The 288,358-nt window shown below is 42.2% G+C and overlaps 1 protein-coding gene across 8 annotated transcripts; it reads left to right on the top strand.

The window, feature by feature from the left end:
• The first annotated feature begins 24,538 nt into the window (after window positions 1–24,538).
• Window positions 24,539–223,895, top strand: HNF4G (hepatocyte nuclear factor 4 gamma). 8 transcript variants are annotated; one of them, XM_073631829.1, is made up of 10 exons: window positions 24,539–24,646; window positions 164,229–164,400; window positions 191,041–191,135; window positions 198,053–198,159; window positions 211,048–211,203; window positions 215,472–215,559; window positions 215,654–215,806; window positions 217,593–217,829; window positions 219,947–220,066; window positions 222,911–223,895. In XM_073631829.1, the coding sequence occupies exons 2-10, from the start codon at window positions 164,255–164,257 to the stop codon at window positions 223,027–223,029; spliced, it is 1,221 nt and encodes a 406-aa protein (XP_073487930.1). In that variant the 5' UTR covers window positions 24,539–24,646; window positions 164,229–164,254; the 3' UTR covers window positions 223,030–223,895. The 8 variants fall into 8 exon arrangements, with proteins under 8 accessions (XP_073487930.1, XP_073487932.1, XP_073487931.1 ...); XM_073631831.1 differs by having other exon boundaries at window positions 24,593–24,646; window positions 164,217–164,400; XM_073631830.1 differs by having other exon boundaries at window positions 24,605–24,812; window positions 164,217–164,400.
• The last annotated feature ends 64,463 nt before the right edge of the window (window positions 223,896–288,358 follow it).

The raw sequence follows: 288,358 nt of genomic DNA on the forward strand, positions 1-288,358 counted from the left end.
GAAAAGTAGTACCAACTGCACTACGACTGCATTGTATTGTGTAATGTGTACACCACCAGAAAAGTAGTACCAACTGCACTACGGTTGCACTGTATTGTGTAATGTGTACACCACCAAAAAAGTAGTAGCAACTGCACTATGGTTGCACTGTATTGTGCAATGTGTACACCACCAGAAAAGTAGTACCAACTGCACTACGGCTGCACTGTATTGTGTAATGTGTACACCACCAGAAAAGTAGTACCAACTGCTATACGGCAGCACTGTATTATGTAATGTGTACACCACCAGAAAAGTAGTAACTACACTACGGTTGTACTGTATTGTGTAATGTGTACACCACCAGAAAAGCAGTAGTAACTGCACTACGGCTGCACTGTATTGTGTAATGTGTACACCACCAGCACTACGGCTGCACTGTAGATATACGCTACACTGGATGCTGCAGAGTGTATATATATATATATATATATATATATATATATATATATATATATATACACTAGACTGTTTGTATATATATATATATATATATATATATATATATATATATATATATATATATATCAAATACACCGCCTGAAGTAGATTAGAGCCACAACACGGAATGTACTGTAGAATGTAGCTCTCTAGGCTACACTGACTGGATGCATATATATACCAGACTGCCAGACTGACTGTATAAATTATATATATATATATATATTTACTAAATACACTACCTGAAGTAGATTAGAAATAGTACATCACGGAATGCACTGTAGATATAGGCTGCTTCACTGACTGGATGCTGCAGAGTATATATATATATATATATATATATATATATATATATATATACATACTAGACTGACTGTATATATATATGTCAAATAAACTGCCTGAAGTAGATTAGAAATAGTATACCACGGGATGCACTGTAGAATGTAGGTCTCTAGGCTACATTGACTGGATACAGAGTGTATATATATATGTATATATATATATATATATATATATATATATATATATATATATATATATATATATATATATATATAGTATCTCACAGAAGTGAGTACATCCCTTACATTTTTGTAAATATTTTATTCTATCTTTTCATGTGACAACACTAAAGAAATGACACTTTGTTACAATGAAAAGTAGTGAGTGTACGGCTTGCATAAGAGTGTAACTTTGCTGTCCCCTCAAAATAACTCAACACACAGCCATTATTGTGTAAACCGCTGGCAACAAAAGTGAGTACATCTCTAAGTGAAAATGTCCAAATTGGGCCCAATTAGCCATTTTCCCTCCCTGGTGTCATGTGATTCGTTAGTGTTACAAGGTCTCAGGTGTGGGAGCAGGTGTGTTAAATTTGGTGTCATGGCTGTCACTCTCTCATACTGGTCACTGGAAGTTCAGCATGGAACCACATAGCAAAGAACTCCCTGAGGATCTGAAAAAAAGCATTGTTGCTCTACATAAAGATGGCCTAAGCTCTAAGAAGATTGCCAAGACCCTGAAACTGAGCTGCAGCATGGTGGCCAAGACCATACAGCAGTTTAACAGGACAGGTTCCACGTAGAACAGGCCTCGCCATGGTCGACCAAAGAAGTTGAGTGCACATAGAGAGCATCATATCCAGAGGTTGTCTTTGGGAAATGGATGTATGAGTGCTGCCAGCATTGCTGCAGAGGTAAAATGGGGGTGGGGGGGTCAGCCTGTCAGTGCTCAGACCATATGCCGCACGCTGCATCAAAATGGTCTGCATGGCTGTCGTCCCAGAAGGAAGCCTCTTCTAAAGATGATGCACAAGAAAGCCCGCAAACAGTTTGCTGAAGACAAGCAAACTAAGGACATGAATTACTGGAACCATGTCCTGTGGTCTGATGAGACCAAGATAAACTTATTTGATTCAGATGGTGTCAAACATGTGTGGCAGCAACCAGGTGAGGCGTACAAAGACAAGTGTGTCTTGCCTACAGTCAAGCATGGTGGTGGGAGTGTCGTGGTCTGGGGCTGCATGTGTGCTGCTGCCACTGGGGAGCTACATTTCATTGAGGGAACCATGAATGCCAACATGTACTGTGAAATACTTAAGCAGAGTATGATCCCCTCCCTTCAGTGACTGGACCACAGTGCAGTATTCCCGCATAACGACCCCAAACACACCTCCAAGACGACCACTGCCTTGCTAAAGAAGTTGAGGGTAAAGGTGATGGACTGGCCAGGTATGTCTCCAGACCTAAACCCTATTGAGCTTCTGTGGGGCATTCTCAAATGGAAGGAAGAGGAGTGCAAGGTCTCTAACATCCACCAGCTCTGTGATGTCATCATGGTGGAGTGGAAGAGGACTCCAGTGGCAACCTGTGAAGCTCTGGTGAACTCCATGCCCAAGAGGGTTAAGGCAGTGCTGGAAAATAGTTGTGGCCACACAAGAGATTGACACTTTGAGCCCAATTTGGACATTTTCACTTAGGGGTGTACTCACTTTTGTTGCCAGCAGTTTAGACATTAATGGCTGTGTGTTGAGCTATTTTGAGGGGACAGCAAATTTACAGTGTTATACAAGCTGTACACTCACTACTTTACATTGTAGCAAAGTGTCATTTCTTTAGTGTTGTCACATGAAAAATTAGAATAAAATATTTACAAAAATGTGAGGGGCGTACTCACTTTTGTGAGATACTGTATATATATACTAGACTGACTATATATATATATATATATATATATATATATATATATATATATATATATATATATTTTTTTTTTTTTTTAAATACACTGCCACTAACTGAATAACCTGCCTGCTGAAATCTAAATCAAGCTATGTCTCCATACACGCCAACAACACTACACAGGGCTGCCGTGCAGGCAGTTTTAAATAGTGTGGTGCGTGGACTTGAGCCATGAGCCATGTGGTCCCCCTGAGCCATGATTGGCCAAAAGCATCCTTTGACCAATTATGGCTCTCTTATCAGAGGGCACTGGGATTGGCCAAAGCATGCAGGTCAGCTGCATGCTTTGGCCAATCATCATACAGCAATGCACTGCGATCTCGCAGTGCATTATGGGGCGTTCTGCGGGCGCTCAAATTTCCCGCGAACGCCCCATAATGTTCAATATTTGGCGAACGGGCGAACACCCATGTTCAACCCGAACATCAAGCTAATCCCTACTTCTGAGTATGGCAATACCACATGTTTGAGACTTTTTCAGTGTTTAGACTGATTATGTTGTGGACATTGTATCTTTTTTTTTTTTTTTTTTTTTAATGTTTATTTATATAAATTTTCCAATACAAAAAAGGTAAATAGCTCTTCTCCAACAAAGAGTCTGCATCAACATCTTTAATAACAACATTCCATTATGGACCCACTTACATTCCCCCCCCCTCCTCCCCCCTCAAATCCTCTCCCGCCCCCCCTCTGCAGATTAGGGTACTCCTGTTGTACTTGGGCTATCCAGAATCCCTTCCCAGTCAGTCCCACCTTATTACCTCTTCCAGGTAACTCCATGAACTTTTATACTTCCGCCATCCTGCCCATTTATCCACCCGGTCCTGCCCCTCATCCAGATAGATTCCCTCTCCATCCACACCCTCCGTGTTGTATATTTCATTTATACAGAAGAGCCAATCTCGGATGATCTGGCTCTAACCAGTTCTTTGCGATCTGCCTCTTGGCCGAGTCCAGCAATATGGGAACTGTAGAATTTTGATATTGCTTAATGGGCTCTTCTGTACCATGAAACAGGCAAACCCATGGATCTTCCACCACAGTTTTGCCCGTAATGGCTTTAATCAGTTTTATTATTTTTTTCCAGAAGATTTTGATGACAGCTCACTCCCACCATATATGCGCCATCGTCCCCACAGCCCCACACCTCCTCCAACATTTATCTGATTTTGCCGGATCGAACTTGTTCATTTTATCTGGGGTGGCATACCACCTTGCTAGACATTTAAAGTTTATCTCAGTCCTCTTACTGTCTACTGCTGATTTGGGTAACATCTTCAAAATTTTCCCTAATGTGAAATTACTACACCGTGACCCTAATTCCCTTTCCCATGCCTTAATATACTGAGGCACCTCCAGCTCCTCCCTCTCACTCAGAATTTTGTAAATTTGTGAGACCAGGCCCCTCTGCCGCTCCCCCTCACAGAGCTGCTCAAGGGGCCTGTACTCTTCACCCCCTCTGAGTGGTTTCAGCAGTTTCCCGATAAAAAGAGACAGCTGGAGGTACCCCCATGGATCAATAGCAAGGTTCTCAGACTTATCTTTTAATTCAAAATATGTCCATATTTTCCCTTCTCTAATTACATCTTTTATTTGTAAACTATCCCTTTTAATCCAGTTACCTCCCACCTCCCTCTTCCCTGGTTCAAAAAAATTATTCTCTTTAAGATATATCAAAGGTGAGTTGTACGTCCACTTATTGTGAATGTGGACCTGATCCCACAACTTCAAAGCATTATGTGTTAGTGCCGCCGTCTCTGTGTTCAGTGTTCTATATTTGGGTGGGTTCCAGATTATGTGACTTAAGTCCTTACCGCTCAAGCTGTGTTCTATATTTACCCACCTCCTATCTAGAACCCCCTTTGACCATTCTATAACTCGTGTAAGTACCACCGCTTTATAATATTTATTAAAATCAGGCAACGCCAACCCTCCTTTCTCTTTCCTCCTAATCAGGACCGATCTAGCAATTCGTGTTTTTTTGCCACCACAGACAAACCTCGATATTAGGCCCCTAAAGGCCCTAAAATACGACTGAGGGAGAGGGATAGGGAGCATCTGGAACTTATACAGTATTTTGGGCGTTATAGCCATTTTCACCGCATTAATGCGTCCGATCCATGAAAGGAGGCGGGAAGCCAAACCTCTAACTTCTCGTCTAATTTCATCCAGCAGAGGGATGTAGTTGTTCAAATACAATTCCTTCAGATTGTTCGATAACTTGATCCCCAAATAGCTAATCGCTTTCCTCCAAGGAAAGGGAAACGACCTTGCAAGATTCTTTTCCTCTTGCGTTCCCACATTCACATTAAGCACCTTGGATTTCCCGAGGTTAATTTTAAAATTTGAGATCTCCCCAAATCTTTTTAGAATCCTCATATTCGGGATCGTAATCCTAGGGTTTGTAATAAAAAACATCACGTCGTCGGCGAAGGCCGCTAGTTTATGTTCCTCTGATCCTATCCTCACCCCGCTACACTCTGGGTCCTTACAAATGGTAGATAATAAAGGTTCTAAGGTTAGAACAAATAGTGGGGGGACAATGGACACCCTTGCCTAGTGCCATTATCCATCCGGAAGGGCTCCGAGGACACTCCGTTCATCTTTACAAATGCCGTTGGTCTGGTATATAGTATTTTAACCCAGGAGATAAATCTCAGGCCTATTCCCATTGTTTCTAGAGTTTTGATCATCCACCCCCAGTCTACCCTGTCAAACGCTTTTTCTGCATCCAATGACAGGAATAGAACTGGGGGCCCCCCTCGTTTGATGGACTCTGCCAGGAGTACTGACCACACTCCATTGTCTCTACTCTGCCTTCCCGGTACAAAGCCCACCTGATCTGGGTGCACCAGGGTGGTCATTCTATCCCTTAATCTTCCTGCCAGGACTTTGGTGTATAACTTTATGTCGGCATTTAATAATGAAATGGGTCTGTAGCTAGAGCACAGCTCCCTATTTTTGCCTTCTTTATGAATTAATGTTATGGCCGCTACCAGGGCCTCTCCCCCCATTGTGCAATCAGGACCCAGTTCATTCCAGTAATGGCTTAATCTGGGTACCAGAATCTGTTTAAATTTTTCCAGGTATAGTGAGGTGAATCCATCAGGGCCGGGACTTTTCCCCTTGGTGATACTCTTTAAAGCAGCAAGTATTTCCACCTCCTCTATAGGTCTGTCAAGGAGATCTCTCTTCTCTTCAGAAACCTTAACTACCTCTGCCTCCTTTAGGAATTCTTCCATCTTCCCCTGCTTTATACTTTCTCCTACTCCCTTTTGTCTGATAGAGTATAGGTCTTTAAAATACTTTCTAAACTCTTCCGCTATTCCTTTACTTGTACCTACTACTTCTCCTTTTTTATTTTGTATTTTCACGATGTAGTTCCTCTCCCTTTTCTTCCTCAGTATCCTTGCCAGATGTTTGCTTGATTTATTACCCCACAAGTATCTATCTTTTAATAATTTATTGAGGGCCCTTTTTGAATCTTGCTCCATACTGTCTCTCAACGCTTCTCTTTTTGCAACTAACTGTCGGTAGCTGTCATGACATTGGCCTTTTGATTTTTTGTGAACCTGTTCCAATATCTGGATTTCCTCAATGAGCTTTTCCCTCTCCTCTCTTCTTTTTCTTTTCAGCCCAGCCCCTATGGATATCAGTACCCCTCTTATATACGCTTTATGCGTCTCCCATAACACCGCCAGTGAAATTCCACCTGTATCGTTGACTCTGAAAAAAAATTCTATTTCCTCCTTAATCTTTTCTAACACTTTGGGATACAAGAATAAATTTTCGTTTAGCTTCCATGAATACAACTGTCTTTGTGGTTCTGTAAACCTGATCCTCAATGTAACTGGCGCGTGGTCTGATAAGGAAGTAAACTCTATTCTGGACTCCTCGACAAGATCCAACAAACTTTGATCCAGCATTATATAATCCAATCTCGAGTATGTCCCATGCACAGGGGAGAAAAAGGTATAATCTATAGTTCGTAAATGTTGCAACCTCCACACATCTATTAGGTGGTATTCCTGTAACCGTCTTTTAATCATGCTCAATTGAGCCTTACTTTTCCCCTGTGCCCGGGACGTACTATCGTGATCAGGGTCCAGGCAGAAGTTAAAGTCCCCCGCCAGCACTACCTCTCCCTTCCTAAATTCCGCCAGTTTGGAGAGCACCTCTTTTAAAAATACAATTGGGTTTTTATTAGGGCAGTAAACGTTCACCAAAGTGAGCTTTTTCTTCTCTAGCGTACCCTTAAGAAATAAAAATCGGCCCTCTGGGTCCGTCAATCTCCCCACTTCTGAGAATTTCACGGAGCCAGAAAACCCTATTGCCACGCCCTTAGATCTCCTTATTGGTGTATCGCTGTAATACCAGATGGGCAATCGTAGAGAATATAATTTTATATTTGATTCCTGGGTCAAGTGTGTTTCCTGGAGGAATACTACATCCGCTCTGTAATGTTGGAGCTCCTTGAGGATCTTATGTCTTTTTCCTGGGGAGTTCAGACCCTTAACGTTGTAGGACATCAGTTTTAGCTCAGGCATACATATAATTCATCCCTCTTTCTCTCCCGACCTCTGTGTACTCCCTCAATGCAGATAAAAAACCCTCTTCCCCCCTCTCTCCCCTCCTCACCCAACCCCCCCCTCCCGGCCCTACCAGCCATCAGCCCACGCATATGAATCCTTCTGGATCTCATATCGCGAGCCTCTTTCCCAGGGGTGACGCTCCTCAGGTGGCCACCGGTGGCCACCGGTGCCCACCGGCCTGTCACCCTAGATGACAGGGTAGTGGGCTAGTGAGACCAAGGCGCACAGTCCCGTCAGGCCGTACATCTCCTCCGTGACCCCTCCAACCCGGAACCTTTTTATGTTACTGTTGTCACATGTTCCTTTACCCCCTCCCCCCCACAGATCGCTAATACAAATCTCAGTCTACAGTCTCCAATCCCCCCCCTGTCCGCACCCAGGATTAAGAGGAGGAAAGGAGAAGAAGAAAAAAAAAAAAGTCCTCCAAGGGAAAGTCCTCTCTCCTTCTCTTCTTATTGCCCGGTCTTCTTGTCTCTTTTCTATTTTCCTAAAGTAGGTACTTCTGGAGGGGGGATCCCCAGATTTTCACAAAAGTCCCGAATCTCCTCCGGAAACCTCATTTTGTGTGTTCTGCCCTCTTTTGTTACCAGAAGGGATGTTGGGAACCCCCAGCTGTATTTTAGATTAGCCTTCTTCAATTGATCCAGCAGGGGTTTTAGTTGCCTTCTTCTTACGAGTGGAATTTGACTATTACATCTCTTGGGATATTTTTTCTTATATTTGGGGGTTTTCTGATCCTGTGAACCCTTTCAATCCTCAGAACCTCGTCTTCCCTTCTTCCCAGGATTGGGTTAAAAATTTTCTGCAACTTATTCCTTAGGTCCTCGTTCTGTTGTTCAGGGAGGTCTCTTATTCGCAGATTTTGCCTACGACTTTGATTTTCTTGTTCTTCTAGTTTGTAAATCAATAAATGACTATCATCTTGCATTTTCTTCATTTGTTCTTTTAAATCCTGTATCTCTTTCGCCTGGGAATCTGAGGCTTCTTCTATTTCTTCCACTCTGCGCAGCAGATGACTCATGTCCGACCGAACATTTAATATTTCTGATTTGATAACATTTTCCAACTTAGTGAACATTTCTGTCATCTCTGTTTTACTTATAAAGAGTGCAGCGTTTCTCAGCTCCTCTAAATCACTCATGGCTCCTGCGCCCTCTTGCTCCATGTCTTCTCTGGGCTTCTCCCCCTGTCCCCCTTTTTGTTTCAACTAGGTTTTTTTGTCTTTCATTCCCACTTGTTTCATGTCAGCAGTAGGACTTTTGGCACTCACTTCCTTAAGGTACTTCTGTATTGTACTTGAGTTGAGGCTCTCCCTGGGGGTCTTGGGTTCAGCTGTTCTCTGATTGCGTCCTCTCATGCTTCACCTGGCTTGCTTTTGGAGATATCAAATCCTAAACAATAGTCACGTACCCCCCTTCCACACAGTCTTCAACCTTTGCTGCTCCGTGTAGGACTCACTGCTGAAACTACTAAACTATGAATAGTTTCCGTCTGACCGGGGGTCGGGCACTATGCAGCGCCTCTGTACCTTCCTGATTCCAATATCCCTTTCTGCGGGTTCCCCACCTCCTCTCTGTTGTCACTTTTTGCAATCGAGCACTCAATTCCGGGATCTATGGACACATTCTTATGTTGCCTTTTCCTTTTCTTCCCCTTATTTCTTCCCCTTTCCTTCCTCCTCCTTTAATTATCATCCAACCTCTCCAGTCCTTATCATTTGTCATTTAACAGTTCAGCAATCATATAATCATACCTGGGGAGGTGATCTTCTTCTGTGCTGTAAACTCACCAATTCCTTGTTTTGCACAATGCTGTGATGTTTCCACGTGTTCTGTTAACAACCAGATCCAGGGTGGGATGGGCTAGGGGGAGTACCGCTGTTCGTATAACTTTGCTGTCCGCCACCTTTATTTCATAGTTGAATGGGCTCTTTTGAGGGATGCTGACACATAGTGAATCTTGACCGGGCTCCCTTGTCACTCTACCAGCTCCGGAGCACCGCTCGCCTGTCGCTCTCCCCTGCTGAATGCTCCGTGGGAGGATCCGTCTCTCCCTCCATTGCTGGGGTGACAGAGCAGCTCACAGCGTCATCCCGGTCACTCGGTGCGCGAGGCGGCAGCAAACTCTCACCTCGCCGCACGCCTCGTACACGCCAACTCGCTCCGTCCTGCTCGCCTCCACCCTCCACTCCGGCGCCACCTTCAGGCCCCCCCCGTCAGACGTCTCATGTCTGCATCACGACGCTCCTGTGGACATTGTATCTTGTATATCACACAAATCAACCAATTGTATCAAAGCTTATGAACTGTAATGTTCGCCTCTGTATGAGTGATCAGGGAAAATCCTGATAAGCCAAGCAAACCAATCCTACTGGTGCTAGGCTGCCCCCAGGAATGCCATGTTTACTGGCCAAGAATAGGTTCGCACCAGAACATGCGAACAGGAAAAAAGTTCGTTCAAACACGCGAACACCGTTAAAGTCTATGGGACACGAACATGAATAATCAAAAGTGCTAATTTTAAAGGCTAATATGCAAGTTATTCTCATAAAAAATGTTTGGGGACCCGGGTCCTGCCCCAGGAGACATGGATCAATGCAAAAAAAAGTTTTAAAAACGGCCGTTTTTTCAGGAGCAGTGATTTTAATAATGCTTAAAGTCAAACAATAAAAGTGTAATATCCCTTTAAATTTCGTACCTGGGGGGTGTCTATAGTATGCCTGTAAAGGGGCGCATGTTTCCTGTGTTTAGAACAGTCTGACAGCAAAATGACATTTTGAAGGAAAAAAACTCATTTAAAACTACCCGCGGCTATTGCATTGCCGACAATACACATAGAAGTTCATTGATAAAAACGGCATGGGAATTCCTCAAAGGGGAACCCCGAACCAAAATTAAAAAAAAAAAAAATGACGTGGGAGTCCCCCTAAATTCCATACCAGGCCCTTCAGGTCTGATATGGATATTAAGGGGAACCCCGGCCAAAATTAAAAAAAAAAATGACGTGGGGTTCCCCCTAAATTCCATACCAGACCCTTCAGGTCTGGTATGGATTTTAAGGGGAACCCCGCGCCAAAAAAAAAAAAAAAAACGGTGTAGGGTCCCCCCAAAAATCCATACCAGACCCTTATCCGAGCACGCAACCTGGCAGGCCGCAGGAAAAGAGGGGGGGACGAGAGTGCGGCCCCCCCCTCCTGAACCGTACCAGGCCACATGCCCTCAACATTGGGAGGGTGCTTTGGGGTAGCCCCCCAAAACACCTTGTCCCCATGTTGATGAGGACAAGGGCCTCATCCCCACAACCCTGGCCGGTGGTTGTGGGGGTCTGCGGGCGGGGGGCTTATCGGAATCTGGAAGCCCCCTTTAACAAGGGGACCCCCAGATCCCGGCCCCCCCCCCTGTGTGAAATGGTAAGGGGGTACTTACCCCTACCATTTCACTAAAAAACTGTCAAAAATGTTAAAAATGACAAGAGACAGTTTTTGACAATTCCTTTATTTAAATGCTTCTTTTTTCTTCCTTCATCTTCTTCTTCTTCTGGTTCTTCTGGCTCTTCTGGTTCTTCCTCCGGCGTTCTCGTCCAGCATCTCCTCCGCGGTGTCTTCTATCTTCTTCTCCTCGGGCCGCTCCGCTTCTCTTCTCCTTTTCTTCTCTTCTTCTCTTCTTCTCTTCTTCATTTTCTTCTCCGGGCCGCTCCGCACCCATGCTGGCATGGAGGGAGACTACCGCTGTGTGACGGCGCTCCAACCAGGAAGTTGGTATGTGGTCTGCAGATCGTCACCTCACTTTCCATGCTGACATCCGCTTGAGCAGCAACAGTGCTCAGTGGTGGCTGCAGCAGCACCCTCCATTGTCGACTGGACCACTGTGCATGGGGAGTGTTAGACTGCTTGAGACCCAGATTGCTGTGCTCTATGCGACAACAACAGTTTGACTCTCCAGGGCAAGTTTTACAATATGAATCTCATACACATATAAGAAAAATAATAATAAAAATTCTTGTGTTATACAGTAAATCTAAAGCTTCAATTAAATTAAAAAGTATAGGGTTAGTTTTTTTTCTAAATCATACTTACCTAGGTGGATTCAGCATCAGTCCGATGCTGCATCTGTCCCCAACCAACTCTAAGGCTGAGAGCTGAGCGATTAAATACCACTCGCTTGGTTCACAAGGCTCCCTGAGCAGCGAGCTGATGACTGTCAGTCACCAGCTCTCTGCTCTGCCCCCCCATGCTCACTGGAGCGCTGGGCTTTGGAAGGGGAGGGAGCAGCCATCACATGCTCTCATCGGCTCACTGAGAGGCTGAGCCAGGTGTCAGTCCAGGCATGTGAGCGAATCCTGATTTCATTGTTGTGATCTTGCCCGAGCCTGGACTGGCTCTGTGCTTTAAATCATCAGCAGGTTTAGTCCAGGGTCTGCTGAAAATGGGTCACAGGAGCGCAGAATGAAATGCACTCCTGTGATCCACAGAAGTACAGCCAAATGAGCTTTGGCATGCTTAAAGCAGAGTTTCACCCATTTAAAAGTCAGCAGCTAAAAAAAATGTAGCTGCTGACTTTTAATTATCAGACACTCACCTGTCCCATGGTCCAGCGGCGCCAGCATTCTAACTATGGGCATGCACTGCACATGTGCGCTGTGAATAGCTGGACAAAATTCTGGGACCTGTGACGTGACCAATTTAGATTTACAGAGGAGATCTACTGCTAAAATTATACCCTCAATCTGACGTTTGCAGTGATACCTCACATGCATGGTGCTGTTTAAATACAGTATGACACCAGACCGATGCTTGCTTTCGCCTTTGCATGCGAGCACAGGGGGACAGGGGTGCTTTTTTTTTTTAATTATTATTTATTTTGCCTTTTATTTTATTTTTACACTGTTCCTTTCATTTATTTTTTTTTATCATTTTACTTGTTATCACATGGAATGTAAATGTAATTAAATAGTGACAGGTACTCTTTTTAAAAAAAAATTGGGGTCTATTAGACTCTAGATCTCTCTTCTCCCCTTAAAGCATCTGACCACACCAAGATCGGTGTGATCAGATACTTTCCCAATTTCCCAATGGCGCTGTTTATATCCGGCGAAACCGAAGTCATGAAATGCTCATAGCTTCCGGTTTCTTAGGCCATAGAGATGATTGGAGCCATTCCGGCCTACGATCAGCTCTATGGTCACCTGGCCAAACCACCGGCTGCATTCTCAGGTTCCCCGGTGGGACAGGAGAGCCTGAGAAAACCATGGAAAACGACAGAGGGGGCATTCTCTTCTACTGCTTGTAAAAGAAGTCTAGCATCTAATTTGCCACTGGGATTACTTTTACATGAAAGGATCCGTCTCTCCCTCCATTGCTGGGGTGACAGAGCAGCTCACAGCGTCATCCCGGTCACTCGGTGCGCGAGGCGGCAGCAAACTCTCACCTCGCCGCACGCCTCGTACACGCCAACTCGCTCCGTCCTGCTCGCCTCCACCCTCCACTCCGGCGCCACCTTCAGGCCCCCCCCGTCAGACGTCTCATGTCTGCATCACGACGCTCCTGTGGACATTGTATCTTGTATATCACACAAATCAACCAATTGTATCAAAGCTTATGAACTGTAATGTTCGCCTCTGTATGAGTGATCAGGGAAAATCCTGATAAGCCAAGCAAACCAATCCTACTGGTGCTAGGCTGCCCCCAGGAATGCCATGTTTACTGGCCAAGAATAGGTTCGCACCAGAACATGCGAACAGGAAAAAAGTTCGTTCAAACACGCGAACACCGTTAAAGTCTATGGGACACGAACATGAATAATCAAAAGTGCTAATTTTAAAGGCTAATATGCAAGTTATTCTCATAAAAAATGTTTGGGGACCCGGGTCCTGCCCCAGGAGACATGGATCAATGCAAAAAAAAGTTTTAAAAACGGCCGTTTTTTCAGGAGCAGTGATTTTAATAATGCTTAAAGTCAAACAATAAAAGTGTAATATCCCTTTAAATTTCGTACCTGGGGGGTGTCTATAGTATGCCTGTAAAGGGGCGCATGTTTCCTGTGTTTAGAACAGTCTGACAGCAAAATGACATTTTGAAGGAAAAAAACTCATTTAAAACTACCCGCGGCTATTGCATTGCCGACAATACACATAGAAGTTCATTGATAAAAACGGCATGGGAATTCCTCAAAGGGGAACCCCGAACCAAAATTAAAAAAAAAAAAAATGACGTGGGAGTCCCCCTAAATTCCATACCAGGCCCTTCAGGTCTGATATGGATATTAAGGGGAACCCCGGCCAAAATTAAAAAAAAAAATGACGTGGGGTTCCCCCTAAATTCCATACCAGACCCTTCAGGTCTGGTATGGATTTTAAGGGGAACCCCGCGCCAAAAAAAAAAAAAAAAACGGTGTAGGGTCCCCCCAAAAATCCATACCAGACCCTTATCCGAGCACGCAACCTGGCAGGCCGCAGGAAAAGAGGGGGGGACGAGAGTGCGGCCCCCCCCTCCTGAACCGTACCAGGCCACATGCCCTCAACATTGGGAGGGTGCTTTGGGGTAGCCCCCCAAAACACCTTGTCCCCATGTTGATGAGGACAAGGGCCTCATCCCCACAACCCTGGCCGGTGGTTGTGGGGGTCTGCGGGCGGGGGGCTTATCGGAATCTGGAAGCCCCCTTTAACAAGGGGACCCCCAGATCCCGGCCCCCCCCCCTGTGTGAAATGGTAAGGGGGTACTTACCCCTACCATTTCACTAAAAAACTGTCAAAAATGTTAAAAATGACAAGAGACAGTTTTTGACAATTCCTTTATTTAAATGCTTCTTTTTTCTTCCTTCATCTTCTTCTTCTTCTGGTTCTTCTGGCTCTTCTGGTTCTTCCTCCGGCGTTCTCGTCCAGCATCTCCTCCGCGGTGTCTTCTATCTTCTTCTCCTCGGGCCGCTCCGCTTCTCTTCTCCTTTTCTTCTCTTCTTCTCTTCTTCTCTTCTTCATTTTCTTCTCCGGGCCGCTCCGCACCCATGCTGGCATGGAGGGAGACTACCGCTGTGTGACGGCGCTCCAACCAGGAAGTTGGTATGTGGTCTGCAGATCGTCACCTCACTTTCCATGCTGACATCCGCTTGAGCAGCAACAGTGCTCAGTGGTGGCTGCAGCAGCACCCTCCATTGTCGACTGGACCACTGTGCATGGGGAGTGTTAGACTGCTTGAGACCCAGATTGCTGTGCTCTATGCGACAACAACAGTTTGACTCTCCAGGGCAAGTTTTACAATATGAATCTCATACACATATAAGAAAAATAATAATAAAAATTCTTGTGTTATACAGTAAATCTAAAGCTTCAATTAAATTAAAAAGTATAGGGTTAGTTTTTTTTCTAAATCATACTTACCTAGGTGGATTCAGCATCAGTCCGATGCTGCATCTGTCCCCAACCAACTCTAAGGCTGAGAGCTGAGCGATTAAATACCACTCGCTTGGTTCACAAGGCTCCCTGAGCAGCGAGCTGATGACTGTCAGTCACCAGCTCTCTGCTCTGCCCCCCCATGCTCACTGGAGCGCTGGGCTTTGGAAGGGGAGGGAGCAGCCATCACATGCTCTCATCGGCTCACTGAGAGGCTGAGCCAGGTGTCAGTCCAGGCATGTGAGCGAATCCTGATTTCATTGTTGTGATCTTGCCCGAGCCTGGACTGGCTCTGTGCTTTAAATCATCAGCAGGTTTAGTCCAGGGTCTGCTGAAAATGGGTCACAGGAGCGCAGAATGAAATGCACTCCTGTGATCCACAGAAGTACAGCCAAATGAGCTTTGGCATGCTTAAAGCAGAGTTTCACCCATTTAAAAGTCAGCAGCTAAAAAAAATGTAGCTGCTGACTTTTAATTATCAGACACTCACCTGTCCCATGGTCCAGCGGCGCCAGCATTCTAACTATGGGCATGCACTGCACATGTGCGCTGTGAATAGCTGGACAAAATTCTGGGACCTGTGACGTGACCAATTTAGATTTACAGAGGAGATCTACTGCTAAAATTATACCCTCAATCTGACGTTTGCAGTGATACCTCACATGCATGGTGCTGTTTAAATACAGTATGACACCAGACCGATGCTTGCTTTCGCCTTTGCATGCGAGCACAGGGGGACAGGGGTGCTTTTTTTTTTTAATTATTATTTATTTTGCCTTTTATTTTATTTTTACACTGTTCCTTTCATTTATTTTTTTTTATCATTTTACTTGTTATCACATGGAATGTAAATGTAATTAAATAGTGACAGGTACTCTTTTTAAAAAAAAATTGGGGTCTATTAGACTCTAGATCTCTCTTCTCCCCTTAAAGCATCTGACCACACCAAGATCGGTGTGATCAGATACTTTCCCAATTTCCCAATGGCGCTGTTTATATCCGGCGAAACCGAAGTCATGAAATGCTCATAGCTTCCGGTTTCTTAGGCCATAGAGATGATTGGAGCCATTCCGGCCTACGATCAGCTCTATGGTCACCTGGCCAAACCACCGGCTGCATTCTCAGGTTCCCCGGTGGGACAGGAGAGCCTGAGAAAACCATGGAAAACGACAGAGGGGGCATTCTCTTCTACTGCTTGTAAAAGAAGTCTAGCATCTAATTTGCCACTGGGATTACTTTTACATGAAAGCCGACTGTTGGCTGAAAAGAACGATACCAAGATGATAACTAAACTTGCAGGCATCATTCTGGTATAAACACTCAAAGTCCAGCAACATACTAGTATGTTGCTGGTCCTTGTTGGGCATATATTGTAATGTTCTTTTTTTTCATGCAGCCTGTGGGCTGAACGAAAAAAGAGATTGATCGGTGGGTATGCCCACCATAGAATTTCGCCCTGCATCCACCCACTTCTAATGATGGGCATACATGCACCGTTTTTTACTGTGGTGGTGAAATCACCTCCTACAGCGCTGGAGTCACTGATTTACGTATCATGAGAGCAAACACTGTTGCTGTCAAGATAAATAAATAAATGCTGCAGCTCAATGGCATACCTGAAAAGCAAACAATGGTAACCTTAAACATTAACTCAATAAAACAACAACAATCTGTGCCAAAAAAAGACTAAAAAATATATGCCGAAGCATGGGGGCAATCCACCCATAATATTAGGGGCAAATCGCCCCTCCACCCCTGCCCCCATGCTTTGGCATATATGCTTTTTTTTAACTGTGGTGGTGAAATCACCTCCTACAGCGATGATGTCGCTGATTTAGGTATCGTGAGAGCAAACGCTGTTGCTGTCAAGATAAATAAATCAGTGCTGCAGCTGAATGGCATACCTGAAAAGCAAACAATGGTAACAATAAAACATAGTAAACAGTAAAGTATAAAAGAATTACATACCTGAAAAGCAAACATGATAAAACATAATAACAATAAAACACTGCAGCTATAAAATACAGTAAAACAGAGCAGAACAATAGAGAGAGAACAATAGAGAGAGAATAGCGAAAGAAGAACAATCAAATGACAACTATTTTTGGCTTTTTTATTTTATAATTTTATAATATATATATATATATTTATATTTGTATTACTTTTTCTTTTTTCTTTTTTTTTTACACTTTTATTTGTAACTGTAATGCCCCGTACACACGGTCGGATTTTCCGACAGAAAATGTGTGATAGGACCTTGTTGTCGGAAATTACGACCGTGTGTAGGCTCCATCACACATTTTCCATCGGATTTTCTGACACACAAAGTTTGAGAGCAGGATATAAAATTTTCCGACAACAAAATCCGTTGTCGGAAATTCCGATCGTGTGTACACAAATCCGATGGACAAAGTGCCACGCATGCTCAGAATAAATAAAGAGATGAAAGCTATTGGCCACTGCCCCGTTTATAGTCCCGGCGTACGTGTTTTACGCCATCGCGTTTAGAACGGTCAAATTTTCCGTCAACTTTGTGTGACCGTGTGTATGCAAGACAAGTTTGAGCCAACATCCGTCGGAAAAAATCCTAGGATTTTGTTGTTGGAATGTCCGAACAAAGTCCGACCGTGTGTATGGGGCATAACTGTAACAATTCCAGGTTCGGGTCTGGCATCTTTGGAGACCATGTGAAAGTGTGTTCTATGACCGATGCAAAGACCAGGTTGGGCAGGACAGGAGGGACAATAATAGTGGGTGTCACTCTTATATCCACGTTTTCTACAGACACAACATCTTCTTTTGTGTGATCTTTGGGTAGGGGTACCAGGGAGGACATACGGAAAATGCCTCTCATGCAGATGGCTCACTGCATTTGCGTTGGGAAGCTGGGCCACAGCACTGTCTGGAAACAGAAGGGCTGCGGTGATCTCTTCCTGGAATTTAAGGAGGATCCAGTTTGTCCTGACACTTTGTGTAGCACATAAACGTTCAGCAGAGCCAATTGGAATAAGTATACAAAAACTTTTTTGTACCAGTATCTGGCCTTACGCGCAATTCAGTATGGCGCCATCAACTAGTCGTTGAGGTTCACCCCTCCCATATTTAGGTTGTATTCATGGACACTGAGGGGTTTCTCCACAACACCAGTCGCCGTTGTAATTTGGACTGTCATATCTGCGTGAATGGAGGACAGAACGAAAACATTACGATTATCCCTCCACTTCACTGTGAGCAAGTTATTACTTCTCAAGCAGGCTCCCTCCCCCAGTCTAAGTTGGGACTCTACAAGCTGCTGGGATAAGCCCAGGTGATTAGATCACACAGTGCCACATGCGCCAATTCCATGATCAAACAAGTGACTAAAAAGTGGCACGCTAGTGTAATAATTGTTCACATACAAGTGGTACTCCTTTCCAAGTAAGGGTGACACCAAGTCCCAAACAATCCTGCCAGCGCTCCCTATGTAGTCTAGGCAGTTCTCGGGCTCCACGTTTCCCTCGTGAACCATAAAAAGATATGTATAGCCTGTTGCCCTGTCACTGAGATTATACATCTTGACCCCATATCTTGTTTTAGTTATTCCCATGAGGAGGGATAGGCCCAGAAAGGTCTTAAAATCGGAAACCGTAATAGGTTTACATTCTCTGGCAGGGGTCAATGGGGGTTAGCGGCGATGAATTGACCAGCATACAAATTGCTTTGGTCCAGAATAGATCTATAGAGATCTTCCATGAAAAACAGCGAATAAAAATCAAGTGACGTAAAATCAACTGTTTCCACCTGAATTCTGGGTTGGCCAGTGAATGGGGGAAGTACAGGTGCTGCAGAAGTGGTGGGCTCCCAGTTAGGATTGGTATATTCTGCAGGAAGGGCATTATGGGCTCTACAGGCCTGTGTTTGTCTTCTTGGTGGCTGCGGGACACTACTTGTGCTAGCCACCGCACCAGCTTGAACTGCACTTATGGGACTCGCCACATCACCACATGATACTGCAGCGCTGGATGTACGACCAGGATGTTTCTGGTGAACTTATGCTTGCCAGTTCACCAGAAGGATGAGCGGCACTAGTACTGGCTCTCTGCTCAATACGAGAGCCCTGCGGTTCTTGCACCTCAGCAACAGAAAAAGAACGGGGTCGGGTACACCTGACCTTAGCAGGGACCACTACTCCATCATAAGAGCTATCTGTCAGGGTGCTGCTGTTGTCTAGGGGTTCGTATTCTGACTCTGAATTTGACAGATGCTCAGAAACATGCAGGCCTCTTCACTAGTGTACCTCCAATTGTACCATAAGTACAACTAGTGCTACTCACAGGCAAAAAGAGCACCCGATTTTCAGAGCCTGCTTCAATTGCTACCAAAATAACTGTTAGCGTTCACAGGGATCAGGCCTGACTCTGCAAACTCTGCAGTTATGTGTGTTGTGTTTTGTAAGTGATAGTGATCGATTGATACTGCACTTGGGTGGGCTGGGCTGAGCGGAGGGGCTAAACTCATGTGCTAGCAGGTATCTGGGCTGATCCAGCTAACGCTACGTTTTTGGGAACCCTAAACTACTGGGGACGCTAGTATAGATATAATCAAATCAAAAATATTGATCCGTTCAGACATTATACTAGTAAGGGTGCGTTAGCTCTACTGGCACTAATCTGACACTGCCTGGGATTGACGCTGACCCTAACTGATGTTAAAACCTAACTGATGTCACCCAATGGGTGATCAGGGGGTTAAACCTTTATTGGGTAATATACGGCGGGTACCCTGATGCTATAAAAAAAACTAACTAACCAGCGTTCGGTGTGACACTAATACGGTGATCACTGGTGACAGGAGGTGAAAGGGTTAACTAGGGGGCAATCAGGGGGTTAAAACCTTTATTAGGAATATATGGGGGTACCCTGATGCTATAAAAACCTGACGGTGAAACTAACCAACTAACTGGCTAACTAGTGTCACCCGTGACACTAATACGACGATCAGAAAATAGATCTACTAGTGACACTGGTGATAGGGGGTGAAAGGGTTAACTGGGGGCAATCAAGGGGTTAAGCCTTTATTACGGGGTTTAGGGGGGTACCCTAAAGCTACCTGGGCTTACTACTAACTGCCCTAACACTGATTAGAGTCACAAATGCCACAAGTACAGTGATCAGTTAAAAATCTGAAAACTGCACTTGGTGATACTGTGACAGGGAGTGAAGGGGTTAACTGGGGGATGATCGGGGGGTTGATTCGGGGGGTGAAAAGTGTGCCTACGTGTACTGGTGTTTGTGTAGTGTTGGTGCAACTCACAGTTAGATGTCCTCTCTCCTCTCTCTGGAACCTAAATTAATTCCACGAGGGGAGATGACATAATTTCCCCTGCCTGTGTTTACAGATTCCAAGAGGAAACACAGGAGGTGAAGAACACTCTAAAAGGGTAAACCAAATATGTATCAGCTCCCAAACCACACCTCCGAAAAAGAACCTGAAGGTTTAATTGGGTCAAGCATAAACACAGCCTAGTAATGGCAAAAAACACATTAATTAGCGACTCAACAGCATAGTGTATTTACACATGCATGTATTCCATGGATGGCTTTGTAGCGCTACCCTCATAACGGCCAGATTCCAATGTGGAGGGTCTCACTACTACCCTAACAAAGCCAAACTGTGATACAAAAGCATGCCTTAATTGAAGGTAACTGAACCTAAAACTTTGAACAGAACAGGACAACATAATGTGTGCTTAAAGGAGTTCTAAAGGCTTAAGATTTTTAGTGCAGGTCCCCCCCAGCCCCCCTTATACTTACCTGAGCCTGATCTTGATCCAGCAATGTGCAATAGAGCAGCGTCCCTCTTTGTTATCTCCCTCTCATAAGCTGTCAATGTAGCCAGTGAGGAGGGGGTGGGGAAAGCTGCACTTTGTGCTCCTATGGACACACAATGCCGACTCAGGAGCGAGCCTTTATAAGTGCCCCCATAACAAGGGGCTTGCTATGGTGAGCACTCAGCAGGGGGGGTGGAACCAGCAGCACCGGGGGGGGGGGGGGCGAGAAAAGGAGGATTGGGGCTGCTCTGTGCAAAACCTTTGCATGGAGCAGGTAAGTATAGAACGTTTGTTATTTAGAAAAAAAAAGGTTTACAATAACTTTAAATAGCCACTTGCAGTCTCTATTGGAAGCCTGAGTGACAGGGTAACAACTAGGAATGAGCTGCTGATTCAGGCTGAAACCTGGTCTGGACTAAATTTCCTCTGCTTGGAGGTTCGGCAAACAGCTATACTAAATGGGTATTCAGCTGAGCAAAACCTCAGGCTGCAGCAGGAAGTGAAGGAGAGGGAGCGGAGAGAGTGGGGGGTGGGGTGAGCACTCTGTGCTTCTATGGACACACAATGCCGGCTCAGGACCAAGCCTGCATGAGTGCCCTCATAACAAATAGCTTACTATGGTGGGGGAAAGGAACCAGAAGCACCAGCGGGGGACCAGAGAAAAGGAGTGTAGCACCCTCCAATGTGCTACATAGAGTGTACATAGTAGTTAGAGTAGGTAAATTGGCCTAACTGAGAGCCAGGCCTGGGGTTGAATCTGGGTCAGGGATGAGTGACTCAAGGAGCCTGGGTGACTTATAAAGCAGCACCTCTGGTAAGTCCCCCTGCTCTCTGGATTCTTGGAGAAGCTTCCAGTAGAGGGTGGTGTTTAGGAGGAACTGCTTGGAGTATTGACAAGCCAATCCCCAGCAGAGTGAGTTGGCAGGGGGTGGGCACCTCTTATGTATTCTGGGGTCATGCCAGCAGGGGCAGTCAGGTGGAAGATGGAGTTGGAGTGCTGAGGAGGCTGTCCGTGGCCCTTGAGGGTGCCCCCTAGCCTGGGGGGGTAACCTTGGGCCTGGGGCTCGGGTGCTGGAGGGACCCTCTACAACACACAGAGCAATCCTTGACTGGATACATGGGAGCAGGTCCTGAGGACAGCAGGAGAGAGAGTCAGCATGTCCAGGAGATCTCCTGAGAGTCAGCCTGGGAGGACTGGTGAGTGTCAGTCTGGAGGACTGGAGAATGTCAGTCTGGAGGACTGGGAGTGTCAGTCAGGAGGACTGTGGTAAGGTAGCCAAGAGGGCCACTGAAAAAGGCTGCTGCTGCCAGGAGGGCTGGCAGGGCCTGAAGAGGTTGTGCTGGGACCAGTGACCACAGGAGGAAGTGAAGTAAATGTATTAGTGGTGTCACTCTACATCCTACAAGTAGAAAAGCTGCGAGTCCCTGCCTGTAATGGGCCAGTGCTACAGATTTGTTTTTTTTACATAGTAACACCACCGATGATTCTGCAAGCAAGTGCTGGAGGAATGAAAGAAGCTGTATATAGGATTTTATATACTAGGAGTTGTCCCTGAACAGTGGCGGCTGGTGCTCAATATTTTGGGGGCGACAAACCAACGCCACCCCCGTAGGAGATGGATGGGAAGGTAGTGATCTGAGGCCTCCTTATCTTAGGAGGCAGATGACAAGGATCCGGGGTAAAGCTGCTGCTCCTCGCTCTGGGGCCGTTGCTTCTCCTCCCGGCCAAAACAGTAAGTGGGTCCTGAGATCCCATTGGCCAGGAGTAGAAACAGGAAGACACTAGTGAATATTAATTTCCTATCTTCACACAACTGGATGGGCTCAGGGCGCAGTGCTCTGTGCCCCGGGCCCACCCTTTTTTGAAGCCATTAGAGCCTCAGGCTCTAATCATGTGCCTAAAAAAAAAAAGCCCCATTGAACACAGTCCCTGAAGATGTTTTAAAGTCAAGTGGGCATCCCATAATAGCCCTACTCCCCAAGTTTTATCCCTTCAATAAAAATACAAAAACAAAAATATTGGACTGTTTTCTGACTCTGGGAAACTGTGGAGATTTGGTGTGCCTGGATGTGCAGGGTGGGAGATCTCAATTCACCAGTGGCTCCTACATGGGGTGCGCTACAGGAGGATTGGGGCTGCTCTGTGCAAAACTAGGGATGAGCTGCTGATTCAGTCCGAAACCTGGTCTGGACTAAATTTCCTCTGCTTGGCGGTTTGGGAAACATACTATACTAAATGGATATTTAGCAGGACAAAACCTCAGGCTGCAGCAGGAAGTGAAACATTTAGCAGCAGTGACAGCTTGATGCTTGGAACTCCTGGTTTATAGAGAGCTGCTATCATAATGTACTTCTTGGTCTGCTGGTTTTCTTTTCATTATTGGGCTTGTTTAGGTGAATGTAAACAAAGGGTGGTGCTAGAGTTAAAAAAAATAGGGTGTGATTCCGTCAAAAGTTCCTATCATGCCCTTTAGATTTGGTATACATTTCAAGGGGGACCCCACAAAAATGGAGTGTAGTTCCCCCCAACTCCTTACCAGACCCTTCTGTATAATTCTAAAATTATATTTAGGTAGTAAACCGCTGCAGAATAAAAAAAAAACCTGTGAGACATCGGCATAATGTGCTAGTATGCATCGCATACTAGCACATTATGAAATACTTACCTTAGAACGAAGCCCTTCCAGCGGCGCCCAGTCACCGCTGAGAGGGCTGACATCTTCCCCCGGCCTTTCTTCCGGGTTGCAGGCTTCGACACTGAGTGGCCGGAGCTGCAATGACGTCACTCCCGTGCATGCACACAGGAGCCCTTGGTTCTGGCACAAAGCTCTGAATGTCCAGCACGGTATGGTGGACCTTCAAAGCGCATGCGCCAGTGATGTCAGCGGCTGCATTCAGGGTGAATGTCTCCTAAACAGTGCACGTTTAAAAGATATTCATTTTACCTACAGATAAGCCTTATTATAGGCTTACCTGTAGGTAAAAATAACAAAGCAGGCTTTACTACCGCTTTAAGGTTTATTTTCTTAATAGTCTGCTTACATAATTTGTAAAAAAAAACTTTGCAATTCTGGAACTTCCCTCCAACCACTTTGCATATTATTTTATATATACTGTGATTCTGTACTTGCCAAATATGCTGCAGAAATCTCTCTCCACTGAGTTTGGCTGCAACCATTTTAGCTGTGGGCAGCTGAACCTGCTGCCTGTTGAATTCCAGGATTTACACAGACACACAGAGGCACACCTCCAGCTCTGCAGCCCTGCCGCTCTCATTGGCCCTCGTATGACTCATCCCCCCCTTCCTGGCAAACTCTCACAAGAGTGAGAGAGAGAGAGTGCTGTGCATGATGTGATAAGCCTAGGCTTTTTACCAGACAAGAAACAGGAAATGGGCTGTATAAGGTATTTACTGGCAGAAAAAAAAATGTTTTACTATCCAAAGTTAAAACAACAAGGGCAGAAGATTTAATAGATGCAAAGATGAAAAAATTACTGAAGTTCCTCTTTAAACTTGGACAGGCAGAAGTTTCAATTTAAAGTCTGTGTAAGGTCACATTCACTATACAAAAGGACTTGTCAATAGCAACTTGTCCTTCATATACAGTTTACTGTGAAGTGCTTTTACTTTTCCTTTTGCATCTGTCCTTACGTACTGTACTGTATACTGCATTGCAATTGCAATACACCAGCTGTCTTGATAAATAATTTTCCCATGAATAAATCTTTAACAGCAACAAACCTGGAAATAAATTAAACCTTAGCTAGGACTACTTTGCATTGTTACTTTTTTGCCAGCTTTTTTTTTTAATATTATCTTTCAGATATAATTTCAGCATGGTGTTTTTGGTACTTTTGATAGCTTGCACTGGTAATTGCTTGCATCGCATTGTAATAAATGTAATTGAAAACATTTTCTTCTAAAACAGATTAAAAATATCTATTTTCCTCCTCCACCCTGCATTTTAGTGATCTATAAAGCAGCCTCCTGTAAAATGGTATGTGTGTGTGCGAAACAAGTAGCTTTCATTTTTACCTGTGGTTTACTACAGTAGTTACTGTTTAACATCCCCACCCACGTTTTAGTTTGTTTAGTAAATCGATCTGATGGTAGGCAGCCCTGTCGCCATTGAGTAAAGGTAATATTGTATAGCATATGGTAACGTCTCTTCACTTGATTTTAGAAACAGATATAAAGTAAGACGCCTGTTTAGGGGATATTTGCAGACGAAGGTGACTTGCTGGTCTGAATCTGTTTTATCAGGAAAATGACGTTTTGGTGATTTCAGGATCAGGTTTAAAAAGGTTAGTAAAACGGGCTTAAAACTAGAAAAAAAAGGCCTATACCGTCACTCTTGGTAATTATAAAAGGTATAGTGAGGGTAAGGTTCATCATTTATGTAAACAAATTGTTTCCACGCTTCTTTTCTTCTAGATTGTTGTGTTTGTGTGCCACATGATGTCTGTCACTAGTCTGCCTGATACTTCCTATTGCTATCACTTAATAAACGTGTATTAGTTTGTTATTATGAACTCTTTTATTATGAAAAGCGCTCTGATTTCAGGGTAGTAGTAGTGTGTTTTTTTTTTTAATTTGTCACACATTGATATGTTTCTTTTGTAAATGTTTTTTTTCTTTTCTGTCTAAAAGTATTATTTAAATGTGTGAAATGATAATTTTGCATGACAATAAGCTATTGTGTTATTATAATGTGTAATTATTATTATTATTATTATTATTGTTCTATTATGTTCTACCTGAGCTATATTTATAGCAGAACCATTACATGGTAAATACTATTGTGTACAGACTGGTGTATTTAAAAAAGTAGTGCTTAGAGCAGTGATGGACGCAATCAGATCCTATCATTCAACAGGTTATACCAGTTTGAACAATAAAGGCTGACTGCTAGTAATTGGTAGTTATTGGCAACTGTGGCAATTTACCTGTTGCTTTTTTGTCCTATAGGCCGTAACAATTTGTTAAAATTATGACTTTATTCTTCTTTTGTTTCTAATGTCTATTTAACCTGCTTACTTTTACACAATGTCCATTTAAAACCTCAGCTTTTTTTTCATGCCATACCCACATGCTGTGCTAAGTATATATATAGCAAACATATGCCATTTTTGCTGTGGAGCTAAGCCACCTCCCTCCCTACACAGAGTCGTGTACAACACCCTTCCCTAGAATGTTTTAGTATTTCTAATAAATGCAGCATAATGCAAGATTCCAGGATTTATTGCCGGTCATCATTTAAAGAATATTGCCATTATAGTTTGAGCTTTATGTTCTTGTTATGGAGGTTATGTGGTATTTTCTCAGTGGTTATGCTGTATATCTGACAGAATAGTGATGGGTGAAATGTCAGTGTGATAAAGTGCTAGGCGCATGTAAATATTACAGGCTTTCTGGCAAGAATTGGATCTGACTTGCATTGCAATGGAATGACACAGCCAGAGAACGTGTAAATGGACAGAAAGGCCTAGAGAAATATAAGTCTTGGACTGCAGAATACAAATGAGCAATACTTATATTTCAAGAGACGTTTTTTTCTTCTTTTTTTTTTTTTTATTGACTATATTATTTTCTCAATTTTTTTATAAATAGCTCCCCAGTGCCAACATCTTTCCCTGCACTATAAATACAATGGCTAAAACAGTAATATAAAAATATACTTAAACATGTGAAACAATGGAAGTGGGAAGGCTTCCTAAAGAATAAGCTAAAAGATAAAGGGGTAGATATGGAAGATAAGATTGAACAGTAGTTGTGTTCTATATAACAATGTAGATAGCAAAAAATAAGGGCAACATGTGGAGTGAGTGATCCAGACCTTGAAACTTCATGATGTAATTTCAGACATACGATTTAGACCCTACACATATTTCTGTGTTTACAGAGTCTTCAGGTCATTGCAGCTCATTGCCTAACATTTCCAAGAAGGTACATGTATTTGAGCAGGGATGAACAAACTTATTTAAAGCATACCTCAAGCCAAAACTTTTTCTTTAGCTTTGGATAATAAAATAATAGGTACAGTATCTCACAAAAGTGAGTACACCCTCACATTTTTGTAAATATTTTATTATATTTTTTCATGTGACAACACTGAAGAAATGACACTTTGCTACAATGTAAAGTAGTGAGTGTACAGCTTGTATAACAGTGTACATTTGCTGTGTAAATGTCCAACTTGGGCCCAAAGTGTCAATACTTTGTGTGGCCACCATTATTTTCCAGCACTGCTTTAACCCTCTTGGGCATGGAGATCACCAGAGCTTCACAGATTGCCACTGGAGTCCTCTTCCACTCTTCCATGATGACATCACGGAGCTCGTGGATGTTAGAGACTTTGCGCTCCTCAACCTTCCATTTGAGGATGCCCCACAAATGCTCAATAGGGTTTTGGTCTGGAGACATGCTTGGCCAGTCCATCACCGTTACCCCCAGCTTCTTTAGCAAGGCAGTGGTATCTTGGAGCTGTGTTTATCATGTTGGAACACTGCCCTGCGGCCCAGTCTCTGAAGGGAGGGGATCATGCTCTGCTTCAGTATGTCACAGTATATGCTGGAATTCATGGCTCCCTCAATGAACTGTAGCTCCCCAGTGACGGCAGCACTCATGCAGCCCCAGACCATGACACTCCCACCACCATGCTTGACTGTATGCAAGACACACTTGTCTTTGTACTCCTCACCTGGTTGCTGCCACACATGCTTGACACCATCTGAACCAAATACGTTTATCTTGGTCTCATCAGCCCACAGGACATGGTTCCAGTAATCCATGTCCTTAGTCTGCTTGTCTTTAGCAAACTGTTTGTGGGCTTTTTTGTGCATCATCTTTAGAAGAGGCTTCCTTCTGGGACAACAGCCATGCAGACCAATTTTATACAGTGTGCGGCGTATGGTCTGAGCACTGACAGGCTGACCCCCCACCCCTTCAACCTCTGCAGAAATTCTGGCAGCACTCATACATCTATTTCCCAAAGACAACCTCTGGATATGGCGCTGAGCATGTGCACTCAACTTCTTTGGTCGACCATGGTGAGGCCTGTTCTGAGGGGAACCTATCCTGTTAAACCGTGGTACAGTCTTGGCTACCATGCAGCTCAGTTTCAGGGTCTTGACAATCTTCTTATAGCCTAGGCCATCTTTATGTAGAGTAACAATTCTTTTTTTCAGATCCTCAGAGAGTTCCTTGCCATGAGGTACCATGTTGAACTTCCAGTGACCAGTATGAGAGAGTGAGAGTAATAACACCAAATTTAACACACCTGCTCCCCATTCACACCTGAGACCTTGTAACACTAACCAGCCACATGACACCGGGGAGGGAAAATGGCTAATTGGTCCCAATTTGGACATTTTCACTTAGGGGTGTACTCACATTTGTTGCCAGCAGTTTAGACATTAATGGCTGTGTGTTGAGTTATTTTGAGGGGACAGCAAATTTACACTGTTATACAAGCTGTGCACCCACTACTTTACAGTGTAGCAAAGTGTCCTTTCTTCAGTGTTGTCACATGAAAAGATATAGTAAAATATTTACAAAAATTTGATTGGTGCACTCACTTTTGTGAGATACTGTATATACAAGGTAAATAAAGGTTTAAAACATTTATTTCCCTGTCTGTGTTCATCAGAAAGATTTCCCTTTATTTAATGCTCCAGAGATGCAACTGGAAGGATAGGGAAAACTCTTCAAAATGTAGGGAGTTCGGTATAATTTTTTTTTCGCTGCATTTAATAAGTTTGGGGTTATACTTTTCCGATAAGTTTTAGTAGACCCGGGCGTCCCATGAAATAAATACTGTAGCAGCTTAAACTCTAGAGGCCCGACGGACAATTTTTCGATCCATGGGGCCACTGACTCCCAAAATGATTTAATGGCAAGCCCACCACAAATGGAGAAATGTACCCCTCTGTCCACAGCCCCTCCAGCATCTATCGCTTATTGTTGGAAACATTTGTTTTAATTTGACTGAAGTATTGGAAACAAGCCCAAGGTCCCACAATAACCGAGTGGAGAAATGAAGTCAATTTAATAATGGAAGCAGAGAGATGGGTTCATGTTGTGAAGGACCAACAAAAAAAATTTGAAAAAACATGGGCAGGATGGTGTAACTGTGTGATGGAGATGGAAAAAGAGAGGAACATTGCGGCATAGTAGAGAGAAGATTGGGTACAGCCATTAGGAACAAGCATAATAGAGATTGTCCCTGAAAATGAAACATTGAATTCTATGGTTGATCCTTCATAAGGGGGGGGGGGGTTTGGCGGGTGGGGTTAGGGAGATTTTCTTGAGGGTTTTTTTTTTTTCTCTCTCCACTCCCTTCACAGAGGTTGGACACTCAAAGCCTCATATATTGCACGAGTGTTTAGAGATAAATTCACTTATACACTTTTTTTTTTGGATAGTTTGGCCAATAAGGCCTCTTGCACTAATTAAGAATTAAATAATTTATTTATAAATACACTAACACAATAAATTCAAGAAAGGGGAAGGGGCTAATTAGGCCATTATAAATTTTATATACTACACGAGTGTTAAGTGATTATACACTTTTTTGGTTAAATTGGGACAATAAAGTCTCTTGCACTACTTAATCATCAATTGATAAATACACGAACACTATGTACTAATAGGAACGGGAATGGGGGGTTTTGGTAAAGGGGCAATGGATAGACCACAGAATGGTAATGAATAATGAATTAGAAGGGGGAGGAGGTTGAGAGGAACCGAAGGAAGGGGATGGGAAGGGTTTTTTTTTTTTTTCTCTTCTCTCTTCTGCTTGGGGGATAGGTGGTGTAATTGTGTAAGGAAGATATGTAACTGTGTAGCTTAGGCTTGTGGCTTAGGTGAATGTAAGGTCATGGAATAATGTATGAAGTGTTGTAATTATAAATTGGAAATACAAATTTTGATTATAAAAAAAAAAAAATGTAGGGAGTTCTCTTAGGTAGCTGTCTCAAGAAAATATTGTCCACACTGGAAATGTACCATTACACTGTGTCCTGCTGATATCTGTACAAGTTTGGATTGGACTTTCTATTTCAGTGCCAGTGGTCAGCAGGACAAATATACTGTAGATGGTAAATCTACCAAGCAGTGGCAGAGAAAGCAAACTGACAGGGTTCTAATCCTTCACTACTCTATTCAGAACTAAAAATCATTTGGTTATCCATACACATAAAATCCTCTCTGCTAGTGGTTTATCCTGTCTGCATTCACACACCTAAATACTGCCATAAATGAGGGATATTTTTTATTAAGAAACTGATATAAAACCTCTTTGCATACAGAACATAAAATGTCTATTCCTTTTTTTTTGAGGAAGTGAAAACACATTACAACCTGCTGCCTTTGCCTTTCAGTTCCAGTAAGGATTTTTATTTCATTTTATTTCTTTTTTTAGGGGGGGAGGGGCTGAATTTTAGCCATTTTGCTTTACAAATAGAAAATATTGACAAGCATAAACTCTAGCATCTGTATAGTATAGGGATTCCCTGCTGACAGCTGGCAAAAAAATTAAGATAAAAGGTAGCGTGGGGACCCTCCCCATTCATACCAGGCCCTTAGGGTCTGGTATGGATTGTGAAGGGAACCCCCATGCCAAAATTGAAAAAAAAAATGGCATGGCACCCCCCAAAATCCATATCAGACCCTTATCCAAGCATGCAGTCTGGCAGGTCAGTAAAGGGAGGGGACGAGTGAGCGCCCCCCCTCCTGAACCATACCAGGCCACATGCCCCTAACATGGGGGGGTTCTTTGGGGAAGGGGGGCTCTGCCCCCCAAAAGCACCTTTCCCTAATGATGATGGGAACAAGAGCCTCTTTCCCACAACCCATGGCTTTGGGAGTCGGCGAGTGGGTGGCTTATTGAAATATGGAAGCTCCCTTTAACAAGAGGCCCCCAGATCCTGGCCCCCCATCTGAATGAGTATGGGGTACATAGTACCCCTACTCATTAACCAAAACATAATAATTGTGTAATGTAAAAAAAAAGACAAAGACAAAATAAGAAAAAAGGTCCACCGTCATTCACGATGCCTGCCTCCACCGCCGACCTGAAAGAAAAAAAAAACTATCCACTCCCGCCAAAGGCTCCGGCATCTGACAGTTTTTAACCCCTTCCCGCCGAGCGTACGCAGATGTGCGTACTCGGCTTTCCGGGGTTATACCGGGATGATGCCCGCAGCTGCAGGCATCATCCCGGTACCGTTGTTTAGAGCGGGTGATCGGCTATCCGAGTATAACAACCGATGCAGCTAAAAGCCGCTCAGCTGTTATACCGGAGGAGCGGGAGGGGACGACCCCGTCCCGCTGCCTCCCGCCGCTCTTACCGGGCCTCCCGTTCCATTGGGAGGCCCGATGACCAATCGGCCACCTCCGGTGGCTGGGGATGGACTGGAACACAGCCGTGGGTGGCTTAGTTCCAGCCTCCTAATCATAAACACAGAAGCGACAACACTTCCTGTTTACTCGGCTGCCAATGGCGCCGGTTTTAAAAAAATACACAGTATTCAGAATCGCCATTTTCAGTGATCTGAATACTTTGAAGTGCAAAGGAGGGATCGGGGGTCTTTTAGACCCCCGATCCCTCCATAAAGAGTACGTAAGAAGTAAGAAAAAAAATTTTTTTTAAAGTGCCCCCGTCCCCGCACAGCAAAGAAAATGCATACGGAAGTCACACCCGCATATGTAAATGGTGTTCAAATCACACATGTGAGGTATCGCCGCGATCATCAGAGTGAGAGCAATAATTCTAGCACCAGACCTCCTCTGTAACTCTAACCTGGTAACCATAAAAAAAATTTAAAGCGCTGCCTATGGAAATTCTTAGGTACCGTAGTTTGTTGCCATTCCACGAGTGCGTGCAATTATAAAGTGTGACATGTTTGGTATCTATTTACTCGACGTAACATCATCTTTCACATTATACAAAAAATTGGGGTAACTTTACTGTTTGGATTTTTTAAAATTCATGAAAGTGTCCCTTTTCCCAAAAATTTGCGTTTAAAACACCGCTGTACAAATACCGTGTGATATAAAATATTGCAACAATCTCCATTTTATTCTCTAGATGCTCTGCTAAAAAAATATATATAATGTTTGGAGGTTCTAAGTAATTTTCTAGCAAAAAATACGGATTTTAACTTGTAAACACCAAATTTCAAAAATAGGCTTAGTCATGAAAGGGTTTTAAATAACTAGGGGTGAGGCTACCTGGTGACCTCAGCAACTGACCCCTGCCCCCTTGTAATGTCATCGACCCAGCATGGTCATGGTCCAGCATGCCCCAGCATGCCCATGTACCCCATACTCATTTACGTGGGGGGGGCGGGATCTTGGGGCCTCCTTGTTAAAGGGGGCTTCCAGATTCTGATAAGTCCCCACCCGCAGATCCCCACAGCCATCAGCCAGGGTTGTGGGAAAGGGGCCCTTGTCCCCATCAACAAGGTTTGGGGGGGTGGAGCGGTGGTCCTCTGCTCCTTAACAACCAGGTTGTTAAATATCACATGCGGGGACCACTACTTATTTACCCCATACTTTTTTTTACTTTTTTGGGAATTGACTATCAGCCTAGGTTCACATTGATGCGATTTGGCATGCTATTGACGGCAATGGCACCATCCGAATTGGTGCAACATCAGATGTTGCCATAAAGAGGACCTGCCATGCTTTATTGTCATCACAAGGGATGTTTACATTTCTTGTGATAGCAATAAAAGTGTTATAAAAAAATGAAAGGGACAGTGTAATTTTTTTTTTTTTAAATAAAATAAATAATTATAAAAAAATGTAACGCGCCCCACGTGTATGTACGTCAAGCACGCATATGAAAATGGTGTTCGTACCACACATGTGTGGTATTGCCATGAATGTTATAGCAAGTGAAATAATTCTGGCTCTAGACCTCCTTTGTAACACTAAACTGGCAACCTATAAAATGTTTTAAAGCATTGCCTATGGAGATTTTTAAGCATTGTAGTTCGTCACCATTCCACAAATGTGAGCAGTTTTAAAGTGTGACATGTTAAGTATAGATTTACTCAGTGTAACATCATCTTATATACCTTAAAACAATTGGGTCATATATTATGTTTATTTATTTATTTTTTTAATAAAAATTCATAAAAGTGTGTGTTGTCCCCACAAAATTGTGTTTACAAAACCGCTGCACAAATATGGTGTGACATAAAAAATTGCAACAACCTCCATTTTATTCTCCTGGGTCTCTACTAAAAACATACATATATATATATATATACAGCATCTCACAAAAGTGAGTACACCCTTCACATTTTTGTAAATATTTTATTATATCCTTTCATGTGACATCACTGAAGAAATGACACTTTGCTACAATGTAAAGTAGTAAGTGTACAGCTTGTATAACAGTGTAAATTTGCTGTCCCCTCAACACACAGCCTTTAATGTCTAAACCGCTGGCAACAAAAGTGAGTACACCCTTAAGTGAAAATGTTCAAACTGGGCCCAAAGTGTCAATATTTTGTGTGGCCACTATTATTTTCCAGCACTGCCTTAACCCTCTTGGGCATGGAGTTCACCAGAGCTTAACAGTTTGCCAGTGGAGTCCTCTTCCACTCCTTCGTGATGACATCACGCAGCTGGTAGATGTTAGAGACCTTGCACTCCTCCACCTTCCGTTTGAGGATGACCCACAGATGCTCAATAGGGTTTTGGTCTGGAGACATGCTTGGCCAGTCCATCACCTTTACCCTCAGCTTCTTTAGCAAGGCAGTGGTCAGCTTGGAGGGTTGTTATCATGTTGGAATATTGCCCTGAGGCCCAGTCTCCGAAAGGAGGGGATCATGCTCTGCTTCAGTATGTCACAGTACATGTTGGCATTCATGGTTCCCTCAATGAACTGTAGTTTCCCCAGTGCTGGTAGCACTCATGAAGTCTCATGTGTGCCATTTTTAGAAGAGGCTTTCTTCTGGGATGACATCCATGCAGACCAATTTGATGCACCAATTTGGTGTGCGGCGTATGGTCTGAGCACTGACAGGCTGACCCCCCACAACTTCAACCTCTGCAGCAATGCTGGCAGCACTCATATGTCTATTTCCCAAAGACAACCTCTGCATATGATGCTGAGCATGTGCACTCAACTTCTTTGGTCGACCATGGCGAGGCCTGTTGTGAGTGGAACCTGTCCTGTTAAACTGCTGTATGGTCTTGGCCACCATGCTGCATTTCAGTTTTAGGGGCTTGGCAATCTTCTTATAGCCTAGGCCATCTTTATGTAGAGCAACAATTCTTTTTTTCAGATCCTCAGAGAGTTCTTTGCCATGAGGTGTCATGTTGATGACATGACCACGACCTCTTATGACCTCACAGTCCCAGCATGCCCCGGGGCTGTGATGTCATAGGGGGGCGGGGCACACGCCTATATAAGTCCGTTGCGGAGCGCACAGAGAGCATTCCGGCTGGAGAGAGCGTCGTGTCAACATATCTGTAAGAGAAGAGGGAAGAAGATGATCCAGGAATCCGGGCCACCGCTGGCAAAAGAGCGCCAGAAGATAGCAGTGGAGCCGGCCGAAGATGCGGACACCGGGAGAAGACGCCGGAGAGACCCCCGAAGTCGGAAGAGGACCCCCGAAGTCGGAAGAGGACCCCCGAAGTCAGAAGAGGACCCCCGAAGTCGGGAGAAGACTTTAAAAATCTGTGTACTGTGTTTTTTATTGACACTTTTTTCCCTAGGTGAATGGGTAGGGGTACGATGTACCCCATACTCATTTACATAGGGTGGGGGGCCGGGATCTGGGGGCCCCCTTATTAAAGGGGGCTTCCGGATTCCGATAAGCCCCCTGCCCGCAGACCCCGACAACCAACGGCCAGGGTTGTCGGGAAGAGGCCCTTGTCCTCATCAACATGGGGACAAGGTGCTTTGGGGTGGGGGGGCCCGCAGGGCGCCCCCCCTCCCCCAAAGCACCCACCCCCCCATGTTGAGGGCATACGGCCTGGTACGGCTCAGGAGGAGGGGCTGCTCGCTCATCCCCACCCCCTTTCCTGACCGGCCGGGCTGCGTGCTCGGATAAGGGTCTGGTATGGATTTGGGGGGGACCTCCACGCCGTTTTTTTGGCGTAGGGGCTTCTCCTTAAAATCCATACCAGACTGAAGGGCTTGGTATTCCCCAGAGGGGAATTCCCTCTCGCGCCTGCCGCAGTAGGAAAATGTGTTTTTCCTATTGCAGCTAGTGCGAGATGTACAGTACCCTGCCGCCGAGATCGCGCTGGAAACATTCTCCCGGCTGCGTACTGTAGTTTGTACAAAAGTATGATGGCTTTGTGTACACACGATCGGACTTTGCTCCATCAGGCTTTTGTTGCAGGAAAGTTTGTCCGTTCGCACAGCCAACAAAAGTCCGATGGAAACTGAAAAAGTTTGTCCGATGGAGCGTACACACGGTCGGATGTTGCTCCAAAACAGCTATTTTGCTGATAAGTCCGATCGTGTGTAAGGCCCTTAAGAGCGGGTTCACACCACATGCAATCCAGTATGTTTTTTCTGCATCAGAAATGCATGGATAGTAGGTTATATGGTTTCCAATGGCATAGTTCACACCAGTGCAGTCAGTTCCAGCATGTTCCAGTTCCAGCAAAAAAAAGTAGAACATGCTGCATTTTTTCTGCACTAAACTGTACTGAAATGCAGTAAAACGCATCAAAAATACACTGGAATGCACATAACCGCACCAAAAATGCACCAGAACACACAACACACATATCCCAATTAAGGTGTTTATATATGTACACTAGCCTAACCTGACCACACCCATGAGGAAAATGCTATACACGGCAAAAAACTATTTTGCCATGATTTGCATTTTCCCACGACTTTTGGACAAAACGCTCCTATCCTGAACACGATTCATCTGCGTTCAGGAGAGGGAGGGTTAACCTCACCTAATTGTGGCAGCTTCTAAACTCTGCTAAAAGCCTATGTGTACATGGACACATTGGGCTTTATTTACTAAAGCTGGAGAGTGCAAAATTAGTCAATCTTCTGCAGAGAAACCAATCAGCTTCTAACCTCAGCTTGTTCAATAAAGCTTTGGCAATGAAACCTGGAAGCTGGTTGGTTTCTATGCAGAAATGTGAATGATTTTACACTCTCTAGCTTTAGTAAATAAACCCCATGGTCTTTTATGGAGTTCAGTTTAGGAGCTTTGGCAAAAAAATGCCAAATGCTCCTAAACTCAAGTTTAGGAACTGCCAGGAGCTGCTAGTTTACATGAAGCCAGTAGGATTACCAGACCTCCACAGTTTTCCTCCTGCTGGACTACAGAGCACCTGTTCTATGTAGAAGAGTCCAACAAGACTGGAAAGAGGTGTTGCAATATAGTGTATATTTTTTTTCTTTCTATTTAGAAAGAATGAAAGACTGGAGACATCCTAAAGGGTATACGTTTACATTAGAAACAGTAACATTTCCCCTCTATAAGGCTCCATTCACACTAGCGCGTTTTTTGATGCATTTTGCAGAAATGCACGGGAATTTTTTAACATGGGTTCCTATGGAACATGTTCACATCAATGCCTTTTTGTACCTCTGCGTTTTTGGAAAGGGTCAGGGACTTTTTTTCATGCAAAATGCAGCGTTTTGCATGTAATAGAATTCAATGGACCAGCATCAAAAATGCAAGTGCAGCGTTTTTGCAGCATTTTTACAGTGTTTTTTGCAGCGTTTTTGATGCGTTTTGCGTTTTTGGCGTTTTTTTTTTAAACTGTATACAGTATAAAAAGAACTGTAAAAAAAAAAAAAAAAAACGCAAAACGCAAAAAGCGGCAAAAACGCTGCAAAAACGCTGCTCAAAAACGTGGCAAGCATCACAAAAAAAACTCCAGAAACGCTCAAAAGCAACATGCATAGATGTGAATCGAGCCTGAGGCGTTTTTTGATGCATTTTGCATTTTGCAGAAATGCACGGGAATTTTTTAACATGGGTTCCTATGGAACATGTTCACATCAATGCCTTTTTGTTTCTCTGCATTTTTGGAAAGGGTCGGGGACTTTTTTTCATGCAAAAAGCAGCGTTTTGCATGTAATGGATTTCAATGGACAAGCATCAAAAACGCAAGTGCACCGTTTTTGCAGCGTTTTTGCAGCGTTTTTGATGCGTTTTTGCTGTTTTTTTTTTTTATTTTATTTATTTATTTTTTTTTTATTTTTTTTTTTTAGACTGTAAAAAAAAAAAAGTAAAAAAAAAAAAAAAAAAAAAACGCAAAACGCAAATCGCGGCAAAAACGCCGCAAAAACGCCGCAAAAACGCTGCTCAAAAACGTGGCAAGCATGAAAAAAAACCTCCAAAAACGCTCAAAAGCAACATGCATAGGTGTGAATCGAGCCTGACTTTTCTGAGGACGACCCAAAATTTGGGATTTTCTTTAAGGCCCCATTCACACTAGCGCGTTTTTTGATGCATTTTGCATTTTGCAGAAATGCACGGGAATTTTTTAACATGGGTTCCTATGGAACATGTTCACATCAATGCTTTTTTGTATCTCTGCGTTTTTGGAAAGGGTCGGGGACTTTTTTTCATGCAAAAAGCAGCGTTTTGCATGTAATGGTTTTCAATGGACAAGCATCAAAAACGCAAGTGCACCGTTTTTGCAGCGTTTTTGATGCGTTTTTGGTGCGTTTTTGGTGCGTTTTTGCCTTTTTTTTTTTTTTTTTTTTGTAATTTTTTTTTAAGACTGTAAAAAAAAAAGAAAAAAAAAAAACCAAAAACCGCAAAACGCAAATCGCGGCAAAAACGCGGCAAAAACGCGGTTCAAAAACGTGCCAAGCATGAAAAAAAAACCTCCAAAAACGCTCAAAAGCAACATGCATAGGTGTGAATCCAGCCTTAGGCTGGATTCACACCTATGCATTTTTAGTGCTTTTTGCATTTTGCAGATTTGCTCTACAGAACATGTTCCATAGGAAATCATGTTAAATGGACTGTAGTGCAAATCTGCAAAATGCAAAAAGCACCAAAACTGCATAGGTGTGAATCCAGCCTAAGGCTGGATTCACACCTATGCATGTTGCTTTTGAGCATTTTTGGAGTTTTTTTTTTCATGCTTGGCACGTTTTTGAGCCGCATTTTTGCTGCGTTTTTGCCGCGTTTTTGCCGCGATTTGCGTTTTGCGTTTTTTTTTTTTTTTTTTTCATTTTTTTTTACAGTCTTAAAAAAAAAATTACAAAAAAAAAAAAAAAAACGGCAAAAACGCACCAAAAACGCACCAAAAACGCATCAAAAATGCTGCAAAAACGGTGCACTTGCGTTTTTGATGCTTGTCCATTGAAAACCATTACATGCAAAACGCTGCTTTTTGCATGAAAAAAAGTCCCCGACCCTTTCCAAAAACGCAGAGATACAAAAAAGCATTGATGTGAACATGTTCCATAGGAACCCATGTTAAAAAATTCCCGTGCATTTCTGCAAAATGCAAAATGCATCAAAAAACGCGCTAGTGTGAATGGGGCCTAACGTTCACTTTCAATAATAATGGTACACAGGACAAATAGAGACAATGAATCTCCCTTAGGCTCTATTCACACTAGCGCGTTTTTTGATGCATTTTGCATTTTGCAGAAATGCACGGGAATTTTTTAACATGGGTTCCTATGGAACATGTTCACATCAATGCTTTTTTGTTTCTCTGCATTTTGGAAAGGGTCGGGGACTTTTTTTCGGCTCGATTCACACCTATGCATGTTGCTTTTGGGCGTTTTTGGAGGTTTTTTTTTCATGCTTGCCACGTTTTTGAGCAGCGTTTTTGCGGCGTTTTTGCCGCGTTTTTGCCGCGATTTGCGTTTTGCGTTTTTTTTTTTTACAGTTTTTTTTTACAGTCTAAAAAGAAATTAATTTTAAAAAATAAAAAAAAAAAAAAACGGCAAAAACGCATCAAAAACGCATCAAAAACGCTGCAAAAACGGTGCACTTGCGTTTTTGATGCTTGTCCATTGAAAACCATTACATGCAAAACGCTGCTTTTTGCATGAAAAAAAGTCCCCGACCCTTTCCAAAAACGCAGAGATACAAAAAAGCATTGATGTGAACATGTTCCATAGGAACCCATGTTAAAAAATTCCCGTGCATTTCTGCAAAATGCAAAATGCATCAAAAAACGCGCTAGTGTGAATGGGGCCTAACGTTCACTTTCAATAATAATGGTACACAGGACAAATAGAGACAATGAATCTCCCTTAGGCTCTATTCACACTAGCGCGTTTTTTGATGCATTTTGCATTTTGCAGAAATGCACGGGAATTTTTTAACATGGGTTCCTATGGAACATGTTCACATCAATGCTTTTTTGTTTCTCTGCATTTTGGAAAGGGTCGGGGACTTTTTTTCGGCTCGATTCACACCTATGCATGTTGCTTTTGGGCGTTTTTGGAGGTTTTTTTTTCATGCTTGCCACGTTTTTGAGCAGCGTTTTTGCGGCGTTTTTGCCGCGTTTTTGCCGCGATTTGCGTTTTGCGTTTTTTTTTTTTACAGTTTTTTTTTACAGTCTAAAAAGAAATTAATTTTAAAAAATTAAAAAAAAAAAAAACGGCAAAAACGCATCAAAAACGCATCAAAAACGCTGCAAAAACGGTGCACTTGCGTTTTTGATGCTTGTCCATTGAAATCCATTACATGCAAAACGCTGCTTTTTGCATGAAAAAAGTCCCTGACCCTTTCCAAAAATGCAGAGAAACAAAAAAGCATTGATGTGAACATGTTCCATAGGAACCCATGTTAAAAAATTCCCATGCATTTCTGCAAAATGCAAAATGCATCAAAAAACGCGCTAGTGTGAATGGAGCCTTAGAGCCCTTGCACACTGGGGCGGTTTGCAGGCGCTATTGCGCTAATAATAGCACCTGCAAACCGCCCCGAAAGTGCCGCTGCTGTCATCCCAGTGTGCAAGCCCGGAGGGCTTGCACACTGGAGCGATGCGCTGGCAGGACGGTAAAAAAAGTCCTGCCAGCAGCATCTTTGGAGCGGTGAAGGAGCGGTGTGTATACCGCTCCTTTACCGCTCCTGCCCATTGAAATCAATGGGACGGCGCGGCTATACCGCCGGTAATGCGCCTCTACAGAGGCGGTTTGCGGTGGTATTTAACCCTTTCTCGGCCGCTAGCGGGGGGTAAAACCGCCCCGCTAGCGGCCGCATACCGACGGTAAAACGCCACTAATAATAGCGGCGTTTTACCGCCGACGCCGCCCCCCGCCCCAGTGTGCAAGGGCTCTTAGGCCTGGTTCACACCTATGCATTTTTTAGTGCGTTTTCAGTTTTGCAGAAACACACTACAGTCCATTTAACATGGTTTCCCATGGGTCACATTCACATCTGTGCATTTTATGGAAAGGGCCAGTGACTTTTTTTCTGGTTTTTGGTTCCATAGACTTCAATGGATCAAAAAAGTGTATTAAAAACACAAAATGCACCTGGAATATGCAAACTGCAACCTGCATAAGTGTGAACCAGGCCTAACAGGGGCACAGAAAGCAATAAAAACTGACAGGTGTTGTAATCCATCACTCTATATAAAACTAAATAAAACATTTTGTACATACTTTAAGCTCAACTCCTTTTCTATTAATGCTTCAACTTTTAACATCAATTGTACTTGTAATGAGAGATTTATGCATTAGCTTTGTTGGTGAATATTTTTGTTGACAGTGTGCTGGCCAAGGCCAATGGTGGAGATGGAGATGATTCTGTGCAGATTTAATATAGAATGCTATTTTCTCTTTAAGTTCATGTCTTGAGTTGCAAATCAATGGATAACTGTCTACAGTACAAACTTTTGAAACAAAGCTTTCACATGTAGTTTTTCATGTTCCTGCTATACATGATACAGTAGGCTACATGTTTGATTTGGTAGTAGTCTAAAATTGCTGACTTATTTCTTAATGACACTTTATAGAAAGGTATTTATTTGTCTGCTCTTTTTATCCACTGTGGAGTTCCTACAAAAGAACAAAGATGAAAATATTTGTATTTTCATCCCAAGTCTTTATGGTGTACTGAAAGTACAGAACTCTCCAATGTCAGGCAACTAAAGCAGGATGCAGATGAAGTGTGGGGGTGGTTGCAACAGCAAGATAGGAGCTTCAGAGGCAGTCCACCTGTCCTCAATAATCTAAATATTTGTTTAATGATTTTATAATGGGAAAGGGCAATAAAATCCTTTTCCCCATGCTTTCTTGATGATAAGCACAGCTAAAAAAAATGAAATGGTTATGTGTCCATACCCTGTAAAATCAGGGCACCAGACATCAGCATTTAGACCCCTTTCACACTGAGGCGCTTTTCAGGCACTTTCACGCTAAAAAAAGTGCCTGAAAAGCTCCCGAAAACCTATTTTTATTAAAATCAATTAATGCTTTTACACTGGGGCAGTGCGCTGGCAGTGCAGTGAAAAAATGCCCCTCTCCATTGAAATAAATGGAAAGCGCTTCAAAAGCGCCTGAAAAGCTCTTCAAAAGTGTTTGAAAAGCGCCTGAAAAGCTCTTCAAAAGTGCTCAGTGTTTTACTGGCAGTTTACAAGCACCTCAGTGTGAAAAGGGTCTAAGACATATCCTAGAATTCATAAAAGCTGGTGCAGACAGATTTTGCAAAAGTGTCTTGCGTGCATTCTAAAAATGGTGCATCATATGCTAAATTCATGTACCTATCTAGAACTTGCACTTGAATCGGGTGCATGCTGTGCCACTTTTAGGCTACTTTCCCACTGAGGTGCTTTACAGTCGCTACAGCGCTAAAAATAGCGCCTGTAAAGCGCCTCTCCTGTGTGAAAGCCCGAGGGCTTTCACACTGGAGCAGTGCGCTTGCAGGACGGTGCAAAAAGTCCTGCAAACCACATCTTTGGAGCGCTGTAGGAGCGGTGTATTCACCGCTCCTAAAGCGCCCCTTCCCATTGAAAAAACGCTGCAGTGGCGCTATGCGGGTGGTTTTAACCCTTTTTCGTCCACTAGCGGGGGTGAAAACCGCCCCGCCCCCCAGCAGCCGAATAGCACCACTAAAACGATGGTAAAGTGGCGCTAAATATAGCTCCGCTTTACCGCCGACGCCCAGAACGTCCCAATCTGAAAGTAGCCTTAGACTGCACTTGAGACACTTTTGCAAAATCTGTCTGCACCAGGGTCTCTGTACGTTAAGACAATTTCAGTTGCATTTGAGTTGTGTTGGTCTCAATTAGCTTTAATTTCATAATATGCAATCTGGCAGTATTTTATTTTGAATTTGTGCATTTATTGCACCACAATGTAAAAGTGGTGCATTTTTTAAACTACTTGAATTTGGTGCACGAGTCGCTGTTAGAACTAAAAGTGTCAGATATGCTTCATGAATTTGGTACAATATAGTACATTATCAAGAGGTAATAATGCCAAAAAAGTGGCACAGCAGCTTTATTGAATTATTCCCATAATTCTTAACAATCAGGCTACATACAGTAAATGTATAATGAAATCTGCAATATCCAAGTATCATATCCATATGATACAAGGAACTAAAGAGGCAATATACAAAAACTGCATAAACTGATAGATCCAACTAATAAACCAAGTTTTAAAATTTAAAATTTAAAATTATTCTCATCCCAAAGAATAAAGTCTCATTTTGCTTTTTGATTCTCTGAGCATACGCTCATTAAAAAAGTGTGGTGATCACCGATAGATGATGGAACAATATGACACCTGCTTATTAATTTTGACTTTTTACCTTACCTTTTTTACCTTTACCTAGTAGACAGTGATGGCCGAAACTGAGTAAACTTGCTTAAAGTGGACCTGAACTGAACTGCTATCTTACATGGAACATACAGACATATTAAAACTGAAGTATAATTTGCTTATATTTTGTCTTTCCTTATTTCCCCCTCATCAACATACTAATTGTGTTTTTGAATAAAACTTTTCTGTTTTGTTACATACCTTTTTTTTACCCAGTGATGTTATCACTGGGTCCCTATGCTTCTCTATCTAGGCTATCATGGACAGTGGAAGGGGCCAGCATGGTGTTGTACATAGTTTTCTGAAAAAAATCACAGCACCCTGCTTCAGTACTCTCTAAAGAGAAGTGGGATGGCTCTTGGGTGGTGTTATGCACATATCAAAATGTAGGTTAGTCTGGAGGATCAGACATTCCTAGGCAGGATGAATTTACATGCAGACTGCACTAGGAAAGGCCCACATGTGATACTGAGCCACCATGATTGAAAGCAGTGAAATTTAATTAACAAATGGGGTGGGCCAAAGATAGTAGGGCTAGGAAGAAAAGGGCTAGCTGATGTTGGATATTATTCAACCAGAAAACTAGGTGGGCTTATGGGTAGCAGCAATGTGGTGCAGCTGCAGAAAACACTCAGTCCAGGTGCATTGAAAAGAGATATATATTGTAATTGAAGTTTGTCAAAATACAACAAGCCCGGCAGGAAGGCAGTCTGACCAGGAGCACTCACAGGAGTTAACAGCAATGAGTAGCAGCAAAAGGTATCAGGTGTGCTGACAACGTCTGTCTTGAGGAGAGGAATGTGGCCTGGCCAGTTCATACCCAATTGGAGAGGTTTCCAGAAGGATGGGTTGTCCCTGTACTTTACCTGCTCCTCATGAACCTCTACCTGACACTAAGTACTGCACCTAACAGATGGGGGACCTAACAGATGTGATGTGTGTGCTATGCCTGGGATTCAGGGTCTTAAATAGACTCTGCCTGACCCAAGATGGCTGCCAGCGTCACATGGGGTCAATCAAATAAATGCCCCTTGTGACCCAGAAACCATAGAGGAGGTCCGGTAACTAAAGAAAAAGTCTTTTCTTTTTTTGGAGCAAGCCACACTCTGGCACTTTTCTTAATGTTTCCTCCACACACTTTGGTAATACATGTAAATGTCCCCAATAGTGTTCCCCCTTACATCAGGTGCCCCGCCAGAGTAATTAATTACATTGGGTGCCCCATCAGACTAATCCCTTAAATCAGTTGTCACCATCAGAGTATCAGAGTCTTATATCAGGTGTCCCCATCAGAGTGCCCCCTTAAATCAGGTATTCCTGTCAGGGTGCCCCTTTACATCAGGTGTCCTCATCACAGTGCCACCTTACATCAGGTGTTCCCTTAGAGTGCCCCCTTATATTAGGTGTCCCCATTACATCAGATGTTCCTATCAGAGTGCCCCCTTAACATAATATGTGCCCATCAGCGTATCCCCAGTGACATATGTGCCCATCAGCGTGCCCCCTTAACGTAAAATGTGCCCATCAGTGTGCCCCTTTAACATAAAATGTGACCATTAACATGCCCTTTTTTATGTTAAGGGGCACTCTAATGGGTATATTTATGTTAAAGGGCATGCTGATGGGTACATTTGTGTTAAGGGGCATGCTGATGGGCACATTTTGTTGTGCCCATCAGAGTGCCCCTTAACATAAAATGTGCCCATCAACGTGCCCCTTAACAAAAAATGTGCCCATCAGAGTGAACCTTAACATAAAATAAGGGGCATGCTAATGGGCACATTTTATGTTAAGGGGCACTCTGATGGGCATATTTAATGTTAAAGGGCACTCTGATGGGTACATTTTATGTTAGGGGGCACGCGGATGGCCACAACAAAATGTGCCCATTAAGGATGAACCGAACACCCTTCGGTTCGGTTTGCAGCAGGACATGTGAACAGACAAAAAATTCGGCAGAACACACGAACACCATTATGGGACACAAACATGAATAATCAAAAGTGCCAATTTTAAAGGCTTATATGCAAGTTATTGTCATAAAAAGTGTTTGGGGACCTGGGTCCTGCCCCAGGGGACCTGTATCAATCCAATTTTTTTTTAAAAAACGTCTGTTTTTTCGGGAGCAATGATTTTTTTTAACGCTTAAAGTGAAACAATAGGTATTAAATATTCCTTTAAATATTGTGCCTGGGGGGGTCTATAGTATGCCTACAAAGTGGCACATTTTTCCCGTGTTTAGAACAGTACCACAGCAAAATTACATTTCTAAAGGAAAAATTGTCATTTAAAACTGATTGCGGCTGTAATGAATTGTTGGGTCTCAGCAATATAGATAAAACGCATTGAGAAAAACGGCATGGGGTCCCCCCCCCAGTCCATTACCAGGGCCTTTGGGTCTGGTATGAATGTTAAGGGGACCCCCGGACCAAAATTTAAAAAAAAGTGTGTTGGGGTCCCCCTAAAATCTATACCAGGCCCTTAAGGTCTGATATGGAAATTAAGGGGAACCATGCGCCAAATTTTAAAGAAATGGTGTAGGGGTCCCCCCCAAAAGCCAGACCCTTCAGGTCTGGTATGGATTTTAAGGGGAACCCTGCGCCAAAATAAAAAAAATGGCTTAGGCGTCCCCCCAAAATCCATACCAGACCCTTATCCGAGCAAGCAACCTGGCAGGCCGCAGGAAAAGAGGGGGGACAAGAGAGCGCCCCCCCTCCTGAACTGTGCCAGGCCACATACCTTCAACATGGGCACCCCAAAGCACCTTATCCTCACTATAAGCCTGTGACCCTAGAAGAAATGGCGAGGCAACATGTCAGCCCCCTCAGTGCTGACCGGGTCAGGCTGCGGTAGCTTCGTTCTAAGGTAAGTATTTCATAATCTGCTAGTATGCATCACGATGCATACTAGCACATTATGCCATTGTCTTGCAAGTTTTTTTTTTTCTTCAGTGGTTTACTACCGCTTTAAGGGGCACTCTGATGGGCATATTTTATGTTAAGGGGCAATCTGATGGGCATATTTTATGTTAAGAGGCACTCTGATGGGCACATTTTATGTTAAGGGGCCATCTGATGGGCACAACAAAATGTGCCCATCAGTGTACCCCTTAACAAAATATGCCCATCAGTGTGCAGATTGGAAAAATATGTCCATCAGTGTGTACATTAAAAAAATATGCCCATCAGCAATCACCGTAGAAAAAAATGTGCCCCACATACCTTGCCTGCAGAAGTCAGCACAATTGGCAAGCTGCAGGGTACGGAAGCTATGAGATATACCTCACAAGTAGTGAGAGCCAGGAGCCGGGAGCCACAAGCAGCAGGGGGCGGGGCACACACATGATGTCACGCCACCAACTCGTGGCCCGGCGAGGAGTGAGAGCTGGGAGTGAGAGCTGGGAGCGAGAGCAGCGGTCAGGAGCAGGGGGAGAGGCGCAAACGAGCAATGTCACTGGTTGCTGGGAAACCCGTGGTCCCAGCAAACCAGTGATTGCTTACACTAGACACTACTCTGGCGGCCTGGCAGTCTGGGCACACCCCTGCTTCACTGCTCCAAAGATGCTGCTAGCAGGACTTTTTTTAGTGTCCTGCCAGCAAACCGCTCCAGTGTGAAAGCCCTCGGGCTTTCACATTGGAAACAAGGCGCTTTGCAGGCGCTATTTTTAGCGCTGTAGTGCCTGCAAAGCACCCCAGTGTGAAAGGGGTCTAAGGAGATTTGGAGTAAGATTTGATCACTACTGTGCTGCTCACTGTGCTCCTTGTAAGAGAGAAGGCTGTATCTGATGACCTGAAGGGAGCATCTCCTTGCTTCTACTTCATCAATTATGTGGATCTGTGCTTTCTGCTGCTTCTTGAATTTCCACCACCAGTTATTAGATCACCCAGATCACCAGTCATCAGGGATTAGCTCTCTATTAAGATGGCTTCCTCTGCACAGAGGAACAGCACAGAACAAAGTCTAGCAAGTCTAGCAAGTTAGTCACATTTCAGGTTCTCTTTTAAACAGTTGGTTGATAGACATTGGATGCTTATGGTTAGCTTTGGTCAGCTATGGTCAACTTTTTTGTACGATCCTCTGTCTAATGAATGTTTTAGTTAATGTTTTTGAATTTTTAGTTCCCATTGTTTAGCATCTGAAAGGGCATGTACTAAATATCAACTATGCATCATACATGATTAAATTATTGCCAGATTAGAAAAAAAACAAGAGTGATCATGGACTTTAAATTGGTAGCCACCAGTAGACCCAAATGAAAGAGAGAGCACTCAATTAAATAAAAATCCACATTTTTTATATCATCATTATAAAAACCATTTAAAATCAGAAAATAGATTCAAGACAGGTAATTTCATAAATATACTTTATGATATTGTCCCAAACAGGTAAAACTTATGTGAAAACAAAATGACCTGTAGGTATGCCAATTGATATGGTGGACTTGTAGCTGGTATTAGAGATGGTCTTCCTTATCAGGGCCCCACAGGAAATCAAAGTACCAGGGTTTTTTTTGGATTGTTTTTTATCTTTTGTTCACATGCAATCATCACATATGTGTTAATGTCTTGCTTTTCATTCTTTTGCTTCTCAGAGGTGTCATTCACTTAAAGGGGCAGCTTCACAAAAAACATTTTTTTTTCTTCAGAATACTTTCATTTCTGGTTGGCACCAGGGTTTACTAATATTTCTCACAAGTAGTTCTAGAACCTAAACCTTGCTGAGGTCTATATCTGTGGTGGCTCTGAGCAGCTTTGGCTATTCAATCTAGTCTGCATAAATCCTAGAAGTCATCCAGGATCGCTACAATTTGATTGGTTAGACATCACTATTCATCCATGGAAAAGCTGATGGTTAAATCGAAAGCCTTTGCTAGCTGAAAGAGTTGACTACCAGTAGTTGTATAGCATTAGATCATTGTCTCAATTTTACAAACCTAAGGGGTCTTTGGCTACACTTTCCAAATGTGCTTCTGTTTAATAATATTGTGCCAATGCTCTGGAGGTCATTTTGTCAGTTTTTTTTTTACTCTACCTTCTTAAACTGGCCCTGTGGATCAGTAAGTCAGAATTGTTGGGCCTTTGGATTTTAACTTGTACATTCAGCATTGATGACTTTTTGCTGCCATGGGCTTGCAAAGCAATGATCAAGATGGGGATTCTAAATTCAGAATCTCAGGAGGCTCAAGCACGGACACTGCATTGGAAAGGAATATAGTGCTGAGTTTGAGACGGTGGAATTAACCATATTTGCAAATATAGTCAGTACCATCTGGGTCCCTCCATAGTCAATAAGAATGGGATGGTGGACCTTCCTATATCCTTTAGTCTCTAAGACTATCTTTGAGAAAATAGGCAGGGACTGTCATGACCAACTTGCACCTCACCTCCAGATCATGAAAGCCTTGGCATCACCACCTCAGCCCAAATGAACTTCCTCTTCATTTCAAGCCTATACAAATTGAAACTTTGAAGCTCTCATAAGTGGAAAGAGCAAGTAGCAAAGCACTGGGTCTATGCAAGGAAAGGGGCCAACTCCTAAGGGCCCCTCCATCTTAACTGCAGGGAAACTTCAGCTACAAAGGACACAGAAAATCTACATAGAAATCTACATCTTATCTCCTTTGACAGAATAAATGATCTGCTGACAGTGGTCTTTATATGCTGCACAAGCAAGTTGCTACCTTTTGCATTGATGGCAATGTGGCTGCTAACTTTATGGATCAGTCATTTGTTAAATGTATTGGTAAAATGGTGACTGTTATAGAGTTAGTACTGCAGTATACAGAAGAGCCTTGACGTGGGCACTGTGACTTACATATATATTTGCAAATGGATGCAAACAAAACCCTCTGTTTTTAACATGACTTGTTAGACAGGATCAATTTGGTTGTTGCTGGGAAATCTTTAGTTTTTTTGTGATGTGTGTTGCCCTTCCATGTGCACCTTACTGCAAAGGCTAGTTATAGGTTGGGGTGGTTGCCATTTTTTTGTACAGTGCCCTTAGCCAGTTGAATGAAAATGTCAACTGACCCTAGATCCCGGAAGCATTCCTGCTGACTTTGGTTTGGTGGCCCTCTTTAAACAATAAGTACATTTAAAAAAAAAAAAATACATTTTACTGAATCTTAAAACATAAACAAAATAATCAGAGACATACCATTGACTCCAGTGTTACTTGTTTTTCTACAGTGATCTTAAATATCTGACCAAATAATGGGGGATTTACTAAAACTGGAGCACACAGAATCTGGTGCAGCTGTGCACAATAACCAAATAGGGTTTAGTGACAACTAAAAGGTGTTACATGTGCTTTATTATTTGAGAAATGAGATATAATAAACCCCAGCACTGTCACTAGCAAAGATTCATCTTTCTGCTGTATTATTAATTTGCCACTTATTTTTTTCAATGCCAGTGGCAATAGGTATTCTATATAAGGGTTTTTACGTATTATCATATTATTTATTATTTACTTATTTTGTATATCATATTATTCTAAACCAAAGTCTGCCCTGTTTAGCTTCTGTTTGTGTTCCTAACAGATGGGTGTTACTAAGGACCCAAGAGGTTACAGGCTCCATTGGTGAAAACATAGCTCTGAACCACCCTGGGGTTAATCCATAAATTGCTTAACTTTGGGACAGAATGTTTGATTAACTTGGTAAAATGTGACTCCAAATCCCTGACATTTAAACAAATGCCTGTAATTATTGTTTCCATGTTGTGCAGCCTTTGAGGCAGTGTAAAAGGTATAGTAAAGATAGCATATGTAAATCAGGTTATCCCTAGATGAGATTACATTGTCAAGGAATAAGCTGAGAAGAGATGTCATCTTTTATTTTTTTCATAAGTAGATAGCAATTTGTGGAGGCAATCCTTTGAATATAAATTATTTTTCAGAGGTATGTCTCAGTGTTACATTGATAAAGTGAGGGGAATTCTAAAGTCATAATAATGCATACCCAATATTGTTCAAATAGTTAGAATTCTTACAACAATGGGCTAAACCATATGGGGTTATTCACCTATTTGGAGAGGCCTGACACAGGTAAAGTCTTCTTAAACTTTAGAAATTATTATGCTAGATAGAGGTCTGCTGATTGTAAATTAACTGGTAATTAGCCAATACTTATAGAGCTCTGAAAAAAGATAATAGCACTTTTAATGTACTTACTGTAAGGAGTGTGGAGAATAGGGCCCTCTGGATAACAAGGAGACTTTAACAAACAGTACATGACTGGCTCTTGAGATGTGATTAATGCACCACAGCAGCGCTTCAGAAGAGGGAAGCACACTCTATAGGAAAAACAAAGCAGAGAAGAAGGAACTTCTAAGTGCAGTAATAAAACACTTTAATGACAAGGAAGGATTAAAAAAACTTACAAGATGGAAGTGAAAAACAGGTATATCAATGAATCCATAACATCCAGCGGGATGCCTCCTGAGAGTAAGACAGCTGCAGGTAGAAGTTCCAGCCGACCAGCATGGAATCCAGGCAAACAGAAATGACGTCAGAGTGGGCGGTGCATGTTTTGGAGCACGCCCACTCTGGCGTCACTTCCGATTGCCTGGATTCCATGCTGGTCCTGAAAGCACAGCCCTCCATCTTGGATCAGAGAGACAGTATTTACCACCACTGGTCAGCTGAAACTTCCACCTGCAGCTGTCTTAATCCCAGGAGGCGTCCCGCTGGACGTTATGGATTCATTGATATGCCTGTTTTTCACTTCCATCTTGTAAGTGTTTTTAACCCTTTCTTGTCATCAAAGTGTTTTATTACTGCACTTAGAAGCGCCTTCTTCTCTGCTTTGTAATGCACTTACTGTATACTTTCTAACCTCACCTCCCCCATCATGCTAACCATAACATTGACTTACCTACTTTCTATGTGCACCTGACTGGGTAGTGCACATCCTTTGGCTGAAATGGAATGTTTGTTTTCTTATTGAAATTACCAGAGTGTGCATTGCACATGTGCCAGTACACTCAAAGGATTTCAGAGGAACTCATTCAGAACGCATGCTACACTAGGTTGTATGTAAATTGAAGATCTCTGGAGATCACTGTTGAAGGCAGATATATGTATGATCACAATGCTGAATAGGCATAGAGAAGGATAACTGTAAAAGAAAAAAGTATGAAAAAAAATGAAGCCTTTCTGCTTCATGAAGCACCCTGAAGACCATAGGTGTAAATTTGGTTCAAATCCCCCCTTTGGAGATATGGATAGTTCTGTTTTTTACCCACAGTATTGTGCTGCATCCTCTACAAATGTGTGTTGCTAGTTGATTTGGTTTTTACCTATCACTGTCAAAATCAATGCTCTTACATACATGATGACTCTCTCTTTATTTCTGAGAATCCCCAGCACCTTACAGATAACTCCACTGTCTGCTCCTGTTGATAGTTCTGATGTTCCATCACAATTCTTAAGCTCCCATCAGAGCTAGGCAGAACTTTTAGGTCAACAAAATGTTACATTTAATTTTTTTCCAAAACCCTTCAGAGTATTTATTTACCTATGGGCCAGAGAAACAATCTTTAATTCTTACCCATCATATTCCTGCTGAGAAATCAATTATAAAATTCCATAGAGTGTTTCCAGGCAGACCTAATTTGAGGGGTCCAGAGGCAGGAACGTACCAGCAGAGCACCTATTCAGCCACCACCACCCGGGACTCTAGTTTAAAACTGAATGTTTCTAGAGCCCGTTCCTTGTCTAAAACCTATTTCCATCCTGCTTGTAGTTCTAAGCATTCTAGGTTAATCCAGCTAGTCTGCATATTTTCAAAACCTTGTCTAGGATCCCTACAATGAATTTGCTGTATGCAGTAAAGTACATCATCCATAGATATACATTACCTGCGCCCCGCCCGCCCGCCCAACGTCATATGACATCATTGACTTTGAGCAGTGATATCTGAATGATGCCGGCAGCTACAGGCATCATTCAGATATCTTCTTTTAGAGCCAACGATTCCCTGCACCATAAGAACAATTATAGCGGTTCAGCCACTTGACCGTTCTTATAGGCGGCAAGAGGGGATGTCCGCCCCTTCTCTCGACTCACCCCTGCCATCGGCGGACCGGAGAAGGAACCAACCAGCGGCGGATGTTGACCATGAAGATTTCCGGTGGGCCAGATGGTCCCCGGAGTCCCTATGATCGTTCGGAGGCAGGGCGCGATATTATGACGTCACGCCTGGCCTCTGAATTTGAAAAAATGCCGCCGCCTCGGCTGGGAAGCCAGAACCTTTTTTTTTTTTTTTTTAATTTCAGGCTTTCCAGCCTAGAGGTGAGATCTGGGGACTTAATGACCCCAGATATCACTGTAAAGAGGGCCTGTCACACACTTTTCCTATTACAAGGGATGTTTACATTCCTTGCAATAGGAATAAAAGTGATAAAAAAAAATGTAAAAAAAAAAGCATCCAACTAGAAAACTAAAAGTAAAATTAACAATAAAAAAAAAAATTAAACCACCCCTGTCCCCGTGCTCTCACTCGCAGAAGCGAACGCATACGTAAGTCCCACCCACATATGTAAACAACGTTCAAACAACACATGTGAGGTATCGCCACGAATGTTAGAGCAAGATAAATAATTCTAGCACTAGACCCCCTCTGTAACTCAAACCATGTAACCTGTAAATAATTTTAAAGCGTCGCCTATGGGGATTTTTAAGTACCGATGTTTAGCGCCATTCCACGAGCGTGTGCAATTTTGAAGCGTGACATGTTAGGTATCTCTTTACACAGCATAATATCATCTTTCACATTATGCAAAAAAATGGGCTAACTTTACTGTTTTTTTTTTTTTTTAATGCATGAAGCTGTTTTTTTTTTCCCCCAAAAAAAGCGCGTTTGAAAAATTGCTGCACAAATACCGTGCGAGATAAAAAGTTGCAATGACCGCTATTTTATTCTAAAGGGTCTCTTCCTAAAAAACATATATAATGTTTGGCAGTTCTGTGTAATCTTCTAGCAAAAAAATGATGATTTTTACATGTAGGAGAGAAATGTCAGAATTGGCCTAGTAGGCAAATGGTTAATGAGGTGCTGCCCATTTGTTTTTTGGTAGTATAGTAATTGGAAAAAGAGAAAATGTGTCCCACTGTCCCAGCACCCCCATCAATGATTCTGTTTGAAGTTATTTGTATAAGTATTCCGACAAAACGTATAGTTTGATCAAATCATGTAGTGGCTAAATGGAATTTGATATATTTCTGACACCTTGACACAGGCTCAGTCCATATTAAACTAGCTTAGTTTTCACCATAAAGTAAAGGCAAGGTGTGGTTTTAGTGTATACATTACATAAGATTTCTTAACCACAACCACACACCTTTCAGTAAACACACATGACAGCGTGATCATTAAATCATATCCTGCTTCCAGAATGATAAAACTGTATTTTTGCTTTTACACACAAAGACTATAACTAAATATATTTGACAGATGACTTATGATAGCTTTTCCTTCAGGGTCAGTCCAACCTAAAAAGATATTCTCTTTTGGGTTTGTCCATTCGTTGAATCAAACACTGGGTTCTTAGTTATTAGGAACATATACGTATATCACAATCTCTACACTTACCTTTTCAGCTTTGCCTGCTAATCACAGCTATTACAAGGGGGTTTCATTCTGTAGATTAACAATTTATTAATTTATTCTACATTACTTAAAAAGCATTATAAAGTGTAAAGCGCTAATGTTTATCTTAGTACTGGCTATAACAAGGTTATTGATCAATGGGATTGATACATGAATTTTACCATCGAGACCCCAAAAGATGTACAAAGCCATGAAGTGATTACAATAATACAAAATACCATTTTATGGTAGACTTAGATTTATGTGCTTCCCTATGTTGGAATTGTGTGGATGACCACTGTTGTACCCTAAAAGTGGTTGGAAACCTCAGTCATGAAATCTGAACTAAGTACATATATCGGTAGTGTTTACTTATCTCTCCCCAAAGCTCTAAGTGTCATTTCTCTCTGGTGCTTCATTCCTCTGTTATCAGCATGTCTGACTTCTGAACTTTTGAATAGTTTTCCCGACACATAAGATACATTTGTGATGGGGGGAGCTCAGCACGCTGTGGGGTTAATTTCAGCTTGTTCAGTTAAGCTTTGACAAAAAACCTGGAAGCTGATTGGCATCTATTCAGAGCTGCATCTGATTTTGCACTCTCCAATTTTAGTAAATCAACCCCAGATTTTCTATTCAGAACACATCTCTGCATTCTGTATCCTTTCTTCGCTCTTGTGTGCTTTGTGAAGCATGGGGGTTCTTTCCTCAAATCAGCTCTCATACACTGTAACTGCAGCTCTCCACCCCCTCCTTTGTGCTCCTGATAGATGAAGGTTTTTAACATGATCCTGTCCTTTTGAGGGGGTGTAGGGAAGAGAAGACTGCAGATCAGTGGAGGCCCCCCCATCCATGCCTCTGGCCCCCTAATCTACATGCAGGGTGCCAGACTCATGGATTCCAATGGTTTTTTTTTCAAGCACGTGATTAGAGCCAGAGGCTCTTATAGGCTTCAAAAAATGGTGGCATTTGTGACAATAGCGAATGAACATTTGCTATTGTCACACTGATCCTTCTCCCGGTCAATCAGGAATTGGGTCTTGAGACCCATCACCTGATTGGCTGAAAAGACAGGCGATCCTATTGGATGCCTAGGAGGAGGAGGGAGGAGACGCACGGCGGAAGCCGCCATGATCAAAAGGAGGTGGAGAGGGCAAAAAAAACAAAACACCAGCTGCCACTGCTGTAGATAAACAAGTAAAACTTATGTAGGAGGATTTGTTTAATCTCTGTGTATCATCTGAGCATGTTTCCTTCACTGAGTATAAGAGAGGGTTTACAACCGCTTTAAGATGAGACCTACTTTGGGGGGGATGTTACAATGCATATGTATGTATGCTTTCCCAATATGAGTGTGCTTGTTTATACTTAATTTAAATGGCAATCACTCAGCAATAACATCTTTCAACCAACATTTTATGTCTAAGCAAAATTGATCCAGACACTAGCATATATTGTCACTAGTGATAAGCTTAACTGCCCTGGGTTTAGAACTCCAGTGAAATCAACACAAGCCAAATCTGTCAAATTAAGAATGCCCATTTTGTAGACTAATAGGCAAGGGTGTGTCAAAGAAATAGCATGGGGCGTGGACACTGCCCTGGGAATCATGTACCTATGCAAACTTTTTTTTTTTATTCCATGAGACCAGGAGCAGTGATCATTTAAAGCACTTACAATTACAAAAGGAAAATTCATTTTAAACTAACAGCAAATGATATTTCCCTCCTGCCTTCTTAAAAAACAAAACAAAAAGAAAACAGCACACAGGCCCCAAAGCTCCCCCAACATACATAACAGAAGCCCTAAGGATCTGTTATGTATTATGGTGGATGTTTGTAGGGGTTTAGATAAAACTAAGTAAACCATCACCCGCTCCTGTACAAATCAGCATTACATTTAAAAGTGTATAGCAGCTGTGTCAAACACCTATAGGGCCAAAATATGAATAAACATAGAAACATAGAAAAGTGATGACAGAAAATGACAGTAGTCTATTGAGTCTGCCCATTTTATTTATTTATTTATTTTTTGGGGGGGGAGATTTTTTTTTTGTTTATCCCAAGCATGTTTGAAGCTATTTACTGTTGACTTTCTCAATACCTCTACTGGTAGTTTATTCCAAGTAGACATGTGCACACTGAAATATTTTGTTTCGGAATTTCGTTTTCGTCCGAAAAATACATTTATTTAGTTACTCCCGAAATTCGTTTTTATTTATTTCGTTTTTCGTTAAAAATTGCATTCATCCGAAAATCTAAATTAAGGTTGAATCTGTCATTGAAGGCTTATGGTGTCTGTCGAATGTTCAAAGAAGATTCGATGGAGCAGCTAAACTGTACGACGCCATATAGTTTACCTGCTCCCTCGAATCTTCTTAGAGCTTTCAACAGACACCATAAGCCAAAGTACGTGTGTACTTAGTTCTAGCTATTTTACTGCTCCTCCTCTTTGGTTACAATCAGCCAATAACATTCATCATCATCATTATTTTTATCTACCTTTTCTCCCCTACGTTGAATCTTTTCTCCCCTATGTCGAATCTTTTCTCCCCTATGTCGAATCTTTTCTCCCCTACATCGAATCTTTTCTCCCCTACGTCAAATCTTTTCTCTCTATGTAGAATAATCTTGGACTAATAGAGTTAAAGTTAGGCACATTCGACCACAGGTTTGATGGACACAGATTGTTATTGTCAGTGTCATGTCGAATCTCCTATCTATATCGAACTGTTGTAGCAACGAAAACGAAAATAAAGCATTTGTTTATGTCGGATCTTTCGTTTTTCGAATTCTGCACTTTCGTTATCGTTTGTTAAATGCATTCGGAAGAAAATGCATTCGGACGAAAACGAATGCACATGTCTAATTCCAAGCATCAACTACCCTTTCAGTAAAATAATACTTTCTAAGATTAGTTTTGAACATCCCTCCAGTTAGTCATGTCTCCGTGTTCTTGATTTTGGTTTCATATTGGAAAAACTGCCCTCCTGAACTGTATTCACCCCCTTAATGTATTTAAAGATTTGAGTCATGTCTCCCCTTTCCTCTCTTTCCTCCAGACTGTACATATTAAGTTCCCAAAGTCTCTATTGATATGTTTTATCACTATTTTTGTTACCCATCTCTGGACTCGTTCCTATCAATATCTTTGTGTACTTCAACTGATGTTAAACTCACTGGCTTGTAATTGCCAGCTTCTACTTTGCTGCTCTTCTTATGGATAGACGAGATTAAAAAGATCAGTTAATGGTCCAACAACTATATCTTTAAGTTCTCTTACAACTGGGATGAATACCATCAGGGCCCATTGCTTTATTAAGCTTTAACCGAGACAGTTCCTTTACTACCTCTGTGTGCAGAAATCCTAAAAATGAACCGTCATTACTAGAACCAATATGATTCCCCAACTTGTTATTGTTAGTGCAATTTATTTCTGAGAAGACTGAACAAAAGTAATTGTTTAGATGGTTTGCTACATCCTGGTCTCCCTCAACATATGTGTTGTGTCCAGTTTTTCATTTCTGAGAAGACTGAACAAAAGTAATTGTTTAGATGGTTTGCTACATCGTGGTCTCCCTCAACATATGTGTTGTGTCCAGTTTTTCATTTTGGTGATTGTATTTTTTCCTTCTATCACTAATGTACCCAAAAAAGATTTTATCTCCTTTCTTAATAGATTTAGCAATTTCCTCCTCTTTCTGTGCTTTGGCAGCACTGATAATGTGTTTGGCCTCCTTTTGTCTATTTTTATACTCCTCTTTGTCTGCTACAACTCCTGTTTCCTTAAATCTTCTGTATTCTATTTTTTTCCCCTTTACTACCTACTTACTATATTGATTTTTCTTCCATATATTCTTACTAATTGCTTGACATACAGTGGTCGCTGGTGGTATATTTTTTTTGGTGGGGGGCAGAAAAAACAATCCCCTCGGACCCGCTTCCTGATTGGCCGGGAGGAGAATCAGGAAGATAACAGCGAATATTAATTTGCTATTGTCACACAACTGGGTGGGCTCAGAGCGCAGTGCTCTGCGCCCTGAGCCCACACTTATTTGAAGCCTATTAGAGCCTCTGACTCTAATCACGTACTGCTAAAAAAAAATAACCCCATCAGAATCCATGTGTTCTACGCCCCTCATGTAGATTAGGGGGCTGGATGCATGGATTAGGAGAATGGCGCCCCTGCACCCTGAATGGACCGGCTGCCACCGCTGACATATAATTTAGTTGCCTCCAGGATGAACAGTGCTAATACTATAAAGACTTAATGCGTAAAATAATAAAAGTCCAATCAAATGTCCATGTAAATTTTTTTTGAAAAAATCAGAAAATTAATGTGCTGTCTCCTTAATTCATCCATCTGCTTCAATAGGTAAATCAATGTGTGCTCTGTTCTACAGTGCTCAAGAATAGGGATGAGCTTCGTGTTCGAATCGAACCCATGCTCGACTTGAACATCGTGTGTTTGGTCGTTCGCCGAATTACGAACGATATGGGCCGTTCGTGCCAAATTAGAGTGGCGCGTCACGGCCCATAATTCACTGCGGCATCGCAGTGCATTGCTGGCTGATGATTGGCCAAGCATGCACTATAACCCGCATGCCTGGATAATCACAGTGCTGTGTGTACAGAGAGCCGTAATTGGCCGAAGCCAAGGAGGTTTTGGCCAATTAGGGCTCAGGGGATTTAGTACATGCCCCACACTATACAAGGACGCCTGCACGTCGGCCCTGTGTATTGTGTTCTGGCTTGAGAGAGAGATAGACAGAGAGAGAGTTACTGTACTGTGTACACCGCACAGTTGCACCTACAGTACAGCTACCTGCAGCCAGGTGCTTGTGTAGGCTCTTTGAAGTATTTCCAGTTACTGTACTGTGTACCCCGCACAGTTGCACCTACAGTATAGCTACCTGCAGCCAGGTGCTTGTGTAGGCTCTTTAAAGTATTTCCAGTTACTGTACTGTGTACCCCACACAGTTGCACCTACAGTATAGCTACCTGCAGCCAGGTGCTTGTGTAGGCTCTTTGAAGTATTTCCAGTTACTGTACTGTGTACCCCGCAGAGTTGCACCTACAGTATAGCTACCTGCAACCAGGTGCTTGTGTAAGCTCTTTGAAGTATTTCCAGTTACTGTACTGTGTACCCGACACAGTTGCACCTACAGTATAGCTACCTGCAGCCAGGTGCTTGTGTAAGCTCTTTGAAGTATTTCCAGTTACTGTACTGTGTACCCCACACAGTTGCACCTACAGTATAGCTACCTGCAGCCAGGTGCTTGGTAGGCTCTTTGAAGTTTTTCCAGTTACTGTACTGTGTACACCACACAGTTGCACCTACAGTATAGCTACCTGCAGCCAGGTGCTTGTGTAGGCTCTTTGAAGTATTTCCAATTACTATACTGTGTACCCCACACAGTTGCACCTACAGTATAGCTACCTGCAGCCAGGTGCTTGTGTAGGCTCTTTGAAGTATTTCCAGTTACTGTACTGTGTAACCCACACAGTTGCACCTACAGTATAGCTACCAGCAACCAGGTGCTTGTGTAGGCTCTTTGAAGTATTTCCAGTTACTGTACTGTGTACCCCACACAGTTGCACCTACAGTATAGCTACCAGCAACCAGGTGCTTGTGTAGGCTCTTTGAAGTGTTTCCAGTTACTGTACTGTGTACCCCGCACAGTGGCACCTACAGTATAGCTAACTGCAGCCAGGTGCTTGTGTAGGCTCTTTGAAGTATTTCCAGTTACTGTACTGTGTACCCTCGCACAGTTGCACCTACAATATAGCTACCTGCAGCCAGCTGCTTGGTAGGCTCTTTGAAGTATTTCCAGTTACTGTACTGTGTACCTTGCACAGTTGCACCTACAGTATAGCTACCTGCAGCCAGGTGCATGTATAGGCTCTTGAAGTATTTCCAGTTACTGTACTATGTAACCCGCACAGTTGCACCTACAGTATAGCTACCTGCAGCCAGGTGCTTGTGTAGGCTCTTGAAGTATTTCCAGTTACTGTACTGTGTACCCCGCACAGTTGCACCTACAGTATAGCTACCTGCAGCCAGGTGCTTGTGTAGGCTCTTTGAAGTATTTCCAGTTACTGTACTGTGTACCCCGCACAGTTGTACCTACAGTATAGCTACCTGCAGCCAGGTGCTTGTGTGGGCCCTTTGAAGTATTTCCAGTTACTGTACTGTGTACCCCACACAGTTGCACCTACAGTATAGCTACCTGCAGCCAGGTGCTTGTGTAGGCTCTTTGAAGTATTTCCAGTTACTGTACTGTGTACCCCGGACAGTTGCACCTACAGTATAGCTACCTGCAGCCAGGGGCTTGTGTAGGCTTTTGAAGTATTTCCAGTTTCTGTACTGTGTACCTCGCACAGTTGCACCAACAGTATAGCTACCTGCAGCCAGGTGCTTGTGTAGGCTCTTGAAGTATTTCCAGTTACTGTACTGTGTACCCCGCACAGTTGCACCTACAGTATAGCTACCTGCAGCCAGGTGCTTGTGTAGGCTCTTGAAGTATTTCCAGTTACTGTCTGTGTACCCCGCACAGTTGCACCTACAGTATAGCTACCTGCAGCCAGGTGCTTGTGTAGGCTCTTTGAAGTATTTCCAGTTACTGTACTGTGTACCCCACACAGTTGCACCTACAGTATAGCTACCTGCAGCCAGGTGCTTGTGTAGGCTCTTTGAAGTATTTCCAGTTACTGTACTGTGTACCCCGGACAGTTGCACCTACAGTATAGCTACCTGCAGCCAGGGGCTTGTGTAGGCTCTTGAAGTATTTCCAGTTTCTGTACTGTGTACCTCGCACAGTTGCACCAACAGTATAGCTACTTGCAGCCAGGTGCTTGTGTAGGCTCTTGAAGTATTTCCAGTTACTGTACTGTGTACCCCGCACAGTTGCACCTACAGTATAGCTACCTGCAGCCAGGTGCTTGTGTAGGCTCTTGAAGTATTTCCAGTTACTATACTGTGTACCCCGGACAATTGCACTTACAGTATAGCTACCTGCAGCCAGGGGCTTGTGTAGGCTCTTGAAGTATTTCCAGTTTCTGTACTGTGTACCTCGCACAGTTGCACCTACAGTATAGCTACCTGCAGCCAGGTGCTTGTGTAGGCTCTTGAAGTATTTCCAGTTACTGTATTGTGTAACCCACACAGTTGCACCTACAGTATAGCTACCTGCAGCCAGGTGCTTGTGTAGGCTCTTGAAGTATTTCCAGTTACTGTACTGTGTACCCCGCACAGTTGCACCTACAGTATAGCTACCTGCAGCCAGGTGCTTGTGTAGGCTCTTGAAGTATTTCCAGTTACCGTACTGTGTATTTCGCACAGTTGCACATACATTATAGCTACCTGCAGCCAAGTGCTTGTGTAGGCTCTTTGAAGTATTTCCAGTTACTGTACTGTGTACCCCGGACAATTGCACTTACAGTATAGCTACCTGCAGCCAGGTGCTTGTGTAGGATCTTTGAAGTATTTCCAGTTACTATACTGTGTACCTCGCACAGTTGCACCTACAGTATAGCTACCTGCAGCCAGGGGCTTGTGTAGGCTCTTGAAGTATTTCCAGTTACTGTACTGTGTACTCCGCACAGTTGCACCTACAGTAGAACTACCTGTAGCCAGGTGCTTGTGTAGGCTCTTGAATTATTTCCAGTTACTGTACTGTGTACCCGGCACAGTTGCACCTACAGTATAGCTACCTACAGCCAGGTGCTTGTGTAGGCTCTTGAAGTATTTCCAGTTACTGTACTGTGTACCCCGCACAGTTGCACCTACAGTATAGCTACCTGCAGCCAGGTGCTTGTGTAGGTTCTTTGAAGTATTTCCAGTTACTGTACTGTGTACCCCGCACAGTTGCACCTACAGTATAGCTACCTGCAGCCAGGTGCTTGTGTAGGCTCTTTGAAGTATTTCCAGTTACTGTACTGTGTAGCCCGCACAGTTGCACCTACAGTATAGCTACCTGCAACCAGGTGCTTGTGTAGGCTCTTTGAAGTATTTCCAGTTACTGTACTGTGTACCCCGCACAGTGGCACCTACAATATAGCTACCTGCAGCCAGGTGCTTGTGTAGGTTCTTTGAAGTATTTCCAGTTACTGTACTGTGTACCCCGCACAGTTGCACCTACAGTATAGCTACCTGCAGCCAGGTGCTTTTGTAGGCTCTTTGAAGTATTTCCAGTTACTGTACTATGTACCCCTCACAGTTGCACCCACAGTATAGCTACCTGCAGCCAGGTGCTTGTGTAGGCTCTTTGAAGTATTTCCAGTTACTGTACTGTGTACCCCGCACAGTGGCACCTACAATATAGCTACCTGCAGCCAGGTGCTTGTGTAGGTTCTTTGAAGTATTTCCAGTTACTGTACTGTGTACCCCGCACAGTTGCACCTACAGTATAGCTACCTGCAGCCAGGTGCTTTTGTAGGCTCTTTGAAGTATTTCCAGTTACTGTACTATGTACCCCTCACAGTTGCACCCACAGTATAGCTACCTGCAGCCAGGTGCTTGTGTAGGCTCTTTGAAGTATTTCCAGTTACTGTACTGTGTACCCCACAGTACACCTACAGTATAGCTACCAGAAGACAAGTGCAGGTGTTATCATACTAATAATACAACAGGCAGGCAGTTGATTCTGCTAGCTGCAGTATGATTGGTATATATATATATATATATATATATATATATATATATATCCCAGTTTTGTGCAGCTCACTGCAGGCCAATAGTATGTCTGGAAGGCCAACAAGGAGAGGCAGACAGTCACAAGCCAATAAAAGAGGGCAAGCAGGCAAGCAGGCTCTGTGTCTAGAGGCAAGAGTGCTGGTCGTGGACACGGTACATCCTCATCAGCACATGGCCGTGGGACACGCTTGGCCTTTTTTTCAGCAGCTGGCCATGTTGAGCCGCAACATGCGGAAGACTTGGTCGAGTGGATGACCAAGCCATCCTCATCGTCCTCATCCTCTCTCGCCCAGACTCAGGGTTCTTTTGTCTGGCAAAGCAGCTGCCAACGTGGCCTCTTCCCTCGGCATCAATGACTCCTTCCCTAGCCCCACCATGTCCTCCTGAGGAGTCCCTTGAACTGTTTGACCACAGTGTTGGATACATGCCCAGCATTTTGAAGGCTCCGATGATGGTACTCAGCTAGAGGAAGGCAGTAACGTGAGCCCAGACAGAGGGGGTGCCCAAGAAAGACAGCAATCTGGCAGTCATGTTCCCCCTGCTGCAGCATACTGCCAGGTTTGCTCCAGTGATGAGGAGGGAGGGGATGATGAGGTCACTGACTCCACGTGGGTGCCTGATAGGAGAGAGGAGGAGGCACATCACCAATGAGGCAGGATGCCCTCCAGGGGCCAGCCTAAAGGCAGCACACCGACTGCATCACACCGCAGAGCTCTGCATGTGCAGGGCACTGCTGTCTCTGCACATTATTCCAAAAGTTCTTTGGTGCAGGCCTTTTTTGAGACGAGTGCATCAGATCCCATTGCTGCTATTTGCAACATATGTCTCAAGTGTATCTCGCGTGGCCAAAACATCTCCCGCTTGGGCTCCACATGCTTGAGCAGACATATGTTGACCTGCCATGCAGTTCGTTGGCAAGCGTACCTAAAAGACCCACACCAAAGAACAAAGAGGACCTCTCCTTGCTCCTCATCAGCTGGGATCTCCAACCTCATTATACCTTCAGTCCTCTCTGAGACCTGCACTGAGAGGAATGAAGGTGTAGAGTTAGGTGTGTCACAGCCAAGTACTTGTGGGCAATCTACTATCAGGACACCGACGTCAGATTGTACCAGGCAAATTTCCCTGCCCCAGCTTCTGCACCGCAGAAAGAAGTTCACTCCCAGCCATCCACATGCCCAGAGGTTGAATGCTAGCTTGGCAAAATTGCTAGCACTTCAACTGCTACCTTTTCAGTTGGTAGACTCTGCCCTCTTCCGTGAGTTTGTGGAATATGCAGTTCCTCAGTGGCAGGTTCCCAAACTCCACTTTGTCTCACAGAAGGCGATTCCGGCATGTAGAAGGCAATGTCTTGGCCTCGCTGGACAGGGTGGTCAGCGGTAAGTTGCATATTATGGCTGACTCATGGTCCATCAGGCATGGACAGGGACATTACTTAAGTTTCACGGTGCATTGGGTGACTCTGCTGGCAGCTGGGAAGGATTCAGGACAAGGTGCAGTAGTGTTGGAGGTCGTTCCACCACCACGTCTCCAAAATGCCAGTACTGGTTATTCTGAGACACCTCTCTCCTCCACCCCCTCCTCTTCTTCTTCCTCCATGTCCTCTTCCTGTGCTTTGTCCTCATAACCAGCGGTGCTCCGTAGGCGTTCAAGGGGCTATGCAAGTACGCAGCCTAAGGGCAGCACACTGACTGCATCACACCGCAGAGCTCCGCATGTGCAGGGCGCTGCTGTCTCTGCGCATTATTCCAAAAGTTCTTTGGTGTGGGCATTTTTTGAGATGAGTGCATCAGATCCCACCGCTGCTATTTGCAACATATGTCTCAAGCGTATCTCGCGTGGCCAAAACATCTCCCACTTTGGCACCACATGCTTGACCAGACATATGTTGACCTGCTATGCAGTTCGTTGGCAAGCCTACCTAAAAGACCCACACCAAAGAACAAAGAGGACCTCTCCTTGCTCCTCATCAGCTGGGATCTCCAACCCCACTATACCTTCAGTCCTCTCTGAGACCTGCACTGAGAGGAATGAAGGTGTAGAATTAAGTGTGTCACAGCCAAGTACTTGCGGGCAATCTACTATCAGTACACCGACGTCAAATTGTACCAGGCATATTTCCCTGCCCCAGCTGCTGCACCGCAGAAAGAAGTTCGCTCCCAGCCATCCACATTCCCAGCGGTTGAATGCTAGCTTGGCAAAATTGCTAGCACTTCAACTGCTACCTTTTCAGTTGGTAGACTCTGCCCCTTCTGTGAGTTTGTGGAATGTGCGGTTCCTCAGTGGCAAGTTCCCAAACGCCACTTTTTCTCACAGAAGGTGATTCTGGCTCTCTACCAGCAGGTGGAAGGCAATGTCTTGGCCTCGCTGGACAGGGTGGTCAGCGGTAATGTGCATATTATGGCTGACTTATGGTCCAGCAGGCATGGACAGAGACGTTACCTAAGTTTCACGGCGCATTGGGTGACTCTGCTGGTAGCTGGGAAGGATGCAGGACAAGGTGCAGTAGTGTTGGAGGTTGTTCCGCCACCATGCCTCCAAAATGCCAGTGCTGGTGATTCTGACACACTTCTCTACTCGACCCCCTTCTTCTTCCTCCATGGCCTCTTCCTGTGCTTTGTCCTCGGAACCAGCAGTGCTCCGTAGGCGTTCAAGGGGCTACGCAAGTAAGCAGGCCAAAAGATGCCATGCGGTGCTTTAGCTGGTGTGCTTGGGGGACAGGAGCCACACTGGGGCAGAGATTCTGTCAGCTCTGCGGGGGCAGGTTCAGAGGTGGTTGACGCTACGCCAACTTAAGGCGGAATGGTGGTTTGCGACAATAGCACCAACCTCCTCTCCGTCCTCCGACAGGGACAACTGACCCATGTGCCCTGTTTAGCTCACATCCTTGGTGGTGCAGCGATTTTTGGGCAGGTACCCAGGCTTACAGGATGTCCTGAGACAGGCCAGGAAAGTCTGTGTGCATTTCCACCGGTCATATAATATCAGTGCTCGGCTGGTAGACCTCCAAAAGGAATTAAACCTGCCCAAGAACCGCCTAATCTGTGACATGCTCACCAGGTGGAACTCAACGTTGGCTATGCTGCAGCGGCTGCACATGCAGCAGAGGGCCATCAATGAGTACCTGTGTGACTATGGCACCAGGACAGGGTCAGGGGAGCTTGTTTTTTTTTCCCCACGCCAGTGGGCCAGGAACTCCTGTTCCTGGACAACGTGTTGCTGAGGCTTTGGTCAGTCAAAGAAGGAGCGGTGGAGAAGGTGGACCTATCTGACCAATGCGTTCAGACAATTTTTTTGTCCGCAGCCCCAAGATATGATCGGTTCCAACAACCATCGCCAGCTTCTGTTTTACATGGTGCAGGAATACTTAGGGAAGATCTGACTTGGACACCTTTACCACCAAAAATCCTCTGGGTTACTGGGTCTTGAGGATGGATCACTAGCCAGAGCTTGCACAGTATACAATTGAGCTACTGGCCTGTCCTGCATCCAGCATTCTTTCGGAACGCACATTCAGTGCTGCTGGAGGCTTTGTAACTGATCACAGGGTGCGTCTGTCCACCGACTAGGTCGATCGACTGACCTTCATAAAAATGAATTAGTCTTGGATCACCACCAGCTACCAAGCACCTGATGCTGATGTAACCGAATAATTTTTTTTTAAATGTCAGATCCCTTCAAGACTGCCTATGCTGATGCTGAGTGACTATCCTGTTATGCTGAGTGATTATCCTCTTCCTCCTCAATGATCATGCTGATAGCTTGTAAGAACATTTTTGGTTCTGGGCGCTGCCACCAGTGGCTAAGGCCCAATTTTTCAGCCCCTGTTTAACAGGGGCGTGTAATTACAATTTTTTATGCAATATTTTGCAGGGGGGTTCGTTCCTGCGCTCAGAGTATCTGTGAGGGGGCGTTCCTGCGCTCCAACTAGAGTATCTGTCAGGGGTTGCAGTGTTATGGCGTCAGCACCACCACCACCAAAGGCCCAATTTTTCTGCCCCTGTTCAACAGGTGCATGCAATTACAATTCTTGATCTAATATTTCACAGCAGGGCCCGTTCCAGCGCCCACCAAGAGTAACTGTGAGGACTTACAGTGTTGTGGCACCAGCACCACCACCATCACCAAAGGCCCAATTTTTCTGCCTCTGTTCAACAGGTACATGTAATTATAATTCTTGATCTAATATTTCACAACAGGGCCCTATGAGGGCTTACAGTGTTGTGGCAACACCAACACCTAAGGCCCCAATTTCTGCAGAGTATATAGGGCAGGTCCCTACTTTCAAACATCCAACTTACAAATGACTCCTACTTGCAAACAGAAGGAGAAAACAGGAAGTGAGATTAAATCTATCCCTAGGAAGGGAAATTCTCTCCTGTAAGAGTTAATATGGGAAAAACGTTTCTCCTTTCCACTGATGCTTTATCACCAATCCTTGTTTCACTAAAAACCCCAAATTTTCTAAAAACATTTGTAATTGGGACAGAAAGTGAGGTGAAATCTTCTGAAGAGGAGCACAGACATCAAAACAAATTGATATTCATCCATATTGCCAGGACCCGATATTACATTAAAGCCGCAAGCAGTTTTAAATGACTTTTATTCCTTTAAAAATGTCATTTTGTGCAGGGACTGTTCTAAGCACAGGAAACACATGCCACTTTACAGGCATACTATAGTCACCCCCAGGTACGATATTTAAAGGAATATTTCACTTTTTTTTTTACTTTAAGCATCATTAAAATCACTGCTCCTGAAAAAATGGCCGTTTTTAAAACTTTTTTTTGCATTGATACATGTCCCCTGGGGCAGGACCCGGGTCCCCAAACCCTTTTTAGGACAATACCATGCAAATTAGCCTTTAAAATTAGCACTTTTGATTTTGAACGTTCGAGTCCCATAGATGTCAATGGGGTTCTAAAGTTCGTGCGAATTTTCGGAACGTTCGCAGGTTCTGGTGCGAACCGAACCGGGGGGTGTTCGGCTCATCCCTACTCAAGAAAATATATAGACTCTGTACTCACCAGGAAAATTTGACCTCTTGGGGCAAATAAGACACCTGCCAAACTGTACATTTGGCATATGGCACAATCCCCATGTCGGGACCCATTACCCAAGAGACTGAACCTATCTTTACAAATTTCTGATTCGGGACATGGGGGAGTGGCAGAGGGGAGCTGTTTGCAGAAGGTTTTTACAATGTATTAAGGTAAAAAAAAAAAACTTCTACTTTTAGAACTAATTTACAAATATTGAGGATGACTTTTAAAAATGCATTAACATGTTTAGGATTATATAACATTTTAATGAGCTGGTTTACATACATTTTAAAAGTACAGCTCACATTTCTTCCCATTTTTGAAAAATAATGCACAATATAAGAAGTATAAGGCACTTTAAAGTTGCTTTTCAGTGCAGTGGCGGCTGGTGCTCAAAATTTTTTGGGGGGGCGCAAAATTATGAAAAATACTGAAAAAAACATCAAATGCCACCATTGTGCCTGTCAAATGCCGCCACTGTGCCCATCAAATGCAGCCACTGCTCCCATCAAATACAGCCACTGTGCCATCAAATGCAGCCGCTGTACCCGTCAAATGCCGCCACTGTGCCCGTCAAATGCAGCCACTGTGCTCGTCAAATGCCGCCACTGTGCCCGTCAATTGCAGCCACTGTGCCCCCCGCTTGCCTGCTGACTGCCCAACACTTACCGCATCTTGGTGGGGGATCAGGCAGCGGTTCAGGCGGCGAGCTGTGGGGTGAGCAGCGAGTGACGGCAGCGGCTCCTGTGTCCTCCATTTGTCTCGTCTTCTGCTAGGCATCCAATCACAGCGCCAGTGCCTTCAGTCAATCAGGTGATGGGTATTAGACCCGTGCCTCCTGATTGGCTGAGAGGCTTTTCTAACACACCTGGGTGGAATCATAGCGCAATGCTCTGCACCACGAGTCCACCTTTTTTGTAGCCTATTAGAGCCTATGGCTCTAATCAGGTGCTTAAAAAAAACACCCCGCTGCTGGAATTCAGGCTCCCGGCGTCTGAAAAGGGGCCGGACACCTGAATAGGGGGTGGCAGGGGCGATGGATAGATTCATGCTATGCATGAATCTATAAGGTAAGAAGAGATATGTGGCGCTAACTCAAAGTGCATAAATTTCAGGAAATAAATATAATCCAATTCTTCAAGTAAAGGGCATATGCGTAAAGAACAAAATCACATAAATAAAGTGGCTAAATATCCATTAAATTCATAGAAGTGACATCGGATAAATGACAGTGAACATTCATGAAATATGACAACAAATAAATAAATAAACAAATCCAAATGAAGGTGAATAAATCTAAAAATAGTCTAAAAGTGCATCAAGAGAAAAAAAATCACAAATTAAGAAAATTTTTTACAAAATCGCATGAGATAAAAAAGTTGCATGCAATAACAAAAATCGCATAAGGTGCAAAAAAGTGCAGAAACGCTATAAAAATAGCCACAAGTCGATCCAATTAATGTAATACAGTTCCAACGTGAACAAAGTGAGTCTTCATGAAACAGTTTGTGTAAAAAAATAGATGAAAAAAGTGCAAGTGCAAACGATGATAGGTGACAGATTCCTCTTAATAACCGTACTCCATGGTGCCCTACACGTTTCCCCCAGCCTCTCACCTCTAGCAAAGACCCCTAAGGTCAAGTTGAGCCTGCAATCAGGAAGTGGATGAAACACCATCAATCGATCAGTCTCCTCCGATCGTCACAGGTCTGGCAAATCTCCAAATGGAAGGCCTCAAGTTCGGCAAGTTGGGTGGAGGCATGCAATGGAAAGGAGTATCCCCATTGTGCAGTATTCAAAACAGGTTTATTCAAAACAACATAACAAAACAACAAATCTATCCATCCTACACAGAGGGGGGTGACGTGACAGAGGGGGCAGCGCCCGAGCGCCCCTAATGGACGCACCGCCACTGATTCAGTCTGTACAGGCTGTGGAAATATCCTGAATGACTAATGAAGAAAACATAAATTTGTCCATACAAATATTCAGCTGCCAACTGTAGATAACTTCATTTCACACTGAAAATAATGCAGATTTGAGATAATCAATTCCCCAAAAGGAATATTTTATATGTACGGTTAAGTAATAGATTATCTGTGAGTTTTTTCATATTACTATTTACATTTTTCTATGTAGCCCTATTTTACATTTTTTGTTTTGTTATAATTATAGACCAAGGGGGAGTTGTACTTTAAACTAACAGTCAGGGGCTGATTTATTAAAGGAGTAATTTTCACTCCAGCCATCTCTTTACCTTAAAAACACCATTAGCTTCAAGGGAAGACTCTTGTTTTTTTGTTTTATTTTTTCCTTTACCCGATTGGGTATTTGAAGTGAGCACAGCCTGGAAATTACACCTTTGGTAAATCAGAAGCTTTGTGTGCAGCAAATACAATGTCTATCTGCTTCACTTGTGTCACCTTTGTGAGAAATATATGCATGCTTTTCACTTAAGGAATTGCTATTGTTATTTGTTATTTCCCACTGAGCTGATTTATTTCTTTCCATTCAGTGTGCTATTTTAATGCTGTTAAAAGGATAGGTTGAATGTTCATTTCTTTCAATTTTTTTCCTGTTTATTTTAATACAAAAATAATTGCGGACGTATTTGTAACTGCACATATATTAAATCCTCTATGCGTATATCCTGAAATCAGTAAGGATTTTTGCAGCAGGGAAACAAGACATACTTTATTTAAGTAATGTATTCCGTGCCACAATTGTGAATTGATTCTTTGCAGGCTCCAGTTTATTATGTTCTCAAGTTCATTGATCTCTGAGGTGCTTAAACAAGCTCTTATTGGGTTTCGTTTACTGTTTAGTTACATATTTTAGAATAACATTGAAGTCACCTGTGCCCTGCTTTTTCCCAGGAAGAATAAAGCAGCCAAATATTAACTATTTAACAGGATTTCTATGAAGTTTTTCTGATTCCTTTTTTTCAAGGGAAATTTGTATCCGTTTTCGCACAATGGTGTTTAAAAATGCATTGCAAGTAATATTTATACTTTTATCAGTAGCACATTAAAGTGTATCTAAACCCAAAAACAAAAATGCAATACAGCTTACCAATACTTAGATGTAAAGGCTGCATTATGTTTTTTTCTTTAAGCTGTTTGTTTACTTTCACTTAGTGATCTGACCAGGAACACACTTCCTCTCCTGGGGCATCTTTACTCTGGGTGGAGGAGCAACAGAGTAACCTTTGGACAGCAACATTGTCAGTCTGGGGAGAGGGTAGTATTAGATGTGCTAGTAGATTTAGATGAACTTGACTGACAAATCGAACTCCAGCTAACACTTTTTAAGTAGTTACAGTAACAGTTTTTTCCTTTTAAGATCAAGGTTTTACATAAAAGTTAAAGCTGACCATTGCAAGCACCATGTCAGTGTTAACTGGTTTGTCTTAACCTTTCACTGTCACTTTTGCTTGACAGATCCCTGAAGAAGTCATAATGATGAAATGCGTAGAGCATCATCAGTGATGTAAGCACACGTGCATAGCTGGATGCTGTGAGACTTGTGATTTTCTGAATTGCTTGTGAGCAGTTTGCTATGTGCAGTGACTTTCACAAAAACATGTTATGTTTTATGTTTTTATGTATTTTAATACATATTATACATTTAATACATAATCATACACTATGATTGGCTATTTTTGGCTATTTACATTTATGAATAAGAGCACAAAAGACAGAATAAGGAGCAGGCAGATGAGTATTTCTTAATTCACTGACTGTGGGCTTTTTGTGGAGTTAAAGATTACATACAATGGACATACACCATTGTCTAAAGCAGGGGTGGACAATTCATTTTCCCAAGGGGCCACATGAGAAACTGGGATTGTTTTGGAGAGTAGACCTAAAGGCTTCATGTACCCTTGGCTGTTATTTAACGTGGCCGCGGGCAAATTCAAAACGTTTGAGTTTTCCCGCAGGTGGCAGTCAAAACTTTCCTTTGTTGAACGAGATTCTTCTGCGTTCAGGAGAGGGAGGTTGAGAGAGGTTGAACCTCACCTAACCACAGGAGCTCCTAAATTGTGCTAAAAGCCTATGTGTACATTGAGACATAGGCTTTTATGGTGTTGCGTTTAGGAGCTTTGGCAATAAAAAAACATCAAAAACTCCTAAACTCAAGTTTAAGAGCTGCTAGTATACATGAAGCCTAATTCTTCTCAATATTAATTTTGGACCTGGGAAGGCCTGTAAATATAATGTACATAAACATATAAAAAAAAAACACCTCTACATATCTCTGCCACCTACCACCTCCCCCTCTCATGGATCCGTGTAGGGGAGCAGGTATCGCACCGTCTCCGAAGATTATCTTTTCGCCTCTTCTTTTCGTCTCTTCTCTTATCTCTTTCTCCCTCTTTTCTTCTCCTCACTTCCTCAGGTCTTTCCTCTGACCTTTGCTTACTGCTCGTTTTGTTTTCTTCAAGTTGCCTTACACAGCCGAAACATAGGACTCTTTTTAAGGACACAACTGTGCCCCCGTCTGTCTTGAGTCAGAGAGGCACCATGGGCGGGGCGCCCTCTGTGACCACAGTTTGGCCGGAGCCCTGAATTTAAGCCTAACACCGTCTAGTCAACAGACACCTACATATACAACCTCCTCTGGTTCACAACAGACAGTCGGGGTGCCTGGGCATTGCCGTCACACAGGGTGTACCTACATCCTTTTCATATGGGCACAGTTGTCATCACACCTGTGATTTACAACACGATTAATACAAGTTATTAATCTAAAGCTTTTCACGACCACATACACTCTGCAATCGATACTGGTCTATTCCGATACTGTCTTAGATTAAATCTATATCAATCCTATCTCTTAATTTACCATCTTCAGGGGGGCTGGCCCCCTCTCCCGACACAGCTAGATCCCTTGAGGGGGGGTGTCATCTCTTCCTTCCATTTATGAGGTTGTGATAGACACTCTATAAAGAACATGTGGGATTTTGATGTATACTACAGATTCTTTGGTAACTATTATTTGTTATTGACTTTCTAATGTATCTCAGCAAGTTTTTCTGTACCTGTGTCGATATGTTGCCCTTGATACATTTAATAAAAATCTATTGAAAGTAAAAAAACAAACACCTGGCACTAGGAATAAGTATTGCAGCATTATAGGATTTAGTCATACAGCGAAGAGGCAACAAAACACTTCCTCACTGTCTGTCAAATACCCTCTGAAAACCAATGTGACTGGAAGGAGAGAGCCTGAGATCGGTACAGTGGGTATTTCTACATATCCTGATTTGGAGTGAAGAAGAGGTGCACGGCTCCTGTGGCTTGCACTGTGCAGTCACTAACACAGGAATAATTTGGCCGGGTAGCAGAGAGGAAGGAGAGTGGCAGGACTTCTCCTATGCAACGCTCTCCCTCCAGAACCAGTCCTCCTTGCTGTACAGATCAGATTCTCAGGCTCTCCCCTTCCAGTTCTTGCAGGTCTCCATATGGACATGTGTCAGAGTGCCTCTTTGAGCCAGTCAGCTTCCTCTGTGAGAGGGAGGCATGCTGAGAGTAGAGGCATCAAGGGCCGGATAGGGACAGCCAAAGGACTGTATATGGCCTAAGTCTGGTCTGTAGATTAGTATAATTTTTTGAGATTGCATTAAATGCATGAGATTTTAATAATTTATGTTTTATTTATTAGTGTTAATGCTGAACATCATTTATTAGTTTTCTGTTTTTGCTGCTATGTGTGCTTGCATGTATAGATAAGAAGCCATTGTGGATACTATAGTGAGGGAGGTGGAGGATATTATAGTGGGTTAGGGCAGCACAATGCACAATGCACACGCCCATGCATGCCTGGTGTGTTCATGACAGGCTCCCACACACTATTTTTTTATAGTATTACTTGCGATTGTTGCATGTTTCAATTTTAAATACCGATCATTATGTAGCCTTGTCTTCTCGGAGCACAGTGCAATAGTTTTTTAGTGCTACATGCTCCATTCACACCATAGTGAACAATCATGGTACTTATCTCTGTTTTGTTGTTTTCTTATTTGTAGAGCCTGAACCTCAAATAAAATAATATTTACAAGGATCTGGTGCTTCGATGATAACACTAAAAGATAGAAAATACAAGGCAGTGGTAATAGTTTATGTTTGTAAAATTGGATGCAGTAAAATAATGCATGTGCTTTTAAAATATAGCTATTCTATAATTTGAACCTGTTACCATAATTTCCTGTTGCTGGATAGGCTAAAATATCCAAAAAAAGATAATTACTAATCTGATATTATTTTTTAAATTTTCCTCTCGTAGGAACAATGCTAAACATAGTAATATTCAATGGTATTACATGCCAAGGCTTCTGGGAGACAGGGACCAAAGGCTGTTAATAGCTTATATCTGTTCTTCTGCTGGACACCCTTAGTTTTACTGTCTGGACCACCTAGTTCCACTCTTTCGAGTATCCCTAGATATTTTTGGTCCAATCATCTAATTGGGCAAAGCTGCCAGAAGCTGTCCAAACCATTCTGCATACCATTTTCCATTCAGAATACTTGTGCTGAGCTGTGGATGTAATGTAGAAATAATCTCCAAAAGAACAAAAAAACAGAACTTTCACTGAACCAAGTTCAACAATACATAACACCATATTGTACTTTCTCTGTTAAAAATCACGTTTCAAATCAAATCAATAATACATGATATATTTATACAATACCAGCCTATTTAAGTGTATAACCAAGCACCTCCTCACTGGTCCTATCCATCATAAACCAATAAATATATAATATTGATTGCATATAGAACTGTTTAACATTGTTTATATCTCATATCCTATTCATAGCCAACTCTACTATAACATTATTTGGTTGATAAGGGAAACAATGTTTTTTCTAAGTGTTTCATGGACTTGCATCTACCTTTTCAGGACTCGCAATGAGGTGTACGTATTGCTGAATCAAAGTGAATCCACCAAGCAGTTTACAACATTACTGCATTCTTCTGCAAGGGTATTGGGAGTGGCATTTTCTAATATCCTAATATATTTCTGAAGGGTCACTAAAAGCCACTCTCCCTCACAGTTGTATGTGTTCCACTAAAGCAAACTGGCTTCCATGATATTGTTGTAGGTTTCTTGGAACATTATTCATCATATACATAGTATCAGGCAGTTTCCCCTGTTTGCCAGTGAATGAGTGAGGGTCAGTGCCTCTGGAAGATCCTCCTATCACCCTTATCCTTAATGCCGCGTACACACAAGCGGACTTTACAGCAGACTTGGTCTGGTGGACCAGAGTCCGCTGGACAATCCGATCGTGTGTAGGCTCCCCCTGACTTTTTTTCCCAAAAGTCCGACAGACCTGGAAATGAATCATGTTTCAAATCTCTCTGTCGGAACACTGCCGGACTCAGTTCCTGACGGAAAGCCCGTTCGTCTGTAGGCTGGTCCAACGGACCAGATACGACGCAAGGGCAGGGTACTGCATCTCGTGCTCGCTGCAATAGGAAAAAAAAATCCTATTACGGTGAGCACGGGGCATATTAGGCCCTTAGGTCTGGTATGGATTTTAAGGGGAACACCCTACACCGAAAAAACAGCGTGGGGTCCCCCCCAAAATCCATACCAGACCCTGATCCGAGCACGCAGCCCATCCGGTCAGGAAAGGGGGTAGGGACGAGTGAGCGAGCGCCCCCCCTCCTGAACCATACCAGGCTGCATGCCCTCAACATGGGGGGTGGGTGCTTTGGGGGAGGGGGGCACCCTGCGGCCCCCCCACCCCAAAGCACCTTGTTACCATGTTGATGAGGACAAGGGCTTCTTCCCGACAACACTGGCCGTTGGTTGTCGGGGTCTGCGGGCAGGGGGGCTTATCGGAGATCCCGGCCCCACACCCTATGTGAATGAGTATGGGGTACATGGTACCCCTACCCATTCACCTAGGGAAAAAGTGTCAATAAAAAAAACACACTGCACAGGTTTTTAAAGTAATTTATTAGACAGCTCCGGGGGTCTTCTTCCAGCTTTGGGGGTCTTCTTCCGGCTTCGGGGGTCTCTCCGGTTCTTCTCCATGCTCTCCAGGTCTTCTGCCAGGCTCCTCCGCTATCTTCTGCTCTTTTGCCGCTCTTTTGCTAGCAGGGGCCCGGACTTCTTTCTTCTTCCTTCTTCTCTTCTTCTTTTCTTCTCTTCTTGCGATGTTCACACGATGCTTTCTCTGGCTGGAATGCTCTCTGAGCGCTCCGATGTGACTTATACAGGCAGAGACCCCGCCCCCTTATGCCATCACAGTCCCTGGGCATGCTGGGACTGTGACGGCTTAAGGGGGCGGAGTAACCGGGTGATGTTGACCACGCCCCCTAAAACGTCATAGTCCCAGCATGCCCAGGGACTGTGACGGCATAAGGGGGCGGGGTCACCGCCTATAAAAGTCACATCGGAGCGCTCAGAGAGCATTCCAGAAAGAGAGAGCGTCGTGTCAACATCGCAAGAAGAGAAGAAGAGAAGAAGGCAGAAGGAAGAAGGCAGAAGTCCGGGCTCCTGCTAGCAATAGAGCGGCAAAAGAGCAGAAGATAGCGCAGGAGCCCAGCAGAAGACCCAGAGAGCGCGGAGAAGAACCGGAAAGACCCCCAAAGCTGGAAGAAGACCCCTGAAGCTGGAAGAAGACCCCCGGAGCTGTCTAATAAATTACTTTAAAAACCTGTGCAGTGTGTTTTTTTTATTGACACTTTTTACCATATTAAAGGTTCCCCTTAAAATCCATACAAGACCTAAGGGCCTGGTATGCCCCGCGACGGGGCTCGCAAGGTGTCAATCTCGCCGATAAAAGCGGCGAGATTAACTTCCTTTTCTAGTCCCGTTGTACCCGAGTCACGTTCAAAATGAACGGACTTGGCCATGTGTGGGCAAGTCTGTTCATTCTGAAAGTCCACCGTAACTCCGGCGAAAGTCCGTCGGGAAGACCAGCGGACCTAGTCTGCCGGAAAGACCGGTCATGTGTAGGCAAGTCCGTCTGTTCAGAAAGTCCAGGGGTAGTCCGCCGGAAGTCTGGTGGGAAGAACGTCCGACCTAGTTTCCCAGAAAGTCCGGTCGTGTGTACGCGGCATTAGATTGTGAGTGTCCCCATTGTCTCAGGTGTTGTAGCACACTGTACAAACAGGAAGTCACATAACGGGGCAAAGACAAAAAACTAGCCCTTTCATGAAAGGGAATGACTTGTGCACTAACAAAATTTTGCCAGGCAAAGTGTGCCATGTGCCTCACACATTAGGTCACACACACACATTAGGTCACATGACATCTCAGAGTTTTAAAGAGATTTAAAGACTTTTCTCCATCAGACACTGAGATCACAAGTCTGAATGAGGAGCATTGTGAGGTCCCCCCTGCTTAGAGAGTAACAAAAGGTGAAAACAATTGTAAAAAAAAGTTGTACAAAAATTTGTACAAAAATTGTACATCTTCAAGGTAAACCTGTCATAAGAAACATGGGGGCTGCTATTGTTACCAATTTTTGATAATGCTAGTTGCCTGACTGTTATGCTGACCCACCTACTTCAGTGCTTTCTTAGGGGTGTGGCTTCCAGTGGGAGCCAACAGTGTGTGCTGTCAGCTGGATTAAACGATGTTGGAACAGAGGCAACTAAGAGGCAACTAAAGTGGGGCTTGTCTTTTGTGTTTCAATGCTTTCTGAGTTAATGACCTGCTGATCAGAAATAATAGAAAAAAGACAGAAGTCTTTGTCTGCATACTCACCGCTGTACCTATCACCATGGGTGTAGAGCTGTCAGTGCCCATGCAGCCAGTGTAGCAGTCTCAGCTTTGGGAGCTCTCATTCAGTGAGTGTAGTCAAACAATGTACACCTTACTCATTCACATGGGGTCAATATCTGGATGCTCCTAGATTGTTAACGCTGATTTCCAGCTTTAATGTTACTTTAAACAGTTTGTTTAGGCCAAGCTGGCAAAAATAAACTATTTCCTACACTAACAGGTGTGTCCTCTGGGCTTGCTATATAAGCAGTATGTAGCCTCAGCTGCATGCAGTATACAGCAGTGTGTTCCGCTTGTGGGACATGAACATCCCATTCCACACGCGGAACAAAGTGCAAACACCAGGCTGAGCAGGAATCAGCCATTCATAGGCAGCATGTATGCTCTGAATGAATACAAAGATTCCTTTGATTGGCTGATGTCACATTCTCCACCTCAGGCAATCAGAGGAAGCTTTGTATTCATTCAGAGAATACAAAGTTGCCTAGGAATAGCTAAGCACTGCTTAGCCTAACTCAATTTTTTTTTGCGTGTGAAATGGGTGAGCCCAGCGTGCTCATCTGTTTGTGTAGGAAATAGTTTGTTTGGGCCAGCTTGGCCTAAATTAACAAACTCAATTTCTCCCACCCGTGCTATAGCTGAATAATGGCTACAGCACGGACCTTACTTGCCTGGAGGCTGTTATATGAGGATCTCCTGTGCATGAGCTGCCTGCGCGTCCCCTGTGGGGCGCAAACAGCGCGCTCTGTGATCACCGAGCCTATGAGACTCGGATGATCACAGATCGGAGTAAGGGGCCGATCCCAGTCCCTTACCATGTGATCAGCTCTTAGCCAATGACAGCTGATCATGTGATGTAAACAAAAGATCGGTAATTGTTTTTTTTCTGTCAGCGTGAGGGAAAATAAAAGCCGATCACCATCACTGCCCACAAGCGCCACCTGCCAGTTCCACCTATCAGTACCCACCAGTGCCACATACCAGTGCCCACAGTGCCACGTACCAGTGCCCACAAGTGCAGCCAATCAATGCCCATCAGTGCCTCATCATCAGTGCCACCGATCAGTGCTGCCTATTAGTGTCACATACCAGTGCTTACCAGTGCCCATCAGTGCCACTCATCAGTGCCCATCAGTGCCACCTATCAGTGCCACCTATCAGTCCCACTTTTCAGTGCCCTTCAATGTCACCTATCAGTGCGATTTAGTGCCATCCATTAGTGCCAATTATCAGTGCCCATCAGTGCCACGCATCTGTGCCACCTCTCAGTGCCACATCTCAGTGCCCATCAGTGCCACCTATCAGTGCCACCTATTAGTGCCCATCAGTGCCGCCTTATCAGTGCCCATCAGTGCAGCCTATCAGTGCCCATCAGTGCATCCTCATCAGCGCACATCAATAAAGGAGAAAAATTACCTGTTTTCAAAATTTTATAACAAACTATGAAACTTTTTTTAGCAAAAAATTAAAAAAAAAACAGCAGTGATTAAATACCACCAAAAGAAAGCTCTGTTTGTGTGAAAAAAATGATAAAAATTAAATTTGGGTACAGCGTTGCATGACCGCACAATTGTCATTCAAAGAGTGAGAGCACTGCAAGCTGAAAATTGGTCTGGGCGGGAAGGAGGTTTAAGTGCCGAGTAAGCAAGTGGTTACAGTGACAGCAAAGATGGAGATCAGCTTTAAAGGTGCTTTGCCAGATGGGTCCCCCCCAATGTTGAGGTCATGTGGCCTGGTATGGTTCAGGAGGAGGGCCACATGCATGTTTCCTTCTCCTCTTTTGGCCAGCCAGGCTTCATGGTTGGATTACACGACTGGTATGTATTTTTAGGGGCACGTCATGCACTTTTTTCAGGGGATTGCTCTTAAAATCCATACTAAGCCCCAAGGGTCTGGTGTGCATATTGCCAGGAAATTACATTTCACTGCTGGCTTCTTTAAAAAAAATTCCACACAAACCTTCAAAATAAATAACAGACACTTATGGGTCTACTATGTATTGTGCTGTTTTGTCATGTGCCTGCAATTTAAAACACTTTTTTTACTTTGTAAATGGCAGTGCGGTTGATTCACAAAAACTGGAGATTGCACAATCTGGTGCAGCTGTGCATGGTAGCCAATCAGCTTCTAAATTCAGCTTGTTCAGTTAAGCTTTGACAAAATAAAAATAAAAATGGAAACTGATTGGTTGATATGCAAATCTGCAAAAGATTTTGCACTCTTCAGTTTTAGTAAATCGACACCTGTACTTTAAAAAAAAAAATCACTGCTCCCAGTCAAATTAAATTTGATTTGCATTGGTATATGTTCCCCAGGTGTTCAACAGGGTTCAGGTGCAGCATCTGAACTTCTTTGAAGTTTAATGAACCCTGTTTAAACCAAGCCTAGGGCAATTTGGATTGTCACCAGTCGCCCACCATTTCCATGTCCATTTTTAGACTTCAGATCTGAACAGCCCAGTTACATTTATATGCAGGAACCTGTTTTCAGTTTGAGGAGTGATGTCATTTTTCACTTTGAGAGAAACCATCAAAGCTCTTGCATGTAAATGCTTTCACAGGTATATGAATATCTGTTTAATTGGTTGCTGAGATCTAAAAGTCTACTAAAGTGGATTTTGTTACATTTAGTTAAAAAATTGACTATTGCAGGCTGGGACTTGTATTTTAACAAAACTGGTAACTGTCTCCATTATGTGTGGGATGTGTCGGCACTAATTACAGTAGATGCTTGCCCCAGGCTTTTCAGAGAGCCATTAATGGCTATCAAATTAATGCAGAATTATTAATGCCTGCACAAGAGCATCCTAGTGCTGGAAATGTGAGGAGAATGGTCACCTTATCAGTGTGAGTGATTATTCATTTTGTCCAGTCAGAAAGCAGTAAGTAGATTTTGTCATGTTTCTCCATTGCAAATATTTCCTATTACTTTCTGTTCCTGTGACACCATGTCAACAGGGCAAGAAATGAGGGGATGTCTTTCTAATGGAGAAACAGACGACAGTACCAATCTGACAAAGGTTCTAACATGTCCTAAATACTCTGTCTAAAACAAAATGTTTTTCTTATAGTTTCAATTATGTCTTAGAGTTCCCCTTTACTCACTATGCTCATATTCAGGTGTGGGCTCCTTTAACTCTTTTTCTCATAATCATCTTGGTAACCACAGTCCCATGAGCTCTGGGACATGCCCAGGAATGATGTTTCCCTGTTTCCTGCTCTCAGAAGTTTTGAGAGACTGCATCTGATAAGGCAGAGGTGGCTGAGCATATGATTTGCAGCCAGGTGTATTGTTCTCCACTGCTGGCCCCAGCATATGGGTAGCTGGGTAGGAGCCCAATAAAAGGCTGCTTCTATGGAGGACCTAGCAAGACAGCAATGCACCAATCATTTTCAGAGTGTTGTGCCTCAAGTGTGGTGGCCCTGTGCCTACAGCTGTTTATCTGGGTTTTCAGACCATAGACACCTCCAGTCGCTTGTCTGTGGAACCAGTAGTGGGATCCTTTCAGCTGCTTGCCTGGATTACCAGAATTTTATATATACATCCACTGTGTATTTAACAATTTAATTGCAATTTAGCTTTAAATTCAGATCTAGGGCTTTATTCACATGGGTGCTTTTGTAGTTCATTGTATTGTTGATTTCCTATACAAAGGTCAGGCCAAAAAAATCTGTGTACATTTTATGATCCCTTCATCTTGTGCACTCTTGTTATTTTAAGCACATCTCCAGGATAAATTTACCCCCTCCATCCCTACTCCCTACCTGATCAGATTCAAAAGAGGACCAACATCAGACTGAGGGGAGTGAGGGGACCGACATATGAAATAATAATGTGCAGTGCTGGAGTAGTGGTCCTTCAGGGCAGAAACAGTACCAGCCAGAGATCTGTATGGGGGTACTCCGGTGATTATAACTGGCTTCATCGTGCAAAGAAAACTTAATATCTGGTAGGATGGGTTAGAAGGAGAGGGGGAAAATAGATGTACTTTAAATATCAACAAACTCTTTATAATTGTAACAGGAGATTGTGGACAGATACAGTATACAAAGAAGTCATAATTAATAAAAATATGTATTATATTATATATTATATATATATATATATATATATATATATATATATATATATATATTATATTGTATTAAGTGCTCTTTATATATTTGGTCAATTAAAACAAATTGAGATTCTAAGCAAGTTTTTCCAAGTCTTTGGGACTCTAATGTGGATGAAGGCAAAAATTATATATATTATGTAAAATAAAGCAACCACTGAGCTTTTTTGTAGTGAAAGTACTATTTATATAGAGATACAGTGTATAGCTGGTCAGAATAAAGTATATATTGATTACAGGCTGTTGCAAATGTTTTTTTTTAATGTTGTTATTTGGAATGTTTGTGTTGAACCTTTGTATCATGTGTTCATTGGTTTGATACCAAGATTTTAGAAATGTATTTTCTTTATACTGTAGTAGATATTGTGGGTGTATCCTGTAAGCCGTCTTGATAATATATATTCTAAATTAATATTTTAATTGTTAAACGACACTGATGCCAAATACAGTATGAAAAAATAGTTGTATTAAAAAAATAGATTTCAAATTCATTATATAAGTCCCTATATGTATTTTATCTGTTAAAAACAGATTGCTGTGATGGTCCTATCCACACAGCATTTTTTTCATTACAATTCCTAAGGTATTCTCTCTAACAGTTACATAAAATCCTATCAGTCAAGTGATGGGGTGATAATTATGCACAGATTGAGAACTCATCAGATGTCAAGTTAAATATAAAAAAAAAAAAAAACACATTTTATAGCCAGCACATATGTTAGTGTACATTAGAGTTCTTTCAAAACTTGATAATAAAGCAGTATAAATCTGTACACAATGATCTATATTTTATGATACAGTAAAAAATGAACATTTTCCTCTCCATGAGCCTAGGGACATTAATTGGAGCTCATTTCATGCCAAACCATCATCACTTTTTCTCACACCAAATACATTTTATAAGATACGTGATTACATGGGGAGATCATAATATTAACAGTCAGAGCCTTATGTGGATGTGTCACATTATTTGACGTTTCTTATTTTCGTGTCATTAACAAGACTGTCATTAGAACACAATATATAGGCTTCACGGAATATAAATTACTATTAAAAATGAAGAATGTTGCGTGACCTCAGGCTGCTGAGATATGAACTCATAAATCCACATGTTATTTTATAGGAATGTACAATTTTTATATTTATGTGTCATGGGCTAGTATGTGTGTAGTACTTAGATTCTACAGCATAAAATCACAATGAACCTACACTCCATGTTAAACTTTTTAAAGTGAATGACAGCAGAAAAATACAAGAGGACCACTGTTTTTTTTTCCTCTTTAAGCCAAAAGGCTTATTATGAGTATTACCCTGATTTAAAGTTACTTTCTTCTGAATACACATACCAAAATACATTTTGCATACAGTGCTAATGCACCAGAGTTGATTAACTAACCATGTTAATTTTTTAATAGGTATGTTACCTTTTAAAGTGAAGTCAGTTAGCTTAGTAAATGAGGTACATCTCTGTTCACTTCAGCCATCCAACCATGCAAGTAAAACAAACAAATCTGTTTTTCTTTTTCCCTTGCACATGCTTAGGTATTCAAAGTGAACACAGCATCACCTTACCTACCAAGCAAAGTGAACATGCCATACCTCACAACTTTCTGAGATGGGAATGAGGGACACCTATTATCAAAAGTATGCAGCCTTAGGACACACCCCCTGTCACACCCCCCTTAAAGGAGAACTGTACAGAAAAACGATTGGTTAAACCCACAAGTGTTTTTTTTACCACTAATATTCCTTTAACCGCTAGCCAACTAGCCACCGTAGTTATACTGCGGCAGGTTGACACAGCTGCTCAAAACACTATAGTTGTACGTCTCTTAGACATCACAGCAGGCGTCTCCCTGGAGCTGATGCACGTGCCCGGCGAGTGCGATGACTGCCGGGCACCCGTATCGAGTAAACACACAAATCCCAGTTCTCTCAGGGGAGAGGAGACAGATTGTGTGTTCAAACTAAGTATGAACACCGATCTGTCATCTCCCCTAGTCAGTCCTATTGTCCCTACAGTTAGAACACACCTAGGGAACCCAGTGAACCCCTTGATCGCCACCTAGTGTTAACCCCTTCCTTGCCAGTGACAATTATACAGTTTGGCGCTGTTCCTATTTAGTTTCCTACCTCCATATAGGTTACTAGATTAAAATAAATTCTTAGGTGCACCGTGCATATATCAAATATTAAATACAAATTAACAATATGGATCCCCAAGTATACCGTGCATGTGTCAATTAGATATTCTGCTACAATATTGTGCAATCATAGGTGATACATAGACATAACTTAAATGCTTACATATGTAATATTGCTAAGGAGGGAAGAAGGGGGGGGGAAGGAAGGGGGGGGGGAAGGAAGGGGGGGGGGGGAAGGGAGAAGGGAGTGAGATAGGGAGGTGGGGAGGGGGTGTAGGAAGTCTGTTCCTAAGGAAAATTACAATAACAAGATAAAGTGCAAATGTGCTGGTGCAATCCAAAAGGCAACAGTGACAAGATAAAGTGCAAACGTGCTTCAAAATTCTTTAGTAAGTCTCTTGTGCAATATTCTTGTGCTGTGGTGATAATCCTTCACTTATAATATCTCTTTGCTCTGAAAGTGCAGCCACTCACCAGATCACTTCACCCCTGCGGGGGTAGTAGGCAGTTACAGTTTTATCGCCACTGTACAGCGATCGCTGGCGGGCTCAGGATCGTGGTATATCATATATAAAGAGAGAGGGAGTGCCCATAGCGTAAAATTGCTTTAAAAAAGTTTTATTACACAAAATGAAAGGGTACTCACACTTTTACAGTAAAAATCAAGCGAAATGGTAAAAACGTCAAAACCGTCATAAATATCCTTCAGCGCTGGTACAGGAGGTGATGTTTGGGAAGCACAGATTAGGCCACGCCCTACGCGTTTCGTCGTTAGGACGTCTACGGGAGCGTGACCTGTGTTGTGTCTTCCCATCCTTATATAGTGTGTGTGGTGTCCCCTTGTTAAATTTTCAATTGGCATCCATTTTCCCGCGGACCGGAAGTTTGTCCGCGGCCATTTTGTTTATATTTTGCAGACAGAAGTCCGACTTCCTGTGTTAATAGCAGTGGGACTACTGGTGGCCATTTTGCCTGAGCTATTTGTAGACAGTAGTTCAAGTTACTTGTCTCTGTATATTTGTATTGCATAGTCCGGCGGCCATTTTGCCTGTGTTTTTGTGGACAATGGAGACCGGCGGCCATTTTGCCTATGTTTTTGTGGACAATGGAGACCGTAAACAATTCTCCCCATTGTTTGTATTGCATAGTCCGGCGGCCATTTTGCCTGTGTTTTTGTGGACAATGGAGACCGTAAATAGATCTCCCTATTGATGTCAACTGCAGATATATGGTGTTAAATCTATCACACACTATAAAAGGTTATTGTACATTAATCGGCTTGCTTTATATGACGCTAAAAATCAAAAAATTATACTAAATTCAAAATGATTTAAAACCCATAAGAAATACATGAAGAAACATAAAGAATACATAAAAATCAATACAAATAAAAATTAAAATTAAAATTAAAATCATGAGGAGCACATAGAGGATCATGAGGAATACTTAAATGAGAGCTTACTAAATACATATCGTTCTTAAATTAAAATAAATAAAATAAATTGGAAAAAAATTGGAAAAAAAATAATTAAATAAATAAAACTTAACTTCATATATTATATGGCATTTTTTGTGTATCTGAAGAGAGGGGGAACATATTTTTATTTTTAAGGGGGCTTGTTGTATATATTAATCTTTTAGGGTGTCCACATTTATACATTATATATCCTCATTTTTAAGAGTAATTACTTCTATAGTGCGTACGTGAGAAAGGAATCTTAGATTTTTTTTTTTATTTTTTTTTATTAAAAAAATGAAGGTCTCACAAAACGAAACCAAGTGGATATTCTTATTAGATACCCTGCAGCCTATGGGCATGAACATTGACCTCGACCTCAACTGCTTCCTAACAAATTATTAATATTCATATCAAAATGGGAGACATAGAGCACCTATACTCTTGACTCATAAACACTCTGACATCTAATTACCCCCTTTTTCCTTCTTCCCTATAAATGAGCAGAAAGTACCGCAATAGGATATAAACATGAAAAATAACCAATAGACCCAGTACACCCTCTAGTATATATATATACACGCACGAATAGTATAATACGGATTTCGAAATTAACCTTTCTCCTCCCGTTTTATTCTTCCTGTCTTCCTTAAGCCATTTTATACCAGTATATATATATTTTTATACTGTCTTTTATAATATTTTTTATAATTTTTTACATATATCTTCTTCATATAGTCCATGTATGGGACATAGTATCCAGAAAGAAATGCTAAATAAAAAAATCTAAGATTCCTTTCTCACGTACGCACTATAGAAGTAATTACTCTTAAAAATGAGGATATATAATGTATAAATGTGGACACCCTAAAAGATTAATATATACAATAAGCCCCCTTAAAAATAAAAATATGTTCCCCCTCTCTTCAGATACACAAAAAATGCCATATAATATATGAAGTTAAGTTTTATTTATTTAATTAATTTTTTTCCAATTTTTTTCCAATTTATTTTATTTATTTTAATTTAAGAACGATATGTATTTAGTAAGCTCTCATTTAAGTATTCCTCATGATCCTCTATGTGCTCCTCATGATTTTAATTTTAATTTTAATTTTTATTTGTATTGATTTTTATGTATTCTTTATGTTTCTTCATGTATTTCTTATGGGTTTTAAATCATTTTGAATTTAGTATAATTTTTTGATTTTTAGCGTCATATAAAGCAAGCCGATTAATGTACAATAACCTTTTATAGTGTGTGATAGATTTAACACCATATATCTGCAGTTGACATCAATAGGGAGATCTATTTACGGTCTCCATTGTCCACAAAAACACAGGCAAAATGGCCGCCGGACTATGCAATACAAACAATGGGGAGAATTGTTTACGGTCTCCATTGTCCACAAAAACATAGGCAAAATGGCCGCCGGTCTCCATTGTCCACAAAAACACAGGCAAAATGGCCGCCGGACTATGCAATACAAATATACAGAGACAGGTAACTTGAACTACTGTCTACAAATAGCTCAGGCAAAATGGCCACCAGTAGTCCCACTGCTATTAACACAGGAAGTCGGACTTCTGTCTGCAAAATATAAACAAAATGGCCGCGGACGAACTTCCGGTCCGCGGGAAAATAGATGCCAATTGAAAATTTAACAAGGGGACACCACACACACTATATAAGGATGGGAAGACACAACACAGGTCACGCTCCCGTAGACGTCCTAACGACGAAACGCGTAGGGCGTGGCCTAATCTGTGCTTCCCAAACATCACCTCCTGTACCAGCGCTGAAGGATATTTATGACGGTTTTGACGTTTTTACCATTTCGCTTGATTTTTACTGTAAAAGTGTGAGTACCCTTTCATTTTGTGTAATAAAACTTTTTTAAAGCAATTTTACGCTATGGGCACTCCCTCTCTCTTTATATATGATATACCACGATCCTGAGCCCGCCAGCGATCGCTGTACAGTGGCGATAAAACTGTAACTGCCTACTACCCCCCGCAGGGGTGAAGTGATCTGGTGAGTGGCTGCACTTTCAGAGCAAAGAGATATTATAAGTGAAGGATTATCACCACAGCACAAGAATATTGCACAAGAGACTTACTAAAGAATTTTGAAGCACGTTTGCACTTTATCTTGTCACTGTTGCCTTTTGGATTGCACCAGCACATTTGCACTTTATCTTGTTATTGTAATTTTCCTTAGGAACAGACTTCCTACACCCCCTCCCCACCTCCCTATCTCACTCCCTTCTCCCTTCCCCCCCCCCCCCCTTCCTTCCCCCCCCCCCCCCTTCTTCCCTCCTTAGCAATATTACATATGTAAGCATTTAAGTTATGTCTATGTATCACCTATGATTGCACAATATTGTAGCAGAATATCTAATTGACACATGCACGGTATACTTGGGATCCATATTGTTAATTTGTATTTAATATTTGATATATGCACGGTGCACCTAAGAATTTATTTTAATCTAGTAACCTATATGGAGGTAGGAAACTAAATAGGAACAGCGCCAAACCCTTCTATCATTTCTAATATATCTCAGCTGTCCCCATTTTAGGGTGACTGCCTGTTGGGAGGCAGCAGTTCCAAACTTTACCAATTAAGTCTTTATGTCCACTGCGCGGGTTCACCATCCCTTTACAATTATACAGTACTCAATGGCTATTTTTAGCTCTGATAGTTGTATAAATGTCAATGGTCCCAAAATAGTGTCAAAAGTGTCCGATCTGTCCGCCGCAATGTCCAAGTCCTGAAAAAAATCTCAGATTGCTGCCATTACTAGTAAAAAAAAATGACATAAATCTATCCCCTATTTTGTAGATGCTATAACTTTTGCGCAAACCAATCAATATCTGCTTATTGTGATTTTTTTTACCAAAAATATGTAGAAGAATACATATCGGCCTAAACCGAGGAAAAGATTTGTATATTCATTTAGAAATTTGGGATATTTATTATAGCAAAAACTAAAAAAAAAAATTGTGTTTTTTTCAAAATTTACGCTTTTTTTTGTTTATAGCGCAAAAAATAAAAAACGCAGAGGTGATCAAACACTACCAAAAGAAAGCTCTATTTATGGGAAATAAAGGACTTAAATTTTGTTTGAATACAACATCGCACACCTGCGCAATTGTCTCTTAAATCGACGCAGTGCTGTATCGCAAAAAATTGCCTTGTCTGGAAGGGGTAAATCTTTCCAGGGCTGAAGTGGTTAAATTGGCTTGGCATTTAGAAATTGGATGAAAGGTTTTGCACTGTAAAACACTTTTTTTGCTGGATAAGTAGTACACCTTTATATACAACTATATAGATCAGGCCAAAATGAGGGACAAATGAGGAGGAAAGAGGGACAGATGGACATTGCTCCAAATCAGGGACAGTCCCTCAAAATGAGGGACAGTTGGGAGGTATGCATACAGTTTTCATAGTAAACATTTAAAAGCTTCTACTACATCCAAATCAAACAGGTACATTGATTCAATAAATAAATACAATTGATTGTAACATAGTATGTAGTGTCATAGTGCTGTGATTAGTCTTTCCACTTGTGAATAGAGGCTTCCGTACATTTTTGAGCTCTTACAGTACTTGCAGAGTTGTGATAAATGATAAATCTTTCAGTTCCCCTGTTCCTGCAAGCTTGTTATGAAGTCAAAATAGTGAAACATGCAGAGTGCGGTTTCTGATTCCAGAAAACATGCACAACAGCATAAGTTTTTTCGTGAAATAGTTTTCATTAATTGTGCGTACACTGTTATTACAGTTATTTATGGTTCTGAAAAAGGACCTTTATTCAAAATTGTATTTGAATGTATGGTATATAGGAAGTGATATTATCAAGTACTGCTTGCAGCTATAATTTTATTAATTTATTTTTGGAATTTATCTTTCAGTCGGTTTATGATTTCATTTCAGAAAAATGATGTACAAACCAAATGAATGCAAATGCATTCATGTACAATTATGAATAATTGAATTCACTTTTGCTATGCCTACGTACTGGTCCTATTGTGTGAAATTTATAAAGTGTATAAGTCTCTAAGGTACAGTTATTTTTAGCATTTAATGATAGTAATAATCATGGTCCTTTAGGCATGTCATTCTCTGAAAGATAAGATCATAACAAAGGGCCAGACAACTCTGTAATAGAACAAAAGTCCTTCACAAAGAGGTAAAGAGTGAAAGAAATAAAAGAAATGAGGGAGAAAGAGCAGTTGTTGCCCCCAAGCCTCAATGATCCAGTGAGTGAATCCACCAGTTCAACAGATTTTTTTAAAATTCATTTTAAATGTTATGAAGATGAAACATAATTTATCATTAACCTTCACCCAGTTCAGCTTAGGTTAAACATCAAGTCTATGGAGGTGGTAGTTTGTTTCTAATTTCTTGCTATTGCTATCCTAGCAGTCAAGCGCACAAATGAAAGCAAGCATTTGGTGAATTATGGGAATTTTAAATCAAACCTAAGGAACAGAGCACTCTCTAGTGCCTTGGGTATAATGACATAGGTTTACTGAATATTCCATATTATAAATTCCTATCTAAAATTTACAGATCTTGGGATAGTGCAACCATATGTGGTACATGAGCCACAGCCTCTGTAGCACAACTGATAAGCTCAAATAAAATTCTATTAGAGATGTATAGAATTATGTCCCTGACAAGTTGTACTGTACATTGTTGTCTGCCAGTGAAAAATATCTAGGGATTTATTAAGATGTATTTTCCTATTGCTGCATAATGTACATGAACATTTTTCAGTGAGTGTAGTGAGTATATGGAGGAAACAGTTTAGGCCCATATGTATTCTTCTACATATTTTTTGGTAAAAAAATTGCAATAAGCGTATATTGATTGGTTTGTGCAAAAGTTAGAGTGTCTACAAAATAGGGGATAGATTTATAGCATTTTTATTATTATTGTTTTTTTTACTAGTAATGGCAGTGATCTGCAATTTTTATCGGGACTGTGACATTATGGCGGACACATCGGTCACTTTTGACACATTTTTGGGACCATTGGCATTTATACAGCGATCAATGCTATAAAAATGCACTGATTACTGTAAAAATGTCACTGGCAGGGAAGGGGTTAACACTAGGGGGCAATCAAGGGGTTAACTGTGTTCCCTAGTACATGTTTCTAACTGAAGGAGGAGGGGACTGACTAGAGGAAGTGACGGATCTTGGTTCCTAGCTAATAGGAACACATGATCTGTCACTCCTCTCAGAACAGAACAGGGAAGTGTGTGTTTACACACACTTGTCCCTGTTGTGTCTCTCCTGCTTGCGATCGCCCGTGGCCGGCAGTTATCGCGACCGTTGGCCACAAGCATCGGCACCCCCGCTATGCAGCAGGCGTATAGCTATGATGGTTGGCGGGATCGTGCCGACCTGCCACAGTAAAATGATGGCGGCTGGTCGGAAAGCGGTTAAACAATACGTCTCACGCTTGTCCCCCTTCCCATGGACTCCAGGGGCAACTATTACTTACTTAGGCATTCATTTAACAGTTACATCCACAGGTATACTACGCCTTACTTATGAATGTTTACTTAAGAAACTAAACAACATGTGCTTTGAACTATGCAAGGTGAGAACATCCTGGGCCGGTAAGATCATCCTTACCAAGATGTTCCTGATGCCACACATATATCTTTTTCGGACTCTTCCAATTACCCTCCTCTCATCGCAACTTGCCTCAATACAACATATCCTCAACAACTTTATGTGGGACAATAAGCACCCGAGAGTGAGATCCTCTACCCTCTGCACATCTACAACTAAGGCGGGACTTGGAGCACCAGATGTTTGAGCTTACTATGAAGCCATACTTCTCAACCAAGCCAAACAATGGTGGACATCAATGTCTACAACATCCTGGGTGCAAATCGGGGAAGCGGCCCTTCATACTAAAAGCTCCCAACTCCTTCCTGCACTTCTACTACACCACCACCCGCAACGCTCTTTCCTCAACCCAGTCAATGCAACTATTAAAGTTTGTGAATCAACATTCCAAAGGCCTGCTACATGAAGCTCTAATGCCCCGTACACACGATTGGAAATTCCGCCAGCAAAAGTCCGATGTGAGCTTTTGGCCAGAAATTCCGACCGTGTGTATGCTCCATCAGACTTTTTTCTGGCGGAATTTCCGCCAGCAAAAGATTGAGAGCAGGTTCTCTATTTTTCCCACGGAAAAAGTTCCTATCGGAAATTTCGATCGTTTGTAGCAAGTCCGACGCGCAAAATTCCTACGCATGCTCGGAAACAATTCGACGCATGCTCGGAAGCATTGAACTTCATTTTCTCGGCTCATCGTAGTGTTGTACGTCACCGCATTCTTGACGGTCGAAAGTTCCGAGAACTTTTGTGTGACCATGTGTATGCAAGGCAAGCTTGAGCGGAATTCCGTCTGAAAAACCATCCAAGGTTTTTCTGACGGAAATTCTGATCGTGTGTACAGGGCATTAGTCTCATCCCAATTTCAGCATTTGAGCTCATCTGCTTGAACCTTTCACTATCAACCTGGTTGTCAGCAGGAATTCACAAAATAGGAGACCTTTACAAAGACAAGAACCTACAATTATGCCAAGAACTAGAACAAGAACTACAATCCAAATACTCTATCCGGCAGCAGGACTTTTACAAATATCTACAAATAAGTCATGCACTTAAAGAGGTACATTGGTCGGAATCCAACCAGGTTGTAGGGATTCTTAAATTCTATGAACAACTTAGTCCCTCCCAAAAGGGGATCTTGCATCTATATAAAGTTCTAAACTCCCCTCCAACTACGCAAAAACTCCCAGGGATGTATAAATGGCAAAGAGCCTTCAACTTCTCAGTCTCCTCTAATATATGGCGCCAAGCATCCTGTGCCACCCTAAGGTTTTCCAAGTGCTTTGCCCATTGGAATACAACCCAAAAGCTGCTACATTTCTGATACTACACTCCAGAAAAAATATGCAAACTCTTCCTATCTTCCCCCTCCACTTGCTGGAGGGCCTGTGGAAATCTAGGATCTTCCTCACACATATGGTGGAGTTGTCCTGCAATCTTTAGATTTTAAAAAGATGTACATGCTTTGCTTGGGTCAATCACTTGAATAATTTGTGAGCTCACACCATAGTTAGCCTCGCTGGGGGGAGGACTCAAGGACTGGCCACATCATTTCCATTCAACTGTCACCCACATCTTTATAGCGGCCCGGCTTTCCCTTGCTCAGAAATGGAAAACCGCTATGCCTCCGAATATAACCCAGTCGATAACAATATTAAACCAACACTTCCAATTGGAGTACATGTTTGTCAGGGCTCATCTAACTATGACCAAATTCTTTAAACAGTGGGAGACCTGCATAATCGATACTAGAAGCACCCCACTCACTTAGACAAAATATCTAATCTCTACATCTTATGTCTAATCAAGAAAAGACCACAAGCTTGATCCCCATACCCCAGCACTAGGGATGAGCCGAACACCCCCCTGTTCGGTTCGCACCAGAACATGCGAACAGGAAAAAAATTCGTTCGAACACGCGAACACCGTTAAAGTCTATGGGACACGAACATGAATAATCAAAAGTGCTAATTTTAAAGGCTAATATGCAAGTTATTGTCAATAAAAGTGTTTGGGGACCTGGGTCCTGCCCCAGGGGACATGGATCAATGCAAAAAAAAGTTTTAAAAACGGCCGTTTTTTCAGGAGCAGTGATTTTAAAAATGCTTAAAGTCAAACAATAAAAGTGTAATATCCCTTTAAATTTCATACCTGGGGGGTGTCTATAGTATGCCTGTAAAGGGGCGCATGTTTCCCGTGTTTAGAACAGTCTGACAGCAAAATGACATTTTGAAGGAAAAAACTCATTTAAAACTACCGCGGCTATTGCATTGCCGACAATACACATAGAAGTTCATTGATAAAAACGGCATGGGAATTCCCCACAGGGCAACCCCGAACCAAAATTAAAAAAAAAAAATGATGTGGGGGTCCCCCTAAATTCCATACAAGGCCCTTCAGGTCTGGTATGGATATTAAGGGGAACCCCAGCCAAAATTTAAAAAAAAAATTGACGTGGGGTTCCCCCTAAATTCCATACCAGACCCTTCAGGTCTGGTATGGATTTTAAGGGGAACCCCGCGCCAAAAAAAAAAAAAAAAAACGGCGTGGGGTCCCCCTAAAAATCCATACCAGACCCTTATCCGAGCACGCAACCTGGCAGGCCGCAGGAAAAGAGGGGGGGACGAGAGTGCGGCCCCCCCCCCCTCCTGAACCGTACCAGGCCACATGCCCTCAACATTGGGAGGGTGCTTTGGGGTAGCCCCCCAAAGCACCTTGTCCCCATGTTGATGAAGACAAGGGCCTCATCCTCACAACCGTGGCCGGTGGTTGTGGGGGTCTGCGGGCGGGGGGCTTATCGGAATCTGGAAGCCCCCTTTACCAAGGGGACCCCCAGATCCCGGCCCCCCCCCTGTGTGAAATGGTAAGGGGTTACTTACCCCTACCATTTCACTAAAAAACTGTCAAAAATGTTAAAAATGACAAGAGACAGTTTTTGACAATTCCTTTATTTAAATGCTTCTTCTTTCTTCCTTCATCTTCTTCTTCTTCTGGTTCTTCTGGCTCTTCTGGTTCTTCCTCCGGCGTTCTCGTCCAGCATCTCCTCCGCGGCGTCTTCTATCTTCTTCTCCTCGGGCCGCTCCGCACCCATGGCATGAGGGGGGAGGCTCCCGCTCTTCTCTTCATCTTCTTCTTCATCTTCATCTTCTTCTTCATCTTCTTCTTCTTCTTCTTCTTCTCTTCTTCATCTCTTCTTCCTTCTTCATTTCTTCTGCGGGCCGCTCCGCATCCATGCATGGAGGGAGGCTCCCGCTGTGTGACGGCGTCTCTTCGTCTGACGGTTCTTAAATAACGGGGGGCGGGGCCACCCGGTGACCCCGCCCCCCTCTGACGCACGGGACATGACGGGACTTCCCTGTGGCATTCCCCGTGACGTCACAGGGAAGTCCCGTCAATTCACCGTGCGTCAGAGGGGGGGCGGGGTCACCGGATGGCCCCGCCCCCCGTTATTTAAGAACCGTCAGACGAAGAGACGCCGTCACACAGCGGGAGCCTCCCTCCATGCATGGATGCGGAGCGGCCCGCAGAAGAAATGAAGAAGGAAGAAGAGATGAAGAAGAGAAGAAGAAGAAGAAGAAGAAGATGAAGAAGAAGATGAAGATGAAGAAGAAGATGAAGAGAAGAGCGGGAGCCTCCCCCCTCATGCCATGGGTGCGGAGCGGCCCGAGGAGAAGAAGATAGAAGACGCCGCGGAGGAGATGCTGGACGAGAACGCCGGAGGAAGAACCAGAAGAGCCAGAAGAACCAGAAGAAGAAGAAGATGAAGGAAGAAAGAAGAAGCATTTAAATAAAGGAATTGTCAAAAACTGTCTCTTGTCATTTTTAACATTTTTGACAGTTTTTTAGTGAAATGGTAGGGGTAAGTAACCCCTTACCATTTCACACAGGGGGGGGGCCGGGATCTGGGGGTCCCCTTGGTAAAGGGGGCTTCCAGATTCCGATAAGCCCCCCGCCCGCAGACCCCCACAACCACCGGCCACGGTTGTGGGGATGAGGCCCTTGTCTTCATCAACATGGGGACAAGGTGCTTTGGGGGGCTACCCCAAAGCACCCTCCCAATGTTGAGGGCATGTGGCCTGGTACGGTTCAGGAGGGGGGGGGGGCCGCACTCTCGTCCCCCCCTCTTTTCCTGCGGCCTGCCAGGTTGCGTGCTCGGATAAGGGTCTGGTATGGATTTTTAGGGGGACCCCACGCCGTTTTTTTTTTTTTTTTTTGGCGCGGGGTTCCCCTTAAAATCCATACCAGACCTGAAGGGTCTGGTATGGAATTTAGGGGGAACCCCACGTCAATTTTTTTTTAAAATTTTGGCTGGGGTTCCCCTTAATATCCATACCAGACCCGAAGGGCCTTGTATGGAATTTAGGGGGACCCCCACATCATTTTTTTTTTTTAATTTTGGTTCGGGGTTGCCCTGTGGGGAATTCCCATGCCGTTTTTATCAATGAACTTCTATGTGTATTGTCGGCAATGCAATAGCCGCGGTAGTTTTAAATGAGTTTTTTCCTTCAAAATGTCATTTTGCTGTCAGACTGTTCTAAACACGGGAAACATGCGCCCCTTTACAGGCATACTATAGACACCCCCCAGGTACGAAATTTAAAGGGATATTACACTTTTATTGTTTGACTTTAAGCATTAATAAAATCACTGCTCCTGAAAAAACGTCCGTTTTTAAAACTTTTTTTTGCATTGATCCATGTCCCCTGGGGCAGGACCCAGGTCCCCAAACACTTTTTATGACAATAACTTGCATATAAGCCTTTAAAATTAGCACTTTTGATTTCTCCCATAGACTTTTAAAGGGTGTTCTGCGGCATTCGAATTTGCCGCGAACACCCCAAATTGTTCGCTGTTCGGCGAACTTGCGAACAGCCAATGTTCGAGTAGAACATGAGTTCGACTCGAACTCGAAGCTCATCCCTACCCAGCACTGACAACTGTGAGACCATCACTAGACAGCCTATTTGTTCCTTATTCCCTATAACCCGTAATTATGGCTTTTAGCCACGTGCCATCTATTGCTAATATACCAAATCTATTCTGCACTGAATCTAATGCAATATCTTCATATTTTGTCTACAGTGTTTGTTAATTTATTAAATTATTAATTTAATTAATTTAATTAATTAAAATAATTTATTTTAATTTATTTAATTTAATTTATTTAATTAATATGTTAATTTATTAAAATAATTAAAAAACAAACTCACATGTTGTAGATCGAAAATAACTCAAATATCATATAGCGGCAATCGTGAGGGGTCCACCCGAGTTGTTTCAGCTAATAAGCCGTCACCCCAGATGACGGCTTATTAGCTGAAACACTAAATTAGTGTTTTAAACGTTATTACGCTATGTGAGTTTTTCTTGCTCCTCGCATGGCATATGAATTACACGTTTGGCTTATGCTGGATTGCTCATGGGAGAGGAAGCCGAGCTGTTACCCCTTTCTCCACCATATGCTGACGACATCTGACAAGACACATTCCTTAGATCCGTTGGTCACTAAGCCTTTCTGACTTGTATGGCGTATGTCATTTCAGGTCATTAAGTTCTGGTAAGCCTCTTCAATTCCCGGTGATGGCCCTGGCACTGATGTAAAATCTTTGTGCACTTGTGGTTCTCTCATTTGTGTACTCACCTGCCAGATCGGGTGAAACTATCCATCTTTGGAACTTGGGAGTTATATTTCCATCATTGCTTATGCGCTACCCCCATAGACTTTTGGTGACGTTTACCCACAAATGTTTACATATCTAACATTGATTGTTTTGTTTTTTTATATTTTTTATATTATTTTGAGGTGTTTTGGTTTATGGAACCATCACGGGTTTCTTAATATCTGTCACTGTTCTAACGAAGGTACAATTATTGTTTCACTTTATTGTCTTTCTGATTCACACAACATAATTTATTGTTATCCATATTTATGGTCATATATGTTTTGATGCACACGTTTGTGGATTATAGCGCTACACTTTTATATTGTTTTGATGTTACTTTTTACCTTGAGTCTAGAGGTGTGTTAGCTGCTATTCTACCTTTTTTTGGCTTAGCGCAGCGCTGTACTTACTTTTTCTTTTTTATTTTGTTTCCTGTGAGTATGATACTACAAGCTTGGCACACCTATTTTTGGGCAGTTTCTTCCATTCTTCTTTACAGGACCTCTCATGCTCCATCAGGTTGGATTGGTGCACAGCCATTTTCAGATCTGTCCAGAGATGTTCCATAGGGTTCCATAGGGTTCAAGTCTGGGCTCTGGCTGGGCCACTCAAGGACATTCACAGAGTTGTCCTGTAGCCACTCCTTTGTTATCTTGGTTGTTTGCTTAGGGCCGTTGTTTGCTTCCATCTGGCCACTCTACCATACAGGCCTGATTGGTGGAGTGCTGCAGAGATTGTTGTTCTTCTGGAAGGTTCTCCTCTCCACAGAGAAACACTGTAGCTCTGTCAGAGTGGCCATCGGGTTCTTGGTCACCTCCCTGACTAAGAGCCTTCTCCCCCGATTGCTCAGTTTTGCCTGACGGCCCAATCTAGGAAGAGTCCTGGTGGTTCCAAACTTCTTCCATTTATGGATGATGGAGGCCACTGTGCTCATTGGGACCTTCAATGCTGCAGAAAATGTTCTGTACCCTTCCCCAGATCTGAGCCTCAATACAATCCTGTCTTGGAGGTCTGCAGACAATTCCTTGGACTTCATGGCTTGGTTTGTGCTCTGACATGCACTGTTAACTGTGGGACCTTATATAGACAGGTGTGTGCCTTTCCAAATCATGTCCAATCAACTGAATTTACCACAGGTGGATTCAATCAATGATCATGATCAATGATCAGTGGAAACAGGATGCCCCAGAGCTTAAATTTTGAGTGTCATGGCAAAGGCTGTCAATACTTATGTACATGTGTTTTTTTTTTGTTTTTTATTTTTAATAAATTTGCAAAGATTTCATGAAAACGTCTTTCTTGTTCTTATTATGGGGTATTGTTTGTAGAATTATGAGGGAAATAGTTATTGTAATCCGTTTTGGAATAAGGCTGTAACATAACAAAATGTGGAAAAAGTGAAGAGCTGTGAATACTTTCCAGATATACTGTATCTATACTCTCAAGGCATGCCCAGATTTGTAGGTGACTTCAAGTCATAGAGTTAGGAATGTTGGTCAGCTTGAGCTTGATTTTTATAAAATAAGTTATTTGGGATTATTTAAATAATTCTGATGGGGGCAGTTTACATATTTTTTTAAGGAAGTTCAGGCTAAGAATATACCCTCTTGACAGAAAGTCTCTGATATGAAACAAGCCATTATTGTCCACCATTGAAACAGTCATGGTCTACAGGTTGAAACTCTGGGTTGTCCAAAATAGGTTTCATGGGTGTATTCAGGGAACATATCTTGTCTGCCCCTCTGTTTTTCCAAAACAGAGAGAGAATTGGACAGTGTGGGGCACAGAATGGGGGGGGGGGGTTAATCTATTTGGCAGAGAGCTTCTGTGTGGACACATTGGCGGTGAGGGTTCCATGTTTTATTTTGAGCTAATTTTGAAATTTGTGCTGCTTGGTGATATATGAATAAATTGGTTACTTTTTTTGTTTGGACTTTGGGATAAATAATGTTTTTTTTTTGATTAATACAATGTGCCCCTTCTAAAATAGATTATTTTATATTGTACATTGATTAGGTCTCAATGAGGGATTGGGAAAGGGAGGGTTTTTAAAAGCTAAAGTATTTTAGGTAATACTAGGTAATACATTCATTTTTACCAAGTAAATTCCTAAAGCTAAAGTATTGTAGGTAATGCTAGGTAATACATTCATTTTTACCAAGTAAATTCCTCCAAACCATGAGGTGGGAGTTGTAAGTTACAAAGGTGTCAGGAAGGTGTCAAATGGCTACCCATAAGGGATACATTTTGTGCCCCACCTAAATTCCAAGTTAGCACGAAGAAGCGCAACTATCTCTCATCAAGTTTGTTTATTTTTCTTGTCAAATTTGTTTATTAATTTTTAAATATAACAGATTGACAAATTGAGTACATACAAGGATGATGGTACAATAGTCAAATAGCAATGAAGCTAAACATATCGATTTATGAAAAAGATGAGTACATAACAATGTAACAATGTAACGAGTAGAGCAACGAATAAACCAATAAAGTATTACATCAAAAGTATTAGTAAATTCCATCAGTAAGAAAAAAGTAAACTAGTGACTATTGGTTCATTTTGCAAGAGAATTAATAAGAGATCAATCTAATAGGTATATATTAAAATCAAAAGAGATAATGTGTATATAAGTACCACACAATATTAACCACTTACGGACCGCCCGCCGTTGTTATACGGCGGCTATTTGAAGGAGGGTATCGTTGTTATGGCAGCAGCTAGCTGCCATAACCCCGGTATCCCCGTCTTCAGCGGGCGGTCCGCTACAAGATAAAAGTGGTCTCTGCAGCAAATTCGCTGCAAGATCACTTTTATCGGTGGTGGGAGAGGGCCCCCCCTCCTGACACAATCCGATGCCCTCCGCCGCTTACCGGAGCCATCATCAGCGGCGGAGGCGATCGCATCCTTTTGGTAGGTGGGTATGGAGACGGAGTGAGGGGAAGATGGCCCCCACCCATCTCCGTGCAATTGCTGGGCGGAAGCAATGTCAAAATGTCACTTCCGCCCACAGTTCTTAAAGGGCCATTTTTTTTAAATATATTTTTTAATTACAAATGTTTTTTTTTTATTGCATTTTAGTCTAAATATGAGATTTGAGGTCTTTTTGACCCCAGATCTCATATTTAAGAGGTCCTGTCATGCTTTTTTCTATTACAAGGGATGTTTACATTCCTTGTAATAGGAATAAAAGTGACAATTAAAAAAAAAGAAACAGTGTAAAAATAAAAAGTAAAATAAATAATAAAAAAAAAAAAAATTTTTAAACGCGTCTCGTCCCGACAAGCTTGCGTGCAGAAGCGAACGCATGTGAGGAATTGTTGCGATACGTAGAGTGAGAGCAATAATTCTAGCCCTAGACCTCCTCTGTAACTTAAAACATGCAACCTGTAGAATTTTTTTAAACGTTGCCTATGGAGATTTTTAAGGGTAAAAGTTTGTCGCCATTCCACGAGCGGGTGCAATTTTGAAGCTTGACATGTTGGGTATCAATTTACTCGGTGTAACATTTTTTTTCACAATATAAAAAAATGGGCTAACTTTACTGTTGTCTTATTTTTTTAATAAAAAAAAGTGTATTTTTTCCAAAAAGACTGCTGCGCAAATACGGTGTGACAGAAAGTATTGCAATGACCACCATTTTATTCTTTAGGGTGTTAGAAATAAAAAATGTTTGGGGTTTCTAAGTAATTTTCTAGCAAAAAAACTGTTTTTAACTTGTAAACAACAAATCTCAGAAAGAGGCTTGGTCCTTAAGTGGTTAAAAGAAAGGTAGAAAAAAATAGGAGTATATAGAGAGAAGAAGGTAGAAAAAAAGGGGTAAGTGAATGGGGGGGTACAAGGGGTGATGCAATCCCAATTGATAGAAATTACCAAGGCAATAACAGTGTGTCATCAAATTCTGGAGGCAAACAATGCTTAACCCAAGGAAGCCAGAGATTCTCAAATTTACCAATTCCATCTCATTTGATTGCTTCCATTTTAGCATCTATAAGAGCTTTATTAGTTCTGTGTATGGTTTCAGCTAGAATTAAATATCTAGTTTTCCATGCCTTAGCAATGTTTTTTTTACAGCTGTTAGGAGCTGTAAAAGAAGCCAAAATTGATTCTGTGTGATCCCATCAGGTTTCAGGTTTAATAGGGCTGTAGCAGGATTGGGCTGTATAGGTGTATCAAAGGAGGCTAAGTCAAAAACTGCCTTCAAGAATTTTTGAGCAATTGGGCAATCCCACCAAATATGAAGTTGAGTGCCAGACTCTGAACAGCCGCGAAAACAAGCTCCAGGATAATCAGAAGCATATTTTAATATTCCAGCGGGAACCAAATACCTGTTACCTAGTTTCTGTGAATATGTGCATACACCTCCATCATTGTAGTAGCATGAACATATACATATCTAGATCTGAGATCTTACACAAAAATGGTAGCTCCACCCGCAATACACATTTATTGATAGGGTTACATAATATATACAAATTATACACCAGACAGTATTTACAAAATATTGTACAGTGTAGGTCCCCTGGCTTACAAGATATTTACAAATTACCCACAGCAACCATATTTACAATACAATTTAAGATGCAAGTATAGTGTTAGATTACCTGTTCAGGTCTGGCCATGGTGACTGCTGTCTGTTCCCACCCCAAAGAGGGACTTAGCTTGGTCACAAAGTGTTATATCCCCCCCTCCTTTCTGTACTGTGGCTAATATAATTCTCCCTAATTGGTCATTGTATCTAGTAAATGTATATTGGGCACAGCCTGATTGGATCAGTCAAAGAACGCTGCTGCCCTGCCATTTTAGCACCTCATCAAATAGCTTGGGGTGTCTACTTTCCAAAATGGGGTCATTTGGGGGGTTTTGTGCTATCTGGGCATTTCATTTCAAACCTGTGATAGGCAGTGAGGAGTGAGATCAAAAATTTACGCCCATAAAAAGGCTGAAGGTGGTGATTGGTTAGGCTCCCAAAAAGTCTCACACGTGTTCCACGTATGCAGATATTGAAACGCTGGGCTCTATTTTCGCAATCTTCAAACAAGATTGAGGGACTTCCTCTTTGAGGTTTTCAAATTCAACTGCATAAGCCTAGGTGTTATTTTCAAGTTCATCAACCCTCAGTTCAAGATTTGCAGTGCGTTGGCCCTGTTCTCTGATTTCCTTAGTCAGGCTGTTTGTTATATGATCTGAGGTCTGCTTAAAGCTTTGTGAAGCATTTTTTCAAATTTCCTCAGGACAGAAGAATGAGCGGGATCTGTAAAAGATGTATTTTGTGAAGTTTGTATAGATGAATCTGAGTCATATTCCCCCTGTGTTGCCACAGATACTTTAGAGCGCTGAGAGGATTTCACTGAGTGGGAGGTACCAGGGGCAGGGAATACAGCTAGTGACATTCTGACTGAAGCCTGAGGCAGCACTTCTTTGTTGTTTTTTGGCTTCATTTTCAGGTGAGATCTCCCAAGAACCAATTTATTAAGTGGCCAGTGTTATTTGCAGACCGAGTAACAATATTTACCTGGTGAAGCTGAGCCTGGACATGGTATAATACGATAGAAACATCCCTACAGGAGCAGAGCTCTAAGGTGGCATGTCTACTCAGTCAGGCTTTGCACATGCACCTCCCCAAGTCCAACTATCACTAACCAGAGATTTATACTTAGTGCTACATTTTCACAGCCGTACGGGTGTTTATAGTTTACTGTGCATTGGCTGTGTTCCGAGGAAGCCAAATGCCACCTCTAGATACAGCAACACTCTTTGCCATGGCGCATGTTCACCAACTATCTGTGGACAGTTTGTGTGTGGCCAGAAATCTGCCGAAACACAGACCCAGAACACACACTGTCGTTCTGCACACATAGGGAGTGCATGCAGTATTTAGTACTATCGGAAAAAAACTACTGAACGTCTAGCTATCCCTGTGCGGTCATGTGAATGTAGCCTAAAACTAAACACTGTGAGGCCAGAAACATAGGCAAAAGATTGTAAAACTAAAAAAAAATTAGAAATGGTGGTTAAGGCAGAAGTCATAAATAATAAAGCATCATCCATTAATAGGGGCCATTTAAATTTTGCCTGTCCCCACAATACCACATTGATAAAGGATTAGAGAAAATAGCTGTAGTTCCCTGTTTTATGTCCACTGGGGAGGGGATTGGTGGCCTTTTATGAATATTGGGTCATGTACAGTAAGTATTTATGTTCTTTCTGTCTGCACAATTCCACTTTGATATCAGGATTGGAGCAAAGAGCTGTGTTTCCCTGTTTTTTGTCCACTTGGGAAGAGGGGGTGTTATATCCTCAGGAAGTATGGGGAGATCCAATGGGGTGGAGATGGGATTGTACAACATTAATGAAATGTCACTGGACATCGTATCTATCCAGGATCGTGAGTTTATTATTGCATCAAGGAGCATTAATTGAGAGTCTGGATTTACAAACAGTGGAGTATAGAAAGTTTGTCAGCCGTCCAACTTCTACTTTTTGAAAAATCCTTTAGTATCCAACTAATCCAAGTGTATTGAAAGTGTACTTTAGAAGACATTCTCTTACATTAGAGTGTTTATGAATTTATTCAAAAGTTACCCTCTTACTGGTTTTTAAATCTGAAGTTTAGTATAAACATGTTAGTTATTAGGGATGAGCCGAACACCCCCCTGTTCGGTTCACACCAGAACATGCGAACAGGAAAAAAGTTTGTTCGAACACACGAACACTGTTAAAGTCTATGGGACACGAACATGAATAATCAAAAGTGCTAATTTTAAAGGCTTATATTCAAGTTATTGTCATAAAAAGTGTTTGGGGACCTGGGTCCTGCCCCAGGGGACATGGATCAATGCAAAAAAAAGTTTTAAAAAGGGCTTTTTTTTTCAGGAGCAGTGATTTTAATAATGCTTAAAGTCAAACAATAAAAGTGTAATATCACTTTAAATTTCATAGCTGGGGGGTGTCTATAGTATGCCTGTAAAGGGGCGCATGTTTCCCGTGTTTAGAACAGTCTGACAGCAAAATGACATTTCAAAGGAAAAAAAGTCATTTAAAACTACTCGTGGCTATTGCATTGCCAGTCCGACAATACACATAAAAGTTCATTGATAAAAACGGCATGGGAATTCCCCACAGGGGAACCCCAAACCAAAATTAAAAAAAAAAAAATGACGTGGGGGTCCCCCTAAATTCCATACCAGACCCTTCAGGTTCTTAAATAATGGGGGGCGGGGCCACCCGGTTACCCCGCCCCCCTCTGATGCACAGTGACTTGACGGGACTTCCCTGTGACGAGGAGAGGCCCAGAAGAGGAGACGCACCACACAGCGGAAGCCTCCCTCCATGCCAGCAGAAGAAAATGAAGAGAAGATGAAGAAGAAGATGAAGAAGAGAAGAAGATGAAGAGAAGAGCGGGAGCCTCCCCCCATGCCATGGGTGCGGAGCGGCCCGAGGAGAAGAAGATAGAAGACGCCGCGGAGGAGATGCTGGACGAGAACACTGGAGGAAGAACCAGAAGAGCCAGAAGAACCAGAAGAAGAAGAAGAAGATGAAGGAAGATAGAAGAAAGAAGAAACATTTAAATAAAGGAATTGTCAAAAACTGTCTCTTGTCATTTTTAACATTTTTGACAGTTTTTTAGTGAAATGGTAGGGGTACTTTTGTACCCCCTTACCATTTCACACAGGGGGGGCGGGATCTGGGGGTCCCCTTGTTAAAGAGGGAGTTCCAGATTCCGATAAGCCACCCGCCCGCAGACCCCCACAACCACCGGCCAGGGTTGTGGGGATGAGGCCCTTGTCCTCATCAGCATGGGGACAAGGTGTTTTGGGGGGCTACCCCAAAGCACCCTCCCAATGTTGAGGGCATGTGGCCTGGTACGGTTCAGGAGGGGGGGCGCTCTCTCGTCCCCCCCCTCTTTTCCTGTGGCCTTCCAGGTTGCGTGCCCGGATAAGGGTCTGGTATGGAATTTAGGGGGACCCACACGTCATTTTTTTTAAAATTTTGGCCGGGGTTCCCCTTAATATCCATACCAGACCTTATCCTGAAGGGTCTGGTATGGAATTTAGGGGGACCCCCACCTAATTTTTTTTTTTTTAATTTTGGTTCGGGGTTCCCCTGTGGGGAATTCCCATGCTGTTTTTATCAATGAACTTTTATGTGCATTGTCAGACTGGGAATGCAATAGCCGCGAGTAGTTTTAAATGACTTTTTTTCCTTTGAAATGTCATTTTGCTGTCAGACTGTTGTAAACACGGGAAACATGCGCCTCTTTACAGGCATACTATAGACACCCCCCAGCTACGAAATTTAAAGGGATATTACACTTTTATTGTTTGACTTTAAGCATTATTAAAATCACTGCTCCTGAAAAAACGGCCGTTTTTAAAACTTTTTTTTGCATTGATCCATGTCCCCTGGGGCAGGACCCAGGTCCCCAAACACTTTTTATGACAATAACTTGCATATAAGCCTTTAAAATTAGCACTTTTGATTTCTCCCATAGACTTTCAAAGGGTGTTCCGCGGCATTCGAATTTGCCGCGGACACCCCAAATTGTTCGCTGTTCAGCGAACTTGCGAACAGCCAATGTTCGAGTCGAACATGAGTTCGACTCGAACTCGAAGCTCATCCCTATTAGTTATATGTAATGGTGTGTATCCCATTACCTGCAGACAGCAGCTTCTGCTAAAAATCATCCTTGCAATGTCTCCTTCAGAGCCACCAGCTACTGCCTTGAGCAGCTGTCGCCCAGCACTGTGAAGCTTAATAGCTGCTGCTGAGAAAAGTTGCATCATTCACTCGCCATCTTCTTCCCTCTCCACAATTAATATTATTTATATATTAGTACACCCCAACGCTCTGTTAATGGCTAAGAAGGGCTCAAAGGGGTAGGCAAGCGACACAACTTTTCTCAGCAGCAGCCAATTCTGTTAACCTTTACAGTGCTGAAATACACCAGCTCATAGCATTATCTGGTGACTCTTAAGGAGGCATTGCAGGGATGATTTTTAGCAAAACCAGTTACCTAGGGGCAATTGGATATGCACCATTACACATACAGTACCTAATGTGTTGGGTGCTGTATTTGAAAAAAAAAAATTATATATATATATATATATATATATATATATATATACACACAGGATATACTGTATGTCTTCAGGTTTAAATTTCAGTATCTTGACTTGGAGCTCATAAGAAGAAAAAAAAAAATAAGCACAGAAAACATAAAGCTGGAAGCGTTTTTCCTTAGTGACATTCTAATGTATTCTAAGTATTTTTTACTGGTAAACACTTACAAAAGTAGCTGTATGTAAGATAGACAACATATTCTTCAGGGTGACTTACACATAAGTCTAATTGAAAATAAAATAAGCAAAGCCTTTTAAAACCTTTTAAAACCAATCTCCTGACAAAACTACTGGTTTTGTTATAGGTGGGCATCATATTTACCTAAAAGGCATACTGTACATACTGCATTGAACTGGTACAGTTGGTTTGGTTTTAGAGGCTTGAGAGCATTCACAAGTCCTTCCCAGATGTATTTAACCTGCAGCTGACCTCCTTCTGGCCTACAGTTACCTCCTCCTAAGCTGCCTTAACCTGCTTCAAACTGCCTTTGCATTCTCATTGATTTCTATGGAGAGAAGCAGTTCTGGTATGGACAAAATGATGCATGTACAGGCCCTAGGACTGTAGTAAGAAGGGATCTTTGGTGCCAGATTTGCTATCCTGCATTGGAAAATACCAACCGCACAACATTCGTAGATGCATCTGTGCCGTGGAAGGTAAATATGAGTTAAATGAAAAACTTGAAACCCTAGTTTTAAAGATAACGTATAATGATTTGTGGCTACCTGTATTTTTTAGGATTTTAAGTTTTAAACCACTTGCTGTAACTACTGTGACAATGCAGGCTGGATGTGCAGAATCACACATTTTTATGTGATTCTGCTCTTCCATGTAGTCGGGGCGCATGTGCCGCCGGGGCACCACTTGTGCTATGATTAGTCACACACAGCACAAGTCGATTAGCGGGTGCTGGACAATGGATGTCCGCTGGCACCCATTGATTGGTAAGGAGATAGACAGAACAGAACACGGCCTATGTAAACAAAGCATAGCTCTATCCTGTCAGCAGGGATGTGCTGGATTTTGTTTCCCTGCAAAGCAGGGAACAAAAACCACCACGTCCCTTAGTCTAAGGACCACACAGGAAACACAAAAACACTGGTTAGGCACATTTAACCCTTTGGTTGCCCTAGATGTTTAACCACTTGCCTACCGCAGATATACTGTGGCAGGGCAGCTCTATTACCTGCATGTAATTTCATGCAATAAATAATGAGAGCACGCCCATCGGACAGAGGGGCCACCCGTGATCGTTCCCCAGAGAGGCAGAACAGTGATCTGCGTATATAAACAAGGCAGATCGCCATTCTGACAAGAGAGTACACAGAGATCTTCTGTTCCTACAGGAACACGGATCTCTATGTTCCTCCAGTCCATTCATCCCCACACAGTTAGCAAGCACCTCCTAGGGACACACTTAACCCTTTGATTGCCCCTGGTGTTAACCCCTTCCCTGCCAGTGTCATTACTTCAGTAACTGCATATTTTTCGCACTGATCACTGTATTAGTGTCAGTGGTCCCCCAAAAAAGTGTGAAAACTGTCAGTTAGGTGTCCAATTTTCTGCCGCAATGTCGCAGTCCCGCTAAAAATTACTGATCATCATAAAATAATGAAAAATAAAAATGCCATAAAAATATCCCATAGTTTGTAGACGTGATAACTTTTGCGCAAACCAATCAATATACGCTTATTGGGATTTTTTTTACCAAAAATATGTAGCAGAATATATATTGGCCTAAATTGATGACGAAATTAGATTTTTAAAATTTTTTTAATGGATATGTTTTTTAGCATAAAGTAAAAAATATTGTTTTTTTTCAAAATTGTTGCTCTTTTTTTGTTTTTTAAGCGCAAAATGATCAAATACCACCAAAAGAAAGCTCTGTTTGTGGGAAAAAAAGGACATACATTTTATTTGGGTACAGCGTTGCATGACCGTGCAATTGTCAGTTAAAGTAATGCAGGGCCATATCGCAAAAAATGGCCTGGTTAATTATGGGGGTAAAACCTTCCAGGGCTGAAGTGGCTAATCCCTTCCTAGTCAGTGTCATTAGTACAGTGACAGTGTATGTTTTTAGCACTGATCATTATATTAGTGTCACTGATTAAATTAAAAAATGTAATTTAGTGTCAGATTGCTGCAATATTGCAGTCCCGTTAAAGGTTTCTGATGGCCGCCATTACTAGTATGAAAGAAAAATAATAGAAGTTACAGTATATATACTGTACCATAGCTTGTAGACACTATAGCCTTTGCGCAAACCAATCAATATACGTATCTTGGGATTTCCTTTACCAAAAATATGTAGCAGAATAAGTGACTAGGATTGGTCTGGTTCACGGTCAACACCCAATATATAAGGCACTTCATTCCAAAGCAGTACAGGAACAGGAAAGAACAGAATAACAGGGACTTTAACGGTGCCAACAAAACTTGGAAAGTACTTTCATAATAAAAATGTAAATTTTATTGGTACAAAAAATGTTTAAATAAAACAAATTCATTACATGTGGTACATCTCTTCTTACAAAGGTTATAAAAACAAGGTGGTTAAGAGATATGTAGGTTCAAACCATATTTGAGAAAAATTGCACACTAGCCCAACATGTTTCACTATTTGCTTCTTCAGGGGACGTGCAATTCAGAGACAAATTGGTATGACAAACTAAACAATATAGAAAGAGAAAAAAAGGGCAGTTTAGATCAAGTGCTCATTGAGTATTGGTTTATGGCATAGAAATATGTTCATTAATATGGTATGGTGGCCAGGGTTACACTGCTGATCAAATGAACACAACCACTCACCCCACAAATAGCACCACCAACAAACACGCCAACCGGATGTGAAAGCTCACCCCCAGAGGTTTCCCAGCACAGAAGGGAGACGGTCTAAGTAGTGGCCATAGAGGGTAGAAGGATCAGGCTATAATGTGAAACATCGAATGTTAAGGAATGATGTAGATGAGATAAATGGTGGCTAACATAAAAGATAATGTTAGAAAGAAATTTTTTATTAAGTTATAATTAACACACTGTAGGGGGACTGATGTCTCTCATAAAGTTTACTTACTTAATATAGTTATAATCGATTGAGTAGAAAGGATAGGACTAATTCTGAAACATCTGCAGACTAACGGTATAGAGTTGAATGCTAAGGAGGATTCTATAAATAAAGAGAGGATATGGGTCAATTAATATGCAAATAGATAGTAACCTCAGTGAAAAATATATAGCAGATGGAGTAATGGTGCAGTAAATCAAGAGGTGATTAAATAATGGACCAGTGATTGCCTTAATGCAAAAGACTGTGTCTCAAAGAAAATCAAAGGGGTGCAATTACAATCGTTTAGAGTGCTGCACACTCTGAAAAATAGTAAGAATGTGATTGGCCAGTGCAAAGGATAAGTGAATATATAGAGCATATTTAAATGAAGTATACAGCATACCTGGTGATATATGGTAATATAGATGCCAGCTCGGTGGAGCCCGATCCTCCGGCTCTGGCTGAAGTGGACAGCCAGACAAGCCGGTCTTATCTACTCTCCACTGAGCCCGCGTCTGACATAGTCGGCTCGATGCGGACAAGAACTGTGCCAGCACGCATGCGCGAAGCGCCAAAAGGAACCTCCAAACTCAAAAAACACGCCCTGGGTGTCCGTATGACCACCAAGTCCGACCCCCCAGTCTCTAATACAAAGAGAGAATGATCACACCAATAGGCATGCCAAGAAGAGGAGATGTGGGGGGAGGAGGAGCCCAAAGAGGGAGAAGTGGGGGCCAAGCCTACAAATGACCCCCTCAAAGCTTGTTCACAGAAGAGAGTGCAAACCTGGCCATCAGTAAATGCACAATAAAGCAAAATAATACATCAACAAAAGAGATCATTATACAAAACAACATATTGATACAGAATAAGGAAAAACAAAATATAATTCCTTATACATACATCTGAAAATAGAATTGAAAATAAAATGGAATAAAATAGAATTTTTTTTTTTTAATTATTGTACTGAAGGGGAGGGAAGTAGGAGGGAAGAAAAATAAGGAATAATAATATAAAAAAAAAACACACATGGAGATCCTGTTGGGGTAAATATCACCAAGGAGGGTGAGTACCACTAGGGGAAATTAGAGGAAAGGTTTGAAACTTAGACTCTCATTAAATCCTGGAGATATTGTGGCCCGAAGGTCATATATCCAGCGGGCCTCTAAATATAATAAAATACGGTCCACACTACCACCCCTGGAACCCAGGGGGATATGCTCCAGTGCTAGAAACTTAATGAAGTGGGTATTGAATTGATTATGCATACCAACATGACGGCTAATGGCTGTGTCCATTAGACTTTTCTTAAAAATAGGTTTGATATGGTCCCTAATTCTTTTCAGGAACTTACGCTTTGTTTTACCGATGTAGAAGCCACCGTACAGACACTGGGCTAGGTAAATAACCCCTGGTGTCTGGCAAGTGACTCTACATTGGATTGAATGCCATTTGCCATTAAGAAGTTTAAATTTGGCTTTGATATCTATGAATTCACACTCATCACATGATCCACAGGGGAAAGTGCTCCAGATGGTTTGAGTGGTTGGTGCCGTTATGGTTTCAAAATGGCTGTGGACCAAACGGTCCATAAGGGAGGGGGCTCGTCTAAAAGTAATTTCAGGGGAATCCTTGATGTACTTTTTAGCAATTGGGTCTGCTGACAAAAGTGGCCAATATTTGGTTAAGATACGTCTAATATCCTCTCACAAGGAAACCACTCAAACCATCTGGGGCACTTTCCCCTGTGGATCATGTGATGTGTGTGAATTCATAGATAGCAAAGCCAAATTTAAACTTCCTAATGGCAAATGGCATTCAATCCAATGTAGAGTAACTTGCCAGACACCAGGTGTTATTTACCTAGCCCAGTGTCTGTGTGGTGGCTTCTACATCGGTAAAACAAAGCATAAGTTCCTGAAAAGAATTAGGGACCATGTCAAGCCTATTTTTAAGAAAAGTCTAATGGACACAGCCATTAGCCGTCATGTTGGTATGCATCATCAATTCAATCCCCACTTCATTAAGTTTCTAGCACTGGAGCATATCCCCCTGGATTCCAGGGGTGGTAGTGTGGACCGTATTTTATTACAGTTAGAGGCCCGCTGGATATATGACCTTCGGGACACAATATCTCCAGGATTTAATGAGAGTCTAAGTTTCAAACCTTTCCTCTAATTTTCCCTAGTGGTATTCACCCTCCTTGGTGATATTTACCCCAACAGGATCTCCATGTGTGTTTTTTTTTTTTTTTTTTATATTATTATTCCTTATTTTTCTTCCCTCCTACTTCCCTCCCCTTCAGTACAATAATTAAAAAAAAAAAAATTCTATTTTATTCCATTTTATTTTCAATTCTATTTTCAGATGTATGTATAAGGAATTATATTTTGTTTTTCCCTATTCTGTATCAATATGTTGTTTTGTATAATGATCTCTTTTGTTGATGTATTATTTTGCTTTATTGTGCATTTACTGATGGCCAGGTTTGCACTCTCTTCCGTGAACAAGTTTTGAGGGGGTCATTTGTTGGCTTGGCCCCCACTTCTCCCTCTTTGGGCTCCTCCTCCCCCCACATCTCCTCTGCTTGGCATGCCTATTGGTGTGATCATTTCCTCTTTGTATTTTCTAGACTGGGGGGTTCGGAACTTGGTGGTCATACGGATACCCAGGTCGTGTTTTTTGTTTCTCAAATACATGCCATCTGCACATCAACGAGCGCCTCAGGTCCTTCACAGTGACAGAGCACTGTCACTATGTCCACCTTATGTTTCCATCAGCTGCCCTCCCGGGGAGCGTGTGTGATGGAGGTGTGCTGATGTTTGCATCCACACATTGGTTCAGTGGGACGCGCTTGGCTCCTCCATCCTCGCACGGCTCCCTGGGCAATGTAGTTTGGAGGTACCTTTTGGTGCTTTGCGCATGCACGCTGGCGCGGTTCTTGTCCTATTCTTGTCTTGTTCTCTGTTCTATGTCAGACGCCGGCTCAGTGGAGAGTAGATAAGACCGGCTTGTCTGGCTGTCCACTTCAGCCAGAGCCGGAGGATCGGGCTCCACCGAGCTGGCATCTATATTACCATATATCACCAGGTATGCTGTATACTTAATTTAAATACGCTCTATATATTCCATTATCCTTTGCACTGGCCAATCACATTCTTACTATTTTTCAGAGTGTGCAGCACTCTAAACGATTGTAATTGCACCCCTTGATTTTCTTTGAGACACAATCTTTTGCATTAAGGCAATCACTGGTCCATTATTTAATCACCTCTTGATTTACTGCACCATTACTCCATCTGCTATATATTTTTCACTGAGGTTACTATCTATTTGCATATTAATTGACCCATATCCTCTCTTTATTTACAGAATCCTCCTTAGCATTCAACTCTATACCGTTAGTCTGCAGATGTTTCAGAATTAGTCCTATCCTTTCTACTCAATCGATTATAACTATATTAAGTAAGTAAACTTTATGAGAGACATCAGTCCCCCTACAGTGTGTTAATTATAACTTAATAAAAAATTTCTTTCTAACATTATCTTTTATGTTAGCCACCATTTATCTCATCTAAATCATTCCTTAACATTCGATGTTTCACATTATAGCCCAATCCTTCTACCCTCTATGGCCACTACTTAGACCGTCTCCCTTCTGTGCTGGGAAACCTCTGGGGGTGAGCTTTCGCATCCGGTTGGCATGTTTGTTGGTGGCGCTATTTGTGGGGTGAATGGTTTTGTTCATTTGATCTGCAGTGTAACCCTGGCCACCATACCATATTAATGAACATATTTCTATGCCATAAACCAATACTCAATGAGCACTTGATCTAAACTGCCCTTTTTTTCTCTTTCTATATTGTTTAGTTTTTCATACCAATTTGTCTCTGAATTGCACGTCCCCTGAAGAAGCAAATAGCGAAACATGTTGGGCTAGTGTGCAATTTTTCTCAAATATGATTTGAACCTACGTATCTCTTAACCACCTTATTTTTATAACCTTTGTAAGAAGAGATGTACCATGTGTAATGAATTTGTTTTATTTAAACATTTTTTGTACCAAAAAAATTTACATTTTTAATATGAAATTACTTTCCAAGTTTTGTTGGCACCGTTAAAGTCCTTGTTATTCTGTTCTTTCCTGTCCCTATGTAGCAGAATACATATTGGTCACATTTTTTTGGTTCATTCATCATGGGTGTTTTATGAGTTTGAGCTATTAAGGTATGTCAGCAACAAGCTTTTTTATGCAAAGGCGTTAGATGGATAAACTTGTGAAAGGGAACCTTGAACTTACTGACTTAAAAAAAATAATAATAATAAAACAAAGCAAAACAAGAGGTCTGGCAAAGGTAGGTGGCACATGAGCCTGTAGAAAACGCTGCACGGTTCAGCACTATGGAGAGCTCCAGTTGGCACATAACATTGACATTTGCCAAACAGTTTGCAGCTGTCACATTCATCAAATTTTCATTACAAATTATACATTCAAAAACATTGCAGAGAATTCCAGTGACTGTTCAGAGGAGCAAACATAATATAAAACATTTACTGGTAAATATGCAGTGGAATTTTTAGACATACTGTATGTCCCTTTATATGAACCGTTCATATAAATCACAATTTGTACTGTTGGAATTGAAGTGTATTATTATTTTTCTTTCTGCTGATGTAATAAATACTAATAACTATTATTATTAATATTAGTATAATACATAGGTGTCACCTTCAAAAGCTAGATGGAAGCATGTGTCATTCCGACACACCCCTTATTATTATGCCTCGCTCCCTCTATGCTTATTAGCAAACAAGAGAAAGCTGAACACAGCTTATTCCACAAATACATCTGTGTGTGAGGGAATAAAATTAAATTAAATACTGTATAAGGAATTAACCAAAAGCAAATTAACTTCCTCCATTCTAGGCCTGACCTGCGGATAAGCACGGTACTTTTTAACTCTTTTAAAAAACACTATTCTCAAAGCTCAGGATTACAAAATGTCCTATGAAGTAATGTGTCAACATTAATCATTTTTCATTCTGTTGTGTGTTGTACTACCAAACATGCATTAATGTGTGGTATATAATGTGTGGTACATTCATATATATTTCAAATGGACAACAGATGGAAAAAATGTACCTGCACAGTTTTGCAACACATTGCACCACACTGCACAGCTGTACCCTGTAGAGCGGGTGTAATGTCAGCTTCTGTACCTGTGTGGGATGTGATTCTGAATAAATGGCATACTAAATGAATACTGTCAAATAGCACTATGCATTAATAGACATGTTTTACCAAGCATTACCACAATGTAAATTATAAGATGAAACAATCAGCGCCACAATTAAAAAATATTGTGATGTTTAAATAAGATAACCTAATAATAAACGTGCACAGCTGCTAAACATTCCAAGTAGTACACCATCACATATAAACCTCCAGAGTAGCACCGCCGTGTTCACATACACAATGCCTGGCTGAACGTCACTATCAGCACCTCCCTTCTAGACGCGTATGGACCAATCACAGGCCTTCCTCAGTAGATCATATGTGATTTATATGTGATTTTAAAAGTTTTTATCTTGTAAGTGCAACTTGTCTGTTTGGGGGCTTTGAATAAATTTGTATACGGAGAACACTATGGTCTCTGTACTTATTATTTATATGTCCTGAACTCATGGAATCTTGAGCCAAGCTGGGAGGTGATTCGTTTCTTTGGCTGTTAATAAGCTGAATTACCATTAAGAAAAGAGCCATCTGGATTACCCACCAATGATTGGGAAGAGGAAGTGAGAGCAAAGAGCTCGTGGGGAGATCCGCATACGAGTTTTGACTCATCTGGGAGGTGAGCGCGCATTTTTACTGGTGGTGGTGTGCACTCCTTTTGAGGATGAACAATCACTGTGGTGGAATTGTGTGGATACACTGATCACAAGAAGAGTTTTTCATGTTTCATTTCTTCATTTTTTCATTTTATGAACTATTCATTTATATGTAGGATTTATTTATTTTATAGATTTGCACTTTATATTTATATATATTTTTACACATAGCGCTACATTTATTTATTTACTATCCATTACCACAATGTATCAGGTGAGAAGAACAGGTTCTGGATGGTAGGTGTTCTTTTTGTTTCTGTCATATATCAGTTTAAATAATTCTCTTAGGCCCCTTTCGCACATGTGGACTGTTCATTTCATCAGTTCAGTCACATCAAAATGGATGAAGTATTCATCAGGTATTCATCAGTGCTCATCGGTTTTTCATCAGTTTTTTTTACATCCACTACCAATGCAAAAATGAATGAAAAACTGACCATTTGTCAGTTTACATCCATTTTTCGTCCGATCCATTTTTTTAACGGAAGAAAAATTAGGGCTTTGATCAGCTTAACCACTTGCCGCCTGCCCACCATCAAATGACGGAGGGGCGGTGCAGCTCTCCTTCTGGGACGACATCATATGACGTTGTCCCAGAACGGCTGCTCTCATGCGCCTGCAGGGGCATGCAGCGCAACGATTGCGGCCGCGCCGCGTTTCTAGGACATGGCGCGACCCTGATCTCTGTAAAAAGCCACGGCCGCGGCTCTTTAACCATGTGATCAGCTGTGTCCAATCACAGCCGGTCACATGTAAACACGGAGATGCTGGTATAATCAGCACTTCTCGCCTCACACTGACAGAGTGTGTGGCGAGGAGAGCCGATCAGCGGCTTCTCCTCGCAGGAGACATGTACACATGTAATCAGGGCACTGATCATCAGTGCTCCGATTACAATAGCACCACCAGTGCCAGCAATGACTGCCCACCAGTGCCAGCAATCAGTGCCCAATAGTGCCAGCAATCAGTGCCCACCAGTGGCCACAAGTGCCACCAATCAGTACCCATTAGTGATGCCAGTCAATGCTGGCTATCAGTGCCGCCTATCAGTGCTGCCCATCGATGCCCATCACTGATCAGTGCCCATCAGTGTCACCTATCAGTGCCCACCAGTGCCACCTATCAGTGCCCATCAGTGTCTTCCAATCACGGGCAGCCAATGAACATCAAGTTTGCAGGACCGGCTCCCGCGACGCGCGGTGGGTGCACACTCGCCAGCTAGGTGGCAAATTCAAAGGGACATACGGGTACACCCTTTGCCTGCCCGTGCCATTCTGCCAACATAAATCGGTGTGCAGCTGTCGGCAAGTGGTTAATTCAGCCAGTGGGGCTGAACGGAAAAAAAAAATGAACATATTGCTTCATCCACTTGCTGTCAGAATACACTGATCAGCGACTGCAGCAAATCAGCAACATTTTCTGACTTGTTCAATTGACAGAAGTCACTCTAATGATTGACGTCTGCTGAACAAGGATTGCCACATGCTGAATAAAAATTCAGCCAGTTCTTCAGGGACAATCAATTTATGGCAACTATTAGCTTGCTGACCTTGGTTCAAAGGCCAAGCAGTGCAATACGGGTTTAAAAGATTTCACCTGGGCAAATTCAGACATGGATTTGATGGGACAGAATACATCAGACCCGATGGAGGATTTCCTGTTAACTCATGATATTGGCATATCCAAACCTTTTCTATACACTTGAACCTTATTCACCTTATTTTTAAAGGTTTAAATAATACCCCCTTTTTTTTTCCTCAAGACTGTAAATATTAACTTTCTGCAGCTTCTCGTGATAGGTTTTATTCCTTTAGACCATTCCTTTAGACTGTTCACCATTTTTGTTGCCCATCTCTGAATACTCTCTAGCTCATCAATATCTTTTTTTGAGGGAGGTCTCCAGAACTGGACACAGTATTGTATAAATGTGGTCTAGCTAAAAGTCTATATAGTGGAATCACGACCACCTTTTGGTGATCTTTTTGGTCATGCACTAGATTCTAAGGTGGGGAAGGGGGGGGAGGCTAGTAGGCAAGCTATAGTCAAAAAAGGGCATGCCATTAGGAAATTTAACAAAGTTAAAAAAAAGTTTTCTTTTTTTTTAAATAGTGTTCAGCAGGGAAAGAGTCTTTTTTTAAATGTGACTTTAAGGGCCCATTTACACTTGCTTTGACTTCAACACACATTAAAGTGCCTACAGCTTCAACATGCTTTTTTGATGTGTTTTTGATGCTTCTCTAATGCTTCAGTGATGTTTTGGTGATGCTTTTTTGAAGCTTTATTGAAGACTGGCAGATGTACTGTGTGTGTGTTGATTTCCCATTTGTTTTAAAGGGGCCAATTAAAACCCACGCTCAGTAGTACCCTCACTCAGTAGATCTTCAGCTCCTTAATACCCCTGTTCAGCATTGCTACCCTCATTCAGCAGATCCCCAGCTTATTAGTACCTTCGTTCAGCTGATCCCCTGCTTAGTAGTACACCCAGCTCTGTTAATGCAGCACTCAGTAGTACTCCCAGCTTTGCTGATTCCCGGCTCAGGAGTAACCCCCTGCTCTGCTGATCCCCGCTCAGTAGTAAACCCCTGCTCTGATGATCACCCACTCAGTAGTAACCCCCAGCTCTGCTGATCCCCCACTTAATAGTAACCTCCAGCTCTGCTGATCTCCCTCTCAGAAGTAACCCCTAGCTCTGTTGATGCCCCACTCAGTAGTATCCCAGTCTGCTGATCCCCCACTCTCTCTGGTCCCTCTAGTAAACCCCAGCTCTGCTGATTCCCTGGTTTGCTGATCCTCCTCTCTCTCCGGTCCCCGCTCATCTCCTGCTATATTGCTCCCATGCTGTGCACCACATGTGACGTTGCTAGTTTCTCCTGCATTCCCATGTTGCACACCATATGTGCTGTATTCTAGTTGCTCTGCTCCAGTCTGGAACCAGCTCACCTTCCTGCTGCTCCACGCTGCACACCGGATGTTACATCTGCACCAGGCACTCCCTGAATATCTACACATTAACCCAAAGTGTCTGCTGATGATGTTTTTCTGGTTCGCTTGTTGGTCTCCCAGTGCATACTGGGATATCTCATACCCTCAAAACCTCCAAAACAAAGCAAAGCTAAAGCTGAATAAAAGCCTCTTTAAAAGCTGCAGGTGCTGTAAGCGAGCATTGTTATAGAACTTTTATGTCTTTTAAGGTACCCTAAGAACCCAACGCTAAAAGTCATAATCTATAAAATAGGCGAAAGACTATTGATAGAAAAATGAAGCTAAGGTTTTGGCAACTATAGATCTGTCATTCACTTGTAGTGGCCCAGGATTTTTGGGCATATGGATCTTTGCAGACAGGCAGGGCATATAAAAAGAGGTACTCCAGCACTGCTATGAAAGGAACTCAAGCATAGTTTGTTAAAGTGTAGGGATGAGCCCGTTCAGTTCGCACCAGAACTTGCGAACAGGCAAAATATTTGTGCGAATACCGTTAAAGTCTATTGGACGTGAACATGAAAAATCAAAAGTGCTAATTTTAAAGGCTTATATGCAAGTTATTGCCATAAAAAGTGTTTGGGAACCCGGGTCCTGCCCCAGGTGACATGTATCAATGCAAAAAAAAGTTTTAAAAATGGAAGTTTTTTCAGGAGCAGTGACTTTAATAATGATTAAAGTGAAACAATAAAAATGAAATATTCCTTTAAATATGGTGCCTAGGGGGTGTTCTTAGTATGCCTGTAAAGTAGCACATCTTTCCCATGTTTAGAGCAGTACCACAGCAAAATTACATTTCTAAAGGATAAAATGTAATTTGAAATTGCTCCCGCCTGTAATGTATTGCAGGATCCTGGCAATATAGATAAAAATCATTGAAAAAAATGGCATGGGTTCCCACCCAGTCCATTACCAGGCCCTTTGGGTCTGGTATGAATAATAAGGGGAACCCCACACCAAAATTTAAAAAAAAATTGCGTGGGGGTCTCCCCAAAATCCATACCAGGCCCTTCAGGTCTGGTATGGATATCAAGGGGAAACCTGAGCCAAAATTTTTAAAAAAATGGCTTTTGGGTCCGCCAAAAGTCCATACCAGACCATTATCCGAGCATGCAACCTGGTTGGCTGCAGGAAAAGTGGGGGCGCCCCCCTCCTGAACCGTACTGTGGGGCGCCCTCAACATGGGGAGGGTGTTTTGGTGTTTCCATGTTGAAGTGAACAAGGGCCTCTTCCCCACAACCCTTGCCCTGTGGTTGTGGGGGTCTGTGGGCGGCGGCCTTATCAGAATCTGGAAGCCACCTTTAACAAAGGGACCCCCCTATGTTAAAAAGTGTCAAAATGGTAAAAATTACAGTAGACAGTTTGGGACAAGTCCTTATAAAAAAAGTGTCCCGCGATGTAACTCCATCTTCGATGACAGCACTGACAGCCTGAGAAAAAAAGGGGAAAACTCCGCCTCCATGGGAGGTGTCCCGCAACTAAAGGCTTTTTGCAATGACAGCTGTTATATAGCAGAGGGCGGGGCCACCCGGTGAGATAAACGGTTGACCCCGCCCCCTTCTGACATCATGTGACGTTGCATTTTTTAAATGTTGGCGCAGGGTTCCCCTTAAAATCTATACCAGACCTGATGGGCTTGGTATGGATTTTGGGGGGACCCCAATCGTGGCTCACCCCCTGAGCCACGATTGGCAAAAAACACCCTGCCTTTGACCAATCATGGCTCTCACAGCAGAGCGCACTGTGATTGGCCAAAGCATGCAGGTCAGGTGCATGCTTTGGCCAATCAGCATTGCACTGTGATCTCGCAGTGCATTGACGCTCTCTCCATTTATTATGGGCGTTCCGCGGGTGCCCGAATTTCCCGCAAACGCCCCATAATGTTTGGTATTTGGTGAACGGGCGAACACCCGATATTTGAGACGAACTTAGGTTTGACTCAAACATTGGGCTCATCCCTATTAAAGTGGTTGTAAGATCACAAAAAAAATAAAAAATCCTGCAAGACAAAGGCATAATGAGCTAGTATGCATAGCGGTAAGGCACATCGGCTGAAGCAACAAACGTTGCCATTGCTTCAGTGCACATGTGCCGATGACATCAGCACATGCTGATACAGGGGATATCTCCTAAACAGTGCAGGTTTAGGAGATATCCACGGTAGCTACAGGTAAGCCTCATTATAGGCTTACCTGTAGTAAAACGTGGATTGCAAGGGTTTACAACCACTTTAATGCTGATATAAACCAAATCACTAAAATATCTTATAAACTTTAACATAATAGTATCACTTGTAAAGTCTTTATTTAGCTAGCTTTCAAAATCTGGTGATACTGATATAAAAGTCCTTGTTTGGGCAGTTGTGTGTTATGGGGTGAAAGCACTTTTCCCCTGTCTCCAACAATCTTCTGACTGTAAATTACCCTTTCACAGGCTCTCCCAAAGAAAACTCTAATCTTGCATATTGCCCAGTCATAGTCCATGGTTGCATAGTATACTGTTGTCACTATATAAAAACGGTTCTGTTAAAAAAAACAATAGTAGACATCTGCCATGGTGTAGCCTGCAGTTTTCTGTTTGTGAAATTTTTACTTTCCTGCTGCAGTGGTTCTGTGGCTTCTGTGTTCACCTATGAGTGTCGCCTGCTCTACTGTGGATTAATATCCCTTTCCCTTCTATCACTTCCTGGCCCACCTCTCAGCCTGCATCCTTATTATATATATATATATATATATATATATATATATATATACCTGCTCAATGCAACCCGGGTTGTGTGAGCAACTTCCTAGTTTCTCTGTGCTCCTGGTTTGCCTTGTATTACTTGTATTCTCTGCCTTACTATCCATGTACTGGCCCTGGCTTTGTCTACCTTTTTAGCTTGCCTGCCAGACGCCCTGACTTTAGCTTGTTTCCTGGATTCTCTTTTGTCTCCTGCCATCTGCATACACGAAAGGTCTCTTCATTGTTAGCCATGCGTACCTGGAACCCACAACCTGGTTTCAGTTTGGTTTCAGTTTGCTGCAAGTAATGAGGTCAAGTGCTGAAGTTCCTCACACCATTAACAGTTTTCACATCTCATAGGAGGTATAACAGGAAGTCATGGAGGAGTTTTCAATAAAAAAAAGCAGAGGCTGAGGAATTACACCATCAGTGGCTATCCTGTGTTTGAAGAGAATTGCCGCAGTAACTGGAAAATACATCCATGGAAATTGCAGCAATTGGGCACAAAGCACGGACTCTCAGGGTCTCCTGTACATCTCCTGCTGCCTGGCTCACCAACTGTTCTCTGTTCCAGTGCCCCCAACTTGGCTGTCTCCAGGTAGGAGAGAGGGTTGTTGTCCGTGTCCACTTTGACCTCTGTCCCCATAAGGTATTCTGCACATTTTTCTGTGATGGCCCATACCAGCGCTAATAGTTCCAGTTTAAGAAGATCTGGGAATTTCTAAAACTCAGTGGGGAAGATTGAAGGCCAGATATTACATTGCTTCTAGTACAGTTGCAGTTATAGCACTTATCATTGACCATGACCACCACATGGATTTCAGAATAATTGCCAACTAGACACCGAAATTCCACTCTTATCTGTCATTTTTTATATCCTAAATCTATCGTGAGTGGCCATTGGAGTGAATTTATGCTATTAGCGGAACCAATATGAAACAAAGCTTTTTTTGACCGTCCTGTAAAAAGGGGTCAAACATCTCTGGTGAGTGGCCATCTTCATACTGAGCACTTGTGGTGGATGAACTAGAAGTTTTATCTCAGAGCATTTCAATTTGGTGTTGGGATTTATCACATATGGACTTTTTGTTTGATATTATGACAATTTATTTCATATGTCAATATGGCTGCTGGGAACCCATCCCTCTAAAGTGAGGGGTTGGCATGTGCAGAAGCCCACTTGTTTGCCTTTCTAAGCCAGCTGTTTTAAGTGTAATAAGCAGGCAGTGCACTGTTGTTACTAAGCACCCTGCAGCTTGCAGTAAAATAAAGATTTAAAAGATAAAAAATGCACCATCCATAAATAAAGATGAAATAATGAGCAAACACCATTATAGTCTATTCAGGTGTTAAGATTTTATACATACATAATCATGAAAACACAGATAAGCAAACAGGTAAAATATGAACATTGCATAACAATTATGTCAATGTGAACTTTAAAGTAAAATATAAAATAGTAAGGCTAGATACAACACATTACATATTTTAAAGCTATAGGACAAATCACTACACAAAAGAAAAAGTGGCTTTACTATAAACTAAAACTTGTGTAATTATACTAAAACATGCATACAAAGAATATAAAAAAACATAAAAAACAACCTCTATGTTATGTTTTGTATAGTTTTAGTAGAACATACAGTACCTTATTTCCATCCTACATCATATTATTTGATTTAACGTAGATCAACAAAATCTTATAGACACTAGTAAGGGTATTAAGGGTAAAAAAGCATGTATCCTTGTCTGCATTCAGTAGTTACAAATAATAAATACACATTGGTTTCTAATTTAAAATGCTGCATTACCATTTCTTGCTGACAGGGGGAGACATCACTCAATTTTCTTACCTCAAGAGCCTATCTATGATGCAGATTATAATGGGTTAAAGATTATACATGTTTATCATTTATAATGGCCATAATCTAACAATCATTAACATACATGGAAACGTGTATCTTTTGTTTCACTAGCTAAAGAAAGGCACATAATAAAGATGGTATAACCCTGTTTTCCTTAATTATATCATCATGTATTCTATAAGACTAATTCGTTGAATGTGTCCAAAAGAAGAAAATGACACTAATTAGTGGCAATAATAGTAATTAGGAATGGTAGCTTGGGTTTCTCTGAGACCTATAAATCCACAAGGTCTAACACATTATCTATAGGTCTTTTTGTTTCATTTCTGCTCAGTGACTGTGTACCTAAGTTGTGTGAGCCTGTTAATACATTAAAGTGGATTTCACTCTCTCAATCAATATTGACTATTTTTAATTCTTAGGCTGCTAGCATTAGTAAATAGATATAAAATATATCATATTTAGTTGTTTTTAATTTTTTTTTTATATTTCTTCGGTTACTTCCTGGTTTCCAGGTCTATGCAAATGATACCATACATCCCAAGAGTCTTAGGAGGGGAGGAGGGGTTTCTCAGCTAAGCACACCCTCCTGCATGCATGCCTGAGCTAAGGGCAGATGGATTACAGGAAGTAAATGCCATATGAATTATCTGCCCTTACTCAAGATGGACATGGCCAGGAATACCATGCAAAATAAAACACGGAAACATGGATGGATGGGGGCATTTGCTTTGAATAGTAAAAATGAAATAAATAGCATTTTTGGTTTGTGGTGCTCAGATGTAGTACTACTTTAAGCAGAAAGTTATGATAACACTGACTACTCTGGGAGCTGACAGTTCAGCATTTCTGATGGCCTTAGGGATGGTCAAGTGGATTCCAAGCCAGCATTCTTGTTGCATATAAAATTCACAGAGGAATATGCAGAAGGTGCAGTAACAATAGGGAATATGCATCTGCACATTATTCTTTTGAGATGCTTCTAATGATTACAGCTGGAGATGGATGTCTGCAAGTTTCTATATTACTAACGCAAAATGTTTCTACTGTAATTTCTATAAAAAAGTTGTGTTCACAAGGTAATTACCTCAGTGCAACATTTCAATAATGGTATAAATTTTTCAGGATCCTAAGATGATCAAGTTACACATGTACAATACATGATGACTTTACTTTGTAAAAGCTCCACTCTTTTAGTTTGCATCCAATAGGGATGAGCAAAATTGAGAGGTTTGTGGTGGATTGTAAGGGTACAATGGGTTTAAAATAGGACACAAGGGATAAGGAATCACCTTTCAGCTATCCTAGACTTTTTCTTGTGCTAGAGAATACAGGACCCCCCCCCCACACACACACACACACAGACACACACACAAAAAAACGCCAAATGACAAAAATTTAACAGCAACAGTGCAGAAATAAAAATCAAATACATAAAAAGGGAAAAACATAAAACTCATCTAAAGCCTTGTACACACGGTCAGATTATTGGACAAATTTTCATCAGTTTTTTGTTTGATGCTAGTCTCAAATCGAAAGTGAAGAGGGTACTCACCATCAGAAATTTTTCTGAGGACAGAATTCAACGTCAGAAGTGATGTAATGTGTTGAATTGTTTTGTGTGTGTTCTTTCATTTCTGAGCATGCCTAGTCTTGTTCTTCAGATTTTTTTTTTGTCAGAAAATCGTACTAATGAAAAGAAAATCGGATGTTGTGGTCACATCAGAGAAACATTTTCAAGCCTGCACATTCAGTTTTTGACTGCCATAAATTCGTAATTGGCTGTCAAAAGCAGCATACTAACGATCAGAAAATCGGTAGATCTTTCATCAGACAAAGTTTATCTTCAGATTTTCTGACCGTGTGTACGGGCCTTAACACAACAAAAATCAAACCACTATAAATACACCCCTTGAAAAAAAAAAAATTACCCTGCACCATCATAGCAAAGTAAAAAAAAAAAAAAAGTTGATTTTTTTTTTTTTTTTAGAAACTCTCATTTGGCTCATGGAGCCAAATTGCTTCAGCAAAAGTTTGCTGCAATTTTATTTGAGAAAATCACTCCTGTCATCTCTATTAAACGTTTACTACTAAGCAAGTTGCAACCAGACAAAAAGCTGTTTTGGTTTATATCCATAATCCACTGATGTGTATGATCAATAATTTATGAACTTTTTTTTCCTATTAAAGTTTCTTTTTTTATATAGTGTGATACAATGCTGTCCCTTCTTAAACGAATGCTAGCAGGTATCATTAAAATACCTTTGTAATTTTGATCAAATACAATTAAGTCTAAAGTTAGTATTCTAATACCAATTCAATTTCTACCTATAGTTCTATGCCAGGCATTGATAATGATTGGATTTCGATTGGATGTATTTAGACTCATGCTATTTTACTATGATAGAAGAATATTAAGAGGTAAAGTTGAATGGTTCCAGGCAATACCAGGTGCAAAGGTCTCTGTCATTAAGAAGCAAGACTAAATAAACATGCTGCAATATGATCACTTTATTGCTTTATCTTCAATTTAGGTTTGTTTATTGCCCTGCTAATGGAGGTAGGATTAGCAATGTAAGAGTGTGGAGCATATAAATAAAAGTTTGCAAATCAAACTGTTTGTCAGCATATTCTGTAGAGGAATATGTAAACATATTTCAAATGTATTATTATATTGAAAATGAGTTGAAATTTTAACTGTTGATCACAAACTATTTTACGATCCCATCATTAAACATTACTGTCATACATAAACTTTCTGCCTCGTAAATGTTAGAGCATGCAGTAGGCTGTGAACATTGTGTCAGTTTGCTGTTGTTCATGTTTTTACTAAGGATGTGAAATTACTGAAATTAGCAAAAAATGATATCTTGCTAAAGGTTCAATTTATAAACAGACCTAGCTGTTTATTTATAAAGAGATCTAATTTAAGATCTAATATAAGAGAATAATTTTAGTCAGTTTCTGCCAGAATGTTTATTTTGAAAATTAATGGCAATTTCTAATTGTGCTTAATCAGTTCTGCCCCAGAAGGATTTACCCAATTCCCGACCAGGCCATTTTTGCGATATTACGTCACTTTAACTGACAATTGCGCTGTCTTGCGACGCTGTGCCCAAACAAAATCGATGTCCTTTTTTTCCCACAAGTAGAGCTTTCTTTTGATGGTATGTGATCACCTTTGCGGTTTTTATTTTTGCGCTCATAAACAAAAAAGAGCGACAATTTTGAAAATAAAAACAATTTTTTTAACTTTCTGCTATAAAACATTATCAAAAAAATGTAAAAAATAAAAATGTATTCATCAGTTTAGGCCAATATGTATTCTGCTACATATTTTTGGTAAAAAAATACCAATAAGCGTATATTAACTGGTTTGCACAAAAGTTATCAGGTCTACAAAATAGGGGATAGATTTTTTATTATTTATTTATTTTTTACTAGTAATGGCGGCGATCAGTGATTTTCAGCAGGACTGCGACATTGCAGCGGAGAGATCTGACACCTAACTGATATTTATGATTTTTTGGGACCAGCGACATTATTACAGTAATCAGTGCTAAAAATATGCACTGGTATTGTACTAATGACACTGGCAGTGAAGGGGTTAACATCAGGGGCGATAAAGGGGTTAAATGTGTTCCCTGCAGGTTTTTTCTAACTATGTGGGAGATTGTGTGACAGGGGAAACACACAGGTCCATCTTCCTGCTTAGCAGAAAGACAGGATCTGTGTAATCTCCCCTGTCAGAATGGAGATCTGCCTTGTTTACACAGGCAGATCCCCGTTCTGTCACTGCGGGGAACGATCGCAGGTGGCCGGCGGACATCAAGTCCGAGGGACCCGCTTCATGGCTCCACTGCTGGCCCACAAAAGTGAATTCCCGTGCTGACATACTACTACGGCGATTTGCAGGATCGTGCCACCTTGCCGCAATATAATGACGGTGGTTGTTCGGCAAGTGGTTAAAATTGTAGGTAATATTGATGATGCTGATCGTGACAAGTTTTCATTCGGAATGTGTTTCCCTACCCATTGCAAAGTGTACTTCATAGTATTTATAAAAGATACAAAGTATCATTTTCATAGATCATAAAAGTAAAATGTATTTGAAAATCTTTCCCATATTGGAGTGTTGAAAAACAGTAGAGTTCAATTCCAACTGCCTTTTCAGTTTTTAGCAATTATTTTTGTCAGTGCTTAACAGCTTACCCTATTAAACAAATTGATAAATGAATTCTTTAAAGCTCTTACGAATAAATGTGTATTATTCATGAATGCAGTTGGCTTTCCACTTCATTAAAATAAAAAAAATGTTGTGCTGCCCCTTTTAAGGCACATATCTCATATTAGTGCAATAATAGTGTATGGTACAAAACAACAATCCATGTGAAAAGTCATAGATGGTTACAAATGAACACTCCTCAAGTGAAACAACAAAATTGTGAATAATCAAAAGTGAATAACATTCAATAATAGAACAAAAAATAGTCCATACAAATCTGTGAATATACACAAAAATGCAGGGTTTCTCTTCCGTGTAACTAACTATATCCACTGCTTACCAGATATTTAGACCTCTAGATCTAGGTTTAGTTTCCAAACTTTTTTATTAGAAGGTTTCACATTTTTTTGGATTATTTACAAACTTTTTTATTAGAAGGATTTAAAGAGGTCTAGGTTTCATAGAACTTTAAATATATCAAGATACTCCCAGTAACAGCTCAGATTAATCTCTCCGATTTTTAATTTCAGCCCAATCAGATCAGATTACAACCAGTATGAAGAAAAGAACAATGGGTCTTCATAGTGTAGTATTAAAAGACCACTATTTATTGTAATAGAAAGGTACTCACATTCCAGTAAAAAGAGACAAACATGTACAACCAGCACCATTCAGCTAAGTGGGTGTGATGAAGTCAGCGCAGGGCTCCTGCTGACGCGTTTCATCACAATGGACATCATTAGGGTATTTTTTATTGTACATCCACAATTGTTTTAGTGTGTTATATTACAATATTCTTATTTAAAAAAATGCAATTGTGTAACCATTGTTTCCTCTACAAGGTGATCTGTTAAAGAGATCAGTTGGATGCAGTTAACATGGGGAGATGCAGCCCTCTTCTCAAGTATGACTAGGATTGCTGAACCCTCTGTGCATTCTGCATAATAGGTAAAGGTGTGAACAGAGGTACAGAATCTAAGGAGCCACCTGGTACTCACCTGTGCACCCTGATCACCTTTACTGTATAACAACTCCCAGATTGCTGCCCTTGGACACACCTGTACAGATGGTAGCTGACCAGGGAAAGAACCAAAGCATATTAGTAAGATTAATAGACAATCTCACAAATTAGGACAGGATGAAGGTTAGGGCAGGAAGTGAAGAAGCAAAGTCATATAGAAAACCAAGGTAAACAACCATAAAAAAACATTAACTCTGGAAAACTGGTTGTTATATAAGTCATTGTAGAAATACTTTTAGCTATAGGAGGCTTTACTTAAAACAAACCTAAACTAGGCTTTTCCTAAAATATATACATTACATTACCTCATTCCCTGCTGTGCTTTCCTATTTGTTCTTTAATGTGATCAATATGAAGGCTTGCGAGGTGTAGTGAGAAGGATCAAGCTTGATGTTTATAGAAAGGGGTCAAGATTTTAATAACATTATAGCTGCCTATATCCTTGGACCTACCTATCTCCAAAAGCCTAAATATGTTTCTTAATATTTGTGTAGGACATTTAGCATGTACATCTGCTCTGCTTTGCCAACAGGAACCTGATTAACTGGGGTTTCTGTCATGGGAAAGATGTGCAAGCAGAAAACGTTAACTGTCATAAGTCAGTACAGAGGCAGCAGCCATCCAGACAGCACATGTGTACTGAGCAGAAATCCATGTAATTGCCCCAAACAGGAGAGATTGCCTGGGGGAGAATTTGAAGGGTAGTTCCCAGTCATCCCTGGGGTGTGGTAAGCAGTGCCACTGTCAAGTATCCACTCTCGGCCTACCTACTTCAAAAGAGTATATAGAGTCTATCACTGTTGACTTCATCTGCAAATGTTAGATGCTCAACTTTCAATGTTGAAGGAATGACTTGAATTTTTTTTTGCAGCACTGACCTGAAACAAGTAAGGAGATCAGGAGTTTTGATTTTATTCAGACCTTACACCACATGCTACATGGCTGTTTCAGGTTAGTGTCTTAGAAAGTGCTGATGTCAGTGACAACCAAGACACATCAATTCTCAGAAGGAAGTCACCATTGTGCAGTATTTCTTGATACAAACGATTTTGAAATGTTCTTGTGAAAACTAGCTGGCGCCAACACTGGGGATGATCTGTTGCATATGCAAAGTAGTTCTGCCTTGTAGCATCAATAGTTACCATTAACATTTGTTTGTACACTTGGTGGACTTGACAGCTTCTTAAACATTGATTTCTTAATATGGCAGACATTTTCACAGCAGGAAACTAAATTTCTGTGCAAATTTTGTGAAGTGGGAAACATTTTTCCCATGCATAGTTTTTAGCTAATGTAACCTTGAATTTCATAATGTGCCTTGGCTTGTTTTTTTTTTTTGCTTTAACCCATGATTTCTGGATGTGATTATATCCAATAAAGTACAAGTTTAACAGTCCAGTAGATAAGATAGACAAACCTAGAGTGTTATCTGTGAAAATTGATAACGGTGTTCACTTTATTAGGTATATAATATTACAAGCAATTAGTATTGTAGCATGTTTTGGATGACTCATGACCTATCCTTATTGCATGAATTATTTATTCAATCTTTGAAGCATATTGACACAACTTCCCCTCTTCCCATCCCAATACATAGGGAGGAGGGAAAGTTGATTTTTGAGTTTGTGGCCATGCAGAATTTAATCTGAGCTTTACATGTTCTTTGAACTTTGCATGGACAATCTAAGCGGGCAATTCACTCACACATTGTACCTCTGGCTGCTTCAGCCGGAAGTCATTTATTTGGTAAGGCTATCACTACTGTCACTAAATGAATGACTTCCCACTCCTAGGTTGCTAGGATGCTGGCTGTCTGCTTCTTAGCAACCAAGAACACTGTGCAGGTCAGCTGCCTGCATCCTAGCAACCAATGACATCATTGGTTGCTAGGACTTCTACTGCACAATAATTAGTTGTTATGGTGCAAAAAAAAACTACCAAAAAATGGCGTGGAGTCCACCCCAGCAAAGCACCTTTTCCCCATGTTCATGAGGTCAAAGGCCTCAACCCTGGCCCGATAGATTTAGAAGTCTGCCATGGCAAGTGTGTGGACTTATTGTAATCTGAAAGCCCCCTTCAAAATAAAGGGGCACTCAGATATCTTCCCCCCAAGGTAAATGAGTAAGGAATACCCTGGTTACACATTCACAAAATAAATTTACAATGTAAAGAAAGACACAGTTGATAAAGTAAATCTATTGTCAGTCATGTTATCCAGCAATGTAGATGCAGGTCAATCACGATGAACAATGCCCACCAACCCACCTAAACAAAACACATTGCCCACTGAGACAATCCATTCTCAATGAACTCTCACTGTAAATGACATTTCCCTATCAGGCAGTCAAATGTATATAATAGAGCTATCCAATGTCATTGACCAAATATGGTCATGATCGTATTAAGTCAGTGGAGTTACCCAGGATCCTCTGTTCCTTCATTTTCATTCAGCTACCAGCTAGAAAAAAGTAATTTACAGCAAGGTGAGAGTGCAAAAGGAGAGCATCAGCTTGCCGCTCAATGTGCTTTGCTTGGGTGTGTTGGTGGGCATCATTTATTGTGATTTATGTAGATCTACATCACTGGAAGACATGATTAGTGATGGATTTACATCAAGGGAATTTTTTTATTAGGGACTTTGCCTTGTAAGTGTTTATTTACTACCGTATTTCATTTTTTTGTTAATGTAAAACCCCTTACTCATTCATACTTAGGTGGATATCTGTGGCCACATTATTTAAAGGAGGCTTCTAGATTTAGATAAATCCCCATGTCCCTGCAATCCTCCACATTTTCTGCAACAGGGGAAAAGACCCTTTTTCCTATCAACATGGGGGAAAAGGTGCTTTGCCAGGGGGGCAACTCTTGCAAGGTACCCCCCTCATGTTGAAGGCATGTGGCCTGGTATAGTCTAGGAGGAGGGGGGAGGGGGAAAGCTCACACTGCACCACCTTCTCCTGGCCAGCCAGGCTGCATTCTCACATAAGGGTCTGGTATAGATTTTGGTGGTGACTCTATGCCTTTTTATTTATTTATTTTTTGGGGGGGGGGGTCCTCCTTACGATCCATACTAAACCCTCATCAATAATAATGGTCTGTTACTGACACCTATTGGGAACCCCATCTTGGGTTTTTTGTCTTTTGTGAAGTCACCCTTTACCATCCATACCAGACCTTCATCTAGGATAAGGATTTGAGATGTTGAAGTGTACCTCCAGTGACCTTGTTTACAAACAGAAAGAAGCATCTCAGAAATGTCATTTAGTTGCAATCTAAATGATATTCTATTTTCTTTGTAAATGCCACTTTTGCTTTAGTAGATTGTAGGTGCATCCCCAAGCATGTTTTTTAAGGAAATGTATATTTTTATTGTTACCTTTAAAGGAGATATTGCCCATTGAACTGTATTTTTAAAATCTCCTTTTTGCATTGTTACGTGTCCCCATATAGCAGTAGACATGTGCATTCGTTTTCGTCCAAATGCATTTTCGTCCGAATTTCGGGTATTTTCGTTATCATTTTAACAAACGATAACGAACGTGCAGAATCTGAAAACCGAAAGATCCAACATAAACAAATGCTTTATTTTCATTTTCGTTGCGACAACAGTTCGATATAGATAGGAGATTCGACATGACGCTGATAATAGCGATCTGTGTCCATCGAACCTGTGGTCGAATGTGCTTAACCTTAGCTCTATTAGTCCAAGATTATTCTACAAAGAGAGAAAAGATTTGACATAGAGAGAAAAGATTCGACATAGAGAGAAAAGATTCAACATTATAGAGACAAAAGCAAAAAAGGTCGAATGTGCCTAACCTAACTCTATTAGTCCAAGATTATTCGACATAGAGAGAAAAGGTTCGACATGAAGATTCGACGAAGCAGTCGCCGCGAGCGGACATGTATGGTCAAATGCTCCGCCCATAGGCTATAGAAGAATTCTAATGTTGGTTGACTAGTAATAATAATTAATAAATATAATTATTACTAATATAATACAACTTTAGAATTCTACTATAGCTTGTAGGCGGAACATTCGACTGGAAATGTACGATTGCGGCGTCGTACAGTTTAGCTGCTCTGTCGAATCTTCTTAGAACATTCGACAGACACCTTAAGCCTTCAATGATAGATTCAACCTATATGTCTATATAGCAGTGCCCAGTTGCCCATGCTCTTTTTCCCCAAACACTTTCAAACTGTTCTTGAAAAAAGTCAGAAAAAAATAGTAAGATTCAGCTCCAATAGACTTCATTGGGGTTTGCTGCTATGCTTGAGCTTTGCAAATGTTCAGCGAATGTCCAGCGAACCAATTTTTGGTCAGTTCACTCATCATTAACACACAGAAAGTTACAAGGATACTTGATTTCTATCAGGAACAACAAGTATAGTGCTGGATTTTCAGAAAATATACTGAAAAAAAAAAGAAAACCTGTTCAGCCACAACATCTAAGGACTGTTAAACAGCAATATATTATATTTTGGTTCTTGAGTTCAGATATACTTTCAAATGATCTTAGCCCCCGTTCACACTGGTGCGATTTCAGGTATGACATGCAATTAACAAATCGCACCTGGAGTCGCATCTAATTTGGTTCTATAGCACTGCTTAATAGGTGTGATTTCAAGTATCGTGAATTGAAAAATATTTCCTGCACTATTTTTTGTGATTTCATGGTCGCTTACATTGACATACAGCCAGAGCTACAATCGAATGGTTTAGCTTAAAGCATATTCATGTGTTCGAATGACCCAGTTAAAGTCCAGACCTAAATCCAATTGAGAATCTGTGAAATTGCTGTTCACAGACATTCTCCATCCAATCTGACAGAGCTTGAGCTATTTTGCAAAGAAGAATGGGCAAAAATGTCACTCTCTAGATGTGCAAAGCTGGTAGAGACATTCCCCAAAAGACTTGTAGCTGTAATTGCAGTGAAAGGTGGTTCTACAAAGTATTGACTCAGTGGGGGCTGAATACAAATACACGCCACACTTTTCACATATTTATTTGTAAAAAATTTGAAAACCATTTATCATTTTCCTTCCGCTTTACAATTATGTGCCACTTGGTCACATAAAATCCCAATAAAATACTTTTACCATTTTGGTTGTAAGTTGACAAAATGTGGAACATTTCAAGGGGATTGAATACTTTTTCAATTAATTTACACTTAATCTGTCCAAACAAGAGTCTAGTAGATATCCCAGGTATGCTAAAGTTTGAAACACAAAAACATAAATTATAATATAATAAATAAATATAAATAATTAAAAAAAATAATAATATAATAATAATAAAATAAATTTCCCCACGATTCACTATCGCTCAATTCTGCAAGTGTTCTAATTTACTATCGCTGTTTTCTAGCTGGTCTAAAGCCACTTTTGACGTAAAGGGACACTTTTTGGTTGCTATGGACAATCTTTAGTTTTCAGGCAGAAAGAACAGTATATATAATATAAAACTGCATGCAGGGCATGGGCCAAAGCACTGGGGACAAAGGGGATGTGAAATAATTTCATACAGTACTGTAATCTGTAAGATTACAGTACTGTATGTGTTATGATTTTTACAATTTTTTGAATTTGCCACCAGGCTCCGCCCCCCATGCGTCGCAATGCTCGCAGGGAATGGAGCCTGGCACAGAGAGGCTCCGGAGGAGACAGAGCCCACGGACACTGCGGGGGACATCGCAGGATCCTGGGGACAAGGTAACGCCGCACCAGGATCCTGCAATGTAATCCCAAGTGTGGCTCAGGGTTACCGCTAATAGGACTGAATTTTAACCCCGAGCCACACTCGGGAAAACCGCCAGGGAGGCTACAGAAATACAAGGAAAATATATAGAGGAATATTAGCCTATGGGCAATATTATCCCAAGTCAGTATATATATGTAGATATGTTAAGAGGGGTAGCGCTGTAACCTTTTAGTATATAGACCACATGATATGTAAGTAGGCCCTTGCCTTTTTGTAAAACAAAATGTGTTCTTTATATTTCAAAAAATGTAAGAATTTTATGTAGGGGAGTGATTTAGAATGATGAGTTTATTAGGCTGGATAAAGGTTAAATATTTATTTATTTGTATATTTTTACATATGCAAAAAGATGATGTATATTATATAATAAATGACCTCTTAGCTTCCTAAAGCACCAAGAAATATACATGAGTCTAAATAAGTGCAACTTTTCCACACCCTGGGCATTAAAGCAGTAGTAAACAGCAAAATAAAATAAAATTCTCTCCGTAAATGAATGTCACAATGTGCTAGCATACATCGCATACTCGCATATTAGTACATTCTGAAAGATTTACCTGAAAACGAAGCCCTTCACTGGAGTGCTGTCACTGCTGAGAGGGCTTCCATCTTCACCCGGTCTTGTTTCCAGGTTCACAGGCAGCCGCCATTTGATTGTGCGTGGAAGTCACGGCTGTGGCACGGCTCTTTCTATGCATGGTACCAAGTCCATTGAGAGCACAGTGCGCATGTGCTGGTGACATCACCGGCCCTGCTAAAGTAAATATCTCCTAAATGGTGCACGTTTAGGGGATATTTTCTATACCTACAGGTAAGCCTTATTATAGACTTACCTGTAGGTATACATTACAAAAAAGCCTTTACTACCACTTTAATGTAAAAGGAGACGGTTATTTACATTCCTGTAATACCATAAGCTTGTAGAGTGTTGGCTTGTCTGGTAGTTTTTCTGTAAGGTTATATTTTTTAGAATTTTTGACTTGTTCATTGGTCTGAGATGTGGTTAATCTGATCTCTAATGTGTTTATTAGTTTAGTCAAGTAGAACCTTCATAACAGTAGCTCTATGATGTACAGAATATGTATGTCCAACATTTCATATTCTGGATATGTGCCTGCTGTACCATGTACTTGTATGAAAACGTATCCAGTTCTCTTTGTATTGCTTCCTTTGTGTGAAATCCCTGGTGTTCCTACCAGTCCCTCTGCTTTCCTATCAAAAACCACACTAAGCATGAGAGCATAGAGTGGTCAGTTCTCTGCTGTGTTGGGAACTCAGTCTGCTCTCCTCTAAACATCAAACGTGTCCTGACCTTCCCTGCGCAGCCATTCACAGGGAAGATCAGTGCACTGCTGTTTCTTCTCCTCCAGCTCTCTGAGCTCCTTATGCAGCCATTCACAGGAGGTATGGGATCACTGATAAAAAAAGAACAGAAAATGGTATTTATAATGATATAGATATATATATATATATATATATATATATATATATATATATATATACAGTGGGGACAGAAAGTATTCAAACCCCCTTAAATTTTTCACTCTTTGTTATATTGCAGCCATTTGCTAAGATCATTTAAGTTCATTTTTTTTCCTCATTAATGTACACACAGCACCCCATATTGACAGAAAAACACAGAATTGTTGACATTTTTGCAGATTTATTAAAAAAGAAAAACTGAAATATCACATGGTCCTAAGTATTCAGACCCTTTGCTCAGTATTTAGTAGAAGCACCCCTTTGATCTAATACAGCCATGAGTCTTTTTGGGAAAGATGCAACAAGTTTTTCACACCTGGATTTGGGGATCCTCTGCCATTCCTCCTTGCAGATCCTCTCCAGTTCTGTCAGGTTGGATGGTAAACGTTGGTGGACAGCCATTTTTAGGTCTCTCCAGAGATGCTCAATTGGGTTTAAGTCAGGGCTCTTGCTGGGCCATTCAAGAACAGTCACGGAATTGTTGTGAAGCCACTCCTTTGCTATTTTAGCTGTGTGCTTAGGGTCATTGTCTTGTTGGAAGGTAAACTTTCGGCCCAGTCTGAGGTCCTGAGCACTTTGGAGAAGGTTTTCATCTAGGATATCCCTATACTTGGCCGCATTCATCTTTCCCTCGATTGCAACCAGTCATCCTGTCCCTGCAGCTGAAAAACACCCCCACAGCATGATGCTGCCAGCACCATGCTTCACTGTTGGGACTGTATTGGACAGGTGATGAGCAGTACCTGGTTTTCTCCAAACATACCGCTTAGAATTATGGCCAAAAAGTTCTATCTTGGTCTCATCAGACCAGAGAATCTTATTTCTCACCATCTTGGAATCCTTCAGGTGTTTTTTTAGCAAACTCCATGCGGGCTTTCATGTGTCTTGCACTGAGGAGAGGCTTCCGTCATGCCCCTCTGACATAAGGCCCCGACTGGTGGAGGGCTGCAGTCATGGTTGACTTTCTACAACTTTCTCCCATCTCCCCGCTGCATTTCTGGAGCTCAGCCACAGTGATCTTCGGTTCTTCCTTACCTCTATCACCAAGGCTCTTCTCCCCCGATAGCTCAGTTTGGCCGGAAGGCCAGCTCTAGGAAGGGTTCTGGTCATCCCAAACGTCTTCCATTTAAGGATTCTGGAGGCCACTGTGCTCTTAGGAACCTTAAGTGCAGCAGAAATTTTTTTGTAACCTTGGCCAGATCTGTGCCTTGCCACAATTCTGTCTCTGAGCTCTTCAGGCAGTTCCTTTGACTTCATGATTCTCATTTGCTCTGACATGCACTGTGAGCTGTAAGGTCTTATATAGACAGGTGTGTGACTTTCCTAATCAAACACAGCTGGACTCAAATGAAGGTGTAGAATCATCTCAAGGATGATCAGAAGAAATGGGCAGCACCTGAGTCAAATATATGAGTGTCACAGCAAAGGGTCTGAATCCTTAGAACCATGCGATATTTCAGTTTTTTTTTTTTTTTTTTTTAATAAATCTGCAAAAATGTCAACAATTCTGTGTTTTTCTGTCAATATGGGGTGCTGTGTGTACATTAATGAGAAAAAAAATGAACTTAAATGATTTTAGCAAATGGCTGCAATATAACAAAGAGTGAAAAATTTAAGGGGGTTTGAATACTTTCCATCCCCACTGTGTATATATATATATACACACACATACACACACACACGTTTTGTCTTTCATGTCTATGTTAAACTGAATGTGTTGTTATACTTTAAAAGTCTGTTGTTGGATCCACTGTCCTCATACGCCTGTAGCAAGTGGCCTTTTTGGTTTATTATATTAGCTCTATTTCTGGCCAAGGGGTACTCAGAGACATGCTAGGAAAAATGTATTATTATTATTATTTACGCTTTATATAGCGCCAACAGTTTATGCAGTGCTTTACAATGTAGAGGAGGGACAGCACAATTACAGTACAATACAGAAGGGACAGGAGGGCCCTGCTCGTAGAGCTTACATTCTAAAGGGAGGGGGTGGTGGTACAAAAGGTAATAGATGGGGGGAATGATTTGATGGGGTTGTTGGGTGGGTGTGGGATAAGCTTTCCTAAATAAGTGAGTTTTCAGGGATCTCCTAAAGGTGGAGAGGTTAGGGGCTGATCGGATATACCGGGGCAGAGAATTCCAGGGGATGGGAGAGGCTCTGGTGATGTCCTGAAGACGAGCATGAGAGGAGGTAACAAGGGAGCTTGAGAGCAGGGGGTCCTGGGAGGAGCGGAGGGGACGATTTGGGTGATATCTGCAGAAGAGGTTGGTGATGTAGCTGGGGGTGATGTTGTGGATGGCCTTGTATGTTGTGGTTAGCATTTTGAATTTTATACGGTGGGGTAGGGGGAGCCAGTGAAGGGATTGGCAGAGAGGGGCAGCAGTCACAGATTGATTAGTGAGGTGTATTAGTCTAGCAGCAGCATTCATAATAGACTGAAGGGGGGACAGCCTGCGTAATGGTAGGCCATTAAGGAGAGAGTTGCAGTAGTCAAGGCGGGAAATAATCAAGGAGTGAATAAGTTGCTTTGTGGTGTCATTAGTCAGGAAGGGTCGAATTCTGGAGATGTTGCAGAGGTTAAGGTGGCAGGATTTAGCCAGTGATTGGATGTGGGGGCTGAAGCAGAGGTCAGAGTCAAGGATTACACCCAGCACCCTGGCATGTGTGGAGGGACCAATGGTTGTGCTGTTGATCTTAATGGTAAAGCCATGGGGGGGGGACCTGGAAGGAGGAAATATTATAAGCTCAGTAAATCTCTGGCAAACTATGTTCTTGTGTTTTATCTGCCATGGGAAACAGAAAATAAATGTTTTAGAATACATTCAACAAGCAAACATTCTCACAGGTTGGCAGCATTAGTTGTAGCAGCTAGCTACTCTTGATAGTTTACTCATGGACAAGCAAATGTCACTTTTATGTAAAAAAAAATGCTGTCTTCGTTGAGCCCTGGACAGATCTTTTCTTAATTGCAACTCAGTGGTCACTTTAACAGTGCTAAGTGAGCAGCAGCAATGGGAGCTCAAAGACCCAGGATGCTCTTTGTAACGACACCCCGAGTATGAAAGGGGTTAAAGCCATTTAGGACATTCCATTTCCGAACACAAAGGCAGCTACCGAACACTCCAATCAGCTGAACAAGAAACCCATACAAATAATTCTTCCCCCCAAATACGAGATGAGGCTCTGTAGGGAGGGTCAAACAGGAATCAGACTCTCTTTTTATTTAGAACCAGAATACAGTCTTATATACAGTAGAAGAGGAGGTCCCCCTCCTGCTTATATTACTCTAACAATACAACTGTAACCAGAAACAGAATTAACATGAACTAATTAACTATCCCCTTAAAGCAGCTGATGTGACTCCGTGCCCTCCTGGGCATTGTATGATTAATCAGGATTTCACTACAGGTCACACTTGTTGTTACCGAGCTTCACACATTAGTATAAACACAGGACACCTTCTCACAATAGCAGGAGCTAATTACAATTAACAATACAAACAGTGACCTCCCCCCCTCCTCAGCCTAGTAGGCAACAAACTATAGTAGGAGTAGACTGTCCGGCTCCTACCTAGTTCTAGAGGCCAATGTGATCAGCTCTCTCAACTAACATGTTGAGTTCAGAATCAAACAAACCAAGAATAGTCTTTACATATATCCCGGGAGATATTGTGGATAAATATTACTGTCCCATTTTAAGTAATCCAAAATATATTTTCTCAGTCACCCTGTGCCCAAAAGTGACTCCCGTCACACTCTTGTTATGTGAATTTTAACTAGTTACCATCATCAGGAGTTCTTGTCTATACACTATATCCTACTGTGTCTTCATATTCGCCCATGAGTCAGCTTATGGTTAAAGACCAATACAGGAACACTGGAAGGGGATATGGTGGTCTTAGACTTCACCAACCCTGGCTTCTTCAGGGGCGTTGCTAGGTGGTGTGTGTTACTGACACACACGAGCACTGACCTACCTGCCTCGCACTGACCTACCTGACCCACACTGACCAATACACTCACCTACCTGACATACACTGACCTACCTGACCCACACTGACCATTACACTCACCTACCTGACATACACTGACCTACCTGACCAACACTGACCATTACAATCACCTACCTGACATACACTCACCTACCTGACATACACTGACCATTACACTCACCTACCTGACATACACTCACCTACCTGACATAAACTGACCATTACACTCACCTACCTGACATACACTGACCTACCTGACATACACTGACCATTACACTGACCTACCTGACCCACTCTGACCTTCCTGACACACACTGACCTACCTGACCCACACTGACCCACACTGACCTACCTGACACACAGTGACCTACCTGACCCATACTGACTGCTATATCACTCGGCCACGCTTCGAGTCAGATCGGTCCCTGCTCCGCGGCGGTGCTCGGGGCTAATAACAAAACATGCCCGAGACCTGGGGCTTTTTAGGGACCCACTTGGGGCTCCAGCCACCGCCTGCCCCCCTGCCGACGCCACTGTTCAGGGGTTTTACTAGGAATGGTAAAATGCAATGTGATGAATTGAGCTGTATTCCTTATTCTACTGTACATGCGATATTTTGTATTTGTATTATCATACGCAATTTCTAAAGGTATTTTATGATATTAGATCTCCCAATTTTGGCCATTTCACTAAGACTAGTACATCTGGTTGAGACAGAGAATGACATTTTCTCAAAGGATGAATACCTTAAAGTTAAAAACCAGGATTCACTCCATTCCCTGCTAAAGCAAAAGTACAAATAAAAATGTTTACTTTACAAAAAAACCTGTTTTTTGTTTACAGTGTTTATCCCCTCCAATTCTCCTTATACCCTGAAAGCAAACCTGTATGCTGTAGCACTGCTGCAAAACAGCTACTTGTTAATAATGCAGGCAGCTAAATTTACACACATTTTCAGCAAAATCTTCAATGGTTTTGAATACCAGTGTGCTCAGGGCTGAATTAAGAACATCATGGGCCTGGTAAATCTATGGCAAGTACAATATTTATTTGAGCATTACAGCAGTGACTGAATTTGTATTCTGTCACTGCTGTAATGCTCAAAAAAAAGTTCTTTGATGAAGCAGCTGTCGAGCTGCCGGCTTGTACTTGTCATTGATTTACCTAGAACTTTCTTTGCCAGAGCACTGACACTCCACCTATACACCTGCATTATATAGCAGTTGAGCTTGGGTGGGTTTCTTTGTTACATCGTGGGCCTGGTGCTAATGATTTTGATGGGTCTTTTTTGGGAATAAATAAAATTAAAACACAAACCATTTTGTTAGGATGTATTAATTATTAAAACAAATTAAATTAAATTAAATAGAAGGGGGGGTAAGGGCAGGTGAGAGATAGGGGGGGTGAGAGAGAAGGGGGTAAAAAACAGGGGGGAGAGAGGGTGCGTTTGGGTAGCTTAAGTAGAGTAGTAATGTGGTGCGCCTTCTTGTACTCATAAAATATGCTAAAATCGGTGCGTAATATGTGCAGGAGAGGAGTGCAGGGTGTATGGTGGTGGGGAGTATGTGCAAGAGAGGAGTGTGGAGTGTTTGATGGTGGGTAGTATGTGCAGGAGAGAAGTGCGGAGTGTATGGTGGTGGGTAGGATGTGCAAGAGAGGAGTGTGGAGTGTTTGATGGTGGATAATATGTGCAGGAGAGGAGTACAGGGTGTATTGTGGTGGGTAGTATGTGCAAGAGAGGAGTGTGGAGTGTATGGTGGTGGGTAGTATGTGCAGGAGAGAAGTGCGGAGTGTATGGTGGTGGGTAGGATGTGCAAGAGAGGAGTGCGGAGTGTATGACGGTCAGTAGTATGTGCAGGAGAGGCGTGCAGAGTGCATGCTGGCAGGTAGGATGTGCAAGAGGGGAGTGTGGGGTGTATGGTGGTGGGTAGTATGTGCAGGAGAGGAGTGCGGAGTGTATGCTGGCAGGCAGGATGTGCAAGAGAGGAGTGTGGAGTTTATGGCGGTGGGTAGTATGTGCAGGAGAGAAGTGTGGAGTGTATGGTGGCAGGTAGTATAATTTTATTATATAACATTTAAAACAAGTCCTGAAGCATCATGACTGGTTTTAAATGTTATATGATAAAATCATAAGGTTTTAGATATTCTCTTCTCTCTTGTTTACATCTCTATTTACATTTACCTTTGGTTTATATAATCAGTATTGCAAAATCCCAAATCCCTATCTCTTCCACTGCTGTGGTTTGTTCTCTAGAATATATAGGGATTTGATACTCAAGCTACTTGACACAGTGACACATTGGGGGTTATTTACTAAAGGAAAATCCACTTTGCACTGCAAGTGCACTTGGAAGGAAAGTCGCTGTAGATCCAAGGGGACATGCAAGGAAAATAAAAAATAGCTTGCACATGATTGGATGATAATATCAGCAGACTTGCACTCATTTCAGATCTAACCCTTAGATTTAGACTGCACTTCCAAGTGCACTTTCAGTGTACTTTCAAGTGCCCTTGCAGTGCAAAGTGGATTTGTCTTTCGTAAATAACCCCCATTGTTCTGTTTAGCATTAGTGACTCACTGGGCTGGGCCAGGTAGGGACCTGGAGCTACAGCTCCAATAGCCCCTATGTTAATCCAGCCCTGAGGCTGCTCCAACATGTATCCAATGATCATGGCCCGCTCCCCTCCCCGCTTCTCTTCTGCTCCCATAGGTGCCTTTTGTACATAGTATACAATGGTTTTTAAGTTAAACACACACGTATTGTCTAACGTGTATTAATGCATCAATAGTAAATTTTGTTTGTAATAATATTTTCAAGCAAATAAAAAATGGAGGCAGCTATACTTGCTAATTACTTGTTTGTTATACAGCAGGCAACTAAAAATGTGAGAGTTGCATGAGAAAATGATTTTCAGGTAAACAGATACTCACTGAAAATACACTATAAGTTAATGTAAGTCTGCTTTAATTATAAAAAAGATAACAGGTAGACATTAAATAGTTTAAAAATAAAATATATATTTTCCCACTTTTAGAGCTTCAGCTTTGATTCCAGTGATGCTGAAGCTGAATTATATATTATACTTATAAAGCTTATAAAACTTTTGTGTAAACATGTTGATCTTTACAACGTGAATGATAAACTTAAGATAAGTTCACCTTTATTAGATTAAATATAGATGTGTCATTATAAGGTATCCTTTAAGCTTGCCTGCTAAGAAAAAAAAATGACAAACAACATTATGATAAGAATATTCGCTGAGCATTCCAAGACTATCAGAAGAAGTACCATAAAAAATGAGGTAAAGGTAGAAAGTAGCACGCAGAAGCATTTTCAAGACTCCACCTTCAGCACAGAATTCATTTGGCAGAAATGTCTTTCATAGATTGCTAAGGGAACAGAGAAGAGGGTATCACTTAAAGTCTCTGGGTGTCCTACCTGGCAATGAAACATTATATTTCCGCAATGGACATGGAAATGGCTAACTATAGTGATGTCTTAGACCCGACTTACACTTGTCTGGAATTTGAGAATATGCAACTTATATATACAGGAAGTGGTAAGTTCTTCTTATTATTATTGATATACACTACGCCAGATAAAATGCGACTAAACTGAAAATTGATATCAATAATTACGTTGTGAAGGTAAGAACAAATGGCTAAGAATGAGCATTGTTGAACATTTATTTCCTTATCTTAATACACTGTGGTTTGCTTTTTATTACCAGAGTAATGTAAACCCATTAAGTACATTTAATGTGTTTAATGGAACAAAAAATGTATTAAAAATAATTGTATGTAAGATAAGATATTGTTAGAATCTGTGATTTTAGGACAGTAAAAAACTGTACTAATTCTGGCAGGCCTGGGCCGGTGGGCTTTCTGGACAAGTCGTTTTTCAATAATCAGAATGCAGTTGTAGCACTAACAACTTTGGCATGCTAGTATATAGAATGCATTTTGTCAACTTACATCAAGAGAAATGAATGGTGGGAAATATTCCTCTTTGTATTTATTTGCTCAGCTCATATTATGTCTTTATCCTAGCCAAATGTAATTAAACTTGTAATACAGCTATATGGATCACTAGATAGATAATGTATACTACAGTTCTCTCATTTCTGATAGAGCAGGTCAGCTGACAAGTTACTGGTACTACCTCTTGTAATAATACAATCTCTGTGATGAAACAAGACTTAAAACAACAATACACATAGCAGTTCTAGCCATGCTCAGATTTGCGTTTTGTCCAGAAATGATGATATTTTACCTTTTTCTTTTTCTTCTTTAACTATTACAGCATACTCAACATGTATAGTGAAAACCTTAATGTGTATACTAAGTCTAACAATTAAGTTATAGAAACATAGTTAGAAACAGAAAAATGATGGCAGAAAAAGACAGAGTAGTCCATCGAGTCTGCTATTTGTTTTTCTTGTATGTTATTTGTTTTCTTTTGTGTTCTTAAATACATGATCAAAAGCATTTAGGATTATATATACGATACATGCAAAAATACCTGCTTCTAACTTTCTGTTTGTGAGTTGATAATGCTGCACTGAAATCTCAGACATTATTACCAGCTGTGCTTGACTTCTCTCTGAGGACTACAGACCCCCCCCCCCACATACACACACTGACACATTATGGAATTGGGGGGGGTGTTTTGTCGTTCTAAGACAATTTTTGTACTACGAGGAAAACAGTGCTAATACAGTGAGAGAGCAATATCACAGTAGGACCTTATATCTGCCTAAAAGGTTAATTAATGTATAACTAAACCAAATAATGAAAATGCATATTTTGAATGTTTTTAGGCGTCCAAAGTAATGTGGCATGCATAGTGCCCCCTCACCCTCCTGTTAGACCCTGTTCCGAGCCACATTCCTATCTGAAAATGTGTCCGGGTTTCACGTGGACTGAAACCCAGACACATGATTCAAAACCCGGACTGTCCGGTTGAATCCCAGACAGGTGGCAACACTAGTGACAGTGCTGCTAATATAGTATAATGAGCGAGCGTTGTCACCCTAGGAAAGGAAGCATGGTACTTACATGCAAGCAGCATAAAAGCATGGATTTGACTTGGTATCTGCCTCTAGCAGCCCACTGTACAGCAGGGCTCGGAGAGTTGGGGGGGGGGGAAGCAGTAGCACATAAAGCCAGTCAGTTGTACTGCAGTGCAAGGAGCCTGCTAATAGTAAGACAGAACAGAGTGATGGAGAGATGAGCTCTACTGCTTTTATGTTCACTATCCAATCATAGGGTGCTTGTGAAGAGGGACCTCTGAGTGAGAGTGATACTGCAGCAGATAAAAGTTAGGCCCTCCTCTGTTAAGAAGGCCTGTGATATGTGGAAGAGCTGTACTTATCCAGGATTAGATGGACAAAACTACAAATTCTTTAACAGGTTAAATAGCCCTTATATATACAATATATATATATATATATATATATATATATATATATATATATATATATATATATATATATATATATATACAGTATATAGCTATGTACCTGAAGGTAAGCTTTAAGACATACTTCCATTATATTGCAGTAATACTGGGATATTTAATTCCTGCTTCTAAGCCAAGTCCTCGTTCACCCTTGTGCGATTTGTTGGGTGGCAATGCACATTATTCATTATTATTATTATTACACATTTTCTTATTATTATTGTTATTGCATTAGGACCCCTTTCACACTGGGGTCCTTTTCAGGCGTTTTAGTGCTACAAATAGCGCTTGTAAAGCTCATAAAAAGTGCCTCTCAAGCCACCCCAGTGTGAAAGCCCGAGTGCTTTCACACTGGGGCAGTGCGCTTGCAGGACAGGAAAAAAACTCCTGCAAGCAGCATCTTTGGGGCAGTACGGGAGCAGTGTATACACCGGTCCTCCACCGCCCCTGCCCATTGAAATTAATGGGCAGGGCTGCCAAAATGCCTGCAAAGCAATTCGGCAGTGTCGTAAAATGGGCGCTATTAACCCTTTCCTAGGCCCCTAGCGTGGGTTAAAAGCGCCCCATTGGCAGCCGAAAAGCACCGCTATAACAGCCGTAAAGTGTCTCTAAAACTAGCGGTGCTTTACTGCTAACGGACCCGCAGCCCCAGTGTGAAAGGGGTCTTAGATATATATAGTATTATTATTACAATACCCCCATCAAATCATTCTCTGCAGCTTTTACCTTTTGTACCATCACCCCCTCCCTTAGAATGTAAGCTCTACGAGCAGGACCCTCCTTTACCTTTTGTATTGTACTGTAATTGTGTTGTCCCCCCTATACATTGTAAAGCGCTGCGTAAACTATTGGCGCTATATAAATAGTAAATAATAATAATGAATAATAATAATATTGTACAATATACAAAAAAATATACAATAGTATTATTATTACACATTATGCATTATTATTACTATGTCATTATTGTAGATTGGGCCCATTCACATCTATGCAACACACTTCTGTGTGACTTACAAAAAGATACAGGTGCTTATGTTTGTGCGACCAAAGACCTCAATGGCAGGGCGGCAAAAAATGCTTGAAATACATTAAAAACTTGTGAAAATGCATGGAAAATGTATAAAAATGCAATAAAAATTCAATGAAGATGCTCAAGTATGAACCATGCAGCAAATTAAAAATATTAATACAGAATTTTGACCAAGCCCCTTCCCTTTTAGAATCTGAATATAGTGACTGTTCCTAGGCAAAAGACCACTGAAATGATAAGCGTAATTTGTTGCATGGAAGCAGGATTGTCTGTGGCTGTAATGCCCTGTACACACGGTCGGATTTTCTGTGCGATCGGATTGTGTTGTCGGAAATCCCAATCGTGTGGGCTCCATCTGACTTTTTCCATTGGAATTTCCGACACACAAAGTTTGAGAGCAGGCTATAAAATTTTCCGACAACAAAATCCGATCGGTTAATATCCAATCGTGTGTACACAAATCCGACACACAAAGTGCCATGCATGCTCAGAATAAATTATGAGACGAAAGCCATTGGCTACTGCCCCGTTTATAGTCCCGACGTACGTGTTTTACGTCACCGCGTTTAGAACGATCTGATTTTCCGACAACTTTGTGCGACCGTGTGTATGCAAGACAAGTTTGAGCCAACATGCGTCGGAAAAAATCCATGGATTTTGTTGTCAGAATGTCCGATCAATGTCCGACCGTGTGTACAGGGCATTGGAATGTAATTTATCACCATGTCATAAATAAGTGTACTGGGTGATTACTTGCTGAAAATATGCTTCAAGTGGCATTTTAGTAGAGAAATACCATTGTTGTTGTATTGTTGCATACATTATGTACTTCAGCAGTGATTGGTTCACACGTAAATAAATGCCCATTCCTCTTACCTAGCAAATGTATGTCCTTTCAACATCCAGTCTGATTTGGGGAAACTTTTCTACTATTCTGTGTATTTCCTTTAGGTTTCTTGGTTTTATGAACACAAGTCTGCTAAGCCACTGGAAAAATTAGGTCTGTTGTAAGTCAGCCCTATATTGGCTGAAACGTCCAAACACAAGTGTGACTTGTTCACACTGGTGGCTGGGGGTAGTAAAATTAGGTGGTTGAGCCATGATTTTACTGCCCCTTGACCAGTCCCCCTCAGTTGCAATTTTGGCCAGACAGGGTTTTACTTTTTACAGTAGATCTTGTTTACACCTAAGACAACCCTTGCCACCCCTCTGAAGAAAGCTGTTGATAGGGCTGCCAAGTGATATATCACCTCCTCACCACCTGTTTCAACCCTGAAAAGCTTGCACCACTGCACTACAACTGTATGGGCAGTTGTTGCACCACCCTATTCACTTGAATGGGTTGCATTTTGCAATGGTGTGTGTGTGCAACCCTGTCTGATACTGTTGCAGCTGAGGGAATGGAGCTGTCAAGGGGAAGTAAAACAATGGCTCAGTCACCTATTTCTCTTTCTTTCTTTTCCAAGTATTTGAATACGCTTTGCAGTACATTACATAGAAGTAACAACGTAATTATATGCAGTAAGGTACATAACTTCCAATAGAGACCATAATTGTTACAAAAAAAAAAACACATGTAACCTCAAATATCGTATAGCTTGTTTACATCAATATGGCCAATCACAGGATGAGATGATTGTATCTTTGATTGTATAGAAAAAATAGGGGAGCACATAAAATGATACATATGGGGGGTTATTTACCGAAGGCACTTGGAAGTGCAGTCACTGTAGATCTGAGGGGGACATGCAAGGAAAATGAAAACTAGCATTTTTGCTTGCATATGATTGGATGATAAAATCAGCAGAGCTTCCCCTCATTTCAGATCTTCCCCTCAGATCTACAGCGATCTACACTTGCAGTGCACTTGCAGTGCAGAGTGGATTGGCCTTTAGTAAATCAACCCTAATATTGTCTAATATCTTCTTCTACAAGTGAATTGGTATACATCTTGTATAATTGTATCCTGCTGGAGGATTGAGGACGAGATATCGTATTATGTGACAATATCTAAGTTGCAGTCATCTAAAGGGGGACATGCAGCCTTACATCGGTGAGATTAGTGGATAGAAGGGTTCAGAGGGAAAGTGTGGGGATGGGAGGACTTCAAAGGGTATGGGAGAGAAGCCTACAGTGCGTACAGCCAGAGGAGTGTAAAGTATACCATATAGGCCAGAATGTGTTCTCAGATTGGAGGGGGGGCTAGAAGAGTATCAAATCACCTCTAACTGCTTTGCATTCAATGCAGTTTATCAATGAGGACAGGTGTCAGTCAATTGTTCCAGTACAGTTTGTAATGCTACCGCATCCCATGTTTCTTGAAAGTGGAGCCAACATGCCCACGTGTGGGTAAATTTAGAGGGGTTATCTTGCATGACACTGATTAGTTCTTCCATGTCAGTGGTATGGTTGACCCGACAGTACCACTCTGATAATGTTGGGTCAGTCACCTATTTTTACCACTGTTTTGGTACCTATGTGAATGAGCCCCCCCTATTCCCCATGTTGGTGGGTCAGTACTGCACTACGTATTGCCTCCCCACCAACTATTAAAAACCAGGGTCCCTCAGGGGTTAAACCTCAGATGGGACCTATTGTAGGGTTACATTTATGTTGATTTCTGTTCTGCACTACCATAAATATATATATATATATATATATATATATATATATATATATATATATATATATATATATATATATACAGTGGCGGCAGAAAGTATTCAGACCCCCTTAAATTTTTCACTCTTTGTTATATTGCAGCCATTTGCTAAAATCATTTAAGTTCATTTTTTTTCCTCATTAATGTACACACAGCACCCCATATTGACAGAAAAACACAGAATTGTTGACATTTTTGCAGATTTATTAAAAAAGAAAAACTGAAATATCACATGGTCCTAAGTATTGAGACCCTTTACTCAGTATTTAGTAAAAGCACCCTTTTGATCTAATACAGCCATGAGTCTTTTTGGGAAAGATGCAACAAGTTTTTCACACCTGGATATGGGGATTCTCTGCCATTCCTCCTTGCAGATCCTCTCCAGTTCTGTCAGGTTGGATGGTAAACATTGGTAGACAGCCATTTTTAGGTCTCTCCAGAGATGCTCAATTGGGTTTAAGTCAGGGCTCTGGCTCGACCATTCAAGAACAGTCACGGAGTTGTTGTGAAGCCACTCCTTCGTTATTTTAGCTGTGTGCTTAGGGTCATTGTCTTGTTGGAAGGTAAACCTTCGGCCCAGTCTGAGGTCCTGAGCACTCTGGAGAAGGTTTTCGTCCAGGATATCCCTGTACTTGGCCGCATTCATCTTTCCCTCGATTGCAACCAGTCGTCCTGTCCCTGCAGCTGAAAAACACCCCCACAGCATGATGCTGCCACCACCATGCTTCACTGTTGGTACTGTATTGGACAGGTGATGAGCAGTGCCTGGTTTTCTACACACATACCGCTTAGAATTAAGGCCAGAAAGTTCTATCTTGGTCTCATCAGACCAAAGAATCTTATTTCTCACCATCTTGGAGTCCTTCAGGTGTTTTAGCAAACTCCATGCGGGCTTCCATGTGTCTTGCATTGAGGAGAGGCTTCCGTCGGGCCACTCTGCCATAAAGCCCCAACTGGTGGAGGGCTGCAGTGATGGTTGACTTTCTACAACTTTCTCCTATATCCCGACTGCATCTCTGGAGTTCAGCCACAGCGATCTTTGGGTTCTTCTTTACCTCTCTCACCAAGGCTCTTCTCCCCCGATAGCTCAGTTTGGCCGGATGGCCAACTCTAGGAAGGGTGCTGGTCATCCCAAACATTTCCATTTAAGGATTATTGAAGCCACTGTGCTCTTAGGAACCTTAAGTGCAGCAGATTTTTTTTGTAACCTTGGCCAGATCTGTGCCTTGCCACAATTCTGTCTCTGAGCTCTTCAGGCAGTTCCTTTGACCTCATGATTCTCATTTGCTCTGTCATGCACTGTGAGCTGTAAGGTCTTATATAGACAGGTGTGTGGCTTTCCAAATCAAGTCCAATCAGTATAATCAAACACAGCTGGACTCAAATGAAGGTGTAGAACCATCTCAAGGATGATCAGAAGAAATGGACAGCACCTGAGTTAAATATATGAGCGTCACAGCAAAGGGTCTGAATACTTGGGAGTGGGACTATGTGATATTTCAGTTTTTCTTTTTTAATAACTCTGCGAAAATGTCAACAATTCTGTGTTTTTTTGTCAATATGGGGTGCTGTGTGTACATTAATGAGGAAAAAATGAACTTAAATGATTTTATTTAGCTTTATATTTTGTTTTGTTATTTTCTTGGATTTAAATGTCCTTTTTTGATCATAAAACCAATCATGTTTGTATCTCGATTGAATCCATGTCTGTCCATGTATGGTGTTTCACCTCTCCAAGTAACTCTGATTATCTACTAATTGTCTAATTAATGACATGTGTTGCCAGGAGGGGTTTATACACTATATATTGTGGCATTTTTGTATATGGCATTTGTAGTGAACAAGGCCCAGAAGGCTGAAGCGTGTTTACATCTGCTGTCTGTGTCTTTTATGGAGAATCAATAAATTTTGAAGATTTTAAAGAGCAAGCAAGGAGTTGCAGACCATCTTTTATCAAGCATTAAAAACCCTCTGAAAAGTGATCTACCGTGAATCGGTTTCCAGATGGGTGACAAGATCTGGGTTTTAATGGTGCATGCTGGGTTAGTGACGTCACAAGGGAGGGTACCACCAGGTGAAGTCTCCAGGTGGCCCCGCCCTTACTTAGATAAGAATTGTTAAATGACAAGCTAGAGGTTTGCCTTACTTAACAGCGGAGCCTTTTTTTTTGTTTTTTATTTTCTTCTTTTTTTGGGGGGGACACCTTTTTTTTTTAAGTTAAGGAATTGTCAAAAACTGCCTCCTGTTTTTGTTTATTTTGACAAATTTTGACACTTTTTTTGGTAAATGGGAAAGGGTACTATGTATCCCATATCCATTCGCATAGGGAGGGTGGGATATGGGGGCCCCCTTGTTAAAACCCCCTGCCCACAGACCCCCACAACCACAGCCCAGGGTTGTGGAGATGAGGTCCCCTGCCCCAAAGCACCCACCCCTCCATGTTGAGGGCACGTGACCTTTTATCGTTCGGGGGGGGGCGCTCACTCGTGCCTGCTGGGCTAAATGCTCAGACAAGATTCTGTTATGGATTTTGGGGGGACCCCACGCCACTTTTTTAAACATTTTTCTATTACCGGCAATGGTATTGTATTGCCGGCAATTTAAAGGCTAAGTTCACCTTTGTTCACCTTTTTTCCACTAAATTCCAGCTTCCCTAGCCACCAATATAGCATTCATGTACTTTGTTTGCAAAAATATTACATCTTTCCATAAAATTTACAGACACTTACTTCACTTGTCCTTATCTATGTTTCCAAACATATCTATTGCTTCGGTCTTACTTCCTGATCACACTATAGGTCATGACACAGGAAGGAGTTGACCAGCTGACCTCATTAGCACACACCCTGCATCATCCACCCACGCATTTCCAGGTGCACGTTTTTTTAAATGAAATGCAATCAATCAGTGATCACCCTTCTCACTAATTTCACAATATACAATGAGACTGCATAGTGTATGGCCATCTTTATACAAGTACATAGAAGGGAGTGAACAGAAACAGTCAGCTGTAAAGCCCCATTCACATCTCTGCATAGCGGGAACTCAAATTCCCACATGCATTTTTTTTTTTTTAAGCGATAAGCCACATATAGCACAGCCCATTGAAATCAGCAGGCTGTCCTATGCGTGTCACAGGAAAAACGAGCCACAAAACTTTCACTCCCACTATGCTAGATGTGAATGGTGCCTAAAAGTGAAATTGGTGCATTTACACAAGAACAATGAGGCTCCATTCACATCTCTGTGTTTCCTTGCATTTCAGAAATGCACTGCACCAAAAATCACAGTAAAAAACGCACCAAGCTCCGCTCTAAAAAAAGTTCTGAAGCTTCTTTGGGGCGATTGCTTCGTGTAGGGCAGCCCATTCAGGTGGATGGGCTGCCCTATGTGTGATGAGTGAAAATGCTTCAAAACACCTACCCCCTCGCAAAAAAAAAAAAAAATGCATGTGGGAATGTGAGTTCCTGCTATGCAGAGATGTGAACGAGGCTTGATAGCTGGGTGTTTCTGTACACTCCCTTCTATGTAGTTGTATAAAGATGACCATACACTATGCAATTTGATTGTATATTGTGTATTTAGTGAGAAGGGTGATCACTGCATTTCATTCAAAAAACGTGCAGCTGGGAGTGAGAGGGTGGATGGTGCAGGGTTTGTGCTAATGAGGTCAGCTGGTCAACTCCTTCCTGTGTCATGACCTATAGTCTGTAAGGAAGTAAGACAGAAGCAATAGATACGTTTTGAATCATGGATGTAGGACAGTAAGGTAAGTGTTTGTAAATTTTATGGAAAGCTTTGATATTTTTATTAAAAAAAAGTACATGAATGATATATTGGTGCATAGGGGAGCTGGAATTTAGAAAAAAAATAGGGTGAACAAAGGTGAACTTAGCCTTTAAATGTCATTTCATTCTTTTTTTTTTCTTTAGAAATGTCAGTTTTACTATAGTAGGTTCTATACACAGTACAGATGCACCCGTTTACAGGCAGACTAAGGAGACCCCCCCAGGCACTATATTTAAAGAAATTTTCAATTTTTATTGTTGCACTTTAGGCATCATTAAAGTCACTGCTCCTGTAAAAACAATCTTTTTTAAAAACTTTTTTAAAAACTTTTTTTTGCATTGATACATGTCCCCCAGGGCAGTACCCAGACCCCCATACCCTTTTTATGGCCAATTACTTGCATATAGGCCTTTAAAAATGGGAACTTTTGATTTTTCAAGTTCGGATCCCATAGACTTTAATAGGATTGGCCGTTCAAATTAGAACTTTTTCTCTGTTCGGGAGTTCTGGTGCAAAAAGAACAGGGGGGTGTTTGGCCCATCTCTACTGACAAGTACTACATTTGTTACTTTGAAAAGCCAATATAAAGGAAAACAAGAGGTAAAAAAGCACTTGTGTGGTTTAAGCAATTTTCTGGGTTTTAGATCTTTGTGGTTCATATAACTGAGGTTGTGGCAGGGATGTGCCCTTTGCCTATATATTGTGTGCTAAAATGTTTCCCTCTTTATCATTTCAGAAAGTTTGAAGGTATGAGTAGTAGGAAAGGTAAATATTGAGCTTAAAGATCATTTTACTATCAAACCAAAGAGGAAATTTTCTATAGAATTTCCATTATATTATATATTATTATTACATGAGTGTTTTTAACTGATGTGCAAAGCTATTGCTCAATGATTTCCTGTAGATAAGGATTGATTTGCGATCTTTAAATGGTTTACTACATTTCATTGAAAAAAAAGATAAATATTTTTAATTACTCAGTTCATTCAATATTTATTGCGATATTAGGAACACTTTATTGTTCTTTTTAAAGTGGCTGTAAACCCTTACACACCACTTTTACCTACAGGCTTAGCTGTAAATACCGTGAATATCTCCTAAACTTGCACCGTTTAGGAGATATTCACTGTATCAGCATGTGCCGATTTCATCGGCACATGCGCACTGAAGAAACGGCTTACTCATGCCGTTTCTTCAGTAGCTGTGCCGTTACCAGCAGCTCCCGCGCATATGCGTGGAGGTGACATCATCACGGCTTCGGCCAATCACAGCGCCGGAGCCCGTGATACTCGGAAATAACTAGACATGTCACTGGCCACAGCGGTTTGCTGGGACTGCTGCGGGGACTTCGATCTAAGGTAAGTATTTTATAATGAGCAAATATGCCATGCATGCTAGCTCATTATGCCTTTGTCTTGCAGTTTTTCTTTTGTTTTGTTTTTTCTGTGGGTTTACAACCACTTTAAAGTAAAATGCTGAAAGTTTCATATTTTTTTTAACAAAAAGGATTGGTGCAGCATACTGTATCACTGAGATAGATGTAATTTTGGTATTAAATTATATTGTTTGTCCTATCACTCAAGAAAGGTTAAAGCTTTCAAGGGGTTGTAAAGGTTAATTAAAAAAAAAATACCAAACGTATTACTACTTACCTGCTCTGCGCAAGGGTTTTGCACAGAGCAACCCTGATCCTCTACTTCTGGGGTGCCCCGCTGGTGCTCCTGGCTCCTCCCCCTCATCAGGTGCCCCCATTGAAAGCCATTTTCCCTGGGGGCACCTGTGCAGGCTCACTCCTGAGTCCTTCTGCTGCGTCCATTGACACAGACAGGGGACTCGGCCCCACCCCCTGCTCCTGTGTCACTGAATTTGATTGACAGCAGTGGGAGCCAATGGCTGCTGCATGGCTGCTATCAATCTGTCCAATAAGGAGTGAGACAGCGGCTGGAGCCTCTGGGCTCATATCGGGTCGGGCTCAGGTAAGGTCTGGGGTGAGGTGGGGGGGCTGCAGCAAAGAAGGTTTTTCACCATACTGCATAGTATGCAGTAAGGTGAATAACCTTGAAGCTTTACAATTACTTTAATGATTGTTAAATGGGTAAATGATTTGGGGTGTGGACAGTTTTCCATTAAAGCTATGGGAATAAGATATAAAGGCAGTGACTTCACCTTAAAAATAACTTTTTAAGCTGGAATTTGGCTTATGTTCTGTTCACACCAGATGTGCTGGCATGCATTGATCAACACATGCCAAGCCATTTATATTGTAAAATCAATGTAATTCAATAGGCACAGTTCACACCAGTGTATTAAATTGATATGCACTACCCTGCACTGAAAAAGTAGAACATGCCTATATTTGCTTAGGGGCTCATTCACATCAGAAACTGCATGTTTACTTCACGTTCTTGCATGTACAGTGATGTGCATTTTTTAAATGTGTTTTCTTTGAGGTAATTTCCTTTGTGCAATGGTTTTGCACAGAGCAGCCCTGATCCTCCTCTTCTTAGGTCCCCTGCGGGCTCTCCTGGCCCCTCCCCTAAGCTTCTAATTTTTGGAGCACGCCTTGGTGCTCGCTCCTGAGCCGCCTGTGTGTGTCTATGACACACACAGAGCGTGGCTAGGCCCTGCCCCCACTCCCTCCTCACTGGCTGTGATTGACAGTGCTGAGAGACCCAGGAGAGCGTCTGCTCTCGTGCATATTGGTGGGTTAGGATCGAGTTCAGGTGAGTATAGGAGGAGGGGGGGGGGGCTGAAAGGGGAGCTGCACACTGAAGGTTTTTTACCTTCATGCATAGAATGCCTTTAGAAAGGAATTTAAAGCTGGCAATACAATACACCAGTAGAACTAATTTTTAGAAGGTTTGTGTGATTTTCTATTGGTGGGGACAAAATGACATTCGTTTCTAAATGTAGTGATGAAAGAATTTGAAGTAGTGGGATGGAAATGTTTTTCTGGAATGAAATAATTTTTAAATGTGAATGTAGTTTTCACTTGGGAAAAATTGTACAAATCGTCATGAAACCTGTTTAATTCCGTACATCTGGGATTCCATTCAAATAACAGATTTGAACAAAATATTAGGGGCTTTTCAATATACTAGTTGACCCAAAAATGGAAAAAAAAGAATGTTCTGATGAATAATTTTTCCACAAACATTCAAATAAGCAGGAAATCAGGATACATTTCTCAAATCTCCACAGGCAATAACAAAACGTTCAGAAAAGTTTTAACCCTTCCATGTTTCATCGAAAAAAAAAAATTGGTTGGAGTTGCTGGTCACTCTAGCCTGTTAATTGGACATTGAGGAAGCAGCAACACACTGATGAGGTCACCCTTCTGCTCACCTCTGCTGCCCTACCTAAAGCATGTAAAATTAGCTGTATTTTCCTTCTTCATAACTCATTTCTGTGTATTTGTTATTCATGACAGCTATTCATTTGATATTTATATTAACGTAAGCTGCAAGTGAGAGTAATTATGATTCATGTGTTTGTGTGTCCTGACTCCTGAGATTGACCTCCAGTGAACAAAAAAAAAAAAAAAAATGCTGGCTGCACAACTTAGCTTATCAGAGTTGCCTGACCCACCTGGCTGTGCTTCTGCCTTACAGCTTGACAGACCGGGCTGACTGGTAACTGCTAAGATACATGGGTGCAGCTACAGTACCTGCTGTGCTATGTTGTCACATCATCTCTCTTCTCCTTCATTGGAGGAATGCTGCAAAGAAGGACAAGACGACTGGACATTAAGGCTCTGTTTCCACTAGTGCGACTTTTCATGCGACTTGGGACTGAAAAGTCGCATGACAAATTGTTTCCCATGATTTCCAATGAGTACCGTTCATATCTGTGCGACTTCAAGTCGCAGTGACTTCAAAGTAGTCCCTGCACTACTTTGGTCCCACTTTGATGCGACTTGAGGTCCATAGATACAGGCATTGCTTCAAATCGCGGTAAAAAGTCGCGGTAAAATCGCGGTAAAAATCGCGGCAAAATCGCGCGACTTTGGGGACGCACTAGTGGAAACATAGCCTAAGTCAATTAAACCACAGCCAAACTGTGGTCACTAATGGGAGACTGCTTAAATTGATAGGGCTAAGGGAATATTTAGACATCATTCACATGGATGTACTACAGAAATGTTTCTCAACTCCAGTCCTCAAGTACCCCCAACAGGTCATGTTTTCAGACTTCCCATTATTTTGCACAGGTGATTTGATCCATTTCACTGTCTTAGTAATTACCACAGCCATTTCATCTGAGGGAAAACATGACCTGTTAAAGGGAACTTGAGGACTGGAGTTGAGAAACATTGTACTACAACATACAACCAAGTGAGGGCTGTGTTTTGCTTGCATGGGATGCACAGGTGTTCCATGCATTTCTATGCATCCTCGTGTAGGCAGTCTTACTCAAGTAAGCTGAGATGCAGCGATTGCTCCGAATTTGACAGCCATGCGGGTGCAGGTGCACATCCCCAAACACAGACAATGACAACCATTAAGTTTTTCAGTAACCATTAAGGTCCTTTCGTTAGACACCATGGAGGCAAGCAAGTACTTAGTCTAGCAGTCAGAGAAGTCAAACACTAGTAGCAAAGTAATGTTGAGTCAGAGGTGTTCACAACTAAGGCTTTTCTGGCTAAACAATGGCTTGACAATGATGGTGTGCAGCAAGCAGGACAATAATTGGCTACAGAAGGCAAAAAATTTATAGTCAGTGCCACTGGTTAATTTGATCCAAGAGGGAAAAGCCTCTTGTGCTTTGTCCACTGTCATAATCTCCAGCAGCAAAATGACGTAAATGGTAATGGCATAGATCACTCATATTGATAAGCATCTGCTCGACCTACTAAAAATAGATGTCAGCATATAATGAAATATTCACATCAACAAGGTGTTTACAAGAAGAGTACAATGCAACACAAAACAAGCAGTGTTATAATTTGTTCAAGTCCTTGTAAATGTTGCTTTAAATGGACAGCTTGGCCTTCATATACAGTTGTGCTCAAAGGTTTGCATACCTGGCAGAAATTGTGACATTTTGGCATTAATATTGAAAATATGACTGATCATGCCAAAAAAAATGTATTTTTTTTACTTTAATTTTTTTTTTTATTTAACATTATGCTATACATGGATTTTACTTTTATACATGTACATGCTGTAGCAATGTTACAGTATCAAGGTTGGTAGAGAATGAGTAGTAAAGTCAACTAAGAAAGCAAATTAAACTAGAGAAACAAGGCTGGGTACATTTCATAAAGGTAAGAAACATAGGATAAATCTACAATAATGGAAGCGATTTAGACATCAAGGGTGACTTCCCAAAGGGTGGAGTACCAGTGGGGGTTATCGTGCCACCATTACAAATGAGCAATACAAGCTGTGTGGTTGAGCCAGTCTGACCAATGTGCACAGAAAGATTGGCTTTTGTCATTTTTAACAGAGAACATGAGTTTGTATTGGGTCTGAATGTTGAGGTGTAGCAGAAATGAGGCAAAGTCTGGTGGATATAGGCATTTCCAACTGAAGGCAATCACTTTTTTTGCAGCAATCAAGCTATGAATTATAAAAGGAAGATGGGACTTAGGCCATCAGTCATGCTGTAGGTAAAGGAGGGCCATAGCTGGATCCAGGGTTTGTTTGTAGCCAGTAATTGTAGAGAGGAATTGGAACACCTGCTCCCAAAAGAGGGTGACTTTGGGGCAATGCCACCAGACTTGCAAGAGGGAGCCTGTCTCATCAGAATTCCTCCAACAGAATGGTGATGTATTTCTGAAGAATTTGGAGATCCGTCGGCTTCCCAATGTGAAGTACAGTGGGAAACTTTTAGAAGATTATTGCATTGTTCCATTGAGCAAGACTGAAGGTACTGGAAAGGTCTAATTCCCAGGATTTCATTGATGGGTTTTCCTCCTGGGGATAGCAATCACATGAACCATTTATTATCACATAGTGTTTTGGATCATTTTTAAATCATAATGATAACAGAAATCACCCAAATGACCCTGATCAAAAGTTTACATACCCTGGAATGTTTGGCCTTGGTACAGACACAGAAGGTGGCACACACAGGTTAAAATGGCAATTAAAGGTTAATTTCCCACATTTGTGGCTTTTTAAATCATAATTAGTGTATGTGTATAAATAGTCAATGAGTTTGTTAGCTCTCACATGGATGCACTAAGCAGGCTAGACACTGAGCCATGAGGAGGTTGAAAAGAACAATCAAAAGACTGCGTAACAAGGTAATGAAACTTTGCAAAGATTAAAAAGGATATAAAAAAATTATCCAAGCCTTGAATATGCCAGTCAGTACTGTTTAATCACTTATTAAGAAGTGGAAAATTAGGGGCTTATTTGATACCAAGCCAAGGTCAGGTAGACCAAGAAAGATTGCAGCCACAACTGGCGGAAGAATTGCTCAGGTTACAAAGAAAAACCCACAGGTAACCGTATGTGAAATACAGGCTGCTCTCCAAAAAGACGGTGTGGTTGTTTTTAAGGAGCACAATTCAAGGATACTTGAACAACAAAGAGCTGCATGGTTGAGCTGCCAGAAGGAAGCTTTTACTGTGCCGATGCCAGAAAAAAGACAATGGGGCATGTCAAGGTGTCGTTGGGCTATTGTAACCAAGCTTTTTTGTGTAACTTGTACAGTAAAGGCTTCTTTCTGGCAACTTGACCATGCAGCTCTTTTTTGTTCAAGTATCATCATATTGTGCTCCTTAAAAACAACCACACCTTCTTTTTCCAGAGCAGCCTGTATTTCTCTTGAGCTTACTTGTGGGTTTTTCTTTTTAACCCGAACAGTTCCTGTGGCAATTGTGGCTGAAATCTTTCTTGATCTACCTGATCTTGGCTTGGTATTAAGAGATCCCCAAATTTTCCACTTGATTGATCAGTACTAACTGGCATATTCAAGGCTTTTGATATCTTTTTATATCGTTTTCCATTTTTGTAAAGTTTCATTATCTTGTTACGCAGGTCTTTTAACCATTCTTTTCTACCTCCTCATGGCTCAGTGTCTAGCCTGCTTAGCGCATCCATGTGAGAGCTAACAAATTCATTGATTATTTATACACAGACAATAATTGTGATTTAAAAAGCCACACATGTGGGACATTAACTTTAAATTGCCATTTTAACCTGTGTGTGCCACCTTCTGTGTCTGTACCAAGGCCAAACATTCCAGGGTATGTAAACTTTTTATCAGGGTCATTTAGGTGATTTCTGTTGTCATTATGATTTAAAAAGGATCCAAAAAACTATGTGATAATAAATGGCTTCATATGATTGCTATCCTTAAATAAAAGACAGTTTTTTGGCATGATCAGTCATATTTTCAATATTAATGCCAACATTTCACAATTTCTGCCAGGGTATGCAAACTTTTTAGCACAACTGTAAACTTACATGAAAAATATAAATTAATCAGAGTTTAACAGAATATTTAGAAGGGACACCTTTCAGGACCTGAGAAAAAAAGTGGCATGCAAAACAGGCCATTCACTGGACATACATGGGTGTGTCTAAGTAGGTGGGTGTCACTTTACTGTGTATGCTTTGTGCTGTGGCACCTTTTACCCCTTGCTTTGTAATTTTAGACAGAATGGGGCCTGGGGGTACGGAAGAGAGAAAGTCTCAGTAAAATAACACCTAATGTCAGGACCGGTTTTGGGGCAAGGCAAAAGGGGCAACTGCCCTGGGCCCATCATTATTGTGGGGCCCAAAGCAGCTGCCTCATACTTGCCAACTATCCTGGTTTAAATTCCCTTATCCCTTGAAGTTTTAGTCCCATGCTGTCTCCCGATTATCTCAGTGTGAAGTTCTGTTACTGATGCTGCCCAGCTTTCCTCTACATGATTTAGACACAGTGTACTGCCTCGTAACTAATCCCCCCCCACTGCTACTGATCCCAACCCCCCTCCCCCAGCACTGCCACTGATCCCAGGAGTCCTAGGATTCCTAGGAGTTTTCTGTCCATTGATGGGTCCCCTCACCTCCCCAGTTCATGGTGTGCAGGCAGTGAGGAGATGATGTGCTGTAACCTCTAGCAACCAATCATTGAGCAGTAAGGATATGCAGTAACCTCTAGGAACCAATCAGTGAGCAATAATAATGTGCAGTAACCTCTAGCAACCAATTAGTGATTGGTATAGATGTCTAGTAACCTCTAGCAACTAATCAGTGAGTGGTATAGATGTCCAGTAACCTCTAGCAACCAATCAGTGAGCAGTATTGATGTACAATAATCTCTAGCAACCAAACAAGGAGAAGTCATGTGATGTAACCTCCAGAAAATAAACAGTGACCCATAATGTGTGCTGTAACCTCTAGCAGCCAGTCAGTGAGCGATAATGATACACTGTAACCTCTGGCAACCAATCACAATCATTGCCTGATCTCATTCAGTAAACTGATTTTGAGTCTAGCTGCTATTTATTGTATGTCTCAAAGCATGTGGAGAGCGAAATTACATGTAGGGGGACCCAAGAAAATGTTTTGCTCAGGGTCCAATCAATATTAAAGACGGCCCTGCCTATTGTAGGTGACAGTAGGAGTAAGATAAATCCCATTACTGGTGTCAGTGAGAATAAAATTAGACCCATAATTGGTGTCAGTGGGAATAAGTGAGTCCCACCATTGATGTCAGTGTAAAAAAATCCAAATGCCCACCTTCTCTGCTATTATGAGTAACGCTTGACACTACTTCTTTTGCCAGGGTCTGCATTAGATTATGTCATCAGTCAGAGGGAAGTGAGTAGTGTAATGCCGCGTACACACGATTGGACATTCTGACAACAAAAACGTGGATTTATTTCCGATGGATGTTGGCTCAAACTTGTCTTGCATACACACGGTCACACAAATGTTGTCAGAAATTCCGAACGTCAAGAACGCGGTGACGTGCAAGACGTACGATGAGCAGAGAAAAATGAAGTTCAATAGCCAGTGCAGCTCTTCTGCTTGATTCCGAGCATTCGTGGAATTTTGTGCATTGGAACTGGGTACACAAGTTTTGTTGTCGGAAAATTTGAGAACCAGCTCTCAAACATTTATTATCGGAAATTCTGGCAGCAAATGTCTGATGGAGCCTACACACGGTCGGAATTTCCAACAACAAGCTCACATCGAACATTTGTTGTCGGAAATTCTGACCGTGTGTACACAGCATAAGAGTTCCCCTGTCCCAGCTCTTTGTTTCTGTGTGACAGCAGGGATTGGTTGAGATGTCTGTCATTGTGGGTCTGTGCTGATGAGACCTGTGTCTGCCGAAGGTGGCAATATTGAGTACTGGCACATACCAGCTAAAAGAAAGCCCCAAGCAGGACTTTATATTATAATAACTCACCAGCCAACAGCATCTCCCTTAAATCCTTGTCAGTTGTCCTCACTGTCTTTAGCAACTGCAAAATATTGCTCCTTTTGGTGCCAATAAATGTGTTTCTTCTTTTTGTTTGAACATAGTGTGCTGGTGGTATTTTTGATTGGGGTTTTTTTTTTTTCAAAAGATTTGTATTGAATTTTCCACAATAACAGAGGCACAAATAAAGGGGTTACAGAGTACCAGATTAAATGAAACAAGCGTGTACAACAAAGCAGTCATATGAATTACATGTACATTGTAAGAATTCAACCTTTTCACTATTGCACTGAAAGCGTTATTAATAGAGTTATTTCATCCAGATGGACAGCTGTAATTTTGTATGGGGAAGATTGTAAATGGGTTAGAACCCATGCTCTCTGAAGTAGCTATGATGCCGAGGACATCGATTATTTTATAAACTTCAGTAAACTTAAAGGGCAGAACGTGCCGTGTAGAGACAAACCTCAGCAGGCCAGTCCCTAGCCCGCTCACCCCTAAAGGGAGCTATCTGTGAGCGGGTGGGGGCCAAAGAAATGCATAAGGTATTCAGCTCATAGGTGATACGTCTATGGTCAGGTAATGGCCCCTTTGATTGGGTCACTTTCCAGAGCTGGGTAGTTGCTGATAGGACTGTTGCAGGCCGTGGTGGTGTAATACCACGTGTAGGCTGGTTGGTGAGGAACCCAAACTGGGTAATTCAGTGTGGTATATCTGGTTGGCAAATGGTAAGTGTGACAGGGGGGGAGAAAGGGATACGGGGTGACGAAATTTTTATGTAACACAATAGCGCTCTGATTATCCTTCCATACATGAAGGTTCAAGTAGTGGTATGGGGGCTTGAAGCGCCTGAGGATTGTCTATAATGGATCCAACAGGCCCAAGTTTTGTGAAATTTAATGGGGTTTTCTTTGACTTGGTGAATGAGTTTCTCCATGTCAGCCATTTTGTCTACTCGGTTGATCCATTCGGAGACTGTAGGTGGGTCAGTATTTCTCCAGTGAACTGGTATACACTGGGTGGCAGCGTTGATAAGGTGTAAGGTGAGGGATTTTCTGTATGACGACATTGATAGGGAAGTATGGTGGAGTAAGTATTGCGCTGGGGTTGGGATTTATGTTTTACCACAACAACATTTTATAATTGGGTCATATTGCTGCATGGACTGCACTGGATTTTTGTATTTATTGTCCCTTTCATCTTTGGCATTGCTGCAGAAAAAACTTTCTCATATGTATTCAATGGGCAGAGGGCAGGGTGGGAGAGGGGTGGCTGAGGGACATAACTTTGCCTTTTCATTAACAGCTCTTAGGAGCAATAAGTTTATAGCCATGCAGAGTGCTCAGTCTCCTGCATCTTGCGAAACAGCCTGGAAACACAAACAATATAAAATCCCTGGACTGTCCTGCAGGATATATATTAAACTCATACAGAATATACGCGTCACAATAGTGGTTCTTTAAATACTGAAGTAATTGATGCAGATCTGACAGTTTTGAAAATATTAACATATGTCAGCAGTGTGAATGCACCCAAGAACGCTAATTTACTAAAGGAGTTTAGAATCTTCACTCAATTAATTGTGTGAATATTCACTTCAATTATCCAATCATATGCAAAGTAATTTCCCCTTCACTTTGAATACCCAATCGTACAGATTAATTAATAAAAATAAATTAGCCTTTTGCATGACTGGATAACTTATATGCAGAGTCGCTGATAAGGCAGTACAGCCATCCCTCCTGTACCGGGCCCAAGCCCCATCACTTCAAAAGGGGGGCCCAGGCACCTGCCGAGCAGGAGAGCCAGCTGTACTGCCTTGTGACACCTGTCAATCCCCCTGCAGCGCTGCCAGCCTTTTCCCTCAGGCAGCTCTGCAGGGGGATCGGTTCTACATACTTGCAAAGTGTCCCGATTTGGAGCAGCAGGGACACCTGCAAAGTCTCTGCCTGTGCCTCTTCCAGGTCCTGAAAGTCCTCTCTGTCTTCTCCCGGCTAGCAGTAGACAGTGTTATCTCTTGTCAGTGTGATGAAAGAGCAGGAAGCTTGCTACACCTCCTCCTTCACTTGAATGGGTTGCCCATACATGTAACACATATATAATAGATACTCTAGAACCTTTTAAGGCACACAGCTTTGCAAATCTGCCACATGACAAAATATGGGTCTGCTAATTGTATTTGGGGTGCCATTAACAATTAATGGCACCACCAGCGCCATGTGCATTTACAGTGCATTATTGAAATGCACTGTAAAACGTGTGTTATATGTGCACTTTGTCACACATTCAAGAAACGTCAAATGTGAATGCAGCCTAAGGGCTCTTTCACATGGGCAGCTGAGCTGTGGATTTACTGCTATCCCTGGCTGCCCACCCACCCAAATTCTAATATAGTCAGACAGGGCTATATACATGCCATTGTTTCGATGCTTTACTTCACAGCTGCAACATTTTTATTGCATGCTGCAGAGTTTGATAGGCAGCACCACCTGTCAAACTCCCCATTGAGTTCAATGGGCCACTCTTCAACTTGAAGCCAAACACTTGGCTCACAGTTGCAGTGAGGTCGCGCAATGTAAAATTGCCATTAAGCAATTTTAAAAAAGTAAAAAAAAAAAAAAAAAACAGGTGCCAGGTGGCGGCAGTAGCGTGGCTATAGTTTCTGCCATGTCTGTAAAGCATACCATTGCGACTATGGCATATTAGCGATTTAATATTTCTGGGGGGGGCTGTCAGGTATGGGGCCACATGATTTCTAAAAGCAGCTCTGCTTATATGAATATTCACTCAGTTGAGTAGATTCTCAACTCCTTTGTACAGACTTGATGTTTCAGACATTTTCAAGCAGAGGAAGTATGGGTAGGAGAGGAGGGCAGAGGGTATGACTGTAAGCAGTATGTGTAGCAGAGAAGTGTGGAGGGTTTGAAAGTGAGCAGTGTGTGTAGGGAAGAAGTGTGGAGGATATTATATTGGGCAGTAAGTGCAGGAGCAACATGGAGGTAGCAGAGAAGTGGTTAAATAGTGATGGGTATCATCAAAAAACTACTGTGCACCTCTACTAATGCAAAAAAAAAAAAATAGAATTCAACACACAATTAAAAAAAAAAAACGACCTTCAGTTATAAGAAATATATAAAAGAATCCCAAGTGCTTTGTGTATGTCCTGATAATGTGAAGCTTATTTTATGACCATTCTATTTAACCCTGTGTTAATCGAAACACTGTACATACAAAAGTGTAAACTCACCACTTAGGCTTCATGCACACTAGAAAGCTAAAAACTGCTTTAGAAATGTTGGACAAAAAAAAACGCTAATGTTTTAGTATTTGCGTAAGCTTTGTCTAATAGCTTCAGTGTTAAGGAGTGGGCTTGCCAGCATCCTTAACAACCAGTGAATAACTAGTTGTTAAGGAGCAGGCCAGGAAGCTGGCCACCGCATCCTTAGCAACAGATGAGTCATCAGGGGACCCCAGTTAACAAGGGGACCCCCAGATCCCACCTCTCAGATCCCACCCCCCCATGTGAATGAGTAGGGGTACATCCCGCCTGCAGGTAGTGTCAGCAGCAGCCGGCAGTAGCTATGCTCTTCCTTTAAATTCTTTCACAGACAGCGGCTTTCCCTGCAAGTACCCGATGAAGAGGAGGCACATAGAGTGCCGGAGAGGGACCCCAGTAGAAGAGGGTCGGGGCTGCTCTGTACAAAACTATTGCACAGAGCAGGTAAGTATAGGCATGTTTGTTATTTTTATAAAAAAAAACCTGAAGGTTTACAACCATTTTTAAAGGGTAGGTTCACCTTTACAGAAAAATCTGTAAGGTGAACTTACACAGGACCCCCTCCTCACCTCCCCCAGTCCCCCTGAACTACAGCATCGCGATCTCCCATTCTGAGCCCTGCTATAGCCGCCTCACTGGATCGGGGCTTAGTAATCCCCTTGGCTTAATCCCCCATCAGGAGGTACGTTTAGAAGCATTCTAATTGGTCGTCGCCGTCACAATCAGATCCCGCGTAGCCTGTCCTCTTAGTGGGGAAGAAGTAGAGAGAATGCCAAGGGGATTTCTAAGCCCCGGTCTGGTGAGGCGGCGATAGCAGGGCTCAGAACGGGAGATCGCCGCACTGCAGGTCAGCGGGACTGGGGGGGGGGGAGTGAGGAGGGTATCCTGGGTAAGTTCACCTTGAGGGTGCTAGAGACTGCTATGGGAGATAGAAAGGAGCATCCAGACACTGGTAGCAATGACAAGCTGCAGTCCCCACAGATCCCAGGACAGAGCCTGGGATAAAGCTGTAGTGGGACAGTTTACCAAAAAGCGTGACTGTCCCGTAAATCCAGGACAATTGGCAAGCATGCATAAATATGATCTGGATTAAAAGGTTTATACATGGGGTAATGGTGGATTATGTAATGCATGAATATAACTGTATTTATCAAACATAAAATGTCAGCTTTTTCCTTAGAAAGTTCCCCTGGAGAATCAATCAACATGAATGGAATTGACAATGGAATCAACAGTGTATGTTCAATTTGTGGAGACAGAGCTACAGGAAAGCATTATGGGGCCTCCAGCTGTGATGGATGTAAGGGGTTCTTCAGACGTAGCATCAGGAAGAGTCATGTATACTCTTGCAGGTACTTCTTTACTCACAATATTCTCTATCTATCTATCTATCTATCTATCTATCTATCTATCTATCTATCTATCTATCTATCTATCTATCTATCTATCTATCTATCTATTTATATATTCTATATCTATTCAATATCCATAATAGTGAATCTGCCACACATAAGCCGCTATCTAAACATTGTACACTAAGCTAAACCACTTAATAAATTCATTTTTACTCAAAGCAACAAATGAAATGAATCAGTAAACTGCTACTGCCATCTCTTCCATTGGTACTCCCTTCCATGGGTTTCCTCCAACATTCCCAAGACATGCCTCTAGAGCAGAGGTGTCCAAACCTTTTTCAAAGAGGGCCAGATTTGATGAAGTGAACATGCGTGAGGGCTGACCATTTTTCCTGACACTCTTTGAACCATTAAAATTCTGTCTAAAGCCTGGTACACACGATCAGATTGTTGACCCACAGAGCATCAGACTTTTGTCAAAAGGGCGTGTGTCTGGATCTTGTCTTGCATACTAACGGCACACAATTGTCGGCCAACAAACACGAACATAGTGACGTTCTACGTGTAATTTCAGCTCTTGAGCGTCACCCTTTGGGCATCTTCTGCTAATGTCGTGTTTGGTGAGCATTGATTCCGAGCATGCGTGTTTGTACTTTGGACTTTTGTGTGGCAGACTTGTGTACAGACGATACGAAAGTTGGACAACAATTGTCTGAAGGAGCGTACTAACAGTCGGATTTTAGGCCAACAGTCTGTCATCACACAATCCCCTGCCAACAATTGGATCATGTGTATGAGGCTTTAGTTTGTTTGTCCGTGCACTAATACACTACCCAACAAGAATTGTCTATATCTTTTGTGGCCCCCAATGAATCCCCGAGCGCCGCTCAGGACTAATGGGGCGTACACACAGTCGGACTTTTCAACCAGACTGGTCTGACGGATGCCGACGGACCAAATCCGGCGGACAATCCAATCATGTGTGGGCTTCACCAGACCTTCAACAGACTTTTCCAGTCGCAAATCTGATGGACTTTAGATTTGGAACAGGCTTCAAATCTTTACGTCGTAACTCCGCCGGACCCAGAAATCCGCTCGTCTGTATGCTAGTCCGACGGACAAAAACTGACGCTAGGGCAGCTATTGGCTACTGGCTATCAACTTCCCTATTTTGGTCCGGTGTACGTCATCACGTACGAATCCGTCAGACTTTGGTGTGATCGTGTGTAGGCAAGTCTGTTCGTTGGAAAGTCTGTCGGAAGTCCGTCAAAAGTCCGTCGAAAGTCCGCTGGAAAGTTTGTCGGACCAGTCCGGTCGAAAAGTCCGCCCGTGTGTACACGGCATAAGAATGGGCTTGGGCATATTATTTGGATATACCATATTTATTGGCGTATAACACGCACCTTCACTTTAAGAGGGAAGTTTCCTGAAAAAACTTACATTTTAAATAAAGAACTGTGAAGCAAAAAAAGACTTAGTGCCCATCAATGCAGCCTAATCAGAGCCCATGAATGCAGCCTAATCATTACCCATCTGCAGCCTCACCAATGCCATGAATAGAGCCTCACCATTGCCATGAATGCAGCCTCACCATTGCCATGAATGCAGCCTCACCATTGCCATGAATGCAGCCTTACCATTGCCATGAATGCAGCCTCACAAGTGTCATGAATGCAGCCTCACAAGTGCCATAAATGCAGCCTCACAAGTGCCATGAATGCAGCCTCACAAGTGCCATAAATGCAGCCTCACAAGTGCCATGAATGCAGCCTCACCATTGCCATGAATGCAACCTCACCATTGCCATGAATGCAGCCTTACCATTGCCATGAATGAAACCTCACCATTGCCATGAATACAGCCTCACCATTGCCACGAATGCAGCCTTACCATTGTGATGAATGCCACGCGCATCGGGTCCCCCACCGTGCAGCAGGTGCGCCCCCTGGCGGCCGCTAAATGGAAGGACGTATACATATGGGATTTTGCCCAGGAGAGCCATTCTGCTGCAGTAAATCTGCGTAAACCTGTCGGGAACAAGTTAATACAAAGTCCTGCCTCCTATGATAGACAGAACAGTCGTCCAATGCCAGTCCAGGAGACAGGACTTCCTATTACAGATGCAGCCAAGTAAACAGGAGATTATCCTGTATGTAATCTGATGGCACTCGTCCCGCCCCTCCCTGTCCCCTCCGAGGCAGCACCTATAAATACAGTCTGGGGGCCACAAAAGTTATATATATTCAAATTGCCAGGGGGGCCATAATAAACCGGAACGCGGGCCACAATTGGCCCGTGGGCCAGACTTTGGACATGCCTGCTCTAGGGTAATTGGCCAAATTGGCCCTAGTACACTATGTTTATGTTTTGAATGAGCATTAGGGACCTTACAATTCCTTGAGGGCAGGCACTTATATGAATGTACAATATACTGTATATGCAAAGCACTGCATAAATTGTTGGTGCTATGTAACTACATGTAACAAATAGTGTGACTTTGACTGCAATGGGGCCCATTCAAAATTAATGAGCTATGATAATGCAGCATGCACTAACACATGATAAAGCTTTGTGTGGCTCATGCATCACCTCAGCTTAAGGAGGTGTGAACAGGTCCTAAAAAAATACAACTGTACCCTTCTTCAGCAGCCCAGGGAAAATATATACACTGACCTCACATTACACTGATCAAGGCTTCTGTTCTGCCTTTAACCTCTTAAAAAAACAGCTGCTGTTTTGGGCATCAGACATTTTTTTTTAACTGCCTTTAACCACTTCAACCCTGGAAGATTAGCCCCCTTAGTGACCAGGCCACACTTTGCGATAATGGCACTGCCTCGCTTTAACTGACAATTGTGCGGTCGTGCAACATTGTACCAAAACAAAATTGTTGTCCTTTTTTTCCTACAAATAGAGCTTTCTTTTGGTGGTATTTGATCACCTCTGCGGTTTTTATTTTTTGCGCTAAAAAAAAAAAAAAAGAGTAACAATTTTGAAAAGAAAACAATATTTTTTACTTTGCTCTAATAAATATCCCAAAATGAAAAAAACAAAAAAACAAAAACAAATTTCTTCATCAGTTTAGGCCAATATGTATTCTTCTACATATGTTTGGTAAAAAAAGTCGCAATAAGCAAATATGAATTTCTTTGCGCAAAAGTTATAGCATCTACAAAATAGGGGTTAGATTTATGGCATTTTTATTATTATTATTTTTTTACTATTAATGGCGGCGATCTGAGATTTTTAGCGGGACTGCAACATTGCAGTGGACAAATTTTTGGAATCATTGACTTTTTTATACACCAATCAGTGTGATAAAAATGCACTGATTACTATGTAAATGTCACTGGCAGGGAAGGGGTTAACACTGGGGGCGATCAAGGGGTTAAATGTGTTCCCTGGGAGGTGTTTCTAACTGTGGGGGGATGGGACTGACTGGAGGAGGAGAGAGATTGCTGTTCCTAAACACTAGGAACAGCAGATCTCTCTCTACTCCCCTGTCAGAACGGGGATCTGTCTGTTTACATTGACAGATCCCCGTTCTGGCTCTCTGTGGAGTGATTGCGGGTGGTCGGTGGACATCGCGGCCGCCGGCAATGCGCATTGGCTCCTGCGTCACACCGCATGTGTGCGCTCGCCCCCTATCGCTCTTAAAGCGGCCGACGTACACCTACGGCGATTCGCCCAGGAGAGCCAACCTGGCGCAGTATGATGACAGCGGCTGGTCCTTAAGTGGTTAAACTAGAAAATTAGGAATAAAAAAATAATAATATAGCATATACAAATACATTACAAGTCACATTGTAATGTAATGTTTTTAATAATTCCCTTTGCTTTTCAATCTGCAGCTGTGTTATTTTCTGTAATATTGCAACCTGGAGGCATTCTAGACATAGATGGTGTACAAAACTCCCTCCAGAAATGTAATTTCCAGCTTGTGTGATTGGCTTAGTGATTTTCCCAGAAGTCTACACTAAGACACAAGTCAGAGTTTTGGCATCCCCTGCAACAGAAATGCCATTTTTGGTGAGATACTCCCAAAGGGAAATCATGTCTAAAGGGATGGAGACCCTGCAAATTTCCTCATTAGAGCCCTGCAAGTCCAGCAGCTGACTGATAATAAGGAAAACACTCCCTTGAACACTCGTTTTGCACATGGACAAAGACACACAAACAGCTACTTCTTTAGCATTACAAACTGTAGAAATCTGCAACAAAGGTTGTTAAAATCCTTGCAATGTACATTGATCACCCAGAGGAGAATGTTTTTTTTTCCTCAACAAAAGTGGTGTAATGCCCCGTACACACGGTCGGATTTTCCGATGGACATTGTCCGATCGGAGCTTGTTGTCGGAAATTCCGACCGTGTGTGGGCTCCATCGGACATTTTCCATCGGATTTTCTGACATACAAAGTTGGACAGCAGGAGATAAAATTTTCCGACAACAAAATCCGATCGCGTCAATTCCGACCGTGTGTGGCCTGTTCCGACGCACAAAGTGCCACGCATGCTCAGAAGAAATTCCGACACGGGACAGCTCGTTCTGGTAAACTTAGCGTTCGTAATGGATACAGCACTTTCGTCACGCTGTAATGTTCAAAATGGTTTAATACAGCGCACTCTCTTCTTCTTTATAATGTGACAAGAATTAAGTAGTTTTGATGCTCATATTCACACACACTTCTCACAAACTTCTTTTGTTACTATTTATCGGGATTCCCTCAATATATTTTGATTTCTCACATCTGACAACATATTTTTTTTATTTTTTTGACTTTAATGTAGAATCTTTTTTTGTGTTTCTCTTTTTTAATTTTTTTTTTTGGTGATTTTGATTTGTACTCCCGAAAATGTTTGTGTGTTTTTTGTGACAAGTTCCCACAACACCATTGATATGTTGTTCTATTTAATCTGTAGGAGATTGTTTGGTGTTGTTGTCCCTTGTTAATTTCACATTGTACTTTAGAAATGTACCTGAATCGTCACCAACAAACTGCCTTTTTTGGATGAAAACACACACAGGAGAGTAGAATTTACCTAAAAATATTTTATTAAGGGGTCACAACTATAAACAAAGAGGGAGGCAACGCTGGAGAAACTGCAGAAGTGGGCGAAGCCTTGGACCCCCAGGGCAGACATCAATTATTTAAAAGCAAAATTGGTGGCCTGAGGAGTCCATATCTAAGGGAGGGCAGTCTGGTCCAGAAGTCCCAGAGATCCGGAAAGCAGCAGATGACATCTGTGTCCCCAGGCTGTGGTCATACAAGAGACTGCATCTTCTGTCAGACCAGACTGAACCCAGGGCAATCACTCTTTGGTCTTCCTTCCACGCTTCCTTCCAGCCTTTGGCTGTGGTGGTGGAGTTGTGGCAGCAGGAGGAGGAGGAGGATCGTCGATCTCAATGACATCCGTCTTGTGTGTCAGTTCCCCACTCTCCCCCTTACGTAGGACTTTATAAATCAGGTCCTCAGAGATCTTGCGTTGGCCCTCCTGCATGCCCTGCAATTTGGTGGCAGCCATGCAGGCAAAGGCCTCTTCAGGACTGGGGAAGGCTCTCAGGGATGCAGAAGCCTCCTGGATCAGCCTGTATGCTGAATCCTGCACAGGACTGGGAGTGGCCTTCCTGGCCCTTTTTTATGGCAGGTGGAGGGGAGGAACCTGAGACTCAGTCAGGCTGCGACTTGTCCCAGGCTTCTCTTGGCTGACACTTAGCCCCGCCTCCTCCTGGCTGCCACTAATCCCCGCCTCCTCCTGGCTGACACTAATCCCCGCCTCCTCCTGACTGCCACATTCCACAGCCTCCTCCTGGCTGAGGTCTTCCTGTGTATGAAAAAGGGACATAGTTTTAGTTTTTTTTACATCAATCACACACAATTTTCACCTCCTGACTGCTGCAAATTGAATGTTAACAAATATAACAGACTATCCTTCTGAGCCCAGCATTTTTCATTCTTGTCCCAATTTTGGGTGCCCACTACTGTCTATTGATATGTAAAACACTTTTTGGAATCAGCAATTAATGATCAATAATAACATCTAGTAAACATCATTTATTTATTGCCCAGAAATCTGTAGAAGAATGCTATACCTGACTCCAGCTGGGCTCCTGCACTTCTTCCTGGCTGGAAGGCCCAGGTTGGACATCAGAAGCCTCAGCTGGGATGGAAGGAAGCGTGGAAGGAAGAGTAGAGAGGGATTCCCTGACTTCAGTGTGGTCTGACAGAAATCGCAGTCTCTCATAGTACCACAGCCTGGGGACATAAATGTCATCTGCTGCAGCTCCGGACCTCTGGGAATCTGTGACCTTCTTGCGCTCCCTAAGATAAGTGCTCCTCAGGCCACCAATTTTAGCTTTTAAATAAGGGATGGTTGCTGTGGGGACCACCGGCTTCACCAACTCCAGCAGTTTCTCCAGCGCGGCCTGCCTCTTCTGTTTGTGATTATAGTGGGGGTGTCTCACTTGCCACAGACAGGGCAGCTCCCTGTACTTGTCAATAAACAGGGGCAGGAAATTGTGGTCGTTGAACCCATCCATTTTCTCTGCAAGACACAACACAAGACAAACCCTAATGTCAGTCCAAACTCCCCTAATCTTGTTACAATATAGGCTTCAATTTCGAAGCAGTATAGGCCCAAGTTTAGATCCTACCTTCGTTAGCACGATCGGCATCTCCGATGCTCCTTCCTCCGCTCACAGATCGTACGTAAGACGCGCGCGTTACGATTTATACACACTGCGCATGCGTATAACTCCGCCCGCCCCTGACGTTCTTTCTATTCTATTCCCCGCCCCTTTTCGTTCGGCGCAGTGGAGGAGGAGCACATGGCGGATAGACAGCAGGATCGTGCTAAGTACAGCAACGAGGAGGAGGAGGAGGAAAGGCCGGAGCCTGAAACGTCCCAATCCAGAAGGAGATTAAAGGACTCAAATATGTCCTTTGGGGAGATGTTGGAGATGGTGGACATCCTGAAGAAGGCCGACTATGATGGAAAGTATGGGCCTTACCCCAACCCCAATGTCCGAAAGGCCAAGATCATGGCGAAAGTGGTCAGGAGTCTGCACCGGAAATTCGGGGTACGACGATCGAAAGATCAGCTCAGGAAGCGGTGGTCGGACCTGAAATTACGAGAACATGAGCAGTACAGAAAGATCCGGAGAGTGCTGCAAAAAAGTAAGTAGTTGTGCTGTGTTCCTATTGTTCTTGTGTTTATTACGTTCGTGCTGCTCCATGTGCTTTTAGGAACTGTTGTACAGTTTAAAATGGCAACTTTCATGTTCATGGGCACATTATTCGTTCGGATCACACATTTTTATTTTGGACTATAAAATACCATTGTTTAGGCCATATGCATTTGGCCACCATTTTGAGGCCCTATACTTGTCTTCAAAGAATTGGGTTGTGTAGATGGCTTTGTTACTAGAATGAAATGCAAACTAGATTGTGTGTAAGGAGAGGACACTCAGCAGCTGTTTTCACATCTGGACACTGGAGCACTAGTGTGGGACCCCAGAACACCATTTTTATTAGGGGGGGCACACAGGTGCTCCAGTGTATACTATAGGGGGGGATACATCTGTGAAGCTTGTACTAAACAGGTAAAGTATTTCAGCTTGACAAAGGACACTAAAAATGCTACATCTTGGAACTCGGCTAAAATAGATCATTGTACCTCACTTCCAAGCAATGTTTCCTATTTCTAGTTCTGCCATCAAATATCTGTGTGCTAATTATACCATTTTTGTTTTACATAGGGGAGAAAAGACTCGGAGGACACCCCTCATCCGAGGAGACCAGAGACCCCCCCCCCTCTGGAAGAAGGGGAAATCCCCCCAACACAAGATGAGCAGGAGGAAGAAGACGTGGTGGAAGTAGTCACCACAACAGGTGAGTGTCTGCGACCACAGGCTCAGATAAGAGATGGATGGCGGCATTTTTTTTAGACCTAATTTATTTTGGGTTCCTCTCTTTTTAGGTGATCGTGAGGTTGTGGATGAAGATCCTTTCACATCAGAAAGTGCCCAGATTGTGATCGGGGAGATCATGGGGTGTAATTTACAATTGGAAATCATCAAGCAAAACATCAATGATGTTATTCCAAAATATAAAAACATCATTGATGTTTTGGGGCGAGTTTAAAGCCCCTCCAAATCACTTTCTTCTTTTGTGTGCTACAATGTGCGAAATGTTTTTGTGATTTTTCCAAAAGCCAAATTTGGAGGATGCACACAGTGTGCCAACATGTGCTATCTGCCATCACGGGAGATCAATGGACGCGTTTTGGGGGTGCACCCCCTTCCTCAATAATAAAGTAGCGGTGAGGAAGGGCTTTCTCCCCCAAAACACGTCCCTTGATCCCCCGTGATGGCAGGTCACACATGTTGACATTGTGAAATTTGTGTGCATCTTCCAAATTTGGCTTTTCCAGGGGTGATTTCCCCCCATCTGAACGCAATATCAAACACAGTTCCTAAATACTCATGTCTGATATTGCCTTCAAGTTCTACCAAATGTGAACTTTGTAAGATCAAGCTTTGTGTCTTTCTTGTGGGTTTTACACAGGCCTGTTTTCGATAAAATGCACAATTTGATTTTGGATAATGACACCACAAAAATTGTTATACAACAAACATGTTGGTTTGTCAGAAAAACCTTTGGTAAATGCACATGTGATTGTGCAGGTATTAAAAAGATTGCTCATCAAGAATGTGTGGATTATTGTCTCAACACTACAACACTTTTGGGGTGATGTAATTGTTGTTTTATGAGAAAATGGGGGTAATTTCCTAAGGGCAAATCCACTTTGCACTACAAGTGCAGTTTCAGTGCAGTTGCAAGTGCACTTGTAGTGAAAAGTGTCTTTGCATTTAGTAAATAACAGCCAACAGTGCTTTGTATAAGGTTACACAATCACGATATTTTCTGCACTCCACACATTTCTGTCAGGGTCAGCTCAAACAAACACAAGCAGTAAATGTCCACAAAGAAGAGCCTGGGGGGAGATGCCTGTCGAGAACTTGAGGTCCTGCAGACTCCTCCCTGTGGCCAAATAACGCAAGGTAGCGACCAACCTCTGCTCCGGAGTGATGGCTTGCCTCATGCAGGTATCCTGCCTGCTAATATAAGGGGTCAGCGAAGCCAACAAACGGTGAAACACGGGGTCCGTCATCCGGAGAAAGTTCCTGAAATCATCAGGATTATTCTCACGGATCTCACGGAGCAAAGGCATGTGACAGAACTGGTCACGCTGAAGCAACCAATTCTTGGTCCATGAACTCCTCCCCACCCTGTTCATGGACTGGACTTGTGTCAAGGTCAGGACCCCAACACCAAGCCCCCGCACAGCACGAACTCTACGAGGAGTACGCATACGAAACATGGCTAGAAAACGGTCGGCTGCTCAGAACGAAGTAACAGAACGCACTGAAGAACAGCAAGGCCTGTGAAGAGCGACCTGAAAAACAGCAACGAGCAGGCAAGATCACACAGAAAACTCTGATACGAACTGACTGCACGCACTGAAGAGCAGATATAAACCCACAAGCACAAACTGAATGGCAGAAAACGATCTGAAAGCCACGAGTCTGAAAAAGCGCGAATCGTCTCTCACCAAACTTTTACTAACACGAGATTAGCAAAAGGAGCCCAAAGGGTGCCGCTCTTGGTTCTGAACTGGCCTTTTCTAGTCTCGTCGTACGTGGTGTACGTCACCGCGTTGTTGGCGATCGGAAATTCCGACAACTTTGTGCAACCGTGTGTAGGCAAAACAAGTTTGAGCCAACATCCGTCGGAAAAAATCCTAGGATTTTGTTGTCGGAATGTCCGAACAAAGTCCGACCGTGTGTACGGGGCATTACTCTTTAAATGCTATCTGTGACCACATCAATATTTTGCTGTCAGGATTTAAAGTATATCTAAACCCAAGAACACACATGAATCTATTGCGTTTTATATTCCTTAGATGATTTGACTTCATTTGTTTTCTTTTGTAAATAACATTTCTGCAAATACAGATGTAGCACTGCCCCCTTGATGGCTGCTTTGATTTACCTTCTCAACTGCACCCTGACCCTGTGAACACTCCAACCAACCTGACACTTTGGGTTCAGACATCTTCTTGCAGACACCTCTAACTACTTCAGGACTGGGCCTGTTTTTCAGACTTGGTGTTTACAAGTTAAAATCATTTTTTTTTTTTTGCTAGAAAATTACTTAGAACCCCCAAACATTATATATATATAAAATATATAAAAGAACCGCGCTAAATAAGATTGATGATTAAATAAATGAAAACCATAAAGTGATCACAAATACTATACTTAAATAGCAACACGATGTAAAAAATCAAAACACTGTGCTATGAGCCACATAGGTATAATATAATTGTGGAAAAAACATAATTAGAATAAGGAAATCAAAAAACACAGTCCATAAACCAAGGTGACTTCTGTTGTCAACAGTCCTTATCATATTAGATTCCACCCATAGTGATTGTAGGCTTTTAAAAACTCGTGAGAAAATCCACCACCTATGAAGGTATATGATTACCAGAAATCAGTAGTAATGAAGCCTTATATCAGAAATCCGCTCAACCGGGACATCACCATCCGTATCAGCCAGGAGGAATGATCACCAGGATACATCGGAAGTAATTGGCTCAATTATGGAGACCCAGGGAGATAAGAAATATATCCACCATAGTGTAAATCCGTTTGACCAGTTTATTGATAGTAAAAGTAACACACTTACCAAAAGGAACAATTAAAATCGCATATATAAAATCAGCCGGCCGGCCTGCATACACCCGTTCGTTGTAGAGTGAAACGATGACGTCAGCGCGTCTGCCTTCCGACGTACGTTTCGTCCTATTGGACGTTGTCATAGGAACTATGACAACGTCCAATAGGACGAAACGTACGTCGGAAGGCAGACGCGCTGACGTCATCGTTTCACTCTACAACGAACGGGTGTATGCAGGCCGGCCGGCTGATTTTATATATGCGATTTTAATTGTTCCTTTTGGTAAGTGTGTTACTTTTACTATCAATAAACTGGTCAAACGGATTTACACTATGGTGGATATATTTCTTATCTCCCTGGGTCTCCATAATTGAGCCAATTACTTCCGATGTATCCTGGTGATCATTCCTCCTGGCTGATACGGATGGTGATGTCCCGGTTGAGCGGATTTCTGATATAAGGCTTCATTACTACTGATTTCTGGTAATCATATACCTTCATAGGTGGTGGATTTTCTCACGAGTTTTTAAAAGCCTACAATCACTATGGGTGGAATCTAATATGATAAGGACTGTTGACAACAGAAGTCACCTTGGTTTATGGACTGTGTTTTTTGATTTCCTTATTCTAATTATGTTTTTTCCACAATTATATTATACCTATGTGGCTCATAGCACAGTGTTTTGATTTTTTACATCGTGTTGCTATTTAAGTATAGTATTTGTGATCACTTTATGGTTTTCATTTATTTAATCATCAATCTTATTTAGCGCGGTTCTTTTATATATTTTGTCTACTTTATTCTGCACCTAAGAATCAGAACTGCAGCTTTGTGTTGGAGGGAAGCGCAGTAATTTTATATATTTTTTTTTTGGTATCATTATATATATATGTTCAAGACAACAGTCAAGTTAGCCCATTTTTTTTTTTACTTTTCAAATATTTTATTGGTAATTAACAAGCAACTGTTCCATACATTACAGTGAAGGTAGCAAGTTAGCATATCTTCAATTTATCCCAGAGTTTGAGTGTGTGTTGTGTGAGTGGGTTGGTTATGGGGCCTCGTGATGCTGGGGAAAGCCATAGCAAATTTGTTATAGTAATCGGAAATGAGTCAATAGCTTCAAGGCTGACCCAGAGTGGTATTTCGTGTTTCGAGTGATAGAGAGTAGTCTGAGCCAGCCTTGCAGCATGATAATAATGTAAAAACTTTGGGATACCAAGGCCTCCATTGAGCTTGTTGTGGAGAAGAACGGATCTAGCCACTCTGGGTCTTGTGGGGCTCCAGATGTATTTAAAGACTTTATTTTGTATGACCCTATGATAGTAAGGAGGGACCGTGACTGGGAGTACTCTATATAAATATAAAAGTTTCGGTAGTAAAGACATTTTAACAGCCGCAATGCGTCCGAGCCAGGAGACACATAGGGGTACCCAAAGATTAAGAAGTGAAGTTAATTGGGTTAGCATTGGGAGATAATTGTTTTGGAACAAGTGGGATGGATCGCTCGTCAGTTTAATCCCTAAATAAGGAATAGATGTCATGGACCAGTGAAAAGGAAAATTTTGGCGTAGCATGTCTAAATCAGCTTGCGGCAAAGACACATTGAGAGCCCTCGATTTGGTTTGGTTGATTTCTAGTCCCGAGACCCGAGCAAACCTATCCAGGGTGTGCAGTAGAATTGGAAGGGTAGTATGGGGAGATGTGATGAACATGAGAGCATCATCAGCAAAGAGACACAGTTTGTGCGAGGTTGAAGCAATCTCCAAGCCTCGGATATCAGAGTTATTCCTTATCAGGGCAGCTAAGGGTTCGATTGCGAGCGCAAACAATATGGGGGATAAGGGACAGCCCTGCCTGGTTCCTCGCAGAATTGGAAAGGGATCTGAACGGAATCCTGAATAATGTACGTACGCCTGTGGTTGATTGTACAGTGCGTTGATCCACCCCAGGAAGTGTGGGCCGAAGCCCCAACGTTGAAGAATGTAAAATAAGTAGGGCCAAGAGACTGTGTCAAAAGCTTTCCGAATATTTAGGGAAAGGAGGTGCATCGGGATTTTGCGGGAGCGGGCTAAGTGTTGTAGGAGGATTACTCGGCGAATGTTATCACTAGCTTGCCGTTTAGGTATGAAACCTACTTGGTCTTTATGGATCAGTCCCCCTATAATGGGATTAAGGCGTAGGGCTAAAATTTTGGCTAGGATCTTGATGTCCACATTTAAAAGTGAAATTGGCCTATAGTTGGACCATAAGGTGGCGTCCGTGTTTGGTTTTGGGATCATCGATATAAGTGCTGTCAATGTGTCTCTGCCGAAGGAGTGCTGTTTAAGTATAGCGTTAAAGGAGTTGGTAAGAAGGGGGGCTAATTCAGTTGCAAATTTTTATAATAAAGGCTCGGGAGGCCGTCTGGGCCTGGGCGTTTATGAGGTTTGAGCGACTTGATGGCTGACAAGACTTCCTCCGTAGTGATCGTGCTCTCCATTAGTTCACGACTAGCATTGGATAACGTAGGAATTGGAAGATTACAGAAGAGTTTTTCCGCCTGATTCAGCGAAAACGCTGATTTGGGCTCGTACAAATTTGCTAATTGTTTACGAAATTCGGAGAGAATTTTAACCGGATTACTAGTTACGTTATCTTTAGTCAGTCTGAGTCTGATAGGGACACGGACACGGTCTGGTCTACGAAGGCGTAAGGCTAGAAATGTGTCAGGTTTGTTTGCTTTAGTATAAATCGTATGATTAGATCTGCGGATAGTCTTATCAGCCGCTTCAGCCAGGAGTAGGTCTAGTTCAAGTTTAGTCTTTTCTAGCGTTATTTTATGAGCTTCAGTTGGGCTAGTTTGGAATTGTAGGAAGTGATTGTGATATTCTGATTCAAGTTGTTGTAATCGGAGAACTTTGTCTCTATTGAGATGTGACGCAACTGAAATGCATGTGCCTCGTATAACGGGCTTATGAGCTTCCCAGAGCAGTATAGGGGATATATCGGGAGTGGAATTATGTGTTAGGTAATCTTTAAGGGCTATCTGGATATCTAGACAATATGATTGGTTGGTTAGGAGAGAATCATTCATGGACCACGACCTGTGAGTAGCCTGTGGTATTAAGGAAGATACTGTGGTGATAACAGCACAATGGTGTGTCCATGTGATTGGGTGAATATGTGAATGGAGGAGGAGTGGAGCGGATGCTATAGAAATAAAGATGTGGTAGATTCTAGAGAAAGATTTATGGGGGTGTGAATAAAATGTAAAATTTCTCTTAGTGGGGTTGGATTCTCTCCAGGTGTCTAAGAGAGAGGCCTTAAGTATTTGTTTACGGAATTGAATAGAGGGGGTGTGATGTTTGGGGGCATAGGGAGATTTATCCGTGTGTGGTTGTAGTACAGAGTTGGAATCGCCACACAGAAACAAAGTTCCCTTACAGTGGGTTTTCACAACCTGTAATAAATGTGAAAAAAAGGGGTTTGGGTTTGAGTTAGGGGCATAATAGGAAATAAAAGTCGTTGTAACATCCTGTAACAAAAAAACAAGAAGCAAGTAACGGCCCTCAGGGTCTCTTATTTCAATTAAGGGTGTGAATGGCGTGGAGTGGTGAAAGGCTAACAGGACCCCTCGATGTTTCGTATCTGCTGAGGTGGTGAAGACTTGCGGATATTTAGAGCTAAAAAAGTTGGGGGTGTGGCGCTTTGAAAAGTGGGTTTCTTGAAGAGCCACTATGTTGGCTTTTAGGGATGTGAAAGTTTGAAAGGCTTTGACCCGCTTATGTGGAGAGTTAAGCCCTTTAACATTTAGGGTAAGTACATTAAGCGGTGCCATGGTTAGGCGTGTGAGGATTTATTAGCCAGGGATACAGAGCCCATGCGGGCCGGCCGACAAAGGAGAAAGGGAAAAGAAGAGGTAAAGAGATCAAAAGAAGAGAGAGAGGGGGAAAAGGAAAGGAGTGCATAGGGTGTAGGGCACGCCACTGAGGTCTCCTCCTAACGGAGAGGCAATAGATCAGTGGCGCCCGACCAGTAAGTGCACCAACTCTGCAATCAGAGAACCAATCAGAGAGAGGGTGCACCATAGAGGGGGAGCGCATTGACTGCTCCCCGCCGCAATCAGGGATATTAAGATCAGTTTAACGTCAAAATCTTCAATACTGCAACTTACATTATGGTATTAACCCAACACAGAAAATGTATAAAAAACAAAAAGCAAAAGGGGGGGGGGGGAGTGGTGATATGTAATTAAATGGTGTATATACTTATGTTACTATTGCGCCATTCCCAGGAGACAAGATTATACAACCATATGAAGATTTATGCGGGAACAGGGGAAGGGGAGCCCATTTTTTTTTAATATTGTGAATGATAATGTTACACCGAGTAAATTGATACCCAACGTGTCATGCTTCAAAATTGCACCCCCTCATAGAATGGCGACAAACTTTGACCCTTAAAAATCTCCATAGGCGCCATTTGAAAATTTCTACAGGTTACCAGTTTTGAGTTACTGAGGAGATGCTAATGCTAGAATTATTGTTCTCGCTCTAACGATCGCAGTGATACCTCACATGTGTGGTTTGAACACCGATTTCATTAGGTATGTGCTTGCTTCTGCATGCGAGCTCGGCGGGATGGAGCGCTTTACATTTTTTCTTCTTATTTATTTTACTTTTTATTTTTTATTTTTAAACTATCCTTAAAAAAAAAAAATGGGTCACTTTTATTCCTATTACAAAGAATGTAAACATCCCTTGTAATAGAAAAAAAGCATGACAGGACCTCTTAAATTTGAAATCTGGGGTCAAAAAGACCTCAGATCTCACATTTACACTAAAATGCAATAAAAAAATAAATAAATAAATGTCTTTTTACAAAAAAAAATTCCCATTTAAGACCATTGGACAGAAGTGACGCTTGACGTCGCTTCCGCAATCCAATGTTTTTGAGCCAAGTGGGGGCCATCTTTCTCTCACTCAACTCCAACCTGTCATGGGGAAGGACGCGATCGTCTCCGCCACTACTGATGGCTCCGGTAAGCGGTGGAGACGACCGGAGTGCGGCAGGAGGCCACTTTTATCTGAAAGCGGACCGCCTGCTGTTGAAGAGGATACTGGGGTTATGGCAGCTATCTGCTGCCATACCAACAGTATTCCACTTCAAACAGCCATCTACAATGACGACGAGTGGTCCGGAAGTAGTTAAATGACAATCCAACACAAGTCAAATAGATATTATGTTAGGTTTTACTAGAATAAAGGTATATGTGCAGAAAGGGGTTATTGATCAACTGAGTTCTAGATAACAAGACTGATAAATCCCCTAAACACAGCTTAGTTACAGTTCAACAGTATAAAGGCACAATATACATGTGTGTATATATATATATATATATATATATATATATATATATATATATATATATATATATATACATACATACAGTGTAATACCAACTAGAGGATAAACTGGAGGGGTTGTGAAAGGAATCTGGTTAATGCAATATGATACCACACAAAAGGGGGGATCCCAGGCCGGCCTATTCAACCTTCATATCCTAATGAGAGACCAGATACAATAGGAGTAGAATAAAGCCCCTGATAGCAACAGCAATGTCCAGAATGCAGGCCTGCAATGGTCTTCACCGGCAGATGGAGCTCATTGAATTATATGCAAAATATGGCACAGTGAGGTGATGGCATGCAGGACAGCTTTAAACAGACTAGTGATATTCCTTATAGTAGTTTGGGATATGGATGTCTATGTACAGTGTCTTATGCAATGCAGTAAAGTGTTTCCATGGGCAAGGTGTCTGTACACAGTGTTCAAGCAAGATAACCAGTTAAGGATTGTGAACAATGGGCGTCCGCCCTCTCACCAACTGCAGAACCGGATAGGAGCCTCCTAAACAGCGACCCTGGATGAGATGTCCTTTGGGCAGATGAACAGCGATGACCCTCCAGCTGCTGGACATGGGCAGTCGTTGGATCCGTCTGATGAAGTGGTGCTGTGGAGATGTCTCGTGAACAACAAGCAGAGTTGGGCCCCCCAGGGGATGGGCTGGAGTCACTCTGTCACTGAGTGGTAGGCCGCAGCCCTTTCTCTTAGCAGCAGAGAGGTGCTCCCTCAGTGAGGCCCAGGAAGAAGAGACTGCGGGGCTGATCTGCTGGCCCTTTTGTAGTTCCTCCCAGAAGTCCCTGGGCATTACAAACAGACCTCTGGTGTAGTCCAGGGGTAATATCACAACATCAGAATGGCTGATCAAAAGACTACTAGTCCCACAATCCTCCCAGCTTGGCTCACAGAGATGATGTCAGTTACTGAAGCCTGGCACTAGAGGGACATTGGAATAGATGGAGAATAATGGGGGTGGTCTGCGAAGCAAGGTAACTGTAGTCCGCTGTCGGCTACATCCTCCCCCCACTTGAAAGTCTTTGGCCCTTGAAGACAGGTCACAACCTGTGAAATCACTTTAAAATACCACATTGAAAAGTAAACAGTTAGTTATTTTACAACCAGAAGCTGCAACAGTCAACAATTGACTTAGAGAAGGGTTCTCTAACAATAAACTATATACATTGTCAGGCAGAGTCATATCATTTTGATGACAGGCTAGGAATAGATTAGTGGTCCACCCAGTAGTGTCAGGAGGTGGATCAAGGTCATCCTCTATCAAAGGCTCGATAAAGGAGGCAAGTGCTTGTCTAGAACGTTGAGCAGTAGTAATAAATTCATCAGAGCTTTCCCCATAGGCATCGTAAATCAGTCTCTTAGGAGGGCAAATCTTCTGTCTCAGTCTAGAATAAATACTTTCCAATGGTTCCGACTCATGATCTGTTCCCCAGAAACTACATCCAGGTTCTGGCTCAGGTTCTGCCTCCTCCAAGTTCTCAGGAACAATCTCACTTTCCACTTAATGACTAGGAGGAGCAGGAGTTTCCACAGGATCTGCTACCTCTAGATAGTCTCTTCACTCAATCTTAACTTCCTCACTCCCTCTCACAGGGGTGAGCACAGGCTTTTCCACATGGGGGCATTTCATTCCTGTTCTCCCTAGGAACTTGAGAAACTGTAGTGTTGCCCTCAGGCGAAGGAACCCATAGCAATCAAGGGTTAGTTCTTCCTCATCACTCTCCTCCTCTTGAGGTATGGGTTCATGACCCCGACGGGTTTTGGATCTTAGAGTAGGAAACTGAAATGTCTCTGGGCAGGAAGGTGGGGACATTCTGATGGCTTCAGATATAGGCAGCAAGTGGTTTTCATGCCAAGTCTTGAGTGGGCCAGTCTTCCCTTCCAGTGAATCTGATACACAGGGAGCCCAAGTAAGCGTTTGCAGATAATGTAGGGCTGTGAACACCATCGATCAATCAGCTTATGCTTTCTCGGCACCCCTAAGTTGCACAACAGCACCCCATCTCCAGGCTGCAGGTCTTGAACCCTTACTTTAAGATCAAAGTTCTTTTTGTTCCTCTGTTACCTGACAGTGGATGTTTCTTCAGCGTTCTCATAAGCAGTCTTCGTGTTTTTTCCAAAGTCTATCGACGTATGTTCGGTAAGAGGCTTAAGATGTGTGCTCTAAGAGCGTTCCAAAAGCTAGGTCCACAGGCAAACGAACTTCCCTTCCAAACATCAACTGGTAAGGGGAGTACCCAGTAGAGTCATTCACTGTGCTATTGTAAGCATGAACTACTGCAGTGATGTAATCACCCCAATGTTGTTTCTTCCTAGCATGTTCCTAGCATGTTCCTAGCATGTTCAACAGGGTACGGTTGAAACACTCAGGTTGTGGGTCCCCTTGGGGATGGTAAGGGGTGGTTCTTGATTTTTGGATATTCAAAAGTTCACACAATCTTCTGATTAACTTGCTCTCGAAATCCCAACCTTGTGTAAGCGCTGAGGCAGTCCATAATGGATAAAGAACTTCTCCACTAAGGTCTTTGCTACCATACTAGCTTGCTGATCCCTGGTTGGGAAAGCCTGAGCATAACGAATATAATGATCTGTCACAACCAGGACATTACTCTGCCTGCTCAGGTCCGGTTCCAAACACAAGAAATCAATGCACACCAACTCCATTGGTCCCTGACTCTGCAGATGGCCCATTGGGGGTGCCCTGCCAGGCAAAGTCTTTCTTTTGAATGCACCGAATGCAAGCGACAGTAGCTTTCCACTTCGGCTCTCATGAAGGCCAAAAAAATCAGTCCCTAACCAGCTTGAGGGTTCTATCTGGCCCTAAATGGCCATGGTCATCATGAAGAGCAGCCAACACTAATGCCCCGTACACACGGTCGGACATTGATCGGACATTCCGACAACAAACTCCATGGATTTTTTCCGACTGATGTTGGCTCAAACTTGTCTTGCATACACACGGTCACACAAAGTTGTTGGAAAATCCGATCGTTCTGAAAGTGGTGACGTAAAACACGTACGTCGGGACTATAAACGGGGCAGTAGCCAATAGCTTCTGTCTCTTAATTTATTCTGAGCATGCGTGGCACTTTGTGTACTTGTGCACTTTGTGTGCGTCGGATTTGTGTACACACGATCGGAATTTCCGACAACGGATTTTGCTGTCGGAAAATTTTATAGCAAGCTCTCAAAATTTGTGTGTCGGAAATTCCGATGGAAAATGTGTGATGGAGCCCACACACGGTCGGAATTTCCAACAACAAGGTCCTATCACACATTTTCCGTCAGAAAATCCGACCGCGTGTACAGGGCATATCAGTCGGTGTTTCTCAGGGAGGAATAGTTGGCGAACTCCTTCTGGCTCCTCAGATGGACCTTTTCGATATATAACTCCGTCTTCCAACCACATTCATTCCCACTCTTTATGTACTACTTTAGCTCCCTCGTTGGAACTATTTAACAGCATCTGAGGATCCCTAACTGACAAAGACTTCCTGATAAGGTTACCCAGTGGGTCTTCACGTTAATCTCCTCTCACATCTTCTCTAGTCAGTTGGGGCAGTTCTTGACTGTGCACTTGTGTCAAATCACAGTAATACCTCTGCACTCCCGCAGGGGTGATCCTGACAGCTTTGGCCCCTGTACCCCCCTTATGCCTATGTTCTACACCTTGGCATACAGTGAGTACTCCCTCAAGAGGCAAGTGAACCTAGTTCTTCTGGCCAGCATCAGTGGTGTAAGGTCTTCGGGAAAGGGCATCAGCGCCCCGGTTTCTCACTCCTGGCCGGTACTTTAAGCTGAACCGAAATTCAGACAAGGCCAGTGGCATCCAGTTTGACAGTGAACAGCAAGTAAGTCAAAGGATTGTTATCCGTTTTCACCACGAACGCGGCCCCATATAGGTAATCTCACAGCTTGTCTACTACAGCCCACTTGAGGGCCAGGAACGCTAACTTGTGCACAGGATAATTCTTCTCAGGGGGAGTGATTCTGTGACTCACATAGGCCACTGGATGAACCTTCCAATTCCTGATACAGCACTCCCCCTAACACATCTCAACTAGCATCCACATGCAATTTGTAAGGTTTTAAGGGATCATCATAGGCCAACACTGGCGCTTCAATAAGGCTCCCCTTCAAACGTTCAAATGCCTTTACACTTCATTGTCCATTGCTCTCGAATAGTCTCCCGAGGCTTTCTTGGACCCCTGGCATGGGTTTTCTGCAAGTCTTCATCTGTCTGCTTTTTCAATAACTCATTTAGAGGCTTTGCATTCTGTGCAAAATTCTTCACAAATCTCCTATAGTAGGAACAGAATCCCAGAAACGACCTCAATTCAATGACAGTGCATGGTCGAGGCCAGGAGGTAACAGCTTCCAACTTTTGAGGGTCTGTGGCTACTCCCTCAGCTGGGACCATGTGCCCAAGATAGGTAACTGAAGTCTGGTAGAATTAACACTTCTCTAATGACAACTTCAGCCCTTCAGTGTGTAATCTCTGGAAGACCTTTTCAAGTCGAGCTTCATGCTCTTTCAATGTCTTGCCAAAGACGATGATGTCATCCAAGTATACAAGCACCTCTATCAAATTCATGACACCCACCGTGTTCTCCATCAATCTCTGAAAGGTGGCTGGGGCCCCCGCCAACCCCTGTGGCTTGCAGTCGAATTCAAAGAATCCTAGTGGGCTGATAAAGGCTGTCTTCTCTCGGTCATCTGGATGCATGGGTTTCTGGTAGTATTCACTCTTCAAATCCAAGACACTGAACCATGTAGCCCCTGACAGGCATTGCAGGGCCTCTTCTATACAAGGGGTGGTATACTGATCTGGGCTCCTGGATGCTCTAATAACTCCCGACTTCTTCAATTTGGCCAGTTGTTCTCGAAGATCTTCTGGGTCACACAAAGGGATCTGTCTAGCTCTCTCTTGGAAAGGCTTGTCTTCACTCAGCCGAATTTGGTGTTGAGCGCTCTTGGTGCAACCCACATCAAAGTAATTCTTGGAGAACATCTCCCCCCATTGGGCTAACTGATCTTTGATCTTCTCTTCCCATCTGGGAGACAAATTAGGGCACTGCACAGTGGTCTCTCTCCCGTTCTCCTTCTGGATTAAGTCGTCCCCGGTTACAGGGATGGCTGCACTCACTTTTCCAAACACCATACGAGGTTTCAGGCTGATTGGGTAGCTGGTGACATTTCTCACACTGACTGGAATTCTTCCTCCAATCCTCCATAAGGCCCTAGTGGGCACGATTTCTGGAACCAGCTCTATTCCATTATCTTCCTCCAACGGATCAGCTTCTACAATCACATAGGGACCTGGTTGATCCCAAGTTAGTTTAACCGTAGCTTTCATGCAGGCCCTTTCTCTAGGCTGCAGCACTCTTTCTTGTGTATCCAAACGCCACAGTCTGCCTACTCCATAGACGGGGTCCTTTTTGTCTTGCAGTACATGCTGAAAAGCCTGTCTCAACTGAGGATGAATCTTCACCACAGGGGCACCTTCCACGGCCAATGGGGTGAGTAGCCTTCTCACAAGGTTGGTGTTGGTTCTTATCAGCAAGGAATTTAGGCCTGCCCCAGGGGGTCGAGGACAAACAGCCAAGGTGTCAAAAGTTTCTGGCTTTCCGGCCAAGGAAGGATCAAACATTATCTTGATAGGGATATATACATCGTACAGGCACTTTTGGCTACCTATACCCCAGATCTACAACTCCTCAAGCTTACAAAAAGGGATGTGTTTTAAGTGTTTGTTGTAGAAGTCCTGATACAACAGTGTCACCTGAGCTCCTGTCTCCAGTAAAGCTTGAGTGTGGATTCCTTCTACTTGTAACAAAACTATTGGGGAAGGCCCTACCAAGTTCCTTGGCAGATTTTCAACTGGTGACTCTATGGCCTGGGCCCTAATCAGCTTCTTTGGTGATTGGGGAGTCTTTTTGACAACTCGATCAGCAAGGTGTGCATTGATCTCCCGTGTCTGTTTTCCCTTTTCTAGGGAGGAAAGGGAGGAAAAGGAATAGCTGAAGGCTTTTGATTCTTCTTTTTCTTTGACTCCTTCTTAGAGTTGGAGCACAGTTTTCCTCCAGGAGGCTCAACTAGCTCCTTCACTGAGGCCCCCTGAAGTTTCCTACTGGCTTTTGGAAAAGAATCTTCTGTAAGCAACTATGGGCTGATTCCAATTTTGGGACACTTAACCCGGAAGTGTCCAGCTTCTCCGCATCCAAAACATCTCTTTTCTCTAATTTGAAGGAGCTTTACCCCCATTTTACTCACCTGAGCCAATTCGTTCCCTTGGCGGAGGCGCGCTCACCTTGTCTGAACGGGGTTCTAGGCTCTTAATTGAATTGATTGATAGCAGCGCAGCCATTGGCTTCCGCTGCTGTCAATCAAATCCAATCCAATGACGTGGGCGCTGGGGGGAATGCCGAGTCTGAAATTCTGTGTCTATGCACACAAATGCTGGACTCGGGAGCACACCCACAAGGTAACCCCCAGGGAGAGCGCTTCTCCCAGGGAGTTTACCAATGTGAGGAGGAGCTGCCAGCGCCACCGAGGGACCCCAGAAGACTAGATTCGGGGCCACACCGTGCAAAACAAACTGCACAGTGGAATTAAGTATGATATGTTTGTTATTTTTAAAAAAAGGAAGGTTTGCAATCACTTTAAACTGGCTGGCAAATTCTTTGGTGGATTCACACCAAATATTGGGGTACATTTAATTACCAATGAGCCAGATCCCCTAAGCAGACCCTAGAGTACACATGACCGGCTAATGGCTGTGTATTCACTGCTTGTACTGCCACTGTTCTTTTGAATGCTGTTGGAGGTATGATTGAAGATATATAAATTGCCTGGACCTGAAGGACAGAAAACAAAACAGCACAACAGTACAAAAAGCAACAACTGGGTGATTTTGAAGAATGTATTCTTAAGGAACCATCTCCACAGTATCTGTACCCTTGGAAGACAGCCCTACAGAAGTCTATGAGAAACCAGCTCCCAGGCATGGATAGGTAGATGGAGAATTTTGGCATAAACATTGCTGATGGCAGCAACTGTTAGATTCAGGCAGAGGCGGCTCTAGGCTTTGTGAGGCCCTAGGCAAATCTAAGACATGGGGCCCCATTCACATCCATAATGGGAAAAATAATTCAAGCGATAAAAATGAACTGTATAAATTGCATATATTAAGAGTTTTAAATTCTATGAACTATGAATTCACAGTTTATAGAATTTTCTCTTAACAATTCTTCTTTAATCAAATATATATATTACATATATATTATATATTACACGCATATTTATCCATGGGGCTTGTAGTTTTAAAACAGCTGGAGGGCCGTCTGTTTGAGACCCCTGATTTACATGAAGGTCACATGATACAAGAGACGATTAGAGGCTGCAGACATGATACAAGAGATGATCAGAGACTGCAAACATGATACAGGAGATGATCAGAGACTACAGACATAGTTCAGGAGATGATCAGAGACTGCAGACATACTACAGGAGATGGTCAGAGACTGCAGACATGATACAGGAGATGATCAGAGACTGCAGACATAGTACAGGAGATGGTCAGAGACTGCAGACATGATACAAGAGATGGTCAGAGACTGCAGACATGGTACAAGAGATGGTCAGAGACTGCACACATACTACAGGAGATGATCAGAGACTGCAGACATAGTACAGGAGATGATCAGAGACTGCAGATGTGATACAGGAGATGTTCAGAGACTGTGCAGACATGATACAGGAGATGGTCAGAGACTGCAGAGATGATACAAAAGATGGTCAGAGGCTGCAGACATGATACAAAGATCAGTGGTGGCTGGTGCTCACAATTCTTGGGGGGGGATGCAAACAAACTGAAAAATTCTAAAAGAAAAAAAACTGTGCCAATCAAATGCAGCCACTGTGACCATCAAATGCAGCCACTGTGCCCATCAAATGCAGCCACTGTGCCCATCAAATGCAGCCACTGTGACCATCAAATGCAGCCACTGTGACCATAAATGCAGCCACTGTGGCATCAATTGCAGCCACTGTGCCCATTAAGTGCAGCCACCGTGTCCATCAAGTGCAGCCACCGTGTCCATCAAGTGTAGCCACTGTGTCCATCAAATGCAACCACTGTGCCCATGAAGTGCACCCACTGTGCCCATCAAATGCAGCCACTGTTCCATCAAGTGCACCCACTGTCCCCATCAAATGCAGCCACTGTCCCCATCAAATGCAGCCACAGTGCCCTCAAATGCAGCCACTGTGACATCAATTGCAGCCACTGTGCCCATAAAATGCAGCCACTGTTCCATCAAGTGCAGCCACTGTGCCCAGCAAATGCAGCCACTGTGCTCATCAAATGCAGCCACTGTGCCCATCAAAAGCAGCCACTGTGCCCATCAAATGCAGCCACTGTGCCCATGAAGTGCAGCCACTGTGCCATCAAATGCAGCCACTGTGCCCATCAAATGGATGCCACCCCCTTTGTGACAGACAGCATCTGTTTGATTGGGGGGAGGATATGTGCTGGGGGGCTTTGGGAGGGGAGAAGATATGTTCTGGGGGGTATAGAGCTGGAATGGGATCGGGGGAATGGATGGAGCCAGAATGGGATTGGGGGATGATAGAGCTGGGATGGGATCGGGGTGGTAGATGGAGCCGGGAAAGGATTGGGGGGATGGAGGGAGCCAGGATGGGATCGAAGGGATGGAGGGAGCTGGGATGAAATGGGGGGGATGGAGGGAGCCGGGATGGGATTGGGGGATGGATGGAGCCAGGATGGGATCGGGGGATAGATGGAGCCGGGATGGTTTGGGGGGATGGATGGAGCCAGGATGGGTTGGGGGAATGGATGGGATCGGGGGAATGGATGGAGCCGGGATGAGGTCGGGGGGAATGGATGGAGCTAGGATTGGATAGGGGGGTGGATGGAGCCAGGATGGGATCAGGGGGAATGGATGGAGCCGGGATGGGATTGGGGGAATAGATGGAGCCGGGATGGGATTGGGAGGATGGATGGAGCCAGGATTGGATTGGGGTGGGGTGGGGTGGATGGAGCTGGGATGGTATGGGGGGTGGATGGAGTTGGGATGGTATGGGGGGATGGGATGGGAATCGTATTGGATCAGGGGGGATGGATGGAGCCAGGATGGGATTGGGGTGAATGGAGCTGGGATGGTATAGGGGATGGATGGAGCTGGGATTGGATCGGGGGATGGATGGAGCTGGGATGGATGGAGCTGGGATGGGATTGGGGTGGATGGAGCCGGGAATATATGGGAGGATGGATGGAGCTGGTATGGGATCGGGGGATGGATGGAGCCAGCATGGGATTGGGGTGGGGTGGATGGAGCCAGGATGGTATGGGGGATGGATGGAGCTGGGATTGGATCGGGGGATGGATGGACCCGGGATGGGATTGGGGTGGGGTGGATGGAGCCGGGATGGTATGGGGGGATGGATGGAGCTGGGATTGGATCGGGGGATGGATGGACCCGGGATGGGATTGGGGTGGGATGGATGGAGCCGGGATGGGATTGGGGTGGGGTGGATGGAGCCAGGATTGGATCGGGGATGGATGGAGCTGGGATTGGATCGGGGGATGGATGGAGCCAAGATGGGATAGGGGTGGGGTGGATGGAGCTGGGATGGTATGGGGGATGGATGGAGCTGGGATTGGATCAGGGGATAGATAGAGCCGGGATTGGGGTGGGGTGGATGGAGCCAGGATGGTATGGGGGATGGATGGATATCCTCTCCTCCAAATCACTCCAAGTGAACTCTTTGCTTGTTCCCCCTCCCTCGCCCTCCTCTTCATGCCCTTCTCCCCTCCAAGACTCACTTTTAGATGACACAGACCTCAGACCAGAGCGCCTCTCTGTACATTGGTGTGACTCCTTCCCTCCTCCTCCTCCGTGCACAGGAAAAACATCACAGCACAGGAGGAGGAGGAGGGGCGGGTTCAGTTTGCTTCGCTCCGCAGTGCACTGTATGTGTCAGGCAGCTGGGGAGAGATGCCGGCTGCAATGCACAGTGGAGTGGAGCTTGCGGCGTGCGGGAGCGGAGACACCCCGCACAAGCCGCGGGCATTGAGGGAATCTGATTTGCTGGGACTCCGGATCGTGAATGCAGGGCGGTCCCGGCGAATCATCGAGGTTGCGGTATGGGCAAATTAGGCGGCCGCGAGGCCCCTTTGGGGGCGAGGCCTAAGGCGACCGCCTAATTTGCCTAATTAGAGAGCCGCCTCCGGATTCAGGTAAGTATACTGTACATCTGGGGCAAGAGAGAGTAAGACACTTTTGATCAGAGCGGTTAGGCAAAGTAAGTACACTTTTTATAAAGAATATGTAAACAGATTCTACAAAAATCTTACCCAGTTTGAACAGCTGCACATTACATAATGTGGCTTATGTGTAAATACTAAATGTATATCTTCTTGTAGAACTCTAAAAATAATCCCCTATCATTTCTTTTTCTCTATGTTCCAGGTTTAGCAGACAGTGTGTTGTTGACAAAGACAAACGGAACCAATGCAGATATTGTCGTCTAAGAAAGTGTTTTAGAGCTGGAATGAAAAAAGAAGGTAGTTTGTGTTGCTTTTTTTTTTTTAATTGTTTATTTATAAGTTTTTGCAAATATACAAAAGAAAATACATGTAAGACGTTAACATTTGAAATAATGCAGGTGTACACCATTTTTGAGAGTTACAAAGCACACATAAATTGTACAATTAAAGGAGTAGTGATGTGATTAGGCTGTAGACTTGAGTGAGAAAAAGATAATCAAATCCAAAAAGAGAAAAACTGAAACATCTTCCTACCCTATCCGTGAGGGAGTTGCAGAGACAACATAAACCTACTATATAACTCCACATAAAGAACTTTATAAAAAGATTAGTATTTAGCATATAATTACACAGGCATATGAACACATCTGAGGTTAACTAACTAGATTCATTGCCTGCAGAGCCATATATAGAATTGTTCCATGTTGACCATATTTTCGAAAATTTCTGCTCCGTGCCCTCTACTACAGCCGTCAGATGTTCCATTCTGCGTATATCAGCCACAGTAGTGAGTAACTGTGGGAGAGTTGGGGGTGAGGTAGATAACCATAGCCTAGGTAAAACCTGTTTGGCAGCCAATAAAATGTAAGACAACAATCTGCGCAGAGCCTAAGAGACACCAGGGAAAGGGAAACCTAACAAATAGTACATGGGCATTAGAGGAACGGGGGCCACCAACCAGTGTTTCTAGCAAAATCTGAACTCGGAGCCAAAATTGGTGAACAGGGGGACATTCACAAAAAAAAACAACATTATTACATCTCCAACATTGTTTTGAGATTGATCGATTGTGGGCGTGCAAAATATCTGGGGTCCTATACCAGTGCATTAGGACTTTGTATGCAATTTCCTTATGGGTCACACATCGAGAAATCTGGGAAGTGTGCTCCCATATGCTCCCCCAGTCCAACAAGGAGATGTCATGCTGCCAGATCTGAGACCATTTCCTCATGTAATGGTGGCTGTTAACTGTCACCGGAACAGCCTCATGCAATATTTTATAGATGGCAGAGATCATTTGGGGCTCAAAAGGACCTTTAGCGCATAGGGTCTCAAAGTCTGTTGGCTTCTCCAGAGTCAAAGAAGGGAATCTGGTGGAGAAAAAGTGTCTAATCTGTAAGTATGAATGTAAGAGATTTTAGGGAATCAGATGCTTCTTTGCAAATCAGGAAAAGTCAATAAATGTTGTGTCGCTGGGTTAACAAAGTGACATAGTTGGAATATTCCTGCCTGGGTCCATGGTAGCATACGTTTATACGAAAGACTATCTGGGATGTCTGGATTGAATAGGATATTCAAGAGTGGTGGGCACGAAGAGGACAGGGAGTAATGCTCAGAACATCTTTTCCATATAGACAATGTGAAGAGCATAGGAGCCAAGCATAATTTCCGTAATTGGGGCATATGAAGGGCGGAAGAAGGCCAGAGCATATAGCGAGGGTGAACCAGGGCCGTGACACTCATTTCTATCTCCGCCCACCTATTTGGGGCCTTCCGGGAGGACCAGGAGGCATGAACTCTCAAATGTGAGGCATAGTAGTATTTGATAAAGTCTGTGCCTCCTAATCCCCCCTACTTTTCCGGGCCAGAACCACTGACCCTGCCAACCTGTGGGAGGCATTATTCCAAATAAAACAGAGGCTCCTCCTTTGAAGGGATTTCAGCTGCCTCAATGGGACTGCCACCGGTAACGTTTCAAACAAATATAATAATTTGGGGAGAATGGACATTTTAAGAACATTAATACGCCCCAGGAGGGATAGGGGTAGGGCAGTCCAATGAGTCAGCAGGCGGTTATCTTCCAAAAACAGGGGAGGGAAGTTGGCCCAATACAGAGAGTCATAGCAGGCAGTGATTTGAACCCCCAAATATTTAAGTTACTGAGAACACCAATGGTAATTATACTTGCTTTGAAGGGAAGATAAGAGGGTAGGGGGAATGTTTATGGGTAAAGCTTCCATTTTAGCAGCATTAATTTTAAAACCTGAGAGGCCACTAAAGGCAGTCAATATGTTATGTAGTTGTGGCAAGGAGGTATGTGGATGAGTGAGAGTAAGAAGAACGTCATCTGCAAATAAGGATAATTTATATTTCGTGTATCGAAGACGAACGCCTCTAATGTCAAGGCATTCCCGTATAGCCGCAGCTAGAGGCTCCAAACTATAGGGGACATCCCTGTCGCGTTCCATTGCTGAGAGAAAATGGATGTGATAGGTGGGAGGAGAGTTGCACCTGTGATATGGGCGTCCAATACAATGCCAGAAGGGCTTGAATAAAGGGACCCGAGAATCCATAACACGTTAATATCGCAAACATAAACGGTCAGCTAAGGCGATTGAACACTTTTTGGGCATCTAAACTAAGTATTAAAGCGGGATTTTTGGTTTTAGTAAGTATGTCTATAATGTCAATTGTACGGCGTGTGTTGTCACCAGCGTGTCTCGTGGGAACGAAACCCACCTGGTCTCTATGAATTAGTGCTGGCAGTAACAGGGAGTGTCTATTTGCTAAAATCTTGGTGAAAATGTTATAGTCTGAGTTTAATAGGGCGATAGGATGATAGTTATTGGGAATAGATGAATCTTTACCCGGTTTAGGGATAACAGTTACAAAAGCATGTAAGAATGAAGAGTGCGGTATGTTGCCCTGGAGTAACGAGGAGAACAAGGAGAACAAATGCGGGGTCAGGGTCAGTAAAAATGTCTTATAATAGGAATATGGAAGGCCATCTGGGCCTGGGGCTTTATGTGTGGGGAGATGTTTGATTACTTCAGTTAATTCTTCAGCAGAAATAGGCTTATTTAATGAGGAGCGCTGATCTACTGATAGTTTTGGAAGATGTACAGATGACAAGAAGGAGTCTAGTTTGTCTTGTGAAAACTGGGCCTGTGAGTCCCTGTTCAAGTAGTTGTAGAGTTTATTATAATATTCACCAAAAACTCCTGACATGGTCTGTGGGCAATATGTAGGTGTGCCATCTGATTGTATTATATGATCAGGGATGGATAAAAAGGGTCAGGGCTTATGCCTATGGACAAGCATCCTGTGTGGTTTATCTGTGTACTCATAGAACTTTTGCTTAGACCATAACAATGACTTCGAGATTTTATTTGTGTCCACAGACCTAATATGATTGCGGACAGCAATTACTGTACGCAAGCGACCCACCGTAGGGAGGCGGAGCAGCTGTGCCTCTGTCCTCCCCAGCTGGGCCACGAGCTCTCACCTCATCCAAATAGAGTCACGTTTCAAGCGTGAACTGGCTGAGATACGCTCACCTCTAAAAACTGCCTTATGGGCCTCCCAAACAATAGATGTATCAGAGACTGAGCCCACATTTAACTGAAAAAACTCCTCTAATTTTTTAAGAAGTCTATCCTTAGTTTTGACATGTCGCAAAAGAGACTCATTGAGTGTCCAATGACATGTTTTGGGTGATGCGGCGCTAAGCACCATACTCAGAGTGATGGGAGCATGATCAGACTATGTAATAGGATCAATCTCCGAAGAGATTATGTTGGGTAGCAAGGGAGCGTAAATTATAAAATGGTCCAATCGAGAATATAGCTTATGTAGGGGAGAGAAAAAGGTAAATTGACGCTGGGTAGGGTGCTTAATTCTCCACGCATCAAAGAGATTATGGGAGCAAATTAATTTGCGAAAGGAGGTGGACAATTTAAGGACTTGAAGAGAAGGAGTTTGTTGAAATAAAGCATGTCTATCTCTACTGGGAGACATACACATATTGAAATCCCCACCCACGATCATGAAAGGCTAAGAAAAAGATCGCAGCCGATCAAGAACTCCAGTGAGAAAGCCAACCTGTCCTGTATTGGGTGCATAAACATTAGCTAAGGTGAAGGAGGTATTCAGGTGGCTACATTTCAGGAGAACAAACTGACCCAGGGGGGTCCAGGGTTGAGGTTAAGATCCATATAGGACAAGAGCGTTTAATTAGTATGGCGACTCCAGCCTTACCAAATGGATTTGAGGCCATATAGACTGTAGGAAATAGTTTGGAAGCAAATTTAAAGGAACCCCCTGGGCGGAAATGTGTCTCATGAACCACCACCACATCAGCTCCGGAGGATTTGAATCCCTTCAAAGCCAGCCAGCGTTTTCGTAAGGAATTCAAGCCCTTGACATTACAAGAAACTATCTTTAAAGCCATATTTCAAACAAAGTGATAAGCAGATGATATTTTAACATAACTCGTGGGTACGAGATGTTCCCACCTAAGGCCGACAATAAGATACATCTACACATCATCATTTTTAAACATCAAGTCAATGTGTGTTGAATTTAAAACCTGCAGCAAAATAAGAGAACAATAACAGGTCAAAAAAGGACCAGATAAAAATTTGAAAGGTACAGCAAGATTACAGCATAAAAAAAGAAAAACAAAAAAACAAAAAAAAACGAAAGCCTGAAGGAACAAAGTCCTTCAGGGGACCAAGGCGGAGGGCCTTGGACATATAGAGGGACATGACGGTCAGCTAAAGCTGTGGACTGTGTCCCACTCCTTTAGGTAGTAGCTAGCCTCGGACATTTAACAGTTAACATTTCTCAGAACATAACACCATTGACTGGAACTGCAATGGGGGGGCTAAAAGAGAACAGAAGTCTTCCTAAACGGAAAAAACACATGTGTGTGAAAAAAAAATTTAGACAAAAAAAAATTAGAGACGGGGATTACTGAGCATATCAGAAGAGGGAAGGGAAATAGGGGAAGAACGCTCCCCACAGATACCTGATGAATTCAGCTGAAATCCTGGGTATCTAGGAACCAAAAACATGGAAGTGCAATGCAAGCAAACCTTGGGGCCTGGTGGGGGATCTAGGCTGATTGGAGCGTTGCGGTGTAGAGAAAGCCCTCCGATGTCTCCAACGTACTGGGGTCCAAATTGCTGCGGGGGGCCTGAAGGGGTTTGGAGGCCAGGGCAGGCAGGGGAAGCTGGAGTTCTTCTTCTGGTACAGGTGGCAGACCTAAATTTCGAGTGAAGGCTTTGCATTCATGAAGATCTCTGATGGAGTATTGTGTGCCATTTTTGGGAAAACCCCATCTATAGGGAATTTGATGCAGTTGGAGGGGAGCCGTGACTTGGTTGAAGATTGTGTCTTTTTGCCAGAGTGATGGGGGAAAGATTGCTGAAGATCTGGATTTCGGAGTCTTTGAAGTCAATGCAATTCTTGTTGCGTGTAGCTGCTGTTAAAGCTTCCTTACTTTCATAATAGTGAAAGCGAACTACTATGTCTCTCGAATAGGAACCAGGAGGAGGTTTGGGAGCCAAAGATCTATGGGCCCTATCTAGGCGCCAATCAATATAGGTTATGTGCGGGGCCAGTGTGACAAAAAGATTTAGTAGGTACCCCCATAGCTCTTTATCATTGACTGTTTCGGGGACTCCAGGGATGCTCACATTTGAACGACGTTCTCTGTTCTCCAGATCTTCTTGTTGGAGTTGAATCTGGGAAACTGTGTGTTTAAGAAATGCATTTTCTTCTTCCAATGCATGCATATATTGTACAGTCTCATCAAATTTAGTCTCCAAAGTGGCAGTGCATTCTCCGAGCTGATCTATTTCCCCCCTAAGCTCCTGAGCGATCTTCCCGACCTCTTTAGCTATGTTGCGTGTTAAATCCTGTAAAAGTGTTTGTAGTTTCAAGTTCAGGACTGCCACCTTAACTGTCTCGACTGGGTTTGTTTGCTGGGTTGCATTGCCCATGTGAGGAGTGCCCGGTGTAGAAGCCAGGAGTTCTGCGGCATCTGTTGAATCTGTGGGTGTATTCAAGGCTGCGGATTGCGACCTATATAGGAATCGCTCCATGTTTTGTGCAGACTTTGTTATCAATAGCGGGATAAAACCTTGGTATATGTTCTTCTGAAATCCTACTTTGCCCATGTAGTGCCCGGAGGTGTCCAGAGGTAGCTGATAATAATAATCCTGTGGCTGTGTAAGCTTTTGAAGCAGTGCAGGATCCCTTAGAAAAGGAGCGGGGACCAGTGCGGGTCTAAGACATGTCTACCTTCGTTGCTAGTCGCACCTGCTCCCCCCTATTTTGCGTATGAAGTATGAATGGTGCAATAGAGATAACTAGAGTCTCGGGGGGGTGTATGTTTCTTTAAGAGCCCGCAGAAAGGCACAGCATAGGATAAGCTGCAAGGCCAGCAAATAAGTGACAGTGGAGGTAGTAGAAGTAGGCTTGCTTCTTGGGGTCAGGTATTGCTACAAATATTGTATGTGTGACCCTTATGGAGTACTGCACCCTGGTGAGGGAGAGCAGACCGATATCATAGGCCACAGGGAGGCTGTGGGATGTTGTTACAGGCGACTGGCCTTCAGAGTACTTCCAGGCAGGCCACATTTTACATACTATTCTCCTGCCTCCTCCAGGGGTGTTACCACAGCCCTAGTAGGGATCTCTGAACTCCAGGCCTGAGGATGCAGGGGAAAAACCGAGGAAACCCCGATCGGCCGACCGGGCCCCACCAACACAGGCAGGGACAGAGTCAGGGGATGTCCAGAGGCTTCTAGGGATTATTTGGTGGCTCACCCAGGACGTTAGCAGCCGGGATGGCAGTAGATTGTAGTCGGCTTTGTGGAGCTCTGTGTCCACACGTCCTCCTCGGTATGCTGCCGGGCACGCCCCCGTGTTGCTTTGTTTTAATCACCATATTTTAAAGCCACAAACAAATGCTCTACGGTGGGGGTCACATATTGACAGAGATTAGAGTAGCTCCAGTATGGTACCTGGGCTTCGAATGAGCAGTTGTTAAGCACATTTTTTACAATAGTGACAGAAGCAGTGACAATAAACTGAATCCCAGTCCGCTTTCCCTTTCCAATTTCAAACCATGCCATAGTTACAATTTATATTTTTTTTTTAATGCGTAAATGTGTTTCTCATATTTTCTAATTTCCTTCACCAATCAGCTGTTCAGAATGAAAGAGACCGAATAAGCACAAGAAAAAGTGGATTTGAAGGGAGCAATATCACATCCATTAATACACTGGCACAAGCAGAAGCTTTGTCTCGTCAGGTACAGAAAATAATATTCTAAATGGAATGTATGTGTTAAGACAATAAGGTCTGATGAGCCCCATCCTGAGTGGGGAGAAGGGTGTTTGTCACAGAACACAGTGCTACCTCCCTTTCTCCAAAATTCACAAGTAAGTGACAAAATAACCAGATTTAGATCTTGTGGCCATGGCCAGGCAGAGGACTGACATATTTCATTTAACTGAGTATTTAGTTGAGTAAACAGTACTAAGACAGGGTCAAGAGACATTGAATTAAGCCCTGTCATAAAATTACCATGTCATAGGACCTCTAGCATCATCCTCAACAGGCTCAAGTGTGTCCTGATCATAACTGGGGGTTGTAAACCTACAAAAATACAGATCCTGCTATTAGCTATATTAACGTATTCAAAAAACAGTCCAAGAGTGGTTTAGCAATACACATTCTAATCTGGTGTATTTTTTTTTATCAATCAATCTTCTTTTTATTAATTTTTTTTTAAAAAAGACAAGTAATACACATCATACCATCTTCAAAAACATATACAATAAAAATTCCTTTTACATAATAAATAATCTTAATGATACCCACTTCTTCCTGATTCTATAGAATCATCTAACTAAGTTCCTATTACTCAAACATACCTCAAAAAAACAGTCCAAGAATGGTTTAGCAATACACATTCTAATCTGGTGTATTTTTTTTGTAAAGTTTGTAAACATATATGTAAATATGAAGTGCTCATTACAGAAACAGATTCTGCTATGGAGTGCTATACAGTGGTGACAATTTGATGCTCCTTCTCACAGAATATGTTTAAAGTGATTGTAAAGGAAAAATGTTTATTTAAAAAAAAAACAACAAACCTGTTATACTTACCTGTTCTGTGCAGTGGTTTTGCACAGAGCAGCCCTGATCCTCCTCTTCTCAGGTCCTCTGCCGTCACTCTGGGCCCCTCCCCCTTGCCAAGTGCCCCCATAGCAAGCCGCTTGCTGTGGGGGGCACTCGTGCTTGCTCGGCCCCAAGCCTGCTCTCTACGTCCATAAGACACAGAGAGCACAGCTCAGCCACCGCCCCCACTCCCGTTTTACTGGCTGTGATTGGCAGCAGCAGGAGCCAATAGCTTCCCGCTGCTGCATCTCAGCCAATCATGAGGGAGAAATCCGGGAGAGCTTTGGGTCTCATGCACATTGTTGGGTGGAGATCAGACTTGGGTAAATATTAAGGGGTCTGAGGGGGGAGCTGCACACTAAAGGTGTTTTACCTTCATGCATACAATGCATGAAGGTAAAAAACCTTAAGCCTTTACAACCACTTTAAGTCAATCAGCTCATTGAAAAGACTACACCTTCTATAGTTGTTGAGGTGGTTGAATGAAGCTGATTCAAAAACAGAGCTCTGTCCAGTGGTTAATCTACTGTCCTGTTGAATACAACGCTTCCAACTTTTTCTTGTGATTTCCTTTCCTTATGATTCTTATGATGCCAGTGGCAGATTACAGTGGAAATGGGCCATAAGACTGGTAACCGACAATTGAAACAACATATTCAGACACATCCTTTTACATTTAGTGGTAAAGATAGAGCTTTGGTGCACAGAGTATGAGTTTTTGAGAGTGTTAGTAAGGCATAGTACAGTGTGTATTCATTTTTATGTCAATACAGCATTTGTAAATTAGTAATCCTCCTTGATGAGACAAAGATGTTGGTTCACTAATGGAGTAGTTTTTTTGGACACATTTTTGTTGGTTAACTAATATGGCAGAGTGGACTTTCCTTTACTTGCTTAAAATTATTTTAAAGTCTTTTTTTTGTTTAATACTTGTTCATACTTTCCTTCTCTGTGCAGTGGTTTTGCACAGAGCAGTTCACATGCACCTTTTCTCAGGTACCTTGCCAGTGCTCCTGGCCCCTCCCTCCTGCCGGCACAGCAATCAGCATGCTATGGGGTCCCCCGAGCCACTGCTCTGTGTGTCCATTGCCATCTCTTTCTCCTTATTGGCTCAGTAACTTTGATTGACAGCAGCAGGAGCCAATGGCATCCTCTGCTGTGTCTCACCCAATGAGGAGGGAGAGTCCCAGACAACTGAGGCTCTCTTGCAACATCGCAGGATCAAGAGGGGGCTCAGGTAAGTATTAGGGGACTAAGGGGGGCTTATGCACACAGAAGGTTTTTCATTTTAATGCATAGAATGCATTGATTAAAAAAAAACCTTCTGCCTTTAGAGCCACTTTAGCTTTACATGTAAGCATGCAGTACAGCAAAGCCTTTAGTACATTAAAAAAGTATAACATTTATGTATTCTGTTGCATTGAAATGTGATACTATATTAATCTAGGCCGATGATGCTTGAAGAGAAGCTTGCTTTTTTTTTAAATATTTTAAATTCTTTATTAAAAAACACAAATTAGGTAAAGGAATTTCTTTCACCACAGAAAAGAAAGAAACAATTCATTCCTTGATTTTAAATATTTTGTTTTTGTCTACATAAGGCTAGCTTGTTAAAGTGGTTGTAAACCCTCCCTAACATTTTTATTGAATTGTAATCCTCATAAAAAATGCTCATGATTGCTGCTAATAATTGTCTCCTTACTTGTTTTGTTTTGCTGTAATCTGTCCTGTTTTGATTAATGACGTTACCAGCGCATGCGCTTCCCTTTCCTTGATTTACAGCACGCTCTGTGTACAATCCATCCACTGACATAGTGACCTGAATGGGATTTCCTCTCCCAGTGGCACAGCCATTTGAGACTGCAGTGTTTTCTAGTTCCTGGTGCTCTCCATGTGACTGTGTGATGTCACATGGGGGCATTAACCTTGTCAATCATGCTGCATTCTAGAGCGGCGATCAGCTGCAGCAGGACTGACAGGCCTACAGATGCAATTTAACTTCACTATTATAAGCAACTCAGCAAACTCGGCAATGAGAGGCGGTTGTCGTGGGAACATCGGATTGAGAACGAGGCTTGGCTATAACACGATTGCGCATGCGCAAGATTGTGGCGAAGGGAAACATGAAAGGGCGGAAATCGAAATCAGATAACAGTACTGAAGATAGAGCCGTCTTATCCATGAAGAAAAACATTTTCAAACTTAAAAAAAAAGTAAGTAATAGGCGACTGTGGCTGGATTAGGTTATGTGATGTTTGCTAATAAGTGATTAGAACAAAATAGATGATTGCAGGGTTTACTTCCTCTTTAAAGTTTGATACGATTTTCTTTAACGACCTTCAAGGTCATTGAAAATAAAAACACCTTGTAACTATCATAAAAGCTTCATGTGACTTTCTTGAAGTTAATCTGCATTTTTTTTATGGTAGTAGTTTATATCTTAATGATAAATATATATCATATATTACTTTTTATTATTATATATGCTATTATTTGAAGACAGTTGGGAGAGAAGCGTTTTTTTCTATGTACAGTAATTATATTCTTGTTTGTTGTGTAGTTAATGTTTAATTTTCAAAGTACTACCTCTTTTAATTAACAATTTAGTAAAAAAAAAAATAAAAAGCATTCCTGTTTTACATCTATCTATCTATCTATCTATCTATCTATCTATCTATCTATCTATCGATATAGATAAATATAGATATATATAAATATAGATATATATATATATATAGATATATAGATATATAGATATAGATATATATCTATATATCTATATATAGATATATAGATATATATCTATATCTATCTATCTATATATATATATATATATATATATAGATAGATAGATAGATAGATAGATAGATAGATAGATAGATAGATATAGCTATATATATACCATATATATACAGGGCTATTTTTCAGCGGGAACGCTGAGGAACGCAGTTCCGCCACCTCCAGCACTGAATGTGTTTTATGGTAAGGATTGCTGGGGTGTGCTGGAGGGTCTAGTGATGCTGGCTGCTGGGAGATCTATTGTTGCTGGTAGGGATCTATTTTTGTGTGGGGGCCTATTATTGCTGGGGGGGGTCAATTGTTTCTGGGAGGGATCTACTACTTCTGGAGGCAGTGCTGGGACAAGGCCATCTGGTGCCCAGGGCGAAAATGGCAAACTGCGCCCCCCCCAGGTATAAAGAGTCAGTGTCTTTTCAAAACCAGAAAACACTTAAAACAATACAACAATACAATACTGTAGTTGCAGCCCCGTCGCAGTATATGTACTGCGGCGGATCGGCAAATGATTAAATTGTAAGTTCACTTTACAGAAAATCTTTAAGGTGAACTTACATTGGACCCCCTCCCCATCTCCCCTAGTCCTGCTAACCTGGAGTCCAGTGATCCCCCGCACTGACCCCTTTACATTACACAGCTCCCTGCACCTCTTGACCCCTTTACATTACACAGCCCCCTGCACCACTTTACATTACACAGCACCCTGCATCTCTGGACCCCTTTACATTATACAGCCCCCTGCACCTCTGGGCCCCTTTACATTACACAGCCCCCTGGGCCTTTGGATCCCTTTACATTACACAACAACTTGCACCTCTGGGCCCCTTTACATTACACATCCCCTTGTGCCTCTGGGCTCCTTTACATTACACATCCCCCTGCACCTCTAGACCCCTTTACATTACACAGCCCCCTGCATCTCTGGACCCCTTTACATTACACAACCCCCTGCACCACTTTACATTACACATCAGCCTGCATCTCTGGACCCCTTTACATTACACATCCCCCTATGCCTCTGGGCCCCTTTACATTACACAGTCCCCTGCGCCTCTGGGCCCCTTTACATTACACAACACCCTGCACCTCTGGATCCCTTTACATTACACAACACCCTGCACCTCTGGGCCCCTTTACATTACACAGCCCCCTGCACCTCTGGACCCCTTTACATTACACAGCCCCCTGCATGTCTGGATCCCTTTACATTACACAACACCCTGCATCTCTGGACCCCTTTATATTATACAGCCTCCTGCACCACTTTACATTACACAGCACCCTGCATCTCTGGACCCCTTTACATTACACAGCCCCCTGCGCCTCTGGGCCCATTTACATTACACGGCCCCCTGTGCCTCTGGGCCCCTTTACATTACACAGCCCCCTGCGCCTCTGGATCCCTTTACATTACACAACACCCTGCATTTCTGGACCTCTTTATATTACACAGCACCTTGCAGCTCTGGACCCCCTGCATGTTACACAGACCCCCTCTTCAGTACAGACTCCCCTTCAGTGTAGACCCCCGCTCAGTGCAGACGCCCCCGTTCAGTGTAGCCCCCCCGTTCAGTGCAGACGCCTCCTTCAGTGTAGTCCCTCGCTCAGTGCAGACGCCCCCGTTCAGTGTAGCCCTCCGTTTAGTGCAGACGCCTCCTTCTGTGTAGCCCCTCACTCAGTGCAGATGCCCCCGTTCAGTGTAGCCCCTCGCTCAGTGCAAACCCCCCTTCAGTGTAGCCCCCCCTTCAGTGCAGACCCCCCTTCAGTGTAGCCCCCCATTCAGTGCAGACGCCCCCGTTCAGTGCAGACCCCCCTTCAGTGTAGCCCCCCGTTCAGTGCAAACCCCCCTTCAGTGTAGCCACCCCTTCAGTGCAGACCCCCCTTCAGTGTAGCCCCCCCATTCAGTGCAGACGCCCCTGTTCAGTGCAGACCCCCCTTCAGTGTAGCCCCCCGTTCAGTGCAGACCCCCCTTCAGTGCAGATGCCTCCTTCAGTGTAGCCCCTCGCTCAGTGCAGACCCCCCTTCAGTGTAGCCCCCGTTCACTGCAGATGCCCCCGTTCAATGCAAACCCCCTTCAGTGTAGCCCCCCCGTTCAGTGCAGACGCCCCTTCAGTGCAGACGCCTCCTTCAGTGTAGCCCCTCGCTCAGTGCAGACCCCCCTTTAGTGTAGCCCCCCTGTTCAGTGCAGACCCCCCTTCAGTGCAGACACCCCCTTTCAGTGTATCCCCCGTTCAGTGCAGTGTGCAGACACTCCCCCATTCAGTACCTCAGATCAGCGCAGCGGCACATGCTCAGCAGATCCCCTCGCCCTGTTTACACATAAACAGAGAGGAGGGGGGAGGCAGCTTCACTCTGCTTGGCTGTGCCTGTGTGACATCCAGGATCACACAGACAGACAGCCTGTGGCCGCGAGAGGTGGGGATGGTAGGTGCAGCGGTGTCACCCTGCACCCCCCGCACACCACCTCCTCCTTGCATCACAATATAGATCGCCTCTCCCAGCCTGTGCCTATCACTGCGGCGCTGCCACCGCTTCAATCCCGGAGGAGGAGCGGCCTAACACCCCCCCAAGTGTGTGGTACCCGGGGCGGCCCGCCCCCCACTTAGTATGCCTCTGCACTCGGCACATTCTTTGCAAGCGGCCGGTGGCAGTTGCTAAGAAAGTTTAACAGCACACTGCCTGCCGGCACTGCTCCCCCTTCCTACAATAAATTGCTCCACCCAGGGCATCCACCCCTTCCGCCCACCCCTTGTACCGGCCCTGGCTGGAGGTTTTAATGAAGATAGCTGCTGGGGGTCTATTGTTGCTGGGGTGATATTTTGTTGCTGGGGATCCATTGCTGCTGGGGGGGAGCTGTTGTTGTGTGGGGGATCTCTTGTTGCTAGAGGGTCTATCGTTGCTATGGTGGGGGTCTATTGTTGCTGGAGTAGGGTCTAATAAATTCCATACAAATTACTTAGTAGCACAAAATGATTTTTATGCCTCTGCACTCGGCACATTCTTTGCAAGCAGGGGCAGTTTTGTAGAGGCGGCTGGTGGCAGTTACTAAGAAAGTTTAACAGCACACTGCCTGCCAGCACTGCTCCCCCTTCCTACAATAAATTGCTCAACCCAGGGCATCCACCCCTTTTGCCCACCCCTTGTACCGGCCCTGGCTGAAGGATCTAATGAAGATAGCTGCTGGGGGTCTATTGTTGCTGGGGTGATATTTTGTTGCTGGGGATCCATTGCTGCTGGGGGGGATCTGTTGTTGTGTGGGGGATCTATTGTTGCTAGGGGGTCTATCGTTGCTATGGTGGGGATCTATTGTTGCTGGGGTAGGGTCTATTAAATTCCATGCAAATTACTTAGTAGCACAAAATGATACTTGGGTCTGTATTCCCTAAAAAGGGCGGTAGAGGGAGGTGGGTAGGGGGTGGAACAAGGGGACGGTGCTCAGAGGTGGGTAGGGGCAGAGACGAAGGAAGACTCAGAAGGGAGGAGTTCCTGCATCTATTCTCTGAGAAAAAATCTATCTATCTATATATATATATATATATATATATATATATATATATATATATATATATATATATATATATATATTATATATATATATATATATATATATATGTATATATATATGGCTTTTTTTCTCAGAGAATAGGTGCAGGAACTCCCTCTCTCTGAGTCAATTGTTGCCTCCGACCCCTACCCATCTCATCTCCGAGCACCATTTCTTGATTCCACCCCCACCCACCTCCCAGTACTGCCCCTTTTAGAAAATACAGAGCCAAGTATCATTTTGTGGTGCTAAGTAATTTGTATGGAATTTGGTGATAACAAGAAAAACAGTAAAATAGATCCCCTGCAGCCAGGAGCAATAGACCCCCTCCAGCAACCACAGATCTCCCAGCAGCCAGCATAAATAGACCCCCCCAATAAACAACCATGCAAAAATAGATCCCCTCCAGCAACAATAGACCCCCCCAGCAGCCAGCATCAATATATCCTGCAGCACACCCCAGCACCCTTTGCCATTACACACAGTACCATTCAGTACTGAAGGTACTGGAACTGCGTTCCCCCGTGTTCCTGAAAAACCCTGAATTTATATATACTGTATACTGTATATATCCACTTACTGACTGCGATATGTATATATACTTTGCGGTTTTACCGGAATTATGGCTGAAACCATCAACCATAACCCCGGTATTTTTTTTTCAGCCAGCTGCTGGATTTCTCATGAAAGCTTTGCAAGCAGCTCATGTGCCGCTGGAATGCTTTCAGAAGCCGCAGAAGAGGACGTGCACGAGAAATGATGCAACGGTGCGGCTGGCTGGTACAGAGGCTACAAAAGACTAGATTGTCTTTGATCACCTCGACGTCATGACGTCACTTCTGGTCCAGGGTGGAAGTAATACTTTTTTTTTTTTGAATCAACATTTTACATTTTTTGTTTTGATCTTTTTCTTTTAAAGGTAAAGGAATGATTTAGGGTCTTTTTGACCCAAGACCTCGCCATAAAGAGGACCTGGCATCCTTATTTCTTTTAACAGGGATGTTTACACTTCTTGTAATAGAAATAAAAGTGATAAAAAATAAAACATTAAAGGAACAATGTAAAAAAATAAAATAAAAAAAATGCAAAGTGCCCCCATCCCTCTGTGCTCGCGCACAGAAACGAATGCATGCATAAGTTACGCACGCATATGTAAACAGTGTTCGCATCACACATGTGAGATATTGCTGCAAACATTATAGCGAGAGCAATAATTCTAGCGCTAGATCCTCTGGAACTCTAAACAGGTAACCTGTACACTTCAATGAATTAAAAAAAAAAAAACCACAATATTTTCCACAATTTTTTTGTATAATGTGAAAGATGATGTTACGCAAAGTAAATAGATACCTAACATGTCATGCTTTAAAATTGTGCATGCTCGCGGAATGGCGACAGACTATGGTACTTAAAAATCTCCATAGGTGACACTTTACAAATATACAGAGGAGGCTCTAACGCTTGTGGTGATACCTCACATGTGGGGTTTGAACACCGTTTTCATATGCTTGCATGAATTACGTATGTATTCACTTCTATGCGTGAGCACGGAGGGATGGGCACTTTAAATTTTCTTATTTATTTCACTTTGTTTCTGTTATAAAATTTGGAAATAAGTACTTTTCTCCTTCACTGATGAGGCTACACTGATGGGCACTGATAAGGCGGCACTGCTGGGGCAGCACTGATGAGGTGGCACTGATGGGCACTGATGATGAGGCACTAATATGCAGCACTGATGGGCACCGATAGTTGGCACTGATATGCAGCACTAATGGGCATTGATAGGTGGCACTGATATGCAGCACTGATGGGCCCTGATAAGCAGCACTGATGGGCATTGATAGGTGGCACTGATGGGAACTGATAGGCCGTGCTGATAGACACTGATAGGTGGCACTGATGGGTACTTACAGGCGGCACTTATGGGCACTGATAGTGGAATTGATCGGTGGCACTGATGGGCAATGATGGATAATGTTGGGTGGCACTGATGGGCACTGATAGATGGCACTGATAGACAGCACTGATGAGGAGGCACTGACAGGCATTACTGATGGGCACTGATTGGCATATCTTTTGGGCACTGATTGGCATCCTTGATGGGCACTGATTTGCATCCCTGGTGGGCATCCCTGGTGGGCATGGGTGGGCATCCCTGGTGGGCTCTAGTGGGCATCCCTGGTGTGTCTGTACTGTTAATCAATGAGCTGATTATCAGCTCAGACCCCCATCAGGAGAGCCGCTGATCAGCTCTCCTCCACCCGTGCCTTGTTAGCACAAATAGAGGAAAAGCCGACAAACAGAACTTCCTGGTTATGATGTGACCAGCTGTGATTGGACACAGCTGATCACATGGTAAAGAGCCTACGTCATAGCGACACATCGAACCACCAATTGCCGCGCTGCATGCCATCGTGGGCGCACGTGAGCGGCTTATCCTGCTGGATGTCATATGGTCCCCAGTCAGGATAACTTAACCACTTGGCAGCCGTCATTTTGCTATATGACGGGTGAGAAGTGGTTAAAAGCAGAAGATCAAAAAAAAAAAGTTTTTTTAAACTTTTGCTTAAAAAAAAAAATACTATGGCCTGGGAACCGAAAGTGATGTCAGACATTTATCCGGTCCCCGAAAGGTATAGAGATGAGTGGCGGCCATCTAGGCCTCACTCTGCTCCATACCCAATTAACGGCAGCATTGGTCTTCACCGATGGGTCAGGTAGGCCAGGGAATGACCGGGAAGTGCCGGGGGAGGGGCTTCTAAAAGTGAATCTGCCCGCGGGACCACTTTTATCGTACAGAGAATCGGTCATAGTAAAAAAAAATATTTGGGGTTTTGGCAGCTAGCTGCTGCCATAACCCCAGTATTTAACATCAACATAATTTTTACTAATGGCTGGTTGTCAAGTGCTTTTTGTCAACACATGGGGGGAAAACAAGGTTTAGAAAATACTTTAGATATCCTACACATACTGAAACATGTAGGTTTTTTTGGCTTGTACATACTGTATATGCTCCCTAATAGTTTTGCTACCTTATGACTGTAATAATAGGAAGTATTAGACTAAAGCTAGCCATAGTTGGATCAAAATTTGGTTGGTTCAGTGGGGACCAGCCAAATTTTGTTCCATGTGCATCTGTGCCTGTCTGACACTAGTCAATCCTTAGATCAACTTCTATTGAACAGGCTTGTTCAAAATCTATTCTCAATCAGCTGGCTGCAGCCGCTAATCAGTGTATTCTGGCAGCAGACAATGACTTTTCCTTCCTGTGAATGTGTGACATAAATAGCTGTATGTCCTATGACACTCTCCAGACTCATGTTCTGCAGGTTTGTCACCATGTAAATCCTGCTAATAGATGGCCATTACGACCACCAGTGCTTCTCAAAGCTCTGGATAATAATGGTGATACTTGAAGGAAATGTTGCCTGTTTCCCAGCTGAGCCTGCATCCCCTGCCTTGAGCCTTGGAGGGCGAATAGCAGCCGATCAGCAGCCGATCAGGAGAAGCTGCAGTCCAAAGACAGCCAGTCAAAGAGAGCTATGCAGACTGCGATATTGACACAGCCAATTGCTAAGACAGTCCTGTCCCTCTCCTCCCTCCTTCTCCTCCAAGCACAGGCAGCTTTTCCTCCTCCAGGCACAGGCAGCCAATAATGTTGCCAGACAAATTACCTTACAGCCCATGGACCACGGACACTAAGTAACAAATAGGGATGGAATTGGGGATGCCAGCTTTGCAGCACTGGGGTCCTTGGTTTGAATCCCAGCAGGAAACTATCTGCATGGAATTTTCATATTTCCCATATGCTTGTGTGGGTTTCTCTAGGTACTCTTGTCCCCCACCCCAAAGACATGCTGGTAGCTTAATTGGCTCCTTTCTCAATTGGCCCTAGTATGTGTGTAAGCTCCTTGAAGGCAGGGACTGATGTTAATATTTAATAAGTGCTGTATGAATTGTCTGCACTATATAACTGCCTTTAGTAATAATAGTAGAGTAGTAGTAAAACTGTGGCCTGTCTCTGGAAACTGGAGACACCTTGTCATCCTATTATAAATGGTAGTGCAATTAAAAGTATTGAAGGATACAAAAATAAAATGTTGGGAGAAGTTGGTCAGGTGAACTGTCAAACTTGTCACACTTCCAATTACGGAAGTTCTTTTTGAGGTGATAATCAGAAAGAACTCTACATTAGAAAGAACTCGACTTTAATGGCTGAGTTATTTTGAGGGGACAGCAAATTTACACTGTTATGCCCCGTACACACGGTCGGATTTTCCGATGGACAATGTCTGATCGGAGCGTGTTGTCGGAAATTCCGACCGTGTGTGGGCGCCATCGGACATTTTCCATCGGATTTTCCGACACACAAAGTTGGAGAGCAGGAGATAAAATTTTCCGACAACAAAATCCGTTGTCGGAAATTCCGATCGTGTGTACACAAATCCGACGGACAAAGTGCCAGGCATGCTCAGAATAAATAAAGAGATGAAAGCTATTGGCCACTGCCCCGTTTATAGTCCCGACGTACGTGTTTTACGTCACCGCGTTCAGAACGATCGGATTTTCCGACAACTTTGTGTGACCGTGTGTATGCAAGACAAGTTTGAGCCAACATCCGTCGGAAAAAATCCTAGGATTTTGTTGTCGGAATGTCCGAACAAAGTCCGACCGTGTGTACGGGGCATTATACAAGCTGTACACTCACTACTTTACATTGTAGCAAAGTGTCATTTCTTCAGCGTTGTCACATGAAAAGATATAATAAAATATTTACAAAAAATGTGAGGCGTGTACATACTTTTGTGAGATATTGTACCTACAAATAGGTCACTGGATATTACATTTGTCTTAGTGCTAAGACAGGCCATGGTCTGTTTAGTGGGTGCTCACAGATCATCTGTAACTGGGTTTTAGTGGTTGTAATTGTGTTGGTTTGCTGTACCAGTGGAATCAGATATGCTCCCAATAAAATTGTTGCCTTGCCCTTTGCAACACATAAAATAGTTTGGTGTCATTATTCAGGCAATATCACCATAGTAGGTTACATAGTGGATCAGGTTATGCCCATGCTTTCGCAGCAATCATAGATACTTCCATGAGAGTATAATAACACAAGTGTTTTACCGTGTAAAAGAATTTCTCTGACACCAATCTAAATAATATTTTCAATCGTAAGCAAGTGTAGATATGAAATACTTTTGCATATCTTTGTACGTACATTTGGGACGATTTATGCTCCATGCACAGGGTCTCTATTTTGAATACATATCTATCTATCTATCTATCTATCTATCTATCTATCTATCTATCTATCTATCTATCTATCTATCTATCTATCTATCTATCTATCTATCTATCTATCTATCTATCTATCATCTATCTATCTATCGTTTTTTATAAGTGTTCGTTAGTGTGTTTCTGGAAACGTATACAATAAAAGTTACCATTAGCTTTCACACGCTCTATAGTAATACTGTGGAGTGGGAGCAGGCTTCATCTATTTGCATGCATGTTGAAAGAGAATCCATAAAGCCAGCAGCGTTTTCAATTATTTGCATGATTGCTTCTGTGGTTTTTGTTTAAAAAACAGGGTAAGGCACAGGTAATTCTTTCTGAGAACTGTGTTTTAATATAGTCTATTCATTTTCGTTCTCTTTTTAACATTGTTAGATCACTGTCCCAAGTACTGGTACAAGTACTGACATAAATACAAAGAAAATTGCCAGTGTTACTGATATTTGTGAATCCATGAAGCAGCAACTGCTGGTCTTGGTGGAGTGGGCAAAATACATTCCTGCTTTCTGCGAGCTTCCTCTGGATGACCAGGTAAAAAATGTGTAAATAAATGAGATTAGGCTTCACTGAATCAACAAGACATTCAAAGTTAACGATGCAATTCCAATAACAGAAATCCTTATACAGTTAATACATTTATGCTTTCTTATAGACATTTTAGGAAGGAAACATGAAAGAACATTGAGCAGTTGTCCATACCATTTGTGTAAAATGTTTTTAAATCTCTTAACATTTTTCTATCCTTTTAGTATTAAAGTGGTATTAAACAAAAACTCAAACATTTCTTAAATGTGGTGACTGCATTCATTTTCTTTTTTAGGCTTTCTTTCCTTTATTTTCACCTGGCGATCTGGCCAGTAAGTCTGTTGTTTTTCAACAGAATGAGCTGTCCTTCAGATGTAACAGTTACAGGTTTGAGACAAACCATTAATCATTGACAGGGGTGCTTACCATGATCCATTTTTATTTATTTATGCAAAACCTTTATCCTCAAAGAAAAAAAAACTGTTACTGTAAATGATTAAAAAGTGTTAGCTGGAGTTTGGCTTTAGTTTGTAAGTGTATGTAAATCTGCTAGTACATCTAACATTCCTCTCCCCCAGACTGACAATACTCTGTCCAATGTTGTTTCTGTTGCTCCTTTATCCAGTAATACAGTAAGGTGTTATTGGCAGGATAACCAGGTGAAAACAGAGGGAAAAAAAAGAAAAAAAAAGAAAACTAATGCAGCTACCAAACCTAAGGATTAGTAAGCTGAAATATATTACATGTTTTGGTTTGGGGTTTAATACTGCTTTAAGAAAATGATATCTTTTAGGTATTGGAATACATTGTGGTTAATGTGCTGCAGCTAGAGAGACTGTTTGCTTAAATCAAAATAATGTTTATTTAACTTAGTGAATGAAGAAAGCTTGGGTTCAAGGCAGAATTACATCTTTTTAATTTCCCTGCACATAAGTGGGTATTCAAATCGAAACCAACTTTATATATTTACTGACCTTAGTAAAATTTTACTTTATTAATGGGGGTATCTGAAATGAAAAAAGTGAAGATGTACTAAGTTAAAAGGAACATATAGAAATATTACTTCTGCATAAGCAGTACTATGAAAATGTTCCTTTTGTCTTAAATTCCTCCTAAAAAAAGGCACACTGTATAATTGTACCTAGGCATTGCTTTGCCTACAGCCTTCCTGTATTCACTGTGCTGCTCACTGTAGTCATTGTTAGAGGCTTTGAAATGAGGTAACAAAGACCTGCCATTATAACAATGACCACCTCCAATAAAAGACACAATGGATAACATAGATTCTGTTATGACACTTTCATAATCCCTGCCAGTATTTCCAATGGTGCTCACAGAATCCCTGCCAGGACTTCCAAAATCTCTGCTAGTATTCCAATGGTACTTGCAGAATCACTATCATTACTTCCAATGCTACCAACAGGATCCCTGCCAGGACTTTCAGGGTTTCTTCAAATTATGCTGGACATGTTCTCTGATTACAGGATATATAAAATGATTGTAAAGGCTTGTTTTTTTTTTTTATAACAAACATGTTATACTTACCTGCTCTGTGCAGTGGATACGGGGCAGCCTGGATCCTCCTCTTCTCGGGTCCCTGTTTGCTGCTCCTGGCCCCTCCCTCCTGTTGAGTGTCCCCACAGCAAGCAGCTTGCTATGGGGGCCCCCAGGCCGAGTTGCAGCTCCCTGTGTCCATTCAGACACAGAGCTGCAGTTTGTCCCCGCCCCCTCTCTCCTGATTGGCTAACTGACGTTTATTGATAGCAGCGGGAGCCAATGGCACCACTGCTGTGTCTCAGCCAATCAGGGGAGTCCCGGATGGCCGAGGGGATTTGTGGACATCACTGGATAGAGATGGACCTCAGGTAAGTATTGGGGAGCTGAGGGGGACTGCTGCACACAGAAGGCTTTTTTTATCTTAATGCATAGAATGCATTCTGACTTTACAACCACTTTAAGCTCCAGTCTTTGAAGGGCCTAGTGTAGTGTCTTTTTGCCAGCTACCCTGCCTTGTGCAAAAGAGCTATAATATACTTATGTTTGCTTGCTTCATTGCTGATCTGAAAATAGCTGACTGCTCTCTGCCTGCTGTTTGCACATAACCTATGCCTGGTCTCTTAGCTGCTGCCTGCCCACAACTTCTTCCTGGATCTGACTACCCTTTTGCTCCACACTGTAGCCTTCCTGGATCATCCCTTGGTTGCCATAAAAGCATTGTGTGAATAATGGGGGAAAGATCAGTTACATAAAGACCACAGTTAATATTATTGGTTAGCCATTTGCTCTCTATCTGCCTTTTTTGTGCTAAGAGTTCAGTTCCTCTTTAATTGAACATTCTCTCATGGTGAATGTTTAGGTATTTTGCTATTAACATGTATTAAAAAAAAGGTTAAACATACATTTTTAGTCAGGTGAATTTGAAACATGGCATATACATATTTTATATTTCCATATCCAGTCAGATATACTCTAGCTCTAGGCTCATTTCCTGGGCTAGTCTTATTTGCTTTGCCAAAGAAAAGCCATCTTACAGAGCTGAATAAGTAAAAAAATACCCATTACACCTGTCTTTTCCTTCTTTTAGCTTTGTACAGATGGCTTTGTAGGTTTTATTTACAAAGAGAGAGCCTGAAGGCAAACAGCACTGATTTTACTTTTTTTTATATTCCTACCACAGTCTTAAACAGGGATGCTAGAACTAAGTTGGCTATAAACAGTTAAACAGTCTGTATGGTTCTGGGAAGAAAAAAACATAAAAGCTACATGTTGATAGTATTGGTTGAGATCACACCCATGACCTGAGTGCTGCCGGGTAATTTCTCTAAACATGTGATGCCAAATGAGATGTTCAAAAGAGGAACTCCAGCCTTTTCACCAACCCTTCACTCTCCCCCTCAACTCATGAGTAATCAGCAGCTTTGTTAAAAGAAAAAGAAAAATACTTACCATAACTTGTAGTCCTGTGAGCTTCTGCCCTGACAGTTCCATTGTTAAGGCCCGCCAAAGCCTTTCTTTTTTGCCAGTCTCTTACTCAAATTGTTGCAATCCTTTACGTTGACGTCATCATGTATGCATGGTCAGTGCTCTGGACCAGCATCCACATCATGATGGGATGTAGGCATTGTTAGAGGTGCCTGCCCACATTCAAACCCTGATGAGCGGAGGACTGATACTGACACTGATAGGAGCTGTCACAAGATAACAGATTAAAGGTTTAGTTCATTATTGTCACTGTAAATATTATCTTGATAGCTATTAAGCCTAACATAGATACAACTATTTATATACTGAATATACTTGTTTTTATTAAAAAAAAAACTTTCATGTTCTGATATCCTGCATTTTATCACTCTTTTAAAAAACAATTCAACTGCATAGCTTCTTTTTCTGCTTCCTTCTTCCCACACCATCTGGGAGTGTAGTGTCCTGAAAAGAAACTACATATCTCAGAATTCAATGAATGCTCTGCATGCCTGTACAGGAGGAACAGAAAAAAGTGTTGGAGACTCAGGAATGTGCTTCTTACATTTACTTCTGTCAGCAAAAGAGCAGGCAATAATCCAGAGAAGAGGGTGGCAGGTTAAAACTGCATCGTGCACAGCACAGATGCAGGAAGAGAGGAGATGGGGGAATGTTGCATGATGGGAGACATTGCATCACAAAACACGCCATGCATCCTAACTTTAGTCTGGATAGAGCAAAACACAACTAAAGCATCTTTCGAATCAGTTATACTTAAGAAGTGGATCACGTTTAAATCAGGACACAGAGGAAATCATGATTTGACCTAAAGTAGAAAATATGCTTTTTTTTTACCTAATGGGATCCCTTTACTTAACTCCATTGGTTATTGGAAAGATAAAAAAAAAAAAAAAAACCTTTAAGATAATTATTTTGCGTTTAAAATCTACTTTTTTAAAAAGTTGCAGATTGCTAGATAGCTTTGTGAGGTAGGCAACATTTTTTTAATCACATGGCCATAGTTGCACTTTGAATAAAATGTTTTATTTCTGTTGCATACTTTATGACACTGTCTAATATGATAGGTATTAGGAGTTAGGTTAGTTAGGCCTTGACTCTGGTGAGCACAATTTTTCCACATGAAATTATGCTACTTCAAAGGAAAATCGGGGCAAAATTGGGTAGAAGCCCAGAGTCCAACTGATGAAGTGCATCCAGTTACCTTTTTTAATAGATTAAAGAAAATAATTCAATTAACTAAAGATACGCCAGTTATTTGACTTGATACATGTTTATTGATCCTTTTTCCAAAGGTTGCTTTATTGAGGGCTCATGCCGGAGAACATCTTCTTCTAGGAATAACAAAACGTTCCATGATGTTTAAAGACATTTTGCTTTTGGGTAAATTACAATTTTTTGTTGTCTTCTTAATATTTGAACAATATGTCTGTAAAGATCTCAAACATCTCAACAAAATGTCTTTATTCCCTTATAGGAAACAGTTATGTAATTCACAGGAACTGTAGTGAGATTGAGATAAGTCGCGTTGCCAACAGAATTTTGGATGAACTTGTCCAGCCTTTTCAGGAGATCCAAATAGATGATAATGAATATGCCTGCTTAAAGGCAATTGTATTTTTTGATCCAGGTACATCTTTAATGTAAAAAAATACATTAAAAAAATTCTTGAATATAGAAAGGGTACTTGAAGCTTTTGACACATTGTAGGGAGTTGAGATGTTTGAATTTGCAGAATTAGCAGACTACAGTGCTTAAATGAAATCTGTCAGAAAAAAAAACAATATGGGAGATAATATTGCTGGCTTGTTTTAGCAGGATCTCTACCTGCTTCTGGGCTGTTACCTATATCTTTGCTACAGTGCTTATGCCGCGTACACACGAGCGGACTTTGCGACCAGACTGGTCCGACGGACCGAGTCCGGCGGACAATCCGATCATGCGTGGGCTTCATCGGACCTTCAGCGGACTTTTACAGTAGAAAATCTGATGGACTTTAGATTTGAAACATGCTTCAAATCTTTACGTCGTAACTCCGCCGGACCCAGTTCCTATTGAGAAATCCGCTTGTCTGTATGCTAGTCCGACGGCCAAAAACCCACGCTTGGGCAGCTATTGGCTACCGACTATCAACTTCCTTATTTTAGACCGGTCGTACGTCATCACGTACGAATCCGTCGGACTTTGGTGTGATCGTGTGTAGGCAAGCCCGTTCATTCAAAAGTTCATCTGAAGTCCGTCAAAAGTCAGTCGAAAGTCCATCGGAAAGTCCGTCGGACCAGTCCGGTCGAAAAGTCTGCCCGTGTGTACGCGGCATGAGTGAGACTGAGCTGGGACAAGTAGTGTGTGCATATGACATGTCCTGAAAGCATATACACATGCTTGTTGCAGGTTAGTGGCTCAGCATGTAGTGAAGAGAGGATAAAGATGACAGCCCTTGCACTTTTAAAAGCAAGTCCCCAATGGCAGGCTCTATATTCCAATACTGACAAGTTCCTTTTGACCTAGAAGATGTTTTAAGTAATAGCACTATTTTGAGAATTTTTGCATTACTTATTTAACAACAGAACAAAAGCAGGCACTTCTATCACATGTAAGGAACATTTAACATATTGGACAATCTCAGTGATCACTCAGCAACTATTCTTTTTGCTTAAAAAAAGGAATGATCACTACAATTAAAGTAGATTTCTTTCATGTGTTGACCATGTGATTTAAAAAGATGGTGGGATTTACTGCTACCATTGATTTAAGTAAGCATAAAAAAAGTGTCTCCTTGGCTGTTTCAGTGAGAGATCTGTCTAGTTATGGGAAACATTAAAGTGACCCTGTCACTTTAGCAAAACTGCAAGCTGTCGACAAGCATAAAGAGAGGGCCTATAGAGGCATACCTGCAGGAGCTTTCAGTACCTAAGTTTTTTTTTTTCTTCTAACTACTGGGTACTTTTGGAGCTTGTCTGATCCCACTGGCCTCCATACATCTCTTTTAATCATCATTATGATGGAATGCCTCGCTGATCAATAAAATGTCTGAGAAGAATAGCTTAGCAGTGGAGTAGAACGGGTAGACTTAAAGCTGTACAGGTATTTTTAATTTTTTTATTTAAATGATGGAGACACTTAAAGCTTTGCACATATAATACAATACAGTAAACACTTGGATTGTCACATGTATGTCTAGCCAGAAGTAAAGTAAAACTTCTGGATAATGAAGGCGCAAATAGTCATGTTCACATAATGACATTGACTTGGTGACTACATGACTACATGACTAGATTTAAACCAGGATCTCTTTATTTTTTTTCAAACTAAATTTTCTATTGTATGTTAATTCAACATTTATTTATATTTTTACTTACTTTTAAAGAAATTGAAATAGTAAATTAAATGTATATATTGTGTTCTACTTTCTTTAGATGCCAAAGGGCTCAGTAATCCAATGAAGATTAAAAATATGAGATATCAAGTACAGATTAGTTTGGAAGATTACATTAATGACAGACAATATGATTCCAGAGGAAGATTTGGAGAACTTCTTTTATTATTGCCTACTCTTCAGAGTATCACTTGGCAAATGATTGAACAAATTCAATTTGTGAAATTGTTTGGAATGGTTAAAATTGATAATCTTCTCCAGGAGATGTTATTAGGAGGTAAGACATTTACCTAGCATGTTCGTGAGAATATCTAAAAATTCTGTTAAATGTCTACTTTTAAATCATACCCTAATTTTATATAATGCCACAAGTAGGGATCAAGTTATAATTTCAAAAATATAAATGTTTACATTTCAGGAGACTGATTTAGAATTGTTACTATAATAATATAAATTAAAATTTAGGTAAACAAAAAAATACAAAAAAAGGGACCTTAAAACAATTATGCTCTATTCAATAAGGCATTTAAAAAAGCAGTAGTGATGTGTAAACCTGGATTCTGATAGGGGTAGTCAGTGGAAGTGAATTTTACTTCAGCTTTCAGCACCGTCCTTCATATATGTCATTACAACACCATTGCACTTGTTTAGTAAACTGCAAGTTATAGTTAATCCTTGTCTTATCATTTAGCCAAGGAGCACCTAAAAGGTCTGTAAGGGTGATAAAAAGAGGGCAGTAAAAATAGGCTGTAAAGAAAGAAAAGTAGTTACAGCAGGGCATTAAGGGGTGTTTTAATCCAGCCTTATCCCACCGTATGCAGGCTGCAGTATCCCATAGCAAATAATTAAATATTTCCAATAGATTGTTAATGGATACTGCACTTTTCTAACATATTCTTGCTCACTGCAGTACCCTATGGAGTAATCCTTCTTGCATATTTTCTTTTTTTTTAAAGCACATAAAAAAAATGTACTAGGCAGGGTAATACAGTATTTCACGGTTATTATATACAGTATTAACCACTTGCCAACCGCTGCACTCCGATATACGTTGGCACGATGGCAGCGGTGGGCAAATGGGCGTACCTGTACGTCCCCTTTAAGAAGCGGGGATAGCAGGCGGGTGCGCACCCGCTTCGTACAGCGTGACCATGCCTGTGGGACCGGCGGACTCAACGTCTGCCAGTCTCCCGGTGATCGTGTCATGGAGCCACAGAACAGGGAAGTGCCTATGTAAACAAGGCATTTCCCCTTTCTGCCTTGTGTCATGACAGAGATTACCGCTCCCTGTCATCGGGAGCAGTGATCACTGTTATGTGACTTGAAGCCCATCCCCCCACAGTTAGAATCACTCCCTAGGACATACTTAACCCCTTCATCACCCCCTAATTGGTTAACCCCTTCCCTGCCAGTGTCATTTACACAGTAATCAGTGCATTTTTATAGCACTGATCGCTGTATAAATGACAATGGTCCCAAAATAGTGTCAAAAGTGTCCCATGTGTCCGCCATAATGTCACAGTCCTTATAAAAACTGCAGATCGCCGCCATTACTAATAAAAAAATAATAAAACTATCCCCTATTTTGTAAACATTATAACTTTTGCGCAAACCAATCAATATACGCTTATTGCGATTTTTTTTGTACCAAAAATATGTGGAAGAATACATATCGGCCTAAACTGAGGAAAAAAATAGTTTTTTTTATATATTTTTGATATTTATTATAGAAAAAAAAGTAAAAAATATTGCGTTTTTTTCAAAATTGTCACTATTTTTTTATTTATAGCGCAAAAAATAAAAACTGCAGAGGTGATCAAATTTCACCAAAAGAAAGCTCTATTTGTGGGGAAAAAAAGGACGCCAATTTTGTTTGGATGTAATGTTGCACGACTGCACAATTGTCAGTTAAAGCGACGCAGTGCCGAATCGCAAAAAGTGCTCTGGTCAGGAAGGGGGTAAAATCTTCCGGGGCTGAAGCGGTTAATTTGCACCTAATCTCCTAACTCATGCTTGGTTTGATGCAGATTCTTTGTTCTATTAAATATCGCTGTGTTATGAGAGTGTATTAAATATTCTCTAAGCACTTTCTCATTTGTATTACAGTTTCTACTATTCTTTTTGATAATGTTTCTCAAATCATCTTCAACTTTAGACAGTAGTTAAAAAAGATGCCTTGCCATATTAATGTATTTGGCCGTGATGCAATTAATATACCTCCACCATTGTGCATTCAAGAATTGAAAGCCAAATGCAGATTGGTTTTGTAATGTCAGTTATGTTTTTGGGTTGAGTTTGACCAGGCCAGATCATATGTAGAACTTGCTTTTGGCAAACCTGTGAAGTCTTGGCAAATAATTTGCTATCTTAAAATAAATATTAATTTTTCAACAGGTTCAGCAACAGAGTCTAGTCACATCCACCATCCTGCACATCCTCATATAGCACAAGACCCTCTCGTGGGACAAACTCTGCTAAGTTCCATGTCTTCTACACTACACTCAGAACAGATTGGTGTGTATATTAAGCATATTAAAATGCTTCCAGTTTGATACATTTAGCATCTGTTTCAATAAAGTTTGAATATTCAAAAAGAGTAATATAAAAAAATATACAGTATATGATCCTTGCATGTTTTATCAGTAGATGGGGGACGGGTTTATAATTTCTGGCAGGATTGCATTCCAGAAACACGTGTATTTCAAGTTATAAATATTTTTTTTTTTTTTTACATTGAAAATAATAACAATTGTGATAGCTAGGTTCCATGCGGGTAAGAAGAAGAAAACTTTTATCTACAAAGCCTCCTTGCTTACATATTTTATGTTTACATTTTTGACATGTATATGACCAAACCAGAACTCTAAACAGTAATAAAAACACTACTTAGCACTACATAACATATATAAACGACAAATCATTTGATTTATTATTTTACATACAACTGGTAAAAGTAACTTCGTCTTGATATTAAGCCCCTGCAATCCACTGTGCTCTATTACTTTGCACAATGCTGTAGGCGTAACATAGTGAACATGCACGCAGGAGAGTTTATTTCATGCCTGACAATGTGCTCCTGCTGCTTCATTGTCCATTCACAAGCATGGGAGAGTCCTGGATCAGGCCACATCATTTAAGAAGACCATGTCACATTAGAAAGCCTTATTACTCAAGCAAATACCTGCACATACTTACCTTTCCTGCTGACTGTACCACTAAACACTGGCCCATTGCAGATGGAAAATTCTCTAGAAAATGGACATCTCCATGGTCCCAATAAGCTCTCATTGTTTCCTCCTATTGCTTTCACATCCTTATGCCTAGAACACATGATCAGAAAATCTGATGAAAAATATCACTCTCAAAGTGATCGTACAATAATCTGATCATTAGTACACAGCTTTCAAGAGCCGATCATGACAGTTTGTGCAAAATTATCCAAAGGAACAAACACAAAAAATGTTCTTGTATGATAAAAGAACATACAAATTTTTTTTAATCAGTACAGTATTCATCTGAAAAAAATCAGAAGACCGAGACCATGGATGCTCAGAAATGATAGAATACAATACAACACATTACATCACTTCCAAAGATGTATTCTGTTGTACATTTTTTTTAACTTTAGTACTCATTTCAATTTTGATATGAGACTAACATGCAAAAAATAGATGATCATTTGCCTGATATTCTCTATATGTACGTGGCTTTAGAGGATATAGTAGTGATGTGGAGGTCAGCAGGAGGAACCAGTGAGTGTTGTTGGGGACCATAGAGATACACTCCAAGATATGTTCAGGGGACTTGTTCTCTGCAACGGAGCAGCATGGTTGGCAGAAAAGTAGTATGTACACCCTTCTTTGCAGATATGTGCATGAATTAAAAGGTTTTCTAATGTGACAGTCTCTTAAACGGTAACATAGTCTGCTCAGTGGTCCAGGACTTTGCTGTGGCTGTTTGGAAAGGTTGCCTGGATCCACAAGACTGAGCAGAATTATGAATTCTTTGGAAGGTAAGGCAGTTTCCTGATCAGATGGACGTTCAAGAAAAAACATATCTATTTATACAATATGTTTCAGATTATATAAACTAAAACAAGGATTTTTTGTTCTAAATTATAACACGGTAATTGATGTGTGCATCTATGTGTATATTACATATGAATTCTTTCAACTATTTCAAATAGGGAGAAGGGACATTGAGAGCTTTTGTTTAGCTCAAATTTCAATTTGGACATTTTTGTCAAGATGAATTAAAAAAAACTTTTTTTTTTTAAATTTTGGATAGAGTAGAGATGGTTATAAGCCCTGTTAGGTTTTCTTTGGAGATTTTCCTTCCCGCCCTGTAAACACAACAGGTATCTTGGAGAAAAAAATATCTCCAAGGTGAGGTAAGTTCCCTCTTAAATTTATATCAGTGGACACACATTATGCTTTGTTATCTGTGTTCATCCAGAGCAATGTCTTGGCATTGTCTTGGCCAAAAGGCCAAAAAAAAATTAAAGTGTACAATGCTTTTAGCATTTTGGATTTTTTCACCTCCAGTCCTAGAGACAACATTGAATACCTGATAGAAGTTCTAATCCTTCCCTACGCTATTCAAAACAAAAAGTATTGCATTTAGATGTACTCTAATGCCTTGTACACATGATCAGATTTTCCGACAACAAATGTTGGATGTGAGCTTGTTGGCTGAAAGTCCGACTGTGTGTATGCTCCATCGAACATTTGTTGGCGGACTTTCCGCCAACAAATGTTGGCTAGCAGGTTCTCAAATTTTCCACCAACAAAACATTGTTGTCGGACTTTCCAAATGTGTGTACACAAGTCCGTCGTACAAAAGCTCATGCATGCTCAGAGTACGAGCCGGAAGCGCTCAGTCTTGTAAAACGAGCGTTCGTAATGGAGATATCACGTATGTCTTGTACGTCACTACGTTCGTAATTGTTGGCCAACATTTGTGGGACCTTGTGTATGAAAGACAAGTTGGAGCCAACATCCTTCAAACAAAAATCCACAGTTTTGTTGTCGGAAAGTCCGATCGTGTGTACAGGGCATTAGGCTCCTTAACTTTTTTAACCACTTTTATTAAAGCATTACGTTTGTTGATGTCAGCTGCTATGTACAAATTGTGCAGACACTGACATACATATTAAATTACTTTATTGTTTATTTTTTTATTTTTTTTAGTTCTCACCTAAGGAGTCCTCATGGTAAAATTTGAGGCAAATGTTGCATTTCAGTAATAGCAAAATTTGTAATTTTAGCCCACAAACCAAGTTTGTTTAAATCATTTGCTTATCCTTAATATAAAAGTTTAAAATAGCTAAGTATATTTGTTTGTAATTTTGTATTTTAGCCACTCCTGAAACACCTTTGCCTTCTCCTCCTCAAGGGTCAGGACAAGAACAGTATAAGATATCCACAAACCATGCAACTGTCATTACACATCAATCAATCTTGAAGCAGAAACCTTGAAATTTTGTAAATAAAAAAGAAAAGAATGGACACTGCCAGTTTTGCTTTCTCTGCAGCACTCAGCACACAGCTGTATTTAAGATGGCATATGACACAGTCAACTGGAAATGGAGCGTGTTAGAGTCAATACTTGTAACTTGTTAAATTAGATATTTCGTATATCGGGCCCCTTATTAATTTCATATCTTTTCTTAATGAAATTGTTATATGTTAAAATAATAAATTAATACATTTGGCAATATATTATAATATTGCTATTTTACTACTTGTTTATACATACATTCAGGTATATTGTTTGCAAAATATAATTTATGTTCTTTTATTAAAAATGTTTTACTATGTTTTACTGCAAAACTGTATCCAGTCTCACAGTAGATATGCTAGCCAAATGTCAAAGTTATTTTACTTTTTGGAAAAGATCCAATTAAACTTACAGGATAGATTTTGCCAGAGTAAATGTTGACATTTGTGTAATAAATGTGCCTTCTAACTAATATTTTTGTTTAGGTAGATAAATTTACTTTGGAAACACCTTCATGCTAATATATCATACTTCGTCCTTATAGAAACAAAATGCAAGTTTATTTTTTTATATACATATATAAAGTTAAACTTGTGCCAATGTTTACAGTACATCAGTACAAAAGCAACTGTGATACTCTTTAACTTTTATTTACTATCATATTTACATTGTAAACTTGTTGATTAAGGGTACACACTATAATGCAGAAATGCATTAAGGAACATAGAATACAGAATGTATTTATAATGTTGAAAACCCAGCACTACTACTATTTACTGTACATGGTAATAACTGTAAAAAAAAAATAATTATTATTTTTTATTTAATAAACTAAATTACCAAACAGTGTAATTTTTTATTTAGAAAGCCTGTAATGTTAGTAATACTAGACATGTAGATTATATAATTATATAAATGTCTGAATAATCAAAATAAGGTGCTTACATTTTGGAAAAAGTTATCAAATTAGGAGGTACTGCTCTTCACACTATAGCTTGCATTTGCCACAAATATGGGTCCTTATAGTTAAAATTATTAAGGTATGATTTTTGCAAAAATCGGAGTAAGCTTCTGAGTTTTTACACTAACCTTAGAAAAGGTTAACATTTTTTTAAACTAGTTTTTTATTTAAAAAATTGTGCAAAACATACAATATACATGAAAATGTAATGCTATCATAAGCTAATATTGGCAAGAGACATCTCCACATTCAAGAATAATTAATCCTGTATTGTATGGGTACATAAAGAGTAAAAGAAAACAAGCCAAACAGAAAAAAATAAAATTAAAGCACAAGAAGAACAAATACAATTACCCTTAGACTGTCCGGCTACATGACTACACGTTTTTGTAACGTAAGCTCACCCATATTACAATTTCAGTCAAGATATATTACGTCATCAAAGGCCTGGATAGGTTCATATACACAAAACTCAGAAGGAAAAGGTTAACATTCATATTCATTTTAGGTAGGTATGAAATAAATATTACTTTTGGGATTAAATTGTCAGGCACATTGTGGTGGACATTCAAGATCTCCAAAGTGATACAGTATATTGGTGTGTCATATATTTTCTTTAAGTGGAAAGCCTTATCTGTGTAATTGAATGAGGTGTGTCAAAATATGTTATGCTATCTTAGCATTGTACGTTGGCAGAATGGCACGACTGGGCAAATGGGCGTACCCATACGTCCCTTTAAATTTGCCACCGTGCCATTGCGTGCATGCAACGGCCGGGAGCTCCGTGAGTCGGGTCGTGGGTCCCGTGGACTCGATCGCCGCAGGGATACCCACAATCGCCTCTCTGAGAGGAAATACAGGGAGATGCTAATGTAAACAAGCATCTCCCCGTTCTGCCAAGTAACAGTGTCACTGATCTCTGCTCCCTGTAATCGGGAGCGGAGATCAGTGATGTGTCACACGTAGCCACGCCCCCCACAGTTAGAAACATTACCCAGGACATACTTAACCCCTACACTGCCCCCTAGTGGTTAACCCCTTCATTGCCAGTGTCATTTACACAGGAATCAGTGCATTTATATAGCACTGACTGCTGTATAAATGACAATGGTCAAAAAATGTTGTTGCAGTCATGATAAAAATCACTGCCATTACTAGTAAAAAAAAATGATCAATAAAGATGCCACAAAATTATTTTGTAGACGCTATAACTTTTGCAAAAACCAATCAATAAACGCTTATTGCGATTTTTTTTTACAAAAAATATGTAGAAGAATATGTATCAGCCTAAACTGAGGAAAAAAATGTTTTTTAAAATATTTTTGGGGGATATTTATTATAGCAAAAAGTAAAAAATAATGCGTTTTTTTTCAAAATTGTTGCAATTTTTTTGTTTATCGCGCAAAAAATAAAAATTGCAGAGGTGATCAAATACCACCAAAAGAAAGCTCTATTTGTGGGAAAAAAAAATGTCAAATTTGTTTGGGAGCTACGTCGCACAACTGCGCAATTGTCAGTTAAAGCGACGCAGTGCCGAATCGCAAAAAGTGCTCTGGTCAGGAAGGGGGTAAATTCTTCCGGGGCTGAAGTGGTTAAACACTTTTTCCTTAATTGCAGAACATTATTGACTAAGTGAATGGGATAGTTAAAAAAAATTTAGATTTCATGGTTACAAGTAGGGTTGGGCCGAACACCCCCTGGTTTAGTTCGCACCAGAACATCTCAAACAGGCAAAAAGTTCTAGTGAACATGCAAACCTTATTAAAGTCTATTGGAAACAAACATGAAAAATGCTCATTTTAAATGCTTATATGCAAGTTATTGCCATAAAAAGTGTATGGGGACCAGAGTACTGCCCTAGGGGATATGTATCAATGCAAAAACAATCAAAGGAGCAGTGATTTTATTGATGCTTAAAGTAAACAATAAAAATGAAATATTCCTTTAAATATTGTCCATGGGGGGTCCCCTTAGTCTGCCTGTAAAGTGGCGCATATGTGCGATGTATAGAACATGCCACAGCAATAATGACATTTCTGGGTTATGGGGGGGAGTGGTGGTTGCGCTGTGATGGGGAGAGGATAAGAAGGGGGGGGGGGACTATACTAAACTGGAGTGTATGTAACACACATGCCAAGTAGCCCAAAAAAAGGGGGTCTATAACACACAAAATAACAATAGCCCACTGACTAGTGCCTGTGATGAGTGATTAAAATAACCACTAAATAAGTGTATAGCATGAAGGAAATAGAATGGCATCCAAATAAATAATGCACATAATAAAGGTGCAAACAAGCCAATGAGATAATAGCAAATGGTGAACAATGGGTGAATACAATATTAAGTGCATAGGTGAGTAGAGTAATATAAATAGATCCCATTAATAAACATGATAAAAAAACTTAAAACATGTGAAACAATGAAAATATATAAAAATATATAAAAAACAATCCCGCCACCAATGTGACACTTCTGAGTAAAGTCCAGAACCACAACAATGGATGTGTCAGGGGTAGAGGGGTGATCTGCGATGGGGGCACCTCAGTGTGCACAGGCCCCTTACCTTACAGCTGTAAGGTATACAGCATAAGTATTAGGCGCCCAGAGGGTGATGGAATCCAGGAAGTTGCAGCAAATGGTAAAGCTCACAAATGTAGTGGTATCATATGCGAAGAAAAAAGATGAACAGCATATAGTGTGATACCGTTTGAGAAATAAAAACAGGCAGGCTGAGGGAGGGGGGAAGGGGGGGTTGCACTCACTTGTGACAGATGAGCGCAAGCCTCAAACCACGAGTGCCGAACTCGTATAATCCAAAACGCTGGCCAAAGGACCCTCTACCATCTCACTCCTCCTGTGGCTCACCGCCCGTCATACATCATATAGGTAGTGTGGTATCAAGACAAGAAAACCGCATATAGCGTAATCCCGTATAAAACACTTTTATTAACATAAATAAAATCGCTAAAAACTTACACAAGGTGATAGCTGGGGGGTATAAAATTCAGCGAGCGCCGTGCTCGTAACATCAGCTGTTGTGTAGGCAACGTCCCGTGAACGGGACGTTGCCTACACAACAGCTGATGTTACGAGCACGGCGCTCGCTGAATTTTATACCCCCCAGCTATCACCTTGTGTAAGTTTTTAGCGATTTTATTTATGTTAATAAAAGTGTTTTATACGGGATTACGCTATATGCGGTTTTCTTGTCTTGATACCACACTACCTATATGATGTATGACGGGCGGTGAGCCACAGGAGGAGTGAGATGGTAGAGGGTCCTTTGGCCAGCGTTTTGGATTATACGAGTTCGGCACTCGTGGTTTGAGGCTTGCGCTCATCTGTCACAAGTGAGTGCAACCCCCCCTTCCCCCCTCCCTCAGCCTGCCTGTTTTTATTTCTCAAACGGTATCACACTATATGCTGTTCATCTTTTTTCTTCGCATATGATACCACTACATTTGTGAGCTTTACCATTTGCTGCAACTTCCTGGCTTCCATCACCCTCTGGGCGCCTAATACTTATGCTGTATACCTTACAGCTGTAAGGTAAGGGGCCTGTGCACACTGAGGTGCCCCCATCGCAGATCACCCCTCTACCCCTGACACATCCATTGTTGTGGTTCTGGACTTTACTCAGAAGTGTCACATTGGTGGCGGGATTGTTTTTTATATATTTTTATATATTTTCATTGTTTCACATGTTTTAAGTTTTTTTTATCATGTTTATTAATGGGATCTATTTATATTACTCTACTCACCTATGCACTTAATATTGTATTCACCCATTGTTCACCATTTGCTATTATCTCATTGGCTTGTTTGCACCTTTATTATGTGCATTATTTATTTGGATGCCATTCTATTTCCTTCATGCTATACACTTATTTAGTGGTTATTTTAATCACTCATCACAGGCACTAGTCAGTGGGCTATTGTTATTTTGTGTGTTATAGACCCCCTTTTTTTGGGCTACTTGGCATGTGTGTTACATACACTCCAGTTTAGTATAGTCCCCCCCCCCCCCCTTCTTATCCTCTCCCCATCACAGCGCAACCACCACTCCCCCCCATAACCCAGTTTTGTTTTGTCTGTTTGGAGCAGTACTATAGGTGTTGCAGCAGTGTCCCCTTGTTAGTTTAGGAGTCCGCCAGCAGCGCAGGAGTTTCTCTTTTGTTTTCACAATAATGACATTTCGAAAGGAAAAAATGTCATTTAAACTTGCTTGTGGCTGTAATGTATTGCCGACTCCTGGCAATACAGATGATAAAAAATAAAAAATAAAAATGGTGTGGGGTCCCCCCCAGTTCATACCTTCGTCTGGTCTGGTCTGGTATAGATTTTAAGGGGAACCCCACGCCAAGAGAAAAAACAAACAAAAAAAACCATGTGCCCCCCCAAATTCCATAACAGACCTTTAACCGAGCATGCAGCCTGGCAGGTCAGGAAAAGGGGGGGTGAGCACCCCAAAGCACCTTCCCCATGTTGAGGGCCAGTGGCCTGGTATGGTTCAGGAGGGGGGGTGCTCACTCATCCCCCTTTCCTGGCCTGCCAGGCTGCATGCTCGGATAAGGGTCTGGAATAGATTTGGGGGGGCACAACATTTTTTTTTTTAATTTTGGCGTGCAGTTTCCCTTAAAATCTATACCAGACCCAATGAGCCTGGTATGGATTTTGGGGGGGACCCCATGCCGTTCTTTTTCTTATTTATGTCATGGGATTCCCCTTAATCACTTCAATACACTGTATTATATACTCTGCACTGCACTGTATTTTATATACTCTACACTATACTGTCTCGAAATGATTCCCATGGTCGAATCAGTGCCCATAAGCCAGCACTAAACAAAAGACGATTGAAAAACCGTGTGGCATTTGCCAAGGGCCACAGCCTGCTAAAAGGATGGACTCTGGAAAAGTGGCAGAAGGTGGATTTTTCAAATGAATCTTCTGTTGAATTACACTACAGTCGCTGCAAATATTGCAGGAGACCTACTGGAACCCGCATGGAACCGAGATTTACCCAGAAAACAGAGAAGTTTGGTGAAGGCAAAATCATGGTCTGGGGTTACATCCAGTATGGGGGTGTGCGAGGGATCTGCAGGGTGGAAGGCAACATCAATAGTCTAAAATACCAAGAAACCTTAGCTACCTCTTATATTCCCAACCATAAAAAAGGCCAAATTTTGCAGCAGGATGGTGCTCCATCACATACTTCCATCTCCACATCAAAGTTCCTTAAGGCAAAGAAAATCAAGATGCTCCAGGATTGGCCAGCCCAGTCACCAGACATGAACATCATTGAGCATATGTGGTGTAGGATGAAAGATGAAGCATGGAAGACGAAACCAAAGAATATTGATGAACTCTGGGAGGCATGCAAGACTGTTTTCTTTGCTATTCCTGATGACTTCATCAATAAATTGTATGAATCATTTCCAAACCGCATGGATGCTGTCCTTCAAGCTCATGGAAGTCATACAAGATATTAAATTTGGATCTCACAGGACCACTACTTAATTTGCTGACATATTTTGGGATTTTCAGTAAAGTTGTTCAATTTCTGTATAGGTGACAAAACTTTTGTCTTGCCAAAATTTGACCTGTCTGTCTTGATTAAATGATAAATCTTTTTTCAGTGAAACTAATTTATTTCAGTGCATTAAACATAATTTGGGAGGGCTTTAACTTTTCATATGAGCTATTTCTAACACCAATTGATTAATTAAAAGTCAGGTTAATAGCAGGAGTTTCTACAAAATAGAGAAGCGACAAGACTTTTGACAGGGACTGTATATTAGGGAAAGTTTTCTCCTTTAACATCACATTCTATGTATTTAATTTTTGCTAATGTATTGTGTTTTTTTCATCATTCCATAATTACCATGATTGTAATATGCTGTGAATGTCCCCTTTGTTCTCATGCATGCTTGAATTTTTTTAACTTCCTTTTTTGTCCTTCATGCATATTTGCCTTTTACTATCCTCCCTAGCATGCTATCCTGGGCCCATACACACCTAGCCTAATCACTTAACAATGTATTTTGTCAGCTCCATAGTAGTGCTTTACCCTAACACCCCCTAAAATGTGTACAAATGTTATTTGTGTCCTTAAATTCATGCGGAGTGCCAGAGGCTTTTTTTTGGGTCCAAAAATCATTTGTAACCCTCCCTCTCCCCCAACTGCTAAGTCAACCGATACCAATCCCCTATCTGCTGACTTTGCCAAACCCATGCACACTATACCTAACTCTTTTGTGGTCAGATTTATGGATGAATTCCCCAAAGCATGTAGTGAAAGGGCCTGCCAGAATACTTTCAATACTGTTTAAAGTTTTGTTCTCCTATTATCTTGATAGGTAATTGCAGAATGTAAAAAAGTGCTTCAATTTGTACGGTGTGTTTTAATATTTTTGTATTATGACATTTCTTACCTGTCCAGTGGGCTGCCAATAGTGTAAGTAAGGATGGGCTGGCCAAAGCAAAACACATTATTTATACATTCAGCTCTCAATGAAGTGGAGAGGGTTACCTGTTCAAAACATACCCCCCCTCAATTTTGTACAATGGGCCATCAGAGAGGGTGTGGAATCTGCTAAGTGGACCTTATATTTTTGTCTTTAAATACTCCTTAAAATAAATGTTATACTGATGTTGGCCAAGAAAGTTTGTGTCTAATCTGCTTGCATTGTTTATATGCAAAATTACTAAGTTCTTTTTTCTTGTTTGACTCCACAGTTTCCTTCAACGCCACAGGAATGGCAGACTGTGGCTTCCCAATTTGCCCAGTGGTGGGACTTTCCCAACTGTGGAGGGGCAATTGATGGGAAACACGTCCACATTCTGCCACCCCCCAATTCGGGGTCATACTATTATAATTACAAGGGGTTTAATAGTATTGTGATGTTGGCGGTGGTGTCGGCGACATATAAATCTCTCTATGTGGACGTGGGGAAGAATGGCCGGATGTCAGATGGTGGAGTCATCGCCCAGACAGAGTTATACACACGGCTCCAGAATGGTGGCTTGGGATTGCCACCTGCTTGAAGAGAACGTGGAAGGACTCCCATTTGTCTTGGTTGCTGATGAAGTGTTTTTGGCTGGGTGATCACTTGATGTGGCCATTCCCAATGAGGACCCTCACCCCAGACCAGAAGGTTTTTAACTACTGACTGGCCAGAGCCAGAAGAGTGGTTGAGAATGCTTTCGAGATGATGGCCAGCCGGTTCCACCTATTCCTTGCGGCAATCAACGTGGCGGAATATAAACTTAACCATATAATCCTTGCATGCTGCATTCTCCACAACTATTTAAGGAAAAATTCAGTGAACTATGTTGCCTAGTTGGGCCTGTGGCCGGACTTAATGAACAAACCCTGACGGCGCTTGAAGCTGGCCATCCTGGCTTGTTCCCCCAAAGTGCCCGCGAGGTCCGTATCAAATATATGTAGTACTTTGCAGGTAGGGGTGCCATTGATATGCCTGAAAATATTTAATAAACATTTTAAAAATAATTTTTTTTAGTTAAACTGAAATATTATTTCCTTTGATTTACTGCATGTGTTTCTTTTTTGCTGTCTCCTAGGTTCTCCAATGGGCTTTTTTTTTTGTCCATTTTCTTCAATAGTACAAACGTAATTTATTTGATACATGAGGTGACAATCTCTTCTTCTGCGAACTATTATTATGTTGTGGGTCTGCTACACACACACATTGTATTTGTTGTTAATGTATGTAATGCATTACTGTTAAAAATATACATCATTTTCAGCATCATGAATGAATTTTGGTGAGTGACGAAATGGCATGATTGTGGCAAATTATAAAGCACTGTGGGAGTTATTTACTAAAGGCAAATCCACTTTGCACTACAAGTGCACTGCAAAAGTGCACATGAAACTGTACTAATACTGCACTTGTAGTGCAAAGTGGATTTGCCTTTAGTAAATAACCCCAATTTCAGTGTAAACACAAATTTAGTCCAAAAAATGATATTGAGCATTGAAAGAAGAAGCCACACATTGTTGAGTAGAAAACTTTTTACTCTGTGCACATTCACATGTGCGTTAGAAAATGGTTTTTGAACAAACCAACATATTTTAGTAATAACATTTTTGTTTTTGACAGTACAAATAGCCTTTTTTGTGTTAAAACAGGAGTGTTTAAAACCATAAAACAATACACAACTCAGGAAATTACAAAGTTCAACTTTGAGAAAGTGAAGGCAATAGCAGACATTAGTATATCCAAACTGTGTTAATATTGCCTTCATCAGATGGGGTGATGTCTCCCTTGTGAAAGCAAATTTTGAAGATGCACACAAATTGAGAGTCAAAATGGGGATTTCCCCCCTGATCCCATGCCTAATGTCAACATGTGCTAGCTCCTATTATGAGGGATGTTTTCGGGGGTGTAACCCCTTCCTCTCATCTACTTTAGTTGTGAGGAAGGGGTTGCACCCCCAAAATGCGTACCTTGATATCCCGTGATGGCAGATAGTACTTGTTGACACATTGTGTGCATCTTCAAAATTTGGCTTTTTAAAAAATATTTAAAATGTGTGAAAATAATAAAAATACAAACAAACTAGAAGACTTTTGGAGTGTTTTAGATTCTGCCTAAAACATCAATGATGTTTTTGAGTCTTTTTTCCACATCATTGATGTCTTCCTTGATCTTCTGTAAATCACTATTGCACACCATGATCTCCCTGATGAGGACGTGTGCACTTGCACTTGTGAAATAAGATTCTTCTTCCACAACATCCACATCACCTAAAATAAAAAAACACACCATGTATTATAAATAGGCAGGCATACATCTATTACCTGAAGCTGTGGTCTCAGACACTCACCTGTTGTGGTCACTATTTTGCCCACTTAATAAGCATCTCCTTCCTCCACATCCTCTGGTTGTGGTGTGGGGATTTGCTTTTCTTTAGGAGGTGGGGGGTCCCTGGTGTCCTCAGATGTCCCAAGTCTTTTCTCTCCTATGTGAATGAAAAAAGGTATACTTAGCACACAGATATTTGAGGCGAGAAATAGTAATATGAAACATTGCTGGGAAGTGTCGTACAATTGTCTTTTTTGGCAGAGTTCCAAGCTGAAGACATTATTTTTTCCTTTATAAATCTGGAATACATACCTTTTTTGTACAATTTTCACACATTGAGACACCCCTAGTATCCACTGGAGCACCTGCGTGGGACACCCTAAAAAGTTTGTTCTGGTGTCCCACACTAGTGCTCCTGCATCCAGATATGTAAACAGTGGCTGAGTGTCCTCTTCTTACACTGAATCAAGTTTGCATTTCATTCGAGTACAAACCCATCTAGACAACAATGGCATAAACTTTTTAAATACAAATAGGCCTAAACAAATGTAGTTAAGATGGATCTGCCAAAAAAATTGTATTAGTGGGCGAAGGAACAATGTTTACTATGAACAATTACTGTGCCCATGAACCTGAAATTTTCCATTTTAAACTGTATAACAGTAAAGAAAAGCACATGGAGCAGCATGCAAGTAATAATAATAATAACACACGACAACTACTTACATTTTTGAAGAACTCTCTTGATCTTTCTGTACTGATCCTGCTCCCTCAATTTCAGGTATTTCCTCAATTGATCCTTGGATCGTCGTACCCCAGAATTCATGTGCAGACTTCTCACAACTTTAGCCATGATCTTGGCCTTTCTGACATTTGGGTTTGGGTAAGGTCCATGCTTCCCATCATAGTCGGCCCTCTTCAAGATGTCAATATAGTGGATGCGACCTAACACAACCTAATTGTAACAATAACAAGACTCCATCCTTGATATGTATACAACAAAAGGAGGAAAGAAATGGGACTTTATATTAGGCAAGTATCTGAATGCATACCTTATTCAATTCATTTATAAAATTATTTATTAATAACAAATCACATTATAGGGGGTGTCAATCTGTAATACAGGACACAATATAATGCAATACATTTGCATGAATATGTAATAATTATACAGAGTAAGATAAAACATAATAAGCATTATAGTTACAAAAGGACACTCATCCATTCATAAAAGTTCAATGAACATAATCGATTTTTCAAAAGGACAGTTTGTTTGTGAGTAGGCAGCTACATTTAAAAAATACAATGTCAAATTAACAAGGGACACCAACCAACCTCCTTGAGGTTAAAAAATACAAGTTAATAATGGTGTTGTGGTAACTTGACACACAAAATGAAAAAAAAAATTATGGAGATCACTAGAAAAAAAAAATAAAACAGGAGATCTTGATTAAAAAAAAATGTATTATAAATATAAATACAAAACATTATTATGGAGATCTGACGAAAAAAAAATAACTAATATTATTCAGGAGATCACGAGACATAATAAAGAAATCATTTATTCAGAACTCTGTGTGAATATCAGCAGTAGGGATGAGCCGAACACCCCTCAGTTCAGTTCGCATCAGAACATGCAAACAGGCAAAAAATTTGTTCGAACACGCGAACACCGTTAAAGTCTATGGGCCTCGAACATGAATAATCAAAAGTGCTCATTTTAAAGGCTTATATGCAAGTTATTGTCATAAAAAGTGTTTGGGGACCCGGGTCCTGCCCCAAGGGACATGTATCAATGCAAAAAGAAGTTTTAAAAACGGCCGTTTTTTTGGGATCAGTGATTTTAATAATGCTTAAAGTGAAACAATAAAAGTGTAATATTCCTTTAAATTTCGTACCTGGGGGGTGTCTATAGTATGCCTGTAAAGGGGTGCATGTTTCCTGTGTTTAGAACAGTCTGACAGCAAAATGACATTTCAAAGGAAAAAAAGTCATTTAAAACTACTCACGGCTATAATGAATTGTCAGTCCGACAATAAACATAAAAGTTCATTGATAAAAACGGCATGGGATTTTCCTACAGGGGAACCCCGAACCAAATAAAAAAAAAATGCCTGGGGGTCCCCCTAAATTGCAAACTAGGCCCTTCAGGTCTGGTATGGATAGTAAGGGGAACCCCGTGCCAAAATTTAAAAAAAAATTGGGTGGGGGTCTCCCTAAATTCCATAGCAGGCCCTTTAGGTCTGGAAAGGATATTAAGGGGAACCTCGTGCCAAAATTTTTAAAAAAATGGCGTGGGGGTCCCCCTCAAAATCCATACCAGACTCTTCAGGTCTGTTATGGATTTTAAGGGGAACCCTACTCCAAAATTTTAAAAAAATGGCTTGGGGTCCCCCCAAAAATCCATACCAGACCCTTTATCGAGCACGCAACCTGGCAGGCCGCAGGAAAAGAGGGGGGATGAGAGAGCGCCCCCCCTCCTGAACCATACCAGGCCAGAGGTTCTCCCCCAGTGTATAGATTGCATTAATATTTTTGCCACCCAAATGCCACCCAATTTTACATTTTCCTACATTGAACCTCATTTGCCATGTAGATGCTCACCCCGTTAATTTGTTCAGATCTTTTTGCAAGGTTTCCACATCCTGCGGATAAGTTATTGCCCTGCTTAGCTTAGTATCGTCCGCAAATACAGAGATTGAACTGTTTACCCCATCCTCCAGGTCTTTTATGAACAAATTAAACAGGATTGGTCCCAGCACAGAACCCTGGGGGAACCCACCCCTGACTATTCCAAGTATTCCCCATTTTATCAACACCCTCTGAACTAACCCTTGTTGCCAGTTTTGAATCCATGTACTCACCCTATGGTCCATGCCAACAGATCTTATTTTGTACAGTAAACATTTATGGGGAACTGTGTCAAATGCTTTTGCAAAATCCAGATACACCACGTCTAAGGGCCTTCCTTTATCTACATGACAACTCACCTCCTCATAGAAGGTTAATAGATTGGTTTGGCAAGAATCTATTCTTCATGAATCAATGCTGATTACTGCTAATGATACCATTCTCATTACTAAAATCTTGTATATAGTCCCTTATCATCCCCTCCAAGAGTTTACATACTATTGATGTTAGGCTAACTGGTCTGTAATTCTGTCGTCTGTTAACTATGAAGGTGCTTCCTGTGATGTGTCATGAGAATAAACACTGCAGTTTTGGTTACTGAAGCCCCCCGATTCCCTTGTGAAGACTGAGGAGAAGAATATAATCAATACCTTTGCCATCTCCCCTTCTTTTGTAACCAGATGTCCTTCCTCATTCTTTATGGGGCCAATATGGTCTGTCCTCCCTTTTTTACTGTTTACATACTTAAAGAATTTCTTGGGATTTTTTTTGCTCTCCTCCACTATGTGTCCTTCATGTTCTATCCTAGACGTCCTTATTGCACCCTTACATTTCCTGTTGCATTCTTTATAAAGTCTGAATGCTGAGGATGATCCCTCAACCCTGTATTTTTTGAAGGCCTTCTCCTTTGCTTTTATATGCATTTTTACATTGGAGTTAAGCCATCCAGGACTTTTGTTCGCTCTTTTAAATGTATTACCCAATGGGATGCATTGGCTAATGCCCTTATTTAATATGCTCTTAAAGCAAACCCATCTCTCTTCCGTGTTCTTTGTTCCTAAGATTTTATCCCAATTTATGCCTTCTAGCAAGGTTCGTAGATTAGGGAAGTTGGCTCTTTTGAAATTCAGTGTCTTTGTATTCTCCTTATGTTTCCTATTTGTGTGATTTATACTGAAGCCAATTGACCTGTGATTGCTGTTACCTAAATTGCCCCGTATATTCACATCCTTAATCAGGTCTGTATTGTTGGTAATCAGTAGATCCAGTAACACTTTATTTCTAGTTGGTGTGTCTACTATCTCATAAAATTGTCCTGCAAGACATTTAGGAACTGGCGAGCCTTAGATGAATGTGTGGTTCCCTCTGCCCAGTCTATGTCTGGATAATTAAAATCCCATCCTTGCTGCTAATCAAATTTGTGATAGGAGATCTGTCTCCCCTTCCTCCCTCTGGTTAGGGGGCCTATAGCATACTCCCAGTATTTATTTTCCCCTTAGCTTCATCTCTTTGGCGCTCTACCAATAAGGATTCCACCTCTTCTCTAGCTCCCTTAGTGATGTCATCTCTCACATTCACTTGTATATTGATATATAGGCATACCCCTCCCCCTTTTTTACCCTCTCTATCCTTGCAATCCTCCTCGTACAACAGTATCTCTAGTTCACCCATCTTGTCCGCCAGGCTCCTGGCATTGGTGAACATTGGCATTGGTGAACAGTTTAGACCTGTCGCATATTATCCTCTTATTGGGTGTTCCGGGATTGCAACTAGGAGTTGCTACTATACTTACCTTGGGTTTATGTGCTTTGGTCAACCTATCATTAATGCCCCCAATACTACCTTCTGGAATATGTTCCACGTTGACTATCTCTACCTCTGGACCCTCCCCCCCCCGTCGCCTAGTTTAAAAACCCCTCTTTTTGGCCATCTTCATTCCCAGCTGATCTGCACCCTCCTCATTTAGGTGCAGTCCATCACTTTTATAGTACTGGCTATGGACTGAGAAGTCGACCCAGTACTCCAGGAACCCAAACCCCTCCTTACTACACTAGCTCTTCAGCCATTTGTTTACTTCACTAATCTCCCTCTGCCTTTCTGGTGTGGCTCGATGTACTGGTAGTATTCCTGAGAATACTACCTTCGAGGTCCTTTTCCTCAATTTAGCTCCCAAGTCCCTAAAATTGTTTTTTAGGACACTCCATCTGCCTCTGACTTTGTCATTGGTGCCAACGTGCACCATGACAGCCTGGTCTTCCCCAGCCCCTCCCAGTAATCTGTTCACAAGATCCGTGATGTTCTGAACCCGAGCGCCCAGTAGACAACATACAGTTCGGCGCTTCAGGTCTTTGTTACAGACTGGCCTCTCTGTCCTTCTAAGAATTGAGTCCCCTACCACCAGAATCTGTCTTTCCTTTCCCTTTGCTTCCCCCCACTCTCATTGGTGGAGTTCTTCCCCTGGCAGCTAGGAGAGTCCCTCAGCTCCAGCAGTGCTGGTCCCTGACTGGTTTTACCAATGTCACTCAATGGAGCGTACTTCTTGGGATGCTCCAGCCCTTGATCAGCCTCCCTGACACTTCCTTCTCTACCCTTCCTGACTGTCACCCATATACTCTTTCCTAGTGCCTGCACCTCTTTGTCTCCACCCGCCTCTGTGCTGGCCCCTGCCAGCACCTGCCGTGTACGTTCCTAGCTCTCCTTTAGTATAGAGGGACTTTTCAGTGCTGACAGTTGCGTCCCCAGATTCAGAACCTGGGCTTCCAGGGAAACAATGTGCTTACATTTTGCACAGCAGTATTCACCCTCAATCAGATGATCAAGGAACACATACATGCCGCAAGATATACAATGAGTCACCTCTCCACACCCCCCTGGCATGGTACCTATTAATTTAATGAGGATTGGGGCTTATACCCTGTCCAAATTACCTAACAACTAGCTTCCTGACACTAATACTCAACAAGACAATACACAGGTACTCAACAAGACAATACACAGGTACTCAACAAGACAATACACAGGTACTCGCAGACCTACGTGCAGACCTACATGCACTTGCAGACCTACATACACTCGCAGACCTACGTGCACTCGCAGACCTATGTGCAGACATACATGCACTTACAGACCTACGTGCTTTCACAGACCTACGTGCAGACCTAAGTGCACTTGCAGACCTACGTGCACTCACAGACCTACGTGCAGACCTACGTGCACTTACAGACCTACGTGCAGACCTATGTGCACTCGCAGACCTATGTGCAGACCTACATGCACCCGCAGAACTAAGTGCACCCGTAGACCTACGTGCACCCGCAGACCTACGTGCACCCGCAGACCTACGTGCACTCGCAGACCTACGTGCACTGTTTAACACAGTTTTACATAATATTTGACTGAGTGTAGAGTGTTAGTTTAGTGTTAGTATAGTGTGCGAGAACAGTGTGCCAGTGCATATGTTAGTGTAGTGCAGTGTTTAATACAGCATTACATTACATTTGATTCTGGATAAAGTGCTGCTATATACCCCATTTTTTGTTGCTGCATGTTTTCTTTTTGTGTTTTTTTTTGTTCCCTGGCTGCCCCCCTTTTTTTTTTAATTGTCAGCTGCAGTTTTTCTGACTGCAACATGGTGTTCCCCCTTTTTTTTATAGTTTTTACATTTCTGTCAACATCAGTCCTCAATTTAAAGTGCACCAAACACCTCTTTTCAGTGAATAAAGTACATCCAATCACACATTTCCTAGTATCTATAAAATTTGGGTAATAAGCCCCCCCCATCATGCCAGGGAGGGCTACAAGGAGAGGCAGATATTCCCATGCCACTATGAGGGGGCCAGCAGCGCCACAGGCAAAGGTGGACGTGGTCCATCCTCAGGCAGGGCACCTTTGTCTCTGTTTAGTGATGTTGCCCGTGTTATCCAGCCACAGCATGTAGAGGAGTTGGTGGACTGGCTTACTAAACCATCCTCATCCTCTATGACCCTTCAAGCTGGCACTAGTGTGCAGTCCACAGCAGCTGCCAGAGTGGCTTATTCTGCCTGCTTGTCTGCAACTACTTCTGCCATAACTCCAGCATCGTGCATAGAGGAGTCAGCTGAATACAGCATCAGCCAATTGCTGCTTGAGGACGCACAGATATTACAGAAATCTTGGGAGAAGTACATGGCTGGGAGGAGGCAGTTCCAGATACTGTAATGTTCAGTGACCCTGAGGGCTCTGCTGCTCATGCCTCTGCAAACATGACCTCCCTTATTCTTCAAAGCTTGCGAAAGGACTCCAGAATTCATGGCTTTAAGGATAAGAATCAATATTGGCTGGCAAACCTCCTTGACCACTGTTACAAGTGGAAAGTCTCCAAACTCATCCCATCCCCACAGAGGGAGCAGAGGATAAAATATCTTGAGGACACCTTAAAGAGGAATTTATGTAATGCCTTTCCAGACTCTGCTAGGTTACAGTCTCATGGAAAGGCTAGTTTTTAAGCTTCTGTTGGTGAAAGGAGAAGCGGTGGAGAAGGGGGCCGCCTCAGTGATGCATTTTAAAATTTTTTTAGTCATCGGCGCCCAGGGCTGTCAGCTGTGGATTCGGTTCCTGGTCCCCCAGGACACACAGACTCTGGGGACCCTGGATTTGCCATATTGGAATAGTGACTGATTCATACCGTTGGGACTCCTACTGTTAAATGCTAATGTCATCAATTCCAGCTACCTGTCTGTTGTCTGCTAAAATGTGTATTGTAAATAAGTCTCTAGTATGGGATCTAAGAGTCACTAGATCCCCATTGTTGTTTGTGTTAATTACCTCTGCTATTGTGTGAAGAAGAGTCTATGTTGATTGTGTTTTCTGAGCTACATGATGGCCTGTCTGACCTAAAGATCATGTCTGAGTCATCTAGGCTGTCTAAAGGGATTAGTTAATTAGCCCATGTTAATTAGGTTTCTGGTCACAGGTGTATGTTCAGAGTAATATGAGCCGGAGGTACGCACCTCCACTTCTAGTGTATAAAAGAGCCTGTATTTTGCAATAAAAGAGATTCCTGGTTGAACTTACATACAGCCTGCCTGGTGTTTGTTCTGAGCTATCACAACTGGTTTAGAATGGCACATAGCTGTAGTTCTAATCCCGGAGCATTTGATGACCGAGCAATCAGATGGTGCGATCTGCAAACTGATTCTATAGCAGCAGAGGAGTGTCAGGAGTAGGGATGAGCTTCGTGTTCGAGTTGAACCCATGTTCGACTCGAACATCGGCTGTTCGATCGTTCGTCGAATTGCGAACGATATGGGCCGTTCGCGCCAAATTCGTGTGGCGCGTCACGGCCCATAATTCACTGCGGCATCGCAGTGCATTGCTTGCTGATGATTGGCCAAGCATGCACTATGACCCGCATGCTTGGCCAATCACAGTGCCGCCTTAACAGAGAGCCGTAATTGGCCAAAGCCAAGGAGGCTTTGGCCAATTATGGCTCAGGGGATTTAGTACACGCCCCACACTATATAAGGCCGCCTGCACGGCGGCCCTGTGCAGTGTGTTCCGGTGTGCTGAGAAATAGAGAGAGAGAGAGACAGTGTCATTTCATTTGAGTTAGCTAGATTAGGCAGGACAGTCAGTCAGTTAGCTGCACTTAAAGTGTATTGTCTATATATATGCATCCCAGGTGTTGCATATATATATATATATATATATATATATATATATATATATATACACTGTATTCAGTTTAGCTAGATCCGTTCCTGTTATCTTCTAGACTATTTACATTTAGTGCAGTGCGTCCTGCTCACAGTGTTCAGCTACATCCGTTCCTGTTATCTTCTTACTGACAGGCAGGCTTGTCTTGTTACAGTATTTTGAAGAAAATTACTGGTGTTCTTTTGATCCTATTAGTACCACAGTCAGGCAGCTAGACTATTTACATTTAGTGCAGTGCGTCCTGCTCACAGTGTTCAGCTAGATACGTTCCTGTTATCTTCTTACTGACAGGCAGGCTTGTCTTGTTACAGTATTTTGAAGAAAATTACTGGTGTTCTTTTGATCCTATTAGTACCACAGTCAGGCAGCTAGACTATTTACATTTAGTGCAGTGCGTCCTGCTCACAGTGTTCAGCTAGATCCGTTCCTGTTCTCTTCTTACTGACAGGCAGGCTTGTCTTGTTACAGTATATAAAGCTACCTGAAGAAAATTTCTGGTGTTCTTTTGATCCTATTAGTACCACAGTCAGGCAGCTAGACTATTTACATTTAGTGCAGAGCGTCCTGCTCACAGTGTTCTGCTAAACCTACAAGTTAGTGGGGTGCGTCCTGCTCACAGTGTTCAGCTAGATCCGTTTCTGTTATCTTCTTACTGACAGGCAGGCTTGTCTTGTTACAGTAAATACAGCTACCTGAAGAAAATTGCTGGTGTTCTTTTGATCCTATTAGTACCACAGTCAGGCAGCTAGACTATTTACAGTTAGTGCAGTGCGTCCTGCTCACAGTGTTCTGCTAAACCTACAAGTTAGTGGGGTGCATCCTGCTCACAGTGTTCAGCTAAACCTACAAGTTAGTGGGGTGCGTCCCCCTCACAGTGTTCAGCTAAACCTACAAGCTAGTGGGGTGCGTCCTGCTCACAGTGTTCAGCTAGATCCGTTTCTGTTATCTTCTTACTGACAGGCAGGCTTGTCTTGTTACAGTAAATACAGCTACCTGAAGAAAATTGCTGGTGTTCTTTTGATCCTATTAGTACCACAGTCAGGCAGCTAGACTATTTTCAGTTAGTGCAGTGCGTCCTGCTCACAGTGTTCAGCTAAACCTACAAGTTAGTGGGGTGCGTCCACCTCACAGTGTTCAGCTAAAGCTACCTGTAGAAGGTTGGTGGTGTTCTCATACTACAGGCAGGCAGTTGATTTTGCTAGCTGCAGTATCAGTACATATATATATATATATATATATATCCCAGCTTAGTGCAGCTACAGGCCATTAGTATGTCTGGAAGGCCAAGAAGGAGAGGCAGACAGTCACAAGCCAATAAGAGAGGGCAAGCAGGCTCTGTGTCTAGTGCTGGTCGTGGAGACGGTGCATCCTCATCAGCACGTGGCCATGGGACACGCTTGGCCTTTTTTTCGGCAGCTGGCCATGTTGAGCCGCAACATGCGGAAGACTTGGTCGAGTGGATGACCAAGCCGTCCTCATCCTCCTCATCCTCTCTCACCCATGCCCAGGGTACTTTGTCTGGCAAAGCAGCGGCCTCTTCCCTCGGCTCAATGTCATCAGTGACTCCTTCCCTAGCCCCACCATGTCCTCCTGAGGAGTCCCTCGAACTGTTTGACCACAGTGTTGGGTACATGCTCCAGGAGGATGCCCAGCGTTTGGAAGGCTCTGATGATGATACTGAGCTCGATGAAGGCAGTAACATGAGCACGGACAGAGGGGGTGCCCAAGAAGGGCAGCAATCTGGCAGTCATGCTCCCCCTGCTGCAGCATACTGCCAGGTTTGCTCCAGTGATGAGGAGGGAGGGGATGATGAGGTCACTGACTCAACGTGGGTGCCTGATAGGAGAGAGGAGGAGGAGGAGGCGGCACATCACCAACGAGGCAGGATGCCCTCCAGGGGCCAGCCTAAGGGCAGCACATTGACTGCATCACACCCCAAAGCTCCACATGTGCAGGGCGCTGCAGTCTCTGCGCGTTATTCAAAAAGTTCTTTGGTGTGGACATTTTTTGAGACGAGTGCATCAGATCGCACCGCTGCTATTTGCAACATATGTCTCAAGCGTATCTCGCGTGGCCAAAACATCTCCCGCTTGGGTACCACATGCTTGACCAGACATATGTTGACCTGCCATGCAGTTCGTTGGCAAGCGTATCTAAAAGACCCACACCAAAGAACAAAGAGGACCTCTCCTTGCTCCTCATCAGCTGAGATTTCCAACCCAACTAGACCTTCAGTCCTCTCTGAGACCTGCACTGAGAGGAATGAAGGTGTAGAATTAGGTGTGTCACAGCCAAGTACTTGGGAGGCCTTGCAGAAAGGTCTGTGCAACGCGTTCCCAGAGACTGGGAGGTTACAAACTCCTGTTTCTGGACAACGTGTTGCTGAGGCTTCGGTCAGTCAAAGAAGGAGCGGTGGAGAAGGTGGCCGTCTGACCGATGCGTTCAGACAATTTTTTGGTCCGCAGCCCCAAGGTATGATCGGTTCCAGCAACCATCGCCAGCGTCTGTTTTACATGGTGCAGGAATACCTAGGGGCAAGATCAGACTTGGACACCTTTCCCACCGAAAATCCTCTGGGTTACTGGGTCTTGAGGATGGATCACTGGCCAGAGCTTGCACAGTATGCAATTGAGCTACTGGCCTGTCCTGCATCCAGCGTTCTTTCGGAACGCACATTCAGTGCTGCTGGAGGCGTGGTAACCGATCACAGGGTGCGTCTGTCCACTGACTCGGTCGATCGACTGACCTTCATAAAAATGAATCAGTCTTGGATCACCACCAGCTACCAAGCACCTGATGCTGATGTAACCGAATAATTTTTTTTGAAATCTCAGATCCCTTCAAAGACTGCCTATGCTGATGCTGAGTGACTATCCCTGAGTAATTATCCTCTTCCTCCTCAATCATCACGCTGATAGCTTGTAAGAACATTTTTGGTTCTGGGCGCCACCACCAGTGCCTACGGCACAATTTTTCAGCCCCTGTTTAACAGGGGCGTGTAATTACAATTTTTGATGTAATACTTTGCAGCAGGGCTCGTTCCTGCATTCCAACTAGAGTGTCTGTGAGGGGTTGCAGTGTTGTGGCACCAGCACCAGTGCCTAAGGCCCATTTTTTCTGCCCCTGTTTAACAGGGGCGTGTAATTACAATTTTTGATGCAATACTTTTCAGCAGGGCTCGTTCCTGCGTTCCAACTAGAGTGTCTGTGAGGGGTTGCAGTGTTGTGGCACCAGCACCAGTGCCTAAGGCCCATTTTTTCTGCCCCTGTTTAACAGGGGCGTGTAATTACAATTTTTGATGCAATACTTTGCAGCAGGGCTCGTTCCTGCGTTCCAACTAGAGTGTCTGTGAGGGGTTGCAGTGTTGTGGCACCAGCACCAGTGCCTAAGGCCCATTTTTTCTGCCCCTGTTTAACAGGGGCGTGTAATTACAATTTTTGATGCAATACTTTGCAGCAGGGCTCGTTCCTGCGTTCCAACTAGAGTGTCTGTGAGGGGTTGCAGTGTTGTGGCACCAGCACCAGTGCCTAAGGCCCAATTTTTCAGCCCTTGTTTAACAGGGGTGTGTAATTACAATTTTTGATGCAATACTTTGCAGCAGGGCTCGTTCCTGCGTTCCAACTAGAGTGTCTGTGAGGGGTTGCAGTGTTGTGGCACCAGCACCAGTGCCTAAGGCCTAATTTTTCAGCTCCTGTTCAACAGGGGCATGTAATTACAATTCTTGATCTAATATTTCACAACAGGGCCCTGTGAGGGCTTACAGTGTTGTGGCCACAGCAACACCTAAGGCCCAAATTTCTGCTGAGTATATAGGGCAGGACCCTACTTTCAAACAACTAACTTACAAACGACTCCTACTTGCAAACGGAAGGAGACAACAGGAAGTGAGATGAAATCTACCCCTAGGAAGGGAAATTCTCTCCTGTAAGAGTTAATATGGGAAAAACATTTCTCCTTTCCACTGATGTTTTCCAATCCATTGGGACAAAAAGTGAGGTGAAATCTTCTGAAGAGGAGGAAAGACAGCAAAACAAATGTCACAGGGGTGATAACCCTTCCCTATGTTTTCCAAAAAGCTTAAAAAAATTTTTTGGCTGGAGCTAAACACGTTAAAAATGTACCCGTTCAAAATTACAAAGAGATTCTACTTAACAACAAACCTACAGTCCCTGTCTTGTTTGCACCGCCTGTATACTGCTGTTCAGAGTATATAGGGCCTGGTGGCCCCACACCTTTCCTTATTTTAATTTGGGTGTGGGGTTCCCCTTAATATCCATACAAGACCCAAAGGGCCTGGTAATGGACTGGGGGGTACCCATGCCGTTTGTCTCACTGATTTTCATCCATATCGTCAGGACCCGACATTACATTAAACCCGCAAGCAGTTTTAAATTAGATTTTTTCCTTTAAAAATGACATTTGGTGCAGGGACTGTTCTAAACACGGGAAACACGCGTCACTTTACAGGCATACTATAGACACCCCTCAGGTACGATATTTAAAGGAATATTTCACTTTTTTTTTTTTTTACTTTAAGCATCATTAAAATCACTGCTCCCGAAAAAACGGCAGTTTTTAAAAGTTTTTTTTGCATTGATACATGTCCCCTGGGGTAGGACCCGGGTCCCCAAACCCTTTTTAGGACAATACCATGCAAATTAGTTTTTAAAATGAGCACTTTTGATTTCGAACGTTCGAGTCCCATAGACGTCAATGGGGTTCTAACGTTCGTGCGAACTTTCGGTCCGTTCGCAGGTTCTGGTGCGAACCGAACCGGGGGGGTGTTCGGCTCATCCCTAGTCAGGAGAGTGGAACCGAGCGAGCAAGGGGCTCGTTACAGCCAATTCTTGCTTTCATCAAGAGTACTTCTAGAAGGTTAGGGGGCGAGGGAACCAACAACACCCAAAGACAAATTTTTCTGCACCTGTTACTTTTATGCAAATAGTGTGAAAGAGACACCAGACTTTATCTAAAAAAATATGTTAATCTTGGCCTGAGTGTACTATAATTTGGCTTCTTCACATAAGGCTTGCTCACTGTGGTGCAAAACTTTATTATTTTCATCCAAAGTCTGCCAGACACCAGAATTTATCCAAATAAATCTCTAATATTGTTCCGAGTGCACTATAATGTGTCCTCATCATACAGACTCATACAGGTGCACCTAGGTCTGCGGGTGCATGTAGGTCTGCGGGTGCACGTAGGTCTGCGAGTGCACGTAGGTCTGTGAGTGCACGTAGGTCTGCGAGTACATGTAGGTCTGTGGGTGCACGTAGGTCTGCGGGTGCACGTAGGTCTGCGAGTGCACGTAGGTCTGCTAGTGCACGTAGGTCTGCACGTAGGTCTGTGAGTGCACGTAGGTCTACGAGTGCACATAGGTCTGTGAGTGCACATAGGTCTTCACGTAGGTCTGCGAGTACACATAGGTCTGCACGTAGGTCTGCGAGTGCACGTAGGTCTACAAGTGCACATAGGTCTATAAGTGCACGTAGGTTGCACATAGGTCTGCAAGTAGATCTGCAAGTGCACATAGGTCTGTGAGTGCACATAGGTCTGCAAGTGCACGTAGGTCTAGGTAGATCTGCGAGTGCACATAGGTCTGCAAGTGCACGTAGGTCTAGGTAGATCTGCGAGTGCACGTAGGTCTGCGAGTGCATGTAGGTCTGCACATAGGTCTGCGAGTGCACGTAGGTCTGCGGGTGCACGTAGGTCTGCGAGTGCACGTAGGTCTGCTAGTGCACGTAGGTCTGCATGTAGGTCTGTGAGTGCACGTAGGTCTACGAGTGCACATAGGTCTGTGAGTGCACATAGGTCTTCACGTAGGTCTGCGAGTACACATAGGTCTGCACGTAGGTCTGCGAGTGCACGTAGGTCTACAAGTGCACATAGGTCTATAAGTGCACGTAGGTCTGCACGTAGGTCTGCACGTAGATCTGCAAGTGCACATAGGTCTGCGAGTGCACATAGGTCTGCAAGTGCACGTAGGTCTAGGTAGATCTGCGAGTGCACATAGGTCTGCAAGTGCACGTAGGTCTAGGTAGATCTGCGAGTGCACGTAGGTCTGCGAGTGCATGTAGGTCTGCACATAGGTCTGCGAGTGCACGTAGGTCTGCACTTAGGTCTGCAAGTACCTGTGTATTGTCTTGTTGAGTACCTGTGTATTGTCTTATTGAGTATTAGTGTCAGGAAGCTAGTTGTTAGGTAATTTGGACAGGGTATAATCCCCAATGCTCATTAAATTAATAGATACCATTCCAGGCGGGTGTGGAGAGGCAACTCGTTGTACATCTTGCGGCATGTATGCGTTCCTTGATCATCTGATTGAGGGTGAATACTGCTGTGCAAAATGTAAGCACATTGTTTCCCTGGAAGCTCAGGTTCTGAGTATGGGGAAGCAACTGTCAGCACTGAGAAGTTCCTCCATACTAAAGGAGAGCCAGGAACATACATGGCAGGTGCTGGCGGGGGCCAGCACAGAGGCAGGTGGAGACAAAGAGGTGCAGGCACTAGGAAAGAGTAGATGGGTGACAGTCAGGAAGGGTAGAGGGGGAAGTGCCAGGGAGGTCTTTCCAGGGCTGGAGCATCCCATTAAGTATGCTCTGTTGAGTGACATTGGTGAAACCAGTCAAGGACCAGCACTGCTGGAGCTGAGGGACTCCCCTAAATGCCAGGGGAAGAACTCCTCCAGTGAGAGTGGGGGGGGAAGCGAAGGGAAAGGAAAGACAGATGCTGGTGGTAGGGGACTCAATTCTTAGAAGGACAGAGAGGCCAATCTGTAACAAAGACCTTAAGCACCAAACTGTATGTTGTCTACTGGGCGCTCGGGTTCAGAACATCATGGATCTTGTGGACATATTACTGGGAGGGGCTGGGGAAGACCCAGCTGTCATGGTGCACGTTGGCACCAATGACAAAGTCAGAGGCAGATGGAGTGTCCTAAAGAATGTTTTTAGGGACTTGGGAGCTAAATAGAGGAAAAGGACATCCACGGTAGTACTCTCAGGAATACTACTGGTACATTGAGCCACACCAGAAAGGCAGAGGGAGATTAGGGAAGTAAACAAGTGGTTGAAGAGCTGGTGTAGTAAGGAGGGGTTTGGGTTCCTGGAGGACTGGGCCGACTTAGCCAAAAAGTTAGAGGAGTTTTTAAACTAGGTGACGGGGGGGGGGTGGGTCCAGAGGTAGAGATAGTCAGCATGGAATATACAGTATTCCAGAGGGTAGTATTGAGGGCATTAGTGATAGGTTGACCAAAGCACATAAACCCAAGGTAAGTAGAGTAGCAAGTCCTAGTTGCAATCTCGGAACACCCAATAAGAGGATAACGTGCGACCGGTCTAAACTACGTGCCATGTTCAAAAAGGCAGACAAGATGGTTGAACTAGAGATACTGTTGTATGAGGAGGATTTGGATTTTGTGGGAATTTCAGAGACCTGGTTCAACAGCTCTCATGATTGGCTGGCAACCATTCAAGGGTATACCCTTTATCGCAAGGATAGAGAGGGTAAAAAAGGGGGGTATCCCTATATATCAAGAATAATGTACAAGTGAATGTGACAGATGACATCACTAAGGGAGACTGGGCGGAGGGAACCACGCATTCATCTAAGGCTCGCCAGTTCCTAAATGTCTTGCGGGACAATTTTATGGGTCAGATGGTAGACGCACCAACTATAAATAAAGCATTACTAGATCTACTGAATACCAATGTAGCAATCACTCTCGGCGGAGCTGCTGGTTTAAGTGGGCTTGTTACTTTCACTCTCCTTCCCTCTATTTCACCGGCACTAGGGTTTCATTGAGTTTACCTCTGGACGATACACGCACCAACACACAGTACGTTTTCAATGCTTTATTGAACAATTAACGAAGGAAGAAGCAGGAAAGAGGCAGAAGGGAAACTGCAGGGAAGCTCAAATACCTCTCTGTAGGATTCTTGACAAATGTCCTTTAGGGTTGAATATTATAGTAGAATGCGCTCCCCTTGTGGGACACACACCTTGCTAGCCTGGATAGGCCTCTCTCACTTGCCTAGCAGCCAGTACGTAGCATGAACAAAAGTCTCTGCCACAGACTTGCTTGGGATAAACCCGTACAATCCTCTGCCACAGGATGTATTGGTTTTGCGGTGAATGTCAGTCACAGTGCTTGAACCTTTAAGCCAAACCTGGCAACACTATGCTGTAAAGTTACTTTAGGATACGTCCTCCAATCGAGTCACCAGGCCCCTCTCCAGACCAGCACTCTGCATGATCCTTCCATGACGGGTCCCCCCTGGGATCTCCTCGGTTGTCCAGCTTCTTCACTCTGGATAGACAGCTCAGGACCATTCCTCGGCTGCTGTGGTAGGCCCCAGACATGCATCTGGGCCCACCCATGTGCCGCAGCGACGCAGGCCTCCGGAACGGAGGACCACGAGGTAGCACTCTAACACATACCTGTCGGCCAGGAGGGCCAGCAGGTGGCTGTAAAACGGACCCCAAAACATGGCGTCCATCTCATAAATACCCTCTCCCAGAATGCAACTCGGAGGACCACCTCCACCGAGTTGACAGAGGAGCACCCATACGCTCCGACACATTGCCTTTCCAACACTAGCCGATAGTAACAACGACACCCACCGGCCCAGTATGGAAACACATGCAAAGTCAGTCAAGCTGGAACAGAGGCAAATCTAACTTCCCTAACGAGCAATTTACTAAATTTACCTATCAGATGGTAGATCGCAAATCTACCAGCGCTACACCAACAATACATACCTGATCACGGATGTGGAAATACGGGGCAATTTAGGTAACAGCGATCACAGGTCAATTGGCTTCAGTATAAATCATACAAAGACACTGAATTTCAAAAGAGCCAACTTCCCTAAATTATGAACCTTGCTTGAAGGCATAAATTGGGATAAAATCTTAGGAACAAAGAACACGGAAGAGAGATTGGTTTGCTTTAGAAGCATATTAACCACTTGCCGACCACCGCACACCGATGTACGTCCTAAGTTTGGCGGTGGATATCGTTGTTATGACCCCGGTATCCCTGTTTTCGTGCGGCAGTCGGGTTTCAGATAAAAGTGGTCTCTGCGGCGGATTCGGCACAAGATCACTTTTATCGGTGATGGGAGAGGGCCCCCCTCCCGCCGCGATCCGGTGCCCTCCGCCGCTTACCGGAGGCAATCGCGTCTGTCCCCTTGCTGTGTCTGGAGATGAGTGAGGGGAAGATGGCGCCCACTCATCTCCATGACACTGCAGGGCGGAAGCGACGTCAAAACGTCACTTCCGCCCATACGTCTTAAAGGCACATTTTTTTCATTCTCATTTTTTTAAATGACTTTTTTTTGTTTTTAATTGCATTTTAGTGTAAATATGAGATCTGAGGTCTTTTTGACTCCAGATCTCATATTTAAGAGGTCCTGTCATGATTTTTTCTATTACAAGGGATGTTTATATTCCTTGTAATAGGAATAAAAGTGACACTTTTTTTTTTTAAACAGTGTAAAAATAAATAAAATCATGTAAAATAAATAAGAAAAATAAATTTTTAAAACCCCCCGTCCCGACGAGCTCGCACGCAGAAGCGAGCGCATACGTGAGTAGCGCCCGCATATGAAAACGGTGGTCAGACTACACATGTGAGGTATCACCGCAATCATTAGAGCGAGAGCAATAACTTTAGCCCTAGACCTCCTCTGTAACGCAAAACATGCAACCTGTAGAATTTTTTAAACGTCGCCTATGGAGATTTTTTGAGGGTAAAAGTTTGACGCCATTCCGCGAGCGGGCGCAATTTTGAACCGTGACATGTTGGGTATCAATTTACTCGGCGTAACATTATCTTTCACAATATAAAAAAAAAAATTGGGTTAACTTTACTGTTGTCTTATTTTTTTATTCAAACAAGTTAATTTTTTTCAAAAAAAGCGTGCATGTAAGACCGCGACACAAATACGGTGTGGAAAAAAAGTATTGCAATGACTGCCATTTTATTCTCTAGGGTGTTAGAAAAAAACAATATATAATGTTTGGGGGTTTTAAGTAATTTTCTAGCAAAAAAACCTGTTTTAAACATGTAAACACCTAAATTCCAAAGCGAGGCTGGTCCTTAAGTGGTTAAATAAGGGCATTAGCCAATGCATCACATTAGGTAATAAATTTAAAAGAAAGAACAAATGTCCTGGATGGCTTAACTCCAATGTAAAAATGCATATAAAGGCAAAGGAGAAAGCCTTCAAAAATACAAGGTTGAGGGATCATCCTCAGCATTTAGACTTGTAAAGAATGCAACAAAAAATGTAAGGGTGCAATAAGGGCTGCTAAGATAGAACATAAAAGACACATAGCGAAGGAGAGCAAAAAAAATCTCAAGAAATTCTTTAAGTATGTAAGTAGTAAAAAAAGGACAGACTATATTGGCCCCATAAAGAATGAGGAAGGACATCTGGTTACAAAGGATGGGGAGATGGCAAAGGTATTGAATTTATTCTTCTCCTCAGTCTTCACAAGGGAATCGGGGGGGGCTTCAGTAACCAAAACTGCTGTGTTTATCCTCATGACACATCACAGAAATCACCTCCATAGTTAACAGAGGACAGAATTAAAATTAAACTTGGGAAACTTAACATTAATAAATCACCGAGACCAGATGGCTTGCACCCGAGAGTACTGAGGGAACTCAGTCAAGTAATTGCCAGACCATTGTTCCTAATCTTTACTGACAGTCTATTGACTGGAATGGTACCAGCTGATTGAAGAAAAGCCAATGTAGCACCAGTATTTAAAAAGGGCCCAAAATACATCCCTGGGAATTACAAGCCAGTTAGCCTAACATCAATAGTATGTAAACTCTTGGAGGGGATGATAAGGGACTATATACAAGATTTTAGTGATGAGAACGGTATCATTAGCAGTAATCAGCATGGATTCATGAAGAATCGTTCTTGCCAAACAAATGTATTAATGTTCTATGAGGAGGTGAGTTGTCATCTAGATAAAGAAAGGTGTGGCTCCTGTCCCCTAAGCAGACCAACTTGCATAGCCCCTAGAACGCCTATGGAGCACTGCTGGTTCTGAGGACAAATCTGCACAGGAAGAGGCCATAGAGGAAGAAGAAGAGGAGGGGATGGAGGAGAGAGGTGTGGCAGAATCACCACTACCAGCATTTTGGAGGCATGGTGGCTGAACAAGCTCCAACAATACTGCACCCTGTCCTGTATCCTTCCCAGCTGCCAGCAGGGTTACTCAGTGCGTCGCGAAAGAAAGGTAACATCCCAGTCCATGCCTGCTGGAACATGAGTCAGCGGTAATATGCACCTTACCGCTGACTGCCCTGTTCAACGAGGCCAAGACATTGCCTTGCACATGTTGGTAGAGAGCCGGAATGGCCTTCTGAGAAAAAAATTGGCATTTGGGAACCTGCCACTGAGGTACCGCACATTCTACAAATTCTCGAAAGGGGGCAGAGTCTACCAGCTGAAAAGGCAGCAGTTGGAGTGCTAGCAATTTAGCCAAACTAGCATTCAGCCGCTGAGCATGTGGATGGCTGGGACTGAATTTCTTTCACCGGTTTAGCAACTGGAGTAATGAAATTTGCCTGCTACAATCGGATGTTGGTGTACCGCTAGCAGATTGCCCACAAGTGCTTGGGACACCTAATTCTACACCTTCATTGCTCTCAGTGCAGGTCTCTGAGAGGACTGAAGTTATAGTGGGGTTGGAGATCCCAGAAGATGAGGAGCAAGGAGAGGTCTGCCTTGTTCTTTGGTGTGGGTCTTTTAAGTACTGTTGCCAACGGGCTGCATGGGAGCTCGACATATGTCTGGTCAAGCATGTGGTGCCCAAGCGGCTGCTGTTTTGGCCATGCTTGATACGCTTCAAACATATGTTGCAAACAGCAACTGTGAGATCTGCTGCGCACGTCTCAAAAAAGGCCCACACCAAAGAACTTTTGGAAAAACGTGCAGAGTCAGCAGTGCCCTGCACATGCGGAGCTTTGTGGTGTGATGCAGTCGGTTGCCTGCCATTAAGCTGGCCCCTGGAGGGCATCCTGCCTCATTGGAGATGTGCCTCCTCCTCCTCTCTTCTATCTGGCACCCACGTAGAGTCAGTGACTTCATCATCCCCTCCCTCCTTACCACTGGAGCAAACCTGGCAGTATGCTGCAGCTGGGGGAACATGACTGCCAGTTTCTTGTCCTCCTTGGGCACCCCCTCTCTCTGGGCTCACGTTACTGCCTTCATCCTCAACTTGGGTACCATCATCAGAGCCTTCAAAATGCTGCGCATTCTCCTGCAGCATGTACCCTACACTGTGGTCGAACAGTTCAAAGGACTCTTCAGGGCATGATGGTGGGGCTAGGGAAGGAGTGACTGATGACATTGAGCTGATGGAAGAGGCCGCTTTGGCAGCTGCATTGGCAGACAAAGTGCCCTAAGCCTGGGTGACAGAGGATGAGGAGGATGAGGACAGCTTGGTCATCCACTCTACCAGCTCTTTTGCATTTTGTGGCTCAACACGCCCAGCTGCCGAAAAAAAGGACATGCGTGCCCCATGGCCACGTGCTGAGGATGCACCGTGTCCACGACCAGCACTGTTGGCTGTAGACACAAAGCCTGCTTGCCCTCTTTTAGTGGCCTGTGAGCGTCTGCCTCTCCATGGTGGCCTTCCAGACATACTGTACAATTAGATTAGCAAAACAATGCCTGAAGTTTACTAAAACAGTAGGCCTACAGTCAGGCATAGGCTTGGCTAGACTATATATATATACAAGCCTGTATATATATATATATATATATATATATATATATATATATATATATTAAATGAACTGCAGCTCACTGAGTCACCTGCCTGAAAGTGTCTTTGAACACGTACTCCAGGAATGGCCTACTGTCAGGTATAGGCTTGGCTGGACTACAATGCAGTGGATATATATTTTATGAAATGCACCTCACTGAGTCACCTGCCTAAAAGTGTCTTTGAACACGTACTCCAGGAATGGCCTACTGTCAGGTATAGGCTTGGCTGGACTACAATGCAGTGGAAATATATTTTATGACCTGCACCTCACTGAGTCACCTGCCTGAAAGTGTCTTTGAACACGTACTCCAGGAATGGCCTACAGTCAGGTATAGGCTTGGCTGGACTGCAATGCAGTGGATATATATTTTATGAACTGCACCTCACTGAGTGACCTGCTTGTAAGTGTCCTTGAACACATACTCCAGGAATGGCCTACTGTCAGGTATAGGCTTGGCTGGACTATATATATACAAGCCTGTATATATATATATATATATATATATGAAATACACTGCAGCTAACTGAATCAACTGCCTGCCTGAAGTAGATTAGAAACAGTAGAGCAGGAACGGTCTGCAGTGAGATCTAGCTAAACTGGATCAACTGCCTGCCTGATGTAGAGTAGAAATAGTACAGCAGGAACGGTCTGCAGTGAGATCTAGCTAACTGAATACACTGCCTGCTCAAAGTAAATGAAATGACACACTCTTTTTCTCTCTATCTATCTCTCTATAATGCCAGCAACACACTATGCAGGGTGCCTTTGGCCAATTATGGCTCTGTTTGCTTACGGCAATGTGATTGGCCAAAGCATGCGGGTCATAGTGCATGCTTGGCCAATCATCAGCCAGCAAAGCACTGCGATGACGCAGTGCATTATGGGCCATGATGCGCCACGCGAATTTGGCGCGAACGGCCCATAATGTTCGATCTCCGTCGAATGATCGAACAGCCGATGTTCGAGTCGAACTTATGTTCGAATCGAACAGTCAGTCCATCCCTAATCACATACTAGCACATTATGAAATACCTTAAAATAAAGCCCTCCAGTGGCATGCTGTCACCCCGACAGGGCTTTCATCTTCATCCAGTCTTCCTCCTGGATTTACAGGCTCCAGCCGTTTGAATGGCCAAGGCACAATGACATCACTCCCATGCTTGTGCATAAGAGACACAACTAATGGACAGCATGATGTCCATTGAAAGCACAGTGCACATGAGTTGGTGACATCACCGGTTGCTTCTAAAATAAATACCTCAACGGTTCATGTTTAAGAAATATTTAGTGTACCTATAGGTAAGCCTTATTATAGGCTGGCCTGGCAAGATTGCTATGATTATTAGTTAATCCCTGCCCATCCCCATGGGAGTCACTTGTCCAGGACCCGAATTGAAGTTGTGCCCAAATTGAATGGCTGCAGTCGTGACTCATGAGGGCAGTAAACATGGGTGCTTACATTGGTGACTGTGTGTTGCCAAGCACAATTAACTTGGGAGCCTTTGTACAGAGCTCAGGAGCTAAAGTGCACATCTGGACTCTTGATGTTTCCTGTGTAGGGCAAATTTTCAGGAGCCTTGCACAGAAGAAAAACGAGAGATGCTGTGCTGCTGCCTGGGTCCAGAGACACATGGTTTTACTGTTACAGAACCATTTTCTGATTCTGGATTGCTGAGAGATTGTTCATGTTCTGCAATCTGGGCTGTGAGCTGCTACATTGCTGCTAGATAGAGCTCCAGAGACCCTGTGTGTGCTGCTATTTAGGCAAGGCCATGTGCTGCACATTCCAACCTGCTGTTCCAAATGTTCCAACTGAGACCCAGGAACAAACTTCATCAGTAGTGAGAGGTCTCCTTGCCTCCACCCATTCTTGTTTAAATGCCAGTAGGAATGCTTTACTATCATTTAGTTCCACTGGCCAGTGGCATAGGCAGAGTTTCGGTTTGCTGATAGTCATTTCCCCTGTGTAGCTGTGTAGTCGCCTTAACTTTTTTCTGAAGTTGCATTGCATTTGCCTAACCCAGCAATTTCACTTTATAGGGATTTATACCTTTGAATAAAGCTTGAAAAATATATACAGGTGTGTTATGGTCACTCTGGTCCAGGTACAGGGCAAGTCTCTACTGATGCATGGCATTTGGACAGTTGGAGGGACACACTAAGGGTACTGGAGCACTCTGGTAGTAATAGGAGAGGGGCTCCCCACAAGAGCTAGATTGCCTGTAGAAGCTGCATGATATTAGGCTCCTGCACGGCTGCTTCAACACTAGTTCTGACAATGCAGGGCATCGCATCTGGCTCAAGATCATATGTCAAGCTACCTCTGCCTTATCAGGTGTAGCCTCTCTGAGGTACTGCATTAAAGAAGCCCGTGCCCGCATTTAAGCATTATGAGTAAATGTGTAATCTGCTACATTCTACTCCACTTAAAAATTTCTGTCTTGGCAAGTTTGGAGACCATTCAGATTCATCCTCCACAAAAGTGTACAGGGATCTTCAGATGTTAGGTCTCTAAAAGCACCTCAGGGGTTCAGTCTTCATTTTTAAGTGTGTCAGTAGATGGCAGGTCCCTGTGAGAGCATGGACCTGATCTGAATGAACTTTGTGCTGTCAATCAGGCAGCTGGGTGGATTTCAACAATATAGTCAGGATCCTTCCAGAGCCTGTAGTGGCTCTATAACATTAGCTGACAGTGTGCTTTAGCCCCTTGTTATGTCATTTGTTCTAGAATCTGTTTTTCTTCATAGACAGGTGGAGATTAGGGATGGGCCGAACTGACTCCTGTTCAGTTCGCACCAGAACTTCCGAACACCGTGAAAGTTTGGACCCGAATAATGACTCCCATTAAAGTCAATGGGACCCGAACATCAAAAATCAAAAGTGCCCATTTTGAAGGCTCATATTCAAGTAATTGGGCATACAATGGTTATAGGGGTCCGGGTCCTGCCCTGGGGGACATGTATCAATAAAAAAAAAAGTTTGTGAAAAACGTAATTTTTAAATGAACAGTGATTTTTTGATTCTTAATGTGAAAGCCAAAAAATGAAAAATTCCTTCCAATATAGTGTCTGGGGGGTCCCCTTAGTCTACCTGTAAAGTGGCAGATCTGTACCATGTCTATAATCTGCTGCAGCAATAATTGCATTTATAAAGCCAAAAAAAGACATATTCCCTGCAAGCTGCCTTTATTTTGCTCAGCAACAGCTGGGGAGCCAGTGTGTATGATGAGGCCACAATTTAGTGCACTGGGAACAAGATTAGAGATTTTTTTGGATACATTCTGGTGTCACTTTGAGTTTGGATAGAAGTAACAGGTGCGTAAAAATTGGTCTTTAGGTGTCAGTGGCGCCTTCCCACCGTATCCCTATAGAGGTAATCTTGATGAAAGCAAGAATTGGCCTTGCTGTAAAAAATTGCAATGATATGCACCTGTCAAACAGGTGCAGAAAAATTACTCTTTGGGTGTCGGGGGTGCCTTCCCACTGTAACCCCTATAGAGGCGCACTTGATGAAGGCAAAAAAAATTGCAATGATATGCACCTGTCAAACAGGTGCTGAAAAAATGGTCTTTGGTGTTAATTGTGACCATGAAACCTATACCAAAAACATTCTTCCAGATGAAATGATTGAACACCCTCAAAGCTAGGCAGCCTCCAAGTCCTGCAGAGATTCCACATCCCAAAAAGACTTAATCGGTGAGATATGCATCAGGGGCTTCATAGCTGGTAATCGAGGACTGATTCATTATTATAAAAGTCAAATGGTCCACGGAGTCTGTGGACAGACGCGTTATATGATCAGTAATGAAACCTCCTGCAGCACTGAATGCCCATTCCGAAAGCACGCTGGATGCAGGGCAGCCCAACAACTTAATAGCATACTGGGCAAGTTTTGGCCAGTGGTCTATTCTCATGACCCAGTAAGTCAGTGGATCCTCAGCTGGAAAGCTCTCCATCTCTGTTATGGCCCCAAGGTAATCATCCACCATGTGATGCAGACACTGCCAGTGGGATGTGGCAGCTGACAACCCTGGGTGGTGAGGACTAAAAAAATTCTGAAATGCCTCACTTAGGCGGATGCCTTCTCCAACGCTCCTCTCTTGACCAACAGAAGACTCAAAACAACGTTTTCCACGACACTGTAACCTACTGGAGTCAGGAAAAACATTCAATAAAATCCTTCTAAATGTGTCATCAAGAGATTTTATCTTCTGCACTCTCTGTGGGGACGGGATGAGTTCTGAGACCTTCCCCTCATAACGGTGGTCAAGGAGGGTTGCCAACCAGTAATCATCCTTCTCCTTTATGCCACGTATTCTTGGGTCCTTTCGTAGGCTTTGAAGCATGAGGTTGCCCATGCACCTCAAATTTGCAGAGGCTTGAGCAGCAGACTCCTCGGGGTCACTCAGGATGAAAGCACCTGGGACTTCCTCCTCCCAGCCATGTACTACTCCCAAGGGTCCTAGGGTTGGAAAGCCATCACTTACAGATTGACGCACGTCTTCCTCTTCTTCGAAGCCTATGAAAGTGCCAGAATCCCCCTCCTCATCCTCCTCCCCTCTCTCCTTCTGTGTGTTCTGTGACATAGGAATGATGGTGTCTGGATAAAGTGGTTCTTGAGAGGAAAGGAACTCCTCCTCTTCCTCCTGCTGCTCTGCCTCCAGTACCCTGTCCATAATGCCATGCAGAGTCTGCTCCAGCAGGAACACAACAGGGATTGTGTCACTGATGCATGCACTGTCATGGCTCACCATCCTTGTGGCCTTCTCAAATGGTGACAATACAGTGCATGCATCCTTAATGATCAGCCATTGGTGTGGGGAAAAAAAGCTGAGGCAGCTTGAGTCTGTCGTTGTGCCGTATTCACACAGGTACTCGTTGACAGCCCTCGGCTGCATGTATAGCCACTGCAGCATTGACAAAGTCGAGTTCCACCTGGTGGGCATGTCACAAATCAGGCGGTTTATGGGCAGGTGCATTTCCTGCAGAATTTTAGCCAACTGAGCATTGGCTGTGTATGACTGCCTGAAATGGCTGCAGACTGTTCTGGCCAGCTTTAGCACATCTTGCAACCCTGGGTACGTATTTAGGAAATGCTGCACCACCAAATTGAAGACATGTGCCAGGCATGGCACATGTGTCAACTTTCCCTGTCTAAGGGCAGACAGGAGGTTTGAGCCATTATCGCACACCACCATTCCTGGCTCCATCTGGCATGGTGTGAACCACCTCTTGGCCTGTAGAGCTGCAAGAATCTCTGCTCCGGTGTGGTTCCTGTCCCCTAAACACACCAGCTGAAGCACTGCATGGCACGTTTTAGCCTGACTCTGGGAATAGCCCTTTGAACGCTTAGGGGTACCTGATGTTCATAGGACAATTCTGCAGAAGAGGGCATGGAAGTGGCGGAGGAGGAGGAGGACTGGCATCATCACCACCAGCTGTATGGAGACGTGGGGACACAACAACCAAGCCCTGCATCCTTTTGAGTTGCAAGCAGTGTTACCCAGTGTGCTGTGAACAAAATATATCATCCCTGTCCATGCTTGCTGGACCACGTGTCAGCAGTAAGGTGAATTTTATGGCTGACTGCCTTGCCCAACAATGCCAGAACATTCCTTTCCACATGATGGTAGAGAGATGGAAGGAGAAAAATTGGTGTATATCGCACTGACATATATCAAATAGCAGCCAGCACAACACTAATGCCCCGTACACACGGTCGGACTTTGTTCGGACATTCCGACAACAAAATCCATGGATTTTTTCCCGACGGATGTTGGCTCAAACTTGTCTTGCATACACACGGTCACACAAAGTTGTCGGAAAATCCGATCGTTTTAAACGCGGTGACGTAAAACATGTACGTCGGGACTATAAACCGGGCAGTGGCCAATAGCTTTCATCTCTTTATTTATTCTGAGCATGCGTGGCACTTTGTCCGTCGGATTTGTGTACACACGATCGGAATTTCCGACAACGGATTTTGTTGTCGGAAAATTTTATCTCCTGCTCTCCAACTTTGTGTGTCGGAAAATCCGATGGAAAATGTCCGATGGAGCCCACACACGGTCGGAATTTCCGACAACACGCTCCGATCGGACATTTTCCATCGGAAAATCCGACCGTGTGTACGGGGCATTAGACAAGTGTAAATGAAGGATATGTGAAAGGTAAAACTATGTGCAGCGCTCAAAAAATGAAAATTCATGTATATACAAACTAATATACACTGGGCAATGACCACAAAAATCAATAATAATGAAAAAGAGATGTGGAATTCACACCCAAACTAAAGTCTGTGCCATCATATAAAGGTTTTTTTAAAACATAAACATAACAGTGCTTGAGTAGACGGTGAAAACAAATTGTGTAACTAGAAGTGGGATTCCACGTAACATCGATGTTGAGGTGGAGACCCAACACTGAGCAAATGGGCATATGCTCAGTGAGTCAACAAGACTTATGATACCACCACCAAGATATGGGATCTCCACATCTGGGCTCTAGATCAAGTTGTAAGACAATCCAAATGTTCAAGAGATGTCACCGAGAAGCAGTCCTCAGAAGCAGCCAACTTGTCAGACCAAATCCTTTCAAGTGTTCAAAATAGCGTGACCAAAAAAGGAAATAGTCCACATAGTGTGAATCCTTCTAAACATAAAATGTATTAAAAGAAAATTGGAAACACTCACATTTAGAAAGTGGATCAAGCCCTTAAAATTAAGGTTTGTAGGTAATGCAATGACATCAGCAGGCTCATCCCTATGCATTTCGTCTATGATGCTTCCTACACATGGACACTGCATTTCCTGGTTTGGACAAAATGGCGCTGGGGTGTGTGTGTTCCGAGCCTCTCTGGTGGTGGTGGTTCTTTTGCCTGTGTCTTCACCTCATTTTTTTTAGCAGAGACCCGGTAGCGGTGTTTCTATGAACTTTCCAGGATGGCAACATATTAGAGATGAGAGGCTCCTCCCTTCATCCACCAGAGAAGAACCAGAGTGGTTCCAAATAATGGATGTCTAAGGTGTTTAAATACCCCACAGTAGTAAAAGCTGTTGGTCTACCACTGTCAAAGTATGAGCAGGTGTAGTTAGCCATACACACAGTTGAAAGAGTCCAAGCCTCCAAAGCATCTGAGGCCATGTTGTCCTCCCAGACATTATTGGGAGGGAGGGGGCGGTGCTTATAAGCAAATGTAATGAAGAAGTTGAAATCTGTACGTAGACGCACTTTAATCAATGTAAAGAGGTGTTTGGTGCACTTTAATTTGTGTACTCACACTACACAGACACACTCCACGGATACACTATAATATACTGCAATATAATGCGCCAAACATACAGTGATGCACATAACTATATGGCGTTAAACTGGCAGTAGCGCACACAAAACTATATGGCGTTAAACTGGCAGTAACGCATACAAAAGTAAATGTCGTTAAACTGGCAGTAACGCACACAGAAGTAAATGGTGTTAAACTGGCAGTAACGCACAAAACTATATGGCGTTAAACTGGCAGTGACGCACACAGAACTATATGGCGTTAAACTGGCAGTAGCACACACAAAGTTATATGGCATTAAACTGGTAGTAACGCACACAGAAGTAAATGGCGTTAAACTGTCAGTAATGCACACAAAACTATATGACGTTAAACTGGCAGTAACGCACACAGAACTATGTGGCATTAAACTGGCAGTAGCGCACACAAAACTATATGGCATTAAACTGGCAGTAATGCACACAAAAGTAAGTGGCATTTAACTGGCAGTGACACACACAAAAGTAAATGGTGTTAAACTGGCAGTAACGCACACAGAAGTAAATTATGTTAAACTGGCAGCAACATACAAAACTATATGGCGTTAAACTGGCAGTAACGCACACAAAAGTAAATGGCATTAAACTGGTAGTAATGCACACAAAAGTAAGTGGCGTTTAACTGGCAGTGACACACACAAAAGTAAATGGTGTTAAACTGGCAGTAACACACACAGAAGTAAATTATGTTAAACTGGCAGCAACATACAAAACTATATGGTGTTAAACTGGCAGTAATGCACACAAAAGTAAATGGCATTAAACTGGTAGTAATGCACACAAAAGTAAGTGGCGTTTAACTGGCAGTGACACACACAAAAGTAAATGGTGTTAAACTGGCAATAACACACACAGAAGTAAATTATGTTAAACTGGCAGCAACATACAAAACTATATGGCGTTAAACTGGCAGTAATGCACACAAAAGTAAATGGCATTAAACTGGTAGTAACACACAAGTAAATGGTGTTAAACTGGCAGTGACGCACACAGAACTATATGGCGTTAAACTGGCAGTAAAGCACACAAAAGTAAATGGCGTTAAACTGGCAGTAACACACACAGAACTATATGGCGTTAAACTGGCAGTAGCGCACACAAAGTTATATGGCATTAAACTGGTAGTAACTCACACAGAAGTAAATGGCGTTAAACTGTCAGTACTACACACAAAACTATATGACGTTAAACTGGCAGTAACGCACACAGAACTATGTGGCATTAAACTGGCAGTAGCGCACACAAAACTACATGGCATTAAACTGGCAGTAATGCACACAAAAGTAAGTGGCATTTAACTGGCAGTGACACACAGAGAAGTAAATGATGTAAACTGGCAGCAACATACAAAACTTTATGGAATTAAACTGGCAGTAATGCACACAAAACTATATAGCGTTAAACTGGCAGACCTGCTTCCTGTTGAACTATATATTTATTTATTTTTTTGCATTGGTACATATTCTCCATGGAAGTGCCCAGCTACCCATGCCTATTTCTTAAAAAAAAACCCTGCAAACTGACCTCAAGAAAGTCCAAAAAAGTATTATAAGATCTGGCTTTCATAGACTTCAATAGGGTTGAAACACATTGTTTGGTGTTTGCAAATTATTTTATTTTTCGGCAAACCTCCAATGAACCAAACTTAATTGGTTCACTCATCACTACATGCAGGTACCACTTCCTAAGAATTAAATGCAAATATCTATTCTGTCCACTTGAGATTCTGAATGTTATAAGAAGCCATAATGTAATTTAATCCACCAGTATCCACCCACAATTGAAATATACCATTTTGGGTTCAGTTAGCCCATCTGCATGGTTTATTAATAACCCAACGAATATAAAACATGTTGCTTTTGGATGTAGCAGGAGAGTATATCTGATTTGATAACTATTATATTACTAATAAACATAAGCTTTCTCTTTTTCAATTTTCATCCTTAACTTCTTTTTCTGTGTTATTGCTGTGTTTTTTAAGCCTATGCACCATAGGAAGCACTTTGCAAGCTGCAACTGAAAACCTAGAAAGCTTAAATTACAGAGAGAAAACATTTTTTTTGTTGTGTCTTCATAGTGGGCAATCTAACCTAATCATCATAATTTGTGCCATTTCCATTATATCGGAATAGAATAACTGTTGCATTTTAACACTAGCACGCTAAGGTACCAATAAGCATCTAAATGTAAAGTTCGACATTTACTCAGGAGGAGTTCTTCTGCAATTAATTCCACAGTCTTTTGTAGATGCTGCAGATGGACTACGTTAGGGATCATTATATTGAAAATGGAGATGGCCAGTTCAGAATTACTTTAAAATTTAAGGCACAGCTATAAGAGCTGTAATGATATCTTTAAAGAAGCCTTTATTCATGTTTCCTGTGGAGAGAAAACAAAGGCTATGTGTGCACTATTTTCAGTTCTGTGCGTTCTCATGGCAGGTTTAAAGCCTTAAGTTTGAAAGTCCAATTTAACGTGAGTATTTGATTTTACTCATAAAACAGCATTCAATAATTGACTGGTCAAGCTACTAAAGTTTTAAGGCACCATAGAAGGAAAAAATGCTGACTAGGTTATTTGCTCAAAATGGAAAGATGAGATGGTCTAAAGCCTCAGTGTTTTCTGTGGTATCTATTATTTTTCTAGTATTTACTTACAGTATCTCACAAAAGTGAGTACACCCCTCACATTTTTGTAAATATTTTATTATATATTTTCATGTGATAACATTGAAGAAATGACACCTTGTTACAATGTTAAAGTGGGGTTCCGGCCGGGAAAAAAAAATTTAAAAGTCAGCAGCTACAAACACTGTAGCTACTGACTTTAAATAAGCACATGTACCTGTCCTGGGTGCCCATGATGTCGGCCGCCCGAGGCCGACCCGTTCCTCGGCTCTCGGGTCCCGGCACCGCCATCCTAACTAAGGGAAACAGGCAGTGGAGCCTTACGGCTTCACTGCACGTTTCCTACTGCGCATGTACGAGTCGCGCAGCGCTTTGTGATTGGGACGTGATGTGTTGTGGGACACACACAGATCCCATAACACACCGCGCCCCATTCCCCAGAAGACAATGTGGGGACGAGAAGACAGAACATCACCGCGGCGTAGGAAGAGGCAGATTAGGAAGACTGCCTAGCAACAGCCATTTCAGGTGAGTTACATTTTTTTTTTTTACCTCCAATTTTTAAGTATTTTTTGGTGCATTTTTTTTTTTTGTGGTGGACCTCCACTTTAAGTAATGAGTGTACAGCTTCTATAACAGTGTACATTTGCTGTCCCCTCAAAATAACACACAGATATTAATGTCTAAACCTCTGGCAACAAAAATGAGTACACCCCCAAGGGAAAATGTTCAATTTGGGCCCAATTAGCCATTTTACCTCCATGGTGTCATGTGACTCATCCATGTTACAAGGTCTCAGGTGTGAATTTGCAGCAGGTGTGTTAAATTTGGTATTATCGCTTTCATTCTCTCATACTGGTCACTGGAAGTTCAATATGGCACCTCATGGCAAAGAACTCTATGAGGATCTGAATAAAAGAATTTTTGCTCTACATAAGGATGGCCTAGGCTATAAGAAGATGGCCAAGACCCTGAAACTGAGCTGCAGCACAGTGGCCAAGACCATACAGTGGTTTAACAGGACAGGATCCACTCAGAACAGGCCTCGCCATGGTAAACCAAAGAAGTTGAGTGCACATGCTCAGTGTCATAGCCAGAGGTTGTCTTTGGGAAATAGACGTATGAGTGCTGCCAGCATTGCTGCACAGGTTGAAGAGGTGGGGGGTCAGCCTGCAAATGCTCAGACCATACGCCACACACTGCATCAATATGGTCTGCATTGCTGTCTTCCCTGAAGGAAGCTTCTTCTAAAGATGATGCATACGAAAGCCCGCAAACAGTTTGCTGAAGACAAGCAGACAAAGTACATGGATTACTGGAACCATATCCTGTGGTCTGATGAGACCAAGATAAACTTATTTGGTTCAGATGGTGTCAAGCGTGTGTGGCGACAACCAGGTGAGGAGTACAAAGACAAGTGTGTCTTGCCTACGGTCAAGCATGGTGGTGGGAGAGTCATGGTGCTGCCGGCACTGGGGAGCTACAGTTCATTGAGGGAACCATAAATGCCAACATGTACTGTGACATACTGAAGCAGAGCATGATCCCCTCCCTTCAGAGACTGGGCCTCGGGGCAGTATTCCAACATGATAATGAGCCCAAACATACCTCCAAGATGACCACTGCCTTGCTAAAGAACCTGAGGGTAAAGGTGATGGACTGGCCAAGCATGTCTCCAGACCTAAACCCTATTGAGCATCTGTTGGGCATCCTCAAACAGAAGGTGGAGGAACCCAAGGTCTCTAACATCCATCAGCTCCGTGATGTCATCATGGAGGAGTGGAAGAGGATTCCAGTGGCAACCTGTGCAGCTCTGGTGAACTCCTTGTCCAAAAGGGTTAAGGCAGTACTGGAAAATAATGGTGGCCACACAAAATATTGACACTTTGGGCCCAGTTTGGACATTTTCACTTAGGGGTGTACTCACTTTTGTTGCCACTGGTTTAGACATTAATGGCTGTGTGTTGAGTTATTTTGAGGGGGACAGCAAATTTATACTGTTATACAAGCTGTACACTCACTACTTTACATTACAGCAAAGTGTAATTTCTTCAGTGTTGTCACATGTGAGGGGTGTACTCACTTTTGTGAGATACTGTACTTCTTTATGTACCAGCAACAGGATAACTGGACAGTATTGTATTATGTACAGGTTATGCAAATTCAAAATGGGTTTAACAACTGGCATCTAAGAGCTAGGTTGCTGAAGTGTTAGGTTCATATGCAGAAAAACACCAAAAAACAATGGAAACATACTGAAAGCCTAAAGCCACAAGAATAGTGGGAAGACATATGTGATCACAGAGCATTTTTTTTCCAGTTCACTAATTTCATGATTCTCTACCTTGATCTTGAATACCCAAACTGGATGGACTTGCATTTTATAAGGTGTCCCAAGTACCATGAAATCATCATTTTAAATTGTTAAAGTTAAAGAATAGAGCATTTTATTGGTATTGTAATTAGTTATAAAAAAAATCGGTTTGAAAACGTGAATGGTGATTTTTCCAATCAGCAGAGAATTATCATGACATGATTCATGGGATTCCAAAATTGTATAGTTCTTTAGTGATCAGACATATTCCACATGGAAGTAATCAGCAGCAAATAAAGCTGATGAATCACACATGCTTCTTATGGAGTCATCGCTAATTAAAATGTTAATTTTAAAATTATTTGTTTGACTGTCATATACGGTACTTACTTCCCTTCTGCATCATGTTTCCATATGTGTATTACATGGGTTCAATCTCAACTACTTGTATACAGTTTAGAGATGTAAAGTTTATGGACAGTACAATCTGAAGTCAACTAGTAGCCTATTAATGACCTTGTGACCTGGTGAGCTAGTACCACCTGTAAATAAATGTACCCTACTACCTTGCAAGATTAGGAAAGGGTGAGGAATGAAATTCTTGTACAAAATCATGTGGGTAGAAGTCCCTTTGATGTATGGAAACCAATCACTCAATCACCTTGATTAACAATTCTTGAACCATAATGTTACCAATCAGTCAGTCTTGGCTGATAAGGAGGAACAGTAAAGCATAACCACTGGGCTCTAAACATGAAGAAGATCCATATTCAGGGATGGGGGGTCAGGAGGGATTTTTTTCCCCTGCTGGAGCAAATTGGAGCAAACATTGTTTTGCTGTTTTTTTTTTTTTTGCCTTCCTCTGAAACAACTGTGGGTATGGGATGTGTATATAGGATTGCAAAACAAAAATGTTTGTTTTGTTTTCCCCTTTTTATTGCTTGAACTAGATGGACTTTGTGTCTTTTTTCAACCAGACTAACTATGTAACCTTATTTCTTACTCTTCAAGATTTATTTCTGTAATCAAGGCTCTTCTCTACATTGCTGATAGAGCTAGTCTCTCCAATTGCAGCTATATGGTGCGGTCATTCTCAACCTGGCTGTTGAAGTACCCCGTTGGAATGGATGTTGCAGGGATAGCCTTGAAGTGACCTGGGCACTGGGTTCCAGGTAGGGCACCTTCCAGACTATCTTAGCTGCAGAGTGCTTTCTGTTTCTTAAAAGACCCGGAACTCACTCTGTTTGTGGGCTGGTCTAGCTAAACACAGAGAGGTACTAACAGCTCTGGGGCTTCTTGACGTGCTGCTGCTGATGTGGCTGCCATCTGCAGCCTGAAATCCTGTTGCCCTCTGCTCCTAGAGTCTATTTGATCTTTGGAGCCTTTTTTAGCCCTTTTAAGTGTTACCTTTTCCTTTTCCCTCACTGTTGAGATTTTTACTACAGTCATGCAAGACTTTAAAGCCCAAATCACCCAGTTATTTACTAAGTGCGACCACAGAGGCCACAAGCCTCTGAGTCATCAGCTGCTGATTCTGATTCATCCCAATCTTTAACCTGTTTCTACTGTTTCTGCTTCTACCAGTGCTATTCCCTGTCTAGACCATAAGACCACAAAGACTTTCTTGGTGAATCCAGTGACCCAAGTCTTCCTGTATGAGGATTGGAAACACCCTGAAACAATGTTTTCTATCCCCAAGCACTTGTTAGTTTAGTAAGTTGAAGATAGTAACCTGGAGGTCCAACCTATCCCAAATTGTCAGGAAATGTAGGGTGACTGGATTTGTGAGCGCCTTGTGTTCCTGTGGGGTAAGCCACAAAAGATTATCGGTCGTGAGGGGGGTTACAGTCCACTGCCTTCAGACTAACTCAGAGAGGTAATTTGTAATAAAAACATCTTTGCCATTCTGAAGCTTCCCTCATACCACTTTGCATATTATTTTATATATACTGTGACTCTGTACTTGCCAAATATGCTGCAGAAATCTTCCTCCACTGAGTCTCGCTGCAACCATTTTAACTGTGGGCAGCTTAACCTGCTGCCTGTTCACTTCCTGGATTTACAAAGACACACAGAGGCACACCTCCAGCTCTGAAGCCATGCAGCTCTCATTGGCCCTCTTATGACTCACCCCCCCTCCCTTCCTGGCAAACTCTCACAAGAGTGAGAGAGAGACCTGTGCATGATGTCATAAGCCTTGCTTTTTACCAGACAAGAAACCTGAAGTGGGCTATATAAGGTATTTACTGGCAGAAAAAAAAAAACATTTTACTATTCAAAGTTAAAACAACAAGGGCAGAGGATTTAATAGATGGAAAGATGAAAACATGACTGAAGTTCTGCTTTAAGCGGTTGGGAAAGCATAGCTGCATAATAATATTTGACAACATGCAAGATCCCCAGAGCCCCTTCCTGTTTGGGGCATATCAAGGGCATGCTGGGGTTTAATTGCTCCCCAAATATATTGGGAAAGCCTACGCTGCAAGATGCGCAGCAAGTATAGATTTGGCACTCCAGACTTCAGTCATGTTAATCAAACCCACCTCAAACTGAATCCAAGTATGTTTGACATATCCCTACTGTGGAGATGAAAATGTCCCACTTTAACAAAGCAACCACCATACTGGTGTAGGTGCACCAGTCTTTAAGTACCCAACTGATAAATGTTTGGACATTATCTATCTAGAGTTCTGGCCTCACTGGCTGACCATGCTGTTCACCCCATCTTGGCTGTGACCTTATTTTGCTACACCTTGGGTGACTGGGCAAAGTCCCCTAAAAAAAGAGAACTTCCCACTGTTGCATTTGATCCATTAGTTATGGAATGTTTGAAGATAATTATTGGAACTTTAAACTATGGTTGTGACAGACTGGCAGAGGTTCATCACCTGCATGGGTATCCTGTCCATATGCATGCATATCTAAGAAGTGTCTGATCTGCATGGCCTTCAAGGGACAGCGTTTCTTCAGATCTACTCTTGATACCATTATTGAGGACACTACTAGAAGAAAGAGATCTCCTTGGGGTTCAATGTCCACTCAATCCTCTGATAATTCTTCTCTGGCATGAACATGCAACCCAGCTTTCCAGAGGGACATTTGTGTACTCTTGCAGACACTTTGACTGTTTGCAACTTCTGTTTTCAACTCCAACCATTCTGTGTCACCGCACAGATTAGCATACCTCCACTGAGCCCTTGAGGGCCTTTTGGAACAAGGTGTCATTCCCTCAGTTTCTGTGGAAGAATGGTTTTGCTCCAAAATGTTCACAGTATAATCTCAAGGTATAGGACTTCCTGTGCCACTCAAAAGACTCCAACAACAGGATTTTACAGTCAGTACAAAAATCCTATTATTGTATTATTCTATCATTTTTCTGTAATAATCCAAAGTGCCTTATTTGAAATGTAACCTATTTACTATATGATACGAATGAACAAACCTTTTCTTCATTTTCTTTATGCGATCATTATTTGGCATACAAACTCAAATGTCATACCAAGACCATGTAACACTTCAGACTCTTTTCTCACTAAAATCACTGGACAATTATCATGCTAATCTTTCCATAATAGAGAAGTTAATAAACTGTAATAAATGTAAAGTTTAGCACTGACACTTGAGAGGTACTGTACAACAAGAAATCAGACGATTAAATGAAAGTAAATCAGCCAGTCACACGGTTCACTATGTTTTCCGCTGTGGAGGAGGGGGAAGAGCAACTGCAGCATTCCAAATATCTTGATGAGATAATCAACTCCCAGGTGATACTGATTAACTAGGACACAATTTTGCTAGTCAAGGCAGAGTAATCTGAACGCAGTATGATTTATAGACTGCACAGACAGCACTCCTCATTATAAGTGAACAGAACATCCAATTTCATTGACAGTTTATACCTAACATCAACTATTACTATTATTACTTTTATTTTATTTTTTTTATTATTATTTTGATGTACACACACATCCAGTTAGAAGAGAATGGCAGATAATGAGTAAGAATTGTATGGTCTCTTGGGAGAATGAATAGTTAAAATTGACATCTCTTGTCAATGTGCTAATAATTTATTGAATCATCTAATAAAAAATAAAGAGATCCAGTCAGTACAAAACATGATTCAAAACTTGTAAGTTTAGAGGTCATGAAAACTTATTATGGCTGTTTCATTGTTAAGAAGTGTATTGGATGCAGGGCTGCTGATAGAAATCACGGGGCCCCATACAGGCTACCTGATAGGGCCCCCCTCCTCTATAAATATCAAATGTTATTTTTGCTAAAATGCAACTCCTGTGATGCTATGCTTTGCAGGCATGGCAGAAATTATACCCCCAGTCGAACAAGACCCATTTAAGTGAAAAGTGGCACAGAGGCAATATCTGAATCTCCACAGTGAGTGATCTGTACTGGTCGCTCACTGTATTCATTCAGCGTGGTGTGTTCATTCAGGATGGTGAGCCCCCCACTCACCATCCTGAAATAATCCACCTGTGTGCCCTCAACAGCTGCTGGTAGAACAGGAGAGGAGGAAAAATGGCAGCACTGAGGGGGGAAATGGGCACACAGAGGTCCCAGACAGCAGGGAGAAGGGGATGCAGATACTAGAACCGATCCTCCTGCAGTGCAGCAAGAGGAAGGAAAGAAAAGTAGAAGATGACAGCAGTGCACAAGAGTCACAAGTGTCAGCAATAAGGCAGTACTGCAGGCCCTCCTGCTTAGCACTGATGAGGCCTGTGCCCAGTACAGGAGGGCTGACTGTACTGCCTTATCAGTGGCCCTGATTGGATGTGGTCAATTCAAACTTTAATCTATGTCACAAAATAAAGGATAAATTCAGCTATTTTTTTAAGAATCGCAGCTCCCCTATGTACCAATATTATTATTATTATTATTATTATTATTATACAGGATTTATATAGCGCCGACAGTTTACGCAGCACTTTACAACATTAGGGCAGACAGCACAAGTACAATACAATTCAATACAGGATGAATCAGAGGGCTCTGCTCGTTAGAGCTTACAATCTAGGAGGGAGGGTCAAGTTATACAAAAGGGTAATAGCTGTGGGGGATGAGCTAATGGAGAAAATAGTGCAGTTGTTAGATGGAGGCAGGATAGGCTTCTCTGAAGAGGAAAGTTTTCAGGGATCGCCTAAAAGTGGAAAAAGTTGGAGACAGTCTGACAGATTGGGGTAGGGAATTCCAGAGGATGGGCGAGGCTCGGGAGAAGTCCTGGAGGCGGATATGGGAGGAGGTGATGAGGGAGCTAGAGAGCAGGAGGTCTTGGGAGGAACGGAGATGGCGATTAGGTTGGTATTTTGAGACTAGGTTAGTGATGTAGCTGGGGGCAGAGTTGTGGATGGCTTTGTAACTTATTGTTAGTATTTTGAATTTAATTCGTTGGGCGAGTGGTAGCCAATGGAGGGATTGGCAGAGAGGGGTAGCAGACACTGAGCGGTTTGTAAGGTGGATGAGTCTGGCAGCAGCATTCATGATGGACTGAAGGGGGGATAGTCTGTTTAAAGGTAAGCCAATGAGGAGTGAGTTGCAATAGTCAAGGCGAGAGATAACCAGGGAGTGAATCAGGAGCTTTGTGGTTTCATTGGTTAGAAAGGGACGTAGTTTAGAGATGTTGCGGAGGTTGAGGCGGCAAGCTTTGGAAAGTGATTGGATGTGGGGCTGAAAGGAGAGTTCAGAATCTAGGATAACACCTAGCACCCTGACATGTGGGGACAGGTGGATGGTTTTGCCATTGCTCTTGACAGAGAAGTCAGGGGAAGAGGCACGTGGGGGAGGAAATATTATAAGCTCAGTTTTGGACAAGTTGAGTTTGAGGAAGTGGTGTGACATCCATACAGATATGTCGGTTAGTAAGTTAGTGATGCGTGAGGAGACTGATGGAGTGAGTTGAGGGGTGGAGAGATAGATTTGTGTGTCATCAGCATAGAAATTATATTGAAAGCCGTGAGAGGCTATCAGCTGACCCAGGGAAGAGGTGTAGATTGAAAATAAAAGAGGTCCAAGAACAGAACCTTGGGGGACCCCGACAGAGAAGGGAAGAGGAGTGGAGGAAGTAGAATTGTAAGTGACACTGAAGGTGCATTGGGATAGGTAGGATGAGAGCCACTGAAGAGCACAGTCACGGAGACCGAGGGAGTAAAGTTTTTTGAGGAGGAGGGGGTGGTCAACCGTGTCAAAGGCAGCTGAAAGATCCAGAAGTAGGAGTACAGAATAGTGTCCGTTGGTTTTTGTAGTTAGTAGGTCATTTGTGAGTTTTAAAAGAGCAGTTTCTGTGGAGTGTTGAGGGCGAAATCCAGATTGAAGGGGATCAAGAAGGTTGTTTTTAATGAGGTGGTCACTCAGTTGGTTGTAAACCAGGTGTTCAAGGAGTTTAGAGGAAAAGGGGAGCAAGGAGATTGGGCGTAGGTTGTTAAGATTGGTAGGGTCCAAGGACGGCTTTTTGAGTATGGGGGTGACCAGTGCATGTTTTAGAGCATCGGGGAAGATGCCAGAGGTGAGGGAGAGATTGAAGATGTGGGTTAGAGAGTGTAGGATGGAGTCAGAGGGTGACCGTAGCATTTGAGAGGGAATAGGGTCCAGGGGACAGGTGGTTAGGTGGGCGATAGGAAGGAGTTTAGCAACTTCATCTGTAGTAGTAGATTTGAATAGGGGGAGTGTCAGTTGTACCTGTTGACATGGGGTCTTAGCTGGGGGAGATACCTGTAGAATGGAGATTTCATCACGGATTGTATCAATCTTGTTTTTGAAGTGATTAGCGATTTCCTGGGCAGTGAGTAAGTCAGTGGGTGGAGGCGGTGGAGGACAAAGTAGAGAGTTGAAGGTAGAGAAGAGTTTACAGAGTTTACCAATATAGCATTAATGTACCTCTTTTGCAAAAATAAAACAGCTCTCCATTTATTCTACATACGCTTACCTTAGTGTCTTTATGGATATTTCAAAACCCCGCTCTATTACTTCTGCCTTACTTCTTGGACAAACTTTAGGCCATGACAAAAGGAGTTAGAATTAAAAAAAAAAAAAAAAAAGTTAAGACTTAGCCTTTAAACATTGCATGTGTAACATTTACTGCTTTAAGCTTGTTTCTATTGTTCAAAAAACATATTTCATGACCTACTGATCACTTCCTTAGATTGTGGTGCTTAACTACTTGCCATCTGCCCATAGTAGTTTTACTGCAGGCAAGCAACACAGGTAGGCCGGACAATTTACCTGTATGTCGCCACCCGTCTTCCAGGTTTGGGGTGCGCATGCCTCTTCCTCACACTTGCTGTGATTGGACACAGCACAAGTTTGGCAGCAGATTTCAGCCAATGATTTTGGTTGAAATCAGCTGACTGGCTGTGTCCAATCACAGACAGAGTTCTGTGTTTACAAAAACACTAAACTCTGTGTGCATAGAAATAGCTAGGTCAGAAAACAAAAGCAGCACATATTACACCCATTTCACATTGTTAGGCACATAGTTAACCCCTTGATTGCCCCTATATGTTAACTCCTTCTCAGCCAGTGTCAATAGTACAGTATCAATGTATCACTGTATTAGTGTCACTAGCGATGCCAGTGTCCATTAGTGACCCTCCCAAGTAGTGTCTGTTAGGGTCAGATTGCCCACCACCCTATTACAGTCCCACTATAAGTCGCTGATTACCACCATTGTAGTATAATGTCTATAAGTGCATATATTTTAGTGTATAGTATCTCACAAAAGTGAGTACACCCCTCACATTTTTGAAAATATTCTAGTATATCTTTTCATGTGACAACACTGAAGAAATTACACTTTGCTACAATGTAAAGTAGTGAGTGTACAGCTTGTATAACAGTGTAAATTTGCTGTCCCCTCAAAGTAACTCAACACACAGCCATTAATGTCTAAGCAACTGGCAACAAAAGTGAGTACACCCCTAAGTGAAAATGTCCAAATTGGGCCCAATGAGCCATTTTCCCTCCCTGGTGTCATGTGACTCGTTGGTGTTACAAGGTCTCAGGTGTAAAAGTGGAGCAGGTGTGTTAAATGTGGTGTTATCACTCTCACCCTCTCATACTGGTCACTGAAAGTTCATCATAGCACCTCATGGCAAAGAACTCTTTGAGGATCTGAAAAAAAGAATTGTTGCTCTACATAAAGATGACCTAGGCTATAAGAAGTTTGCCAAGACCCTGAAACTGAGCTGCAGCACGGTGGCCAAGACCATACAGTGGTTTAACAGGATAGGTTCCACTCAGAACAGGCCTCACTAGGGTCGACCAAAGAGGTTGGGTGTATGTGCTCAGTGTCATATCCAGAGGTTGTCTTTGGGAAATAGATGTATGAGTGCTGCCAGCATTTCTGCAGAGGTTGAAGGGGTGGGGAGTCAGCCTGTCAATGTTCAGACCATATGCCACACACTGCATCAAATTGGCCTGCATGGCTGTCATCCCTGAAGGAAGCCTCTTCTATAGATGATGCATAAGAAAGCCAGCACACAGTTTGCTGAAGACAAGCAGACTAAGGACATGGTTTACTGGAACCATGTCCTGCGGTGTGATGAGACCAAGATAAACTTATTTGGTTTAGATGTCAAGTGTGTGTGGCTGCAACCAGGTGAGGAGTACAAAGACAAGTGTGTCTTGCCTACAGTCAAGCATGGTGGTGGGAATGTCATGGTCTGGGGCTGCACGAGTGCTACCGGCACTGGGGAGCTACAGTTCGAGGGAACCATGTACTGTGACATACTGAAGCGGAGCACGATCCCCTCCCTTTGGAGACTGGGCCACAGGACAGTATTTCAACATGATAACGACCCCAAACATAGCTCCAAGACAACCACTGCCTTGATAAAGAACCCGAGGGTAAAGGTGATGGACTGGCCAAGCATGTCTCCAGACCTAAACCCTATTGAACATCTGTGGGGCATCCTCAAACAGAAGTTGGAGGAGCACAAGGTCTCTAACATTCACCAGCTCCTTGATGTCATCATGGAGGAGTGGAAGAGGACTCCAGTGGCAACCTGTGAAGCTCTGGTGAACTCCATGCCCAAGAGGGTTATGGCAGTGCTGGAAAAAATTGGTGGCCACACAAAATATTGACACTTTGGACCCAATTTTGGACATTATCACTTAGGAGTGTACTCACTTTTGTTGCCAGCGGTTTAGACATTAATGGCTGTGTGTTGAGTTATTTTTAGGAGACAGCAAATTTACACTGTTATACAAGCTGTACACTCACTACTTTACATTGTAGCAAAGTGTCATTTCCTCAGTGTTGTCACATAAAAAGATATAATAAAATTTTTACAAAAATGTGAGGGGTGTACTCACTTTTGTGAGATACTGTATATAGCATAGTTTTTAAATGCTATACCTTTCACACAAACCAATTAATATAAAACTAAAAGCATGTGGCAGAATAAATTTTGGCCTATATTTATTAAGAAATTAGATTTTTCTTTTTTATTTATTGGATAGGTTTTATAAGCCCTTTCACACACACAGCGCCAAAGCATCAGCGGTAAAGTGATGCTTTACCGTCATTTTTGTGGCGCTTTTTGGCCACTAGCGGGGCGTTTTTAACCCCTGTTAGCGGGAGAAGAAGGGTTAAAAGCGACGGCAAAGCACCACGGCAGCGACGCTGCCTATTGATTTCAATGGGCAGGGGTGCTTTAGGAGCGGTGTATACACCAAAGAGCCTCAAAGAAGCTTCTTGCAGGACTTTTTTTGATGTCCTGCCAGCACACCGCTCCAGTGTGAAAGCCCTCGAGCTTTTACATTGGAGTGACAGGAGAGGCGCATTACAGGCGCTTTACAGTCGCCAATTTTAGCGCTATAGCACCTGTAAAGGGCCTCAGTGTGAAAGGGGTCTAACAGAATGTAGAAAGTATCTTTTTTTTCCCCCAAATTTTTGGCCTTTTTTCATTTATATAATTAAAAAAAAAAAACAATGGTGATCAAATATCACCAAAAGAAAGCTCTATTTGTGTGAAAAAAAATGATATACATTTTTTAGTGTTGCATGACAGTGCAATCACCAGTTAAAGTTTTAAAGTAACAAATCAAGTAACAAAGTGAAGCACAAAATAGCATATAAAATATATGGTATTGGGCAAGAACAATGGCATATGAATTAAAAAAAGGAAGGTATAAACAATGCAGGATTTATCACTCAATCACAGAATTCAACATAAGAAAGAGCTATTGGACAAAAATAAACCGGCTAGTGTACTTTTTTATGGAATAAAGAAAAGTAATTTGAAGTAATTTAAAGAAAAATTAACCTGTGTTTTCCTCAAATTCCAGTCATGTGCAGGGGAATATATAAAAATAGAGTTTGTTATTTCTCATACTTGTATGTTTTAGATTGCTTTACTATTTGGACCAGGAAGAATTTTTGTTTGTTGTTTGTTACGAATTTTCGAATATTCCAATTTACGAATATTCCCAAAAATTTGCCAAAATTTGTTAAAAAACTAATTTGGAACGAATTGCACATGTCTAGTAGAAAGTATGTGAAAGGAAAGTTTTAGAAGGCTTGGTCTTTATGGGCAGGTTTAATACCTTAAAGTGAAAAATGTTGGCTGCGCTGGTAGTTGTAGGAACACAATAATTTGGTCTGCTGCCATCCAATTATTAATAATTACTAGGAACACAGAGGATAAGGGAGCATGGTATAACACACATTAGTTTAAAGTTTATTACCTTGCTACAGACATGTACCGGTAATCTTTGTTAAAAGCCATATCAAATAAGGTAGCTTCTAACATAAATTAAACTGTTTAAATGCATGTGGCTGCAGTCTAAGAAATTAGAACAACAATGCATGCATATATATTTTTTAAAAACATTAGTAGTTTATTAGAAATAAATAAATTATCACAAAAGGTCTCCACAGAGCGTTTCCAGCGTGTAGCTAGGAAGATCGCGCCCGATTAATTTGTCAGTTATCACATTACTCTTAAGGTGCCTTGATCATAGGATAGTACATAATGAAGTAAAGCAGTATTTAGGAAAGATGGAGAGAGATGTGGGGGGATTAAGCAATCATAGGGGGGAAATTGTTGAGCTTAGTTATAGTTAGCAACTCTTACTATTGGTAGTAATGCAATTACCATAGAATCAAGGTCTGGTTGTCATCAAGGTTAGATATCGAATCGAATCGAAATTCAAACCACGGGGACCAGGTTTTAATAAACCTTTCGATTCTGTCAAAGGCCCGGGCCAAAGTCTCCTCCATTGTACAAATTTCCGAGACCCAGCTCAACCACTCCGACACAGTTATCGGGTAGTTTTCCAGAAGATCAGAATCAATGCTTTAGCCGCATTCAGCAAGTGTTTGGTTAATGATTTTTTTGTAACGTTTGAGTGGAAAGTTAGAGATATGTAGTAGACAATAGGCGCCATTGAGCAATAATTTGGTGCCTGTAATTTTCTTAATTATTTCCCTGACCTGATTCCAAAACCTAACCAGTCGTGGGCAGTGCCACCATATGTTTATAAGGACACCCGTGTCACTCCCGCATCTCCAACAGGTGCTAGGTGTCTGCGGGTTCCATACATTCAGTTTTGCAGGTGTGGTGTACCAATTTGTTTGCAATTTGTATGCTGTTTCCTGCATTTTAGCACTGATAGAGTGCTTGTGTGTCAGAATGCATAGATTTTTCCACTGGTTATCCATTATGTCCATCTGAAGAGCCTTCAAACAATTCCTCCTGAATCTGTCCTCTGTGATGGGGTTACAGTTTTGTAGCCATGAGTAGGTGACTGATGGCGCCCTCTCAAAGTGTGCGCCAGTTACACAGACTGATCCCAAGTCCGTCAGAGGTCTAGAGACATCCCTTTGTTTTACTGTTGGTATAGCTGCGTATTTGGAAGTATGACCAGAGTGGTAAACTGGAGAGCCCACTGACACTTTTTAGGACAGTGAAATCTTTAAACCTGCCTTATGAAAGCAGTCCCCTGCTAACAGTAGTGTTTCAGAGATCGGGTGTTGGAGTAATCGGTTCCCAAACCCAGGGGTAGTATCTGGGTTATCCTTTATAGGTGTTAATGGGCTGAGTGGGGAAGTTACTGTAAAGTGTTTCGCTATTGTATGGAAAGCAGTCAGAGTTGACTCCAGCAGTGGGAGCTGTTTCAAAAGCGGTTTGTGTCTAATCCCTGGGATCCAAGGTGAGAAGCGCAGAGGGCAAGAGCTCAATCCTGCTTCTAATGCTACCCAGTCTTTAGTGTCACTATTGCAGTGCCAGTCAATTACTCTTGTCAAGTGGGCGGCTAGGTAGTAATTCTGGAAGTCAGGTAGTCCCATCCCCCTAAGCTATTTTGGTCTAGTCAAGAGTGAGAATTTAATTATGGAGGTTTTTTATGTTTCCACAGAAATATCAGAAGCATGGTATGAATTTTTTTATTGAAGCTCTGGGGGATTTTGACTGAGAGGGCACATAGCAAATACAGTGCCATGATTTGAGATCCCTCTCTACTGTCTGGAGCAATGGTGGGAAATTTCGATCATAGATCAAAGATTTCCTTTGGGTCAGCCAGACTCCCAGGTACTTCAGTGCCTTTCACTCCCATTTAAAAGGACAGTTTTCTTGGGTCTTAAGGAGGTTATTGACTGAAATGGTAATATTCATGGCTTCTGATTTTGAGTAGTTTATTTTAAGATTTGACATGTGAATGCTTTAATGAGGTTAGGTATTGTGGTATGCGGTTGTGTTAGGAAGAACACATACGCAGCAATCTTGAACTCTCTGTCTAGAAGCCGGAACCCGTTCACTGAATCATCCTTGTTAATCATTCTAATAAATGGTTCCAATGACAAGATGAATAATAGTGAAGATAAGGGGCAACCCTGCCTTGTTCCATTCGTTATCTCTACTTTCTCTGACAGGGAACCGTTAATTTTTATTCTGGCTGTAGAGTTTTGATACAGAGCGGTGATCCATGCCATCATGTGTGAGCCCAATCCTATGTGATCACTCGTGGCATACATAAAGTCCCAAGATACCCTATCAAAGGCCTTTTTGTTGGGTTTGGGTATAACAGTGACATAGGTGGAAGAAAATCAGGAGGTACTGCTCATGGTCTAGAAAGAGAGTTCAAGGCCTTTGTCAGCGGGTCTGTTAATGTGTTTACAAATGTTTTGTATTAGATGGAGGTGAATGGACTTTAAATCCTTAAAGGCCTGACGGATTTCCAGGGGGGTGATTGGTTCCTCTAATGGGGACGTGTCTGCTTCTGTCAATTTGGGAAGACCACTCTTATTTAGGTAGTCTTGAATAGCTTGGGCCCTGTCATCTGTCATCGTGGGTGGCCTATGTTGAGTGGGGAGGTTATACAATTTAATGTAGTAGCTGTGGAAATGTGTCGTAATGGCTTCTGTGAGAAGATCCAGGGAGCCATCTTGTCGTCTGATGCCCATTATATTCTTAGTGGTCTTGGGTTCCCTCTTGGCTCTAGCATGAAGTCGACCTGTTTTGTCACCTGCTTCATAATACATTTTCTTTTTAAAGAATAATAGGCACTTTGTTTTAGCTTCTAGTGTCTGTTGTAATGTTTTCCTTGTCTCTAGTCACTGACAGTGTAGTTAAGGATTGTTTATGTCTAGCCTCTAGTTGAAAGATTTTTTTCGTCAGTTATTTCATCTCTTTTTCCTGTTGCTTTTTACGGTGGGAGATCAGTTTCATCAATTCCCCCCTAATAGAGTACTTGTGAGCCTCTCAGATCAGCAATAGATTCATATCTGGGGATTCATTAAGTTTGAAGTATTCAGTTAATGATGTGGCAACTTTGGGGAGTAATATGGGGTCCGTCAAAAGCGATGCATTCAATCGCCAAGTGTTTGAATTGGTCATGGATGTGTTGAGATCTACTGACAGTGAAATAGGGGCATGATCCAAGATTGATTGAATCCTGATCTGTGCTCCTGTGCTTTTTGACAGGTATTTCTGCAAGATAAACAGATAGTCTATGCATGAATAGCGATTATGTGGTATGGAGTGGAATGTGAAATCCCTGGCCTCCGGGTGAAGAAATCACCAAAAGAGTCAATTAATTGTAAGGAATGTGGAAGGGACTTGACTTTAAGTATCTTGTATGTGATGAATAACTTTCCAGAGGAGGTGTCTAATAGGGGGTTCAGTGGTATGTTGAAGTCCCCTCCCAGTATAAGGCACCCCGATGTGAACCCCTGGAGTTCCCATGTCTATCGTTGACAGAAGGTTATATGTGCTGAGTTAGGGAAGTAGACATTTGCCAGCATGACAGGAGAGCCACCATACGTGCCCTTCAGGAAGATATAACGTCCATCTGGATCTGTCAAGTGGTCAGTGATAGCAAAAGGTGATTCCCTGCTCACCAAAATAGAAACTCCTTTCATTTTAGATGTGTAATTTGTGGCATGATAGGCCTCTGTAAAAAAGAAGTCAATAAGCTTTGGGACCCGATGAGTCTTGAAGTGGGTCTCTTGTAGAAATGCAAAGTGTGGCCTACCTTTTTGAGATCTCTCAAGAGTGTGAACCTTTTTTCTGGGATATTCAGACCTTTTATGTTGTGTGAAATGACAGTAGGACGACACCCAAGTGATGAATATGCCATCTGGTACATTCAGGAGGAATGGTATCAGACTTGTATCTGCAAAATAAAGCTCAGAGACCTGTTAATATTATTGTTGCAAGTAGCTGGTGGGGAGAGATAGAAGAGAAGTAGAGTAAGTAGAAGGATAAGAATAGATCATTAGGTCTAATGCTTTGTCCATGATGAGGCCCTTTGTACCGTGGATCCAGTTGCCCTTATGCATATTTTTAACATGCAACAACTCAGACTCAAATAGAAGCATTGTCACTTCTCCTACATGAAAAACCTCTTTTTTTTTTGGGGGGGGGGGGGGGGGTTCAGAGGTGTACAACCTCTTTAAGCAGGTGTGGAGCATAGAGAATCTCACTTGAGTGTTAATAAGTCAAATAAAACAAAAAAAAGAAAAGCATCTTCATAATGTGTGCAAACCATGATCTTATCCATTCATACAGTAAACAGCCCGACTAGCATAAAGGTAAAAGAAGCTGGTCCTCACGTAAAATCTTTTACAGACTGCAGCACTTCACATCTCTAATAATATATTTGTATACAAAACCTCACTATGTAGGAACAGGCTGTAATGGGAATAGAAGGAGATAACATTGGCTACACATAACATCGTAATACTGTGTACTGTGCATTGTTTTGTATCCACTTCCATAGCACTCGGCCAACATCCATAGGCAAAAAGCCAATAGTTAATTACTATTGTTACTATTAGTTACTCTATCAGGATCTGAATATCTACCTACTGTATAAAGTATAAGGTTCATTCTTTTTTATGGACCTGAATGTCTACAAGACGAAGACCATTTGTATCTGAATATATTCATTGAGTAACAGTCAACAATACCACAATAGCCTAGTCACTGTTCTGTGTGTTAACATATCCTCTACACGCAAGACAATCAACATGTTCAATTTAAATCCTGACCTCCCCACCTGCCACTTTAGTCATCAATGTAAATTAAAACACAAGAAAAAAATGAAACAAATCACATTTTAGGACTGTTTAAAATAAATAATTAGTGAACTAGCTAATCTTTAATCTCGTACCCACAAAATACTGCATAATTATTGTACTATTATTGTGAGAGATTCACTTACATAAACCTACATTTAATTAAAATAATCCTGCCATGTATACACTCAGATACAGTAAGGGGCTAAGGAATACTTTGTTGTCAGTACTAAACAAAGCATATTTAATCTCCTTTTATATCAGAGGTCCCCCTTCACATCTGGAGTCTCCCCTTCACATCTGGAGTCCCCCTATACATCAGGAGCTCCTACTTAGCATCAGGTGTCCTCCTTTACATAAGAGTTCCCTTCACATCAGCAGTTGTCCCTTAAATTAGGAGCCCCCTTTACATCATGAGCCACATTTTCACATTAGAGTTAATTTGCATAATAATAACTACCAGCATAAGTGCCATTTTGGTGCCAGCTTACGTAATAACCCCCAGCATTGATGAAAGTCCCCATGTTAATTGACTAGAGTGTTAAAAGTGATATTAACACCTTCCTGCCCAGTCTACAGTAAAATGGGTCATTCGTCATTCTGGGTGGACATAACTTAACGTCCTCCCCAGAACAGCCTCACACGCACCCCATGGGCTATGCTCTAGCACGATCTGTCACCTGCTGTGTCCAATGGACAGATCAGTGTACCGGCCTGCTGCTTGTACCATGTGATCACTGCGACCAATCACAGAAGATCATATGACAATGGTACACAATGGATGGTGTCCATTCATGCCATTCATGTCCATTCATGCCATTTGTTGTGTACTATTGTATTGATCACTGTGGTCACAGTGATCACATGGCACAGACAAGGCCAATCACAGCCCATCTGTACCATCTGACCATCTGTGACCAATCACAGCTAATCACAATAGTAAACACTGGATAAATAGGTTTCATGCAGAAAAATGGTTGCAGTGAAATTCACTAATATAAGCAAATAGTGTAAAAAAAACCTGATCACTTCCCTAGAGTAGTACAGTGTTACTATGGTAACACTGTATTACTGTATAAGTAATTAAAAAAAAGTTAAAAAAATGAAAAGAATTATTTAACAAATGTTTTTTTTATACATACTGTCACCAGTAAGTGTCCCTGATCACCCCCACAACAGTTATATAATGATGCTGTACTGCACTGGTGACAGTATTTAACTGTTTGCCGACCAGCCGCAATATTTTACTGCTGCAGGTCATAGCTATACTTCGGCTCGCAGGATCGGGATAGCAAATGCTCGCGCGCTGCTAGAGGTGTGCACACCCACCCACTGCACAGCCAGGGTGCCAATGCTCGTGGCCGATGGTCATGATGACTGCTGGCCACCAGTGATCGTGGGCACGAGAGGCAGAACAGGGACGAGTGTGTGTAAACACACAAATCTCTGTTCTGTTCTGTGAGGCGTGACAGATCATGAGTTCCTATTAGCTAGGAACCATGATCCGTCACTTTCTCTAAGTCAGTCCCCTCCCCCTACAGTTAGAAACACACCTAGGGAACACAGTTAACCCCTTGATTGCCCCCTAGTGTTAACCCCTTCCCTGCCAGTGAAATTTTTACAGTAATCAATGCATTTTTATAGCACTGATCACTGTATAAATGCCAATGGTGCCAAAAATGTGTTAAAAGTGTTTGATGTGTCTGCCATAATGTTGCAGTCCCGATAAAAATCGGGACTGCAACTCGCAGACTGCAGCTCGCCACTATTACTAGTAAAAAAAAAAAAAAACTAAAAATGCTATAAATCTATCCCCTTTTTTGTAGACGCTATAATTTTTGTGCAAACCAATCAATATATTCTTATTGAATTTTTTTACCAAAAATATGTAGAAGAATACATATCGGCCTAAACTGAGAAAAAAATAGCTTTTTAAAAAAAATGGGGATATTTATTATAGCAAAAAGTACAAAATATTGTGTTTTTTCCAAAATTGTCGCTCTTTTTTTGTTTATAGTGCAAAAAATAAAAACCGTAGAGGCGATCAAATACCACCAAAAGAAAGCTCTATTTGTGGGAAGAAAAGCACGTCAATTTTGTTTGGGTGCAGCTTCGCACGACTGCGCAATTGTCAGTTAAATCAATGCAGTGTCGAATTGCAAAAAATGGCCCGGTCATTCAGCAGCCAAATCTTCCGGGGCTGAAGTGGATAAAAAAAAAATAGTGAAAAAAATATTTTTTACATAAAATTGTGACAAAAAGTATAACTTCCAAAAACATGCCATGCTTCCTACTAAATTCCTTGGGGTGACTACTTTCCAAAAAGTGGTCATTTGGGGGGTATTTGTACTGTCCTTGCATTTTAGGGCCTCAAGAAATATGAGATAGGCCATCAGAACACCAGGATTGATCAATTTTCAGATATACTAGATATACCATAGTTTGTGGACTGTATAACTTTCCTACAGACTAAATAATAAACATTGATTTGGGTTTTTTTCTTTTTTACCAAAGAAATGTAGCAGAATACATTTTGGCCTAAAGTTATGAAGAAAGATTATTCATTTGTAAAATTTCATAATTTTATTTTCAAAATGTTTGATCATTTTTCATTTCTCTATTTGTGTAAATTTTTTTTTTTATAAAAATGTCTTATTTGTACAGTGTTGCATGACCACGCAATTTTCTTAGTACCCGGTACACTCTCACCACTCCGCTGAACTCTGCAACGCAAACCAATTATAGTATGTAGCGGTGGTCGGCTGCTGTATATAATGTCAGGGTGCAGTGGGCGCGCTCTTTTTTACGGGGCATTACTGCGACCTGTGCTTTCCATCTCACACTACAGATATACAGCTAAGAGTCTGTAGGCACATGAGTGCCTCGGCACACTCGCACACCATTTAATGCGCTGCTGTTTTACAGGAGTGATTCAAAAGAAAGGTAGATTTTTTAGGCTACTACTTAGGCAAAATTATCATGTTTAATGTTCCCTATAACACAGCAAATCTCAACTTTTGGAAACAATTGTGGTAATGCACTGAAATACAGTAACACACCATACGCGCTTTAGTGCATTGCAGTGCTATTCATTTTCAATAGCACCCCAATGCACCAAGAGAATACACTTGCCCTGAAGCACAAGGCATGGTAACACACTGCCCTGCATTTTAGTGTACTGCTATACAAAAATGGTTGTGATTTTTGATCAATTCTGGTTCATCGGTGAAAGAGGTTCCTGAACATGTGTTGACGCACCACAAAAGTTCTGATAGGTGTGAATTTGCTCTAAAACTTCATATAACTTGTTATGTTAATAATGTTTCAACTGTTGGTTTTATTCTTTTCGATTATAACGCTTTTATTAAAAAAACAAAAAAAAAAACAAAAAAAAAAAAAAACAGAAAGTGCCTTTACGTCAACTACGTATTATTTGGGCAACTGTCTCCTATTTGTGCTCCAGCATTGTCACCCTGTTACACATGGCTCAGAGGGAGACTACAAGTGACTGTTCAACATCCATTGCTGAATCATGGTCCTCTGTGGTCACCATAGTCAGTCCTGAGCAACAGACACTGGAGAGTGTGAATGGAGACAGGAAATGGCTGAAACTGGCTGGAGGAGCCCTGCAGTGTTGATATGCAACTAAGCATGCAAAAAAGTGAAACCTATATGAAATTGTTAAAAAAAAGACACGTCAAATGTTTAGAACAAAGTGTTTCAACAAAATGCCATTCAGCTAGGATTCATATCAACTTTCTTTAAAATAGAAGTCCTAAACCTGTACGCAAGAATGTACTTTATAAATATACAGATTTGTTATTTAGGCAAATATGGAGAAAAGCAGCAAAGTAACATGATTTGGCCTATAAGAATTATTAAACTCCTTTACAATGGTTTAAATATTCTTTTTTGTCCAGTAGGTGGCAACATTACAATACTTTATTTTATTTACAACCAAAATGTTGTAGCGCCTATTTTATTATAATTATAGTTTATATTTGATTACATTTAAAAAATACATTCTTATGTTTTATCATTTTGAAATATTTTATTTAAAAAAAAGTAAGCAGAGTTTATTTGCTGACATACATTTGTTTGACAATTTTATATGGCATCAATTGTGTTTTACATTGATTGATTTGGTAATTAACCATTCAAGCAGATAGAACCGTGTTTACAGGTTACAGGTACACAATGTTAATTCCTATTTTTATCCTAAAGTCTTATTGTTCTACAATTCTTTTTTTCTGGATTACATTTTAAAAAAGACAGTTGTCTATTTTTCATTGTAATGAGCCATGTTTTTTATTTGTTATATATTCAAATCATTAGTTAGTAAAATTTCATATGAAGACATAAATAGTCATTTCTGTCTCTGTTCTGAAAATTAATTTATTCCATGAAATTAACCCAATAAAATTAATGTTGGTGCCTTTCTGAAATGCATTTTGAACAGTTGACCTCACCTCACTTCAATAAATTCAGAACCAAAATGAAATTAAAGGGGGGAATACACAAGCCTGCCCTTAATAGCTACTGCTGGCTCAAAGCTGGAAATTATGGCTGGAAAATTAAAAAATGTAAATACAACTCTCAGTAATAAACATGTAGTGAAGCCCCAGTACTACACTGGAGACCCCAAATAGTGCCTCCACATACCTATAGATGTATGCTGGGTATTTTAGCAGCTTGGGCTTTAAAATTTGGACAAATGCCATTGGTAATTTTTTTTTTTTCCATTTCTTTTTTCTTTTAATATACTGTATACATTTATTTAAATATATTGAGAGCAGGCACAATGATACAGAGAAACTCATAACCTCCTTAAAGGTACAGAAGCACTCTACAAGCCTAGAATACCTGACTGCAGCCCAGGTGCAAACTGAAAACCAGTAAGTTTTGACACTTTTGGTAGTTCCTCTCCCATAGGTTCCTAAGCGGCAGTAGGGCACCTATCATAGCTATGTTAAGGTGACCAGATTTTTTTAATGAAACCTGGGGACATATTTTTTTTTTATTGGCAAATGGTAAACTATTTTATAAGCATATTTTCCTCAAATGAGCTATACAGTGTATGTGGTATGTGCTTATTCTTATTCACGATTTATATAGCACCAACAGTTTACGCAGCACTTTACAATGTAGAGGGGGGACAGCACAATTACAGTACAGTTCAATACAGAGGGGACAGGAGAGCCCTGCTTGTAGAGCTTATATTCTAAAGGGAGGGGGTGGTGGTACAAAAGGTAATAGATGCAGGGAATGATTTGATGGGGGGTGGCTCGGGGACAGTTGTTGGGTGGGTGTGGGACAGGCTTCCCTGAATAACTGAGTTTTCAGGGATCTCCTAAAGGTGGACAGGTTAGCGGCAGATCGGATATACCGGGCAGGGAATTCCAGAGGATGGGAGATGCTCTGGAGAAGTCCTGAAGGCTAGCATGAGAGGAGGTAACAAGAGAGCTAGAGAGCAGAAGGTCCTGGGAGGAGCGGAGGGGACAATTTGGGCGATATCTGCAGATGAGGTTGGTGATGTAGCTGGGGGTGATGTTGTGGATGGCCTTGTATGTTGTGGTTAGCATTTTGAATGTTATACGGTGGGGTAGGGGAAGGCAGTGAAGGGATTGGCAGAGAGGGGCATCAGTCACGGATCAATTAGTGAGGTGTATTAATCTAGTAGCATTCATAATAGACTGAAGGGGGGGTAGCTACATGCTACATAAAGCATGCAAGGCTCAGGAGTGCGCTACATAAAGAATGCAGGGCTCAGGAGTGCGCTACATAAAGAATGCAGGGTTAGGAGTGCACTACATAAAGAATGCAGGGCTCAGGAGTGCGCTACACAAAGAATGCAGGGCTCAGGAGTGCGCTACATGAACAATGCAGGGCTCAGAAGTGATCCACATAAAGAATGCAGGGCTCAGCTGTACCCATCTATGCGGCCTTACCAGTGCCCATCAATGCAGCCTGACATTGCGGTCCTGGACTCCCTGCCAAGGTTCCGTCCAACTCCAATATGCTTATAATTTATTGTTGTGTAGTCTAAGCCAGGTTGCATATAGATCTGTTACATCGGTTAGCAGATAATGGTCACAAGGTGTCTACGAAAAAGCTACAATGGTGTTTTGTGCTCACTAAAGGAGAGAGGAAAATCAGTCACAAGAGAGCTACGGCTCTAGTGGGTCTGTCCCGCCCACTTACTAAGAAAGATATGCTCTTTTCTTAGTATAATTGGTTACTGCCGCCAATGGATACCTGATTGTTCTTACTATGATAAACTCCTGAGACAAGCCACTAATATCGATATGCCAGATTGTGTAAAATGGAATGATAAAATGCTGCTGAGGCAGAGGGGGCGGGGCTCTGCCCCGCGTACCACACACTGTCAGGCTGGCGTCTCCCGCTGTGTCAGCTTTAATTTGAACCACTGAGCGCCCGCCATCACACAAGTCCCACCTCCTGAACAGCACATGCCCCGGCATTGGACAAGTGTGCTGTCTGTCGAAGGAGAAAACCAGGGGGCAGGACTTGTGTGATGGTGGGTGACTATTGATTCAAATTAAAGCTGACACAATGGGAGATGCCAGCCGGACCCACCCCATAGTGTT

The sequence above is a fragment of the Aquarana catesbeiana genome, linkage group LG05 (assembly GCF_042186555.1).
Source record: "Aquarana catesbeiana isolate 2022-GZ linkage group LG05, ASM4218655v1, whole genome shotgun sequence".
In the NCBI taxonomy this organism is placed as follows: domain Eukaryota; kingdom Metazoa; phylum Chordata; class Amphibia; order Anura; family Ranidae; genus Aquarana; species Aquarana catesbeiana.

Bases quoted from the DNA above. Each gene is read 5' to 3' on its own strand.
- HNF4G (XM_073631824.1), top strand. From the start codon at position 140,903: ATGAAACATTATATTTCCGCAATGGACATGGAAATGGCTAACTATAGT. The intron at 217,830-219,946 runs GTAAGACATTTA...ATTTTTCAACAG, and splicing joins CCAGGAGATGTTATTAGGAG to GTTCAGCAACAGAGTCTAGT. The intron at 220,067-222,910 runs GTGTGTATATTA...TTTGTATTTTAG, and splicing joins ACTACACTCAGAACAGATTG to CCACTCCTGAAACACCTTTG.